Source organism: Pinus tabuliformis, chromosome 9, assembly GCF_031772625.1.
Source record: "Pinus tabuliformis cultivar Carrire ecotype Pingquan chromosome 9, CPIR1, whole genome shotgun sequence".
Lineage (NCBI taxonomy): Eukaryota > Viridiplantae > Streptophyta > Pinopsida > Pinales > Pinaceae > Pinus > Pinus tabuliformis.
This window is the reverse complement of record NC_142307.1, coordinates 996,888,194-997,176,551: the sequence shown is the minus strand read 5'-3', so window position 1 is coordinate 997,176,551 and position 288,358 is coordinate 996,888,194. Positions and strand designations below refer to the sequence as shown.

The 288,358-nt window shown below is 38.3% G+C and overlaps 1 protein-coding gene across 1 annotated transcript; it reads left to right on the top strand.

The window, feature by feature from the left end:
- Nucleotides 1-53,532: 53,532 nt before the first annotated feature.
- LOC149152079 (enoyl-CoA delta isomerase 1, peroxisomal-like) lies at nucleotides 53,533-244,490 on the top strand. The gene is made up of 2 exons (XM_089443367.1): nucleotides 53,533-54,138; nucleotides 244,380-244,490. Exons 1-2 carry the CDS (start codon nucleotides 53,533-53,535, stop codon nucleotides 244,488-244,490), a joined length of 717 nt encoding a protein of 238 aa, XP_089299493.1.
- The last annotated feature ends 43,868 nt before the right edge of the window (nucleotides 244,491-288,358 follow it).

Sequence of the window (288,358 nt, the reverse complement as noted above, 5' to 3'; positions counted from 1 at the left end):
TGCAAATGGTGAAGTGCGCGATGCCGACCATAACAATTCCAGGTGAGGATTCTCCAGGAACCATGACGGAGGACAGGATGGAACTCTACACGGGTGGTGCGACCACTTGACTAGCCAAGGGAAGGATAGTCTTAGAACTCCAAGCAGTTGGAAGGGAGAACGGGACTATAAACTATTATGCTCGGGAGCTTCACAATATTTGGAGATGCACGCAGAAGCAGAGGGTCACAAGGTCTGCAACCACGCACAGGGGGCTGCACTGGTACGCGGGTTGGCTAGGAAGTGACTGTTTAGGTCACTATTCACGATGGGATGCTTGAATTGAGGCCAAACAGAGTGGGCGACAGGCATTTAAGATGCGATTTATGGAAAAGATTTGGGAAAATCTGCCTCTAAGAAAACATTAATGAACCGGAATTGGGGGGAATAGTCAAATTCAAATTCAAAAAGCGCTATAAAATACAAGGGGCTGCCCAGCAAACAACACTTGGTCATTTGAAAATTGAGCGATTGGGCAAAGCCCTGAGTATTATGAGCCGAGTGTTGATTAAGCCCCTGAATTCACGAGTGATAGATTGTTGCACAACTATAATGACATCAACTAAGGATGGTATGGGGATTGAAGAGGTGACCGTCGGCGAGGGCGCTCAGGCCCTAACTATGGAGGATGTTCCAGAAGGTGCCAGGATTATGGAAAAGATCCCAAAATCACCACGTATGCCAAGACCCAAGAAGGATAAGAAAGCAATGGCTCTCGTATGCGTGTCCCCACAGAACCCTTTGCGCAACAAACTATTGATGGAGGAGAAAGTGAAAGTTGTCGCCTTAGAAATAGACAAAGAAGAAGAAGATCTATAGGCCCTTATCATCACAGAGGAAGAAGACGAAGGCATGGAGGTGGATACTCAACCTACACCCTCTATGACAAAACTACCCGCCTATGTCCCCCCACGAGAAGGGAAGGCCAAAGTGCCCAGGGACTTGGACGAGACCAAGAGTTCGCTCCAGACCCCACTCCTCCTAGATGGAATTATGTTTGAAGGCAAGCACCTGGGTCGTGTGCCGACCATGAAATTTGAAGATTAGGACCTCGCTGACCGTGAGAAGTTCCCTCACCTTGAGACCAGAAATCTCATGAAGCATAACACTGCCGAGGTGGTGAAAACATTAGAGTCATGGAAGTGCATGCGTAGTGTGGAAAAGGCCGGGCTACTGAACCTACTATGGGTGTCGCATTTCCACCGCACACCAATAACCATTTTCATCATAAGGCAGCTACTCTGCCTAGTGCATGATGGGTATTTATGGTTGGATGATCCCATCCCCATCACAGAAGACCTAATTCATTGTGTTTCCTAGCTTCCATACAAAGGAAAGGACCCCGTGACCATATCGGAAGGAAAGGGCAGTGATTTGGCCATCGCGGAGGCCATGAAGATGAAGTACAAGCTGGAAAAGAAGAAGAGGGGCTACACCATCTCCAACATCAAGGACAAAGAAGTATGCATAGCAACCCAAATCCTCACAGGCAAAGTTATGCGGAAGTGTCGCACCGACGAGGTACTTGCGTTGGTGGTCGCACTAGCCAAGCAGTGCACGAAGGGGGTCCAGTTTAACTGGTCTGAATTCCTCTGCACAGAATTCTTAGAGAATTGTCGTGAAGCCTAGGAGTAGGGTAAAACCTTCCACTATGCATGGTTGTTGCTGTCCATAGTGCTCGTAGCTGGGGAATTGCCAGATGACAGTCAATTCCCCATAGTTGACAAAGATTTACTGGAGGCTGCAAAGTACACTTTGCTCTGGGCCACGAAGGATGCTACAAGGATATGCGATAGTAAGATCTTCTGGGTTCTCATGGAGATGAACATCCGAATGTGGATCAACTGTAAGCCACGGTTGTCGCCCACGGTTTACAATAGTCTACAGAGCTTTGCGAAATTTAAGGCAGACATGCACAACATATATATCAGGGTGTGCAAGGATTTGATGAAGTAGTGGACAAAGCTACCCTTTGTAGCCACTGACGACGCCATTTTCAATGTCTTGGAGGCATGGCCTCTAGAATGGTGTGCCCCAGACATTGCAAAACTCGAGAGGTCAGTAGCGCAAAAGAAGAAAGACGATGCCAAGCTACACATCGCACAGTTGGCCCAGAAAAGGCGGAAGGAAATAGCGACAGCCGAAGTTCGGGTAGTGCGGGAAGCGGCACAGAAAGCAATCGAGCAGGAAAAGGCTTCAGTAGCGGCAACAACACACGAAGCAACTGTGAAGGTGGGTGAGGGCCAAGGAACACCTTAGCAAGGGCAGGCAGTGGAGGAATTAGAAATAGAAGAAGAAGGTGCGGACCCATGAACCACATCCACACAGCTGAAGCGCTAACACCCAGCAGAATGGGCAGGATCGTGGAAGAAGGTCAAGGCTTCAAAATTGTCCATTGACCCGATCACCCTAACCAAGGGTGATCTGCATGACATTGGTGAGATGGTGTGCGATGTCATAAATGAGGCTCTTCAAGATTTCATGTAGGAGCACCAGATTGTGTTGGGGGCCCTCAGAGTGTAGCTACATGAATTATAGGCGCGCCCGCTTCAGGTTAGTACCCTTTCAACCAACCTTGCAGTCGGATCCACGACAGCAGAGCAGATGTTGCATGCGATGAACATGATAGTGTTGCTGGAAGGGGCTCTAGTGACACCAAATGAGGACGAGAGGGTTTCGGTTAGCACGATGAAAGGTCTCGGTGTTAATATAGTTGCCCTTCTGCACGAGCTATTATATCTATTATAGGATGGGATAACGACATAGCTCTGCACTAGGGAGAGCCACGCGCTCCAAGTCCTTAGTGAGCAAAAGATAAATATGGAACAACTCAGCTTGCAGCATGATGACTTGGTGTCACAAAATCAACAATTGGTGTAGGTGATAGACGACGCTTACCGAAGCGTCCCAGGGCTAGCCACCTAGCAAATCACCAGTGGAGGTGCGGATCCACAGGTTAGTAGCAAGAGTCTGCGAGGCCAGGGAAGAAATGAAAAAGGTTCAGCTAGAGCTGAATCTTCAGATCATTGAGCTACAGTTAAAGGCGCAGCCATCCACTCCCTCGGAAGTCAAAGAATAGCATGCTATCACAGCGGGATTGGAGGAAATCAGAGGTGCAGTGCGAGATTGCACTAGCATGTTGGAAGAATCACTTGAGGTCCTCACCACTCTCTAGGAGGACCCCAACATCTAGCGCTTAGAGACAGAGGCACGCGAACTCTAACAATAGTATGACAGTGTCCGAGGAACTACACAGACAATGGTCCTCACCCAACGACTTGCAATGATGAAACAGGCTAAAGCACTCAAGGAGCAGGTGGACGTAGCATGACATAAGGAGGTTGTCCTAAAAGCGTGCGTCCAGCCTTGGATCGACGAGGCCTTCACCATCACGGCAGGCATTAAAGGTAATCTTGCGCTCATACAGGGGATGCACACATTAATGCAGAGAAGAACCCTAGATGAAGAGGTCTCAGAATAGCGCATGCAGCAGATCCAGCAAGCAATAACTCAGTGCATTGCTAACCTCCGCGCAGTTTGAGAACAATTGGAGGGACTCTGGGCAAAGATCACCGCACCGACAGAGTGACTCGAGGGTGAGTCATGATGTTGGTGTTGGGGGCCTGTTGGGCATGGAATCCCCCCCCAAGGCATGTTTTGGGGCTCAAAGCCCAAGTTTTGACCCAATCTTGTTATAAAGCTCGGCGAATTGCGGGCGCAAAGCACAAAAAGTATGATAGAGTCACAGGGTTGTTTGCCCTAGTTTTGTAATGTAATGTCAGCTAGATAGACCTACCCATGGTCTTCGGACCATGGGATTGTATAAATAGAGTGAGGCTCTAAGTGTAAAGGGATATAGAGTAGTAGAGAGATAGGAAGAGAGTCTAAGTGACTGAGTGAAGGGTGTCTTTGTGCCATAGAGTAGGAGAAGGATCTGCAGTTGAGTGCGCAGGGCGGAGTCGAGTCTGTAACCAAGGAAGGAATTAATAAAGAGAATTTTTATCATAATTCTATGTATCTATTCTTGGGTTATTGCATGTTTGATATGATTTGCAAATATACTGTTTATATACTACGCGCACCTGTATGAATGGGGGTGAATCAATAGTGCGGCACTTTTAAACTTTTTCTCCAATTAATTAAATTTTAAGCATGCATAAAGTGAAACACATAACCAGATATTAGTGTAAGAAACATAAACCATAAACCATAAAAAAATCAACACAATAGACACAAGTATGTGTGGTGGAAAACCCTTCCCCTTGAGAATGTGCTGCTCAATTATTTTATCATGTAAAACAATTCTTTTCATAGAGATATACATTGCTACTATCAAATGGAGATTATTTCTCGTGTGGATATATGGACTACCATCCACTAAAGGCCACAATGATCAATCATCATTCCCCTATTACTCCTAAACTATCAATGACTCTATAGACTCTAATCTATTGGAAGCTACCACAACCAATGAGCCTTGCCTAGTTTCTGCCGAAATATCTTACTACCATTGGATTGAGAAATATGCTCACTAATATTGATTTCACCTGAGTCACCCAACTCTTTTCCTCTGTGGTTCTCGTTTCATACTTTTTCATACTAGAACTTCTCAACATGAGCATTGTAGTAACATGGCATCAAAGCACTTAATGAAATAGAAAATTTGCAGCACTAGTTGGAATCAAAAACTCCACATTTGTTGCAAAACTATCTCCTAAAAACTCTACTTTGATCCACACAACAACACCTCACTCATTGCATAATATAATGGCTGAAATAAAATTTAGTTATCTATTGCTACTACTGCGAATTGATTCAAAAAATCTGCATGTAGACAACTCACACAACTTGCAGGCTCTTCCCCAAGCTCACTCTCACTCCACACAACTAGAGAATCAACCATAGTAACAATGAGATTTTTCTAATATATGAATGAACTCAAGTGCTCAACTCAATAATTACACAGAACTACTGAGCTTAGCAATCTTGTTCATATGATTGATTTGATCCAGATTCAGCTCATTAACTCAATCAACCACTAACTCCACTTTCCTTTTTTATATTTTCAACTTTAATTAGCTTCTGGAGGTCCCACGAACTTTTCCAAACATAAACTGAAATTTTTTTATCAAGGATGTCGCTAAAACACAAAAAATTGGCTGATTAGCATGATAATGTAGAGAAATTCTCGTGAAAAACCTCGGTCGCTCCGACAACACTTTTTCCATGCCTTTGGAAGTCACAGCCACTCTCATGAGCCTACCCCCATGCGACTTGAGATTTTTAGCCACTCTGATGAGCTCATCTCCTTGAAATAGGGGCAAAAGATAAGGTAACACATCAATCCTTCAACCTAGAACATTTTCTACCTTTTGGACCATCTTCTTCAGCATCTGAACATTCCTCCAAGCCTCTGTGACATGTCTATAAGCGATGACATAGGCCAAGAATAATTCAGTGACATGAAAGACCTACTCTTCCATTATCAACACCAAGAACAACACCTCCAACTCCTCAAGCAGTAACCACAACATGTCTAAGAATTTCCAACACTTGTAGCATCATCTCTAAATCTTGTTGTAGCATCTCCAAACTCTTGCAGCAGTAGCACCAAGTCATACAACTACCTCCAACACTAATAGAGTCACCTCCAAAACAAGAAACCACTTCTCACACATGTAGTAGCAGTCCAGTGTCTGCAATACATGTAGATACATATGCAGCACCTAGAGCAGCACTCAAACCTCCTACAACAGTATCATCTCCAACCAACAACAACATGCCAACCTCAAACCAACATCACATATGGAATCCATCTCCAAATCACCTACACTAGGTCTAGTCATAGGTATGTTGACATCAATGCCAACTGACAAGACCATCAAGTCCATCATACATCACTCGACACTCATCACAGATGCATATGACTAGTAGCACCATGAGCTTGTTGATATCAATGCCAACACTACAATGCCAACATATTGAAGGTCATTCCCATAGATACACCTCCTACAGTCCATACAGAGGATTAGGAGGCATGAGGTTAGAGGCTCAGATACTTGGGAGGTGGTGAAAGAGGCCACCAAGAACATTGATGTTCATGGGGAGTTGTTCGACATCCCTCTAGATTGCCCTGATAGACATAGAGGTCTAGTTCCACTAAAATATTTTAGGAATGTTGGTGCATCCCCTTTTGTGTATAATAAATTCATTCGAGCTTAGGGCCAATTCCCCCACCATGACTAGGTCTCCATTTATTTTTCCAAGCATTTAGATGGAAAATTCATGTTACATATGAGGTTGGATTACACTGATACCGAATCTCATTATTATAGACTCAGCATGGTACATACCTATGATCATGAGGTGGCTTGCGAGGACCTTGGGCATGTACCACCAACTCTAATATTCTTTCCACTATCATCTCGGAGCTTAGTATTACCGATAGATCTAGAGGAGTTTTCGCAACTTGGTGTTAAGACCAGGGAGACTATTGCAAATAGCAAGTGGGCATCATTGGTCAATGCATGTGTTGCATTGGATGGAGAGATTAGGATACCACCACCATTTCCTCGTTACTCGCCAATGCATTTGTATGATGATTCAGTTCTCATGAGTTTACCTGTTGACCAGCGTTTGACATATGCATGTATGTATCATGATTTCGTTCGTGACACTTGGAGGGTGCGCAACCCACGTGAAATTGACCAGGTACATATATATACAAAAAAATTAACTCTTACTGTCAAACTATGAATAATTATTTATATTAATTTCTAGTTCATATTAGATTGCATATATATTAATAATTGCATGATAACATGTAGACACATCCCATCTACATGGATGAGCTTCAGTTGATCATCCAAGTCATCCTCAACTAGAGCATGTTTCCATGGATTCTCTTTGACCTCCACCTCCACCTCATCACAGTAATGTGGAGGAGAGTCACTAGGTACAACCACATGGACCAATAGTTGAGGTAAACTTTTTTATTCCTAAGATTTCAACATTTTTTTTAAGTTACACATATATGCTTATTAATTTGTATACTAATTATAATTTTTCCTTGCCATTGTTTAGACAGGCCCATATGAAAGGTGTCATTGATGTCTTTGTTATGTGGACACATGAGTGTGATGATAGGTTTAGATGCACTGATGGTGCAGGTCCATTGATGAAAACCCCAATCATTGAGTCACGAGCAAGAGAGCACCAAACCTAGATTCATCAAACCCCCATCCTCTTTGAATTGCATTTAGACTCGACTGAGATTAGTAGATTCATGTATATGTAATTAAAAATGTGGTTCAAAATATTTATTTCCATATTGTTTATTTTGTACAAATAATGATGTAATTAGTTTGAATTTGAATGTGCTATACTGCAGTACCATCTTATGGACACTTACTTTTGCACGACATAACTCACATAGGTGGTACTTAGAGTGGATAGTTTGCATATTTTCAAGCTCATTTCATAGGGCACATTCACATGTGATACAGACTTTGTATACTTTGATACATAGACAGTTTATGGATGTACATGAACATTATTTTAGTTTATGGATGCTTATTATTACAGTTTATGGATGTTCATGTGATATTTGTAATTTGTATATATTTTCATATGGATAGTTTATTAATACATGTATTCACTATTTCACTTTATGGATTTGTATTAATATTGTTTATGGATGCTCATTATTTTTTTAAGTTTATGGATATGTTAAAATTATTTCGTTGATTAAAAAAAAATCTATATACTATAACTTGTATTAGTAAAATATAACAATTTTAATTTCTAGTTTCATAGACTAAGAAAATAAGTACAATCTTAAGTTATGATGCAATTCACTTTGATACTTAAAATGAACTCGAATACATCATGTATCAATTTAATATTGAACACGGAAAGAATAATAATCATGCTTCATATTGTCTTGTAGAAAGTGCCTTTTAGTGCATTGAACAAGTATGTTATTACAATTCAATTTTAAAAATAAATTATTTGCACTATAAAGTCATCCATATTATATTAAACATATATATGTGTGTGTGTGTGTGTGAAAAAATTTGTGAACCACCCATATACCATTACATGGGCAACTTTTTTAAGTATTTCAATCGATTTCTTATGTCAAGGTTCAATTAAAAAACACAAATGGGATTGAAATAAGTTTTATTCAATTTTAAAAGATGTCATGTAAACAACAAATAGGTTTTATTCAGCATTATTTATTTTGAGATTATCTACAAGAGCTTAGTCATAACATGATATAAGTCAACCATATTGAAATTTAATAGATAGGTCAAAAAACAACATATAACAACATTTCTATAATTTTATATAATGTTATCAACTATCCTAAATTTACAAGTAGTTATCCAAATATTTCAATCAATTCCTTATGATTGAAATAAGTTATACTCAATTTTAAAATCCTCAAATATGACTGAAATACATTTTATTCAATTTTAAAAAACTCAAATATGATTGAAATAAGTTATATTTAATTTTAAAAGATGTGGATATGTAAAAGTTACAAATACAAGTTTTATTCAATATTATTTTATTTCAGGTTATCTAAAAAAAAATTAGTCATAATGCATGTCGCCAATAATTTTTTTGTGCTTACACTGAAATTAATGCACAATGTTAAACTAATTACCTTGAAATTAATGTACCATACATATATTTACATCAAATAAAAAATAAACATCTTCACTCAAATCAATGCTTCTAATGCAAGTAATCAAATAGGATGAGAAATCAACATATACACTGAAATCAATGCATCTAATGCAAACAATCAAATAGGATTAGAAATCAATATCTACACTGAAATCATTGCATTTGATGTTTCAATCAATCAAATAGGATTAGAAATCAACATCTACACTGAAATCAATGCATCTAGTGCTAGCAATCAAATAGGATTAGAAATCAACATCTACACCAAAATAAATGCATATAATGCAAACTCAATCAAACAACATTAGAAATTAACATCTTTAATGAAATTAATGCATCTAATGCAAGAAATTAAAGAGAATTAGAAATCAACATCTACACATAGCATATAATGCAAGAAATCAATACATCTAGCGTAAGCAATTTACTTCCCTTTCTCTCCCTCATCCATATATATTGATATTTTCTCCATATATCCTTCGTTATCTCTCTATCTCACCCCCAAGACACACATGCTATCTCTCTTCATATCTATCTATCTCTCCCTCCTTCCCTCTATCTCTCTCTTCTTCCCTCTCTCCCCCTTCCATCTTGTTGATGGTGTTGAACCCACAAACATGTAAGGGGATCTCCTCATTAAGAAGTCCAAATTAGACCTCAGATCGTTTGGTGTAGGAGTTCCAACAGTGGGTCATACGGTAATGCCTTGACTGTGATTTCACATAGAGCAAAGTAAGATAACTCTATTGGTAGCAAGGGTGTGACAGTTGCAGTAAGACAATGAAGGTGCATGAGAGGTTCTAACACACTGAGGGTGAGGTGAGTGCATCCCTTGGAAGCTTGTGATAGCACTCAGCTTGGAAGGGAACACATGAGAAAAGATACATCACAACATGGAAGGCAAGTTAGCGAGCAATCCAAAGTGATGGTTAAACCAATAGCACATTTCAGAAAGATTCATACATACTTATACAAAATAGTCTATACATACATACGTAAGAAAGCAAATACATACATCATTTAGAGTAAACCAGCTAGCATAGAATACAATACAACATATGCATGAAACATGTTGTCTCTTGTTATATTAAGAAGTGTAAGTTCCAATCATATAATACATCCATGTCCAACCACTAGTTCCAATAGTGGAATGTTACAACCACAACCGCCTACTCCTCCAAAGAGATTCACTAACTCTGCACAGTGGAGAAGCTAAGGCTCATTACAATATTGTCCAAGCTCTCTCCAAGATAGTCTTATTGGAAGCTTGGCTGACCAAAAGCCTTTACAATGAGTTATGAGGTTCTATTCATAGCAAAGTGTGGGGTGACCCTTGACATTCCCCTTTGTGTCAGTTCATCTACCCTCATAACTCTTCAACTACTCTATGATTGTTACATCCAACTATCGACACTTGAATTTCCACATGACAAGACATTGCATTACAATGCACATGTGCTCATGTGAGACAAAATGGCTTGAGCAAGCCATGAAAGACATCACTGACACTCGGTCCATTGTGGTGAGACCAACTCTTTGACATGCTTGTGATGGTGAAGGTGGTGAGCTGATGCAAAGCTTGGGTGTCCTTGATGGTGTGCATGCGCTCCATGGTGACATCTTGATGAAGAAAAATCTTGCCTTCGTTGCATCTGGGTGCATTGGTATGGGTCTTTCATCCAAATCGTCTGCTAGCATGCACATGTTATTCTTGGTGCAACTGAACTCGCAACACAGTGATGCATAGTGTTTGTGCTAATCATCGAGTGTGTGCTAGTGGTCATGTGCATCAATTGTCAACTACATGCTCAGCTCCAGTTGGACTTGCTTCTTGTATTCGCCTTGGTGAGTGTGCTAAATGGGTTGGATCACATGTGTGTGCACAATTACATGTATGTTGTTGAATCTCTTGCATGTGATAACAACACTGCTCACCATGTTTTCTCCATGCCAGCTGCTAGGATGGATCTGTAACTTCTACGGGCACAATTTCATCTCTGAGTGCATGTTTCACCCCCTGTTGTTCTTGTTCATCCTGCAATTCATTCACTTGTCTGTGTAGCTCATGTTCTTCCTTGAGTTATTGCTTTAGCACATGCAACTCCTTCCTTGTTCCATTCTCTGTCTTCGAACGATCGCATCGTCACCTCATAGCCCGAGTCTCCAAAGTTACTTTCATCATCAATGGATCTGCTTGAGCTTGCAACTTTGTTCCACCTACATGTTGCTAACAACCTTCCTCTTGCATTCGTTGCATCAGGTATGTTGCCTTCAGCTGCTTTTCATGATACTGATCACTGTGATGCCGCTATTGTCATATCTTGATGTCCTTGTCTACGAAAAGCTTGATGTATTCCTGAGTAGGCAATCTCATAGACACTTGATCAACTGCATCCGCAAGTGTGCTCTGAAAAGTGTCTTCGAATCTACTCTCTTGGAAACCATTTTACCTATGTTGTTGAGAGGAATATGAACACCCACAATACCTGGAGACATGGAAACACTCATGGAAAGCAATATATCAATTGAAAACCAAAATGAACTTGAGAACTAACTTGCAACATACCTGTGTGAGTGATCATGAAGGTTGCGCAATTTTCGTCGGGAGGTCGGGAGATTGACTATCAAGGCTACTCAAGGCATAGTTTGGGCTACTAGGACTTTGACTGGTTGCTGGAACTACACAATGCATAGTCCATTCTGGCTGCTAACTATTGGAATTTTGCAATGTGAAATCTCAGCTGACAATGGTTGTAGGCTCAGCGACTGCATTGTGCAATTTTCTAGGCCAGCAGTCATTGTCCCTCATAATTGCACAATGAAAGACTGGAGGATAGCCAATGGGAAGAAATGTGCATTTCCTAAGAGGAAGATAGAGCCTTCCCTCTTAGGATTATGCAATGTTGTCTTGGTGAGGCAGAGTCTGAGCCAAGGGAGCCCAGACTCACTTACGGGCAACTGAAAGCGAAAGTGAATGCGAATGCATGGCGATGCTGAGTGTAAGCATAAGTGAATGATCGTGCATGCAAACAATGAATGACATATTCAAAAAATAGAAAAACATGCATGTGAGTGAGTTGAGTCGCTGAATCAGCGATCGTTAGTTAGAAACAGTTTCATGCATGCGAAAATAGTGAGATGTTAATGAAAACTGAAATGGAGCTTGTAAAAGCTATTATGAATCAAAATGACATCAAGATCTCACTGAAATCAAGCAGACAACATTCATATGAAGCAAAACACAAAAGGCACCAGAAATGCAACACAAGATATGGAAAGCGGGCTTACCCAAAAACGACTGAGTTGATTGTGCTGACAGATCCTAGATGCGATGTGGGATGTTAGAGCTGCAAGGTTGATGTGAGGAATGAGCTCTACAACATCCGATTGATGATTTTTGATAAAATCAAGGTTGTGATGCGCATACCACAAATCTAGGGAAAGCGACATTTGGTGGGAGGTTTCTGAAATGATCCTTGCATATAACCTCAAACTTCCAAAAATAGATCCTTGAAACAAAGGATTCCTTTGCATGCTACCTTGGGAGAAACAAACCATGCATGCAATTCTATTTTCCTTGGTCATGGGGGGAACCGGTCAACTCAGCTACACATGCAAGAGGTTGCTCAATTTCTGGGAGAAAATGCACATTTTTGTCTGGGAATTGGGCTGGATGCTCAGAAGATTTGCGCAATTTCTAGGAAGAGCAACTGCCTCCTGCCCAGATTTGTGCAAATTCTGGGCTGAGCATCCTAGCTGGGAAGGATTACTCAATTTTCTGGGTGAAGCTTGCTCAACAGAATTGCACAATTCTGGGGCCCAGTAGGATACCAGTCAGGATTGCACAATTTCTAAAGGGAAGGATGGTTTCCCTCTAGATTTATGCAAAGTCTTGAAGGATCTACTCAGCCTGCTGCTAGACCAAGTCCAGATGAATAGCCTATCAGGGGAATGCATCAAGTTTTGATCGACAGGCTGTCTTTATGTAAGAAAATCATTGGATCTTGTGCACTTGATGAAGTGAGACATGCTGTTATGAAAGGTTGGTAGGGAGGCTCCAAAACAAAGCTAAGGCAAAATTTGGAGGGTGGTTGTAGCTGTTACAACACTTGGCGACACATTGGTAGAACTCCAGCTCTTTGAATGGACCTTGTTCTTGAAAAGCAAGTCTAACACGTCCGAAAGTATTGTTTAGTTCTCAGCTTGTCTTGGTTTCACACTAGCTTGATTGTAAGATGTAGCATCCACCAAGATCTTGGTCGATTGACACAAATTCCAAGCCAAGCCAACACAATTGTTTCGATTTGGGTTGAGGGGTATATTGATGCACAAGAATTATATTCGTCAGAGTCTTAGTTTCATCTTTGGTGTTGCTCTGCTTCTAGCAGGCCTGGACAAAACCTCGACGGAGTCACATAGGAACAAAAGCATGGCTCTACTGCCAATGAACCTGGTCAGTACCCCGACGGAGTTACTTGCATCCCCTCTCAATGTAGGAATCCTTTCTCTTCTTTCACCTTATTCATTTTTCATTTTTTTAAAATTTTTTCATTTTCATAACTGTGCATAGCACTTATTCATTTCAAGGGCGGAAGAGGGATCTTGACTTATTGAGAGAAAAATATGTTTTTCCAATAGAGAAGTAGTTTATTATACCTCTTGTTCTTGTTAAGGTTTTCCCCCTCACCTTAAGGTTTTCCCCCTCACCTTACTCTATTGGACTAAGATGGCAAGGGTTAATCCAAAAACAACCGACTAGAGTAGGTGATGCTAGTTAGTGCACAAACGTTGTGTTTCCACCAAGGTTCACTTCGAACAGTACGTATTTTCCTTTGACGTATCATGGAACAAAAGTAACAAGTTCTTTATATAGAGGCAAGATGACAAAAACCAAGTAGTGATAGCTGCACAAGGCCTATTGTACTTTACCCAACTTGTTTCAAGAGTCATACATGGTTTCATGCGAAAATAACCTACGAACAAAATAAGAAAACTAACAACAAAACAAAGCAGGTGCAAAAGCAAAAGCGAAAGAAAAGCTCGTAAGAAAACAAGCAAGTAGACAAACAAACCAACAAAGAAAGTAAGCAAACAAGCATGCAAGAAAACAGACTGAAATAAAAAACTACTCCTACTCCTAAGCTAATGTTGCATGGGCCTGGTCACATGAAGTGATATTTCCAATGCAGCCACCGATGCATTGGTTGACCCATGCTGGTGAAGGCATGTTTTGTGAACAAGACATCTATGCGAACCAGCAAACATGAAATATGTAACAGTGAAGACAAACACACTCCGAGTTTAAAAGCATCCATAGAACAAAAATGAGTGGAAGTGCATGCTATGCACTCTATGGACTTACCATGGTGTTATGCTACACTACGTGCAAATGTCGAGTATATGCATTCTCTTGACTGTGACATGCAAGACAACGTGAGAAAGGTAGACCACTTACGATGTGCATGTGTGCTTGATGTGTAAGATTCCTCCAATGTATGAGCGATGGGATCATGAAGTTCGAGTGGAGGAAGTGAAATTTGGGTGTTTGGTTGATCTTTAATGCAAAGTAGAGAGTGATGAGGAGCCTTGAGTGTTTTAACAATTTCTTAACCAGAAGTGAAACCAACCTTCCGAGAGTGAGGGGCTGACATAACCATCAACTTGAGCTGAAGTGGATCGACAGCCTGCAAGGTTTTGACTTCATTGACAGATATATTATCTTAGACTAGTGTCTTGGATAGATTAACAACTATTGAATCAACATCTTGATCGTATGAGGAAGTGGATAGATCACAACCACTAAGATCAGAAAATTCAAGATGTTTGTCGGCACCTTCGTGATTTGATGAATCAGGAAGAGCAGTAGATGGGAAGCAAAGATGTTCACCCTCTATTTTTTCGGGAAAGATAGATGACACATTGGATGGATTTTCCAAGGAAGATGTGTCCTCTCCGCATTGTAATGACATACTAACATCCGACGTGTCCTATGAATGATCGGAAGTAGAAACATCCAGAAATGAATTTTCATAGGGGAAATCAGTAGTGATAGAATCACAAGGGATGTTAGGAATAAGCGGATGGGGTGCGGCTAGAAGGGAGTCATCCTTCACCGCATGTTCTTCTTTAGATTCCCACACACACTCATCATGAATGATGCCGCAGGTTGGCTACACAACACCAACCTCGTCTACAACTTGATCCTCGTTCACAGCAGGTGAGCAGCCCAAAATGGAAGAGAACAATAGAGTACACTCTGTAGGATCTACAAAACACGGGGATGGAGGTTGAGGGAACGAATCCACATGACAACCAACAGGCTTGAAAGCTAAATCTGCATAGATATCAAGAGAAGGTGGGGTGGGAGGATGTGACAGTTCAACAAAGGTATGTTTATGATCTCCCACATCACTCTGCCCTGGTGGAGCTATTTGATGAGGTGAAGGCAGACAGTCACTTGTGACAACAACTATGCCTTCTCGTGATTGTGCAGTTCCATCACCAGAGTATGAGCGGGATTCGAATGATTTCAAAAGTTGTGGATTTTCAGATATGTAAAGAAGATACTCAAATCTCCCATCGATAAATTCCCAATCAATATCATCTTTGGGGAATCGATATGAAAGATTACAAAAGCGTGTGTGAAACTATTCAACAAATTCATTGGGTGCTTTTCGTAATTTCAGAATTTCTTTGTTGAGTGCTTCATGGTTAAAGTGATTGAAAGCATGATCTATCTCTACGACTAGATGAGCAAGAGAATGAATAGATTTTTCAGGCAGCGTGGCACACGACTGCATTGGGTGCCCTCGAAGCATGTAGATGAACAACGTGCAACTCATGTATTCTTCAAATAATCCATGTCCTTCGCATGAGCTTACAATGTTTACCGCATGCCTAACCAAGGCTATGTGGCCTCCACCATCATATGTTTTAGGAGACAAGTTATCCGAGAGATTTTCTGAGATAATGAAATCGTTCCCATAATACATACACTCTGAAAAAGCAACTCGATAGTTAGTCATGATAGATATGTAGAGATTCAAAATAGATGTGAGGACTCAACTTGTAATCTGGCCATTCTTCTAGTGCCAAAATTTTGACTATGCTAGACCCACCAACATGTAAGGGGATCTCCTCATTAAGAAGTCCCAATTAGACCTTAGACCGTTTGGTGTAGGAGTCCCAGCAGTGGGTCGTACAGTAATGCCTTGACCATGATTTTGCGTACAAGAAACTAAGATAACTCTATTGGTAGCAAGGGTGTACTACTGCAATAAGACGAGGAAGGTGCATGAGAGGTTCTAACACATTGAGGGTGAGGTGAGTGTGCCCCTTGGAAACTTGTGATAGCCTTCAGCTTGGAAAGGAACACATGAGCAAAGATACATCACAACATGGAAGGAAAGTTAGCGAGCAATCTAAAGTGATGGTTAAACCAACAACACATTTAAGAAAAAATCATACATATACATAATAGTTTGTACATGCATGCGTAAGAAAGCAAATGCATACATCATTTAGAGTAAACTAGATAGCATATAATACAATACAACATATGCATGAAACGTGTTGGCTCTTTTTATATTAAGAAGTGTAAGTTCCAGTCATACAATACATCCATGTCCAATCACTAGTTCCAATAGTGGAACATTACAGCCACAACCACTTGCTCCTCCAAAGAGATGTACTAGCTATGCATAGTGGAGAAGCCAAGGCTCATTACAATATTGTCTTATCTCTCTCCAAGATAGTATTATCGGAAGCTTGGCTAACCAAAAGCTTTTACAATGAGTTATGAAGTTCTATTTATAGCAAAGGGTGGGGTGACCCTTGAAATTCCCCTTTTTTACAGGTCATCTACCCTCATGACTCTTCATCTACTCTATGACTGTTACATCCAACTATCAACACTTGAACTTCCACTTGACAAGACGTTGCATTATAATGCACATGTGCTCATGTGAGGCAAAATGGCTTGAGAAAACCATGCAAGGCCTCATTGACACTCGTTCTGTTGTGGTGAGACAAGATCTTTGACATGCTTATGATGGTGAAGGTGGTGATATGATTCCAAGCTTGGTCATCTGTGATGGTGTGCATGTGCTCCATGCTGACGTCTTGCTGAAGCATAAAAAATTTTAGGGGCGAATGTTCGCCCTTTGGTGAAATTAAGTGGTTTTAAATTTTTAGTGCGCAAATATTTTGCATCATAGTACATTTTTACAAATCACCTCAAATAGCCCACCTTATTTTAAGGGAGAGGGTAAAAAAGGTAAATTTAGCCCTTGAAATTAGGAGTTAAAACCTTCCATTCGCCCATTTTCAAGAATAGGTTTTATTTAAGTGAATCCTATGGGCCAAAGGCCCAAATACCATATTTATAAAAGAGGTATGGTAAATTAATAAAAATATAAATAAATGAGAGGTATGGTAAATAAATAAAACATTTTTTTGTATTTACTCCATAAGTCACCTTATATACATGCAAGGGTGTAAACAAATAAAAATATAAGTAAAGTGGAGGTATGGTAAATAAATAAAACATATTTTTATACTTACTCAAAAGGTATGGTAAATAAATAAAAATATAAATAAACTAGACACATGGTAAATAAATAAAACCTCTTTTTATATTTAGTCCATAACCCTCGTTTTATTTATGAAGGCTCAAGAAAGAGGTTTTATTTAAGTGAATCCTATGGGCCAAATACCATATTTGTAAAAGAGGTATGGTAAATTAATAAAAATATAAATAAACGAGAGGTATGGTAAACAAATAAAAATTTTTTTATATTTTACTCCATAATTCACCTTATATTTATGAACACTCAAAAAATTCGTTATATTTAGGTGAAACCTATGGGAAAAAATACTATGGGACAAATACCATGGACTAGATTGTTATTAATACCATGCAAAAAAACATTATTAACCCTAATATTAATATTAATAAAAATAAAAATGGCACATGGTATTGACCCATGGCATTCACCAAAATGGCACATGGTATTGACCCATGGTATTCACCTGGAATGTAGCCTATTTAAATGGGGAAATTAAACTAGCATAGATCCATATTTATTCTGAATCTACTAACCCCCGAGAGGTATCAAATATAGTGATATGCAAACTAGTATAGAGTGAAAAGATATTTGATCCGATCAAGAGTAAAAATGGATGTTGTAATTTAATGTATGTTAAACATTTTAGCTTGGTTAAAATAAAAAATAAAATAAAAATCAACTATTAATTTTATTAATTTTTATAAATTACTAATAGTAATTTTTAAGCTCCAGGTTTATGATAACCCATGGTATTGACCCATGGTAATACCATGGTATTCATGTGAGCATAGACTATTTAATGGGGAGATTCTATCATCTTAGATCCATCTTAATTATGGGTCTACCAAGTGCTCAGAGGGATAAATAGATTTCATTCCCTAAGAGTGGTAGATGTGGAGTTAAGATGGATATAGGTTGGTTTTTATGATAATGAAGATATTAAATATACTTAGGAAATTAAATTGTAAAAGCATCTTAAGGTGAATGGTTAAAGCATAGATACTGGACAAGTATATTTGTATACTTCTATTTTAAACTGAAACAAATCCACGGCTAAAAGGAATGGATTGATTGCACTAGTCATCCTTCTATAATTTTCCAACATATGCTGGAGTAAACATATTGTAATTTGGATAATTTTTCTAATTGCAAACAGGCACATTCTTGTGTATTCGCAGGGTGGTTACGAGGTCCCTAGAAGTGATGAATTTGAATTTTTCTTTGTTTTATATATAGTATTAGGTTTTTTCTCATGCTTTCTGTGAATGGCACGGGTGAATTTTATCCTACACCCACTAGGTTATCGATATGTAATTTCGGTAATTTTGATTTCAAAAGATATTTTAAAGAAATGCAATGATTTCATTTGTGTATTCAATAAACACAAGATTTTATAATTGAGTAAAATATTCGCCATGCCTGGTGAGATATTCGCCAAAAAAATTATATATACATATGATATTATTGATAAAATCGCCTTCCATTTTTCCTATATACCATGGAGATTCGCCCATTTATTATACATGTAAATTTGGGGGGGTTCTTAAAATTTTCCCTGTGCTGAAGCGAACTCTTACCTTCATTGCATCTGGGTGCATTGGTATGGCTCCTTCATCCAAGTCATTTGCTAGCATGTGCATGGTCTTCTTGGTGCATGTTGGCTATGTGGGGCCTGACCTAGGTTCAACAATGAGCTTAGCCAAGGAAATCCAGGTACTACTGGCCCTTTCGGCAACATTCTATGGAACGCGGACTGAGGTATCACCCGAAGTAGTATGGGAGGCTGTTGGAACCAGGTTTCCACACCCTAGGGATGTCTTGATGAAGGTTCTGGAGGTTCACGATCCTATCCTGCACGTTGCGCTACCCCACACAGCTTTCTATCCTTCGCAACCCGTGAGAACCTTTGTATTGTCCTAATCTCGATTCTTACTGTGCTATTATATTAGTGAGTTAACTTAGTTTGTGTTGGCCCAATATTCTGATTACTTATTCAACTTTTAGATAAGTGCGCATAACCGAAAACAATATAAATGCATAAAGATAACTAAAACATAGAAATACAGATCTACAAACAGAAGCACAATATGCCGAATAATACTTATATTTATTAATAATCCTTTTCAAGTTTAGTTCAATATAGACACTCCACCCTGCACACTCAGTTGCAGGGGTACGTGCACTCAGTTGCGGACTCTACTAAGCCTCTATGCACTCAGCTACAGAGCCTCTTCCTACTACTACAACCCAATACACTTCAGAATCACTTCTATCCTCTAACCATGCTTTCCCATCTATTTATTACTTATTTCCGCAAAAAAACTGTCTTTACACTTAGAGCCTCACTCTATTTATACAATCCCATGGTCCGCAGAACATGGGTAGGCTGACACAACTTTACATTAAATTACATTATTTTAGGGCAGACAACCTTATGACTCATCTTAGACTCTCGTGCTCCATGCCTTCATTTCATGGAGTCTTTAAATTACATAGACCAAAACTTGGGCTTTAAGCCCCAACAACATGCTATGGGGGGATCTTCTACCCAACAGGCCTCCAACACAATCATCGTGACTCATCTTGAGTCACTCTGCTAGTGCAGCGATCTTTGCATGAAGTCCGTCCGGCATGTCACGCGTAGCTTGGGTGTTTGTAGCACACTGTTCGGTTGTATGTTGTACTTGTTGCACACGTATCTCTGATCCTTCTTGAGCAAGGTCACATTCTTGTCCAACGATATAAAGTTCCTGCACCTATGCCAGCTTCCCTTTAATGGTAGTTGTAATTGCAAATGCTTCATCGATGCATGGTTGGATGCGTTCTTTAAGTAGGGCTTCTTTTTGGCACGCGGTGTCTAATTGGTCCTTCAGTGCCCTTGCCTGTTGTAGCCTGGAAAGTCACTAAGTAAGGACAACCGCCTACACGGTGCATCGGACACTGTCATACTCCTGCTGCAACTCACGCGCTTTTGTCTCTAGTCGCTATAGGTTAGGGTCTTCCCGCAAGTGCGTCAACATGGTGAGTGCTTGCTCCAACAGCCTGGTGCAATCCTGTGTTGCCTGGCCAATTTTCTCCAACCCTATTTGGATAGCACAGGCGTGCTACTCTCTAACTTCTGGGGGCATGAAGGGTTGTGCCTTCAATCGCAGCTCGATGATCTATAGGTTCAGCTCCAACTAAACCTTTTCCATTTCTTCCCGGGCCTCGCGGACTCCGGCTGCCAATCTATGGACCCACTCTGCTACTGGTAATTCCACTGGCATGGCCAACTCTGGAACGCTCCTACATGCATCCTCTACGGCCTTCTCCTGTCCACGAGTCTGTGTAACCAACTCATCCCGTTGGATGTTGAGCTGGTACATGTTGATTTTCTGCTCATGCAGGACTTGGATCGCTCGGCCTTCCCATGCGCGGAGCTCTGCGATGACCCCATCCTATAGTTGGTACAAAATTTCACGTGACAAGGTAGCCAAGTTCAAGCTGACGCCTCTCATGTTGCTCACCACAGCCCAGTCACCCTTGCTTGCTGCTGTTAGTACACCTTCGAGCAACATGAAGGTGTTGTCCATACAAGCACGTAGCGTTTTTTCAGTCTCGACGGTTCTTGCTACGCCGTACTGGGCCAGTGTATCTGTTTGGGTGGCTATAACTGTAAGCCTTGTAGATGTGCGCTAAGTACCCCCAACATAGTGTTCTGCACCATCCTCATTTCTTGGAGTGCGTCTTTTGTGACCTCACGAATCGTTTCACTGATGTCAAACAGATCACCTTCTGTAAGCATGATCAGGTTGACAGACATCTTTGTGGATTTTACCTTCTTCCTAGGAGCTATTTTCTCAGGGCCGCGCGGCTGCTTGAGTTGGGTCGATGTGGAACCGGGGCCTATGTGGTCCTCCGCCCTGTCCACTTCCCTGGTCTACTACCCCATGGACATCTCTTGGAACTCCTCAGCCTATGTTGTGGTTTCTGCCATCTATGCTAGTGCTGCTGCATCAGTCGCCTTCTACTGCATGGCTGCTTCTTGTTCCTAGCACCTCTTCTTAGCCAGCTGCGCGATGCGCAGCTTAGTGTCCTTCTTTCTTTGCTGCGCTGCGGCCTTCTCCATTTATGCCAAGTCCGTGGCACACCACTCTAGAGGCCATGACTCCATTACTACGAAGATCGCATCATCTGCTGTGATGAATGGAAGCTTTATCCATTTTTTGTGTTGGATCCTTGAGAGCTCAGATATACAGGTTATGCATATCCACCTTGAATTTTGTCGTACTTTGTAAATTGTTATGAACCGTAGGGGATAGGCGCGGCCTTCAGTTGATCCACGTTCACATGCTCACCTCCACGAACACCCAGAACACCTTTATCTCGTGAATCCTATTCGTATCTTTTGTAGCCCAGAGCGAGGTATACCTCACGGCTTTAGGCAAATCATCCTCAATAGTGGGAAATTGGCTATGCTCTGGCAGCTCCCCAACAACCAATAGGATGGATAAGAGAAACCACGCATAGTGGAAGGTCTTACCGTGCTCGTAGGCCTCTCTACAGTTCGTCAAAAACTCATCGCAGAGGAACTGTGCCCAGTTGAACTAGACCCCCTTTGCTCACTACTCTTCCAATGCAATCACAGACGCTGGTACTTTGTTGGCACAACATTTCCTCATTAGCTTGCTGGCCACCAACTGGGTGGCTACGCGCACCCCTTTGTCTTTAATGCTTTCTATTGCATACCCCTGCTTTTTCTTTTCTAGTTTATACTTGGCCTTCATGCCTTCTATAAGGGCCAAGTCGCTGCTTTTTCTTGCTATGGCTCCGGGTTCATTTCCTTTGACTAGCAGTTGAGAAATTTGGTGAATTAGATCGGCCGTGATGGGAATAGGCTCCTCTAGCTAGAGATACCCATCATCGTAGATGGAGTAACCCAGCCATCTCCACACCGCGCAACCATTTCTGCTTCATTAACCTCTCCGCAGCCAACTGTGGGAACTTCTCGCTATCTGTGAGGCCCCAATCCTTGAACTTCATGGTAGGTACTCATCCCAACAGTAGACCTTCAAATATTATATCATCAGGGAGGAGCGGGGTCTAGAGCACATTGTTCGTGGCCTCCAGGTCCTTCGGTATCTTGGCTTTCCCCTTCCATGGGGGGATGTATGGAGGTAACTTTGTTGCGGAAGGAATTTGGGAGACATGCTCTACCTCATCATCTTGCGCCTCAATTTGAGCGATCAGAGCTTTCAAGTCTGCCTCCTCCTCCTTTGTGGCAATGGTGACAACTTTTCCCTTCTCTGCCATTGACAATTTGTCAAACCGTGGGTTTCTTGGGGATACATGGACTAGCCCCATTCTTTGCTTATCTTTCTGTGTCCACGGTGTTCGTGGTGATTTTGGAACTTTTCACACAACTGCCACCTCTCCAGGCTCCTCATGGGCCATACGAGGCTCCACGGTAACTTCGGCGAATCACACTCTTGTTCTAGTAGCCATCATCGTGTCTACACTTGAGTGTGGTAAGAGTACGCGATGCTCAATGCTCTATACTTGCTCAATTCTCAAACAACCAAGTGTTGCCTTGTGGCTAGCCCTAGTGGTTTTATAGCATCTTTTGAATTTGAATTTGACCCTTCCCCCAACTTTTGAGTCATTAATGCCTTTTTGGCAGCAGATTGTCCCAAATCTGGCTCTTAATTCATGTCTTAATTACCTGCTGCCCACTCCCTTTTCCCTTAAATTGGACCTCTTGTCATGAACAGTGACACCAATGGTCACCTCCCAGCCTATCCACGTGGCAGTGTAGCCCCCTATTCACGGCCACAACCCCTGTGACATACTGATCCTATGCGCAACCTCCTTATCACGCAGCTCCCATACAGACTCTTTTGTAGTCCCGCTCTCTCTTTCAACTGCTTGGATCACTGAGACTGTGCTCTCTACAGGTAGTTAGGTGGTTGCATCACTGGTGCGAGGCTTCAATTCACTTTCCAGCTTAGTCCGAAGGAACTCCTTACTTATCCTTGCGACAATTAGCCCCTCGTGTTCCTCCTTATGTGGTGCGATCCCCTGGTTACTTTACTTGGTAAGGTATGGTCATAGCCATTGTAGTAGAGCCATAAATTCTTGGCAGAAATCTTCTAATGTCGTAGTATGGCTGCCCATATCTTGTCCTGTCATGCTTAGTTTCTCAGTGCAGCATGCTTGCGTGACTTTGGTTTCTAGTTTGTTGATTTCTTCATCCAATAACATCTTTTGTTTCCAGCTGTACCTAATCTTCTTTGAGTTCGCGAAGTTTCAAGTTCCCTTGCGGAATGGCTTCCCGTAACTACATAATTCCTTTGCCCGGGTCCTCATGTACTGTCCCAACTGTGGAAGCTATTGTATGGGGATTCTTCTCTTCTCTTATGGTCTCATCTCTGCTTTTCAGTGTTGGAATCATTTCCGTGCATAGGTTTTTGTACATGGCCCTATAGGCCCATCGAATCGTTGGTATGCGCAGATCCCAGTCAGTTCATCTCGCTTGGTGAACTCTGTTAAGGATTCTACATACCTTTTTGAATGCTTCTATGTGGAATGTTTGCGATGCACGTCGCCTTTCCTGTTACTTCATCCTATTCCGACTTTTGATCCTTAGTCTGGGGTATGTTCGTGTGGACGGCGCAACACACGTCTGTACCCATCGACACAAGTGGGTGCACAAGCTGCTTGGCTCTTGTTTGACACTGGGGGCTTCCAAACTATAAGCACATCTGCCTTGTACATTCATGCCAGTTTACAATAGTCTCCTGATGTGTACTCCACCATCGTGTGGGTGTTGTGCGTAGTGCCCATTCTAGCGCACCGTACCATTGCTATTCCGGTATTGAGCATTCAAATTTGTCTAGGAATTCATCCACCATTGTCAATCCATCATACATTGGCAATTCCCTTGCCTCTGTCATCATGCAACATAGTGATCTAATCATCATGTTGTAATTCAGCGTTGTCAGCGTTGTCACTTAGTGCAACCGATTCTGCCAGCACTCTACTTCTTCGTCTGAATCCAAAGCACAGGAGTTGTCGCACTCTGACGAGATTCTCCCATCTGTAGTCAGATTCACCCAATCCTAGTCTCGCACCGTTATCTAGTAAATACGATCCAACTCATCATCATGCACTAGTTCAGTGTAGCACGCTCCTTTAGCTGGGTCTAGCCGAACTACTACACATAGTTACTTTTTCTCGAATATCATCTTCCGCTTCTTCAGGTTGATGACTCCATTCATATCAGTGGCCTAGTCTATTCCTAGCAACGTGAGATAGGGATTGTTGTCATCAACAATTTCTATCACTTCAAAGTCCGTCTGTGTGCTCGCACCTTCGATATAAAATGTTACCCCTTTCAACCTCCCCATGTGAAAAATATTCTATTGGTTCACCATTCATAATTGAATAGGGGACCACTGTAACGCGGGCCTGACCATGCTTTCCCATGTTTTCTTCAGTGACACAATCACGTCTGATCCTAGATCTAGGATGACTTGATCCATTTCGTACTCACCAATATCCGCCATCAATCTCATTTCCTTCTCGGTGCGCAATGCATCCTTTCCCACTTTCCGGACTATGTGTGGTTCTCCTGACCCCACGCACCTAGTGATCAGCTCTTGTAGCCCCTTAACTGCCTTGTTGTCACGCAGTAATTTCATGCATGTCTCCAGAAAGGTAGTGAGCATGGAAGGATACATTCCTGGCTCTGATTGATCCTTACTACCTGAAGTGAAGGCCTCCATGAAGCTCTTGTTAGCTTCCATAAATGTCTCCTTTGCGCGTTCTAAGTCAAACTCAGGTTCCTTCGTGCGAGCCTTGTGAACCCATGCATCTTCCTCTGGATACTTCCCCTTATCCTCCCTTGTGGTCGCACTACTTCTGAGGATCATGTTCACATTTGGGTCTTCTTCGCACGGTTCAGACCTCATCATTTGGATATTCTAAGTTGGAGGAGGCTGGAGTACCCCTTTTTCGTGCATCTATGTGAACAACATAGGATAATCTATCATTTCATGATCAAACTGAGCATAGTACAAAAAGAATATCCTCATCGGGTTGGTAGAATCACGGGCATAGTGCCCTGGTCCTCCACAATTGTAACAAATTAACTATCCGCGACCCGTTCCTAGTCCCATTCCTCCTCGTCCTTGATCTTGCCCCTGAAATCTAGCACACACCATCCTCACAGCTGGGTCGAGGGCTTGTGTTTCTATCTGCATTGTAGCTGCGATAAGTGTACTCATCATGGCCTACCGACCTGCATAAATTACAAAACAACTACTGGGGAGTCCGTGTATAGTTCTGCAACAAATGACAATTTTCCATCGTGTGTTTTCCTCCTATCTGACAAATCGCGCACCATAGCGTGGGTGTTGCACTCGACCCTGCCTGTGCCTCTGGTCTCAACGGCATTGGCCCCCCTCTTGTCAAGTAGTTCATGAATACTGGACAGTGGTCCTTGCCATGGCCCTAGCCTTTGCATTTTATGCACTATACTTCCTCGTGCACCTCTGGTTGCAGTGCCCTATCCTGCTTCAAGCTTTGCATCTCCAGGCATAGATTCTGTAGTTGCGTGTGGATTTGTTGAATTCCCAACCCAAGGTCTTATATCGGGGTCTTATGCAACCTCATCGCCATTTCCAACACTTATGCCTAGGTGGAAAGCTTCTGTTGTGACAACGTCGTCCTCAAGTGCGGTGTCAGGGATGCCACAAACCATGCGCGATGTTGGGCATCTATTAGCATCATGTTGGCCTCACGGATCGTACTCTTCAGCCGCTGATCTAGATCCCAGGGGGTCTTGCCTAGAAGCATCACGATCTCTTTAAACCCGATGATTGACTGTGTCTCTGATTTTGGTAGGCTAAATTCTCTGTTCAATGCATTATGGATCTCTACTATCCCTGCGTTTGGATGGTTGTTAGAGTGCTTAATATACCATGTTAATGTGCAATCCTATAGTGCACTCACCAATGCAGCCTTCTTAATGTTATCGTCTGTGACCCCTTGTGCTTCCCACACTACTCTTACCATGAACCAGAACTGGTCCAGATCTTCATTCCCTACTCCTCTGAATATAGGTAGTTTGATAGTGCTCACCATGCTGAACTGTCAGGTTGGTGGAGGTGGAGTGGGTGGAAATGGAGGTGACGGGGGTGAAGCGGGTGGTGGCATGGGTGGAGGTGGTAACTGTGGAATGTGATGCCTTATCGAACTGACTGCACTTCTTGGAGAGACCCAAGCGAGCTCTTCCTCGCTCTCTCATGAAGGTGAAATTAAGGGACTGTTTCCTAATTCCCCGCTACCTTTGTAGATCTTTCCACTCCGCGTCGTCCAAACATTAATGTATTCACATAACCCGCTTTTCACATAATAGCATCATAATCCATGTATTCAAAGATTTAATGTACTTACCTTGCGGTCCCTTGAGAAAAAATTGTTCTACTTCACTGTAGCTCATAGTCATGTCTACCGCAAACTCAGTGATAAATCCCCCTATTATCTGGTCGAGCCAATGGTCCACAGCTCACGTGATCTTATCTTCTGATGCTTCTAGTCTGCGCACTAATTCTGGAGTCCACACTATCGGTTGGTCAAGCCTACACCTTCTCTAGCTATTAGTTAATCTTGTGATCCACTCATACAGTTCAGAAGGGAAGGATGCAAAGAAAATCTCGTGGATTTCCGTATACACGTAGCGATCGAGCCACCTTTTCTCAGATACTTGCGGAGTCCTGTTTTCTTGTGTCGCAAACTCGTGAATCTTTTTGTCCAATCACTCTTCAATTTCCCTCTTTGTTGGGTTCCAGTGACACAACATTAGACATCCCTTAGGTAGATCCCAGTCCCGGCAACGTAACCATTTGTTGGCTACGTGGAGCCTGACCTAGGTTCATCAATGAGTTTAGCCAAGCAAATTCCGGTACTACTGGCCCTTTTGACAACATTCTACGGAGCACGGACTGAGGTCTCACCTGAAGTAGTATGGGAGGGTGTTGGAACCAGATTTCCACACCCTAGGGATGTCTTGATGAAGGTTCTAGAGGTTCGAAATCCTATCTTGCGCGTTGCGCTGCCCCACGCAGCTTTCTATCCTTCACAACCTATGCGCACCTTTGTATTGTCCTGATCTTGATTCTTACTGTGTTATTATATTAGTGAGTTAACTTAGTTTGTGCGGGCCAAATATTCTGATTACTTATTCAAATTTCAAGTGTGTGTAACCAAAAACAATATAAATGCATAAAGATAACTAGAACATAGAAATACATATCTACAAACAGAGGCACAATATGCTAAATCAGACATACCTTTATTAATAATCCTTTTCAAGTTCAGTTCAATACAGACCTGACCTTGCTCTGCATGGTCAGCTGCAGGGGTCCGCGCACTCAGCTATGGACTCTACTAGGCCTCTGCGCACTCAGTTGCAGAGCCTCTTCCTACTACTATGACCCAATACACTTCAGAATCACTTCTATCCTCTAACCATGTCTTCGCATCTATCTATTACTTATTTCCCCGAAAAACCTGTCTTTACACTTAGAGCCTCGCTTTATTTATACAATCCCATGGTCTATGGACCATGGGTAGGTCGACACAACTTTACATTAAATTACATTATTTTAGGGCGGACAACCCTATGACTCATCCTAGACTCTCGTGCTTTGCGCCTGAATTTCATGGAGAATTTACATTAAATTAACAAAAACTCAGGCCTTAAGTCCCAACAAGATGCTATGGGCAGATCCATTGCCCAACAGTGCAACCGAAATGGAAACACACTGATGCATAGTGTCCGTGCTAATATTCTAGTATGTGCTAGTGGTCATGCGTATCAACTATCAACTACATGCTCAGCTCCAGTTGGACTTGATTCTTGTCTTCACCTTGGCAAGTGTGTTGAATGGGTTTGATCACATACGTGTGCACAATGAAATGCATGCTCTTGAATCTCTTACATGCGATAAACAACACTTCTCACCATGTCTGCTCCGTGCCAGCTGCTGGGATGGATATATAACTTGTACGAGCATAATTTCATCCGTGATTGCATGTTGCGACCCCTGTTGTTTCTGTTCCTACTGCAACTCATTTTCTTGTCTGTTTAGCTCATGTTCTTCCTTGAGTTGCTACTTCAGCACATGAAACTCCTTCTTTGTTCCATTCTCTGTCTTCGCACGATCACGCCATCACCTCATAGCCTGAGTCTCCAAAGTTGCTTTCATCATCAGTGGACCTTCTTGAGCTTGCAACTTTGTTTCGTCTCCATATTGTTAACAACCTTCCTCTTACATTCGTTGCATCTGGTATGTTGCCTTCAGTTGTTGTTCATGATACTGCTTGTTGTGATGTTGTTGTCATCATATATTGATGTCCTTGTCTACAAACAACTTGATGTCTGCATGAGTAGGAAAGCTCATAGACACTTGATCGACTGCATCCCCAAGTGTGCTTTGAATGGTTTCTTCGACTCTGCTCTCTTGGAAACCATTGTACCTATGATGCTGAGAAGCAAATGAACACCTGCGATACCTAGAGACATGGAAAAAATCATGGCAAGCAATCTGTCAGTCGAAAACCCAAATGAACTTGAGAACTGACCTGCAACATACCTGTGTGACTGATCATGAAGGTCGCTCAATTTTCTCCGGGAGGTTGGGAGACTGACTACTAAGACTGCGCAAGGCATAGCTTGGGCTATTGGGAGGCTAACTGATTGCTAGAATTGTGCAATGCGCAATCTCAGCTGGCAATTATTGCAGGCTTAGTGACTGCATTGCACAATTTTCTGGGCCAGTAATCACTGTCCCTTAGAATTGCATAATGCAAGACTAGAGGATAGTCACTAGGTAGAAATGCGCATTTCCTAAGAGGAAGATAGAGCCTTCCCTCTCAGGATTGTGAAATGTTGTCTTGGTGAGGTGGAATCTGGGCCAAGGCTGCCCAGACTCGCCGATGGGACACTGAAAGAGAAAGTGAAAGCATATGTATGGTGATGCTGAGTGTAAGCATAAGTGAATGATCGTGCTTGCAAACGGTGAATGACATATTCAAAAAATGGAACAACATGCATGTGAGTGAGGCGAGTCACCGAATTTGCAACCATTCGTGAAAAATAGTTTCATGCATGCGACAGTAGTGAGATTTTAATGAAAAATGAAATGGAGCTTGCACAAGCTAGCATGTATCAAAATGGTAGCAAGTGCTCCCTGAAATCAAGCAGACAACATTCATACGAAGTGAACAAAAAGCACTAGATATGTAACACAAGATATGGAAAGCGGGCTTACCCGAAAACAATTGAGCTGACTATACCGATAACTCCTAGATGCGATGTGGGATGTTAGAGCTAGAAGGTTGATGTGAGGAATGAGCTTTACAGCGTCCTATTGATGAGTTTTGATAAAATCAAGGTTGTGACACACATGCCACAAATCTAGGCAAAGCGACACTTGTTGGGAGGTTTCTGAAATGATCCTTTCATGTAACCTCCAACTGCCAAAAATAGATCCCTGAAACAAGTGATGCCTTTACATGCTACCTTGGGAGAAGCAGCCCATGCATGCAAGTCTATTTTCCTCGGTCCCAGAGGGTACCTTTCAACTCAGATGCACATGCAAGAGACTGATCAATTGCTGGGAGAAAATGTGCATTTCTGGCTGGGAGTTAGGCTGGATGCTAAGAATATTTGCACAACTTCTGCGCAAAGTAGCTGACTGTTGCCCAGATTTGTACAAATTCTAGGCTGAGAAACCTAGCTAGGAAGGATTGTGCAATTTCCTGGGTGAAGCTTGCTCAACAGAATTGCACAATTCTGGGGCCCAGCAAGCTGCCAGTTAGGATTGCACAATTTCTAGAGGGCTGGTCGCCCTCCATATTTGCGCAAATTCTTGAAGGAGCTGCTTAGCCTGCTACTGGACCAAGTCCAGATGAACAACCTGTGAGGGTAATGCATCAAGGTTTGATCGACAAGCTATCTTTATGCAATAAAATCATTGGAGCTTATGTACTTGACGAAGCGAGAGATGCTGCTGTGAAAGGTTGGTAGGGAGGCTCCAAAATGAAGCTAAGGCAAAAGTTTGGATTGTGGTTGTAGCTGCTACAACACATCTATATCTCTATCTCCCTCTGTCTCTCCTTCTTTATCTCTCTATACCATCCTGCAAACATACACATTGTTTCTCCATACCTATCTAGATATCCTTCCCTCTCCCTCTCCCTCTCCCTCTCCCTCTCGCTTCCCTTCTCTCCCTTTGTCTCCCCTTATATCTCTCTTCCATCCTACTATCCTCTCTTCCTCTCTATCCATCTCCTTATCACTCCCTCTCTCTCTCTCTCCACCTTTCTCTCTATATATGTCTTTCTTATTACTCCTCTCTCTCCCCTGCCAACTTCATCTCTCTCTCTCCTTCCCACTCATGTCATCTCTCTCTCTCTCTCTTCCTTTCTCTCCCACCTCCATCTGTCTCTCCCTCTCATCACTCAATCACTCTCTCTATCTATCTATCTCTCTATATTTCCCTCTCGAGCTTTATCTTGCAACTCTGTTGACTATCTCCCTCCCTCTCTTGTTCTCTCTCCTTCTATCCATCTCTCCTTCTTTGTCTTTCTATCTCACCCCCTAACATACACACACTCTCTCCATATTTCCCTTATCACTCCCTATCTCTATCTCTACCTTTCTCTCTCTATATGCCTTGAACTTCTTCCTTCCCTATATTTTCCTCTAACTCCATCTCTCGAGCTCCCTCTTTTTCTCCTCCATGCTCTCCTTGTCTCCCTCTATCCATCTTTGTTCCCCCCCCTCTCTCTTACCCTTTTCTCCCACTTTCTCTCTATATTTCAAAAAATTTAGAATACTTTGACAATTAAAATATTATGTTTAAATAACTCTTATCTATTTATTTATTTATTCTTTTTTTATTTTGATATCATACAACAATTTAATTTTTTAATATAATACATATTTAAAATGCAATATTTCAAATGTGTGTTGTACAATCAAATGAAGGGAAAATGATAATTTTCCATGGAAAAAAATTTCCAAAATATTAATGTTCTAACTACCTCCATTAGAGATACATAGAGCGCTTCATGTCTTCCAATTGAAACTATTTAGTTTTTATTTCTTTAGGTATCTTTGGGTTATGATTACTTTAGGATTTTAAGAATATTATATATTTTATTATTTTAGATCTATAAAAATAGGTTAAATAAAATTAACATATTGAGTCAGGTTGTATGACACTTTGTGTGTTAATGACTCTTTTGTTGATGCCTATTGCATATATCAACCACATTTATTAATGTGGTTGCACAAGTATATATTATAATATACCGAATTTTATATTATATTAAAGTTAATAATATTATATTAATCCAAAATTAATAAATTTAATATGAGCATTAAAATATATTGATATAAAATTTTTTATATTAATATCAGATTTCATAATTTAATTTAATAATAATATTAATATATATTTTTTAATTTTATATTAAATTTAATAATGTTTCTATATGACATGATAACAAAAATTATAATAAAATTTGGAATTTTAAAATGTGGTAAAAACTTAAATTTTAGATCTTTATTGATTCTAAAATGTAAATTATGGGATTCACAATTTTTTTATAGAGGCTCGATCAAGCCATATAACTCGATCGAGCCTCTGTTAACCATGTAAATGGCTTGATTAAAGGTTTGAAATTTTAACACTCGATTGAGCACTTTAAATGCTTGATTGAGCGCTGAGTGCTTTAAGCACTTGATCAAGCCTCTAAAGTCCTAAAATCCACAATTTCACTACCTGTTCTCTAAAATTTCTTGCAAAATCATTTTGTACCCTAGCGAACTTAGGGGAAAATTTGTCCTTAGGTGGAGGAGTTGATCATGTTGGATTCATGAAGGAATCCTCTATCCAATGGCATATGAATTTGACATTTTCGAATTCATATGATATTTTTCATCTAGTTTCTTTTAAACATAATCCTTGAAATTGTTTTGAGAAATTTTAAAAAGGTTGAATAATACTCAATATCATAAAATATACACAATGAAAATTTTCATAAAATACCACTATCTTCATTTACGAGTCCTCTTCAAAAAGGTACTCTTGGTTTTTCAATTTATGTGTCTGCAAAATGCAATTGAAATATTACTTCAACAACTTCAAACAATATATATATATATATATATATATATATATATATATATATATATTATATATATATATATATATATATATATATATATATATATATATAATTTTGCATAAAAAAATAAATTGTTAATATGAAAAACTTAGCTCTCTTTGTGTAGATCATGATCATATATATTTTTTTAAAATTTCGCACTTTAGACTAAGTTATGCTACATGAACACACGCATACCTCTTAAGATTTGTGAAAAATTGCAAGGAAAAGCATTTCATTTAATGGAATATTGACATATTATACAACACTAAAAAAAATTGCAAAAATATCATTATGACAATGACATAATTCTCCACAATTTTTCTTTTTACTTTGAATCAAAATTCTCAATGCTTATATGAATTTTGAAGGTTTCAATTTGATAAAAGAGTCAAATTTATAAATTTGATCGCCACATTTGGCCCAAAAGTGTAACCCATCTTCATGCATTCACCTGGAACTCACCTTGGAAACTATAAATGCGCCGATTACCATGACAAGAATGTATAATTCGCATTTTATACTTTGTGAACCTAAACTTAGAGGGTTGATAATGGTTATAAAGACACTATGGAAAAGTACCACAGGTCATATGCCTAGGAGGATGGCACCACTAATGATATTTTATGGTCTAATGTCCCTTGCATACCTTCTCCCTGGGATTGTTTGGTTTTCCTTGTATACTAGATTTTGGAGAAAAATTTTACACCTTCATAATGGTGTTACTCTTGTTATTTCTTTGGGGCACCTTTCGGCATGTTAGAAATGACATTGTTGTACTTTGAATACACAAATTTCAATGCAACTGGAATCGGTTCCAAAGGTATTACTATTGTCAAGAGAACTGTATCTCGACTCAATATTTTGGATTTTTCAATAGGCCCACTCTAGGAGATCTTATTTCAAAGGTGCTTCTTCTGGGAGCAACATTCTTCCTGGCATTTGAGTTGCTTGATCTTATAGAGAATGTGGGGTCCATCAATGATCTATCAAGAAAAGTGAGATTGTTTCTTGTTTTGCCAATAACAATTGTGGATGCTTTCATCCTTATTTGATTTTAATTATTTGTTTAAAACATTGGAGAAACTTCATTTATTCCATTTTTTCTTTGAATAGTCATATCTTAGATTAGTTATTTTCCACAGATTATGTGAAAATGATAGTGTGGGTCATTCCACTCATTTTTTAATTTTATTTTTTTAAATCAAGTAAATGGTTATTTTTCTAACAAGGCACATTGTAAGATAGATTTACTAGTGAGGAAATGAGTGGTGTTTAGTAATGTCTTATTTATACTTATCCAGTTGTTGGAGATAATTTTGTGCTACACATAATCAAGCATGGCGAGTTTTGCATGGAACTTTACCCCGACTTTCTACTAGCTTTTCATTTGGTAATTGAATTGGCATCTAAGTTTCAGAGTTGGAAAGATGGGAAAGAGAAAGTAGCCATAGCCATTTGTATTTTTTGTTTCTCCATTGGATGCTTGAATTAAAAATGAAATGGAAACTCAAGTCATTAAAGATGGGATGTCTAGTTATTCTTTCTGGACCTATACAACTTTACCTTTTATATCCCATATTTTTAATCAGTCAATACCTGTGGACAGTTACGACTATATTTAGGTTACATATTTAGTTTGTCTAGTTATTCTTTTGTTAATTAGAACAACATAGTGCATGTGTTATTCCAATGTAACAATTTATAGGTTGGCAATATTAATGAGACCTTTGTTGCAACCCGCATCACTTTTTATTGTTGCAACCTATCTTTCATTATTCTCATTAAATTATTTCATTTTTTATTATTTTGAGAAGGTATTTATCATATTGAATTCCTTAATTGTCTATTTTGATATGCATTTAAATCTTAATATTTGGGGTTTTTTAAACGAAAGTCATATTCGACGAAAGTTGTATGTACGATTTGGAGGGAGATCTCTCTTACCTTTAGAGATCCACCCTACAATATGGAGTAAAAAAGAAAAAAAAAATTATTTTCAGCCTTTATGAAATAGATTCTTGATACCTTTTCACACTCATGTCATGGCGAAGTACTGCAAAAAAAGAAAAATCCAATCCTATTTATCATAATTGATTAGTTAACATGGTGGCTAACTGTATTCTTAAAAAACAGAAGAAGAAAAAAATATAAAATAAATAAGAATAAATAAAGATCATTGGCTTATCAAATTCATTATCAAGCCATAAAAAATATTCAACAAAATACAGAGAAAAATCCACTATCTGTTCTACGCCAAGAAATATGTAGAATAACTTCCAATGTAACAATTAAAAAAAAACTGCAGAATCTGATCCTATTTATCATAATTGATTAGTTAACATGGAGGTTAATGGTATTATTAAAAAAAGGAAAAAAATTATTGGCTTATCGAATTCTTTATAAAGCCATCAAAAATATTCAACAATAGACGATGAAAACTCCACTATCTATTCTATGCCAAGCAATATATAGAGTAACTCCCACTGTAACAGTAAAAGAAAGACATGTGCGTGGAACATCTGATCGAGTTCCCACTGAGATAATATCAACTTGTTGAAGCCAGGAAATTCGCTGCAACAACATGGGGGATGACCACCCGGTCCCGACCTTAAAGTAGCTCCTTTTCGTTTGGAATGGTGGTTCTGACTGGTTCAACTAGGTCCAATTACCTTCTCTCAATCTCTAATGGCTTTAAAATATGACTTTCATTCACCAATGGATAAGAGACATCAGATCAACCCTCTTGTTGATCAAGCAAGAAAGTGATCCTTAAGCTGATTTGGAGCTCAGCCAAGCCACAACTAAAGTTTTCCTCTTTGGGAGGAGGACTTAAAAGAATGTAGAAATTAATCTAAATGCAAACTTATTCTATAATGCAAGCAAAATTAACAAAATCCTAATCCTATCTCAATTAAGCAGATATAGATCTAACCCAACCAAGATCAAGATATTTAAAGTATTGGGATTTAAATATGTCTGACTTATAATGAATATCAAGCTAACGAAGTTGTTTAATTAACTAACATTATGAATACCAAACAAATCCTATTTAGGAACCTCTTAACTGAAATAATCAACCAACAACAGTCATGAAGAAGTTCGTAGAATGATTTTGATAATTTAATCAATATCTTGAATAATTAAACAATAATATGCGGAAAAAATTCACAACATATCACTATTTATTAAACCAATATTAAAAGACATATTTCTAAGTAAATAGTTACTCAGAAATCAGAATTCAACCCATAAGAGCAGAGATAAATAATAACATAAAATAGAGACAAATTACCCATACCGACAAAAGTGCACAAATATGAAAGTAAATTGACACATTCCTGTCATCATAAAATGAAACCAACATTTAAAATAATAGTATTATAAATACCAATTTATTGAATCCATTTCTCCAGCTCCAGTCTCTAATAGTCCTTTACAATACTTGAACTTCTATTGTTACAACAAGAGCTACAGAAGTGCAAACTCTGCCCATCATACATAATTTAGAATGCAAAAGAAAAATCCTCAATAATCCCCAGATCTGAGATTTTCACTCCTCCCACCTACAACTCTAAATCCCTATTACATAAGTTCTTTTAGAATTCCAGACTTGCAGAGGAAAGAAGCCCTTATTACATTCTACAATCTATTATTTATAATATTTTTAGAAAGGAATTTAAAATAGGAAAGTTTGTTGAAGAAGAAATATGTTTAATCAATTTTCATTGGCTCAAAGTTCTATTCTTGTATTGTTAAAGCCTTCTCATTGATTGAGATTCTTTTCTCTTCATCTCTTCAATTGTTTTCCTGCAAAACAAATCAAAACAAAATTAAAATACAAAAATAAAATCAAAATGGTAAATCTGGAATTAAAAGAAATCCAATCAATTTCAATTAAATAAAATAATGAAAAAGGAAATCTGAGCTTTCTATTGATGTCTATGATGATTTAATTAGCCAAGTATATTATTGACGAATGAGTATGCACTCAGAAAAAGTCATGGGCAAACAAGAACACAAAAAATAAAACTCAGAAAAATTATTTTGTTTAAAATTCGGAGCCTAATCTTCTGCTAGATTTTAAACCCAATAAATGATAAAATCTGGAAATTAAACCACTTCAGAAATATTCTCAACAATTTTGTCTTTCCAATGAGCCATCTTAGGCCTCATTTGGCTTAGTAAAACTCTATTTAGGAGCTTCTAAAGTTGGTATATTAAAATTTCCAGAATTCTGGAAGTTTTGTTCCCTGGGCTAAAAATCAGAATTTTTAATTAAATTGTAATCCTAACATAGAATGTTAATATTAATTAATTGTAACTATGTTATTAATTTATTACAATTTTAATTAAACAATATTAAACAAAACTTAATAATTAAAATATTATTATGTAATACTTATATTATAATCTCAATTATATTAAAATTATAATATGAATTATAATTATATAATATAATTATATTATAATATATAATATTATATTTTAATATTTTAAACAAACCATTGAAATCAACCATTATATATAAGTGATAATGGAGGTGAGGAGAGGTGAGGCATGGAGTTATAAGGAGGCTCACGTGAGTTTATGGAGGGATAAGGTGATGGAGGTGAGTGGAGTGTGAGGTGGGGTGACGTGAGGGTGAGTGAGGTGGAGGTACGGGAGGCATAAGGAGTGAACCAAAACTTATATTAAAAAGTTTTTTAACCATCGCATATCGCATAAAACCCAATCGCAAAATCACAAATCGATTAATCGAGGTGCTTGGTGATATTGCGATATGCGAAATCATGATATCGCTATTTCGCAATCACAATTTTTTATCGCAAATTTATTTAGGAGGAGAAGGGAGGTAAAGTGGGGCCCACATGAATTAATGGTCCTACAAATTGGACTTCAACCTTTTTGCAATTTTGGGTTCTGAGCTTGGCAATTTGTTTTATAATAATAAATTGGAGTAAATTACCAAGATCCTGAAACACATTTTCATCCGTTGTACAACTTAGCTGGGTCATTTTGTAGGACAATTAGTGAAAAATGAAAGAATATTAGTAAAAACTAAATAAGAGTTAATATTTACAATGAATGACTATTGAACTTAATTAGCTATGAAAAATCAGAATTTTATACATTTATTTATATTTTTAGTCTAGGCGAGAAAATGATCAAACTTCAAAGGAGTGTCATTTACAAACCAGTTGACCAAATGAGTCGAAACAAGTATCGATGGAAAGCTTGTGAAAAGTCGGATTCAATGAAACAGTTTCAATGAAAATCCGACAAAAATGAAAAAATTGAAAAAAATTGTAAGACAATTAACTTAAATGAAAATTATAAAAGATGCTTAGCCAAAAAATTATAGAAAGGGTCCCCATTATTTGAGTCAATAAGTCAATAATGGGGGGTGTTGGGTTTTTGCTACAACATAACCCAAGGAAAAGTACTCGTCATTCATTGGTTATTAGGGGCATCTCGAAAATGTCTAGGTTGAAATATGAATTTCAAATTGAGTCACAAAGTAATGGATGCTGCTAGAGGGAATGGAAATGTTATACGCAAAAAGGAAGAGACTTATAGAATGGTAGAAGCCAATATATATTTTTCACATTTTTGTTAACTCATAAACAAGATCGAGATCTACCTATCTATATAGTGGAGTTACATATTCTGATAAATTAGAAATTGATTCCTGTTCAGATCAGGCAATGTGTTTATCAAAACAAAAGAGAAAAAAGAAAAAGAAAAAAAATAAATCATATATAGATCTAAGTCCTCTTGGGAAGGCTTTCGTAAGGAAAAAGGAGATAGATTATGGAGGAATACTTGATCCTTTTAATGAGATTATGTAAATCTCCTAAACTTGGAAGTTAGAAAATGTTTCCATTGTTTAGGATTTAAAGAAATTACTAATTCATGATCTGACATGTACAAAGTGAAAAATTCATTTTCAATTATACCCGAAGATCGCTTGAAAGAGTTTCATTTTCTTTTCTTCCATTCTGATTTATGGTCTTTCTGGATATATGGTCTATCCATGGGGGAGATTAATCTTCAAGAAATAGTAAATGATCTCATAGATACACAAATGTATAACTATGTAGGAATTTGAATTACGCTTATATCCATAACTGTAGGAATTGGGTCCAAACTTTTTCTAGACACTTTTCATCAATGAACCCCTTATGAAGTGAAGAAGTGTGATTCATTTTACAAATTATTACCTCTCTAATAAAATAGAGTGAATAGAGTGAAGAGAGTGAATAGATATCCATCTCTTTTTTATAAATGTTTCTATCTCTAAAAAATATATGGACATGTGGAAAAGCGAAAGAAAAGGATTGTTACCTGTACCTCCACTCAGACCAAGACATCACTTTTACCAAAAAAAGTTTTTGAAAATATTTTTTATTTTGTACCATATTCAATTATTTAGGTTTCTATTGAATTGAAAAACAAAGGATGTTCTCTTCTTTATGTATATGAAATATCCTCCAGATAATGAAAAAAGAATGGATTATATATGATGAACCTATATGACCAATCGATATCAATACTTGAATACGCTATCTATAACATATATTCATTCATATATCGGTATATATTTTCATATATATATGAATGGAATATAATCCACTTTTGGGATGCCTTGACGGTGAAATGGTAGACACGCGAGACTTAAAATCTCGTGCTTAAGAGCGTGGAGGTTCGAGTCCTCTTAAAGGCATAATATTTCTCATGCTTATTGAATGAGAAATTCAATGGAAAATATCGTACAAGAGTCTCTCAATAGATTTGGATAGATTCTCTATTGATAAGAGGTATTCTGACGATTACCTACAAGTTAACGTTGTTGGAATAGGACAGTGGATCACAGGTAGGATCAAATCTTCTCTACCTAATGAGGAGTCCATTATGAATCCACCCTCGTATTATGAGGCATATTTCATTAATCATTAAGGACACAAATTAAGAAGATTGATATATAGTTTGACCATATACCACCTCTCTCAAGATCTTGCAATATCAGGGAGCTACGACCGAACCTCAACAATTATATCCATGTTAGGTACTGTAACTCTATCCTTCCCTCTATTCTGAATAGTGTGGGAAAAATAATGCTAGAACCGAAATCGAGTAAATAAGGAGTAAACATAGTCTAGTAGAGAATCTCTCTTTAATTTAATGAGATATTCTCTACTAGACTATGCTTGCTCTTACATGGTCGAGATCTCGGAGTGATAAACTATGATCAAATTAAAGATCCATCAAGTAATTTTTTTCCTCCAACATACTTACTATTTTTGTACAATACCAAGAAAGGATTCATTATAGGATCTGAAATTGGATCATATGTGAAACCTATCATTGATTCCCACAACCAGATTGCCTGGTAAATTTTCGTTTACTTCATTCCAGGTTCTCCCAGCTGATATCAAATCTTAATCCATTGTATGAATTGATTGTTCAATCTCATTCGGGAAAAATCCATTTCTTCTGGACCAACAATGTCTTTGTAATTTTATCCAATAACATTGCGTTAGATAGGAACAGATTTGATAAATATTGATAAATATCAAATAGAGTATTATAAAGAAAAGATTCATTATATAATAACCTATTGGTTTCGAGCCAACTTTGGTGATGAATTAACGATTGGAAGTGATCAAACCTTTCTCTTGAATTTCCGGTCAACCAACGGTGATATGAATATAGAGACTAATATGGCTTCATACGCTCTAATTGGATACAAATTTCTTGAATGCATTTGAAATACTTGATATGTCTAAGAGACAATGGTTTCCATGAATTCATGACCAAAACTAAATTGATCATGGAATTTGAATCATATCTACGAAAAACACTTGGGATACTTTTTTTAGGGAAAAAATCAGGTTGTGTTATTAATATTCTTACACCATAAGTAATATAAATCCTTTTCAACATTTCTTCATTTGCAAAAAATTCTTGATGTGAAAACACAAGGTGTTGTGCTTGAAATAGGAAGGGATCCCAAAGAAATCATCTTCCTAAAAAGAACATTGGTTTCTTAGAGTATTTATAATGCCTCGGATATTGTATAGGAAATTGCAATCTTTCTATTTACCCTTTTTTAAATGATCTGAATATATGAAGATCGCAATGAATTAGGTATTTTTATATGATCGATTTGATTACTGCGAAGAAAACTAAGATGCTAGGTCCTAGGATTCCAAACTATGTTCTTTATGAATTCTTCATCCATATCACTATCTATTTTTTTTGTTCCAGGAGTAAACTTCAATTCATATTCTTTCAGAAATCGTATCATATCTAGATGAAGCAAATGTGATTTGATCCTTATTGGACTTACCTCAACATATTCCTAACCTAGAAAATGGAAACTCCACCAGAATACTTTCTAAAAGGATAGAAGCTAGATCAAGATCATGCTCAACGAATTTATCGAGACGAATCAAAATCTCTCTATTTCATTCTGATATAGACCAAGAATCTTGAGTTGCTGATCTGGCCAAGCAACCCAAAATATGGGGAAGTATGGTCAATTCATTCATAGTTGTTTCAGCAATCGAAGGTTCTAAATACCATTCAGACAAATAACAAAACCGTTTCTTCCATAAATCCTTTCTGGTAGATACAGGATTCATGGGAGAATTTCTTCTAAGCATATTTTGTATAAAATCCTTTCCTACTTTGTAGATAACTCTTTCGTCATTTTGACCAGATCTAACCTGATTATCCATAGATTGAAAATGAAAAAATTTCCTATAAATAGTGGATCGAAATGTATTAGTGTCTATAATTGATTTATTTCTAATTATTAAGGCTTCATCAGTGACTGCTGCTAGATCTCGTGCATCAGAATCTATGGTTATAGATCCAAATTCATCACGACAGGATAACTCTTTTTTCAAGTATAACCCTTTTCTACATAAAATAACTGGAAATTCCTTTTTTCCTTGCAGGATAACAGGCATTTGAATATTAATCGATATATCTAATCGATTTGGAGCTATTAGAGTTGGATCCACTCTTTGGGGGATATGAGTCGAAGCAATAACAAGAATATTTCTAATAGAATCTTTCTCACCATCTCTAGAGAGATGGTTCATTAATAAACCAAGGAAAGAGTCAGTTAAGCCTAAACCAAAGAAATAGTTAGCAAATTCATTGACATTCAGTTCATGAATGTTTGGAATCCATATTATGCAAGGAGACATTCTTTTCACCAATTCAAAGGTAATATGGAAATCTTCCATTTTGTATTTCCAAAAATGATCAAACTCAGTAGGAATATGTCCACGATCATGGTAATCTAAATACTCGCCATACAAGAGCTTCTTCAGAGGTATTATTATTAAAGGAACATATGAGTCTGCTGCTAGACTTTTGACAAAATAGGGTTGGCCAGTTCCCATAGGACCTATCAGTAAAATCCCCTTGGAAAGTAATGATCCTAAGTGGAGTGAGAAATGGGTTCCATGAAATGTGGGGTTGGTTTGACACAATATTTTTGAAGAGGTAATAAACTGACAAAAAGCAAGGAATACCCATCTTTCTGCAAAAGAAAATGGACTGAACTCATAATTAATTAGACCTTTTTGATAAGTGTAGGCCAAATATTGTAAGTGAATAAGCCCCGACTTTCCAGTGATTTGATCTCCATATTCATTCTTGAAGAAATTATGATTGTAATTCAAATTTGATTCAAATTCAGAAATGTTTTTTTCCATCATTAGAAACCGAACTAGTATGTGTATCTCCTTTTTGGAGATATTCATGCTAGAGCACAATCCATTCAACTCCCTTATTATAGTTATAAGAAAATTGAGCTTTCTATTCTTCGTCTTCCTCTTCATAGAAAAAAAACTAGATCTATCTCCTATATAATAGAGAAAGAAATTATGCATTGGAGGATTCATCAATTTTTGCAACTCTATCACGTATGATGGATCCTTTAAATACTTGATGAGTTCAAAGTCTATATTTAAATTTCTAAATGTGAAATAAATTTTCAAATATTGAAGAACAGAATACCCAAGAAGGAAAAATAGGATAAGAATCACATATGTATAGCACCAAGCATTTAGTAATCTCATATGTGCCCATATGGATGGAACTGATGACTTCTCTTGATCACTAGTTTCCTTTATGAAACTATCCTTGTAGTAAGAGAAAAAATCCTTGAAAGTATTCCTTGGAAAAAAAAACTTATTCATAAGATTCATTCTCAATTTCCATTGTATAGGTTCCCATAATGGATGAGAAAGTTCCCACAAGATATCTTGTTTAAGCATAATGTTATGCTTAATATTTTACAAAATAGCTACAACTGGATTACTTCCATGTAGTAATATCTCTATAAGAGTATCTAAAAGCATATTTTCAAGATATTTACACCATGCAGAGGTAAAAAACCAAGGCATATATGTTTTGAACAAATCCCATTTTGAAAAAACACTATCTATTTGAGAGATCCTATACATCTAATGTTTCTTAGCATATTCATTAAAATGTGGTGATGGTAGAATATTTTGTTCCTCTTTAGATGAATTAGAAATGGTACTCCTCCCATATATGTCTTCATTTAGTATTATGTTTTTTAAACATTTGGTTGCAAACCAATCGTGAATACGATGAAACATTTCCTGGTTCTTATTGGAGAATATTTTGGATAGTAAATAATCTTGATAAGATCGTGTTTGAATAAGACCCAAGTTTGAACTGAAACCCCTTTTAAGGAACTCATCAAAGTTGTTTTCTTATGAACCAGATCTATTTAAAAAAGGTTGGGAAAATGTTTTTTTCAAATTGACTATTTTTTCTTTTGTTAAAGGCATTGTAGAAATATCTTCGATCGAGGAAAGATATCTCTTGTCAAGAACGAATGGATTCAATCGAGTTAGTAAATTGAAGGATCTGTACAAATCATAGATTAATACAAACATTTGGTCACCACTTCAATTTTGTTTTAAATATCTAGGTAATAATATGTTAGATACTTGTGATTTGATGAATGAAATAGTCTCTTTTTCTGCATGAATGGGTCCTATTTCACCAATTGGCAAGGAAGATAGATTTTTGTGGATGAAAAAAAGATTGAATAATTATCCATATGTAAGATTCTTCCTTTTTATATAAAATAATTTCATATTAGAAGGTAATTTCTTCTTATAACTTGGTCGAGGATGGTGCAAATAATCAAAAAATTGGAGCGTATTTGCTCCGTGAAAAGAAGCTCTCAATGAGCTCTAATCAGATAGTTTCACAAGGTTCAACCAATTGTCTTGATCATTGGATATCATTGAAAAATCAATGTTATTAAATGATTCCATGTGATTCTTTTCATTATCAAATAAGCCAATAGTCAATGGATTAATCAGTGTCTCATTCGGAAAAAATGGTGCAATTGTTCCTTCATCAATCAATAATTTCGATCTTTATGAAAGATTATGGTCATCCAAAAGAAAGGGTTTGAATGTTTTGAAATGAACAATTAGAGTACCAATTGGATCCAACAACTTATTTAGTAGTCGATAATTAATACTTTCGAGCCTATGAAAGTGAAAATCCAAAAGCAAAATGAAAATATCGAACTTAGAATTGAACTTCGAAATGATATCAAAATTTGAGTTTAAGATCTTTACAGTACTTTAAGATAAGGAGAAAACACAGATCAACAAATTGAATCTTGATTAGTATTAGTACATGGTTCAATCGGATCAAACACTATTTGAAAATAGTTTTTTTTAGAAAAAAAATGTTTCAAATATTTCATAAAGTATTCGGTCTGATTGGGCCATTTGTATACATTCAAATTTCGATTGATATGTTTATCCATTTGAATAATAGAATGGTTGAACCATTCTCTCTTAATTTTTTTCAACTTGATGAATGCCTGTTAATTGTATCTTTCATTACAATATTCAAATTTTCATTTTCTATCCAATTTGCTCTAATTTGATCCTTTAAATTGTGACTGAACCTATTTATAAAATAGAATCTATTGAATAAATTTTCTGAATACCTGGCAATGTTATACTGAATTGATTCATACCAACTCAAAGATTTAGTTCTATAATTGTTAAAGGGAGTTCCTATCTCCAAGTGATTTTTGGAATCAATTGGCTCAATTTCTTGTCGCTTATTTGATCTAAATAATCATTCAATTTATCAATAATATTGAGTAGGACCCATAACAATTGATTCTTCCATTTTTCTCTGTGGTTGAAGATCTGATCCGATCTCAATGATCCATTCTTATTGAGTTCATATAATGGATTCATGTGATAATAAATATAAAAAGAAATTTTATTGTGAACCCGACTAGGCTTAGTTATTGATAGAGAGAATTGATCTGTCATTTCCTAAAAAAAAAAAACGTTTTCAATCACATAAAAGAAACATACTGAGAATTCTAGGGTTAAATAGCATTATAACGCACTCACGACGTGAAAGGATTTGAATTAAGAATTTCATCAAATTGGATTTGGTCCATGGATTGCAAGAATTATAACTTTATATCTCTTCCAATTTGACTATTGAGGATCTTCTTCTTCTTTTTTCCATTTCTTTTTACCCCCTCTCTCTCCCCTTTTTTTTTATCCCAATAAATATAATATAATATAATATATATATATATATATATATATATATATATATATATATATATATATATATATATATATATATATATATATATATAGATATATTGATTTAATATAATTTTCAATCTCATGTCAACAAACCAATACCATTATATCCCATGGATATAACTTATTTCACTGAAATATGAGACAATGAATCAGATCCATACCATTTTTTCTCTTCTTTTATGGGCGAACGACAGGAATTGAACCCACGCATGGTGGATTCACAATCCACTGCCTTGGTCCACTTGGCTACGCCTGCCCAGAAAAAACCAATTTCACTATCTACATTCATTTCTTCCAAGAAGAAGAAACGAGCTAACATTTGTTCTCAGGCGAGTCAGTGACCTTTGATAGAGGATCAAAGCAAGATCGATGACTAATACTCAACTCTCAAACAACTTCAATGGATTATTATCAAATTCATTCAATGAAATTTTATTTGAATTTCTATTGGTAATATTTGACATGAATCATGAGAGAAAGAATGTAAATTGGTCTCGATCCCAAACTACCCAATTTGAGATTTGAGTCTATACTCATATTATAGAACGAATATGTTGATGATCTTTATCCAGTATCCATGGCTGAATGGTTAAAGCACCCAACTCATAATTGGTAAACTCACAGGTTCAATTCCTATTGGATGTAGGGGATCTGCACATATCCATTATTGATGGAATGGAAAGAAATATGAAGAATAAAAAAAAACAATTGAAGCATACCAAACCTTTAAATAAAATCAAAGGCTTGGTATGCTTTATTTAAGAAATACACAATAACAATCCATCATATTATTATTTGCCTATTGAAATAGATTCAACAACGGCTAGATCAAGAGGAAAGTTGTGAGCATTACATTCATGCATAACTTCCATACTTAGGTTAGCATGATTAATGATATCAGCCCAAGTGTTAATTACATGGTCTTGACTATTAACTACAAATTGTTTGAAATTGAAACCATTTAGGTTGAAATCCATAATGCTTATGCCTAAAGTGGTAAACTAGATACCTTCTATGGACCAGGAAACTAAGAAGAAATGTAAAGAGCGAGAGTTGTTGAAAATAACATATTTGGAAGATCAATTGGCCGAAATAACCATGAGCAGCCAAAATATTGGAGGTTTCTTCCTCCTGACTAAATTTGTAACTGATATTTGTGGACTGATTCTCAATAGTTTCCCTGATCAAACTGGAAGTTACCAATGAACCATGCATAACGTTGAATAGAGAGCCACTGAATACACCAGATACACCCAACATGTGGAATTGATGCATAAGGATATCATGCTTAGTCTGGAATACAATCATGAAATTTAAAGTAGCAGAGATTCCTATATGCATACCATCAGAGAAGCTTCCTTAACCAATAGGGTAGATCAAGAAAATGGTAGTAGTAGCTGCAATAGGAGCTGAGTATGCAACAACAATCTAAGTATGCATACCTAGATGGAAGTTAAGCTCCTACTCACGACCCATATAGAAAGCTACACCAAGTAGGAAGTGTAGAAAAGTTAGCTCGTAACGCCCCCATTGTATAGTCATTCCTCGATGAAATTTGCTTCCCATATGGGATAGAAGTGCAAACAGATAGTTGTAGAGGTAGAAATAATGTTATAGCTCTGATACCACTTGTTGTAGATCTAACCCAGAAATATTATGATAATAGAAATAACCCAAGAATAACAAGATAGAAATAGATAGAAATGCTTCTTTATTATCAAACCCTTGAGGTAGGGCAACACCATACATTCACTCCTTAAGGAAGGAGAACACTCCACAAGCCATATGCCTGTTCATACAATAATCCTTCACTATCCTTGACATGGAGTCTCTAGCCTCTATATAGGCCTCATACATACAATACCATGGGTCATTACCATGGTTCCCTCATACCATCAACTAATACCATGGGCCCATTACATTATTATTATCTACTTGTGGTCCCTTACATGACATGGGTTAACCACCTTATCTATTACTATGGCCCATCCCATTATTACATTATTACCTTGCGTACCTCCCTTGGTACCCCATATTATCCCCCCTAGGTATATAACATTCCACCCCCCTAAGCATGTTTCGTCCCCGAAACATGGGAAGAACACAAATAATAAGATCTACTCAAAAGAGTAGTCGACTGGTACCATGCACGTGCATCTAGCCATCCAAGAGAAAGGTGAACCCTCGATCTCGCTGGTGCCCCGCTCTCTTGAGATGGAAGTTGATCATGGCAGCTCTTCTGTGTGTAGTAGGTGGATCGTCGCTCCTCTCTATCCGTCATACGGGGGTTGTTGTCCTTGTGACTAATTGGTTGCCATCTTGTTGGTTGTCTTCTTGCAGGGTGATGTGGGTGATGATATGTTGAAGTTTTAACCCACGGTGCCTTTTTCTTTAATTCTCCCTGTTGTGGTGCCTGTTGTGGTGTCTTCTTGTCTAATATGACTTCAACCACTGAACCCTCATCAGATGTGTCAGCACCTATTACCTTTTCAGCTTCAACCTCTGTTTGTGTTTGATTGCCGACCATCAACTACTCATCATCTGATATGTCAGTCCCTGTAACATCTTCTGCTTCAATCTCCTTGGACTCTACCTGCTTATTAATGGAAATATCCTGTAATGTAATTTTCTTCTTTTTATACCAGAGTTTCAGGAATTTCTTCTGCACATTAATATTTATAGTACCCACTAATTCCATCCAAGGGTATCCCAAAACAACATCCATGTTATCCATATCTGAAGCATAAAAATCACCATGAAACACATACTTATCCATAGAAAGTTTCAAATCCTTATAAATTTGAACATCCTTATCATCAACCTGTGTATTTTCAATATGTTTTGCTGGGACTTGCAAGTTTTTTGCCAAGTTGACATTTATGAGATTTTGCTGGCAACTCGGATTTATAGACACAATGATTTTCTCCTTCTGAATCAATCCATGAACCTGCAATAAGGAGATACCAACAGAAAATAACCCTTTAGGTTCCTTGGTTTCCTTCTTTCCTGTAAAAATAAAATCTTTGCTAGGCTGTGTGTCTGTCTGTGTGAGCTTATCCACAAGATTAGCTTTATGGTCAAAGTGGTCCATAAGAGCTTTTGTGAATTTGTCCCAAGTCAAGGGCCTTCGATAGCAACGTTGATGCCCTTGCCACCATTGCAATCTTTCATTGTCCATGTACATCGTTGCCACCCTCAGCTGAGTCTCATCATCCATGATGTAATTCAATATAAAACATTTCTCCATTTGTGCTAGCCATTTGGCTGGATGAGAGCCATCAAATGGATACAAGTCCCTCAAATTCAGATCTAGGCTCGCCATCACAAAAAAATTGGCGAAAATTTGAAATGGTCACATTTATGTCAATATTGCTCAGAATCTCTATTATAGCATGTTTTCAAAAATGGAACAATCATTTTGCATCTGCCCATGTGATAGAAATATTGATACAAGCACTAGAATTCCAGATCTGTGCTGCAACTCTCCCGCCGTCACCAAAATTTCTACAAAAAAGAGTTGATTTTAAATCAGCGATATCTCCCTCATCCGGACTCTGATTCAACTGATTTTTTTTTCGAAATTGAGTGTTTTTCACACAGAATCCAGATCTACAATTAGATTTTGCAGACCTTGCACCAAGACGTCCAGACCTGTGCTACAAATTCGTTGCCCCAAAAAATTGTCTGCAACCCCACTGATTTTTAAATCAACGATATCTCCTTCATCCGGACTCCGATTCAGCTGATTTTTTTTTGAAATCAAGTATTTTTTCACATAGAATCTAGATCTTCAATTAGATTTTTCAGATCTTTCACCAAAACATACAGATATGATTTGCAAACTCGCCACCCCCGAAATCCTGCAAAAATTTAAAAAAAAAAATCTCCACTGTTTGCCCAAGAAAGTGCTCTGATACCACTTGTTATAGCTTTGATACCACTTGTTGTAGATCTAACCCAGAAATATTATGATAATAGAAATAACCCAAGAATAATAAGATAGAAATAGATAGAAATGCTTCTTTATTATCAAACCCTTAAGGTAGGGCAACACCATACATTCACTCCTTAAGGAAGGAGAACACTCCACAAGCCATATGCCTGTTCATACAATAATCCTTCACTATCCTTGACATGGAGTCTCTAGCCTCTATATAGGCCTCATACATACAATACCATGGGTCATTACCATGGTTCCCTCATACCATCAACTAATACCATGGGCCCATTACATTATTATTAACTACTTGTGGTCCCTTACATGACATGGGTTAACCACCTTATTTATTACTATGGCCCATCCCATTATTACATTATTACCTTGGGTACCTCCCTTGGTACCCCATATTATCCCCCCTAGGTATATAACAAATAATGACACCAAAGATAATATTGGTTCCATAAAGAAGAGAACCAGAAATGCATTCACGAATATTATCAATATCTACTGGAGGACCTGTGTTGAAAGAAATAATGAATACAGAGGTTGCGGTCAATAGGGTAGGGATCACCAAGACATCGAACCATCCAATGTAAAGATAGTTTTTAGTGCTAGCGATACAGTCACACAAGTGACTCCATAAATTTGCACTTTCATGTCTTTCTATAATTGCGGTCATGGTTAGAACTTCGTTTATAAAATCATCAGAGGCTCCCAAGCATAAGGCTTGTTATTTTATAGTATATAATGATCCATGTATCAATGTCAACTAATATCTGGGATGGAATTTCAATATCTATCCCAATGGGATGAATATTGATTTATACTATATAGATAGAATATAGAGGTATTTTATATAGACTCTATATTTTTTACATATATTCCACACTCTATAGATCTATTTGTGGTTAGAACTCCATCAAATTCGTTATTCTTGGTTCTAGAAATGGTGGATAAATTGGAATGAGAACGGATAGGATCGAATAAATCTTTTTATTTTCACTATAACAAAGTGCAACACAATTCTAGAGCTGAATTCTTAAGAAATTGATATGAGTGGAGTAGAAATTCTTTATAACCTTTCTGTAGAACCCATAGTGAGATAGTTCATTCTCTATGAATAGAAGCAAATATGAAAAGAAAAATTGATTAGATCCAGAACTATAATAAGTGGATAGAGGTACCTATCAAAAATTTGATCCAAGTTGCTCGGGACTCAAACTCAGAGCTGGTCGGATGGAGTCGATGATCTGCTCCTTCAATATCAGTAAGAGTGAGAAATATCTTCCCAAACCATGCTTGCAATTCTCATTGCACACGGATTTCCCCATGTAATGTATCTATTTCATAATCATTTTAGTTCTCAGATTGAAAAATCAAAATGGTTTTGAATCGAGGTAATTACTCAAAGAGAATTTCATTAGTCAAATCAGTTTTCTATTTTCAGATCCTGTATCTTTTGCCAGGAATTATCTAGGGGATTTATCTGGGGAATATCTTAATGCCAAATACATTCTCTTTGTGAATAGGCTACCACTTTTGATGAAAAATACATAGAATCAAATTCTCGTTCTTTCAAAAATGATTTTTTAAAGAGTTATGGAACTAATTCCTTTCGAACTACATGTATCACACTTTTATGTTTATAGGCTAAAGTTTTAGCACATGAGAATGAAAGTATATAGTTTATACGATATAAACCATCTCAACCAAAGGATCCATTGTATTAATGAAAAATATTTTTCCAAATTTGATTGAATCAATCGAGGATATCATCATCTGTTAGACTGGTCTAAGACAATTTACTAATTGGCCGTCTTGATATGTCACATAATTTTTCTCTAGAAACTAATCCAATTATTGGTACAATCAGAACTATTGGATCAAATTCACCGGTAATAGTATCAGTGATGAATAACTCATCTAGAATTTTGGTTCTAACCAAAATAGGATTCATCCAGACCCTCAAAAAATAACCTAGAGAAGAAGAACAATTCTTGGATAATTGATAAAAACAGACGCTATACAATTCAGACCAAAGATGGAAATAACATTGCCAAAAAATTAGAAGATAATATATACATTTTTTCACTAGGATATGAGCACTCTTTATATCTATAATAGATTTTTTGCGATATCTAACATGTTTAATTTTAGGATCCTTCAACGACCAAATACTTTTCAGTGAATTTCAACGAGAAAATATGATAATATGTTCTATCTTTCGATGAATATGATTTCGTTGAGGGAAATATCAATGAGACAACGATTGTGAATGAGAGGGTTATTTAATAAGGGAAAATAAAATGGATTCGAATTCATAGACATAATAATTCCACGGGAACAGGAAGAATCTCGTATTTACTCTTGGTACAATGATACTTGATCTTTGTAAATTCTCTGGACTATTTCTACATTCATAGAGAATAGATCGTAATGGGTGCAAGGAGGGAGCAATTTGGATCTAGTGATGAAAGGTTTGAACCAAATCTTCTGGATGAATAGAATAGGGTATTTGTGCATCTAATATATAATTATAATGCAGCAATTTATCCTCCAAGAAGGGAAATATTGAATGGATCAACTGGAAAATATTCCATTCATTCATCCCTTCCATAGAATGTTTTGAACATATAGAGAACAAAACTTCCAGGACCAATGTGAGTGCTTCTAGTACTGATTCAGAATAGAAACTCTTCTTGTGATCAGATAATGGATTTGGATCACAATTCACTAATAAAATAATTGAATGATTTTTTTTACATATTTTACCAATCAAAAGTTTTACAATTAGGAAACTGAATTGATCATTGGAACTTAAATTTTCCATCGATCTGGAGGAACTTGATCCATCCAAATAATCATCATGATAAATTGCGTAAATATCTTCCTGAAAAAAGAGTGGATATAAAAAGAATTTTTGCCATATATGGAACTCATCCATTTTCAACCCTCAGCTATGGCCCTCGTTCATGAGAATAACCTCTTCATTTCTGAGAAAATACATGGTGCGGTCTAGTCGGAACAAGATAGGAAAAAAGAGATATATCAAGATATCAAGATTCTATCTTCTATAGATTTACTACCCAAGGATCTCATTTGTCATGAGAAAGAATGAAAATATTTTATCCTGGCAACCAATCGCTCTCAGAACTCATGGAATAAATAGACCTAGTTAGTACACTATTTATCTTACACATCGATACTCGAGTATTTAGGACTCATTGTGAGTGTACAAATCCTTAATCTACTCAGGGAAAACCTCCCGATATCGAGTACTAAACTTCTCTTAATTTTTGATCAGTAAAGGGAATTCCTCACTCGCTTAATTGGAATGAGGAACAGAAGCTCGTTTCTCTGGGTCTACTTATGATTCGAGTTAGTACTCGAGTATTTACGACACATTGTGAGTGTATAAATCCCTGATCTACTCAGGGAAAACCTCCCAATATCAGGTACTAAACTGCTCTTAACTTCTAATCAGTAAAGGGAATTCCTCGCTTGCTTAATTGGAATGAGGAACAAAAGCTCGTTTCTGTGGGTAGACTTATGATTCAAGTCATATAGCTTTCTCCGTTGACTCATTCGACTTAACCGCGAATTGATTCAATCCTATTCACAATTATCACATTTGATCCGAAAGGATGAGCATATTATACATCCATCTAGGTATATAATAGACATTTCCCACTTATTTGATTCCTTAAATCAGATCTGTTCCTAATCGAATAAAATGAGGTATCTGAGAAATCATATCAGGTATCATAAAGATCATATGTTGGAATGACATGATTTTTTTTTCTTTTTTCCATTCAATATACTTCGAGGATCATTCATAGTCTTCTGAACTTTACTAATGGTATTGATGAGTTTTCTACTTCATTCAAATGTGTAAAAGATCTTAGTCACACTGAAAATATGAGTACTCGACCATTGAGTTAGCAACCCATATTGCGAATAGATATTGAGGATATATATGATCGAAGTGGAATGCAAGGTTACTCAATATGAACTGGTAAATAGAATTCTACCATTCTAATTGAAGAACGGGAGGGATCAAAAACCTACATGAATGACCAAATAATTCACTTGTCAGTTCATATAGGAATATGTAGAATTTCAATCCACCATTCCATAATAAATGCATCTAGGTTATGAATAAATGATCCATCGACAAAATTACCATGATTAAATAGAATTACTCATAAATGATGAACCCAAGATATCTATTTCTATTGTGAATGGATGACTTATATAAAAAATATACACTATTGTCAATCCAGAATAAGAGATAAATGAATTGTTGGATTAGCACTATATTGGGACGAGATGTCAGAGGCATCGATAAAAAATCCTAGGCTTATTTGTAACAATAGAATGATTCAGCAAGGTCGGGACCCTGCAGAAACCCTCCTCCATGGACGCTATTACGGCTGCACTTCAAGAGGTCCAGGATTACCAAGGCGCAGGAACCCTCGTGCCCACATTTCAGGGTAGATTCTTTTCAAACAACCTCATCCTTCAATGGATCTCTCAGAATCCATATATCCCCTCGGGCATTCTCCGGATCAGGTTTGAAACCCTGCTAGCCTCCTTTGTGAGGGTCAGGATGCCCACCATCACTGCATTCTTTGGGCACGCTGCGGCCAGGGGTTTCATGCTGGCCTTGGCGCAAGACTACAGGTTCATGAAAAAAAACCGTTATGTGATCTTCACACGTAAGCTTGATATCAGTTTGAAGTTTACCAAGGGTTTCATGACTGTCATTTGGAGCAAACTCATGTCTGGTTCCCTAAGGGTTGTGGTGTCGCGCACCAACAAGTTTAATGCATTGATGGCTCTAGAAGGCGTCACCGTGGATTCTGTTTGCGCGAACTCGCCTCAGATGTTGGAGAACGCCATTAAAAAATCTCAGAAATTGGAAGGAAGGGGTTGGATGAAGGAGATTTACAGTGAACTGAGGAAGAGGGCTTCTGTTGTGATTGGAGACAAGGAAGGCCATTTGTGCCTGGGGATGCTGATGGTGAGCTGGAAGGAAATGGAATTCTCATGTATCTGCCTCATCCCTCCCCTGTATCAGGAATTGCAACAACACCCTTTTCTGTGGAGAAGATATGCAAACAAAAGCAAATCTCTGATCTCTCTGCCTCGTTCCAGATCCAGATCGTGCTCCTTTCTGGAAAAAATCTGCTACAATGGGTATGCTCTTCGGATCTAGTACAGGAACTCAAGAAAATCTTGGAATTAAGGTTGGGGATCCCCTGTGCATCTCAACGACTTCTCCACGAAGGTAAACAACTTGAAGATCTTTACCCCCTTTCTTTTTACAACATTAATAGAAATTCCTCCATCATTTTTACCCTCCGTTTGAGAGGGGGAGCTGTTGGACAGTCATCTTCTGCTGAAGATTTTTCATACAAAGATGCTGTCCATGCTCAGAAGCACAAGAAAGCAACTCCTCCAGCTCAAACTCCGAAACCTTTTTTGGTGGATAAACTGGAGGAAACCCCCTCCATTGAAATAATGCATCCTTCGTTGGATGAGCAATTCCAATTGTATGCAGAGCGTGCCATTATTTGCAGGTTCAATGGGCTATGGCCGCGCACAGCCGATCTCTACCAATGGATCCACTCTAACTGGACCAACAACTGCAAGGTTCTTCTCTGCTCAAAGGGCTTCTTCATTGTAGTATTTTTTCTCAATGAAGACTACCAAAAGGCATTAACAGAAGGCTCATGGTTTTGGGGCTCAGCAGGTTTATTCCTCACCCCTTGGTTCCCAGATTTCGACCCCTCTTCTACCATAATCACCAAGCTCCCCATGTGGGTCAGACTTCCTAATCTCCAGGCGCATCTATGGCACTTTGCTGTATTCGAAGGAATCGACGATTCTATAGGCCGCTTTCTAGCCACAGACACCTCTAGAGGGGAAAAAGGCATATTCACCTTCGCCAGAATCTGTGTAGAAATAGACATGAGCAAAGTTCATCCTGATCAGATTAATCTCAAAATTGGAGACTTCCATTGGACTCAGTCCCTGGACTACGAGAACACAGCCTTCTGCTGCTAAAATTGCCATAACACTGGGCACCTTCAGAGCTCTTGTCCCACGATGCCCGCCCAAAAGAAGAAAGCCAATCCTAAGCCGAAATCCAAAAGTTGGAAACCTCATGATCCTCCTCCCATGGATGATTTTGATTCCAGCTCAGATGAAGAGGAAGGGGATGCGGAAGATATGGAAGCAAAGATGGCACAGGAATCGCCCAAAACTAGTCCTGAGAATTCTACTGTTCCATCAAACTCATAGAAAAGAAATCATGAATCCTCTCCCTCAGATTTAGACAAGGAAACCCCTCCGTCAACCCAGCTCAGCCTGTAGATCAGCACAACAGAGTCATCTTGATTGGGTCAAAGTTGGTAAAAAGAAAGGGAAAAAATGACGAATAGTTGATTCTACCATGCTGGGTAGAATCCTTTGTTCTGTTCCTATTTCTTTGTTCTTCTTGCTTCTTCTTGTTTAGTATTGCTCTCTTCTTGTTCTCTCTTTGGGGCCAAGGTGGATAGTCTATCCTTTCCGGCTGCCTATTTTCTTGCCTTTATTGGTTGTAACTTCTTACTGTACCATACTTCCTCTTAATAGAATTGGTTTTTACCGAGAAAAAATAACAATAGAATGATTCAAATATTCGCCATCTTTCTGTGGACTCACGTGGAAACAAGATTTACTTGTAGAGTATATAATAAAATAAGAATAATGTTGAGCCAAGGGTATTTGATCTGAATATGAAATTACGTCATAATCCATATCCACGAAACCAATTATGTAAACTATTGCATCATTTCAAACGATGTTTTGAAGATCCATCCCTGCTCTCAAATCATGATTCTTGATCATTGATCTGGATCATGATTGAGACGTGATTATGAATAATCATTAACTCAAACGATATGATAGGAATAGGTATTGAATCAAATCCATTATTTTTGTATAGAATACACTCAATCTAATCAATTAATTGATATTGATTAGGTACTTAACTTAATACTTCTTTAGCTGTGTGCATTACCTCGATAGTAACGTTCAAAATTCCCTTTCGTCGTGGAAATTTTTCTGTATTTCTTTTTACTTTGTCCCTTACAAAACAAGGGATTTTACCGAATTATTTCCGTCTTTTAGGATCCAAAATTGGACAAATATCTATGGATAAGGATTTAGTCATTATTTCCTTCGTATCACATTGACCAAAAAAATATATAGAAGATGATCCCCCATACCCAGAGTGAATGAGTTATAAAATAGATAAGCTATTTGAGTAGTACCTTTGTAACCCAGGAAGCATCGATATCCCAAGGAATTTTTTTTATATGAGTTGGTGTGGAAATAACTCCACAGGGAATTTCGAGACATTTACCAATATGATGTTCCATTTGAGTACCAAATATTGCAGACAGTTCCATGCGAGCGATAATATCTCCTACTTCAGCATGATCATCTGTGATGATTATCTCATCACAAAATATTTAATTTTCTCTTAGAACCATTCTTCATCATGTTTACAATAAGTAGTTGTACAACTCACACCAATTCCAATCTCTCTAGCAAGTGTCTTAGTGATTGAAGAAGCATGAGTTTCATCACCAAAAACGACTATTTCTTTCCCCTTAAAATTCTGACAATTGACATATCTTGAGAACCAAGAAGCTTGGGAAACGAATCGAGTTTGTCCATAAATATAGGATTTGTAATCAACCCTTTTTCTCAATAAAATAGGAGCTTCCAAGATTTCAAGATATTTCTTTATCTATCAGATGCACTCGACCATTTCTTTATCCCTAATTTTTATTGGAGAAGAAAAATGCCAGTTATGTTTAATATTTTTCTAGATGATGCCTTTATTCACTTAAATAATCCCTTTTTTCAAAAATTACCTGAGTTTTATGCAATTTCTAATCCAATTGTTGATGTAATGATAATTATTCATGTTATCTCTTTTATCTTAGCCTTTGTTTGGCAAGCTACTGTAAGTTTTCGATAAAAAGTATACCCTTTTTTATTTTTCAAGTTTTTGGATCGTTGTCATTGATCCAACTTTTTTATAACTCTTTCCATTTTTTTGTGACAAAAGTACTAACCTTGCTCCACCCAGTGATACCAGATTCAAATACCTTATCTGCTCCCAGATAAAAACTTTTCCACTCACCTTCAGCAATTCCTTCTGATCCCACTACACACTTTGGATTGGGCTATTGGGTCATGTATTGATACGATCGATACCAATAACTTATTTTCATAAATATTCGATAAATATCTGGCTGATCCAAAAAAAAGAAGGGAAAAAAGACCATTTAGAAAATAAAGAGAAAATTTATCTCCCTCTTTCAAATTGATTTTCACACGTGATTTTGAGAAATAATTTCATGATTTGTAACAATCATACTATTGTTTGGTATTCAAGTATTCATATATGGTACAAAGATTTATGATCTATTTTGCTTTACTTATAATCAAGATTATGAAGATTACGTGATGCTTACTTTTAAGCTATTCATTTACTTAGTAGTGGTATTTTTCATTTCTCTTATTATATTTGGATTTCAATCGAACGATCCAGGATGTAATGTCGGACGTGAAAGTAGTGAAAAAAGTCTCTAGGTTAATGGTTATTTTCTGTTCCATAGAAATATTCGGGGTTATTCATTTTCAAGATCAATAGTGGATGAACAGAGGGAGAGGGATTCGAACCCTTGGTACAGATGATCCCTACTATGGATTAGCAATCTGCCACTTTGGTCCACTTAGTCATCTCTCCAAGATGGAAGAGTTCATGTGTAACTCTTCCATAGTATGTAAACTCTGAATTACAAGAAAGTGAGCAAGAAAGAAACAACTCTCAAGACAAGTAGGTGGAAAGCCCCGCCCAACAATGAAAAAGTGAACTCAACAACCCCTCAAGAATCAACAATTATGAGGTTTCGAATACTACGCAAAATAAATCTTCATCTAACAACAAAGCAGATCTCCTAGAACAAACTTCTTCTCCGACTATCTCTAAAAGGATGAACACAATATATCACAAAGCTAAGACACCAATGTCCCAAGAACCAGAAGAGATGAAGGAGATACAAGATAAAGAAAGTTGGAAGACCGTAGAGAAGAAAAAGAAAGCTACATCACCAATCTTGCCAAGAAAGACGAGGAGCCAGACAATTAGAAATTAAGAAAATTATAGGTCCAATAGACCAATTTGGTCCCAGTGGACGTTAACCATCATCATCATCATCAGTATGTATGGATTGCACTAAGAATATAATGAATATTGCAATTATTCAGTTGGATAAAGAACAATCTTGTCAATCATATTGTTCATTTCATTCAAAATAGTTTTTTTTTTCCTCTCATTTTTCTGACCTGCTTGGCCTAGTCAATGGCTAGGACAAGAAAAGAAGAAAAATTAGTCATACAGTGCTTTACCTAATTTGAGAGCTAGAATACTTGTTGTAAAAAGCAAGAAAAAAAGTTATAAAAAATTGAACCTCTATTATCATCTCTTCATTCCCTCCCCAATGAGTTTGAATAAATGCATTACATGGTTTAGTCCATTTATTCCTTTCGAGTATCAAATTTTATTATCTAGATATTGAAGGGTTCTCTATCTATTTTATGTATTATTGTAAAGATATCAGTTGCTCAAGGCCATAGGTTCCTGACCGAAACTACACAAATGGGTAGGAGTTCGAAGAAGACAAAATAGAAGAAAACCGATTGATCCCGACAACATTTTATTCATACATCCAGTCGATGGAGGGTGAAAGAAAACCAAATGGATCTAGAATTTATTGTGTAGCTCATTGTTATGACTCTGACGATTCTATTGTGCCCTTTTGTTATTGTTTTATCATCAATTCTTAAAGGTAATCTATAATTACAATGAGCCATCTCCAGTGATGAAATACTTAGTAAATAGTATTTCATCTCTGGAGATAGAGATTCACGTAATGAGGAAAACGAGGTAATGATTGATATAAACTTTCAATAGAGGTTGATTGATAACTCCTTGTCTTCCTATTGGTTGGACAAAATATCAATCCATATGTTACAATCGGATCATAACAGATATAATTTAGTGGTAAGAGTGTGATTCATTACATCATCAACTCGAATAGTTGAAGCATATTTTACATGGATCTTTGATCCATCTAAAGATCTATTTCTAGATAGGTTAAAACCATTCCCCATGAATACCCAGGAATATCATACCTTCTCGTAATCTAGGTCTGAAATGATGAAAGAGAAACACATTTTGGTTCCAAGATAGCGACACAAAATGTTTGAAAGGTTAGATAAATTATAGGTCTATGGGGATCCAAAGATATTTTTTCATCGTGAATAAACCTTCAACTTATGGATGGAAGGACCCCAAGCTGAAGCTGAATAGCTATAGAACTATTACTTTGGTTTACCTGTGTTATCAACATTTCGTTCGAGCTCAGTGGAACTTGTTCTCCTAGGGAACAAAATCAGTAGAAATAGGGAACAAAGCAACTAGAAAGATTTTTATTATTTGAAACTTTTTAAATATGTATTTCTATCAGGATCATCTAGAAAGTGAGTAAGTATTCTATGATTTTGGGCCCTTCACTAAAAAAGAGAAGAAACTGACATAGATTCCATGGGTCTGACAAGAAATTAGGGTTTTATTAGAGAAAAAAAAAAGAGAGAGAAAGAAAACAATTGAAATTACCTTTCACAAAGATTTTATATAAATACTCTTCTTCTTCCCTCATACCACATCTCCCTATCTCCCACGAAGGAGCCAAATGACATGAAATTATCATGTTCGATTCTGAATCAGAGGCATTGAATAATCAATGTCGACTATAACCCTTATCCTTCCAAGCTAACGATGTGGGTTCGATTCCCGCTACACGCTAACAAATATCTACCTATTCTATATCTATTTATATAGATAGAATAGGTAGATATAAAGTGATTAAGTATATAACATAATTTAATGATTCACTCAAAATCCATTTTCCATTGTAATGTGAAATAGATTCCATTCTTTTCCTATCCTATAACCTCACTGTGAATAAAAAGGTAGATCGGGACAATGTATGCCAAAGGGAGTTAAAATAAAAAAAAAAAAGGGAAGAGAGAAAGAGCATACATCATCTAATGGACAACACAGAGGTCCTCTAAACCTTCAATATAGGTTCAAATCTTATTGTACGTAGTATTCTTCAATTTTTCTAAATTGTTGTGCAATGTATTGGAACAAATTCATTAGTTCTTTTTACTATTCTGAATAATCCCACCAAATGATCAAATATTCATTTTTGTTCTTGAAGTAAAAAAAATTTAGTATGCTCCTTAAGAGCCTCTTCCATAAGGGCTTTCACTTTTTCTGTAAATGTACCAGTAAAACATATAATTTCTACGAACTGAGGTTTATTCTTTATCAAATACTCACATAACCGAACGAGAAATTCTCTCACTTGTGTTATTTCTAGTATATCCGGCTATCCATTTGTTCTAGTATAAATATTACCTATTTTTTCTTCTACTTTCAAAGGAGATGACTGAGATTGTTTGAGAAACTCAAGTAATCATTAACCCCTTTCCAATTGATCTTGAGTAGCTTTATCAAGATCAGAAGCAAATTGTGTAAAGGCTTCCAACTCTGTAAATTGAGATAACTCTAATTTCAACTTTCCAACTACCTTTTTCATAGCTTTTATCTGAGCTGCAGATCCTACTCTAGATAAAGAAATACCCACATTAATAGTAGGTTGGGTCCTAGCATTGAATAGATCGGCCGATGAAAATATTTGTCCATCGATAATGGAAATTGCATTAGTGGGAATATAAGTTGAAACATTTCCAGCTTGAGTCTCAACTATTGGTAAAGCAGTAACACTCCCCTCACCTAACTGGGAGCTTAATCTAGTTGCTCTTTCCAAGAGATAGGAATGTAAATAGAAAACATCTCCTAGATAAGCTTCTCGACCAGGTGGTCTTCTTAATAGAAGAGACATTTGTCGATAATCTTGTGCCTATTTGGAGAGATCATCATTAACGATTGATGTGTGTTGTTTCCTATACATGAAGTATTTAGCCAAAGTTGCTCCTATATAAGGGGCGAGATATTGTAATGTAGTGGGAGAATCCTCACTTTTCGCTACTAAAATGGTATATTCCATTGCGCCACGTTCTCAGAATTTATTAACTACCCGAGCCACTGAAGAATCTCTTTGACCAATTGCTACATAGACACAAATTACATTTTGACTCTTTTGATTAAGAATAGTATCTGTAGCTACTGTTGTTTTTCAGGTATGTTTGTCCCCAATAATTAATTCTCACTGACCGCGTCCTATAGGAATCATAGAGTCAATATCAATAAGCCTCGTTTGAAGGGGTTCATTTAAGGAATGTCTTAATATAATACCTAGAGTGGGAGATTCAATCAGTCGAAATTTGGAAGCTAAAATTTGACCCATACCATCAATGGGTTGGGCTAGAGAATTTACAACACGACCCAAATATGCATCACTTACTGGTAGCTAAGAAATTTTTCTTTTTTCTCTCACGTAACTATCATCAAGCCATCGCCCATTAATATAGCTCCAACATTATCCAATCCCAAATTTAGGGAAATTCTTACTGTACTATCTCCAAATTCCACTAATTACCTTGCCATTACTTCATCAAGGCCATGAACATGAGCAATGCCATCTCCTACTTGAAGTATGGTGCAAATATTACCAACTCTTACTTTGTTGTTATATTGTTCGATCTATTTCCGTATAATACTACTAATTTCGTCCATTCTAATACTTCCCATTAGCCCTTATTCATTATCTATTTAGAAATAGGGCTTTAACCTTTTTCATTATCTATTGATAAATAGGACCTATAACAACTAATCATTTTTGTTCATCATGGTTCCAAGCATGCCAATATTGTGATCGATCGTACGTAAATGTTGTAGAAAATCTATGATAGGTTAACCCGATAATGCAATATAAATCTAAGCATAATACTATAACCTACTTCTATTATCAATTTGCGGAAACTTAAAGATCGAGCTGAACAATATAACCAGAAGAAGAAGAATCAATGGCACAATACACATGAAAATACTTTGGGGAAAGCCTCAACTAAAAGCCCCACACTATTGCATTATCATACAAGGTGGAAATACATAGGAATTATACAAAGCCTTAGCTCTCACAACTAGCCAGCTCTCAGTACAATCCTCACAAATTCTCATAGGAAATCTTGACTTCTCTCCAGCCTTCCTCTCTGCCCTCCAAGCTCCTATTTCCTTGCGTTGTTCCTTATGGATGATTAGCCTCTTACCAAGTGGAAAACCAAGCCTTCAAAAATGTGCAATCCTAAAGGATGAATCCTTCACTACATGCATGAGTTTTCTCCATGAGAAAACACATGTAACTGATAGTACACTTTCCTTGAACATTAATCTCAACTGGGTATTTCTCAGAATAGACATGCATGAGTTTCTGATGAGGGAATATTCAGTTAACTGGAGTAGCACTAGTTGAGTGCATTAATGCATCAACTGAGTGTTAACTCACTATTAGTTCCTCAAACGGTTTGGAACTAATTTAACTAGACTTAACTCAGTAAACTGAGTTAACTAATTACAACTCAAATATAACTCAATATTATCTCCTTAATTTAAGGGATAACTCTTGCATGACTTCAGAAAGACTTCTAACCTGAATTTCTCCAACTAATTAATTTAAAATAAATTAATTAATTATTTCCAAGTAGCTTTTAAGACTAAATTCGATTTTAATTCACAATTTAATTCAAGGAAAAATTAAATTGGAATATTCTTGTTGCCATATTTCAACACTCCCTCTCAACAAGAAAGGGATTATCTTCCACCCCAATCCTGTCTCTATGGAACTCAAATTTACACTTTGACAATGTCTTTATCAAAATGTCAGCATCTTGCTCCTATACCAAAATATATTGAAACAACATGATCCTCCTCGCTACATAGTCTCTGAGATGATGATACCGGATGTCAATGTGCTTGGACCTATCATGAAATACTGAATTCTCAGAGAGTTTGATACAACTTTGATTATCACAATAAATCATAGTTGGATCCATCCTCTGATCAAACAAACCAACTAGGATTTTCTGCAACCAAATGACCTCACATGCTGCCTGACTTGCAGCCCCTCTACCGAGCTGAGTGCAACCGACCTCTATTCCCTGTTGTACCAAGAAACTGTCGCTAACCCAAGGTTGAAAATACCTCCTGATGTGCTCTTCTGATCTGATGGACTCCCTGCCCAATCTCCATCAATGAAGCCCTGTAGCTTCACTCCCTCTGTCTGTCTGTACCATAATCCATACCAAGATGTGCCTCTGAGGTATCTCAGTACATGCTTTTCCACCTTCCAAAACATATTGGTAGGTTGAACCATCGCTTGACTCAGCTAGTTCACCGCATAGAATAAATCTGGTCGTGTGTTCATTAAGTACATCAGTGAACCCATAATCTACCTGTACACAGTAGCCTAAACAACTTCTCTTGAAGTAGCAACCTCCTTCCTCTAGTTACCTGCTAGAGGAGTCTGCATGGGCTTGCACTTCTCCATATGTAATCTCCTGAGTATCTCATTGGCATACTTTCCCTGAGACACAAACAACTCCCCATCCTTCTGCCACACTTCCATGCCAAGGAAGTAATGCATGAGACCCATGTCTTTCATCTCGAATTCTCTTGCAAGGTCCTCCTTGAAAGACATGATCAACTAATCATCACCAGTCAATATGAGATCATCAACATAAAGTACGATGATCAACAACTTACCTTTCACCACGATGTGGTACAGGTTCACATCCGCTTCACTCTTTGTGAAGCCCAACCCGGTGAAGTAGTTGTCTATCCTGGTGTACCAAGCACGAGGTGCTTGATTTAGCCCGTACAACGCTCTCTTGAGTTGGCACACATGCGACTCATGATCGAAGGTCTCAAAACCTTCTGCCTGCTCTATGTACACCTCTTCCTCACTCTGGCCATTAAGGAATGCAGTCTTCACATCCATCTAATGGATCTTCCAACCCATCTGTGCTGATAGTGCCAACATAGATCTAATAGATGAGTATCTTGTGACAGGAGAAAAAGTCTCATCATAGTCAATCCCCTCGACCTGTGAAAAGCCACGGGCAACAAGTCTTGCTGTATGCTTCTCCACACTACCATCAACAACTTTCTTTACCTTGTAAAGCCAACGAGAACTCACAACTGACTTGTTCTCTAGTCCCAGAATCACATCCCAAACACTGTTACGAACTATGGAGTCATACTCCTCCACCATAGCATCAACCCAAATCGGCTATTACACTGCTTCCTCAAGGGAATATGGCTCAGTCTCAACACATTCTCCAGCAAGGGCCATGTATCCAGTGTACCTCTCAAGTGACCTCCTTTTTCTACGCTGAGAATATGGTGCTCCTACATTCTCTCTCGCATCCTCCAACAATCCGTCATCTTCTCTTGTGCGCTTCCATCCATCTCTGGAAGGCTCTGCTTGAGTAGCTGTCTCCACTCCTGGAACCTCTGCATGTGGCTGCTCCACATCAGTCTGAGACTCCTCCTCCTTAGGAACCAATAGTTTCTCCATAGCCTATAGTTGGAGCTCCCTCTCAAGGGAAACTCACATGGCCTTCTGCTCATAAAACTTGAGATCTCTGCGAACCACTGTCCTCCGACTGGTAGGAAAGTACACCCAATAGTTGTGAGGTGTATCAGTGTACCCCACAAATATCCCCAACTCTGTTGTCAGCTCAAGCTTCTTCCATGTATCCTTTTTCATATGGAAATATACCGATGTTCCAAAGATCTTGAAGTGACCCACATCTAGTCTCTTACCGGAGAAATCTTCCTCTGGTGTCTTCATCCCAAGTATGTGATGTGCGCTTCTATTCTGCAAATAGACCACTGTGTTGCATGCCTCAACCCACAAGTGAAGTGGTAGGGCTTGGTCATGTAGCATTGGCCGTGCTACCCCTACAATATTTTTCTTCTTCCTCTCGTCCACCCCATTCTATTGTGGGTTATGAGGTGTCAACAACTCTCGTTTAATTCCTTGCACTGCACAGAAGTCCTTAAACTCTTGAGAGACATATTCTCCACTGTTGTTGCTTCTCAAGGCCTTGATCTTCTTCCCTGTCTCTTTCTCGACCAAAGCTTTGAACTCACAAAACTTTTTGAAAGTTTGGTCCTTCTTCTGCATGAAATAAATCCAACATTTACGAGAATAGTCATCAATTAAAATCACATAATACCTTTGCTTCACTGTGGATGCCGTCGATAATGGTCCACACAAATCAGTATGAACTCACTATAAGATAGCCTCTGCTCGACTGTCTCGATCATGAAAGGAAGACTTGGTGTACTTTCCCAAGGTACAACCTTTGCATGTGTCAACTTGCTCAAGTTTACCTTTGGGAAGTCCAGTAGATATCAGCTGCATTATCTTCAAAGCTCCATGATGCAAATGGCCCAACCGCCTATTCCAGAACTCGCCAATGTCTTGGCTTTGCACCAATTTTCCTTTCGTACTCAATGCTACACAATCATCTACCTCCAGTTTATAGAGATTCTTCACCCAAATCCCTATCCTCTTGCTCTGACCCGTGGCTATGTGTCTTAGGAACTCCTTTCCTTTACTGAAGACAACATCATAACCTTTTTCCTCCAAAATCGCGATCGATACCAAGTTCTTCTTCAGTCCAAGCACATACATAACATCTGTCAAGGTGAGAGAAGCTCCATGCTCCCTTTGAAAAGCAACTGTGCCCACTCCTAAAACACTATACCTTCCGTCGTCACCCATCTCTGTGCGCATCTTGAGGTCTTTCTCCTCCAAGGCACTGAATAAATGTTTATCACCGATCATGTGGAATGAGGCTCCACTTTCAATATACCAGACATAACCCATCATCGATGACACCATGCATGCGATGAGGGTAAAGTCCATTTCGAACTGAGAGGCTAATGCCTCACCTTCCAATCCTTTTAAGGATCCCTTCTTGGACTTCTTCGATGGGAAATTAGTCGCATAATGTCCCATATTGTGACAATTAAAGCATCTTACTTTAGACATGTCACCCTTCTTCCCTCCATGAGAAGAATTTGATTTGAAATGGGAAGCCTTCCACTACCCATTCCTTGCCTTACTTACTAAGGCTAGATTTTCTTCATCATCATTCTTGGATGAAGAACCATCTCATGTGCTCCTCCTGATCTCGTCCTACATAATACCTGACCACAGTCATTCCCAGTCTGGTAGTTTCTCCCTTCCATTCGTAGAGTCCTGGTAGCTATTCCAAATCTTTGGAAGGCCAAGGAGAGCGAGGCTCACCATATCATCATCGGTAGTAGTTATTCCCACATTGCCAAGCTCATTTGTGCAGGTGGTGAGCTTGTTCATATATGTGGAAATAGTATCACCCTTCTCCATCTTAATTCTTCAAAGCTTATTCTTGAGAACCAATTTCCTCTGGTCGTTATTGTTCTGGTAGAGGCCCTTCAATGTCTTCCACATTGAAAATGTAGTATCCTTCCCATGGAGACTCGAGACAATATGGTCTTGAACTCCCTCAAGGATGATCCGTCTCACCTTTTCCACACACTTCTTCCACTCAACCAACTCTTGGGCATTAGTTGAAGCTGGCTTTGGGATTTCTTGATCAATGAATTCCTTCAAGTCATTGTCTTCTAATACATCTTCCATTTTATCTTTCCATGCTATGTAATTCGAGCTACCTTCCAAGTCATACTAAATTCTCAAACCTTGAAGTATGATATGAATTCGATTTTCACCTACGACCCCGAACTTCAAACTTCGAATTCTTTTCTCAGTATACTATTCATATCTCTAATACCATGTAGAAAACCTATAATAGGTTAACCCGATAATGCAATATAAATCAAACCAGAATACTATAACCTACTTCTACTATCAATTTGCAGAAGCTTAAAGATCGAGCTGAAAAATATAACCAGAAGAAGAGGAATCAATGGCACAATACATATGAAAATACTTTGGGGAAAGCCTCAGCTAAAAACCCCACACTATTGTATTATCATACATGGTGGAAATACATATGATTTATACAAAGCCTTAGCTCTCACAACTAGTTAGCTCTCAGTACAATCCTGACAGATGCTCACAGGAAATCTTAGCTTCTCTCCAGCCTTCCTCTCTACCCTCCAAGCTCCTATTTCCATGCTTTGTTCCTTGTGGATGATTAGCCTCTTACCAAGTGGAAAACCAAGCCTTCAAAACTGAGCAATCCTTAGGGATGAATTCTTGACTGCATGCATGAGTTTTCTCCATGAGAAAACACATGCAACTGATAGTACATTGTCCTTGAAGATTAATCTCAACTGGGTCTTTCTCAGAATAGACATGCATGAGTTTCTGATCAAGGAATATTCAGTTAACTAGAGTAGCACTAGTTGAGTGCATTAATGCATCAACTGACTGTTAACTCACTATTATTTCCTCAAACAATTTGGAACTAATTTAACTGGACTTAACTCAGTAAATTGAGTTAACTAATTACAACTCAAATATAACTCAATCTTATCTCCCTAATGTTGGCATTATGGCACTGGTTCGGCACTATGGCATAGGTGTTGTCCTTGATGGCAACTCCTTTAAATAGCAGAACACAGTTCAGGCTCTCAAAATGAAAGGACATGAGGTATATGCAGATTCCTCGTAAAAAAATCGTGTATACATGCAGGTATACTATTCAGAAGGCGCGTATACGTATGCACACACTTTCATACAAAGAAAAGCGTGTATATGTGGGATAACGTATGGTTGGTCCATGGTATTTAGTCCGACATATGTGAACCTATGGTTTTGATCCTTGGTATTGCATTTAAAGTATTAAACCCAGGTATTGGGTCCCTAGTATTGGATCTTTATGGTTTTGGACCATGGTTTGAGTAAGGCCTAAGTCTATATAAAGGAAAGGAGATCATTTGGCAAGGATTATCTGATGTATTGAATATCTGAAGACGTGCAAGATTTGGTATACTGGTGATTGGTTTCTGTGGTTGGATTTGAATCAAGGAGGAACCTGAGATTTACGAGATAGATAAGTTCTATTGATGGGTCGAGATCTCAAGGCTTGAATAGTAGTATCTTTGTGTGTTTTGATCTATTATAATCGGCGCATAATTAGATCTATAAATTTGATAATCTGAGTATAACTAAAGTCTGATTAAGTGAAAAGGGTGAATTGTCTTTTATAGATCTATACACAGGTTCAGCTTGGCAAAGGCGCGTATGCACGCAGGTTCAACAAGAGAAGAAAGCGTATACATTGGTTGACTTTGATACAGCTGCGTATGTACGCAGGTTTATACATAGTGAAGTAGCGTATGTCTCTTGAAATATGCTTTAGCTGCTTTTGTGTATTACTGTAGTGTTCTGGGTTCAACATTAGTATCTAGTTACTGGTATTGTTTTTTGGTTTCAGCATTCTGAGAAGTTATTGGTTGATTCAATAGTTGTTTGAGGAAAGGAGATTGGTTGATGCACCTATACTTGATGTTTGTTTGATGTTCATGGATCTAGTCTGAAAATTTATGAAACGTGGTCCCTAGAAGAAAAGAGAAGGTTGTAGCCTTCTGTAGGTCAGTATCTATGTACTAGTATCTCAGCTAGTACAAGAGCTAAGGGGGTTGTAGCTCCCTTCCAAGAGAAGCTGGAGAACAAGAGAGGGTTGTAGCTCTCTGCAGGTTGCAGCCTGCGTACTGGTAAAGGACTGCACCAGTACATAATCATTATAAAAAGAAGTTTCTAATTGAAAAGGACAAAGACAAATTGTAGCAGGTGGTTTTCACCCACATTGGGTTTCCACCTTATATCTTGTGTTCATGTGTATGACTGTTTGCATTAATTTTCCTATTCCTAGTTATTTTTTCTATGATTCTAACACACAGATTTAAAATCAACATCTGAAGAATAATTAAATTATAATTCTGTAATTTATACTTCATTTTCCTTCACTGAAGTTGCGTATATATGCTGGTTTATCTAACTAAAGTAGTGTATACAAATCTGTGAAAGAATTCAAAAGAATTGTCTTGATAATACTGATTCCCCCCCCCCTCAGTATTATTTCCAAAAATTGGTATCAGAGCAGGTCCTTCAGAAGAAGCTTGATCGCTTGAAGGAAGATCTATCATCATGAGCAACTACGAAAAATAAGCATCTATCAGGCCACCGATTTTTTATGGGAACAACTTTGTCTATTGGAAGGTAAGAATCACTGCCTATCTTCAATATCTTGGTACAGAAGTTTGGGATATTGTGGAGACAGGATACACATTTCCATCAGCAACTCCTACAGATGTAGCTAGTAAGAAGCAGTATGAAACAAATGCAAAATCTATCAATACTCTATTAGGAAGTCTACCTCAATCAGAATTCGTCAAAGTTATGCAGCTCAAAAGCGCAAAAGAAATATGGGACAAGATCATTTTGAGCTATGAAGGATATTAACAGGTAAAACGAGAAAAATTACAAACTCTTAGAATTCAATATGAAAGTCTCAGAATGCATAGTGATGAAAGTGTGGCTAGCTATTTCCTATGTATAGATGATATCGTAAATTGTATGAAAAACTTGGGTGAAGAAATAAAAGAAGTTGTTTTGGTTGAAAAGGTTCTAAGATCTTTGTCTCCTAAATTTGATTCAAAAGTTTCTACCATAGAAGAAAAGCAGAATCTACAGAGCCTTACCATGTCACAGCTGTACGGAATTCTAACTGCTTACGAAATGAGAAAAGGAGGACCATCGGTTAGGAGAGAAGCTACATTCAAGGCTTCAGGAAAAGGAGATTACTATGAGTCAGGACATATGTGAGAAGAAGAGGAAGAATCAAATTTTGTCAAGAACCTTCAATGGGGAACTGGAAGATTCAGAGGTAAGCTGCCTTTCAAATGCTTTGCTTATGGAATGGTCGATCATTATGCTGCAAAATGTCCTCATAAAGATAAACTAGACAAAGGTAAGCAACCTGTTATATGGAACATAAAACATAATGTAAATAAGAAGAGCTATTACACGCATGAAGACAGTGATGGATTGTCAAATAGTGATGAAGATGAATAAGGTAATGATGACAGACTTTTGATGGCTTTTGAAGATGATGATTTCTTGGATGCTATAAATGAAGAAGGTCTTTATGAAGAAATTTATAAACTTAAAGTTTGTTTATAAGAAAAGAATATGATTATAGATAGTCTAACATTCCAACTTTCTGAAAAAGATAAACACAATGAAGAGTTAGAATGTGAAATTGTGGGACTTAGAAAAGAAATTGAGAAAACAAAAGCCCTTAATCTCAAATTTGCTAAAGGATCTGAAACTCTAGACGAGATTATCAAAGTGCAGTGTTCTCCTCTAATCAAGACAGGTCTTGGATATTCTGAAGAAGCATCTCAAGCTCAGAAGTAAGCGCAGAAGCCATCCACCTCCAAAAGTTATCTTGATGCAGCAAGGAGAAGTGAACAAGTTGACAATCGACAACAAAAGCATAATGCAGATCACTAGGTAAATCAGGGACAATTTGCCTCAAGAATGATCAAAGGTTATCAAGTAAATCGGGGGCAATCTACTTCAAGGATGAACAGAAGCTTCAACCGACCACAGGTAAATCATTCTCAATTTGGGTCAAGAATGGATGGAAACTACAAGCATATGGTTGGTAGATTTGATAATTGCAGGAATTTCTTCAATGGCCAATGTTTCTCTTGTCATAATTTTGGTCATAAAGTCGCTCAATGTGTTTCCTACAAGACCATCATGACTAGGGAAGCTCAAAAACAAAGGAGTATGACAGGAATCATGAGAAGAACCTACAATAACTTCTCTGCTCTTGAAAATGAAATAGATTGTTCTATCTGTAACAACTTTGGTCATGAAGATTCTGAATGCAGGAGTAGGTTTCGGCAAACAACTCAGAAGGAGCAAGCTTCATTGAGTTCCAAAACATGGAAAAAGAAAGAAATGCAATCGGAAAGATGTGGGATAGCCTTATATGTGGAAGGATAGGAAAATCAATGGTACATCGACAGTGGATGCTCAAAACATATGACAGGTGATAAAGAAAAACTTCAGTCATATAGTGCCTTAGAAAAGGAAAAGAAGGTCTCATTTGGAAATGACACCCCTGCATTCATAAAAGGTAAAGGTTCTGTTCGTTTGAAAGAAAAGGTCAAGGCTGGAAATGTTATGTATGTTGATGGCTTAAAGCATAATCTATTGAGTGTCAGTCAAATGTGTGATCAAGGAACTGAGGTAATATTTCGATCAAATGGATGTATTGTTCGTGAGCTTGATATAGGAAAAACAGTGATCAGAGGCATAAGAACTCCAAATAACTTATACGTACTCAAGGGAGGACAACAACAATGCTATTTAAGCAAGAATGGTGAACACTGGCTATGGCACAGAAGGCTGGGGCATCTTAGCTTCTATCAGATAAGGAAAGCATGCAAATATCAGGTGGTTCGTGATCTTCCTGACATCAGAATTCCAGACAATACAATATGCAAATCATGTCAATTTGGTAAGCAAACCAGAACTAATTTCCCTGAGAAGGAAGGATCAGCTAGCAGGCCACTTGAATTTGTCCACACCGATATATGTGGTCCAACTAGGAAGAGGTCACCTCGAGGAGAAGAGTATTTCATATTGTTCATTGACGACTTTTCAAGGATGTGTTGGATAGGACTCATGAAATATAAAGGTGAAGCTTTTGAAAAGTTCAAGTCATTCAAAGCTTTGGTTGAAAACGAATCAGATTGTAGAATCAAATGCCTCAGATTTGATCGAGGAGGGGAATTTACCTCAGATGAATTTTTCGATTTTTGTGAAGAACATGGAATAAGAAGGGAATTCTCTGCTGCAAGGACTCCTCATAAATGGAGTAGTGGAAAGGATGAACAGAACGGTTCAACAAATGGCTCGTGCTATGCTTGATGAGTCTGGAACTCCCACAACCTTCTGGGGTGAAGCTGCATTTTCTGCTGTTACTATTCTCAACATGAAAAACGTCCGGGTAAACAACACTCAGACTCCTCATGAACTTTGGTATGGTAAGACTCCCACGGTAAAATACTTCAAAGTTTTTGGAAGCAAATGCTACTTTAAAAGGACTGATGAAAATCTTGACAAGTTTGAACGTAGAGCAGATGAAGGTATTTTACTTGGCTACTCTCCCCACAACAAAGCATACAAGTGTTACAATAAAAGGCTTGGAAAAATTGTTGAAAGTATTGATGTAGTGGTTGATGAAGAAGGAAGCACTCCTAGGTAGGTAATATCTGAAGATTTCGAAGATGATGAGGACTATCCATCAACATCAAATCGGATTCATGATGAAGAAGAAACCCATGAGGCAGCAGAAGAACAGATAAGGATAGAAGAAAAGACTCCATACAGGTACGTTCAGAAGAATCATCCAGAATCTCAAATTTTGGGGCAAAAAGAGGCAGGGGTATAGACAAGAAGGACCATTTCATAAGCTTCAAGCTATCTAGCATTGCTCTCCTCCACTGAACCACAAAATGTAAGAGAGGAATGCAAAGATGAATGCTAGGTAAAAGCCATGGAGGAAGAACTTGAGTAGATAGAAAAGAATAACACTTGGGAGTTGGTTCCTAGACCAAAAGATAAGAATGTCATAGGAACAAAATGGATATTCAAAAATAAGCTGAATGAAAATGGAGATGTGATTAGAAACAAGGCCAGACTTGTTTGCAAAGGGTATGCTCAACAGGAAGGCATTGACTTTGAAGAAACTTTTGCACCAGTTGCCAGACTAGAGGCCATAAGGATGTTCCTTGCTCTTTCTAGCTTTCAGAAGTTCAAAGTATTTCAAATGGATGTGAAGTCTGCTTTTCTAAATGGAGAATTGGATGAAGAAGTGTATATTGAGCAACCAGATGGGTTTATCCTTGGAAATGATCCAAATCTTGTATGCAGACTCAAAAAGGCTCTCTATGGCCTTAAACAAGCTCCAAGGGCTTGGTATTATCGCTTGGATAAATACCTCCGTCAACAAGGTTTTATAAAAGGATCAACTGATAGAAATATTTATATAAAAATTGACAATGATAAGTTGCTAATACTTGTTGTGTATGTTGACGATATCATCTTTGGTAGCAATGAAGAAGACATGAGTCAAAATTTTGCCTTAGTAATGCAGAAAGAATTTGAAATGTCTATGCTTGGTGAGCTCACATATTTTCTTGGTTTACAAGTCCAACAAAACAAATATGGCATCTTTCTATCACAAACCAAGCATCTCAAGCAAATCTTGAAGAAATATGGGATGGAGGATTTGAAACCAGTATGCACCCCTATGGTGACAGGATGCAGCCTCAGCACGAATGATGAATCGGCAGTAGTACATCAACCAACCTATAGATCCATGATTGGTAGTCTACTCTATCTAACAGGTACCCGACTAGACATTATGCATGCAGTGGGAATAGTTGGAAGGTTTCAGGCAAATCCAAAGGAAACTCATCTTCAGGAAGTTAAGAGAATTTTCAAGTATCTTCAAGGAACTCAAAACTATGGCTTATGGTATCCTAGAGGTACAGATCTCACACTTCATGCATATACAAATGCGGATTGGGCAGGAAGCGTGGATGACAGAAAAAGCACTAGTGGTTGTGCATTCTTCATGGGTCCTAGATTAGTATCTTGGTTCAGCAAGAAACAAAGCTCTATTGCTTTATCTACAGCTGAAGCAGAATATGTAGCTGCTGCATCTTGTTGCACACAACTCCTTTGGATGATGCAAACATTACAATATCTTCAAATCACTTGTACTACACCTATCTCCATTTTTTGTGATAATACAAGTGCAATCAGTATCTCAAAGAATCCTGTCATGCATTCAAAGACTAAGCACATAACGATCAAGTATCATTTTCTCCGGGAACAAGTGCTGGAACAAAAGCTCAAATTGGAGTATGTTCCCTCTAAGGAAAAAGTTGCTGATATTCTCACCAAACCACTGCCCAGGGAGACATTTGAATACCTCAGACAGAAGTTGGGGGTAGTTGATGCATCATCTTGCTGTTGAATCCTGTCTGTTTCAGAGAAAAATGATTGTACGCAATTTGAATGAGGAGGATACACGTACATACGCCGGTTTATTAAGATACAGTCGCGTACATGTTGGTTTGAAGAAAAAGCAGTGGGGCCAGGCTCAGGATGAAAAGAGGCTAATCTGGGTTTGACAGAGACCATCTGGCATAAGTTCTGGGGGAGCATATATTCTTCTAATAATGCATTGTTGGCATTATCTTGGTTAAATTTCAGTTGGTTTTATTTTAGGTGGAACAGGTGCAGAAGAAGAACATGGGTGCTGGTCTGAATAATGTTGGACAAATGTTGCTGATATCTATTAGAGTCTTGCTATAGATATTTTGTCTCTATGTCTTATAGTTCTTTTATCAAGGTCATGTAACAGCCTATGTTGGTTTCCCCACTATGCCTGGGATGAATAATGTAATGTACTTATTTTTCATGTGTAATCTTCTAGCGTATCCCCTTGGTTGGGTGGATGAGTCAATTCTGGTATATCCCCATTTGGTTGGGAAATGGATGTATGTATGAGTCTTTGGTGATAGGAAGGTCAATTATAATGTATAAAGTCATGTTTTTTTAGATCATCTTCTTGCAGACCTTGCCTACAATTAGGGGGATCTTGGAAAGCAGAGTAGAGCAGAGGCTTTAGCATGTATTCAGGGGGAGCATAACCCTTTTTCCTTGACGTGAAAGGGGGAGAATGATTTTGAGTGACTTGGGGTTGCCATCAAGTCCAAAGGGGGAGATTGTTGGCATTATGGCACTATTTTGGCACTATGGCACAGGTGTTGTCCTTGATGGCAACTCATTCAAATAGAAGAACATAGTTCAGGCTCTCAAAATGAAAGGAAACGAGGTATACGCAGGTTCCTCGTAACAAAATCATGTATACACGTGGGTATACTGTTCAGAAGGCGCGTATACGTATGCACGCAATTTCATGCAAAGAAAAGCACAAATATATGAGAAAACGTATGGTTGGTCCATGGTATTTAGTCCGACATATGTGAACCTATGGTTTTGATCCTCGGTATTTCATTTAAAGTATTAAACCCAGGTATTAGGTCCCTGGTATTGGATATTTATGGTTTTGGACCATGGTTTGAGTAAGGCCTAAGTCTATATAAAGGAAAGGAGATCATTTGACAAGGATTATCTGATGTATTGAATATCTGAAGACGTACAAGATTTGGTATACTAGTGATTGGTTTGTGTGGCTGGATCTGAATCAAGGAGGAATCTGAGCATTACAAGATATATAAGTTCTATTGATGGGTCGAGATATCAAGGCTTGAATAGTAGTATCTTTGTGTGTTTTGATCTGTTATAATCGGCGCATAATTAGATCTATAAATCTGATAATCTGAGTATAACTGAAGTCTGATTAAGTGAAAAGGGTGAATTGTCTTTTATAGATCTATACGCAGGTTCGGCTCAGCAAAGGCGCCTGTGCACGCAAGTTCAACAAGAGAAGAAAGCATATACACTGGTTGACTTTGATACAGCTGCGTATGTACACAGGTTTATACATAGTGAAGTAGCATATGTCTCTTGAAATATGTTTTAGCTGCTTTTGTGTATTACTGTAGTGTTTTGGGTTCAACATTAGTATCTGGTTACTAGTATTGTTTTCTGGTTTCAGCATTCTGAGAAGTTATTGGTTGATTCAATAGTTGTTTGAGGAAAGGAGATTGGTTGATGCACATATACTTGATGTTTGTTTGATGTTCATGGATCCAGTCTGAAAATTTATGAAAAGTGGTCCCTGGAAGAAAAGAGAAGGTTGTAGCCTTCTATAGGTCAGCACCTACATACTAGTATCTCAGCTAGTACAAGAGCTAAGGGGGTTGTAGCTCCATTCCAGGAGAAGCTGGAGAATGAGAGAGGGTTGTAGCTCTCTACAGGTTGCAGCTTGCATACTGGTAAAGGACTGCACCAGTACAGAATCATTGTAAAAAGAAGCTTCTAATTGAAAAGGATAGAGACAAATTGCAGTAGGTGGTTTTCACCCACATTGGGTTTCCACCTTATATCTTGTGTTCATGTGTGTGACTGTCTGCATTAATTTTCTTGTTCCTGGTTATTTTTTCTATGGTTCTGACACACAAATTTAAAATCAACATCTGAAGAATAATTAAATTATAAGTCTGTAAGTTATACGCCATTTTCCTTCACTAAAGTTGCGTATATACGCTGGTTTATCTAACTAAAGTAGCGTATACAAATCTGTGAGAGAATTGAAAATAATTGTCTTGATAATACTGATTCACCCCCCCCCGCCCCTCTCAGTATTATTTCCAACACCTAATTTAAGGGATAACTCTTGCATGACTTCAGAAAAACTTCTAACTTGAATTTCTCCAACTAATTAATTTAAATTAATTAATTAATTAATTATTTCCAAGTAGATGTTAAGGCTAAATTCGATTTTAATTCACAATTTAATTCAAGGACAAATTAAATTGGAATATTTTTAGTGCCATATTTCAATCAATGGCACAATTTACAATCGGTTAGGCTAGAGAATTTACAACACAACCCAAATATGCATGACTTATTGGTATTTGAGAAAATTTTCTTGTTTCTCTCACGTAACTACCTTCTTGTATCATCAAGCCATCGCCCATTAATATAGCTCCAACGTTATCCAATCCCAAATTTAGGGAAATTCTTACTGTACCATCTCCAAATTCCACTAATTCCCTTGCCATTACTTCATCAAGACCATGAATATGAGTAATGTCATCTCCTACTTAAATTATGGTGCCAATATTACCAACTCTTACATTGTTGTTATATTTTTCAATCTATTTCCTTATAATACTACTAATTTCGTCCATTCTAATACTTCCCTTTAGCACTTATTCATTATCTATTTAGAAATAGGGCTTTAACCTTTTTCATTATTTATTGATAAATAGGTCGTATAACAACTAATCAAGAAATACGACCTATAACAACTAATCATTTTTTTTCATCATGGTTCTAAGCATGCCAATATTGTGATCGATCGTGTTATCACCTAGATTGACCTCAGGCTGAAGGGAGGCAATTCCAAGGTAACCACAAACCAAGCTTAGCCTAGTAGCTAGCCCTACTAGGCCAGGATAGGGCTCTCTCCGTAAGGATCTCAACCAAGATGACTAGATCAGGTAAAGGATTTTAGGCTAGGTATAGTAGCTCAAAAATTTTGATTAAAATTTGTTGGTGTTTTGTCAGATCTGATGGAGTTGGGCAGTTTAGGCCTGGGAAATTAGGTCAGAAATGCAGGGCGTTCTATGGGGAAAGGTAGGCATAGGCTTTATCACTTTAGGCTTAATGGTGTGAGGTGTTTAAGATTGATGAGGAGCTAAGAAGGGCATGTGACAATCATGGATCCTTCTTAAACAGTAGAAAACATGAAATATTGAATGATTTCCCAAGGCAGAGCACTGATACAATGGATTCTACCTATCAAACTTGATAAAATTCAACTAGAAGAAATGAAATGAATGATGGCATACATAAACATGTAAAAAAATGATTAAAAAAGAAGAAATTTCACTAAAACTCCATACCATAGGGATCCCATAAAAATAGTTGCAAATCTTATTCCAAACTACTTACAATGATGTACAATCAAGCTCTGAGCATCCAACTGAGTCCAACCTCTCACAAAGAGAAAGAAGAAGAAGATATAGACAAGCATTCAACCTCCTCCCATCTTCAGGGGTCGAATCCCTAAGATGAGGAGCTGATCTAACTAATACTAAACAAGGAACAGGAATATAGGCATCATCAACAACTTGCCTCTAAAAGTGAAAAACTGATTCATTTGACTTCAAACTAACTCCTAAAGCAATGAATCTACCCTATACAACTTTTTAACCATCATATTTACAAGCCATGACATCATTTACAATATTAAATCATCCACCATGAGAGAGAATCCATGATCATAGTCAAAAACTGGAAAAATAGGCATCCTGAGCAAAATTTGCTCTACGTGCAGCGCCACTTTCAGGTCCCTATTGTTTTGAAAAGTGTGCAACAAGAAATGCTTGTTGAGAAAGCAACAAGATGATGGAGCTTAGTGGAAAGGAGTCGCCTTCACTAAGTGGGCCCGCAGGCAAATTATGGCGCAAGTCCTATTTTTGGATCCCAGCAGGGATGATCACAGTAGGAGTGACCACAGCAGGGATGATCACAGCAGGAGTGACCACAGTAGGAGTGGTCAAAGCAGGAGTGATCACAGTAGGAGTGATCATAGCAGGAGTGATCAAAGTCTATTTTTAGACTAGTTGTCAAAAATAGAAAAGTCAAATATTATTGTCTCATAATAATATTTGGACTATAAACTTGATCTTATTCTCTTGGAGCACTTCAGTTTGAGCTACAGATGTGGCACATGTAGCTGTTAGAAGGAAGTGCACTTTCTTTGTGGGTCAGTTGAGTTGTTGCATGCATGAATTCAGTTAGAACTCAATCAGTTGAGTTTGGTGGAGTTGATTGTAGAGTTGATGGAGTTGTGTTCAGTTTGACTTGGTTAAACTAGTTGTAATTAGTCTAACTGCAAATAGACTAATGATGAGTTGTTAAACTAATTATTAACTCATAATGAAACTATAGAATACATCAGTTAACTTAGTTGCATGTCAGTGCATGTTCAGTTCAGCAGGGACAGGTGTTAGAGGATCAGATTGCTATCAGTTGTGACTATAGTTGTGCATGATGATTTGCACAATCAAAGGGATTGAGTATGCCAATGAATTGGCCAATACCAAGTATTATAGCCTCTTCTCACATCTTTCCCAGTGTCAGTGATTCTTTGGAGGTTAAATATGAGTTTGGTAAACCATTCTCATTCATTCTTGAGCAGGTATTGAGCTGTGGAGGCAGGCAAGCAGCGGGCGAGATTTGGAGATCAGATCTGAGCTGTATTGTGTGTAACAGGTGGAGATGGTACTGGATTGCTTGTGATAAGCATTGTACTTTGTAATTTTACATGATTCAATCAATATAATATACAGATAGTTGGGCTTTTTAGCGAGATGCTTTCCCCGGGATACATACTGTGTTAATGAGTTTGATTGATGCTTCTATGTGCGCCTGTGAATGTTTCTGCTTCTGTAAATTGATGATCAACGTAGAGGAGCTTATGTATTGTGTATGTATTCCACAATAGTACATGATCAAGATAATATCCATTGAATATGTGTCATATTATTCAAAATTTCTACATGGTATTAAAGCTGCTTGATTTGTAGAAGAGATTTTTACAGGATATCAAGCGAGGATTGATCATCAGATCTATTATTTAGAAAGTGTTTACATTTTATTTCTTCAGGCAAAGTTTGTAATCGAGCCAGGTAGCCTCTGGATTCATCCTTCTTTTGGAAGGTGAGATATCTGATGAATGCCCAGACAGTCAATCTCTGTACAAGAAATACTTTGCTCTCACGAATTCTAGATTGGAAGCGGTTGAATTTTGAGTTGGTGGAATTCGAATTTAATTCCAAAGAAAGAGATAAACTCAGAAAAATTAAGTGTGAGAATGGAGACAGTATGCCCAGGTAACTCATGAAGTTCATCCAATGCCGGGATGAGCTGGGAAGTGTGGGGGTGACTATCAGGATGAGGATGGTGAGTCTAGCACTCCTTGACCTTCCTAAGAGTTGGCATAGCTACCAGGACTCGGTGAATGGAAGGGAGAAATTTCTAGGATGGGAGAGACTTTGGTCAGATCTTATGCAAGAGGATATTAGACGGCACACCAGAGACAGTTCTTCATCTATGCATGATGAGGAGAACTGTGCCTTAGCGAGTAAGGCGAAGAAGGGGAAGGGGAAGGTTTCTCTTTCTGAATCTAGTTCTTCCAATGATGGGAAGAAGGTTGACAAGGCGGAGGTGAGATACTTTCGTTGTCATGAGTTGGGTCATTATGTTACTAATTGCCCAAAGAAGAAGTCCAAGAAGGGATCCGGGGAATGATTTGAAGGTGAGGCACTTGCTTCACAGTTTGAGTTGGATTTCACACTCTTCGCATGCATGGTTTCATCCATGATGGGAAGTGGTTGGTTTCTTGACAGTGGAGCTTCTTTCCACATGACCAGTGACAAAAGTTTGTTCAGTACTTTGGAGGAGAAAGATCTCTAGAGACTCATAGGGATGGGTAATGATGAGAAGTATAGTGTCTCAGGTGTAGGCACGATTATTTTTCAGAGGGAGCATGGAGCTCGCCTTACCTTGACCGATGTCAAGTATGTACCAGGACTGAAGAGAAACTTGGTGTCGATCATGATGCTGGAAGATAGAGGCTATGATGTAGTCTTCAGTAAGGGAAAGGTTTTCCTTAGACACATCATCACTAGATAGGTGAAGCAGATTGGTTCACGAGTCAAGAACCTATATGCTCTTGAGGTTCAAGATGCATGCAAAGCCTTGAGCAGTGAGGCAACTGATGGAGACTTGGTGGTTGAGAGGGAGCGTATATTACCTCTCAACATACAGAGCCAGAAGAAGTCTCAGACAATTGTGGAGGAGCCACGATTGGTGCAGTAGCTTCAGGAGGTTGTGGAGGAGCCACAACAGGGGAAGCTGAAAGGAGATCGAGTAGAGACATCTACTCATCCAGAGACCTCCAGTAGGGGGAAACTTCGAGCCAGGTGGGCTGAGGGATCGCATGCAGCCATACCTCCAGGTAGGCGGTGGGGTGATGTGGATTGATCATCCCAAGGAGGAGGGGCAAGATCCTTGAGGTACCCAACCTCTTGGATTAGACCTTGCTACGGGAGCCCCAATGTGTAGTAGCAGGAACTGATTGATTGGGTATAGATAGATGCGGATGGAGCGGCAGAGAGAGCGAAAGTATAGGGAATCCCAGGACAGCGCATAGCTAGCAGGTTGCAACAATGCGAGAGGCACAAGTGTTCTTCACAAGTGTTCTGCACAGTGCTAGGTGGCACAGAGAGGTGTGCAATGGTGCGAGATGCTTGGAGATGTTGTAGTAGCGCATATGTCAGAGAGGGAGAACTTGTCAGTAGCAGGTAGAGCTTCAGCATCAGAGGGTGTTTCTAGCCCAATAGGGAGGTCAGTTGGGAGGTGCAGTGCAGATGCGATGCTGGGAGATAGAACTAGCAGCAGCACAGATGTAGTCAGAGATCAAAGTGACAGAGGCTAGAGCAGTCAGATACTGAAGAGCACAGAGATGCAGAGTTTTCAATCAACAGAGGCAATAGCAGTCAGAGACTTTGATGACAGAGCAAGTGGACCAGCTAGATGTGTTGCATGGAGAACATTCTAGAGTTACAGGATCGGGTTTGAGAGGAAGCCTTTCATGTTGAGAGGGAGTGTTGAAAAGTGTGCAATAAGAAATGCTTGTTGAGAAAGCAACAAGATGATGGAGCTTAGTGGAAAGGAGTCGCCTTCACTCAGTGGGCCCACAAGCAAATTATGGCGCAAGTTCTATTTTTGGATCCCAGTAGGGATGATCACAGTAGGAGTGACAAGAGCAGGGATGATCACAGTAGGAGTGACCACAGTAGGAGTGATCACAACAGGAGTGATCACAGCAGGAGTGATCAAAGTCTATTTTTAGACTGGCTGTCAAAAATAGAAAAGTCAAATATTATTGTCTCATAATAATATTTGGACTATAAACTTGATCTTATTCTCTTGGAGCACTTCAGTTTGAGCTACAGATGTGGCACATGCAGCTGTCAGAAGGAAGTATGCTTTCTTTGTGGGTCAGTTGAGTTTTTGCATGCATGACTTCAGTTAGAACTCAATCAGTTGAGTTTGGTGGAGTTGATTGTAGAGTTGATGGAGTTGTGTTCAGTTTGACTTGGTTAAACTAGTTGTAATTAGTCTAATTGCAAATAGACTAATGATGAGTTGTTAAACTAATTATTAACTCATAATGCAACTATAGAATACATCAGTTAACTCAGTTGCATGTCAGTGCATGTTCAGTTCAACAGGGACAGGTGTTAGAGGATCAGATTGCTATCAGTTGTGACTATATTTGTGCATGATGATTTGCAAAATCAAAGGGATTGAGTATGCCAATGAATTGGCCAATACCAAGTATTATAGCCTCTTCTCACGTCTTTCCCAGTGTGAGTGATTCTTTGGAGGTTAAATATGAGTTAGGTAAACCATTCTCATTCATTCTTGAGCAGGTATTGAGCTGTGGAGGCAGGCAAGCAGCGGGGGAGATTTAGAGATCAGATCTGAGCTGTATTGTGTGTAACAGGTGGAGCTGGTATTGGATTGCTTGTGATAAGCATTTTACTTTGTAATGTTACATGATTCAATCAATATAATATACAGATAGTTTGGGTTTTTAGCGAGATGCTTTCCCCGGGATACATATTGTGTTAATGAGTTTGATTGATGATTCTATGTGCGCCTGTGAATGTTTCTGCTCCTGTAAATTGATTATCAACGTAGAGAAGCTTATGTATTTTGTATGTATTCCACAATAGTACATAATCAGGATAATCTCCATTGAATATGTGTCATATTATTCAAAATTTCTACATATTGAAGACCTTCCCGGCATCCAAAATAATCCCATGATAGCTCATTGGAAAGGTATTCAAGTCTACTTTCCAAAACACCTATAATTTATGCATTTGGAGCTCATTTGACCCCTCAAAACATGATTCTCCCAAGACTACTTCTGTGTGTCCAAAAAGTGGCAGAAAGGTCATTTTTAGGATGTTTTTTGACCTTTTGGTGGCCCAATTCTGCTCCAAAAACTTTGAACCTTGCTAGGGTGAATTTCCTCACTACCCTGAATCAAAATATTCAGGCCATTAGTCCATTGGGTGCCCCTAGGAAAAGCGCAGTTCCTGTGGCGTTGTGCTTCTAGGAAGCTTTTTTGTGTATTAAATTTCAAAATTTGCTCCAAATTTTCCCAAAATTGGTGAGAAGCAACATCATCAAGTGATCTGATGAGCCAAGGAAGCTTCAACCAGCATCCTAAGCCTATCCTCCTCCTTTTTTCCTTTCAAATCCCACCTTAGCCTAGCTTTCATTTTCCTGACCCTCATGTTGCAAACCTTGTTTCGGGTCCTGTAATGATAGACCATGTGTCTGATCATCTGATTGTCTTGTTGGCCTTCTGTAGCAACTTCTCAAGCTGCAGGTTGACTCTCTCAAGCCAAGTCTCTCTATCATCTTCAATTTCTTGCTCAATGGGAGTCAAAGTGACTTGTGTCTCTTTGCCACTTTGTCGTTTTACCTTGAGCATTTCCAGCGCCATGAGGACTTGTTTGTCACTCAATTGTTTGTTTTGCTACTCTAAGTATGTGATGACATACTTGGCCTTCTCTAAGTTGTCCATCAGAGCCTACACTTGAGCCTAATTTTCCTTTATGATGATTTCTTTTATTGTCTCCCTCTCCTGAGTCTCTAAGTCAATGATCTCAATGTCATGCTGCTCAATCTCATCATGTTTTGCCAAGTCAAAGTCCCTTTCCTCCTCATCATCATCCGACATCTTTTCCTTTCCCTTGTGCAGCTATTGCACCTGTAATTTCTATGTCGATGAAGAAGGCAAGGCCCCTTCCACATCCCGTGGAGAAAACACTTGCCTAGATGCAACAAATATTCTCCTTGTGCCCCTCTGATAGGTCGAGTAAACTAGCACCTCAGTAGTTCTTATCTCCTTGGCCTCCTCATTTGTCTTCATTTGAGCACTGTTGAAAGGTCTTCCTTGTCCATGTTTGCAAGGCCTAAGGTTGTACACTCCTAGAAAAGGGATAAGGGGAATGAATAGGAGTGTTTTAGGAGTAAAGGGATGTGTTAGGGTAGACTAGAAAATGAAGAGTAAGATGTGAATTATAAGAATGAGGGAGAGGGGTTTTAGGATGAGAGAATATAATGAGGGGATATGTAGTGATGTAGGGAAGAGATTTAAGTTTTACTGATAAGTGATGGAGACAAACAGAGGGGTTTGGTGTTTTTAGGATAATATGGAGTGAAACTAGGGTTTGATTTTTAGCATGGAGAATGATGCTTATGATTTCAATATGCAAACCAAAAATGAAGCAAAGGAGGTCAACTTACTTGAAATAAGGGTAAAAGAGAGAAATTTGGAAATTTCTTGAAGTTTTGAGGGCTTTAGAACCCTTCTCCTCAACACGCAGAGCCGATACATAGATGCATAGTGTCATTCTCAACGCATAGCACCAGTGTAAAAATACACTATGAAATTTTGCCAAATGTGCAGTGCCGGCCTCAACGCACAGTGCCACCTCCTGAACGCGTAGCGCCACTTCAAGCCTGCTTTTGACTGCCTTCTCAATGTCCAAATTGGGCATTGGATAGCTTGTTCGAAATATTGTCAAGTCTACTTTCCAGAACAGCTTGAATTTTTCAATTTGGAGCTTATTTTCCCTATCAAAAGTGCAATCTTCCAAGACTGGTCAAAATGTGCAGAATGAGGTTGCCAAAATGAAGAGTGTTGTTTCAGTCAACTTTAGGAGGTCTTCCTCAACTCAAAATTGAGCTCATGATAGCTCATTGGAAATCTCTCTATGTCTAGTTATCATTTGACTCATCAAGAAAGTCATTTTATCATTCCATCTACGAGAAAAGGTTATTTTCCCAAGGTCACTCTAGAAGTGCACCAACTCTCCTGTGGAAAATTATTGTTTGGACATTTCTCCCAAACCATTAGACCTGTGTAAAAACGTAAGGATTTTTTTCTTCTTGGGTCTATTATGGACAAAAAGCTCTCTCACTTTTGTCAAATTCATCTTTTCTTTCTCAAAAACATCATTTTAATAAAACCTATCCCGATGTGTGGAATAGGGGATTTGTAGAAATGAAGGGAGAGGAAGGGGATGAGGGGCTTCTAATTTCTTGAGAAAATTTTGGGAAGTAGGGAGGGATGTTAGGAAAGAGGGGAATGTTTAATTTCAAGGATCGAGTGAGGGGAAGGGGTCCAAAAGGGCAAAACACAGGCCTAACCTAGAAAAGTGTCAAATTGTAGCAATAAGCTAGGGTTTGTGGGAAAATGATGAATTTGAGGGATATCAGCAATGGGAAGTGTTTAAGAAGGTATACTAAGGGTAGGGGAAGGTGTATGAGCATCAGGATACAAGTTTTGTTGATGATTTGACCATTAAAAAAAAATTACCTTCAAAACCCTAGGAGAGGGAAATGAGCCTTACCTAAGCACCACTGAAGCACAGACAAGGTGTAAAATGACCCATTGGAACCTGAAAAGATGACGACAACTCTTTGAATGATGGTACACTCAGCTGAATAGTGACATCAACCAATACTCGAAAAACTTTGGAAGGAGTGAAAACAATCCTAGACCTAATACCTAGTGACCAAATTTTACTTGAAGACTCACTGAAATGACAAAATTTGACTTTGACACCCTAAGACCACTTTGTAAGAGCATGTTTGATCGTTGGTGGAAGGATGCAAAGACTGACACTAACATTGGCTCCATTGGGGATGGTAGCTCCTTATATGTGCCAAGAACACCGTAGACTAAGTAGCCTTATCTATTTGGCATGGAGTAAAAAATCTCAATCTGAAATACGTGACTGAATATTGATGACTCAAAGACACAAACTGAATTTTACTCAACTAAAAATTGGCTCAATACTAAAACACAACTAACAAACTGAGAAAGATGCTCAAAATGGAGCTTATTCAATAAAACCTACTCTAATTGTTCCATTCATCACCTGATCAAGTGAAATGAAACAACCAAGTAAGCATTCTGGCTACTGTTTGAATTCTTCGCAAGTGCTTGTTTATGAGAAAGAAGAGATAACTACTGAAATGCAACTCCCATGAAAACTTGTAAACAGATCCAAATTTTCCCAGATTGAATAGTATGGATTCTCTATCTGACTCCAAAAATACTGCATAAGGATCTTGAAATTCATGTGCACTGGGACTTAGCCCGTCCAATGAATTACTCTGCTTCTCCTCATACCATGAATGCAAACTTTCATCTAAGCTTTGCGACGAGACTCCTGCTGAAGTGACAAAGAAATCGGCTACCGGATCAAGTTTGTATCAAAACTTTTTTCAAGCTCAAATTTAGCTAATGGAGAAGGACTTTGACTGCAAACATCATCCAACACATCAGCTATTGGATTGTGAAAAACTTGAAAACACTGTTGCAACCCATTTTCTATTGGTTTCAACGAGATTGCATGATTTTCTATATGATATTCATTTGAAGATATACTATGCAAAATTCCCTTCAAAAACTAAAAATATTCAAAACATAATGGTACGAAATCATCTTGCATCATTTGATCATATGTTCCAGCTTTTGAGTCTTCATCTGCGAACTAACATTCGATGGCATTCGGAGGCTGCAAATCTATATATGAGAAGTCTTGAACATCTTGTGGTGATATTTTGCATCATCTCTTCCACTGCACTTACCAAAATGTCTAGCTTTACCTCTAAAGATGTTGATTCCTTTGGATCTATGTTCTTCATCTCTTCTTCCTTCAACTTTGCCCTTCTGATCAACGAATTAGCCTCTACATCTACTGCATTGTTTTGCATCTCTTAAACTGTTGCAAAGTTCCTTTCCCTCAGCTAAAACTCCATTTCTGGATCAAAGGCTTCTGGGTAGTGTAAGAGAGCGGATCCAGGAGGAGGCCTTAGATTAGCAGGCATCGAAAAATAGACTTGGTTAAACCTGGCAGAAAACTATTGTACTGTCTACCCTAGCAGTCGTTTTAGCTAGTTATACTCTTCTAGAATCAAGAAAGGGTTCTGTCTGACCACCCACTTGTCGAGGAAAACTTTGATGAACTGTTGGAAATTTGAGATGCTCACATCAGGCAGGGTTTTGAACCAACTCTTGACTTTGCCTTGCAAAGAAAGAGCAAAAAGCCTAATACGGACATCCTCTTCATCAACTTCAAAAAGGTCAAGAAAAGACTCAAAATTCAGTAGATGTCTCTCAACAGTGATGTTGTTACATTCACCATCAAATCTTGGTAGATATAGGTAATGATTTTTAGGGAAAGCATGGGATATAGGATGTAAAATCAGAGGCTTGTATCTATCTAGAATTTTACAAGGTATAGGAGTATATAAAAAAGTTGTACAATTATTCTTGATCTATTGAGGCTCATCAGTTTGAAGATGGTCATCGTAAGATTCGAAAGAAGGGTCTTGATCAAGATCAAAGGCATGTGAATATTTTGTATTCGCAATCTTCAAAGGGAAAGAATTAAATGTAGGTCTAGGATCTTTTCTCGAATACAATATGCTTTGTAAAGCCTTCTTGACATTCTCAGGAAAAGAGAAGAAATAATTTATAACAAAGAACATTATGTCTTAGATGAAATTCCAACTTGAATACTTTATCTGTCCATATTTTCCTTTCATGTTTCTTTTGGTCAGGTTCATCATCTAGTGGAGTCCTCGAATCTGATCTCGAAACTAATTTAGAGTCGCCAGGTGAATGATTTCAGCCTTCCGGTGCTTGATCATTGTTCACCATCAACAATCAAATCTAGATATGAACTTGATACATTTTTCTGAGGAACATAAAACTATGTTCCTCAGTATGGTCGCCACTATGTTATCACCTAGATTGACCTTAGGCTGAAGGGAGGCAATTCCAGGGTAACCACAAACCAAGCTTAGCCTAGCAGCTAGCCCTACTAGGCCAGGAGAGGGCTCTCTCCATAAGTATCTCAGCCAAGATGATTGGATCAGGTAAAGGATTTTAGGCTAGGTATAGTAGCTCGAAAATTTTGATTAAAATTTGTTGGTTTTTTGTCGGATTTGATGGAGCTAGGCAGTTTAGGTCTGGGAAATTAGGTCAGAAATGCAGGGTGTTCTATGGGGCAAGTTAGGCATAGGCTTTAGCACTTTAGTCTTAATGGTGTGAGGTGTTTAAGACAGATGAGGAGATAAGAAGGGCATGTGACAATCATGGATCCTTCTTAAACAATAAAAAACATGAAATATTGAATGATTTCCCAAGGCAAAGCACTGATACAATAGGTTCTACCTATCAAACTTGATAACATTCAACTAGAAGCAATCAAATGAATGATTGCATACATAAAACACGTAAACAAATGATTACAAAAGAAGAAAAATTACTAAAACTCCATACCATAGGGATCCCATAAAAATAGCTGCAAATATTATTCATCTCCTTGCCAAACTACTTACAATGATGTACAATCAAGCTCTAAGCATCCAAGTGAGTCCAACCTCTCACAAAGAGAAAGAAGAAGAAGATATAGACAAGCATTCAACCTCCTCCCATCTTCAGGGGTCGAATCCCTAAGATGAGGAGTTGATATAACTGATACTAAACAAGGAACAGGAATATAGGCATCATCAACAACTTGCCTCTAAAAGTGAAAAATTGATTCACTTGACTTTAAACTAACTCCTAAAGAAATGAATCTACCCTCTACAACTTTTTAACCATCATATTTAAAAGCCATGACATCATTTACAACAGTAAATCATCCACCTTGAGAGAGAATCCATGATCATAGTCAAAAACTGGAAAAATAGGCATCCTGAGCAAAATTTGCTCTACATGTAGTGCCACTATCAAGTCCCTTTTGAAGGCCTTCCCGGCATCCAAATTGAGCCCATGTTAGCTACTTCTGTGTGTCCAAAAAGTGGCAGAAAGGTCATTTTTAGGATTTTTGGACCTTTTGGTGGCCTAGTTTTGCTCCAAAAAATTTGAAACTTGCTAGGGTGCATGTCCTTGCTGCCCTAAATCCAAAAATTCAAGCCATTTGTCCATTGGGTGCCCCTAGGAAAAGAGCAGTGCCAGTGGCACTACGCTTCTAGGCAGTTTTTCTGTGTATTAAATTTCAAAATTTGCAAATGACCAAATTTACTCCAAATTTGCCCAAAATTAGTGAGAAGCACCATAATCAAGTGCTCTAATGAGCCAAGGAAGCTTCAACCAGAATCCTAAGCTTATCCTCCTCCTTTTTTCCTTTCAAAACTTGCCTTAGCCTAGCTGTCATCTTCCTGACCCTCATGTTGAAAACCTTGTTTCGGGTCCATGTGTCTGATCATCTGATTTTCTTGTTGGCCTTCCTTAGCAGCTTCTCAAGGTGTAGGTTGACTCTCTCAAGCCAAGTCTCTCTATCATCTTCAATTTCTTGCTCAATAGGAGTCAAAGTGACTTATGTCTCTTTGCCACTTTTTCATTTTACCTTTGGCATTTCTAGCTCCATGAGGACTTGTTTGTCACTCAATTGTTTTTTTGCTGCTCTAAGTATGTGATGACATACTTGGCCTTCTCTAAGTTGTCGATCAGAGCCTGCACTTGAGCCTCTTTTTCCTATATGATGATGTCTTTTATTGTCTCCCTCTCCTAAGCCTCTAAGTCAATGATCTCAATGTCATGCTGCTCAAGCTCATCATGTTCTGCCAAGTTAAAGTTCGTTTCCTCCTCATCATCATCCAACATCTTTTCCTTTCCCTTGTGTAGTTGATGCACCTGTACCTACTGTGTCGATGAAGAAGGCAAGGCCCTTTCCACATGTCGTGGAGAAAACGCTTGCCTAGTTGCTACAAATATTCTCCTTGTGCCCCTCTTATAGGTCAAGTAAACTGGCACCTCAACAGTTCTTGTCTCCTTGGCCTCCTCACCTGTCTTCATCTGAGCACTGTTGGAAGGTCTTCCTTGTCCATGTTTGCAAGGCCTAAGGTTGTACACTCCTAGAAAAGGGATAAGGGGAATGAATAGGAGTGTTTTAGGAGTAAAGGGATGCGTTAGGGTAGACTAGAAAATGAAGGGTAAGATGTGAATTATGAGAATGAGGGAGAGGGGTTTTAGGATGAGAGAATATAATGAGGGGATATGTAGTGATGTAGGGAAGATATTTAAGTTTTAATGATAGGAGATGGAGACAAACATAGGGGTTTAGGTTTTTTAGGATAATATGGAGTGAAACTAGGGTTTTATTTTTAGCATGGAGAATGATGCTTATGATTTCAATATGCAAACCAAAAATGAAGCAAAGGAGGTCAACTTACTTGAAATAAGGGTAAGAGAGAAAAATTTGGAAAGTTCTTGAAGTTTTGAGGGCTTTAGAACCATTCTGCTCAATGCGCAGTGCCGGCCTCAATGCGTAGCGCCAATGTAAAAATACACTGCGAAATTTTGCCAGATGTGCAGCGCCGGCCTCAACGCGCAGTGCCACCTCCTGAACGCGTAGCGCCACTTCAAGCCTGATTTTGACTACCTTCCCAATGTCAAAATTGGGTGTGGGATAGCTCGTTGGAAATATTGTTGAGTCTAACTTCCAGAACATCTTGAATTTTTCAATTTGGTGCTCATTTTCTCTGTCAAAAGCTCAACCTACCAAGACTGATCAAAATGTTCAGAATGAGGCTGTCAAAATGAAAAGTGCTATTTCACTCAACTTTAGGAGGTCTTTCTCAACTCAAAATTGATCTCATGATAGCTCATGGGAAAGATATCTGTGTCTAGTTATCATTTGACTCATCAAGAAAGTCATTTGATCATTCTATCTAGGAGAAAACGTTATTTGCCCAAGGTCACTCCAGAAGTGCAACAACTCTCCTGTGGGAAATTATTGTTTGGACATTTCTCCCAAATCATGAGACCTGTGTAAAAATGGAAGGATGTTTTTCTTCTTGGGTCTATTATGGACAAAAATCTCTCTCACTTTTGTCAAATTCATCTTTTGTTGCTCAGAAACATCATTTGAATAAAACCGATCCTGATGTGTGGAACAGGGGATTTGTGGAAATGAAGGGAGATGAAGGGGACGAGGGGCTTCTAATTTCTTGAGAAAATTTTGGGAAGTAGGGAGGGATGTTAGGAAACAGGGGAAAGTGGAATTTCAAGGATTGAGTGAGGGGAAGGGGTCCAAAAGGTCACAACATAGGCCTAACCTAAAAAAGTGTCAAATTATAGCAATAGGCTAGGGTTTGTGGGAAAATGATGAATTTGAGGGATATCGGTGATGGGAAGTGTTTAAGAAGGTATATTAAGGGTAGGGGAAGGTGTATGAGCATCATAATACAAGTTTTGTTGATGATTTGACCATTCAAGAAAAATTACCTTCAAAACCCTAGGAGAGGGAAATGAGCCTTGCCTAAGCACCACCGAAGCACAAACAAGGTGTAAAATGACCCATTGGAACCTAAAAAAATGATGAAAACTCTTTGAATGATGGTACACTCATCCGAATAGTGACATGAACCAATACTCAGAAAAATTTGGAAGGAATGAAAACAATCTTATACCTAGTACCTAATGACCAAATTTTACTTGAAGACTCATTGAAATGAAAAAATTTGACTTTGACACCCTAAGACCACTTTGTAAGAGCATGTTTGATCACTGGTGGAAGGCTACAAAGACTGACACTAACAGATTGTACGTAAATGTAACTCAATATTCAAACGACTATTCGAAATTCCTAAAGATCTTAGTAAAGATTGCAAAGAAACTTCTTGTTGGATTTGGTCAATTGCTATTTGTTGTTCAGAGTAAACTGTCTCATTCTTAGGATCCTCTAATTGTTCCAAATTCTCAAAAGCAGTGTTGATGAGATCCTCTTTCTCTCGTTCTATTTGGGAGTCTCCATTTACCCAGATTTCATCCGCTATCATTTCCACTTCCCTTAAGCGAGCCCGAGATTTCTCGAGATGATTGATAGCTCATTTACATATTTCTTCTGAATTCCGAATAGTATTCAATATTTTATGTTTACAGTTATCTAATAGATTACTTAATGAAAATAGATTATCTATTCACAAATTTCATGATATCATAATCTCTTCCCAAACCGAACATAAATATTTCGATTCATTGAGCTCGCTCAGTTCTTTTTAATTTCCCAGGAACATATGTGTTCCCTTCACACCAAGCCTACCCTTTCCATTCCATTTATGGAAGATTAGAATCAATTTATAATACACTGAGATCTCTGAATGGCTCTTCCAGCAAAAAGGATTTGTAGTTATCAAGAAAGTTTTGTGTTGTTTTTATTTTCATTTCCCCTTTTCTCTCCTCTTCTTCCCTCATGAAAATTGAATCATTCCATTCAATCAATTAATTTGTGCCTCCTCCTTTTTGTTCTATCGAATAATTTCCCTTTTGTTTAAGTCATCAATCTAGCATTGGAACTAAAATTGGATGGGAGATTGGGACTATTTTCAGTAAATGGATCAAATTATTCCATTGATATGAATGTTATATATCGGATCAATCTCCAACTGTACCTTTGAATCCATCTCATCTTGACATAGCGGTAGAAAGAATACCTAGTTAGTTGTGCTTAGACTTCAAATAGTTTAGCTTTACCAATTCTAGTGGTCCTCCCTCATTGGTTGGTTTAAGTTAAGATTTCATTTCCCAATCAATTACGAAATGATATAGTTCTTTGCTATTCCCCATTTGAAAGTAATTCATTAATATTATACACTTTTCTATCTCCAAAGTATAGTTGGTTGGGCCCAGGCCTATTATTCAAATATTTATCTCGCACACACTCCCTTTCCAAAACAAATCAGTACACTAAGCACCACACTTGAATTTATTATATTCTTTTCTAAAATAATGGTATTTTATATTAAACCTCGAGCAGAAGGCCAATAAATCAAGGAAATTAGAGGATCAATTACATTTTTCATACGCTCTCCCCTCATAGACAAGGATATGTTCTACAAAAAAAAATTCTTTTCTTATTTGATCCTATCTAGTTCTGGGTAAGAATATTTGGGATACTTCACTTAGTCCTAGGTATTTTATAAGGATAAAAAGAATTTTTTTGCCCTATCCACTCCCTTCCCTACCACACGCGTCATGAATCTTTCAAACCGAAGTATATTTATAGTAAGAATGATTCATTTTCTAATCATTCAGATCAGCCTCTCCTGCAATTAAACAAGGAAATTCTCGGAGAAATACTAATGCAATGACAAGGTGTAGGGATCTTTTTTTTCTTTTTCTTTTTTGTCAGGATTAAACAAAGGGATTCACAAATAGAAGTGCTAGGGCCACAACTAGTCCATAAATATTTAAAGCTTCCATAAAATCTAAACTTAGCAGTAAGGTACCTCGTATTTTACCTTTTGCTTTTGGTTGTCTCACAATACCTTCTACAACTTGGCCTGCAACAATGCCCTGGCCAATACCAGGTCCAATGGAAGCGAGCCCTACATATAATCCAGCAACAATAAAAGAAGCAACATAAATTAAGGGATCCATGGTAATATCCTCTTACTAAGGTTGGGAAATAGTTGATAATACGATAGTTTCATCTATTGAGTGTTCACCAATGGTAAAATTATGGAACGATTTCTTCCGAACAACTAAGAACCAAAAATATTTTGTGATAATATCAAAGTGAAAATATCAACGAATAGGGTATCCCTTATGCAAATATTTCATCATGAAAAGTTTCTTCTTCAAAATATTCAAAATAAAGATTCCATTTTATTGGACATATGAATTCTTACCACAGAGAGAGAATAAACTGCGTAAGTCCCTATAAGTCATTATATATCACATCTATATATGATATGTTAATCCATATACTATATAAGACTTATAATCAATATAAATGGATTCATATATAAAACGAACTATTTACAATGTAAACACGTTCTAAAAAATCATCCCCTTTCTGGGAACATAAATTTCATCGTTCTATGCCGGGGTACTTTCTTTACTGAAACAAATGTGATTAGTGAACCGATTCAATCCTATTTTCTATCATAATTCTATACAAATGGACCAATCAGATCCACTCTATATGGATGTCTAATGGAAAGAAGTAGTTAAATGATCTTCAATCTTGTTACCAATCTCTTTTTGCTAATAAATTTGATTTTCTTCTACCATACATATCAAGTCATGCATTGGTACGATAATTAGAAAATATTATGTCTAAATGGACAATTATTTAATGATGACCCTCCATGGATTCACCTATATAAAATGCATCTAGAGTTGCAAATATCAGATCTTAAATATCGCTCATAAATGATCCCAAGAACATTACAGGTGTAAGAACTACTAAAGGTACTGGAGAAATAGGAACGGAAACTACCAATTCATCAGCTAATATATTTCCAAAAAGTCAAGAAATAAGTGATAAAGGTTTTGTAAAATCTTCTAATATGTTAATTGGTAAAAGTATTGTGGTTGGTTGAATATATTTACCAAAATAACCTAACCCCTTATTTGCAAGACCTGCATAGAAATATACTACTAACGCAAGCAAAGCTAGAGAAACCATATTATTAATATCATTTGTAGGTGCGCCTGACTCCCCCTATGGTAATTTTAGAATTCCCCAAGGAAGAAGAGCACCTGACCAGTCAGAAACAAAGATAAATAGAAACATAGTTCTAATAAAGGGAACCCAGGGACCATATTCTTCCTCCCCAATTTGAGTTCTGGTCAACTCCCGAAAAAAATCGAGAATATATTCAACAAAAATTTGACCACTGGTAGGAATAGTTTGTGGATCTTGAAAAACTATGATAGTTGAACCTAATAACATCAATTACAACCCAAGAAGTTATAAGTACATTTCCATGAACTTGAAACCCCCCTATTTACCAATAAAAATGTTGACCCACCTCCACATTGGATATCTCATAGATATGATTCAGTGTGCTAATAAGATATAGTACAATATCCATATCCATATTACCCCCTTGTAAAGATGAACTTAAAGAAGAAAAGAAATGATTTTTTCAAATGAGAGATTCCTCAATTATTTCACTCTCATCAAAAAATTTGTTGTCACGAGATAATATAATGGTTATTTGATTAAGAATATTTTTTAATTTGGAGTAGCCAACCAAACCAATAAATGAAATTCACTCTTACGATATCTTAGATGGAATAGCAACCAACTCAGTAAATCCTCAGGTCCTCCCCCCCCCCAACCTTTTTTTTATTTTCTTTTTATTACCTTCGATTAGCCCTTCATATAGCTATAATGAACCTAATGCCCTTCCTTCGCAAATTGCTAACATTAATAGTTCAAGATCAATTGGATTGAACTTGTACCATTAGCATTGGTGGGAATTGGGATATCCACGAGATCTGGATCACAACCTGTATCAACTAAGAAAATTTTTGGAATACCCAAAGTTCTACATTCCCCAAGAGGAATGGATTCTTCTAAATTGATTGGTAACTATCCCAGTATCGGGTAACCTCGTCATGTATCTAATCCCACCTAGATATTTTTGCAGTTGGTCTAATTGTCTCTTGAGCATAGTTGCCTATTTTTTTGGAAGTCGATTAAATTGTCTTGTATCTTGTTCTTTTTAAATCCTTGAACTTCTGAAGTCTCGTCTTTGTAGTAGACCAATTAGTTAACACACCACCATGCTACTAAATTAATTTCTTGATATTTCGTACCGACTATCAGGAATTTTTTTCCTCTACCTTCTATATCAAACACCAAATGACAAGTTTATGATAAAGAATGAGAAGTTTTAGACAGATTTATAATATGAGTATCTTTAAGCTCTGTAAAAATGTAATTTGCCATGTTAGGGTTCCATTTCTTAGTTTTATGCCCTAAATGAACTCTTTCTTCCATCATCTCTTCCAAATCAATGTTCCAATATCTTTTTCTCATTCTAGTTCGTTTTCCTCCCCAAAATAGTGAAATATGTATCGTAATATCTAATTATTCCAATGGAATCAATTACATCTCAAAGATTGCTTGTCTGTCTAGTACGTGATAGAAATGTTCTCACTCATAGAATATTTGATATTCTTCCTATTATAGAAGAGATATTCATGAACATAACAATAAATCTATTTCTCAAGACTATTTTAATTGTTGTTTTAATATATTGTGAGAATTTTCTTGAATGGAAAAAAAAGATACTTTGTCATGATGAAATAAAATGTCCTTCACTTTATTGCTAAATAGATTCCTATTCCCTATTCTTGGATCTATTCTATTTCGTTTCCCTGAACGGTGATTATGCTTCCCAGTACCAGCAGGTATCATCCCCACGAGAATAACATTTTCCTTCAAGCCTTTCAACCAATCGATATGACCTTGTAGAGATGATTTGTCTAAGACCTGAGCAGTTTCTTGGAAACTCACTTCAGATATAAAACTTTGAGTATTCAGAGATGCCCTTGTTATTCCTAATAACATGGTTTCATAGTAGATTGCATCTTCCAGAGAATGATCCATTCTCTATGCTCATGATAATCCAATGAATTCCCTTGGTGAAAAAACATTAGTCGTTCCATCTTCTGAAATTAATACTTTCGATGTCATTTGGCATACAATAACCTTTATATGCTTATCACCAATTTGTACCACTTGGGATCGGTAAACTTTTTGAATTTGATTGACCAAATGAATCTGACTTTGTTCCGTAGTTATCCTACTGCTGATGAATACTTCCAAAGACTTCCAAGAAATCTTTTCATATCTCCAGTCCTATTTTCAAAACATTCTTTGAGATTCATCGATATTGAATTATAAAAACGGGCTTTTGACAGTTGTTCAACTTTAGGAATACCTTGAATTATATGACTATATTTGATCCTTTCATATATCAATGTTATCAATGTATGTCCTTTGTCATTAATTTCTCCATAATGACCATGAACAATCGCTTTTGGAGTAGCCAAATAACGTTTAGCTGATCTAATGACTAAAGATTCCTCATCAACTATTATAATTTGACCAGATTCAATGAGTGGTTCATCCTCAGATATTCATACACTTTCAGGAATCAATTGTCCAAGACTAACTACTAGAATTGTTTTTTCACAGAATTAGGATGAGGAAGAGCACCAATTTGGACCCAAGATATTGGAAATGATGTTTCTACATGGATCGAAGTGATAAATTCTCATATTTTCGTCCATGAAATAACATTTAGGTACTTGGAAAGTATTGAAATAATTCTAGAAAATGGAATGTTTCTTTGATAATACATTTTTATAAGTTATGAAATGGGAGGATGGAAAATGGTTAGTTATACTATGTAAATGACCCAAGAGACCTGAAAATTTAATGATTTTTCTCATAGAATCCTTTTTATTTCATTTATTTCCCATATCATAACATTTAGAATTATCGAATGGAACAATTCAAAAGTAGTCGGATGGTGATAGAACCATAAAAGATCCATTGCCTTCTACCCCATTAGATAATGAATGAATAGTTCCTTGATGCTTGCTAATTAATTGACACACCCATTTGGAAGAGAAAAGATTAGTGTGGTCCAAATTGTTATGGAACATAAAATTTGAACTTGCTTTATTGTCCCTTCTTCCCTTGAAAAAGGGAGGGTATTTCATCAAGCTAATTGGAACCATATTGTTAATGATATTATTTGTTCTTATTGAAATAAGAGAAACATAAGCCTCGGATTCTATAGAATCTATTTGTTTCGAATTAAATACTAGACAAGTTTGAACCAATGGAATACTTGTATCACTCATTACTTGGATTCGTTCACCATCTTCATAGGAAATAGAATTGTTAATTGGAATATCCAAGTTGTCCCCTTCCCTCGATAACTCTAGGGAAAAGGGTTTTGTCATATTCATCCCATCAGGTATTCCATGTTCTACGTTAGAAGATCCAAAAATGGAATTTCTCTATAGAATGCCACTTTTGGGTATTCTAAGAATCGCATCATAGCAAGGTACTGTTCTTTTCCCCATTCTTTATCACACTGCAACGAGATGATGAATTGATTCATTCACTTTTTCCCCTTAATATTTTAATTCTTAGGGGAAATGGTGACATAAATAAAGTCTCGATGCTCATTGGATATGGTCCGATCAATTTCAGTTTCTGAATAACTAAAGATTTTGTCTTCCTTCTCATAGCCATAAAGAATTTTTATTCATTACTTTATTAGACCAAATATTAATACACATGCCATCCCAAGGATTTCAAAATACATTTGAATTAATGAGAGAGGAAGAGGACACAAAGAGCTTCCAAACTGAAGTTTTGTGTTACAGATGAAGAGAGTCTAAACGGATAGAATTCCTAAGGAGATATTTTGATGACACATTTTATTTCCAGCATTCTTCTTTTAGGGATAAGAAAATACAAATCGCTTTGGCCCAAAATAGATTTTTTCATTAGTTATGGATCCCTAATACCAATTCCTTCATGCAGTTTAGGCATTCAAACTGTGGCCCATTTAATCAGATGAAAATCTTTGAGTTGGATTTTCCTCCATCCAAAGGAATTTACATGTTTCTTTTGCCATATTGTTAAGAATATTATGAGGAGAAAGTAAGGAAACAAACTGACAAAGAGGAAGTGTTGTAAGAAAAACCTTAATCAAAACCAACCAACTAGCTAAATTGAGTCAACACCACCCCATTGAGAAAAATTGGTTTTGAAATTATTAATTGTCCCTTACTAGGCTTGAGATGAGTGAATTTTTAAACAAATTGGGATGTCGAGATACTTAAATTACTTCCAGGATCCACCAAGTGAAATCCCAAAATTCTCGTAATTTGTTTTTTCTTCCTTGTAATAATATTCTAAGAACATATCTATGATTTTCTAGAATGATTAGACCCCAAAATGCATCAATAAAATGATCTAACGTAATTTTCAATCTCCTGGGAATTATGGTTGAAGCTCCACCTAGAAGTAAGGTATCACTTACAAATTGAGAGTGATTGATACTCTTGATTCCCCTTGTATAACGAATACCTGGAAGACAACCATTTTTCCTTTGAAACTCTAGACACATGCTTAGTGAGTTTTCAATAATAACATATAGGAAAGGGGGAAGTGGAAAACCTTAACAGAGACCTCTAGAAGCTCTAACAAACCTAACCGAGTATCCATTGACCATGGGTGAGATCCAAGACCCTAAGATGCAAAGCCTAAGCCCATTATATAAGTTAGTTGTCAAAACCAAATCTAGAAATTAACTTAAAGAGGAATCTATGCTAGACATAAAGAAAGGCATTTTCCATATCCGATGTTTCGCCATTCCTTTGTGACTTCTTGATTGACTAGAGTGTATATATTCCTAGACTAAAATGATTATGTCAAATATTTTCCAATGATGAGCAAACCCCCTTGATTTTCACTAAAGATTTTTGGAAGAATAAGCTTGAGCTTGGATGCCAAAATCTTAGAGATCACCTTTTTAGATACATTACAAAGAAAAATAGGAATAAACTTAGCGAAGGAGGAGGGATTAGATTCCTTTGGGATGAGAGACAAAGGAGATGAATTAATACCCCCTCCAACACAATTATGTTTGAAGGAATAATTAATCATTCTACCAAGGTAAACTTAACGACATCCCAATACTGTTGATAAAAATGGGCAAGAAACCCGTCTAGTCCATGGGCCTTATCCAAGCTAAATGGGAACATAATGGATTTGATTTCTTCTTTATAAATTTATTTTAATAGAAGGTTATCTTTCTAAGAGATCATTTTAGGATGTGCTCCAACATATAATGTTCTTATTCTTATTTAGCTAGGCCTAAATCACTGTAGAGCTCTTTATAACGAAGAATAGCCTTGGACTATATTTGAGAGAAATCATCTATTTTGTTTCCTTGAACTGTGATTTCTCTGATATTATTCTTCCAAACTCTATATCTTCCCTAATTATCGAATAATTTTGTATTCATATCACTTTCTTGGAGTCAAAGACTTCACAATTTCAGTATTCATAGTTCTTCGTCTTCCTTTAGCGCACTTTGATACTACTCAAACTTGGTTTTTTTCCCAAAAAATGAGATTGTGGGTCATAAGGTCGTGTTCTAAAGCTACATGGATCAATTTTAATTTATATTGGAGGAGAATAATTTTGGAGGATGCCAAATCCTTCTACGTCTTGGCTCAAATTTTCAAAGCAGCTTTTAGAAGCTTGATTTTCCCTTCCCAAATGGTGATTATACTTCTCGCAATCCATTGGATTCAAACCAATTTAATTAGATCACTGAATCCTTTTTATCTATTCCAAATTGGAACGAATTAGAGGGGAACATGACCATAGTCTCCGATTTCAACAATTTCAAGAGAAATGGGTCTGTGATTTGAGCTACACCAAGGAAAAATTTTAGAACATTTAAAATCATAAACTAGAAGAGAATATAATATTAAAAAATGATCCAAATGGGCAGCGATATGACCAGGGCTCAATCTTCTATTGCTCCAAGTATACTTATTAGAGGAGGGCATGATATCGAGAAAATTTAAATTTCTTATCAAATCCTCCATTTGTTCTTGAAATTGATCCCATACTATAAAGCCTTGTTCCCCCCCCATAAATATATGGTAGTATTAAAATATCCACCTATGATGTAATGTGATGCATATTATGAGTCTCCAAAGTCCATAAGAGGAGCCCAACAATTTATTTTTTCGAGAAAATGAACATGCATATATACATCAATTATTGAACATAACTTTTGGGAGGGGATATGTATAAATGTCTTTGCAAACTAGAAAGGTGCGGAACACTGATCCAAAAGCTTCAAATATGAGGAAGCCTAGACAGTACAATGATCACCAAAATCCTCTATTGAAATGACTATTGAAATGCCACTACCATTCCATAATTTATACTAGTTTTGGGAAATCTCTTGATCCCCCATTTTAGTCTCCTAGAGTAGGAGAATATGGGGTTTTTCTTTTTGAACTAATGATTTAACCTCTGACATTATTTTATCTGACCCCAATCCCCTAAAATTCTAGGAGATTAGTTTCATCATTTGTTATAAGATTTTGTGACCCTTTGATTAGGCCATGAAAAACCTTCTTTCCTTGTATTGTAGTACCTTGTGATGTGGATGTAAAAAATACCTTGTCTTTCCAATTCTTTATCCTTTTAAACATTTTTTATTCAAACCTCTCTATTCATTTTTCTTCCCACCTTACATTTAATGCATTCTTGTTCCTTCTTTTTCTCTAACTCTAATTTTTCATCAACTAAACTAGAAAGGGAGAGGCAAGTTCGATCCACCCTAGGAGAGTGGAACTCGCTCTCATCCAAGAGTTGATCTTGCCTGTCACATGGATGGGGAACATCAGGAAGACAAGGAGAGGATTTAGAGTCCTTCCTAGTAGAGGGAAGGAGGTTTCTTGAGGGAACATCACCTTCCTCTTCAACTACGTTGAGCACTTCAAAACTATTTCTATTAGCATTTGATGCATGTTGATTGTTGCTATCCTCTCCTAGAGTTGATTTCACTTGGGATGGACAGGTTGGGACCTTGCCTTTGTTCCATACTAGATCAAATTAATCTATTTTGGTTGGTTGATAGTATATTTGGGTTGTACTCTTCACATTTTAGGATGTTGCAACTAATCTTGTTCTTCCACTTGATTATGTTTCTCCTCGATCTCATTTTTGTAGCTCCCAGCAAAGTGTTTTTACTCATGACAAACATTACACTTGAAAGGAAGCTTGTCATTGTTGGAGTGTTTTCTTCTCGAAGGTGTATGAAAAGAAATTACTTTAGACTGTGGATGACAAATAAACCTAACAATAACAATGACTGTTAAACAATGTGGATTTGCAGCAAATGATAGAAGCAAAACCTGCCAAAGCCCTGATCTATGAAACACAAATAATTAAAAAACAAAATGGAATAAAAAAATATGCGCAAGTAACTCCAATAATCCAATGGAAACCAGATATATAAAGAATATATTTTATTAGATGACACCTGTGAAGGTAACAAATAATGTTACTAGTCCCCCTCTATGGGATGGGTTCTTAGCTATCCTCAATGTCTTCAACTTTTTGTAGAGTCGCTCTCCTCTATAATGTGTAAAACCTAACAAACAAAATGTTTGAGCTCACTGAAAAGTCAAATGAAAAAGAAAATGGTGTGCGACAATGATAATAATTAGAGCTACAATAGTGAGTGCAACAATGAAAATAATCAAATGTGAAGAATGAATGTAAAACCCTTCTATTTATAACAAAATATTAGGTTATTCTCGAATAATGGGAAATAATAAAATGTTATTAACAAAATTCTAGAATTAACCATATGGAATATTTTATTATATTTGGTTGGAGGGAAAAAATATTTAAATTGGTTAAATACTTTTGTTTAGAAATAATAAATAAATAAATGATTTATTTATCATCTTAAGGAATATGGTTAAGGAATAATAAACAAATAATGATTTATTTAAGTATTCCTAGGGGATTTAGTCCAACTTGACAAAGAATACTAACTAATTAGTGATTAATTAATTATTCCTAGAGAAAAATAAGATAATTAATGATTTATCTATTTATTTCCCATAAATGGGTCAAATATGACAAGGAATGTTAGTTAAACAATGGTTTAATTAATTATTTGTAGAAGATAATTAAATAAATAATCATTTATTTAATTATTATCCATGGGTTTACCCAGAAATAACTTAACAAGTTTGGTTTATTAAATAATTTCTTACAGTGAAAGAAAATTTAACATGGTAAAATTGGCCTTACATGGTGTACTTCAATCCATCTAGTAAATTATGGCTAGATGATCAATTTTTTGTGATACAGATTGCCCCCAACGTACGAGTGTTAGGAGCAAAACGTATGACCAAAGTACATTGTAAGGACACAATCACTAGATAATGAAGGGGAGAGAGAGAGAGAGAGAGAGAGAGAGAGAGAGAGAGAGAGAGAGAGAGAGAGAGAGAGAGAGAGAGAGAGAGAGAGAGAGACCAATGGAGCTAAATCGAAAGAGGATAGTGACAAAGGGGACGAGACCAACTAACTGATGTAAGTCTCCTTTTATGTTGTGGTACTTGATCTTAGTGAGGCGAGGGAGGCATACCTATACCCGCCGAGATAACTCAGTACAAAAATAATGATGCGCCCAAAAAAATGAAACTGAGCAATAAAGTACATGCTGAATGGTACATGACATGCTAGCATAAATGAGCTAGAAAATAATACAATGTGTCCCATATACATAATGTGCCTGGAAAAACATGAGCCATGACTGAATACAATAACATCTAAGTACATGAGATATAATGGCCCTTCCCTAAAAAAATGGGTGGGAGGGAGGGTATAACAACCAAAGAAGCCCTACTGAATAGGAAAAGGGCTCTACAAAACTTAATGGATCATCTGAATGAGACATGCATGCTATGAATGCTACAAGCGGCAAGAACCAAACCCATCAAATATGTAGAATTTCATCTGAGGCTGTAGCATAATATGAAGTCTTCAGGACATGTGGGGGGCTACGTGAAGGGCCATCCCCTCATGAGGTCTGAAACATCTCACACATAGCTGGGAATCACTGGTACAATCTACTGCATCACTAGATCATCAAGTGTATGAATCACGAACATGAAACAACCAAGTCAAAGGAAAATGATGATTCCCTTTGCTTGATCCAAGGCATCAAACAAAAGTGGAAGCTAGAACCAAGATACACCACCCTCTAGGTCGTTCTTCTAGAATAGATGTGTTGATGTCAACAGAATAGGGCCCGCAATAGGTGAGGCAATGAGGATCCTCAACTAAGGCACGAGGGAAAATAGTAATTTGACTGATGGAATGACACCAGGAAACATGGGTAAAATTGGACTGAGGGACAAACAAATGACTTCCCTTGTCAGAGCATAAAGTGCATGGTTGACCTAGCAGTGACTGACTCGAATCTGGAGGGGATGGTGGATAGTATGACTGAAGGCCAAAATGGACAATAGGGGATGAATGGTATGCAAATATGGATGGAATATCCTGACATGATATACTGGGATGTGAAACAGACTCCATGGATGCAAAGGTTACTCATTGCAGATGCTCTGAATAAGGGTGACTTTATGATGCTGGCACATAGAATAGGCGTGGTGGGGACCATGAAAAAATGAGAAAATGATGGTTTCCCATGAAGAAAATTAACACATGAGACGAAAAGCGACAGAAGGTGGTCCCCAAAGTACAAGCGTCGCATATGAAGAAATTTGATTTTAAGAAGCGACGAAGTGACCCTTTTTGGAAAAATGGCTTCTGGTTGAAGTGTCAAATCATCAAAAACTAAGAAAGACCCATTATAGTACTCGATGAGATATTTCCAATGGTGTTGATGGTTTTTCAAATCGAGCTACGGTTTGGTCCCAAGGGGCAACTAAAAAATTGTGGGTTTTTCCCTAAAAGGACATTTTCCATCCAATTTGAACTCATTTGCTAAGTGATTTGTGGTGAATTTGGAGAGGAGGAAAAGGCCCTAAATATTTTGGAGATCGTAGTAGAAAAACTAACTATCAGAATCCGGACCTGTGACTTTCAGGTAGGTGGCCTTACTCATCTCTTCAGTTTCAGTGGTTTATTTTTTTATTTTGGTGCCTCACAGCTCCCTGGGAGACCTGTGTTGCTCCTCACGGCTGACTCACACTTTTTTGTCCCTGAAGTGTGATCTAGCTTGCATAAATTGGTCATAAACCTATGAGCTCACACTTTTCCTGGTTGAAAGATGCGAGCTAGACTTAAGAGGAAAGGTGATCTACTAACCTAGTGGGGAATGTAGGCTTAATAGTCAAGAAAAGTGTTTTCATCTCTTAACTAAAAATACATGTGGTGCTTTGTAGGTATGGAAGATTTGAAAATAAATTGGTGTGAACGAGATTTGGACACCCTTCGATCCAAGATTCATGGGGATCCGGTGGTTCTAGGGGCACTAGCTCACTACGGGGTTCTCAAGTTGTTAAGGAATCCATTGATGAGGGCAAGTGAGCCATTGTTATCAAGGATCGTGAGCTATTGGGACACTGACCAGGAGGTATTTATAGTGTAGGGCATAGGATCGAGTTCACTTTCCAGGACATTTATTTCTTGATCAGACTCCCCCTTGTGGGTGGTAGGGGATACACATCCGGTGTTGCCTTGTGGGAGGAACATTACAAAATTTGTGGATTGCCATTGTCCACGAGGTGTTCATATGAAGGGCATGACCATCCTGATCATTGATTTAGATAGGCTAGAGATGCAAGCTCTTGCCGCAATAGTGCTAAAGGTTCTGGGCATCTAGGCATTCCACCACATTACTATCGGGCAAATGATGCTTGTGGCGAGTTTATTAGCAGGGACCTACTATGGGTGGGCCCAAATGATGCTATCGTAGGTGAAAAAACAATTGAATTTATGTAAGAGATAGGTGAACCATGACTATGCATTTGGTATAGTGTTATGCACTTTATTCTTTGATAAGATACCCACCATCCACCCTCATGTAAAAATATAGGATGGGGGCCCACAGGAGCCTAAGATGTGCTGCTGGGGACAGCTACTGTAGAGAGGGGAAGGAGGGGGGGTAAAGCATGTGTTCCAACCTGAATTTTTCATACACTGGGATCAGATGCCCCTTTACATAGATGATTATCCTTATAGCAGGATGAACTACCAAGGTGATCCTGACCTACCACTTCCACCCAGTCGAGCATGGGGACCAGATAGTAAGTGTTGAGTTGCTATTTTTATAGTGCATCTCATATTTTTATCACATGTATATGGTACTGAGTGTAAAATATGTGGTATGTAGATATATCACCGGTAAAATCGGTAGGATATACAAGCTGAGTGACAATGCTTGGGGCTGCAGATTAGGGAACACCATCATCACACCAGGGTCCAGATCATAGTGCTCTACTCATTGACATATGTCGTAGATGGGATGTGCTCCTGACTGAAGTTTTTGAGTGTGAGTGGCATGAGTTAGGCGATCAGTAAATAGATGAGTGTACTAGCCTTCCCTCAGAGTAGCAAGGGATCATGCGGTGCATGGCGATGGCTGGTCAGGCGGTACGTGATCTACAGGCTGGTGGAGCAGATCCTTTGGTGCGAGATTTGCCAGACAGTGACTAGGTATGGGGACATGTGGGTCCACTTTGTTTTGATTTTTGGTAACATTCTATGGTCATGTCAGATGTATTTAGAGTTGTGGGCTCCAAACACTTTTATCTATATATAGATATATATATTATATATATATATATATATATATATATATATATAGATATAGATATATATATATATATATATGTTTTATGTGATACATAATGTGATTATGCAGCTTTATATGACATTGATGGTTTGCCATGTGTTGTGTTTATGGTTGTCTTTTGTGGTATACATGTGATAAATGCCAATCTATAATGCTAATTGCAATTGTATCTACAAAATTTTTTTGGGCTCTAGGAACATGATTAAAAGTAATGGTTTCAAATTCACAAACCAACAACTTAACTCGTAGATATTTTCTAAATAGGACTTGGTTATGCACATCATACACACCATTCAATTGCATGACAAGTAGCAAGGAATCTAAACAAACATGAATATGAAGAATGCGATGAGCAAGGGCATCGACTAACAAACCTATCACTACATCATAGTCAGTCTGGTTATTGGTGGTAGACCCAATGCACACGCCGTTAGAATGGATTAATGTATGGAAGGGGGTGAAAATGGCCCATGTTATCGAGGCTAGATTCCTAGAGAAGCGACTCATAGTGTCGACGTAACCGATATACAGTGTGGATGATGGATCCATCTGAAAGGTGAAAAATACATCAAATGAGATGATGCAACCTACCTAAATGCATGACATAAATAAATACATGCAAATCAATGGGATATGCTATGGGTGAAATTTCTTGAGGTAGAGTGCGTTGTGATGATTAGGAAGGAGTTGGCCTTAAAAATACTCCAAAAGATATGCCCCCCTTGCCTAAGTCCTTACGAATGATGTAGGGCCCTAGCCATAACAATTCAAACTTCCCATGTCCCAGGGTACCATGGGAATGGTCATACACTAGAACAAGATCACTTTGTGGAAGGCATGGGGGTTGACTTTTCGGTCATACTAGGATTTGGTGCGCTTTTTGGCCACTTCAGTGGTTTGCGAAGCAGCACCATAGTCTTCATAGGCGAACTCAAGAATGATAAGTATTTGTTCTAATGGTTGGGTTTCAGGGAAAATTTCGATAGCTAGGTGAAGGGAAGGTATATCACACTCGATCAGTAAGACTGCCTCCTCTCCAAAAACAAGGTGGAAAGGAGTAAACCTAGTGGTGGTTTTAACAGAAGTTCTATAGGCCCACAAAAACTGGGAAGAGCATAAGACGCCAGTTTGTCTTGTGCTTATTCACTGTCTGCTGAAGCATCATTTTGAGAATATTTTTTACTGTTTCAACTTGTCCATTACCTTGGGGGTAATAAGACAATGAATACTAGTGCTGGAAGCCCAACTACAAGGATAGCTCACACCATACCTCATCTTCAAAATGTTGGCCATGGTTGGAGACTAATTTCTTCGGAACCCCGAATTGAGTGATAACATGGTTAAAAAATAAAAGGGCCACGATAGTCGTCATGTTGTTGAACGCAGGCATGGCCTCAGCCCATTTGGTAAAATAGTCAACCACCACTATAATATACATATGGTTATTAACAGATGGTGGTTGAAACTCCATAAAATCAATTGCCCATTTACAGAAAGGACCGACTGCGATGACATGATGGAGGGGAGTCAGTGGGGCTCTTGCCTTTGGGGAAAAACATTGGCAATTGGGGCAGCATTTGACTGCCTCAATGTAATCACGAAAGAGAGAAGGCCAAAAGTAACTAGCGCGCATGATTTTCTAGGCAGTGGCCATACCAGAGAGGTGACTACCACAAGCGCCACGGTGACAGGAATTAAGCACTTTATTTGCTTCAGGATGGGTGAGACAATGAAAAAGGATAGAATCCACACCGCGATGATAAAAATAATAATTGATGAGGAGATAGCAAGGGGCGTGGTATCGAATTCCTCATTGATCATCATGAGTGAGATGGGGGGCGAATTTATGGGTTCACAAATATGGAAGGAAGTACGCATGATGGTGCATATCATCCCAAGGGTAATACGGGATAGACATGGCTTCCATGATGTCCTCATCAGAATAGAAGATGGGTGGATGGGAGGAAGATTGACTGCATGATGCAGTGATGGTACCTGGTGCATCATCCTGAGAAAGAAGGTTCACATATGCATCACATGAAATGGTAGATGACGAGCTAGTAGATGGAAAATCTACCGATGTTGAGACCTGGGCTTCCGACGAAGGAGATTTGGTAGAAGCGCGTGAAAAAACCTCATAAATGTTTCCCTACGAAGAACTCAAGGATGATGACAGGTAAAGGATATGGACCACGGAGTTCGTCATCTCAACATTGGGGGGGATCATGATGGTGGGACCAAAGTCCCCCTATTTCGGTATACTAGTGGTACCAGAATCCACAGGTAGAGGAGTAGATGATCCACTATGAGTGGCCTCGAAGTCGTGAAGCACTTGAAGGCAATCACAAAATTTGTCAAGATGAGGGAAACAATGGGAATAATGACCATAATGATCGCACAAGGCACAAGGGTGATTTGTGCGCAACATTTTAAGTCTTTTGGCTAAATCCGATAAGGTAACTTGGACCTTAGGGATATTAGACTCAGGAAACGTTTCATGAACCAAAGGTTTGAGACGAGGAAGTTCAGGACAATTATTGGTGGCATGCCCAACAACCTCACACAAAGCGCATGGAGGTGTCAACTTTGGAGGCTTAGGAGTTGGAGGTTCTTGGGGAGCCTTGTCCTTAGCTTCCTTATTCTTGTCTTCGGTCCCCTATCTAGATACTTTCGAAACAGGAGTGGGTTCCTGTTGAGGTTGAGGTGGAATTGGAGTAGCGACAAGGTTTTTAGGAACCGGTTGAATCAGGGTTAAAGCATGATATGATCTGAACTGACTAGGCGAAGTGTTTGTTGGGGGATCAATGTACTAGACTGGGATCCCTAAAGTCATATTAGGGAGACACAACAAAGCCATGACAGCGATAGAAAAGATTCCAGGAGGAGGAAACAAGAAAGGTATCTGTCTTGCAGGGTAATGTCTTGGTGTAACAACTCCTAGATGGTTGAGACCTAGAGGAATAGTTCTTGGTGGGAACAAAGGAGAGGCACCCACAAATGGAGGAGGTCCTAGAGTGGTGGATCCATATGGCTCGGCTGAGATGGTAACAATAGGGTGCTAAGGAGATGGCTATTGACCCGAGGTACCAGACTACTTTTGAGAAGCATGTGATGCTTGTAACATGTATACACTCAATGAGTTGGGCTTAGAGATGGGAGGGGGAGGAACAGGGAAAGCACCCAACAAGGTGGAACCTTTGTAGACTCTAGGTGAAACACTGGTAAGAGGGGTGGCATACTGCTTGCCAAACATCGATGAGATAATGGACTCAGGGGAGGTTAAGGATGATGACTCATAATATGTCAACTGATCGATAATGACGATCTTTCCTTCATGGGGAATCACATCTTGTTGAAAACTGCAGATGTGATGGTTGACATGGTGTATGTGTAACTACGACCCAATATAATGTTGTAATCTAGAGGGGCATTGATAACCTCAATGTCTATAGAAACAATCTTGCCTGCAAGAGTCACTGGACAATTGTGATACATGCTGACAAGCTGGGAGGGGTGACCGTCCCAAGCATGCAAAGTGATGGTGGATGGGGCCAGTTCGGGTGACTTGAGTTGCTTCCAACCAACATCGAACATCACACAGGTGGATGCACCTTTGTCAATAATGCATCGAGAGATGATGGCATTACGAACTCGGACTGGTATTTGGAAAGCAACGGATGGAGATAAGGGAGGATGTTCTGATGCATCAATAGGAAAGATAATAAAACCATCGTCTAAAGGATCTACGACACCCAAAGCAATTAGTAGAGATTTATTTCGAGATGGGCACAACTAGAGAACCTCTAGCGTTGACAAGGCAGCAGGTGATTATGCCAAATCATCTATTATACTTTATGTGTGGGCAGCTCGGTTGGAAGCCACATTACGGTGCAATCGCCCTTTTGGGATCTGGGAATTGACTCAACTTTAGGCTGAGGGATGTGTAACAGACCATTTTGTGTCGTAAGAGGCTCAATAGTTTCTTTGGTTTTGGTCCCAGTTGTGAACGAAGTCGATGGCTTTTTGTATTGATACGACCGAGTTTGCAAGTTGACATTGGAGGTATTGACATGATCATAATTCATCATGAGGATCTGGTAGTCACCAGGACTAGAAGGTTGGGAAGGATAGGCTGCTTGAACTTGCTAAGGTTGAGCAACAATAAATCCTTGATGAGGGAAAGGATTCGTAATCACAACCGGTTGAGATGGTGCAGGATTTTGAGTCGGTTGTTGCCTGGGTGGTTGACCTCTAGAAGTTTCTTGGGCTTCCCACATTTGGTGCATCTGGGGTAAGCAGGGACACTCATGAGTATAATGGCCATGTACACCACAACATGCACAAGGCTTGTTGATAAAAATAACCTTGTTCTGCTTGGGCTAGTTTCCCTGTTGCTGGTTGTCGGTGTTAGGATGGTTCCCCTAGGGTTGATTTGGTTGATTACCCCAGTTACCTTGGTTATCCTTGTTACCCTTCCCCTTATTCCTTCTCTTTGAATTTTGGAGATTTGTTTCACTTTGTTGTGCATACACTTGGCCATGAGGGGGTGGTGGTTGCTGGGGATGAGGATGCATGGGAGGCTACAACGCTAATTCCTCAGGGGCTGAAGACCTCGGTGGTGCATAGGTGTAAGATGGTGAAGGGGCAACGATTTGGTAGATAGGTTGAGAACTAGTTGGCCCTAACATCTACTAATGTGGTTGGGTGAATGCATATGATGTGCTTTGTCCTGAATAAGGGGGATAAGCATTGGAGGAACTGGTGCCCCCCTATGGATGTCCATAACCCTACTGAGTATATCGCGAAGGATGTGAAATAGATCCAACGATACTATCAATGGCATGAGATTCCCGTGGTGCATTGGTACCACCATGATGACGGAGGTCTGGTATGATAGTATAGACTTAACCAGATTTAGTGTAAATCAAGTCATATCTTAGAGCACTTTGGAGAGCATCTTCCTATATTTGAGGAAAGTGAGATGTGACATCTTTGGAAATGGGCACTGAAAGAGTCCTAAGAAACCAATCGAAGTAGACAAGGTATTCGAAGGAAGGAGCATGACACATGCTCTTCCTTCTACACCATTCTTTGACATGGTCGGAAAGATGGGTGGTAGAGGACTAACGAAAGGTGGTCAAGAGTTTCTTACCAGTGTCATAGCGGATAGGTAACTGAAAATATGAAAGGAACGCTTTAGCAAGCATCACAAAAGTGGAATGAGAAGTGGAGGGATGGTTAATGTACCACTTAGTAGTGTCTCCATTGAGCATTCATTGGAACAACCGAAGACGAATGGAGTCATTAGTGATGGAATTAGATTTACAACACATATGGAAGGAGTAGATGTGATTGGTGAGGTCCTCTCTAGAATTACCCTCAAACTTGGTAATGTCTTAGGGAAGCTTAGTTGACATAGCTTACCAACCAACATCGTGGTGTATGGGGTCGTTAATCAACTGGCTAAAATCTAGGAGACTTAATTGAGCCATGAAAGGTAGCAAAGGGGATGTCAGAATGGTTCCTGTAATGGTTCCACTAAATGTGACTATCAAGATAGAACCAGAGCCACCACTAGGTTGGTTTCCTACACCTGTAGTGGGTCTTGACATGGTGATGATATGTGGTGAAGGAAGTTCGAAATTGGATGAGGAATAAGATGAACCAGAAGAATAGTCTGTATGGAGAATCAGAGGATCACTAACTTGAACCCTACAGGGAGGAGTAATACATCCAAGTGGAAACTGAGGACGAAGACCTAAACGTTTCCATGACAAACACCTTGGTGGTGCAATGGTTACAAGACAAAAGTGACATGGAAATGGTGAAGGGAGATAAACAAAATGTCTCTGTCTCTGTTTGGGGAGATAAATTAATTAATTTATGTCTTGGCTTGGCAGTGTAAACTAAGTGTCCTTCGCTTAAGGTGTGCTTGTTTGTGCAAGTTTGTTTATTAATTAAGCCCAAATCATGTTTGAAAAAATAAAAAAGATTGTTGAAATAAACTGAAATTAAAAATAGAAAATGAACAGCAAATCAACTATCTAAAACCCCACCTAAACTGGGTTTGCAAACACTGTGTTGGTTGGTGGTGAAATCAACTGAAAAAACACAAAAAAAGGCCAAGATATCTAAGCATCAGTGTGACTAGGATAAAATGAAACTATGATGCTCGAAAGTGGTGTAGAAACAAAAAGAAAAACCAGTGAGGAAAATGACTACAAAAGATAGGGATATGGGTGGGAAACCTAGGGAAAATCGTGGAACCCTAAGGAAAATGGCCAAACAAGGTTCAAGAGGGAAATTTGGATGGAAACAACTTATCTGTGAAGTTCTGAAAAGGAAGGTACATATCCAGAAAATATGGCTGAAAGCGCTGCAAAAACTCAGAATTGATACTCAACTAAACTCCTCCTATAAATGTGGAAGCATACTGGAAGCCCTAAGGGGTTAAATTCCACTTTGACAAGTGAAAGAGAGTAGATCAAGGCCTAAGCAGGCTAAGGCAGTGGTCAACCAACTAGTAGAATACTCTTAGAAAAACCCAGAAAAAGATTAGAAAAATTCTCAGAAACCCTAAAATTGCAGGTGCTAACCTGATTCAGGGGATTACAAACTTTTTGGGCCAGAAAGTGCGCTCAGTTCTTAGGTGGCAAGTCTTGGGAAAATTTTTCGTCTTTGTCATGGTTGGTTCCTGTGACCTGCGGAAATAACCATAAAACTTGCGGCATTTAGAAATTTGACTGATCTAGTGTTAGAATGCTAGTAAACAACATTAAGAGATTGAAAAAAGAAAAACCCTAAGCTGAAAACCGAAGGTCGCCCAGGTTTTTGAATCAAAAATAAATCCCTCTCAGATTCGCCATCTGTTGGAGTGTTTTCTTCTCGAAGGCGTATGAAAACAAACCACATTTGACTGTGGATGACAAACAACCCTAACAATAATAATGGTTGTTAAACAATGTGGGTCTGCAACAAATGATAGGAACAAAACCTACCAAAGCTTCAATCTACACAACATAAATAGTTAAATAGCAAAATGGAATAAGAAAATAAGCGCAAGTAACTCAAATAATCCAATGGAAACTAGATATATAAAGAATATATTTTATTAGATGACACCTATGAAGCGAACAAATAATGTTACCAGTCGCCCTCTATGGGATGGGTTCTTAGCTATCCTCAATGTCTTCAACTTTTTTTAGAGTCTCTCTCCTCTATAATGTGTAAAACCCAAAAAACAAAATGTTTGAGCTCAGTGAGAACTCAAATGAAAAATAAAATGGTGTGTGACAATGATAATAATCAGAGCTACAACAATGAGTGCAATAATGAAAATGATCAAAAGTGAAGAATGAATGTAAATCCATTCTATTTATAACAAAATAAATTAGGTTATTCTCAAATAATGGGAAATAATAAAATATTATTAACCAAATTCTAGAATTAACTATATGGAATATTTTATTATATTTGGTTGGAGGGAAAACATATTTAAATTGGTTAAATATTTTTGTTTAGAAATAATATATAAATAAATGATTTATTTATCACCTCAAGGAATATGGTTAAGGAATAATAAACAAATAATGATTTATTTAAGTATTCCTAGGGTATTTAGTCAAACTTGATAAGGAATAATAACTAATTAGTGATTAATTAATTATTCCTAGAGAAAAATAAGATAATTAATGATTTATCTATTTATTTCTCATAACTGGGTCAAATATGACAAGGAATATTAGTTAAACAATGGTTTAATTAATTATTCCTAGAAGATAATCAAAATAAATAGTGATTTATCTAATTATTCTTCATGGGTTTACCCATAAATAACTTAACAAATGTGGTTTATTAAGTAATTTCTTACAGTGAAAGTAATTTTACCATGGTAAAATTGGCCTTACATGGTGTACTTCGATCCATCTAGTAAATTATGGCGAGATGATCAATTTTTGGTGATAACAGTGATAATCCACCTCTTATATATGGGACTAATTATCTAGGTTGAGATTTATTGCATCTAGAAGTGTTTTTTCCAAATCTATTTCCACATATATCTTGGCATAAGGAAACAAAACCTCTTGTGGCTCACCATGATAAATATACTTACCTAAGGCATTTTCAATTCTTTTAAAAGTGGCATCGTAACAATAATGCATAGGAAGGAAGGGGAGTTTAAACTAGACTATAATCACTGAAGAAGCATCACATTTTGGGTTAAAATTCGAGCTCCATCGATCAAAATAGAGACCTTGGGTACCCATGAAGTAAGGTTTTCTTATGAAGATTAAGTTTCAGTCTTCCTTATTCTCGAAGAAGAAGGTATAAAACTCTCTTCTGTAGAAAGAAGAAGAAACTTGACCCTATATGAATGGCTACCAAGTTTTATTTACCCACTGCTTCAAGGAGTCTGGGGAAGGATAGATCCCCATGAGCTAGCCCACTAAACCTTGTTCCACAAGATTAAAATCCCTTGTTATGGACTAAGACACATTGGACTCTACCTTCAAAATATCCTCAAGCTCTTTTACAAAGCGTGAGGGCTTTTATCTTTTGGAATTTCGGCTCATTAGAGATTAGAGCATTGCAAGTGACTATACAAAGTGCCAGTGGAGGGGGAGAGGAAGAAGGGCTACCTAAGCTAGTGGCCATCAAGCTGCATGAGACTCGATGAGCACTACAAAAAAATCCTCGTAATGTTGCAAAGATGTAGAGCACGACACCCATTTTTTCTTTTGTAATAACTAATGTTTAAAGGTCATCAATAGATCAAATTATCACAATAGTGTCAATACCTTATTTATAATTGATAATTGTTCAGATGAATTTTTATAAGATTTAAATATCGTTTTGCTTTAATTATGATTAAATAATTGTCTTTTGACAAAGTGTACTTAATCATAATAAGTTTGGCTATTTTTTATATTTTTTTAAGCTAGGACTATGTTGTCATGTAACACTTGATATTATATAGTAATAAGTTTGCCTTCGGTTTCATATTAATTTGTATATCGACTAAGTATTTTTCATAATACTTCAAAGTTTTACATTAATAAATTTATTTTCTTATTTTCTTATTATTTTGAAATTCATTTATCTATTATGTGATCGGTTAGTTAATTGGAGGTATTATTGTAATTTTTTTCTTTCTAAAAAAATGGCATTTTCATATTTCCAACTCAACCACTATGGTTGAGCTACTCCACAATAAGACTTCAATTCTCTTCACCAATAAAATGAAAAATAAAATAAAATTTTAAGATATCACCAAAAGAAAATAAAATTAGTTGCATAATGCTTTACATTAAGAAGCAAGCATTGCATGGCAACTTAGTCCCTATCAGAGAAGCTAGAAAATATACAATGGTTAGTTGAACTTAATATGACTAAGTACTAAAATAAAGAGTGTTATTTTTCGAAAGATAACTAAGATAAGAAAAACATTATCTATTCAGAGAATCTGTAAAGGAGGATTGAGTCCTCTATCATAAAAGAAAAAGGAGATTTAAATCTTATGAAGAGCAAGTTAATATGAGTAGTTATCAATTTTAAATTAGGTATTAACACCATTGTATCAAAATATGTTCATACCATCTCATATATATTAGTCATCAATATTATCTCAAATATGTTAATTATTAATATTGTGCAACTAGTAAAAGGTAAAATAAGTATATATCATATAATATGTTTTTGGTAAGTTAGCTAAATTTGTATTAATTCATAATAAAAAAGTTACAATATTATATTTTTCTATTGCTACTATTGGCCTGCCACTTCGGAATCCAGACTAGTAGCACAATAAAAGTAACTTTGGCACAATTTACCCATGTCTATATACTATATAGTCCATTACATATAAAATGGGCTATCATATCACGTATACCTATTATTACATGCCTGAGATCTTACAAGATGTAACAGTCCATGTGAAAATTCCATGCCATAAAAGTTAATAAAGGAAAAATAATAACCATGGTTGATGGGACACTTATTCCAAGCTGAATGTTGGGAAAAACATAGTGATGGGGATCATTCATGATTAATTAATGGCTAAGGAAATTGGAAAAGGAAATGGAAAGGGCTTTGGAAAGACAAAGTGGCATTTTGGCACATTTATTTATGAAAATAATGGAAATTAGGAGAAAAGGGAGGTGAAAGGTCACATGTTGCATGTAAGGAGGAAAATGAATGAAAATAATGGAAAATGAAGAAAATAGAGGACTCATTAATAAAAATGGTTCTGAGGATCAGTACACAGACTTCTGTCAGTTCAACTTTGGAGCTATCTCTCTCATACTCTTGGACACTTAGAGTTTTCTTGGAGCACTCTTGGAGAGTGTGGCATACTTGAAGTTTTGGATCAAGAAAGAAAAGGAAGAGTAGGAAAGCACAAGAGGACATCAGGATCAATAACTACATTAGGTTTTGCTTGTAGGTATTGAGTTGCATGTATGTTTTCCTCACTAGTTGTGGCATGCATGGCATATGCATGTGGTTTATTGGTCATGGTCTTTCACTGACATGGAGGATTGCCTCGATTGACAGTGGATTTGCCTAGCCTTGCCATTTTCTGGATAGCCATGGTGTTGTGGGTTTATTTCTTTGTTTTTCTGGTTGATTCTCATGTTTCTTTTAGATTAGGTTGAGTTACTAGTTCCTGGAAGCCCTGATTGGAAAAACGCTCTCGAAGCCCTGTAACAACTTGGGTTGAGTTACTAGTCCTGGAAGTCTTGGTTGGAAAAAGGATATGGAAGTCCTTGGTGGGTTGAATTACTGTTCTTGGAATCCCTGGTTGGACAAACACTTTGGAAGCTCGGAGTAAATTATGGCTTGAGTTACTAGTCCTGGAAGCCTTGGTTGGAACCAATGCTCTGGAGCCTTGGAAGCCTTGGGTAGAGACTAATTTGGTGATGGTTGGTGATGTTCGACCATGAGGTGGAATCACTTTTTTATGGGTTGAGGTGGTCTGGCCTTTAGAAGCCCTAGATGGTTTTGATTGATGTGTTTTATGAGATCCCGCATTCATGCTTGGAATATGGCACGAGTTTGACTAGTTGAAGAGAGATTTGGCTCAGCCATGTCTAGAATCGGGTGGTTCATGGAAGTCCCACAACTAGTTGGCCTTTGCATAATTAATATTAGGTTATTTCTCCCTCTTATTTCATGAGTATTGTCCTAGTTTATATGTGGATTATATGGCTGTTGTTTCCTTGGTATTTCTATTTTTATTATGTTGGTTATGACATGTATTATGACAGTGGCTATGTTTGGATCTCATCATGTTTTTACTTGTAAATGAATGAAAAATGTATCTATGGCATAATGGATGAAACTACAGCTAATGTGTTTAGGCATCAATGTTTCTTAGCGATTGTTAGATGAATATGAGACCCATGTGCTCATAGCTTTTGTTTAAACATGTAGATTACATATTTGTGACATGTTTGACAAAATGCCTATCATGGCTAGTAGGGGTCCAATCAAGCCCTTGTTCAAGTGATTGCATTTGTATCATTATTCCATTGTTATCATTATGTTCTGAAGGTGTCATTTAGTTTTGGATAGTGACATGGGCTTTGGGCCTTAAAAGTGGCTCAAATCTCGAGGATGCAGGCACAACACTGGGTAGAAAAGTCCCTGGACACTGACATACCCATGTTGTGGGAGCATCCAGAGCCCCCTGGATGCATGCATGCCCATATCAAGGGAGCATCCGAGAGTTTAATGGTTTAAAAACTCAGTGGGACCCAGGGGTTGGTTACCTGAGAGATTGGGATGCTTCTTGGGAGTGTTGTTGTTGATGTGGAAGGTATGTATGGTGTGTTTCCGTCAATTCCACTTCCTTAAGGTGAGTTAGGAGGTTGAATTATATCATAGTAACGTATCATCACATTTTTACGCCGATTTTCCAGTTACTTGTGTAGATGTGGGAGGAGGGGGCTACACAAGAACTAACCAGAAATTAACTATAGCAATATTAACAAAGAAATTTAAATTAGATAAAAAAAACTCGCAACACAACTAATTGGTGGGTGAATCCACCTAGATCATTTCAAGTTGTCCAACATCATCCTAAGTATAATTAACATGATGTTGGTAAGTAGATAACCTAATATATTAATTTTCTGGTCCATCTTCTCGAGTTGCATGTAACACACCCCCTTAATTGACCTAAAGTGGTTACTAGGTTACCCAACTCTCATTGAGCATCTATAGGAATGGGGTAAGGTAAAGAGTTTATTAATATTATATTTAATATTTATTATTATTATTATTATTATTATTGATAGCTTGAAATTTTCTTTGTTAGTATCAACACTAGTAGGTTCTCTTGGGCTTCAATGATTTGCTCCCAAAAGTATCTAAGGTGTCTCCTCACCTATACCCTAGTGTTCTTCTCTCACCTCTATGCAACTATAACAAAGTTTCTAAAGAAAGGATTTTAACAAAAATACTTCACTTGGAATGTTCCTTCACAAAGCAAGGAAAACCAAGCAAGCCTTGTTGGAGCAAAGGGAACTAAATCATCAACGTAACATCTTAGCTACTACAATTCTCAATACAAATGATTTGAGAAAAAACATATGAATATTTCAAGAATATATTTATAATAACTCTGGATACAATACTTTACAATATCATCAATTTACAAAAGTTAAAACCCAATGGTTATTAAAAAGGAAACTCTAATTAAACCTCTGGGACACATCATAGAGAGACAAAGACAAAAAGCAATAAAAAACCAACTTGGCTTTCATCCTTCTAGCCTAAGGTTTTTAAGTGATATGTCTATTGTTCAATTATACATACAAATATCTGTAATGTGAATGGTCCTACCGTTTATTTTTTCCTATTTTGAGTAGGAAAAGACTTGTAGATATCTATCCTTTCTTTTGTTTGAAAACATTAGATATTTTTGGAGATGGACACAATTTGGGAGTCCTATAGATTGTTTTGAATACAGAAGCACATAGCCATAATGGATATGCTCTGTACTCTTCTTCAGAAGAGCCTCTTTTCGCAAAAGTGTTGAAAACAAAGTTAAATAAAGTGAAGTTGTAAACTATTCATAAACTTAAGAAAAATAAGAACCAATGAAAAGATCGATTCATTTGTTAGAGAACAATATAAAGGTAATATTCCCAACAAATTTAGAAGGAAGTAATTGTTGAAAATAGCAACAATAAATGATAAAAATAGAATCCAGAATATTCCAATTTTAATTTGTTCTTGAATTAAAATTGTGAATTAAATTCTAATTTAGTCTCACCAGCTACTTGGAAATAATTAATTAATTCATTATGGATTAATTAGTTGGAGAAATTCAAGTTAGAAGTCTTTCTACAGTCATGCAATAGTTATCCCTTAAATTAAGGAGATAAGATTGAGTTATATTTGAGTTGTAATTAGTTAGCTTAGTTTACTGAGTTAAGTCCAGTTAAATTAGTTCCAAACTGTTTGAGGAACAAATTGTGAGTTACTAGTTAGTTGATGCATGCATGCACTCAACCAGTGTACTCCAGATAACTGAAGATTCCCTCATCAGAAACTCATGCATGTCTATTCTGAGAAAGACTTGGTTGAGCTAAATGTCAAGGACAATGTACTATTAGTTGCATGTGTTTTCCTATAAAAGAAACTCATGCATGCAGTCAAGGTAAGGTTCCTTGAGGATTGTGCAGTTCTGACAGGGTGTAGGATCAATGTGAGAGATCAGTCTTCCACTTGGTAACAAGAGGATCACCCAGAGAAAATGCACAAGGAAATAGAAGCTTGGAGGGCAAAGGAGAAGGCTTGTGAGAAGCTTTGATTTCGTGTGAGCATCTAGGAGGATTGTACTGAGAGTTGGCTAGCTGTGAGAGCTAAGGCTTTGTATAATCTTGACGTATTTCCACCTTGTATGATAATACAGATAGTGGGGTTTTTAGCTAAGGCTTTCCCCAGAGTATTCTTCTTCTTTTCATGTGCATTGATTTTGCTTTTCGTTATATGTCTTCTGCTTGATCTTGCTCAAATCTATTAAGCTTCCGCAAGTTTGATTGTAGAAGTAGATTAAATTATTTTTCTTTAGTTATATTGCCTTATCAGGTTAATCTATAGTCAGAATTTCTACAGTGATGTTAACGAATCACCCAGGACTTGTACCTGGTCCCATTTGAACCCACTTTGAGAGATTTTGAACCTGAATCTCCACATTAATAGAACACCGATTAGCTCACTGGTTGCCACTAGACCAAAATCCTATGGGATTAGCTACAAATTATTCTATATTACATAATGAAATATCTACAAATATTTATTTGCATGAGCTCAAATTTGACTAGCCATTTTTTTGTGTAGCACTGGACTTATGTTTTCAGATTTTCATTTCAACTTGGATCTCCATTTTACAGAGGCACCATTTCTTTTATAAAATAAATAAATTAAGACCTATCTTTTTTTAGGTCCTTGAAGACCAAATCCAAAAAGGCTCCAAATTCGAAGAGTCCTTAAAATATCAATTAAATGGACTTGATACAAGGAAGAGGAAGCAATAACACATATATAGGATTGTCTCAACCCAAAGGATTGAAATTCAGATGATTCTAGGGATGCTGGAGTCAAATCAACATCACTTACAAATATGACCTTTCCATAAAGCATCGGTAAAAGAACATGACCTTTCATCTTTCAACAAGAGGAAATAAAGGATCAAGAGATGAAATACCAAAGGAAACATGTTAGCACTCAATTTCCACTCCAGAGAAGGAAATCAAGGATCTGAAACACATTTTCTATAGGATACCAAATAAGACACTCTACGAAACAAGAGATATGCTCTTAAGCTCTTTGTAGCTCCAAATATTTGCCACCAGATGTAAGGATAGAATGGCACTAGGACTATTGTGTTGATCTATGGGGGATAACAAATTTACATAGTCAAACACCAATTCTGAAAAGAAATATCTTGTTCTCTTGGAAATGTTCCCTAAAACAATCATGAACCATTAGAGAGAAATAATACCAGAATCTTTCAACAATTAACAATGAAGACAATTCCAAAATCCAAAATAGAAACTTGACATGAGCCATATCACCACTATATCTAGAATTGAGATCACTCAGTTTACAACCTTAACCAACAAAATTTACTTCCGTAAAAAAATGGGTCCCACTAATTTCTTTTTGAACTTGGAAATATAAAACATCAAACCAATCTACCCAGCCAACCTCGAGGAGGTTCGAAATCAAAAACAACAAACCAAATAGTCCCCACCCCATTTCAGCCTTGGTTGGATGGTAAGGCAAAGTATTAATTAAATAATAAAGTGGGGTGTTTCATAACTACAAAAATTCAATCACATAGAAACTAATTTCATTATATTGATAGCTTCTACCCCTACAAGAGTGGCGCAAGGTGTGTGACATAATTAATAACTCATTATCTAGCTTTTCAACAAAACAAATATCCCAACATGTTGTAAAATAACAACTCCATGGTAATACTTCCAAAAGAGAATAGTGCCTACTCCCAGAATGAGAAGGGAACCTTTTTGGCACAAAAATATAAAATAAAATTATTTAACTAACCTTAGAGTACCAAATAAAAAATGAACAACTTCTTTGGAGGCGAGAAGCACCAATGCACAGTATAGAATCCAAAACTGTGACGCTTCCAACATTCACAAATTTTCCGTTGGCCTGAGATGTCATGTGAGGAACCACCTCTTTTATAACACAAATTAAACTGTATACATTGTTCTCAAAATTGGACTCAAGGAAATCTACGGGTAGCTCAGTAAGGGGACCAACATAGTGAACACTGACGTTATTAATGAGGATGTCTATGTGCCCACACTTGTCAACCATGACCCATACTGCGTCGCTTATGCTTTGGTTTGAGTGCACATCGACTTCCAACAGGTGAAAACTAGGATACTTGTCAAGGCCTCTAATGAATGTCAGGGATTAAGGTGTGGCCACAACTCGACATTTTCATTGAGCAAACATAAGAGCCAACGTGTTTCTGTTGCCTCTAATTGTGCATCCTATGATTACCTGAATGCACATCTCTACAAAGAATGTTTCCTTATGAGAGATAAATTTTGGTGGAAAAAACACTTGTATATATGGTAGAGGAGGAAATATCTGCAGGGAAGAAAATGAGAGACCCATCTTAGTTGTGATTGTTGGTATTATGATACGGGTGTTGTCCTTGATGGCAACTCGCTCAGATGATAGTCCACAGTGCAGCAACAAAGGATTACAAATCAGACTCCAAAGAATGAAGAAAGAGAGGTATACGCAGGTTCACTTTGTCCAAGAAGCGTATACACGCGGGTTAACAGAACAAAAGGAGCGTATAACATATTCATGCACTTTCATGGGAATAAAAGTGCGTACATGTTGGAAAACCAAGTTTTTGGTCTGAGGTATTTGGTCTAAGGTATTTTGATCCAAGGTATTGGTCCAAGGTATTTGGTCTGAGGTATTTGGTCCAAGGTATTGACCCTAGGTATTTGGTCCAAGGTATTGGTCCTAAGTAGTTTTGGTCCAAGGTATTGAGAAAGGCCTAAGAGTATATAAGGAGGAGAAGATCATTAGGCCAGGTGTGCAAGTTGAATATCTTATGAAGTATGCAGGTTATGGGCTTATGGTGCTTTGCTTGATCTAAACTAAGGATGAACCTTAGCGGTTGATGAGGGATAAGATCTAATGATGGATCGAGATCTTAAGGCCTGAAATGAATTATCATTATGTGGTTTGACCATGTATAGTCTAGATCTGAATTATTGACACATGTTTTATTCTATAAGTATTATTATCTGGGTACCACTGATGTCTGGAATAGATGAAAAGTTACAAGTTAATATTTGTAGATATGTACGCTAGTTGGCTTTGATAAAAGTGCATATACATGCTGGTTCAGCACATCTAAGTAGCGTATACATTATGAAATATGATATTTGAAATTGCTGTTGGATCTGGCTGTTGTTGCAAAGTTATAGGTTCTGCTCTGTGTTCTGGTGACAATATTCTGAAAGTTCAGATTGATTGATTGTGATTTTCTTCAGTAATGATTGAGTTTCATGCAGATGTATTTGGTGATTGTATTGCAGTGGTAATTGATTTTGAGCTTCAACGTTGTTGATGGGTCCAGTATGAAAATTGGATGAAACGTGGCCTTCAGATTATGGTGTTGTGATCCAGGAGTATCCAGTCTAAAAATTCATGAAACGTGGTTCCTGGTGGAATAAACAAGGTCATAGCCTTCTGTAGGTCATTGCATACGTACTAGTAAACATATCAGCTAGTACAAGAGCTAGGGGGTTGTAGCTCCCTTCCAGTGGAAGCTGGAGAACGAGAGAAGGTTGTAGCCTTCTGCAGGTGGGTGCCTGCGTACTAGTATGAATCTGCACCAGTACAAGATTGTAAATAGGTTTTTCTTATATTAAAAGAAGACAACAACAGGTGGTTTTTGTGCTGCATTGGGTTTCCACCTTAAATCTTGGTGTTCAAGTGTATTTTTTATGTGTGATGGTTTGTTCTGATATTACTACACATGGTTACTATTTATATGGTTAATGAATTACTGATGCACTAATTAAAGATCAACATATGATGAATTAACTGAATCATAAGTTTGTTGGATATAAGCTAGTTGCCTTAAATATAGTTGCATGTACATGCAAGTTACCTTCATTGAAGTAGCGTATATAAATTTGAGTATGAAAAGAAAAAGACTATTGATTTGACTAATATTGATTCACTCCCCCTCTTAGTATTATTTCCAACAATTGGTATCAGATCAGGTCCTTCAGAAGAAGCTTGATCGCTTGAAGGAAGATCCATCAAGATGAATAATCACGAAAGCATGGGATCCATTAGACCGCCAATCTTCGATGGAAGCAACTTTATTTATTGGAAAATAAGGATCACAACCTATCTACAATCTCTTGAAACAAATGTCTAGGAAATTGTGGAAGGAGGATATAACTTTCCAACAACAATTCTTATATACATGGTAAGTAAAAAGCAATATGAAACCAATGCCAAAGTTGTCACTATTTTATTGGGAAGTTTGTCACAATCAGAATTTGTTAAAGTCATGCAACTCAAATCAGCCAAAGAGATATGGGACAAAATCGTTCATAGCTACGAAGGAGACTCTCAGGTAAAACGTGATAAGCTTCAAACTCTCAGAATTCAGTATGAAACTCTTAAGATGCATACTAATGAGAGTATAGCTAGTTACTTCTTACGTATATATGAGGTGGTTAATTGTATGAAGAATCTGGGTGTAGACATAAAGGAAGTCACTCTAGTTGAGAAAATTTTGAGATATTTGTCTGCTAAATTTGAGTCAAAAGTGTCTTCCATAGAAGAAAAAAAAGATCTTCAGAATATCACTATGACACAACTTCACGGAATCCTAACTGCTTTTGAAATGAGAAAAGGAGGTCCATCAGATATGAGGGAAGTCGCATTTAAAGCATCAGCAAAGGGAAAAGAAAAAGAAAAACACAATGAATCAGGACACATTTCAAAAGAAGAAGATGAGATAAATTTTGTGAAGAAGCTTCAATGGGGTTCTGGAAGGTTCAAAGGTAAGCTACCTTTCAAATGCTTTTCTTACGGTAGAGTTGGTCATTATGCTGCTAGATGCCCTCATGTCAAAGGAAAGATGTTTGCAGAAGGTAATAAAAGTTATTATACTCATGATGATAGTGATGGTTTGTCCAATAGTGATGAAGATGATCAAGAAATTAAACTACTCATGGCATATGAAAATAATACCTTATAAAAGGAAGATTTCCTTAAAGAAATCAGTCAACTTAAAAACAGTTTGGCAGAAAAGGATACAGTCATAAACACAGTGACACATCAACTCACTGAAAAGGACAAACACAATGAAGTATTAGAATGTGAAGTAGTAAGTCTAATAAAAGAAATTGAAAAGACAAAGACTCTGAATCTTAGGTTTTCTAAAGGATCAAAAACATTAGATGAAATCATCAAAGTTTAGCCTTCGCCCATTATAAACACTAGTCTTGGTTTTCACGAAGGTGAATATATCTCACAAGATGAGGTATGGAACTCCAATGAAAAATATGAAATGCTCAACAAGGAGATAAAAAGTCAACCCCATCAACAACCAAGAAATGAAATTCTTCAAAGAAAATATTTTACTCCTAACTGTGGAAGTGATAGTCGGTTATTTCCTTCGATGAATGATGTTGAATGTTTTATATGTCATAATTTTAGACATGTTGTAGCCAGATGCAGAAGTAGAATGGTTCAATACCGTCACACAGAAAGATCATCACGTTCCAGGTACTTTAAGGGATATTGTTTTGCTTGTAATATGTTTGGTCACAAAGCTATTGATTGCAATAGAAGGAATATGAAACATGTAAGATGCTATGTGTGTAACAAGTTTGGACATAAATTAAAGGAATGCAGGAGAAAATTTCAGACACCAAACCAAGAGGAGCATACATCATCACAATCCAAGGTATTGAAGAAGACATAATTATTGTTAGAAAGATGTGGCATAGCTTAGTTTACAAACATAATAGACCCAAGGGAAGTTGAAAGTGTAAAACTTTAGTATTCCAATTTTCATACGCAGCTATTATGAAGAAAAGTCGTGTATATACGCGTGTTAGAAGTTGCATAGTCGCGTATATGGTATTTTGAGGAAGAAGCAGCGGGATAGACTCAGGAAAAGGAGTCTGATATGGTTCAGTCACTTATCTGCTCTGTTTGATGATGGCTACAATTTGTTGATGATATGTAGAAATGTGTTGGTGCTCATAAGGTGTTAAAAAGTTGATGTATATCTTATTAATGATGATACCTTGATGACTCTCACTGATATTTGCAATGATCAGATCTGACAATGAACAGTTGGCACAGGTTCAGGGGGAGCATATGCTTCTAATAATGCATTGTTAGCATTATGTTAGAAGATATTGGTACTTGAAGATGCTTATATTGCTTGATCCACATAGTTGCTTTGATTCAGATAAATATTTTGATGATGTACACATACATGCTATTGATCTTGATGCTACTAACATATGTTGATGGTGTAGATCATATATGGTGTATGATAGTTGCTGATGACTATCATGGTCTTGTTTAGATTGTTGGTCCTTGTTATAAATGTCATCATTTGATGTAAAGGTCATGAAAAAACCTAATTTTTAACCCCATTATGCATGGGAAGGATGATGTAATAATTTCTATTTCAGTCATGTATAAACAATTGGTATATCCCCACTTGGTTGGGTGGATGAGTCAAATTTGGTACATCCCCACTTGGTTGGGAGATGGATATATGTATGATTCATTGGTGATAGGAAGGTCATACTCACATAGTGGAGTTATAGAGTCATGTTATTGTTTTAGAGAATATTTTTGCAGACTCTCCATGTGCTCAGGGGGAGCATGGAAAATTTCAGTGCATCTCAGCATGTACAAAGGGGGATAATATCTTGGTCTGCACTTTGCCCTTGATGTCAAAGGGGGAGAGTGTCTTGGTGTTGTTGTTTCCATCAAGTCCAAAAGGGGAGATTGTTGGCATTATGATACAGGTGTTGTCCTTGATGGCAACTCACTCAGATGACAGTTCACAGTGCAGCAGAAAAGGATTACAGATCAGACTCCAAAGAATGAAGAAAGAGAGGTATACGCAGGTTCACTTTGTCCAAGAAGCGTATACACATGAGTGAATAGAAAAAAAGGAGTGTATAACATATACACACACTTTCACAGGAGGAAAAGTGTACATGTTGGAAAACCAAGTTTTTGGTCTAAGGTATTTGGTCCAAGGTATTTTGATCCAAGGTATTGGTCTAAGGTATTTGATCCGAGGTATTTGGTCCAAGGTATTGACCCTAGGTATTTGGTCCAAGGTATTGGTCCTAAGTAGTTTTGGTCCAAGGTATTGAGAAAGGCCTAAGAGTATATAAGGAGGAGAAGATCATTAGGCTAGGTGTGCAAGTTGAATATCTTATGAAGTATGCAGGTTATGGGCTTATGGTGCTTTGCTTGATCTGAACTAAGGATGAACCTTAGTGGTTGATGAGGGATAATATCTAATGATGGATTGAGATCTTAAGGCCTAAAATGAATTATCATTATGTGGTTTGACCATGTATAGTCTAGATCTGAATTACTGATGCATGTTTTATTCTATAAATGTTATGATCTGGGTATGACTGATGTCTGGAATAGCTGCAAAGTTATGAGTTAATATTTGCAGATATGTATGCTGGTTGGCTTTGATAAAAGCATGTATACACATTGGTTCGGCACATCTAAGTAGCGTATACATTATGAAATATGATATTTGAAGTTGTAGTTGGATCTGGCTGCTGTTGCAGAGTTCTGGGTTCTGCTCTGTGTTTTGGTGACTGTGTTTTGATGATAGTATTCTGAATGTTTAGATTGATTGATTGTGATTTGCTTCAGTAACGATGGGATTTCAGTGATTCAGTTGTGGGTGATTCAGAGATTGATGATTGAGTTTCATGCATATGTATTTGATGATTGTATTGCAGTGGTAATTGATTTTGAGCTTCAATGTTGTTGATGGGTCCAGTATGAAAATTGGATGAAACATGGCCTTCAGATTATGGTGTTGTCATCCAGGAGTATCCAGTTTGAAAATTCATGAAACATGGTCCCTGGAGGAAGAAACAAGGTCATAGCCTTTTGTAGGTCGGCGCCTACATACTAGTAAACATATCAGCTAGTACAAGAGCTAGGGGGTTGTAGCTCCCTTCCAGTGGAAGCTGGAGGACAAGAGAAGGTTGTAGCCTTCTGTAGGTGGGTGCCTGCATACTGGTATGATTCTGCACCAGTACAAGATTGTAAACAGGTTTTTCTTATATTAAAAGAAGGCAGCAGCAGGTGGTTTTTGTCCCGCATTGGGTTTCCACCTTAAATCTTTGGTGTTCACGTATATTTATTATGTGTGATGGTTTGTTCTGATATTACTGCACAAGGTTACTGTTTATATGGTTAATGAAGTACTGATGCACTGATTAAAGATCAACATATGATGAATTAATTGAATCATAATTTTGTTGGATATATGCTAGTTTCCTTAAATACAGTTGCGAGTACACGCGAGTTACCTTCATTGAGGTAGCGTATACAAATTTGAGTATGAAAAGAAAAATATTATTGATTTGACTAATACTGATTCACCCCCCCCTCCTCTTAGTATTATTTACAATAGTGATACAAGTAAAATGACAGGTTCAAGTGCCATTAAAAGGAAAGATTATAGACAAAGCTGATTGGGTCCAATATATGAGAGAATCTACAGATAAGATAGCCTACCCGCAATTTTTACTCTAACACTCAATACAAACCAATATGAATTCATACACAATATTTAAAATCATACAACCACAACACATCATACATATGTAACCACAACTAATAATATGAACATCACACTAATAATACACACTCAGCTAAATCATAATAGACAAGAAGATCACAATAAAAATTATTGTGCGAGGTTCTTATCTCAAATGAGAAAGGGTAACTGAGTCAGGGATGAAATTCCCAACCTTAGGTAGACTACAAATAAACCTCTCTCATGCAACTTCCACCCCCAAACTAGACTCCAAAGAATAAGGGAATAACTTCAAGAACACAGTCAAATATCTACGTTGCTACAAGATGGCTGCTAGAAAACAAATACTCATCGTATTCCCTCTTCTAAAGACTTTGATAGCATACCCTTAGCAATTATGTTTGACTATCCCCACTACTAGTAAGCACCGCCTTCAAAAAAAATTCTTTGGACCTGTTGTAGCTACTATAACCCCACTCCAAAATTTTGCCTACTCTTCAATGTTGGAGCCTACCTTTTGTCATAAGAACATAACTTTCATGATTTTCAAGGGTTCCACTAGATTCTTTAATGTCGTAATCTCCCATTCTTTCATGCATCACTTGTGTTATGCCTTAACTGAGTCTTGTCATTAGTAGTTGAATTTTTTACAAGAAGTTACTTTCCTTCAAACACAATCCAACTCTTGTCCTAATCTAGAAATGATTACTCATCTTGCTTATGGGAACTGTGCAATCATGTAAGATAGGCAGTCACTGAGTAAGTGAAATGCATAATCTTTCACTAAGGATCAGAACTACGAAGTCCACTAAGCAAGTGTACTACACAATCCCTTGTTGCTGGGAATCGCACAATCCATTCTGCCAATGGACTGTGTAGTCCCCTGGAATAAGTAATTGTGCATCCCTAGACAACAGGGAGTGCACAATCACCTATGGACAAGTGACACAAATTTTCTATTTTTGATCTTAGGACAAGTGCCGCTTTCTTCTTGATTTTAGGCGTGAGCGTCATAAACCCTAACCTAACCTAGTGGGGCTAAATCTATATAATAGAATCTTGTAGAGTTGATTTTCACACTCTACATTGGAGATCTAGCCTTCCCAACGAGATTAAGGAGCTTTGGATTCAATTTTCAGCACGTTGTAGTGGCTACAACCACCCTACAAAATTTTTCCTTAGTCTGTTTTGGAGCCTCCATACTAACCTTCACAGTAGCTTGCCCTGCTTCTTCAAGTCCTCAAGCTTCAATTTCTTTCTTGCGCAAAGGCAACATGTCAATAACAGTTTGATCTTTTCCCTTCACAAGTTGCTCACCCAGACTTGGTCCAACTACAAGATGAGAAGCTTCCCCTTTAAAATTGTGCTTTTCTAGAGGGCGACCAGCCTTCCCTCGAGAAATTGCACAATCCTCTTTGACAGCCTGTTGGGCTCCAGGATTGCGCAATCCTACCAGCCAACCCTCCCAGCAGGATTTACACAAATTTTCCCAGCAGCAGGCTGTTCAGCCTAGGGTTTGTGCAAATCTGGCTAGAAGTCATCTGCTCAGCCCATAAATTGTGCAAATCTCATGGGTATCCAGCCCAGCTCCCAGCTAGAAATGAATATCTTTCTATAGCAGTCAAGAAGTCTCTTGCATGTGTAGCTGAGTTGACCAGTTCCCTCTGGGACTGAGAAAAATAAATTTTAATGCATGGGTTGTTTCTCCCAAGGCAGCATGCAAAGGCATCCCTTGTTTCAGGGATCTATTTTTAGAGTTGGAGGTTACATGCAAGGAACAATTTAGAAACCTCCCTCCAAGTGTCGCTTCCCCTAGATTTGTGGCATGCGTGTCACAACCTCAATGTTATCAAAAATCATCAACCAGATGCAGCAGAGCTCATTTCTCACATCAACCTTGTAGCTCTGACATCCCACATCACATCTAGGAGTAGTCGGCGCATTCAGTTCAACTATTTTTGGGTAAGCTCACTTCCCATGACTTGTGCTACATTTCTGTCGCTTTTTGTGTATTCACTTGTGTGACTGATGTTTTATTGATTTCTTTGAATACATGCTGTCATTTACATGTATTCTAGTTTTTCCTAGCTCTATTTCAATTTTTGTTGCTATCTCACTGCTGTCACATGCATGAAACTGTTTTGCACGGACGTTCGCCCAACCAGCAAATGACCTTACCCACATGCATGTTGATCTCTTGGTTGAATCTTCCATTCATGTTTTGCATGCATTGCTTATCACTTCTACTACCACGTAGTGTCTCCATGCATTCACTGACTTACTTACTTTCAGTTGCATGTCGGCGAGTCGTCCAACCTTGGCCCGGGCTATGCTTTCACCAAGGCTGCAATGTGCAATCTAGGAAAGGAAGGCTCACCTTCCTCTCTAGATTTGTGCTTTCCTACCCAATACTAGCCTCCAAGATTATTTTGCACATTTCTGGAGGACAATGGCTGCTTGGCTTAAGAAATTGCGCAAATATGTCCCTAGGCCAACAGTCCTTCCCAGCGAGAATTATGCAATGTGTGATCCCAACAGTCAGTAGCTAGACTGGACTGTGCATTGTGTAGTTCCAATAGTCAGTCAGTCTCTCAGCATCCTGAACTGTTCCTTGTGTAGTCTTGGCAGTCGGTCTCCCGACCTCCTGGCCAAAATTAAGCAACCTTCATGATCATTCACCCAGGTATGTTGCAAGTTAGTTCTCATGTTCATTCTGGTTTTCGACTGATAGATTGCTTGCTATGAGTGTTGCCATGTCTCCAGGTATCGCAGGTGTATATCTACCTCTCAGCAATATAGGTACAATGGCTTCTAGGAGAGTAGAGATGAAGACACTGTTCAGATCATGCTTGGGGATGCAGTCGATCAAGCATCTATGAGCTTTCCTACTCACGAAGACATTAAGTTGTTCGTGGGCAAGGACACCAAACCACATCATCACAACAAGAAAAATCATGAACAACATTTAAAGGTAGCATATTGATTGCAGCAAATGCATCAAATGAAGTGAATGCACTGAATGCAAGAGGAAGGTTGTTGAAAACATAGAGACGGAGAAAAGTTGCAAGATCAAGCAGACCCACAAATAATGAAAGCAACTTTGGAGACTAAGGCTATGAAGTGATGGCGCGACATGAAGATCGTGCAAAGGCAGAACATGGAACAAAGAAGGAGTTTCATGTGCTGAAGCAACAACTCAGGAAGAACATGAAGTTGCATAGATAGTCCAATGAGTTACAGTAGGAACAGGAACAATAGTGGGCGCAACATGCACTCACGGATGAAACTGTGCTAGTATAAGTTAAGGATCCATCCTAATAGCTAACAGAGAGCAAACATGGTGAGCACTGTTGTTGATCGCATGCAAAGGATCCAACGACGTGCATGTCATTGAGCACATTCATGTAATCTAACCCATTCAAGACACTCACCAAGGCGAAGACGAGAAGCAAGTCCAACTGGGGATGAACATGCACTTCGACAAATTGATGCACATGACCACTAGCACACACTTGAAGATCATCAAGGACACTATGCATCAGTGTGTTTCTAGTTCAACTGTACCTAAGAAGACCATGTGCATGTTAGCAGATGAGTTGGATGAAGGGGCTGAACTAATGCACCGATTGCAATGAAGGCAAGAGTTCGCTTCTGCAAGATGTCACCATGAGGTAAATGCACACCATCATGGACGACCAATCTTGGCATCAGCTCACTATCTTCACCATCACAAGCATCTCAAAGAGATGATCTCACCACAACATACCGAGTATCAGTGATGTCTTGCAAGGCTTGCTCAAGCCATGTTGTCTCACATGAGTACATGTGCATTGTAATGTTGAGTCATGTCAAGTGTAAGTTGAGTGTTAGCAGTTGGATGTAACAGTCGTAGAGTAAGTGAAGAGTCATGAAGGTAGTTGAACTATCACAAAAGGGATTGTCAAGGGTCACCCCACCCTTTGCTATAAATAGTCCCTTATAACTCATTGTAATGGATTTTTTTCAGCCAAGCTTCTAATAAGACTATCTTGAAGAAGGCTTGGAAAGTATTGTAACGTGTCTTGGCTTCTCCACTACATAGATCTAGTACATCTCTTTGGAGGAGTAGGGGGATGTGGCTGTAACATTTCACTATTGGGGCTAGCAGGTTTACATGTGTAGTGTATGATTGTGACTTACACTACTTTAATAATAAGAGCCAACACATTTTCATGCATATGTTGTTATTGTAGCTGGACTATTCTGGTTGCCTTAATGATATATGTTATTTAACTTACGTACTTGTATATGAACTGATTTTTATGCAATTATATGAATCTTGTTGTTAAAGTGTTTCATATGTTGTTAATGTTGTGACCATCCGTGTTGACTGCTTTATCAAACATCAGACAAACCTTTCTCATGAACCTTGCTATATCAACCATCACACTCATCTCGCACTGATCCATGAGTGTTATTCGTGTTATCTTACCTTGTATGTTGTGACTGTCGTATCCAAGTGGACTACTGTACTGGAAGTTGTGCATGTTCTTTGTGTGGTGTGTTTCTAGTCGAGTTGGGATTGATCCCTTTCAACCTGGAACTCACCTTCACCTTCCTCTCCCTTCGAAGTGTTGGAACCTCTCGTACACATTCCTTGACTCTCCGCATCAGCCACACCCTTGCTACTGACATAGTTACCTTTCTTCCCTCTATGCAACATCACGGTCAAGGCATTACCTTACGACCCACTGTTGAGACTCCTACACCAAACGGTCTGAGGTCTAATTGGGACTTCTTACAGGGGAGATCCCCTTGACATGTTGGAGGGTCCAACACTATCAACATTTATGGAACTAGAAGGAGGGCCTGATGACAAGTGTCCTCTCATCTAGCTTTGAACATTTGCATATATTTCATGGAGTCTTGCATTCTTCTTCCCCTGAGGTGTTTTTCAAATCGTGAATATGTCTCCATCTTGGGGAATATTTTCAATCTCTTTTCCACTCACACGTATGATGGTGAAGGAAAAGTGGCATGGTCTGAGAACTTACATAACTTTCTTTCCATGATTTATGAGGAAGATGAGTTTATTGGCAAACAAGCCGGGTTGCTGCTCACATACACACTTCACGAACATCCATTTTCTTGGGTGCTTAGCCTACTGGCTGACATCATGCACACATGTAAGCACTTATGTGATCTTATTGAAGACACATTCTATCACTTTGATTCAGACCATGTGTTAGTAAATTATATATTACAAAGCAATGGAACACATAAAATATTGCAGAAATATAAACACAGGAAAAAACGCATAAAAGAAGAGAGACACAGATATACGTGGTTCACCCAATTTGGGCTACGTCCATGGAGAAACAACTAGTCCTTCCTTTTATATTATCCAATAAACTGAAGAGATACAACCTACAACAAATCTGCTGTAACACCCTCTTCGCTCTCAATCTCATCTCTCTTTCTCACTCAGAATATAGATCTACATAAATGCAATACAATTCCCTCATATATAGTGAGGGGTTTCCTTCTAGGGAAAAAACCCTAAATTAAGAATAACGTCTACCATCAGATCTCTGCCTGATGAATGGCCCAAATTGAATAGAAATTACTATACTTTTACAAGGCAATTTTACATCTATTCTTAGCTTTGGGGGCACTGCCCCTGAAACCCCCCGCCAGGGGGGGGCTACCCAAAGGTTGCAGCCGCCCCCCCCTGGACCCCCCCTGCAACGAATACTTTACGGGCAGTGTTGCCACCCCCATTTCAAACTGGGGTCCAATGTGGCAATACCTTTGAATACAGAAGATAATCAAGCTCCACACCCAACACCATCTTCACCGGAAACTGTTATAGCAACGAAGGGTTCCGCATGAATCCGTTATTGATTTTTGGCATTGCTTCCCTGACTTGCAGTTTCAAGCTCCGAGGAGCCAGATGAAGTTTGCTTATCTTTGGGACCGGTTCAAGTATTGTCGTAGGAAATCTTCCCGTCCTAAGGGAAATCTTGATGCCAAGCCTTGCTCAACCCTGTTTGTTGATGGAAGTGTACAATCCTATGTGGGAGCAGGCACTATCTCAACAGACTGTCTGCCTCCCTCTCATTCAATAGTTCCACCATCACCCAATGATGGTAAGGATCATGTCCACACATCTGTTCATCCTTCACACCCTCCCAACATCACTCCAGTCAATTTTCACAAAGAGTTGGTTATGAGTCCTTCAAGTTCTCATCTGCATTATTTTCTTCGACCTTCGTCTTCACACTCAGGTGTTCCTCCGGATGATGTTGTCTTGTGTTAGTCCATTACAGATTCTTCACTTGTTGTGAATGAGGAACAACCCACTAACGGAGTTGGTGTTGCAAAACCAACATGCATTGTCATTCATGAAGAGTATTAGTGGGAACTTGAACATCAACACTTGACGAAGGATGACTCCCTTCTGTCTGAGCCCCCTCCATTCTTTCCTAGCTCCTTTGGTGAACCTGCCATCCTTGATTTTGCATGTTTGTCTTCATCCATGGTCGCACCCATTGTTGATCACTCACGGGACTCCCTAGATGCTAGTCCATCATTCGATAACGGAGAGGATATGTTGTTCATTGAAGATCCACTTGATCCTTCATCTATCTTTTCTGGAAATACATAGATGAGTTCATTCACTTTTCATATACTTGTCTATTTTATTCATCTAATCATGAGGATGTCAAAGAATTCATTGATTTTTCTGATTGTGGCGATCATGATCCATTTGCTTCCATTTTTTTATCACGATCATGAATCTATCACAGTTGATCTTTCGAAGCCACCGGTTTATGATGATCTACTTGATGATGAAGTTGAGACACCCAAGACTGTCAAGGAACTTCAGCTCGATCTGATGGTTATGTCAGGCCCTCACTCTCTTGGGGTCAGTGTCACTTCCAATCATGAAACTCTTCAATCACCCAAGGCTCCTCATCACTCGTATGTATGCATTGAAGATCCATCTTACACACAGATCATAGTTCCTCTACTCGAACTGTACGATCCCATTGCTCATGCATTGGAGGAGTCTTACATTGCAAGCACTCCTGCAAGACACAAGTTATCTTTGTTTATTTTGTTTGCTTGCATGTCTCAGTCAAGAGTGTGCTTTTGCTTCAAAGTTGCATGTAGTGTCACACAATACCATGATAAGTCCATGAACTTTCCGTCATGCACAAGCACTCACTTATGTCCTGTGGGCACTTTGAAACATGAAGTGTGGCTATCTTCACTGTTATATCTTTCTTGTTTGCTCTTCCACACAACTGGGTTACTCATGGACCAAGCCTTCACCAACATAGGTCTACCAATACTCCGTGGCTGCATTGGAAATATCACTTCACGTGATCAGGCCCATGCACTATTAGTCACTACAGAAAAACCCTATGATTAGCGTCCCTTTTTGCTTCTTTTTTCGCATCTAGAGCCCATTTTTGGAGCTATTTGTGTCCATTTATCAAATATGGTGCAAAAATTGATGCAAATTTTGCACCGAGTTTTGGACCAAGTCTTACACCAAGTTTAGCACTAGGTATTGTAATAAGTTTTGCACCAGATTTTACATAAGGTTTTACGCCAGGTCTTATGCCAAGTTTTGTACCATCCTTTACACCATGTTTTGCATCAAGTTTGGCACCTAATTTTGTTTCACCAACTTTTACATCCTCTATTTCATCCAATTTTTGCACCTACACTTGCATCAACTTTTGCATCATCTCTTGCATCTTCTTTTGCATCATTTTTTAAATCATTTTTTGCATCCATTTTTGCATTATTTTTTGCATCCACTTTGTGCCAAGTTTTGCATTGAGGTTTGTGTCTAGTTTTTTGTCTAATTTTTCATCTAATTTTGTTGCATCAACTTTTACATCTTATTTTGCATCCATAATTACATCCTCTTTTTCATATGTTATTGTGTCTAATATTGCATCCAATTTTCATGTACCATAATTTGCACCTAGTTTGGCACCTCTCTTTGCACCCATTTTTGCTTCTAAATTTGCATCCACGATTGCATCTTCATATACATCTAGGTTTTCATCAATTTTTACATCTATTTTTTCATCCATTTTTGTATCCACTTTTGTGTCAAGATTTGCATAAGGTTTTGTGTCTCATATTGCATCTACTTTTGCATTGAATTTTGTTGCATCAACTTTTGTATCCTATTTTGCATCCCTTTTTGTATCTTATTTTGCATCTTCACTTCCTTTCCTTTCTACATCTATCTTTACATCCACTTTTGTTGTGACACAATTTGTGCCATTTTTTGTACTTATTTTTTACCCACGTTTACTTCCAATTTTGCATCCATCTTCGCATCCTCTTTTGCATCAAATATTGCATCTATTTTTGCATCCACTTTTGTGTTGGTTTTTGCACCTCATTTTGTATCTTATTTTGCATCTACTTCCATTGCATCTATATTTTGGGTCTAATTTTGTTTCTCTTGTTGCACCCATGTTTGAATCCACTTTTACATCCCATATTGCATATTGTCTTGCATCTAAGTTTGCATCTTTTTCTGTGTCTGTTATTACATCCACTTTCTCATCCACTTTTGTTGTGTCACAATTTGTGCCATATCTTGTGACTATCATTGCAACCCACATTTTCTTCCACTTTTGCATCCACATTTTCATCCTCTTTTGTGTCCAAGTTTGCATCAAATATTGTTTATGTTTTTTGCATCCCATTTTGCATCTACTTTTACATCCAATTCTGATGCGTCCAATTTTGCATCTAATTTTGTGTCCACTATTGCACTCATGTTTGGTCCATGTTTACATCCCTTTTTGCATCCAAGTTTGCCTCCTTTTTGCATCCAAGTTTGTGTCCTTTTTGTGTTTGTTGTTGTATCCACATTTATTTCACCACAATTCATGTTAAGTTTTATGCCTACTATTGCACCCCATGTTTTTTTCCACCTTTTCATCCATGTTTGCATTCTATTTTGTGTCCAAGTTTTCATCAACTATTGCATATACTTTTTCATCCACTTTTGTCTTAATTTTTCCTTATTGCTTTGCATCTACTTATGTTGTGTCCACTCTTCATTCAATTTTATATCTATTGTTGCCCCCATTTTTTTTGTTCACTTTTGCATCCCTTTTCCAACACTCATCATATTTGTTGCATTGATGATAATTATTATGACATTGATAATTATGAACAATTGATGACAATGTCAATAATTATGACAATGATTATAATGAAGATGATGAAGATGACATGGATTTTTATTATTATGATAAGGACAATGTTGATAAAGACAACGATGGTTACAATGAAAATGATGATGATGATGCTAATGACCTTGGCCAATCTTCCCAATTTTTAAATGTTTTCATGGTCATAATCATAATCATTATCTTTGGCGTCATCTTCCAAGTCATCATCACCTAATGATCATTATCATTATTTTCATCTTGGTCATCATAAAAAACAATGATAACATGAATGATTATTATGACATTCATGACGAAGATGACAACAATGATGATATAAATTACATTAATTATAATGATGGGGATGATGAAAATTATAATGATGATGATAATGGTAGTGATGACGATGATCATCAATCATCTCTCAAAAATTTTCTCTTGCATATATAATGTGTCCTAACAACCCTTTTCAAGCACTCGTAACATTTTTTGGGTTGATGATACTTCTTACGACACCTATAATTATGAACAATTGATGACAATGTCCATAGCCATCATGATGATGACGACATGAATGGTAATTATGACGATAATTCAATGATGACAATAATGATGACGATGATGGTGGTGATGATCATGATAACAAATTTGATGACACTCCCTATAAACTAGGGAGGTACTCATAATGAGACAAAAAAGTACTCTGAAGTTGAAATATTCATATAAGAAGGGTTTTGTATTGATAAGCATCAATGATGATTTACATCATCATAGCCAACATTGTCAAAATATCAAGGCCTTGACTAACAAGTTCTATGTCTCCATTAGATTAGAGAACAATTTTGGGAGGCATAAATTTGGACACCACTGCATCTTTGGGCACTTACCCCGCCAGGATGTTCACCAGGTATGTCCTCACATGATAATTTCCTAATTCACTGTCATAATATTTGACACCAAGACCTCATGACTATTCTTATATTGGATTAATGTACTTGACTTATGGTAGTTAGTCCTAGTCAAAATAAAAATTCTCAAAGAATATTGGTCCATAAGTTTATCCAATCCACCATTCTCCCTAATGGTGTCTTTACTAGGCTTATGACTATTAGTCCTAGCCATAGTACATGACACATGGACAATATGGTGTCCAACCTCACTCCCTATAAACTACTGAGGAGACATCCACTAGCATAACACTTTCTCAAGAATACCCATCATTTTCATAGAGAATAACATCATTAATTTGTTCTCATCACATGGCACAATTACTTGTATAAATTACTTGTGTTCGAAATAGAATTGAGAAATAGAGGTTTGAGATTTGCGATATTAGAGTCATAGACATTGGATACATGGTAGTAGTCCTCGATGTCAATTAACTCAAATTTTATTGTCATAATACAAAAATAGGTAAACATATTGGTAACCTTGATTTCTTGATCATTCCAAATAATAACCATTCCACCCAAGTATCTATAAGAATCAATCGCTACTACTTGGAAATTCCTCCCCCATTTGCTAATTATATGAGGTAGAACCTCACTTAATATTTTTATTTATTATATCAACATTATTGATGGGTGCTTTGCGTGCCATTTTTATTTTAGGAGTCTTTGTTTTCCTTTACTATTGAGGCCCCTCATGTTCCATGAGACTATTTTCATGGAGAATTTACATAGAAAGGAAGTATACGTGACTAAAAAAAACATGTTTCAAGATTTAAGTGCTTGGACAATGCCACTTCATGACTTCTATATTTCCTTAACCTAGAACCGAATGGTGAAGTTGATGGCCTTAAGGGAAATTGACCAATGAAAATCTCAAAAATAGGTGACTTTTGACTTTATCACATACAAGTTAATATACTAAATAAATATCCATAACAATTTCATCAATCAATGAATCATTAAAATAAAAAATATCCAAAATAATTTGATCAAGTAATGAATCTTTACATTATTAAATACAATCTATAAACCTTTTGGGAACTTTTTTCTAAACCATGCTCAAAACCAACATATTTAATATTAATATTTAACAATAATATGGACAATAACACATTTTCGTAAATTAAATAACATGTTATCAAGCCTAAGAAATGTCACTAACATAAAACTAAAAAGCATGCAACTAATGGGATTGACCACTCAAGGCCACCATAAGTTAATTAATCTATTAAGAACAAGATTAATGGGTTCAAAGATCTACAAAGGAAAAATGAAAACCTATTTTAACTTTATTGTTTTATTAGGTGCAAGTTGAACATCTCAAGATATAATGAAGGTCATAATTAATTTTATTGCATTAAGAAAACCCAAGCATATTCTATAACTTAGGAATGAAGAGATGTATAATACACATCTCAGTGACAAAACACATGGCATTGAGTTATATATATATATATATATATATATATATATATATATATATATCTATATATATATATATATATATATATATATATATAATATATAATATATATATATATATAGATATATATATATTATATAGATATATATATATATATATATATAACTTAAACTTCTATCATAACATCACAAATTTAGAATGAATGGAATGTTTAAAATCCATTTTTATAAAAACAAAATATATTTTTTTTTAGAAAATAAAAAAATACTAAAACTATATATATTTAAAAAAAACTAAAACATAAGAATTTTTTTTGAATTTAAGATAATCTTTAGAATCTTTTTAAACACTTCCCTCCATTCTAAGAAGCAAAAATAATAATAGAAATAAGGACAAACAAAAAATTTTCCTCTCCCTCGTAAGTGTTTGCCACCATTCATTCCATTCACTCGAGTTATTTCATAAAACAAAGATAATTGTTATTTCACACTCTTTTGGAAAAGCCTATCGAGCTTCGCCTATGATATATCTATTCCTTGATGGATTCCTTGACATATTGATCAAGTTTTGATTCCTTGGAGATTAATTAGAGCAAAGAAAACATCAGTACTCCTAATTCCAAGTTCAATGCCTCTGATAGAGGACACGAGTTATGGGAGGGGTTGCTATCGTGGTCATAACTCCAATTTCATTTTCTCTGATGGTGGATGGGGCAAGGGAGGGGGTTGCGGTGGTGGTCATGGTTGTGGAGTTTTCTCTCTTATATTATATTTAGGGAGTTCAAAGAAATTTGAATGGAATCATTATCATCACTAGGTATAATGAATTAAGTGTGATAATGGATAAAATAAAGTAATTATTTGTAAGCATTTGTTCTTGAACGAACATTGGGATCCATTTTATCATAGATAAAAGTGAATGCATTAAAAACAACTCAATACTTCATGTGACATTCATATTGTATGCGAAATTTTTCATTAAAAACAATTTACCTTTTCATGTGACATTCCTTTTTTGTTAAAATTTCTTCTATATCTAATCTAAATTACAATTGTAATTTGAAATAAAGCTTCCAATAACTCTTAATTTACCAAACATGCATGGACATCATAAGAAACATTCACAATATAATATGAATAAAAAATGGGTACCTACATCATATGCATTAAAAAATGCTTCTACTACTTAATGTGAATTACAAGTGTAATCTTAGTTGGATCTCCAATATATCTTAAACCATATTTTCGTTTATTTTTTATTACTATTAAATGTTGTTATGTCCTACCTCATTTAATGGTTAGCATTGTAATAAAAATATGCATTGTGATATAGAATTAGTACTAATATGTAATATTGATTTTTTTTTCTAGAACGCTACAAGTAATGACCATGAAGATGATGATACAGACTATGTTTAGATTACATCATATATCAGAGACAATGAATATGAGGATCGTGATGGAATTGGTGATGATTATGTGGATGATATTATCAAGATGGTCTAGATGATGATCATGCATTATTTTTTATATTTAGTTGGGATGTCTTAATATGGTAATCATACATTTGAATTTTAGTTGATTCGAATAATGATGATGATACTATCGGTACTATCTTGTTACCTTATGAATATGTTGAAAATTGTTTACATTTTTTTTATGAAGAATTATTGTGTATGATGAGATTCCTATTTTTTTATGGATGTTGTGAATTTATCTTAGAATAATGGTGTTCAGGAAAGATTTTGATCTGATAATCACACATTTGAATCTTAGTTGATTTGATTAAAGATGATGAGGATATTATTAGTATTATCTTGTTACTTTATATATGTGTTAAAAATTGTCAATGTTTTTTTATGGAGAATCATTATGTATGATGATATTACTATTTTTGGATGTAAAGTTGTGAATTTACCTTGGAATAATAATCTTTGAGATAAGTGTTGATTTAGTAGTCATATATGTATATTGAAAATTGTCAATGATTTTTTGATGGAGAATTGTTATATATGAGGATACTGTTATCTTTTTTAAGAATGTTGTCAATTACTCTTAAATTCGTTTTAAAATATTAAGTTATCAATTTGAATTGTGATATATCCTTAAAAGTGTTATACATGAAAATACCTCCTCGTCATCTTGGAGGAGAATACTATGTTGTTGGTTGAAATACACCTTTCTCCTAGACTGTACAAGACTATAATACAAGTTATGTACCATGATGACCATGTTATCCTAGTCTATAACAAGTTGTCCCCTTCATCTAACTTTTGTTACCAAAATTCTCACTCAGCCACAAGGAAAACGCTCGAGTTAACTAGAATTTGACACTCTTATTCACTTTTGGAAACTCATATGGTGGAAGTGATCTCTTTGATGAGCGCCAGTATTGCAGCAAGAATGTTACAACTCCTAGGCTACCAACTTTACTTTTATCAACCCAGTAGTTCGTAACAAACTTGGAAGCGTCAGTGCTATATGCACAAGTACTAGTTCTCACTACAAGTTGTCACTTGGTCAGCTGGCACGAGATCACTAGGAGCTCAAGCCAACTTCTATAGATTTCAGAAGAAGATCTATGTGTGATGAAAGGAAGGAAAGATTACTCAATAGATGCTATTCTAATTGTAGAAAGGAGAAAGACTGGAATGTAAAGCAAAACCTAGTAAACCCTAATTAACAAGCTAATTCTACTTTTGCGAAAAACACTATGAAAACCATGAAAGAAATGCCATTACCTACTCAAGGAAGTAAACAAAATCTAACTAGGCTATTTCTGAAAGTAAATAAGCAAAAACATGTGTTTGGATTTTTATGTGCTTTTATGTGAATTTAACATGCATCTAATTTATTGTGTGTGAGTGTGGCAGCGAAGAGGTGGCGTTAGAGGGCTGTTTTGGAGCTTGGAAGGATGTAGGATGGTGTGGATGGATCCTAAGAGGTCTTAGGTGGCCTTCTGAAGGATTTTCCCACACTCATCATTCAAAAGAAAGCCTACAAGAAAAACTACAGGAGGACACAGGAAAACTACAGGAGGAAAACAGGGAAACTACAAGAGGCCTATAGGAGGAGGCCGAGAGCAATTTTTGTTGTTTTAAGGGTGTGATAGTGGGTGGAAAAGGTGGATGAATGTTGGAATGAATTTTTATGGCACCTAAGGTCTATCACGAATCAACAGGAGAGAGAAATATGATTGCGTTAGCTTGAGGAGAGAGGAAGAAGTTCTATGAAAAATGAAGGAAACTAGGGCAGAATTGAGGTGAGGTTTCGGAGACCTATAGGGCATCGATCAGATGGAGGGTGTGATTTCTAGTAAACTAGCCTATTTCTGGAAGAGATCTTATGCATAGAAACTAACAATCAACCAAGAAAATCAAGCAACCAATGAAATGAGTGCATCTTAGGAAAAACAGAGTTTTGCATTAAAATGGCCTAAACTATGATGTATCGAAGGAAACACTAGAAAATGCTATAATAAAGGAAAGAATGTAAAAGGACTATTGAAAATTAGGAAGTGAACATGATAAATAAGATCTAAAGCAAAGAAAAACTAAACTATCAACCTACTAGAGAGCTACAAACACTAGAGGCCCTAGGAATGAGGAAAATCTGTGTTTTTGGAGCAGCAAGAGAGTCTTTGCCTCAAATCATGGTCCCAGAGGGAGGAAGAGAGGCCAAGGAACTATTTCTAGCCTTTTGAATCTTCTCTTATCCCTTCTTAACCTGCTACAGAAAGAAAAAATGGAAGAAAGCTACTAAATCATCAAAAGCAACCTATTTTTAACCATAAGAGAAATACATCTAATAGCAAACTAATCTACAAACTGAAGTAAAGCATACAAATACAAGTAAAGAGAAGCTTGGATGCTTAGATTAGGCCCTAACCCAAGAGCTTCAGCCCTCTGAAGTAACTCAGTGCTAGCTCAAAAAGGATTCCATCTTCATTATCAAAAAAATAGCAGGATTATATAAAACTGTCACAAAAATAATAAGCTCGAAATTTGAGTAGAGTTTACGTAAGCAAAAAGTCAACCCTAGTGAGGCCCTAGGCCTATCTACTTATACATCTGAAGCTACCAATAGCTTCCTTAAAATCAGGGAAGCTTGGCTCCCAAAACTCGAGATAACTATCAATCATCTTCCACTTGCTTGGTTGCCTTCTAGTGCATGATTCGGTTGTTTGTACTTCGAGCTGAATGAAGGCGAATTCGAAATGAGGAGAAATAAATGAGGGGGATTCCATCCTATAAGTCCTCTCCTCTGTATACTTCGATTTATTGCTGGAGTTTGACCACTAGATCCTTGACTTTGACCTCGAAATCCATCAATAATCTACATTAAATACATGTTAGACCACATGGCATAATAACTAACTCAACTCACCCTATAAGCATAAATATGATCATTAAATCATACAATAAGCCAAGAGAATGGTTGATTTGACTAGGTTAGGAGGTAAAATGAGCCCATATAATTACCCATTTATGAGGCTCATCATCACCCCCCTACTGAGGGTGTTGCTCATCCTCTAAGCAACCTAGTCAATCTCTTCGCCTTTCATGGCCCTGGTGGCATCCCTAGCATTCCAAGCTTCTGATATGGTCTGTTCATGTTTCCCATAAAATCCTGCTTTTCTGTCTATGTCCTTCCACTACTCCTTCTCTTCTTCTTCTCTTCTGCCTTCCAGCATGCCTAATATGAGTGGAGGACTCAGTTTGAGGCCAATCCAGTTGACCTTCAGCCTTTGCATGGAGTGTTTGTACATTGGCACTCTTTCCAATGCCTCCTTCCGCCCCATGGGGGAATGGTATTCCCTAATCTGCAAGCTATGGGGTAGGGTGTTCCGTCTTCTCATGCATTCATGCACATAGTCCTCCCCAAGTAGCCTAAACATATCTTCAAAGTGTGCAATGGCTTGTTCCTAATTGGCTAGATATTTAGGGGCAATATGAGGGTCATTGGCAAGTAGGTTGTGTGTGCTGATGAGTGCCATAGGATCTGATGGCTCAGCTCTTATCATCAATGGTTCATTATACTCTTTTATTAACAATATTTTCATTTCTGTTGCCCTCAATTATTCATGGTTCATCCATGATGCCATGGCCATTAATTGCAGATCCCCTAGCTTGGCATTGGGGTCCCACACATTCAGGTCTGTGAGGACCATGTTGTGTAGATAGAACTCTGCCATATTTGCTTTGTCCTCGGAGGTGCTTTGGTCACACAAATCCATGAATTTCCTGTAGTCTTGGAAAGGCATTGTGCCTCTTTGCACCAATTTTTTTATTTGGAATTGAAGCCATTGATCCTTTAGATAGAGGCCATAAGATTTGGTTGGTGTTTTACATTGTAATGCTTCTATGGATAAGCTGGCCATGTATGCCAAATGAGTATCTTTATCCTGTAGCTGCCTCTTTCGTAATTCATTCTCATTCTCAAGGTGGATTCTTGTAATGGCTTCTTTGTCTCTGAGAGCACTGATAGTAGGACTGACATCATCAAACCCTCTAAACTTCTCAAAGAAATTCATCCAGTTTTCCCTTGTGAATATTTCCACCACTTGATGATGTGCATGGAGTCCAGTGGAGTTAGTGGGCTCCTTTCTCATAAACCCCCCTTTCATATTGCCTTTACTTCTTTTGAAAATCCAAATATGGAGGTGGAGACAAATAATTTTGAGTGAAATAAAAAAACAAAGGGGACTGTGTTTTTTTTTTTAAACATATTTTTTGTATGTATTTCTACCCTCTTAAAGACTCATTTTATCTTCAATTTAAGACCAATTCTTTCATATTTTGAGATTCAACAGAGGGAATTCATGAACCCTACCTCTTCAGACTGAAATTCGTGAACCCTACCTCTTCACGTTTCCTCCCTTTAAAATGACACACTGCCCCTCCTGTAGAAGCCGTTTGTCCCTCCTATAGATTTCCTGTAGGTGCTCTTGTAGAAAATACCGAGAGAAAAAATATGGAGAAAATCGATGGAGGATGGTGGATACGAAGCTGTGGGAGCATAAGAAGACTGTTGTATGGCTGAGTTACAAGGAGAAACTGAAGAAAAGGTGGTGAGAATGCACGGCAAGGAGTGCTAATTACCCTTTATGGTTGTTTTCGGTTCTGAGTGTTGAGCTAGCACAATGTACATTGCCCAGATTAGGACCATTGGTCCCCACCTACTTGGTCATCATGACCCCCCCCCGTAATCATCCCCACATCACTGCATTGGAGTTAACTCTTCCTCCCACTACCTGTCCTTCACATCTTTTCCTTGAGTTGACTGTGTGCACATGTGGGTGATATCTTGGTTAAGTAGAGTCAACTAAATGAAAGTGGCCAAGTTAACTGGCCACCTTTCCCTCTTTAGATTTCAACCATCTCGTTTCCTTAGTATGATTTCTAATTACACAAATGAATATAGAGGAGTGACTTAGCTACTTACCTGTGATCCGAGTGTATTTGCTGCCATTGACTGTGAGGTGTTGTGGCTTTCTCTGTTGCATGCCTTCATTTTCCTTCATGCATGTTGTCCCTTCTTGTTGATGTGTTGTTTCGTGTTCTTGTAGGATCCTCCTTTTTTAGAGTTGAGTTGCATGTGCCTTTTCAAACTTCAGATGTGTTGTCCCTTGCTGCTGGTGTTGGACTTCTATGGGATCAGCTGCTATAGGAATTCCTACAGGAGATCCTGTAGCTGCTTCACCCCTTGAAACTTCAGCTATTTCCCTATGCTTGGAGCTCGAGAATGATGCTAGAGGTGGAGATGAATGATGGAGAGATAGTAGGTAAGCTTCAGGCAAAGTTAATGGTACCTTTTCCTCATTTTAATTTTGTTTTTTCTTTCTCAAAACTGAAAAACTATTTTTTGTGTGTTTTTTTCTTGGAAAGGAAAAAAATAATAATGATGCTTGGAGTGTGATGCAAGCTTGGAAATGATGGCAAGGAGGTTTGAATATGGTAAGAGGGGTTATAGGTTCCTCATGAAGCTTTCTTTTCCCTCAAACTACCTCCTGTAGACACTTTTGGCTTTTTGTGATTCCTACAGGAGCCTCCCGTAGTAAACGTAGTTTTGGAAAAAGAGGCACAGTGGGGTGAAAGAGATGCCAAAAATGATGGAGGAAGGTGTGGAGAAGATAAAATGGATGTTGGTATGAATGTCAAGGTCCCCTTGACACCTTCTTCTGCTCCCTGTAGTTCTCTTGCAAACCTGCAATGCAATAAAAATTCATTTTCTTTCTCTCTTTTTTTTTTTTGAAAACAACTAGGGCGCCTCAGAGAGGTTTTCACCTTAATTGTCTGCCCTGGGCGCCTCGAAGGGAGGTTTTCACCCAGAGATCTTATTCTTTTCCCTTTTTTTTTGACATCACGAAGCCGCCTTAGAAGAGGTTTTCACCCCAATGATGGAACTCAAGCGCCTCATGGAGGTTTTCACTTGAGTCCTTATTTTTTCTCCTTTTCCTTCAGTGAGTGGGTGAAGTGGAAGCTAAGACATGCTCCACTACCATCACTATTTTATTCAAATCTTCAATAAACTCTCACTTGGAGAGGGGTTTCTTGTAGAATTTCAACCAATGTCCATTGACAAGCATGTGGATGGCTTCATCATCAATGGTTTTGATCAGAACTAAACCATTGTCATTGCATTTCTCCACAGTGTAGGGTCCCAACCATATTGTCCTCAGCTTGCCTTTGAAATCCTTGTATCTTGAATCATAGAGTAGTGCCCAATCTCCCTCTTGGAATTGCTTCTCCCTGATATTTCGGTCATGCCATATCTTTCTCTGAAGCTGAACTACCTCTATATGGAGAAGGGCTTGCAATCTGTATTCATCCAATCCATTGAGCTGAAATAATCTCTCCTTCTGTGCATGGCTGAGGTCTAGGTCCGGCTGAGCTGCCATCCTTAAGGTATTGAATTCAAACTCTATTGAAAACAAAGCCTTCTTCCCATAGACCAGTTCATAGGGTGTGAACCCAGTGGTGGTCTTCCATGTTGTGTTGTAGGCCCAAGTGGCCTCAACTAATCTGTCTACCCAATCTTCTCTGCTGCTACTCACTACCTTGGTTAGGATCCCTTCCAATGCTCTATTAGTGACCTCCACTTGCCCATTAGCTTGTGGATGGTAAGGGGTGGAAGTCCTGTGCTTGATCTTATGATCTGTGAGCATGTCTTCAATCAGGTTGGAAGTGAACTGACTGCCTTGATCTGTGACCAACTCTCTCAGATACCCAAACTTGTAGAATACGTTTTCCCTCAAAACTCAGCTACTTTTTCCTCTATTTCTACTTTGATTGCTTTTGTCTCCGCCCACTTTGTCAGGTAGTCGGTGCACACAATGATGTACTACATCTTCCTTGAAGGGGGGTTGATAGGCCCCACAAATTCCATGCCTCACTTCTCAAATGGCTCAAAGGTCACTTGAGGTTTCATGGGCATTTCATCCTTTGGAGTGGGTTTCCCCATCCTCTGACACCGATCACACTGGCTCGTGTATCTCCTCACATCCTGATGAAGAGTGGGCCAGTAGTAGCCTGCTTGCAATATCTTGAAGGTGGTTCTTTTTGCTACAGAATGACCTCCACAAGGTCCGTCATGACAGGTTAGGAGGATGTCAAAGACTTCCTCCTCCCTGACACATCCTCTCAAGATCTGACCTGGGCCAATTTTGAAGAGATTGCCTCCAATCCAGGTGAAAGGGGTGCTTTTCCTTACTATCTTGCTCTTCTTTGTTGAGGATAGGTGTGGTGGGAACTGTGTTGAAACCAAGTAGCTTGCTATATCAGAAAACCATGGAGAGAGTACTGATATAGCAAATATGTGTTCATCTGGCATTTGGTCATCCACAATTCCTTCTTCACCTGCAGGCAAATTTACTCTAGACAAAAAGTCAGCAACAACATTCTCTTTATCAAGCTTATCAATAATGGTCAAATAAAACTGTTGCAGTAAAAGCAACCATCTATTTACATCTGGTTTGTTCATTAAATATCTAATTGTAGCATGATTAGTGTGCACAAAGGTTTGATAGGCTGTGATATAATGTCTGAATTTTTTTAAGGAATGCACGACAGCTAGGAGTTCCTTCTCGGTCACTGTATAGTTTAACTCTGCGTTTGACAAGTTTTTTCTTATAAAGTATATGGCATAAGGTAAATTTCCATCAATTTGTCCTAAGGCTGCTCCTATTGCTTTGTTCAAGGCATCTATGTGAATGTGAAAGTGTAGGGCCCAGTTTGGGCCTCCGAGAATTGGGACAGTCACTAACATGCTCTTCAAGGTATCTAGGGCTTCTTGACAGTTTTCTAACCATATGAACTCAACCCCCTTTCCTAGGAGGCCAAACAAAGGAGCGGCTAGCTTGCTAAAGTCTTTAATGAATCTCTTGTAATATCCAACTAAGCCTAGGAAACTTCTGACATCTCTCACCTTTTAAGGAGGTGGGACCCTTTGGATGATGGCAATATTGTTGGGGTCCACCTGCAGTCCTTGTTGAGATATTGCATGACCTAGCACGATCCCTTCAGTCATAAAAATTCACATTTTTCTAGATTGAGGGATAGGTTCATCTCAATACACTTATCTAGAACTTTTCCTAGGTTAGATAAATCTTCTGGAAAGTCAGAGCCATAAGGAGTAAAATCATCCATGTATATTTCTACTGCATCATGAACCAGTTCAGAAAACATACTCAATACCGCTCTTTGGAAAGTGGCTGGAGCATTGCACAAACCAAAAGGAAGGACCTGGTATGCAAAGGTACCCCAAGGACAAGTGAAAGTGGTCTTATCTTGGTCTTCTAGATTGATTTGAATTTGATTGTACCCGCTAAACCCATCTAGGAAGGAGAATTTTTTTTTTCCCTACCAGACCGTCTAACACTTGATCTATGAAAGGGAAAGGAAAATGATCCTTTTTAGTGGCTTTGTTCAATTCCCAATAGTCGACACAGATTTTCCACTTACCATTTTTCTTGGGCACTAGCACCAAAGAAGAGACCATTCACTGTCAGAGATGGGATAGATGAATCCCGCATCAAGCAATTTCTGTAATTCTTCCTTAACAATATCTTTAAGTGTTGGGTGCATCCTCCTTTGAGGCTGCCTGACTAGCTTTCAATCTTCCTCGATGTATATATGATGAGTACATACTGAAGGGTGCACTCCCTTCATCTCCTTATAACTCCAGGCAAGGGCATCTAGATGTTTTCTCAATATGCTACATAGCTCCTTCTCCTGGGAAGTAGATATGGATGGATTGATTTTCAATGTTCTTTCCGGGCAGAACTCTATATTTTTAACACGAAGAGAAGTGAGGTCGGCCACACAGAGATCAGTTGAGGGGTTTTTTTGGGTTTCTCTTACTATTTCTTCTAATGGTGATACACTGGGAGGTGGATTCTGAATCAAATTTTCAATCATATCATCCTCATCTTGCGATTTCCCCCCATGGAAATTTCTAATGTACAAAGTGGTGCAGAATAAATTTCATCCTCATCCTCCTCCTCCAACCAGAGAGGTAGATCATGTTCTAGCAAGGGTTGGGTAGGAGGATATAGGATTAACTGCTTGGACATGTTCCTGTTCTTTATGGTCATGTTCCCAACTCGGCAGCTGATGTAGGCATCGGCTGTAGCCCACCAGGGTCTTCCCAGAATGAGAGGATACCCAATGAGCTTTGCCTTTGGCTAGAGAACTAAGAAATCAGTAGGGTACTCCCAAGAATCAATGGAGACCATCACATCTTCCACAATCCCTTCAGGGGTCACTGTGGAGCGGTCTGCTAGTTGCAGAACTATCGTGATCTTCCTCAAGGAGCCTTGGAGGTTAAGTTTGAGCATTGTGTCCTTTTTCATCACATTAATGGAAGCCCCCAGATCAATCAAGGTATGTGGGACCATTATGCCATTGATGTGGACATCAACTACTGGGCTTCCAGGGTCCAGATATTTTGGACAGATGATCTGCCCCAACATCAGGTCGGATAGTTGTCCTATGACATTGATGGTTGGGGCATCTCTCTTGTGCCTTCCTAGATGCCTAAATAACTTCTCTTTGATCAACCTATTGTAGATAGGCACATCTTTTATGGTTTGGAGAAGTGGTATCTTCACACATAAATGTTTCAATTCTCCTAGGAGTTTCATCTCTTATGGGGTAGGCTGGATTGTCATGTATAGTCTCTCAGGAAAGGGTGGATTTTCTTTAGGTTTTCTTTCTTCTTTATCTTCCTCAACCTCCCTGGGTGGAGGTTGGCTATCTGGGAGAACTTTCCTGGATCACAAGTTAATTTCTTGAATCTCCACAACATAAGTTGGGTATGATGGTTCCCCACTATACACTTGTTGAGCCTGTCTGTTGTTCGGGTTCGGATTTGGCTGGGAAGACATTTTGGGTTGCCTTGGTGGAGAAGAAGGTAACGGTTGTGGTTGGGCAGATGGTGGAGGCAGAAAAGCGGGAGGAGAGTTGCGTTAGGGCCTCCACCCATGATGAGATGCATTCCACTGAGGTTGCGACTGAGCATACGATTGAAATGAATGGGTGGCTAGTTGGGCATGATATTGAGATGTGAGGGACCAAGGAGGAGGCATGGACCAGGAAGGATGATCAAGGGGGGCCCAAGAAGGTATGGAGGTGACTTGGTTGGGGTTGTAGCATGCCTGAGATGTCCCTTGCATCCCCTAGTAGTATGGTCTAGGTCCATGCAGCCTCCTTTGGTTTACGTAATAGATCTGTTCAATGATGCCTTTAGCCCCCTGGTATATAGCTTTAAGTCTAGGCAAGGAAGGGCACCTATCTGTAGAATGATATTCTTCACGGACTGAACAAACCTGTATAGAGTTCAATGGGCATTCATTCATAGGATGCCTCCTCGTGCATCTAGGGAAAAAAATGGCCAAGGCCCTCTATGATTCCTTTTGTTTTCTTTTGATATGTAAGGTATCCATTTGCATGGCAAGAGTCTACAACATCTCACTCTTGAAGTCTTCTAGCATGTTTCCAATTTCACCTTTAATGGATGAATTGGAAGAATAGGTACTGGCTATGGGTTGACTCCCCCTACCTTTCTTTCTGGCTGCTCTAGAATGGTTTCTAAAAATAGTCTTTATGTCCTCATAGGATAGTTGGTAGATGTCTCCCCAGCCTGTAGATGGAGGGTGTCTAAAAGGTCTTCCCAAATTCCCCTGAGTAGGACCAACTTCAGAGACTCAGGGTCAAGTGTACACCTGGCCCTTTTGTAACTGAGTTGGAACCTCTCTTCATAGTCTTCCAGGGACTCATCACTTCCTATGGTCATTCAGAAGATTTCTTCTTTAGTATCTTTTGACCTACAATAGTCTTGATACTTGTTGTTAAAGGCCTGCTGCATCTGAGCCCACGTTGTGATGCTATTGCCAAGTAATCCCATGAACCAGCGTAGTGTTGCGTCCTTGAGAGTAGAAGGGAACAGTTTCAACTTTTTCTCGTCTTCTGCATAGTCATAAGTTCGACAGATGACAACAAACTCGAACAAGAAGGTGTCAGAATATTCTGTAGTCAGACCATGGAAGTGAGGTAGGGTTGAAGGACTTATATTCTTCAATTTGGTGTCCCCATTGGTCTCCCGAATGGGGAAGGTACCCTCTATTCTCTCTCCATTTCCCATAGCATTTTTGTTTTCAGCCATTGGCTCCAAAGGAATGTTTTCCTCTTCTTCTTCCCCTATAGGTTCTTCATATATGTTTGGATGTTCACCTAAGGGTTCTTCTTGATTGCAGCCACCAAAGAAGAGAGAAGGTTGGCTGTGTGAAGCAGTGGGGGTGTTGGGCAAAAGTTTTCCTAGGTCATCTCTACTCCTACGAGGCATGAAAAGAAATATTTTTGGTTGGTTTTTTTTTGTTTCTTTTTCCCCACACTGAAAGTACCTGCAAAAAATGAAATTATGATTGAACAAAACAAATTGCAACTAGCTGAAATGAACTTGCTGAATGGAAATTTGCAGAATTGAAAAAGGAAAGCAAGGAAATGTAGAGCTGAAAGAAAAGAAATGACTAGTCTACTTTTGCCGAAAATAAACTATTAGCAGAATGTTGCAATAGGAAATAGAAGAAAGAAGTAATCACAAAATACTCTAACGCTTCCCCAACAACGACACCAAAAAGTGATGAGCACCAGTATTGCAGCAAGAATGCTGCAACTCCTAGGCTACCAACTTTACTTTTATCAACCTGGTAGTTCGTAACAAACTTGGAAGCGTTGGTGCTATATGCACAAGTACTAGTTCTCAATGCAGGTTGTCACTTGATCAGCCGGTGCGAGATCACTAGGAGATCAAGCCAACTTCTATATATTTTAGAAGAAGCTCTATATGTGATGAAAGGAAAGAAATATTACTCAACAGATGTTATTCTAAATATAGAAAGGAGAAACACTGGAATGTAAAGCAAAACCTAGTAAACCCTAATTAACAAGCTAAATCTACTTTTGCAAAAAACAATATGAAAACCATGAAAGAAATGCCATTACCTACTCAAGGAAGTAAACAACATCTAACCAGGCTATTTCTAAAATTAAATAAGCAAAACCATAGTGTTTGGCTTTTTATGTGAATTTAACATGCATCTAATTTATTGCATGTGAGTGTGGAAACAAACAGGGGATGTTAGAGGGAGGTTTTGGAGCTTGGAAGGATGTAGGATGGTGTGGATGGGTCCTAGGAGGTCTTAGGTGGCCTTCTGGAGGATTTTCCCACACTCGGCCTTCAAAATAAAGTCTACAGGAAAAACTACAGGAGGACACAGGAAAGCTGCAGGAGGAAAACAAGGAAACTACAGGAGGCCTACAAGAGGAGGCCGAGAGTAATTTTCGTTGTTTTTAGGGTGTGAGAGTGGGTGGAAAAGGTGGATGAAGGTTGGAATGAGGTGTTAGGGCACCTAACGTCTATCACGAATCACCAAGAGAGAGAAATATGATTGGGTTTTCTCAAGGAGAGAGGGAGAAGTTCTATCAAAAATGAAGAAAACTAAGGAAAAATTGAGGTGAGGTTTGGGAGACCTATAGGGCATGGATCAGATGGAGGATTTGATTGCTGGTAAAATGGCCTATTGCTGGAAGAGATCTACTGCATAGAAACTGACAGTCAACCAATAAAATCAAGCAACCAATAAAATGAGTGCATCTTAGGAAAAACAGAGTTTTGCATTAAAATGGCCTAAACTATGATGTATTGAAGGAAATGCTAGGAAATGTTGTAAGAAAGTGTTGAAGCCCCGAAAATCGGGTCTACAACAAGGGGGATACCCACCCGGTCCGGACCTTGGTTAGTAGCTCCTTTTCCGTTTGGTATAGTGGGTCCGACTGGGGATATGGGACCAGTTTCCCAATTTATGTGTGTGTGTGTGTGAAGGATTGATATTTCTCTTTCTAAAAGTTTCTAAATGGAATACTTTTATTCTAATTCTAGTCTAATAATAAGGAAATTATATTCTAATAAGCATAAATATCTAATTCTACACTAACCGGGGTGTAATCTTTCTGTTATGCGATCTAAAATGATTTCAAATAACAACTAGTAATAAAGATCATTCAACTGTTATGAGAATAGAATTCAATAAGGATGAACCACTTCGTATAAAAAGTTAGACGAAACAGTTGTGGAAAACATATCACATAATAAGCTACTCATACATCAAGCATAAACAAATAGCTATCACCATACAAAAGTGCCAAATGATAACTCAAGCATTCAAGCATCAATATATAAACAACTGAACATGAATATCACTTTAACACAAAGGCAGAAATAGTTAAGAGATAGAAGTATCATTTATAACTAGTCCTACTCATGAGCTTTAAGCGATAATGATTTATCTCTTCTTGATCTAACATCCACTAAGAGTACAAAAGTGCAACATCAGTAGCAAATATCAAATGCAAATATCAATAAATCCTATTCCATTCATTCATCAAAACCTCCTCAGAGGGTATAGAAGTGCATGTTTTGGGGATAAGTTTTTGACAAATTTCAGGACCATTCTCTAAATGCATGAGAAGGGTTTAAAAACTACTAAATAAATCTAAAAATAACTTATTACAAAAATTCAAGATGTTGTTTAAATGACCGTCCTCATTTCAGTCAAAATAAAACAAAATTAAAACTAAAATTAAATCTAAAATTAAAAATACTTCTGTATTTCCTCCTTGAAATCGCATGCATTCAGCATCTATTTGAGAAGAGTCGGCTGGCCGACTTCTGATTTTAGCTGAGTTGAGAAAATAGAATCGGCAAGGGTTGGCGCCTTCTTCTTGGCAGAATTGATGATACACTTGACAGTCATCCACTGGCTATGTAGCTTTACCAAGTATGCCCAGTAATAATCCTAGTTTAACTTGGTTAACCTTTGGATTGCTTCTGCCTTTTCTTGAGCCTTCTGTTTCCAGTCTATCTCTATCGTTGCTTTCTTGCAATTTTTGGGGCTTGCAGGTGACTAAGCAATTAGAAGCTTTCCTTTTCGAGAAATTTTTCTCAGCGATGTGCGATTAGTGCTAGGCGCTAATCACGCATCGGAAACTGCCTCCGTTTCTTGATCCGGGCTTCCTTGATGCGTTTTTCGCCTTTTGCGCTTTTTTCTTTTAGCGGGTATAAAGTTCAAATTTTGTGAAAATAATGATTCTGTAAGCTCTTGACCCTGAGTCTTAAATTGTCTATTTCTGATATCAATGTTGTCCAGTATCCATTTAACCATGTCCGTGTATGGAAGAATTTTGGGCCTTGCTGCTATCCGGTGTAAGAATGAACAAGCTAGCTCTGTGATGGATGCCTCAGAAGAACTATGTGAACCCGCAGTAGCAGTAACTTCCATTACTCTGGGATTCTCCTCCTCAAGTAGATTATACATGCCTTCCCACGTAGCAATACCAACGTCTCTGTTACAGGCTGTGTCTGTATACAATGGTGCCATTTCTTTCTCTTCAGAGCTCGGAGCTTTGCTTTTCTTTCCCATAATATCCTGTGTACTGCTTTGAATTGTTCTCTGTTCTTCGTCCCTCCAGTTTACAAGTGAAGTGAGAATATTGATAAGGAAGGGTGATGGGAAAGTTTTAAATGCCGAAGACGCATAAAATATACCACCTTACGTGAAATGATTTTTCGATAAGCACGAAACCATATTCCATTAATAACTGGAAACTAACTCATTTATTAGCATTAAAGCGCATAACCAGGTGTCAGTTTATGGAAAATACTTTTTTGAATCACGAGCCCGAAAGATCTGCGATGAAGCAATTTTGTGATTTGCTTCACAATATCGCAAATCGCAACATTGAAAAGTTGATAGCTCGCTATATCGTATTATCGCATTGCCGTTCTATCGTGAAATCGCAATATCACAATATCGCGTTATCGCAATATCGCATTATCGCAATATCACATTATCGCAGGAACATCATATATGACAATCTTCGTTAATCTGTTTTCTGCGAAATGCGATTTGCGATATGTGTCATCACATATCGGCAATTTTAATGTGTTTCAATGTAAGTTGTATTTGATGTATGTGATGCGATATTTTATTATAGCGTATCGTGATCTCGCAATATTAGAATTCGACTTGTAGGGAGGTATCCTATTATCCTTTTGCAATGCAATATTTCCTAAGGAAAGATTTTGTCTTACCTTATCATAAAACTTAGATTTTTTAGATTTTTCAAGGGGGTCTTCCTAAGTTTATGATGGTAAATTTTATTAGGAAAGGAAATTTAAGCACTAATTGATTTTTAAATTTTTAACTAAGGGTCCCCACTTATTTAGTATTAGGAATAACACTAAATATAAAGGGGGGTTGTTGTTGGCCACAACAATTGGCGATTCACTTGGAAGAAACAGTTATCTTTGTTGCTCTTTTGAATTTTCAAAACTCCCAAAACATAAAATTTTCCAGAAATTTAAACTTTACTATAGAAAGACTAAGTACATTATGTTTTTGCCTATCAAAGATATTTTGTTTCTTCTTTTTTCCAACTTTGATTATTTACTCCCTCAAGCTAGTCTTTGTATCTACATTAGTCATTACTTGGTTTATAAAGATAAAAGCAAAGTCTTCTCTGCAAATCAATTTTAAATATGCTCATTTGTCGTAGGTAGAGCCTCTGCTACCAGCAAGCGTTTATAGCTTCGACAGGGTTACCTGTTACCCAACAATGATCCTGTATCCTACTTAGATAAATTTACAACTTTCAAAGAAAAATCCATTTCCACACTTTTCGCTTTCATTTTCTTTTTTATCCTTAAAGAAAAATGTCTTGGTTTGGTAACCAATTCATGACATAGTCATTCACTGATTTATTAACTTTGCTGAACAAGCTGGCTCGTGATGAGACCCCTTTTCTTTTGATTGAAACAATCTTGAGTCATTTCCCTATTGTGGTATGCAGTATTGGCAAAGTCAACAAGCTATAATATCTATGATCATGATAAGTCGGCTCGTGATGAGACCTATTACTCTTTAAGTTAAAGTGTATCTTTGGATCATTCTCTGAATATTGTAGTTTCCTAGGTAGGGAGGAAGTCATTGTTTCCTTAAGACAACTCTGGATGACAATGATAGAGTTTTTGGAAAGAGATTTTCTACAGAGAATCTTCATTTTTGTTATTGATACCTTTCATTGGACTGAAATAAAACAATTTCTAACTAAAGGTATTTTTTGTCAAAGTTTATACAGTTGAAACTAGTATCATTTCTAGGTAAAGAGTTTTTAACTGTATCTTTCAATAGTAATGATCAATTTTCTAGAAAGAATTCTATTTATACAAGTGAAAAAACAAAATCTAAAAGAGAATTTATGTCTTTTTCGTGAATCTCAAATGTAACCATCTACAACTGGTTTTATTATGAAAAAGAAAAACAATTAATCTACAAAAATAGAAGAATGATCTTCTATGGAAAATATTTTTTGAGGATCTAACCATTAACAGGTAAAGAGTCTCTTTTTCCTATTAAATCTTGTAACATGAAAGTAGATGGACCTATGACTTCTATGATTTGAAAAGGACCAAGCCACATTCTTTGAAATTTTGTATGTTTCCCTTCTTCCTCATGAGCCTTGTCCCATTTTAAAACTAGATCTCCCATGTGAAAATCTTTTCTGGATATCATGTTTGAATCAAAAGAAGCCTCCTCTAATGCTTGGTGATGAGTGTGAGTTATCTTAGCCCATTCTCATTGTTCTTCTAACTTAACTAATTCCAGCTGCCTTAGTTGTAAGGAAGAAGTTGGTGCTTCATCAATATATTGAACCAAAGCTAAAGAGGGAATTGCCAAATGAGTTGGAAGAACCACTTCTTTCCCATAAACTAAATTAAAGGGAGAAGTGCCGATAGAGGCTTTCTGCGTTATTCGATATGCCCATAAAGCATATATTAAAGACTTATGCTAATTTTTATGATTTTGGTCAATGGTTCGCTTAATGATTCTGATTAAATTCTTATTTGTAGATTCAACTAACCCATTCCCTTGTGGGTAATAATTGGCAAAGTATTTAAGCTTGAAACCCCTTTTGAGTGCAAATTCGTTCATTGCATTGCCAGAAAAATATGATGCATTATAAAAAATTAAAGCGGAAGGCAGCCCAAACCTGGTGATTATGAAGTGATCTATGAACTCAATGATATTTTTCAGCATTGGTCGTCTTGAGTGAAACTGCTTCTACCCATTTAGTAAAGTAATCTGTTGCTGTAAGGATGTATCTATGCTGTTTAGAAGAGTGAGGAACGATCTCACCTATTACGTCCAATCCCCACTGATCGAAAGGTTGTTCAATGTTAACTAGTTGCAGTGGCAAGGATGGTTTCTTTTGTCTCCCAGCAGCGGTTTGATAGACTTGACATTTCCTTACGTAGTTATGTGTGTCTTTGAATAATGTGGGCCAGTAATAGCTTGCGCGTAAGATTTTATGAGCAGTAGTGTCTCCAGCGTAGTGTCTTCCAGCTGGCCCATCGTGGAGTTCCTGCAAGACTTTTTCAGCTTCAGATTTCTCAAGACATCTAAGCAGAACAGAGTCATAATTTATTCTAAAAAGAACATCATTCACGAGCTGATATTTTTTGGCTTTTAACCTTAGAGCTCTTTTCTTGGTATGATCGAGGTTTGAATGAGCATATCCATTCTTTAGATAATAAATAATATCAGTGTATAATGACTCAACATTGTTTAGGCTTACCTCGCACACTTGTACCTCTATAGATGGTTTTTCGAACATTAGCAATGCTCCAGCTGGCATTTTGCAAAAGCCTTGACCTTTTACAATACTTGCTGGTTTGATTTCTATGTCATATTCCTGTAAGGTAGTAACCCAATTGGTCCTTTTCTCACCCACATCCTTCTGTACTAGAAGATTTTTTACCGCTGAAAACGGTACTATGATTTTGGTATGTGTTTTGAGTAAAAAATGTTTGAAATATTTAATTGCTTTAAAAACAACATAAGCTTTTTTCTCCACATCTGAATAATTCAACTCAGCTCCTTGTAAATTGGAACTGAAAAAAGCAATTGGGGCTTCCGATTTTTCTTGATTTTCTTGAGTGAGTATTGCAGCATATGATCTATCCAAGGCAAATTTATACAAAATAAAAGGGTCGGAAAAATTTGGAGTTGCTATAGATGGAGCATTAATAATTGCCTGTTTGATCAGATTGAATGCCTCATGTTCGTCTTGGCCCCATTTAAAGTTTGCATTCTTTTTAATCATTGCTTGTAAGGGAGACATGATTCTTGAAAAGTCTGGAACAAATCTCTTTACAAAGTTAATCTGGCCAAGAAAAGATTGCATGGCTTTCTTGTTGTGAGGTAGGGGTACTGTGGAAATTTCCTTGATTTTGTCAGGATCAATGTGAATTCCAAATTTTGACACTATGAATCTGAGAAGTTTTCCTTCACTTAATGCGAAAAAGGATTTTTTCGGGTTAAGTGAAATTCCATACCTTAAACAACATTGGAAGATTTGTTTTAAATCTCTGAGATGGTTTTTTTCGTTTCTTGGAATACATAGTTATATCATCCAAATAGATTACCACTGATTTATTAACTAACGCCTTGAATGCGATGTCCATGGCCCTCTGAAATGTGGCACCCGTGTTAATCAAACCAAATGGCATCTTTTGATATGCGTATGTGCCCCATTTAGTTTTGAATGTAGTTTTTAATTGATCATCGGGATGTACCAACACTTGATTATATCCTGAGAATCCACCCAAGAATGAAATTAATTCTGAGCCCGCAACTGCCTGCAGTATTTGTTCCATGGGGGGCAAAGGGAAATTATTCTTTTGGTAGACCTTGTTAAGATTTCGAAAGTCAATGCAGATTCTGATATCTCCATTTTTCTTTCTAACAGGTACCATATTGGAGACCCATTTAGAATGTCTAACGGGAATTTTTTTTTTGGCTTTCAATAACTTATTAAGTTCAGTTTTGATCTAGTTTTCTAAATTGGGATGGATCTTTCTCAACTTCTGTTGGACGGGTTTTTCATTATCGATCATTGGAATAGTATGTTGGATGATGGAGGTGTCGTATGTTTTGAGTTCATTGTAATTCCAAACAAAGACACTTTTGTATTGTCTCAAGAGACAAATATACGCTAATTTATCTTCAGGAGCTAGGCCAAGGCCTAGGTTGATATTTTGTGGTTTGGCATCAGTTCCTAGATTTACTAATTCATAATTCAAAGTTGAGCTTTGGAGTTTTGAATTGGTAGATCTTTTGAATCGATCCTTCAAATCATAAAGGTCTTCTAACTTGACTACTGATTTAGGTATAGCATTGTTAGTACTATCCTGTTGCAATTGTTGGTCATGTTGGTCTTCGTCAATTATTTGATTGGTGTAGGATCCTTCAAATGTGAGGAAACTCACAATATTAGGATCTTTGTTTAAAATTCTCCAATTGGTAATGTTATCATGAATAGATGGTCTAAAATTAACTCAATTGTAAATTGATCAGGGCTAAAATCTTCTGAAGGAATGAGCTTGGAAGCTACATTGGCTAAGAGGTATACGCTAGTATTCTGGAGTCTGGGAATTGATGAAATATTAAATGATATAAAGTGTTTAGTCAGATCTTGAACTAAAGATTGGTAATGTTTTAAATGACCTGATAAACAGTGTATAGTATTACGTACCTGTCTGATTACAATTTCAGAATCTCCAAAAACTTGAAGGTATTTGACGTCTAATCCGATTGCTTTGTATAACCCTTGGATTAAAGATTTATATTCTGTTGTATTGTTGGTGCAATCAAATTCGAGTCTGCAAGTTAGCATAGTTTTATCTCCCTCCAGGCTTATTAACACGCATCCTGCACCTGCTCCTTCATTAGACTTAGAACCATCAAAAAATAACTTCCAAAACAAAGATTTATTTACAGGACTATCTATAAAATTAATAGATTTAGAACTATCTATTTGAGAGAAATTTTCTACCTGGGATAAAACAAAATGTTCTAAGTAAGGTGAAGTATGAGCATTAAAATTTCCTAGGAAAGAATCCACTGAATAGTTGCCAATGATGTTAGAATTATATGCTACTAGTTCATTTTCTCCCTATACCTCTGTTACTATGTATTTCTGAGGTCTTTCCCACTCAACTTTTATCTGATTTGGTTTACCATTGTAAGGGAGCCACATGTGCGACCAATCAGTTGCAAAGTATTCATGAAGTTTTTCTGTCCAATCTCTGCTAAGAATTAAGCCATAAAATTCTGGAATATCAACAACTAAAATTTCGATAACTTGACATACCTTTGGGCTGGATGACAGCCTTATGGTAACCTGATTTAATTTTCCAGTCACTTTGACTTGCGATCGATCTAGCTGAACTATGCGCACAACGGATTTCTGTGGTTGAACGTTCAATTTCGCACATATTGATCTTGGTAAAATATTCGATGAAGCTCCAGAATCCATTAAGAAATTATGCACGTTTTTATTAAAAATTTCATAAGTAAGGAGAAATGGTGGATTATGAGATCTCGATCTTCCTCCACTTAAGGCGATATCATTTGGATCAACTTTATTCATCGCATTAGTTGGAGGTCTTCCCATGTCATGGGAAGCTTGAGAGATTACAACGACTGGTAAAGGTGCAACTGGTACAACATGTAATTCTTTCAAAAGTACTTTTTGCTGGTGTTTTAACTTGCTCAATTCAAAAAATGTAATATTGGCCCTAGTATTTTTCATATCTTCTATTATATTATACTCCATTTCATCCAAAACTATTAGCGTTTTGGACTAGGCCGGTTTGGGTCCCTTTAGGTGATGTTTTCTTGGCTGCAACTTTATCCTTAGTCATCGAGCTTGCGCTCTTTGGCTTAGGTGTAGGTTGAGGAGGATCAAGTTGATTCCTGTTGCGAGTACTAACCGGGAATGCCTCTTGATCCTCTTCATCTGGGAGGATGAAATCCCACATGCCTTGTAACTCTACAACTTCTTCTTCATTGGTATGTTCTTCAGTAGCGATTTCCTCTTCTTCTTCTTCTGATTCAGCATTTGTGATAGCATTAGGGGGTTTGGAATCAGTTGAAGGATTTCTTTTAAAAGGTCTGTATGGTTGTTTAGAAGAAGTTTCTACCACTTGTTTCTTAATGTCGACCATCTCGTTAGACATGGTCTTCAAAACTTTTTGTAATCCTTCTAAATCGAATGGATCTTTCGATTGTTTTTTCTTGGGATATTCTTCGAAAGAAACCTTCTTATATTTTCGTTCTTCTATTGCGTTTTTCTTTTCTAAGGCCATAATACGTTTCTCTACTGCTATTGCTTCTTTCATATTTTCAACTAGGGTTGTTTGTTAGCCCTATAAACAAAGATTGCTATGTTTGATGGGAAAGAAGTTATGTACCATTGACTTCGCACTTCTTCGCTAGGCTGGGAAGTAGTAGGAATTTTGTTTAAGATTTTATTGGAACATAAATTCAAATCTTTAATAGGTTCTCTTGACTCGGCCCTAAGGTTAGACAAGTCGTTGATCAGTGTCGCCATAGACCTGTCATCACCGAACTTGGTCAGGAATTGTTCTTGGAAGATGTCCCAACTAGTAATAGATCCAGATGGTAATGAGAAATACCATGATCCAACTGTTCCTTGCAGAGTATAAGGAAAAAGTCGAACAACAACATCTTTGTTGGTAACTCCATTGAGATTTATGGATAGCATAAAGTTATTTATATGTTCTTCCGCTAGCATGCCTACCTCGGGATTAAACTTAGGTAGCCATTTTTCAGGATGGGTCGGTAACTGACTCAAGGGTGCAGACATTAAGACTACCCCTGGGTTATTCCATGGAGATTGGGCCATCGTTGAACTACTAACAGAGGAAAGTGCAGAAGATGATCCCTGCAGTTGAGAAGATGAGGATATTATGACTCCAGATGGTTGAGAAGGAGTTGTGGGAGTCCCAATGGGCTGATGGACAATGATCTGAAGTGGAGGAGTGGATGGTTGACTTTGCGGTGAAGAGGTTGAGATGGATGATGATGATGAAAGAGTCTCTCTATTAGAACCTTTAGGAGACTTCCTTGCTCTTTTCCTTGTAGGTAGAGGTAACTCGGTTGGCTGAACACCAAACTTTTCGCTCTTTAATCTGGTAAGAGGATGAGCAGGGTTATATTGCGAAGTGACGTTGCCTTGAGATTTATCATATTTTTGGGAAGATATAGAAAATCACTGAAGTTTGTGAATCAAAGATTCAACTTCAGGAGGTTCAATAGTAGATTGTTTTGAAATGTTAGGGTTTGTAGCAGCGGTTGTTTCTCCAGCGACTTCTGGCTCTAGATTTAAAGATTCTAAATGCAATGGAGAAGTAGGGGGAGATGGTGAGGGTGATTTACTCTCAGAATGGTATTTAGATTTATATTTTCTTTCCATTCACAGTTCAGGGCCCTCCTTCTAGCACCAAATATGTTGAAGGCCCGAAAATCGGGTCTACAACAAGGGGGATACCCACCCGGTCTGGACCTTGGTTAGCAGCTCCTTTTCCGTTTGGTATAGTGGGTCCGACTGGGGATATGGGACCAGTTTCCCAATTTATGTGTGTGTGTGTGAAGGATTGATATTTCTCTTTCTAACAGTTTCTAAATGGAATACTTTTATTCTAATTCTAGTCTAATAATAAGGAAATTATATTCTAATAAGCAAAAATATCTAATTCTACACTAACCCGGGGTGTAATCTTTCCGTTATGCGATCTAAAATGATTTCAAATAACAACTGGTAATAAATATCATTCAACTGTTATGAGAAAAGAATTCAATAAGGATGAACCACTTCGTATAAAAAGTTAGACGAAACAGTTGTGGAAAACATATCGCATAATAAGCTACTCATACATCAAGCATAAATAAATAGCTATCACCGTACAAAAGTGCCAAATGATAACTCAGGCATTCATGCATCAATATATAAACAACTGAACATGAATATCACTTTAACACAAAGGCAAAAATAGTTAAGAGATAGAAGTACCATTTATAACTAGTCCTACTCATGAGCTTCAAGCAATAATGATTTATCTCTTCTTGATCTAACATCCACTAAGAGTACAAAAGTGCAACATCAGTAGCAGATATCAAATGCAAATATCAACAAATCCTGTTCCATTCATTCATCAAAACCTCCTCAGAGGGTACAGAAGTGCATGTTCTGGGGATAAGTTTTTGAAAAATTTCAAGATCCTTCTCTAAATGCATGAGAAGGGTTTAAATACTACTAAATAAATCTAAAAATAACTTATTACAAAAATGCAATATGCGGTTTAAATGACCTTCCTCATTTCAGGAAAAATAAAACAAAATTAAATCTAAAATTAAAACTACTTCTGTATTTGCTCCTTGAAATCGCACGCATTCAACATCTGTTTGAGAAGAGTCGGCTGGCCAACTTCCAATTTTAGCTGAGCTGAGAAAACAGAATCGGCAAGAGCTGGCGCCATCTTCTTGGCAGAATTGATGATACACTTGAGAGTCATCCACTGGCTATGTGGCTTTACCAAGTATGCCCAGTAATAATCCTAGTTCAACTTGGTTAACCTTTGGATTGCTTCTACCTTTTCTTGAGCCTTTTGTTTCCAGTCTGTCTCTATCGTTGCTTTCTTGCAATTTTTGGGGCTTGTAGGTGACTGAGCAATTAGAAGCTTTCCTTTTCGAAAACTGCCTCCATTTCTTGATCCGGTCTCCTTGATGTGTTTTTCGCCTTTTGCACTTTTTTCTTTTAGTGGGTATAAAGTTAAAATTTTTCTAAAATAATGATTCGGTAATCTGTTGACCCTGAGTCTTAAATTGTCTATTTCTGATATCAACATTGTCGAGTATCATTTTAACCATGTCTGTGTATGGAAGGATTTTGGGCCTTGCTATTATCTGGTGTAAGAATGAACAAGCTAGCTCTGTGATGGATGCCTCAGGAGAACTATGTGAACCCGCAGTAATAGTAACTTCCATTACTCTGGGATTTTCCTCCTCAAGTAGATTATACATGCCTTCCCACGTAGCAATATCAGCGTCTCTGTTACAGGCTGTGTCTGTATACAAGGGCGCAATTTATTTCTCTTCAGAGCTCAAAGCTTTGCTTTTCTTTCCCATAATATCCTGCGTACTGCTTTGTATCGTTCTCTGTTCTTTGTTCCTGCAGTTTACAAGTGAAGTGAGAATAATGATAAGGAAGGGTGATGGGAAAGTTTTAAATGCCGAAGATGCATAAAATATACCACCTTACGTGAAATGATTTTTCGATAAGCACGAAACCATATTCCATTAATAACTGGCAACTAACTCATTTATTAGCATTAAAGCGCATAACCAGGTGTCAGTTTATAGAAAATACTTTTTTGAATCACGAGCCCGAAAGATCTATGATGAAGCGATTTTGTGATTTGCTTTGCAATATCACAAATCGCAACATCGCAAAGTTGATAGCTCGCTATATCGTATTATCGCATTGTCGTTCTATCACAAAATCGCAATATTGCAATATCGCATTATCGAAAGAACGTCATATATGACAATCTTCGTTAATTTGTTTTCTGCGGAATGTGAAATGCGATATGTGTCATTGCATATCGGCAATTTTAAGGTGTTTCAATGTAAGTTGTATTTGATGTATGCGATGCGATATTTTATTGTCGCGTATCGCGATCTCGCAATATTAGAATTCGGCTTGTAAGGAGGTATCCTGTTATCCTTTTGCAATGCGATATTTCCTAAGGAAAGATTTTGTCTTACCTTATCATAAAAGTTAGATTTTTTTAATTTTTCAAGGGGGTCTTCCTAAGTTTATGATGGTAAGTTTTAATAGGAAAGGAAATTTAAGCATTAATTGATTTTTAAATTTTTAACTAAGGGTCCCCACTTATTTATTATTAGGAATAACACTAAATAAAAAGGGGTGTTGTTGCTAGCTGTTGACAGGAAAAGTGTCTATTCAGAACGACCCTATCCCACTAAGGTGTGACAGCGACCTTAAAAACAACAGAGAAAACTACTTCCGTATTCTTCTTTATGAACTATAAACGAAGAGGAATAGGATGAACCAACCTGTGTCTTGCGCTAGTCCTTTGATCCAATCTCTCTCCTCTTTGACAGCTTCCAGCTACCTGCTTCCTTACTTGCCCAGCTTCACCAAGTTCCTGTAAGATCACAAAAGAAGAAAACTACACAAAGACATGGATTTTATATTCATAAATAGCTTAGGATCAGATTTAAGCTAAACATACAAATGTAACAAACATCAATGATACAGAAGCATGTAGGAGAAACTCAAATAGTTTTATTGATATAACAAGAAGATCCAGGAGGAGTTACAACCGATGATTCTTGATCCAACATCACCCTCCCAGCAAGAAATCCCCTCTTCACCTCCAACAAAGCATAAATCACCCAATACTCTGATATCAATCTCAAAACCAACAGCAATTCTTTGCAAAATACAAAATTCCAGCCTCTGGATCTCTGGGATGAGGGATCCATATATAGATGTATGCAAAGAGGATGAGTCATCTTATGCTTTGACTAGTGGCTTCTCTCTGTCAGTTCTTGCTTCCACTTGGAGATTGAGAGCCTCTTACTCATCCTTGGTCGAACTCAGTGAGGCAAGCGTCATTGGAGAAGATTCTGGAAGCTTCCATTGTCTTTCCAGCTCGAGGAATGGCACTGCCATTTGTCATTTCCCGCTCAACACACCCTGGTAGTGCATTTAGGTGCGTTGCAATGCACCTAGCTAGTGTACTTGGGTGCTTTGCAATGCAGCTAGCTAGTGGAGCAGCTGAAATGATCCTGATTTGACTGATTCTGAGTAGTTTCTGGTGGAGAACTTCTGGGAGAAGCTGTAATTTGTTGACCTTGTTCCTTTAGGGGTCAGAACAACACATTTAGGGACTTAGGATCCCTTGGTTTATGGACATTTCATGCTTAGAGCTGTAAGGCACAAAAATGTCTATAACAGTTGCCCCCTAAAGTATGAGGCCGTTTATCGGGTGAAATGCTTTATTAGGAGGATCCGAAGTTCTTTCAATGCTGGGAGGAGACCTGTAATAAGATACAATACAATACATTATCTTCATATTGTTTTCATGATTTAGATGAGGCAGGCATTCCCATGCTCAGCTTTATAAATTCATTTTCATGTACATAGGACAGACAATCGTCTGATGGTAGACTGATGATTCTGATAGAGCCATCATCCTTTTGGTAGGATGATTATCTGTGCTGCAGTGCTGTACATTTCAATGTCTTTATTTTCCTGAATATATATCACAGCCCGGATGGATGAAACTAGATCCGGGGTCTTCAATCTTGTCTGATCTTCACTCGAAGTACAAGTGGATCCATGTGAGAAATGTTTTGAAGTCGAACATGGAAAGACATCGCTTGATTACCAGTCAATGATGTAAACTGTTAACAAGCGCGAGAAGAATCACCGATAATGATGATGACCCTCAAGGTACTGCAGTACAATTCACGTGGTGTGAATAAAGGACTTGGCGTCGAACACCACGCAAAATCTTTCGGTCGAAGGTCATTGATGTATACCTATCGCCGGAAGTGAGAAACTTGCCATTGAGGCATGCAAGCTTCAAAGTACTGAAGGGGGTGTTCCTAGATCAACTTCTTGGATAATGAGCTGATGTCGACAAGAAGTGACCCGTCAAAGGAGGGCCTTAATGAATCCCACATCAATGACATGGAACGGAGCAAATGATTTTGATGGAGGTGAAAACGATCTGATGATATATGGTTCAGGATGGCGGTCATGAAAGAATGAAGTATAATGTATGGTAGTGGATGGGACACGGGTGACTTCTCTGGATGACTTCTCTTGAACATGTCGGCGACACTTATGTGATGGATTGGTAGCATTTACCCCAAATGTGGATGGTATGGCGTGACCATGGTGATGTGACCGGTGAATGAAACAACCCAACCCGACTCAGGCAAGGAGTGGAAGTGTCATGTTCAAGAGCGACTTGCTACCAATAAAGATTCTTTGAGTTTTCTTCCCAATTTTTCCCCAGTCATTGCTGACCAGTACCAATTTATTTTTCTCAATCTTGAGGAGGATAACATATGCTTGTTCTATAATTTTCCCTTCGGGAAAACCCATCGCTATATTTTAACGAGCCTAGCGATAGTGAAACTCGCTCTCGTCTAAAGACAAGTTTGTCGCTATTAATCTTTTTAACGAGTTTAATGACAAATATAACTCGGTCCTTTTCATTTTTAGAGAGTCTGAAAAGGTACGTAAAGGCAACTCCAAAATTCCTTTTTCGTCATCTTATCCCTTAAGTCCGAAAAAGTATAAAACAATACAGAAGGGATGAATTTTCGATAGTTTTAACGAGCTGAATAAAACAAGCGCTCGATCTTTTTTTGCAATAATCCCTCAGGTCCAAAAAGATTAAAATCTAGAGGAGGGATAGCGCTTCCAGTCGCTTTAACGAGCTGGAAGGCCAAAACTCGACAATCTTTTCATATTTTACGAGTGAGTTGAAAAGAGCTTAAAGAAGACTCGTCTTTTGAGGAACGAGTGATAAAATGGGTAGCAGCTGATTCTAGGTAAGGTTTGGAATTTTCCAATCACGGCAGTGTCACAAGGATGGCTAGTGAAATCACTCTTCGCAACTGTTCCTCAAAATGGGTAAACAATCAAATGGAGGTGAATGATCGGCCAATAGAAAAGTGGAGGTGATGGTGCAAACACGACCAAGGCTTTAATGGCTGAAATGCTTCATTCATGGTGGTTATTTACCGGGGGATAGTTCATCTTTTAATGAGCTTAAACGCAGGTGGAAACATTTGCTCGGTCTTATGTTTATTTTTTAACTAGCTTGAACTATGTGCTAAAACTGCTCGATTAATCCAGTCATATGATAAGCATGTCTCATATAAAACGGTAACTTTTAGATTTTTGCCCCACATCCTTTCTTTATGCAAGTTAGGTGATGACTAATCCTACGAGTTTAAAGGGTTAGCTTACGGGTTTAAAGGGAGGACCTAAAAATTTTAAAAATAAATAGCCGCCCTTAGCTTGCACTCCAAAAGGTTTGCATGCCCCCAGGTATAAAATATGGTTTCAAGGTTACCCCTCAATTTGCAGACAAAACATTTGTTCTATCAGGAGAGGCCTACCTCTTACAGGTTACCCAAAGATTGTTCTATTCGCGGTGCAAACAAAACACTTCTTCGGCGGTGTCTACCGAAATAAACAAATGTGAGCGACAATGCCCACCAACTCACATAACTTTGACAAAAGAATCTTATTCTAGAATAACCCCTCTTCCAATCACGGACGGGGTACAGACTAGTCATATTCTCCCGCAGAAACCTACTCTATACTCAGAGTTTTCCTGCCAAAGCAGACCGGGGTGCATGCCCCTTGGGTTTCAATCATATCCCTCCAAATTACTCGCGCTCATCGGGAGGACGGACTGGGAATTGAGACATTTCTTGCGTGAAGAGACCATTCAGGGTCGGTATATGACTATTTGCTATGTATGATCCGGGAAATGAAAGCTGGTCCACGAGCTTGACCACTCTTCCTTCATGCGGAAAACACATTACTCTAAAGAGTGAGGAGACAATGGCTCCCATGCAATAAATATAGTCTCATCCAAGGAGTAGGTTATAATCCAAGGGTCCTTGAACTACCATTACGTTCATTTGAACTGTCTTCCCTCTCAATGTTATGGGCACATTGGGAAGGATCCATAAAGGTCGACTGGTTCCTTTATCAAAGCCTGTTAGATTTCTCATCTCAGGCAAAAGCGTTGGCGAACCAAGTGCTTTCCAAGCAATAGAGGAAAGGATACTCACAGAAGCCCCCTCATCTGTTATGGTACCAACCATGACCATTCTATATATTTGAACGATAATTCGGAATGGTATGTTTGCTGGTAAATGGGGTCTGCCTAGTTGATTCCAGTCGAAGGAGACACCTAGGTTGCTTGGAGGTGGGACCGAGTAGACGGCCGGGTATGGCTCTGACAAACTTCCTTCCTGCGGTAAAGGAATGGGTAGATTGCCCCCATGTTTGTCGGAGTCTGTGTTGATGAAGAGAATTTGGACGGTGTCATCCTTGTTCTCCTCAGTGACTGTATCATCCGAAGATAAAACCTCTGAAGGCAAGACCGGGTCAACTGCCGCCTCGACCTTTTGACTTTCGTCTGGTATGGATTCAGATGGTTTATCCTCAATGATAGATGCTTCAGCTGACCACCTGAGCGGGCCAACTGGATTCTCAACTAGTGACGGACTCGGCAAGAGTTTATTATATCCAGGAGGAAGTCGTAACGGTGAAACCGGACGATCATCCAAAACTCTTTTAGCTTCATCTAAGAAGGGACAACGGTGGAGGGCATGATCGCCTTCACACAGTCTACAAGGAAATCTAGCTTTCCCTTTTTGTCCTGGGGCTTCACTTTCACTAGTTGACGATGTGCTTTTAACATGATCACCAGAGGTTGATGACACCGGGTTGTGCAAACGAGGAGACCAGTCCCTTAGTATCCGGGGGATACAAGGACAATCTCTGTGAAAGTGGTCTCCTTTGCAAATGACACATGGCGATTTAGGCCTGGTCGGTGCAGTGTGTGGATTTTCGTTAGACGACACTCGTTTGCCCCCATTCGCTTTTGGCTCCTTCTTCTTCTTCTCTTTCTTCTTCTTTTCCTTCTTCTCCTTAGGAACTTGACTTTTGGCTTTGCCAGCCCCATCAAGCGAAGAGGAAGGAGGAGAGGAAGAATTAGAGGAAGTAGACAGCTGGTGGGTAACTCTGGATTCGTCTAATTGCTGATTCGATTGTTCAGGAATAGTGGTGTTATGAACGACATTGGTTGAGAAGAGCCATACCGGCAAGCCAATTGTCAGTCCTGGAAGCGACAATGTGGCCATATGGGGTGCACCAACATCTCCCCAAGAGGAGAAGGGACTAGGATTTCCACCAAGGGGAATTCCTTGGTTGGTAGACTCCATTTTCTCAACCTAAGATCAACGTAGGAAAAGGGTAATGAATATTCCGTTTAAAATAAATTTTAGACGCTTTAGACACAACTTGTTTTTTCAGTTTTTAAGAGTCGAGAAAAAACAAAAGATGACTCTAGTCTCCTTTGATTTTTAATGAGCCTGAAGTGACAAGTGCTCAGATGGACCTTTTCCGTTAAGAAGTCTGAAAAGGAACGAAAGGGACTGCTCTGGAGATCTAGGTAGAGGGAGTACCAAACCAATCACAAAACTACAGAATACGTTTTACGGTACGGCAGTCAATCTTCCCGAATGTTGTGTTCGGTGCATTGCGATCAGTAGGGCGGCCGACATGGCTTCCTATGGATAAAAGGTTTTAAGCCTATAGGGGTCTCTCAATATATACTCGACGGTACGTGGGAGCACAAGTCCATACTGGCACTTATCGTCTCACAGTGGAGGAATCACCCAACCATCAGTGAGGACAACAGTTACCAGGCTTTACGACGCCGGAATACGTCTCTAGCCTAGACCTCTATGTTGTGCGTTAAGTTCCAAAGCGTTGTTAGATTCATTCAATTTATTTTAAGTTGATCTTTGTTATGAAGTTTTCCTTTTGGGTTCACCACGAGATGTAGATGTAATTCCTAAAATGCAATCTAAAGATGATAAGCAAATCTTTTATCTCTTTTCAGCAATGAAAATCCTAGCTACAAGGGGAAAAGAAAGACACATTCTTTTCTCAAAGAGCAAAGAGCACACTGTAAATGCACTTTTCCTAAATCAAGCCAAACAGATTATTAATATGCAAATGCACATGTGCATGTATTTTTTTTTCACTTTCTTAATATTGATGCCTAAAAAGAAAGTTGATGTACAAATCTGAATTTTCTTTCAAATGAAAAACACAAACAAGCTTCTTTTCGAAATCAAAAGGTAGAGATGATTACGACACTTTATGATTTTGAAATAAATACTTGTTTCGACACTAGAAAGTCACAAATTCAAACCAAAGGCAAAAGCAAAAGCATAATCGACTGTCAACAACAAATAAACTTTCTCCTAAGACCAAAATCGACAGTTACGACAGATCTAAATCAAAGGACGACAGTATGACTATTCTACTTTTGCAATGCAAAACTATAAATGATGCCACAAACACACAAAAACATCTACAATCTTTTTTTACAAAGGAGGCGGAATTAAGGCAAAGAAAAGGAGGTTTTAGACAGGCACATACACTGATCACAGGCTACAAAAATCAGAGACAAAACTGAAAAAAAAATGAAGCAAAGAACCTCAGCTGCACAGGGCTAGGCTGATCAGCGCACCTGTAACACAGAGAAACTAGATTGCAGTGCAGGTAGCCCTCTCGGGACCTACATTGAAATGCAGAACCTCTTCACAGAGCCTGTGCTGGGGCAGAAATGAGAATTCTATCCGGGTTCTGGGTCACGGTTTGCAGTTTAATCTATGGTTTTTGGCCGAGTAAAAGCAATCAGTAATGCACAATCAGAGGGTAGATTTAAAGGAGGTCTAAGAGCTATCGCAAAGGGTAATCAGATCATTTGTGAACCAACCATTCAAATCATAAACAGATCCAGTGAATGGATTGAAGTAGCAGATGTCTACTTTGCATTTGTTAATGGCAAATGCAGTTCGGTTGCTCCTTCTAAGTTTATGAAATCAACAAGAGAAACGCAAACAAACTAACTAGACACGGTCCCCAGCGGAGTCGCCATTTTGTTGACAGGAAAAGTGTCTATTTAGAACGACCCTATCCCACTAAGGTGTGACAGCGACCTTAGCAACAAACAGAGAAAACTACTTTTGTATTCTTCTTTATGAACTATAAACGAAGAGGAATAGGATGAACGAACCTGTGTCTTGTGCTAGTCCTTTGATCCAATCTCTCTCCTCTTTGACAGCTTCCAGCTACCTGCTTCCTTACTTGCCCAGCTTCACCAAGTTCCTGTAAGATCACATAAGAAGAAAACTACACAAAGACATGGATTTATATTCATAAATAGCTTAGGATCAGATTTAAGCTAAACATACAAATGTAACAAACATCAATGATACAAAAGCATGTAGGAGAAAGTCAAATAGTTTTATTGATATAACAAGAAGGTCCAGGAGGAGTTACAACCGATGATTCCTAATCCAGCATCACCCTCCCAGCAAGAAATCCCCTCTTCACCTCCAACAAAGCATAAATCACCCAATACTCTGATATCAATCTCAAAACCATCAACAATTCTCTGCAAAATACAAAATTCCAGCCTCTGGATCTCTGGGATGAGGGATCCATATATAGATGTATGCAAAGAGGATGAGTCAGCTTATGCTTTGACTAGTCGCTTCTCTCTGTCAGTTCTTGCTTCCACTTGGAGACTGAGAGCCTCTTACTCATCCTTGGTCGAACTCAGTGAGGCAAGTGTCATTGGAGAAGATTTTGGAAGCTTCCATTGTCTTTCCACCTCGCGGAATGGCACTGCCATTTGTCATTTCCCGCTCAACGCACCCTGGTAGTGCATTTAGGTGCGTTGCAACGCACCTAGCTAGTGTACTTGGGTGCTTTGCAACGCAGCTAGCTAGTGGAGCAGCTGAAATGATCCTGATTTGACTGATTCTGAGTAGTTTCTGGTGGAGAACTTCTGGGAGAAGCTGTAATTTGTTGACCTTGTTCCTTTAGGGGTCGGAACAACACATATAGGGACTTAGGATCCCTTGGTTTATGGACATTTCATGCTTAGAGCTGTAAGGCACAAAAATGTCTATAACACTAGCCACAACAAAAAGGAAAGCATGCAAAAGGAATATTGCAAATCAGGAAGTGAACATGATAAAGAAGATCTAAAGCAAAGCAAAACTAAACTATCAACCTAATAGAGGGCTACAAACACTAGAGGTCCTAGGAATGAGGAAAATCTGTGTTTTTGGGGCAGAAAGAGAGCCTTTGCCTCAAATCATGGTCCCAGAGGGAGAAATAGATGCCAAGGCACTGTTTCTAGCTTTTGAATCTTCTCTGATCACTACTTAACCTGCTACAAAAAGCACAAATGGAATCAAACTACTAAATCATCAAAAGCAACCTATTCTTAACCATAAGAGAAATACATCTAACAGCAAACTAATCTACAAACTGAAGTAAAGCATACAAATACAAGTAAAGAGAAGCTTGGTTGCTTGGATTAGGCCCTAATACAAGAGCTTCAGCCCTATGAGGTAACTCAATGCTAGCTCAAAAATGATTCCATCTTCATTATCAAAAAAATAGCAAGATTACATAAAATTGTCACAAAATAGTAAGCTTGAAATTTGAGCAGAGTTTACATAAGCAAAAAGTCGACCCTAGTGAGGCCCTAGGTCTCTCTACTTATACATCTAAAGCTACTAACAACTTCTTTAAAATCAGGGAATCTTGGCTTCCAAAACTCGAGATAACTATCAATCATCTTCCACTTGCTCGGCTAACTTCTAGTGCATGATTCGGCTGCTTGTACTTTGAGCTGAATGAAGGGGAATTCGAAGTGAAGAGAAATAAATGAGGGGGATTCCCTCCTATAAGTCCTCTCCTCTGTATACTTCGAGTTATTGTTGTAGTTTGACCACTAGATCCTTGACTTTCACCTCGAAATCCATCAATAATTTGCATTAAATACATGTTAGACCACATGGCATAATAAATAACTCAACTCACCCTATAAGCATAAATATAATGAGAAAATCATACAATAAGCTAAGATAATGGTTGATTTGACTAGCTTAGGAGGTAAAATGAGCCCATATAATTACCCATTTACGAGGCTCATCACTCTTTATCCTCATATTTAGATTTTTCCTAAAAAGAAAAGCATACAAAAGCGAGAAAGAGCCATAAAGCACAGGGAAGCTTTTTCCTAAGTACAAAAGCATCTAAAAAGTGGAAAATGCCATTTTATATGAGGAACATTATTCACCCAAAATATTTTTCCCAAATTGAACTAATGAGGAATTTGGGAAATCTTCATAGCCTTCACTTTCCTATATATTGGAGGCTTGGCCAATTAGAAAAGGATGAGAATTCTGGTTATGTCATGTTGTTGAGATCTATCTTGAGAGGGAGAGTTTTGGAGCTAGGAGCTAGGGGAGGTGTTGCTGCATCTGATGGTTTTAACTTTCCTCCGACTCCTTTATTAATATAGATTGGTTCTTCCTTCCATGTGTTTCTATTCATTCTTTACTTATTCTATTTAACTAATGAATGTATGAGATTTTGGTTTATATTTATTTATTCAGTAATATTTATATGTTTCTTATGTGTAGGACCAAGCTTTGGAGCTAGCTAGGAGCGCTTCCCAGCTACACAAAAAAACTCCAACAAGACCTGCATGTGAGGACTCACAGGAATTCCTTGTCTTTTTCTTAATCTATACTCTACATCTTGATGTACTAAGAATCCCGAGCCTTAGAACAACCCTTCTCTTAATTGGTCCGTCCTAGGTTTCCAGGATAAACTGAGAGAGTTTTATGTTCATCTAAAAATGCATTAAGTCCTATAGCAAAATGACATTTAGACACTATTATATTTCACTATGTAATTTAAATTAGTAAAATGAACCCATAAAGGAGGTCATAAATGGAAATAAAAGTAAAACTCTAAACAAGAAGCTAAAAGTGGATGTAATGATGGATGCAAAATTGGGAGTAGAATTGGATGTTAAACTAGTCATCAAAACAAGATGCAAACATTGACACAAAAATGGTTTTAAAGTAGAATAAAAAAGTGTGCAACACTAGACACAAAGAAGGGAACAAAATAGGGCATACAAAAGGATACCAAATTGGGCACAAACAAGAATGCAAAATGGACACCAAAATGAATATGCAAATAAGGGTGTAAAATTAGGATGCAAAATTGGGTGGAAAAAGGATGTAATAAAAGACACAAAACAAGATGCAAAATGGAACTAAAAAAGGGTGAAACCAAGGAAGCCAAAAATGATGCATAACTAGATGAAAATTCAAACTAAATCTAGGTGCAAAATGAGATGCAAATGTGGACACGAAATGTGGCAGAAAAAAGGATGCAAATTTGGATGCCAAAAATGATGCAAAATTAAATACCGAAAGGATTGAAAATTGGACATAAAAAATGGTGCAAAATTGGACACAAAAGTAGAAATAATTGGTGCAGAAATGGGCATAAAAATGGCTCAAATTTGGATGCAAATTGAGATGCAACATTGGATGCAAAATGAGGTGCAACAAATGATTCAAAACTTGGTGCAAAAACGAATGTAAAAGTAGATGAAAAAATGTCTCGAAATTAAACGTAACATTAGACACAAAATGGGATGCAAAGGTGGACACAACACATGGTTCAACATAGGATACAAATTTAGATGCTCAAAATGATGCAAAATTGGATGCAAGAAATGGTGTTAAAAATGATGCTAAATTGGATGCAACAAATGATGCAAAATTAGATGCAAAATATGGTGCAAAAGAGGATGCAAAAAAGGGAGACAAATAAAACGCAAAAGTGGATGCAAAAATTGGTGCAAAAATGGATGCAAAATTTGGCACTAAATCAGATTCAACATATGGTGCAAAATTTGCATGCAAAAAATGGTGTAAAAAAAGGCAAAAAAACTGGCACAAAAATAGATGTAAAAATAAGTACAAAATTAGAAGAAAAAAATGGTATAAGACTAGATGCAAAACTGGCACAAACTGGATGCAAAAAAGGCACTAAATCATATGCAAAAGATGGTTTAAGAATTGATGTAAATTATGACACAAAACTAGAAGCAAAGAATGGAACAAAATAGGAAGCAAAAAATGATGCAAAAATTTATGCAAAAAATGGCACAAAACTAGAAGCAAAACTTGTTGTAAAACCAAATGCAAATCTTGGTGAAAAATATAATGAAAAATTTGGTGTAAAAAAATATGCAAAATTTGGCGCGAAAAAAGATGCTTTAAAAATTGTACAATATAGCCAGATTTAGTGCCAGGCTGCTCATCCCAATTGAGGGAAAAATGCACTAAAATCTGGTGCTAAATCTAGCACAAATTGCCTGCTTTGTTGTAGTGAGTGTAGGAGTAGGAGTAGTGTTTTCTTTCAATTGTTTGCTTGCATGCTTATTTGCTTACATGCTTTGTTTTCTTGTTTTTTTACTTGCTTCGCTTTCATTTTTGCTTCTTCTTTTTCTTTTCTTTGTTGATTGATTAGTTCGTTCGTTCATTTTGTTCGTAGGTTAGTTGGCATGAAACGATGTATGACTCTTGAAATGAGTTTGATGAAGTACAAGAGGGCTTGTACAACTATCACTACTTGGTTATCTGTCATCTTGCCTCTGTGTGATGAGCTTGATACTTTTAGTCCATGATACATCGAAGGAAAATATGTATTGTTCAAAGAGAACCTTGGTGAAAACACAACACTTGCACGCTAGCTAGTGTCACCTTCTCTAGTGGGTAGTTTTTGGGTTAACCCTTGTCAGCTTAGTCAAGTAGAGCAAGGTGAGGGGGGAAACCTTAATAGGCATGTTAGAGATACAATAAACTACTTCTCTGCTGGAACAAACTTTTCTACTCTCAATAAGTCGGGATCCCTCTTTTGCCTCTGAAATGAATAAGTGTTATGCACAGTGAAAAATGAAAAGTCGAAAAATTCAAATTCAAATGAATAAGGTGAAAGAAGAGAAAGGATTCCTATGTAGGGAGGTCATGCAAGTAACTCTGTCGAGGTACTGACTAGGATCGCTGGCAGTGGAGCCATGCTTGTGTTCCTATGTGACTCCACCGGGGTACTGTTCAGGCCTGCTGGCAGTGGAAAAACACCAGAGATGAAACTTATACTCTAACAACTATACTGCTTGTGCACTTATATACCCCTCAACCCCAATCAAAACAATTGTGTTGCCTTTGTTGGAATGTGTGTCAATTGACCAAGAGTCTGGCAGATGCAACATCTTACAATCAAGAAAGTTTGAAGCCAAGATGAGCTGAGAGTTGAAAAATACTTTCGGAGGTGTTAGAATTGCTTTTCATGAACAAGGTCCATTCAGAGAGCTGGAGTTTAGCAAGTGTGTCACCAAGTGTTGTAGCAGCTACAACCACCCTCCAAAATTTTCCCTGAGCCTTTTTTGGAGCCTCCCTACCAACCTTCACAGTAGCTTTCCTTGCTTTGTTAAGTCCTCAAGCTTCAATGTCTTTCTTGCTCAAAGGCAGCCTGTCGACCACAATTTGATCTTTTTCCTTCATAGGCTACTCACCCGAACTTTGTCCAACTACAGGCTGAGAATCTTCCCCTTGAAAATTGTGCATTTCTAGAGGGCAACCAACCTTCCCTCCAGAAATTACGTAGTCCTCTCTGATAACCTGCTGGGCTCCAAGATTGTGCAATCCTGCTAGCCAACCCTCCCAACAGGATTTGTGCAAATTTTCCTAGTGGCAGGCTATTCAACCCAGGATTTGCACAAATCTGGGAAGCAGTCAATAGCTTAGCCCAGAAATTGCGCAAATATCCTGGGCAGCCAACCAAACTCCTAGCTAAAAATGTGCATTTTTCTCCAACAATCAAGCAATCTCTTGCATTTGTAGCTGAGTTGATCGATTCCCTCTAGGACTGAGCAAAAAAAACTTGCATGCATGGGTTGTTTCTCCCAAGGAAAGATGCAAAGGCATCCCTTGTTTCAAGGATCTTTATTTAGCAGTTGGAGGTTACATGCAAGGAACAATTCAAAAACCTTCCTCCAAATGTTGCTTCCCCTAGATTTGTGGCATGTGTGTCACAACCTCAATGTTTTAAAAAATCATCAACTAGATGTTGCAGAGCTCATTACTCACATCAACCTTGTAGCTCTGACATCCCACATCACATCTAGGATCAGTCGGCATATTCAACTCAACTGTTCTGGGGTAAGCTCGCTTCCCATGCCTTGTGTTGCATTTCTGTCACTTTTTGTGTATTTGTTTGTGTGAGTGCTATTTTCTTGATTTATTTGAATGCATGTTGTCATTTACATGTATTCTAGCTTGTCCTAGCTTTGTTTCAATTTTTGTTGCTATCTCACTGTTGTTGCATGCATGAAATTGTTTTGCACGGACGGTCACCCAATCAGCGAATGACCTCACCCACATGTATGTTGATCTATTGGTTGAATATTCCATTCATGTTTTGCATGCACTGTTTATCACTTCTGCTATCACTTAGTGTCACCATGCATTCACTGACTTACTTGGTTTCAGTTGCTCGTCAGTGAGTCGGGCCAACCTTGGCCCGGGCTTTGCTTTCACCAAGGCTACATTACACAATCTAGGATAGAAAGGCTCACCTTCCTCTCCAGATTTGTGCATTCCTTCCCAACACTAGCCTTCAGGACTATTTTGCGCATTTTTGGAGGACAGTGGTTGCTTGGCTCAAGAAATTGCACAAATCTGTCCCTGGGCCAGCAGTCCTTCCCAGTTGGAATTGTGCAATGCGCGATCCCAGCAATCAACAGCTAGACTAGACTGTGCGTTGTGTAGTTCCAGTAGTTAGTCAGTCTCTCAGCAACCCAGATTGTGCCTTTTTCACTCTTGGTAATCAATCTCCCGACCTCCCAACTGAAATTGTGCAACCTTCATGATCATTCCCCCAGGTATGTTGCAAGTCAATTCTCATGTTCATTCTAGTTTTCGACTGATAGATTGCTTGTTATGAGCGTTGCCATGTCTCCAAGTATCGCAGGTTTTCATCTACCTCTCAGCAGTACATGTACAATGGCTCCGAGGAGAGCAGAGACAAAGACATTGTTCATAGCACCCTTGGGGATGCAGTCGATCAAGAGTATATGAGCTTTCCTACTCACAAAGACATCAAGTTGTTCGTGGAGAAGGACATCAAGTAGCAGCATCACAACGAGCAACATCATGAACAACAGATGAAGGCAACATACTGAATGAAGTGAATGAAGCGAACATAGAGAATGAAAGAGGAAGGTTGTTGACAACATAGAGGCAAAGAAAAGTTGCAAGTTCAAGAAGACCCACTGATAATGAAAGTAACTTTGGAGACTCGGGATATGGAGTGATGACGCGACATGAAGATCGCGTGAAGGCAGAAGATGGAAAAAAGAAGGAGTTTCATGTGTTGAAGCAGCAACTCAGGAAGAACATGAAGCTGCATAAACAATCCAATGAGTTGCAGCAGGAACAGGAATAGCAGTGGGCGCAACATGCACTCACAGATGAAACTATGCCAGTACATGTTAAGGATCCAACCCAGCAGCTGACACAGAGCAAACATGGTGAGCAGTGTTGTTGATTGCATGAAAAGGATCCAACAACATGCATGTCGTTGAGTGCATGCATGCAATCCAACCCATTCAACACACTCACCAAGGCGAAGACGAGAAGCAATTCCAACTGGGGCTGAACATGCACTTCAAAAAGTTAATGCGGATGACCACCAACACACACTTGAAGATCAACAAGGAAACTATGCATCAGTGGGTTTCTGATTCGACCATACCCAAGAAGACCATACGCATTCTAGCAGATGAGTTCGATGAAGGGGCCGAACCAATCCACCGGTTACAACAGAGGCAAGAGTTTGCTTCAACAAGATGTCACCATGAGGTACATGCACACCATCATGGATGACCAATCTTGGTATCAGCTCACTAGCTTTGCCATCACAAGCATGTCAAAGAGTTGGTCTCACCACAATGGACCAAGTATCAGTGATGTCTTGTAAGGCTTACTCAAGCCATGTTGTCTCACATGAGTACATGTGCATTGTAACATTGAGTCATGTCAAGTGTAAATCGAGTGCCAACAGTTGGATGTAACAGTCATAGAGTAGGTGAAGAGTCATGAGGGTAGTTGAACTGTCACAAAGGCGAATCTCAAGGGTCACCCCACCCTTTGCTATAAATAGCCCCTCATAGCTCATTGTAAGGGATTTTGGTTAGCCAAGCTTCTACTAAGACTACCTTGAAGAAGGCTTGGACAATATTGTAACGCACCTTGGCTTCTCCACTGCATAGAGATAGTACATCTCTTTGGAGGAGCAGGGGGATGTGGCTGTAACATTCCACTGTTGGGGTTAGCAGGTTTACATGGTGTATTGTATTATTGTGACTTACACTTCTTTAATAATAAGAGCCAACACATTTTCATGCATATGTTGTTATTGTAGTTGTACTGTTCCGACTTCCTTAATGATACATGTTGTTTAACTTACGTACATGTATATGAACTGATTTGTATACAATTATATGAATCTTGTTGTTAATGTGTTGCATATGTTTTTAATGTTGTCACCGTCTATGTTGACTGCTATACTGGACATTAGACATACCTTTCTCATGAATATTTCTATATCAAATGTCACACTCATCTCAGACTGATCTGTGAGTATTGTTCGTGTTATCTTACCTTGTATGTTGTGACTGCCACATGTGAGTGGACTTCTCCGTTGAATGTTGTGCATGTCCTTTATGTGGTGTGTTCCTAGCCGAGTTCAGACTGATCCCTTTCAACCTGGAACTCACCTTCACCTTCCCCTCTCTTTGAAGTGTTGGAACCTCTCGTACACATTCCTTAACTCTTTGCATCAGTCACACCCTTACTACTGATAGAGTTATCTTACTTGCCTCTATGCGACATCATGGTCAAGGCATTACCTTGCGACCCATTATTGGGACTCCTACACCAAATGATCTGAGGTCTAATTGGGACTTCATATTGGGGAGATCCCCTTGACATGTTGGCGGATCTATCACCATCAACACAACACTTTTCCAAGTAAGTTTCCAAAGTGTCACTTTTTACTATTTTTTTCCATCACTTTTGTCATTTTTGTGTTTGCAAGTGTTGTTTTCCCATTTCTTATTGTAGTTACTAGAGTTTTTTTTACCTTATGCAAGTGTTTTTTGAGTCGGTCGATCATGTTTTATAAGTGTCACATCCCTCCCAAGTTTTTTTTCCTACCAACAGTTACTACTGATGGGTTTATTTGTGCATGCATGATTCTTCCCTTTACATAATCATATCTGGTCAATGTTAATGGTTTATTTAACTCATCTTAAGGCTGATCTACCCTTATTCCTTCCTCAGCTTGAAATCCAAAAGTTTTCCTCTCTCTTGGGCAAGGCTGCACAATTTTCATGAGTTGCTGCCTTCCCCAACTATGCATTATGCAGTTCCAAGACTCAAGCTCACCTCCTGCAAGTTGTGACTGGGAAATGAGTAATCGCTAGCTTTCCCAGCTACACATTAAGAAATTCCAAGTATAATTTTTCCAGTCTTGGCCTCTGGTATTGGGCAATGCACATTGCGTAGCCACAAGCTTCAATCCATCCCTCTAACATTTGAAGCTACACAATCCTCCTCTCTCATTGATTATTGTGCAATACCTGAGCTCAATCAACCCTCTTCGAGTCCTAAATTGTTCAATCTCTCTCGTCATCACTTTGATTATTTATTTTTGATTGATTGATGAGCTAATTTGTCTGTAGCTAACTTGCTTTTGCTATGAGTGCATTTTTTTCCACAAGTACTACAGGTCTTGAGCATACTTCCTTTTAGCAGCAAAAAACATCTGTATCCCAAGAGATCAACATTAAAAGAGGCTACAAAAATTAGCACCAATGAGGTGGTTGAAAGTCCTTCATCCTCAATTCCTATTTTCATTGATACACAGATGTACATTGAGAAGGACTCAAAAATTACATGGCACACTATTAAGGATGCATTCAATGCCACAAAATTTAAAGCAGATGTGGAAGATAGAGAGGTTTATATCAACATCCAATGGTCTGTTATTCACAAGGTTGCTTGAATATTCCCAGTCTTACCTTGTGTAGATGTCATCAAATGGATTCTGCAAAGATTTGACACCAAGAGCATGTCTTTGAACAACACTAGTGGGCAGCAACTTGCCTCCTACCATCCACATGACATCCACTTAATCTATCACTTGCCTAAGCTTGAACAACATATGGACTCTTATTTCTATGCAACAATAGGCTATCTCAATATCAAGGATCTGGGTGAAGGAACCATCGAAGTTTTGCCAGATACCGAAAACATTTATAAGACCGGTTCACTTAGAAAGGTGTTTCCATACTTGTTAGTATTATGATGCCAAATTTACAAATAGAAGAATATTGAATCCTTCCCAAAAGGATTGGTTTACATGATGTATTAGATTGTATTCAATGGGAATTATTCAACTGGTTTGATCTTGTCTCTCAATAGCTGCAGATCAATGTGAATAAGGCGAAAAATCGACCAAAAGGCAAGCAACTGAAGTTCTACATGTCTTCCTACCTACTGGATGGTATATGTGCTCACAACGCTTTCCCTGGCATGGATTAGAAATGGAATTCCAGAGACCCTCCTATCCATATATATTGTAAGTTGTTAGTAGAATGCAAATTGAGGGGAGTCTTTGAAAATATGACTGATCATTTCTTCAAGGTCATATACCAGATGATCTTTGAAGAAGAGGTGCCTTGCATGTCACGTGAGGCAATGAGTGTAGTGTCATAAGTTGTAGATTGGTTTGCCTCTCCATATGGAACATACCTTAGAGTGTTAGACTTCTTGAAACCATCTCATCTCTTACTGAGGTATGCCACTGAAAAAATAGTCATGCAAGAGGTCGCATATCATCTTGTTACATGTTTGTCCGCATTGCTACAAAGGAAGAAGAAAGGACCATGGCCTACTCTTCCGTATGATCCCAGAGGAGTTTGCAAGAACGATTGTTCCAAGTTACACGTTTTATTGCCATATGGGACCTTTGCCATGTCGGAGGAAGAAAATATGAAGAATCACTATAATCCCTCTCAGTCATGTGCACCAGGAGATCGGGCATGCCCTTCCAATGTTGTTCTAGAATAAAGAGCTACTCAGGGAGCCAAGAAGCCTTAAGAGTGTTCTCCAGTGATTATTAGGTATAAGAGGAAGGTTTCCCACAACAGAATAGAGGAGAAAAGCCACAAATTCAAGGAAGATCCAACTATTCTAAAGGAAACTTTGGTATCAAAAAGGAGAAGGAAGCAACAATAATTAGAGAGGAAATATGAAGAAGAGAGGATACAGAAGGAGGAACAGGAGGAAATGAAAGTGCAAGAAGTGATTGTTAGGTCCCTACAATACTAGTGATTACCCCATTACTATTGTAGTTGTATCCCTTATTAATATTTTTGTGCCCCTATTGTCCCCATATTGTTATTATTGTGCCCCATAGAATCCCTCTATTGTTATTTTTGTGCATTTATATTATTATTGTTAGGTCGGCTGGGTTATATTGTGACTCCTTAGACTCATATATATAGAAAGGAGGTCTTTTCATTTGAATCATCAAGGAATCATTCATTTGTGTAATGTAAAGGAGGTTGCCCCCTTGAAGAGGCTGAATTCTAAGGTGTTGATCTATCTTTTCTATCTTTTTGTGAGTTGGTTTCATAACATTTGGTATCAGAGCTTTATTCTAGGGTTTTGTTGCTCCAAATAGGTCATCGTGGAATTTTCACTATAACCTTCTTTTTGCAATGTTTCAAAAGAAAAAAAAAAAAACCATTTGAGATGAAATCGCACTGAACCTCAAGTCTGAATTTCAAAGCTTTTCACGCTATATTTATGGAGATATGATCTAAGGAAGTTGGTCCTTTTGCAGACTCCTGAATTACATTCCAAACAGGTGACCAAGGGAAAATCATCATAACTTTCTCTCTGAGCATCGGATTGAAATTTCATAAGAAGGTGTAGAAAGAGGATGGACTGTAGTTTCTTGTATAAATTTTTCAAAGCCAAAGGTCGAAACATGTACACGTGGCATGTCGTACAAGTTCTCTCTACTGAACTAGTCTATAATTAGGTCACTATGGGAGATTTGGTATAACGCTTCCTTGGAGAATCCAATTTGGATCAGACTGGTGGCATTGGAAAGAGGACACAGAGGGCTACTGTAGGTCACAATTTTAGAATTGGATGATCCGAAATTACAGAGATACATCACAGGCAATATCAAGCTCCTACAAAGTGAAAAAAGGTGTGTATATTTTTTTAAAATTTTTGCTTAAGCTTGGTTTGAAAAATTATTTTGAAGGAATTCAAAGGGCATAGTAGAGCATTATTATCGGTAACTGATGCCCCGAGGAAAGAAAATGCAAACGCCTAGTAAGCAACCTGAAATCTCTAGCATGACTCATGAAGAAGAGGTAGAAATACTACATGATATATCAAAATTACAAGACCAAGTGCAACAAATGTCACTCTCGCAAAAGCTAACAAAAGCTAAGATAAATGGCGTGGAATCTAAGATAAAGGGCGTGGAATCTAAGATGAATGGCATGGAAGCTAAGATGGATGATTTGGAGATAGATTTGAAGAAATATTTGAAGAAAGACATGGAAAATTTGAAGACAGATTTGAAGATAGACATGGTAGATTTGAAGACAGATTTGACAAATTTTCTACAAGAAATAATTACTAATGGTAAAAGGGTAGTAAAGGAAACTCATGATGTGAACAAAAGAAATGTTAATCATGATTTCATAGACTCTATTGTTGGATCGAAGGCCCACCATATTCCAAAATTCGATATGAGGAAGTTTGATGGCAAGGATCCCGCAACATGGATATTACAGATGGAGCAATTTTTCGATCTCAATAATGTGAAAAACACACAAAAGGTACATATTGCAACTTTATATTTGGAATCAAATCAGTTTGTATGGTATCAATGGATTTGTTCTCGTAAACAAATTATCACTTGAGAAATTTTTACGGAAGAATTGACAACACATTATGAGGACACAAAAAGCAACACTTTTTTTAGCCAATTGATAAGTCTCAAACAAAAGGGTTCAATAATGGAGCACATTGAGGAGTTCCAAAAATTGAACATAAGGGTAAAAAACATTCCAGAGGAGCATAGGATTGATGCGTTCATATGGAATTTAAAGGATAATATCCAACATGATGTTCGCCTTTGGGAACCTGATCCATTAGAGAAGGCATTCAAGCTAGCAAGAAAAATGGAAAGCAAAATTATGGCAACTAGGAAGCATACCACTCACAACTATAAAGATGGAAGTGTTGTTGCCCCTAGTCTTCCACAACCTATAAGGTTGACACCACAAAAATTGGAAGAAAAAATAGCAAAAGGGCTCTGTTACAGTTGTGATAGTAAATACACTAAAGGTCATAAGTGTGCTGAGAAGAAATTATTCTACATAGATTGTGAAGAGGAAGAAGAAAAGGAGCAAGAAAGGTCAAAAGAAGAGGACATACTCCAGGAACAAAGCCTAGATAAAGAAGAATGAATCCGACCATATCTTGTAATGCATTGGTGTCAAGTGATGGTTGCAAATGGAGGAACAATAAATTGCTCTGGAAAGTGCCATAATATCAAGCTATCCATGGGAGAATATGTATCGACTAGCCCAATGCTTTCCATTCCAATGGGAGGTGCTAATGTTGTACTAGGATTCCAATGACTAGAATCCTTGGGTACAATAGATTTTAATTTTCAAGAACTTTTCATGAATTTTTTTGCAGAAGGAAAGGAAGTTGAATTAAGGGGTATTACATGGAAACCGAGAAAGATAATCAACTCTAACAGTATGACAAAGCTTCTGAAAAAGGAACTAGAGGTGTAAGTGAACAATTATGTTCACTAGATGTTTCCACATCGAAATCATCTATTTCTCCAGATCTCCAAAAAGTCTTGGACAATCATTCCAAGGTATTTGAGACTCCCAAAGGTCTCCCACCTATTCATGATCATGATCATGTTATTCATCTAATTCCAAGAAGTGTTCCTCCAAACATCGGGCCATACAGATACCCCTATGCCCAAAAGAGTGAAATTGAACATATGGTTGCAGAAATGCTAAAGGTTGGTATAATTCAACCTAGTCAAAGTTCTTTCTCTACTCCAGTAGTATTGGTGCACAAGAAGGATCGATCATGGAACATGTGTCCGGATTATAGGGAGCTCAACAAGCTCACTATTAAAGATAAGTTGTCCATTCCTATCATTGATGAATTACTGGATGAATTTCATGGATCAATTTACTTCACCAAGTTGGATCTTCATTTAGGATATCATCAAATCAGAATGAAGACTGAAGACATTCCGAAAACAACATTTAGAACTCATGGGGGTCATTATGAATTTTTGGTCATGCCTTTTGGCCTTACCAATGCACCTTCTACATTTCAAGGTTTGATGAATTCCATTTTCAAACCCTTCCTTAGAAAAATTGTGTTAGTTTTTTTTGATGATATACTAATCTACATCAAGTATTGGAAGGATCATGTTGAACATGTTGACAGGGTGCTACAACTATTGGAGGAGAAACAATTATATGCAAAAAGATCCAAATGTTTCTTTGGAGTACAAGAGGTGGAATATCTAGGTCATATTGTATCTCATGAAGGAGTTAAGGTAGACCCTAGCAAAAATAAAGCCATTAAGGAATGGAAAATCCCCACATCCATAAAGCATCTGCGAGGATATCTTGGGTTGATAGGGTATTATCGCAAGTTTGTTAAGAATTATGGGAGAATAGCAGCACCTCTAACAACATTATTGAATAAATATGCATTTTCATGGACTCCAAAAGCAACAAAGGCCTTCGAACATCTTAAAGAAGCAATGTGCCAAGCACTAGTCTTAGCTACAACGGACTTCACAAAAACCTTTATTGTGTAATGTGATGCTTCAGGAAATGGAATTGGTGCTGTTTTAATGCAAGATGAAAGACCCATTGCTTTTGAAAGTCGTCCAATCAAGGGAATGTTTTTACACAAAGCTATTTATGAGAAGGAAATGTTGGAAATACTACATGCACTTAAGAAATGGCGACCCTACCTAATGGGAAGACACTTCAAGGTAAAACGAATCATGATAGCCTTAAATACTTTTTAGAACAAAGATTATCCCCTGAAGAGAAACAAAAGTGGGTCACTAAGATGTTGGGTTATGACTTTGAAATCATCTACAAAAAAGGGAAGAAAAATGTGGTGGCAGATGCACTCTCAAGAAAGGATGAGGATGTGGAAGCATTGTTGTGCACCATTTCTATTATCCAACCAGATTGGATAAATGAAGCAAGAGAGGAATGGAAGAATGATGAAGAAGTGTGGGCACTTATTCGAAAGTTACAACAAGACTCCAGTACATCTCATACATTTAGCTGGCAAAATGATTCATTATGGTACAAAGATCACTTATACCTCTGTAAGAATTCCCAACTCAAACAAAAGATCCTTACGGAATTGCACACTTCTCGCTTAGGATGGAACTCAGGATTTTTAGAAACCTACCACAGGGTTAAGAAGGAATTTTTTTGGGATGGCCTTAAATCGGATATTCAAAAGTTTGTGGCAGAATGTTTGGTTTGCCAACAAAATAAATTTGAAACAATTAAGACCCCGGGTCTATTAGAACCTTTATCCATTCCAAGCCAACGTTGGGAGGAGGTTTCAATGGATTTTATCATAGGTTTACCCAAGCCTGAGGGAAGGAGTGTCATCATGGTGGTAGTTGACAGACTTACCAAGTATGCACACTTTTGTGCATTATCACATCCATTTAAAGCCAGTAGAGTTTCTACTACATTTATGGAAACAATTCAAAAGTTCCATGGAAATCCAAAGATTATTGTAAGTGATAAAGACCCCATTTTCACTAGAAATTTTTGGACAGAATTATTTTCTTGTCTCAGTATTCAGTTAGCTCATAGCTCATCTTATCATCCTCAATCTAATGGGAAAACTGAGATAGTAAACAGATGTTTCTAAGGATATCTTCGTTGCTTTGTATCTGATAAACAGACACAATGGGTCAAATGGTTGCCTCTGGCTGAATGGTGGTATAACACTTCCTTCCATATAGCAACAAAAATGACCCCATTTATGGCACTTTATGGATATCATCCACCATCCATCACATCATATTTAAGAGAAAATTCTAAGGTTCAAGCAGTGGAACATCACATCGAGCATCAACAACAAGTCCTCCAACTCTTAAAGGATAACCTCGTGTTGGCACATAATAGAATGAAACAACAGGCAGATCAACATCGCAGCGAAAGAAGTTTTGATGTAGGTGATTGGGTATTCCTATGGCTACAACCATATAAACAAATGTCCCTCAAGCAAGCTAAGAAGGATAATAAATTATCACCAAATTATTATGGTCCGTACAAGGTGTTGCAAAAGATTGGTACTATGGCATACAAATTGGAGCTTCCTGCAGCTTCTCGAGTGCACCCAGTTTTTCATGTTTCATGTTTAAAGAAGGTTATAGGCGACAAGCTCCTAGTTCAAACAATATTCCAAAAACTTGACGAGGAAGGAAAAATTATATTGGAACCGAAAGCAGTCATAGAAATAAGAACTAAATAGCTACGAAATAGATCAATTTCGGAGTATCTCATCAAGTGGAAGAACTTATCTGTTGAAGATTCCACATGGGAGGATGATAATTTTATACAAAAGCATCTAAAACTACTCAAGCATTGAGGACAACACTTTTTTGAAGGAGAGGGGCATGTTAGGTCCCTACAATACTAGTGATTACCCCATTACTATTGTAGTTATATCCCTTATTAATATTGTTGTGCCCCTATTGTCCCCATATTGTTATTATTGTGCCCCGTAGAATCCCTCTATTGTTATTTTTGTGCCTTTATATTATTATTGTTAGGTCTGCTGGGTTATATTATGACTCCTTAGACTCTTATATATAGAAAGGAGGTTTTGTCATTTGAATCATCAAGGAATCATTCATTTGTGTAATGTAAAGGAGGTTTCCCCCTCGAAGAGGTTGAATTCTAAGGCATTGATCTATCTTTTCTATCTTTTCGTGAGCTGGTTTCATAACAGTGATACAAAAGGAGGAGGAAGAAGAAGCCAGACTTAAGTAAGTAGAAGAAGAAAGGCATAAACAACTTGCAGAAGAAGAAAGTAAGTATAAACAAGATCAAGAGCTTTTTGAGGAGATGGAGGAGAAGGTAGTATCCTAGGACATGGATATAGAACAAGGGGAGAAGAATTGAGATTTTGATCTCATGCAATATAGAATATATCATCAGTCATCCTCCTCCTCCCCTCACATATCGGAAAGCCCTAAGTGGTGAAGATAAAATCTCTACTCTAGATAAAGAGTTGATCATGGATGTTTCTAGCATGACATTTAATTTGTTCCAAAACATAATTATGAAGGAAAGGAAGAAACACTTCCCCGCTGATCTGACACATCCCGATTTCATTCATACAGAAAGGGTGATCATCACTAATACTAGAAGAAATCCTTAGACCATCGCTGCAGCTAACTGTAACACCCCATCCCTAAGTTTACCTGTTTTTACAAGCCCTCCGGGTAAATGTGAAGCAAAGTGCCACTATAACATGAACCAACCTCCTAGATCCAGTTAATGAAGTGGGGACAATAACTGAGACTTACTGACCACAAATTAACATCCTACAAGGCTTACATGACACTCAAGGGACAAAGAACCACCCCAGGTGACCAAACCCCGAGTTGGATAGTTTTTTCACTGACCTGATCCCACAAGTGCATGCACAAGCTTACAAGGGTGCATTTATGACCCTCCATTGACACGCATAAGCTTCCTTCCCTGCAGTTGCCACCAAAAATTTCCAGTTCAGAGGGTGCGGTCCCAAGATCTGAGCCACTTTTCTAAGATAGCCTCCAGACCACTACACAAAACTGCTCGTGACTTCTCAGAATGATAAATTATATAATGACGATGATATTCATACAAAACTTAAATGAGAAATTGACCTAACCACTCCTAACCATGAGAGTCATTTCATCAAACATATAATGAACATGTATGCTACAGGTCATGATTGCACATCTAATCATAGGAGTCTAAAACTTACTTGAGAATCACCAAGAAGGTCTAATTCCCTCTCATAATAGCTGCAATAACACGTGTTGGTCCATGCATTCATTAATCATCAAATACTTATCAAATCCTGAACACGTCATAGTTAGAGCACATTACCAGTCTATGCTTATAACCATCATATAACCAAATTATTAGCCATGACATAACAAGCATCAAATCATCATAATATCAAGTAAAAGTGCTCATAGATTACAATAGGAAAATAACTCTTATTAACTGATGCAAAATCCAACCAAGTCAGGGACTTCCACGTACCACCTAACTATAGATTGGGCTGAACCAAATATTTATTTCAACCAATCACCCCCATGCCATATTCCAAGCATGAATGTGGGATCTCAAGACAAAAATTCGAGGCTTCCTAGATATTAAACCACCTCCACCCACAAGCTACTGCGACCTTGCCAAAACCAGTCAAAATATCACAAATCCCAAAACAAGCTTGGATGCCCTAGAGTTTCTTCACCATTACCTTAAGGAAATTTTTTCCTGTCTCCACCCACATGTTGAGGGCTTCCAAAAGATTAAACCACCTCCACACCAATCGTTGGGAATTTTCCTTAGACCAGCTCACTCAGTTCCAAAACCTTATGGAAATCCAAAGCTTAACCAAGAAAAGAATCTCATCACGCCATGGCTATCCAAGAAATGGCCAGGCAAGGATGAAACCATTGTCAAACTAGGAAAAACCCATGCCAATCACAACAAAGGAACCAAATAAATAAATTCATGTACCATGCATTCACGCCTCAGCTAGGAAATTACACATGCAACTTGTTAGCTGAAAAATCCTCCCATTGAACCTGCTTAATCCAACCTTCCTTGCTTGTCCTTTGCTTTCATTGTCCTTCCTTTTCATTCCTTTGCTTGCTTGCTTGCTTTATCTTCTTGGTTCTCTTCTCTCTCTGAAATTAATTCCAAAGCCAAATTGACAAAAATTTGTGTATTGATCCTCATAATCCTTTTAATTATTGAGGCCTCTATTTTCTTCATTTTCCTCTATTTTTCCTTCAGTTTCCATATCATGCAAGCATTTGACCTTTCATTTCTCTTTTCTCCCATTTTCCTTTATTTTCATAAATAAATGCCAATTAATGCCTCTTTTCCTTTGTCAATTTCCTTAGCCATAAATAAACCGAAAGTGACATCCACTAGGATGATTTTGTTGAACATTCAACTTGGAATACGTGTCCCATGACCTTGGTATTAGTTTTCCTTTATAAACTTTATTACATGAACTTTCAACTTAAGTTTGTTACACGAACTTAGATTTTGTAGGTGATTCAAAATAAAATACAAATTTCCTGATGGGGGAAAATAAACAAATGGAAAATAATTTAGAAGATACAAAGCAACAAATAGAACAACTCCAAGAAGAAAATCAAAGGATGTCTTCCGCACATGCTTTCCTGCAGGAGATTTAAGAAGCTATATATGGCAAGATCTAGGCATCAGCAGATGTTATGAGGCATCTTTACAAGTAGTTGGTCACCTTACATAAAGCAATGTGGTGGGCCCCAGTATTGTAGAAATAATGCTACAACTCCTGGAACTCCCTTCTTTAATTTTATCAACCCGGTAGTTCGTAACAAACTTGGAAGCGACGGTGCTGTATGCACAAGTACTAGCTCTTGCCGCAACTGTCACTTGGCCAGCTGGCACAAGTCCGCTAGGGGCTCAAGCCAACTTCTATGAGCTCTTAGAAGAAGATTTTTAACTGATGGACGAAAGCTAACTCAAAGGAAGCTAATCTATTTGCGGAAAGAAACTGAAAGCCAAAAAGAAATACAAACCCTAGCAAACCCTAGCAAACCCTAATTCTACCAACTAGTCCTACTGATGCAAAAATGAGAATGCAAACTACGAGAAGAGATGCCATTACTTCTAGGAAGGTAAAATGCATGTGTCTAAGTTATCACTATCTGAAGAAAACATCTTTTTGTATTTTTGATTAAGTTATGAGAATTATCATGCATGTGCTTTTAACTAGCTTTTCACTGTGCAGGGGTGGATCAAGGAGGAGAAATGCTTGGAAAAGGTTGGGAAGACTCGGAGAGGGTCTAAGGGATCCCTATCATCCTTTCAGAGAGTTTCACAAAGTCAGGATGCCATGCAACCATGTTTATGAACTTCTACAGGAAGTCTGCAGGGGTTTCTACAGGAAGTTCTGAAGTTCTTCTACAGGATGTTTCGAAATGGGATTTTTGAGGATGGGTGATTGATGGAAGATGCATGGATGGTTATGGAGCTAGGATGGGGGTCTGAAGTGACCCAGGAACTGATGGATGGAGTGGTGAGATGATATGTGGAAGGCTGATTTGGCTTTAAGGTAGTTGAGACAAAAATGGAGAAGAAGGTAGGGTTACGTGGGCAAGAGGATGGGTGTGAAGCGAGAAGCCTAGATATGGGATGAATCAGATGGCTCTGATGAAGCTTGACCATGTGAGTGAGTGATAGAGATGCCCTGCACAATGCACATTCAACTGAATCAATGAATTCTTGCAAACAAACTAAGTCCTAGCTAACTTAATCTAACTGTCAATGAAATGAATAAACAACAGCCTCGTTTGGAAAGAGAACCATGTACATCATGTGAGCAAGAACATTCCGAAAGATATAAATGCATGAAAAACTCCTACCAATCAATTCCCAAACATAAAAAGCTACTTTAACCAACAAAACAACCAAAATAACAAAGCAAGATCTAAAGAGCAGATTTTATTTTAAGAACGCAGCAAACACACATAAAGATAAACAAGGGAGGTACTGGGCGCTTGAGATGGGCCCAACCCCAAGAGCTACAGCCTCCCAAGAGAGATTTAGAGCTGGTGCAAAGCTGGATTCATCTTTATTAATCAAGAATGAAGAGTTACATCAAAACTGTCCACAAGGAGAGCTTGAGAATGAGCTGAGAGCAAAGCTAGTCTATTGCCTACAAATCGAATTACAAAATGACTACAACAAGGCTATGAAATGACTAACTACTAACTACTATCTACTGGCTAACTAGCTAACATCCACTGGCTACACTGGCTAACCAAAATTAGGCCCTAAGCCTTCTTATTTATACAATTTGAGGACCCAACAGTCCTCCTAAACTTTAGGGACTCGGCTGCCCAAAACTTGGAGTTAACAGCAGTCCTACTTGACTTGCTTGGCTGCCCTTGTGCTGATTGATTTGGTGGCCCTTGAACTCCTAGCTGATGGTGGAGAATTCGAGGTAAGGGCCCATAAATGAAGGGGACACCTTCCTACAAATCCTCTAGCTTGTTCTCCCACGAATTTGGCTGCCAAGTGCTCATTAAGACCTTCAATTTTGTCTCCAAGTTGACCAAAAAGGCTACACAAAGCACCCATTAGACTTGTTGGCATAATGACTAACCAAATTCACTTTATTAACATAAATATAATCAAAAACATGCAATAAACTAATGAGAATGGTGGATTAAGTCAAATTAGGAGGTTGAATGAGCCCAAATAATTGTCCATTTTTGGGGCTCATCATCACCCCCCTACTGAAAGTGTTGCTCATCCTCTGAGCAACCAATCTCTCTCCTCATCCTTGATGGCCCTGGTGGCCTCCCTGTCATGCCAAGCTTCTGAAGTGATGCCCTCTTCTCTGTCAAAGACAATTCACCAGCATTTTGCGTGAAAGAAAATATACCATCGAACTATCACCTCTCAGTTCCAAAGTAAGATCTTCACAGAAATCATCAAAGATGAACATCTTGCCAACAATCCTCAAATGCTAAGTTGGACCAGTTAGCAGAATGAAGCCATCACCAAATCACCCCACTTTTCAAAGGCTTTGGTAAGTAGGTTATTGTGCTTAAGCATATTAGTAAATGGAATAAGTAGCAATATACGAACACACCCAAGTCCCAAGTTGAAAACACCTTCCTCTTTTATAAATTTCACAAATATCAGTGAAACAAGGAGACACAAGACAACCAATCAAAACCAAGCCAAAATAGTGTAGCACTGGAAGACAGTGAACAAACAAGATGCTCAGTGCGCAGCATGCTTTTCTCTTTGCTTCTTCCCACTGCCTGTGCTTCTTTTCCTAGAGTATCTGCATACCCTTTCTTGCCTTAAAATATAGTGGAAGCTCCCTCTTTCACTTCTCCTTCAGCTTGGGAGAGGTACTTAGGGCGGCCAGCACAGCTGCTGCCTCCCTAGCTAGGATTTCGGCCAATTTCTCCTTCTGCTTCTTTTTTTTCAGGACTTCTTGTAGAAAGTCCTGTAGCTGATTTCTAGCTTCCTGTAGAAGCCGTTTTTACACTTCCTGATTTGGCTTGCATGGCTGGGGGTGTCTTCTTCTTCAATTTTACTGATGCTAGCTCCAAGACCTTGAGACCTGACTCTCTAGTGGTGAATGCTGCCTACACTAGCATCCTCAAGTATCAAACTTGAAAATTTTGAGAAATGTATGCAAATTTGACTCCATTTCAGCTACCTGTTCGTCAAGGTAAATTAAGAAGATCTGATATGAGTCAATCCCTTTGAAAATTGCATGGAAGTAATCATCTTCGATCTTATCTCTCTTTGCCAAAAGGCCCTTGGTGTCTACTTTCTGATTTATCTTGTTGTCATTTTCACCAGCATCATTTATAGCAGTTCTTAGAACTTCATCCATATTAGTATCCTTGCTGCCTGGATCCAACTGAAATGTTGTACTAATTTTTTGGCACAAGATGCAACTTCTTTGGAAGAGACAACTCTGGCTGGTCCCTCAGTCTCGTTTTTCCAATATCCATGTCAAAACGTGTAGACATTATCGTTTTAATTAATTGGGTTTCCTTTACTGAGATTGCCTCACCAAGCTTTGTCAAAGGCTCATCAAGAAGCTCCACATGGTTTTTTTACAATTCTCCAAAGCTTGCAGCACTTTCTTTTTTCCAGAAGCATTTCTCTTGCAGAAGATTCCTTGCCAGCCTTTACACTAGCAGCAGCGTGGAGTTTAAGTTTGTCCACAGCTTCTGTTAACCTCAGAAATCGAGATCTTGCACGGTTTGCTCTTTCAGAACTGCAAACTCGATGAAGAAAAGTCCAAGCTTCTCTGCTTTGGAAGGATATGCCATACTTCCTATAGAACTTCTTCTTGTAGAACTCTCGTCAGCTTGTGAAGGATTTCACTGCGCCTCTAAATGAGCCCGGTACGTGGGAGAATTTCAAACTAGACCGAGAAGCTCGGTGGAGGACGAAAAGTTAACAGCTTGTGCAAACTTCAATTGACGATGTGGCAAGTGCAGATGGACAACAATTCGTGAGATTCAGCCGAGCCTACTTTAGTTGCTGCGTGATTTGTGGTTAGCTGGCGAAAACATGTGTGCTGGCTTTTTAGAACTGCAGTGATGTTATGAACTGCATGTCTTCATCTATCTGTCAATCATCTGATGTCATGTGCACTGGAGTTCAACAGATCTACCACTAACTGTGTTTTTCAAATTTTTCATGAATGACCATACACGTATGCTGCATGATTTTTCCTTGAGCGCTAGAGAACTGGGTGTCTTGCTACATTCATGGCTTAATTTCACCATTCCATTCGTTCATGCAATGCTTAGACTAGATTCATGCAATATATGAACAAGGTTTAGTCATGTACCTGAAGTCAAACGACTGCTTGTGAAGCTTTTTGCTGCTGCATGCTCATGTTCTGCTGCTGCATGCTTGGATCCTTTGGTTGCATGAGGGCTTGGCTGATGATTTTTGATTTCTTTTCCTTGTGCAGGTGTCCTCTGACCAGATCTAAGCTGCATGCATTTGTTTCCACGTTCAGATCTGCACGTTCAAACTGCTGCTACTGCAATGTCACAAAACCAGAACTTGTTTTCGCCATTTCTCCCAAACGGTAAAGCGGATTGATCTGAAACTTGCTGAGCATGTTTCTATCATCATGATGCATCTCCCATAGCAAAATCATGATCAATGGATGCACGAATTTCGAGAAAAATGGAAAATGGCTGAAGATTTCAGAGATCGATTTCTCGGAAATCGTGCATCGGAATCGGCTGAAACTGCTGGGGTAGGCTACTATCACCCATGTGCATCTCCCCATGAAACAGGTTTTAAAATGGATGCACGGATATGGAGAAAATGCAAAAATAGCTGATGGTGATGGAGGCTGATTTCTTGGAAACTATGCACCGGAATTGGCTGAAACTGCTCAAGCATGTTGCCATCACCCTTGTACAATTCCCCATAAAACGGTTTGTGAAATGGATGCATGGTTTTCAAGTTATGGCAAAAACAAATTTTGTTCTATGTGTTTTTGCTTCAAGGCACTTTGCATGTGTTTGCATGGAAGGGAAAACTGAGCTTGGGCTGTGATGCAGGTATGGAGATGATGGAGGAGGAGTTGGAAGATTGTATGAGGGCTTCTGAACCCTTGAGGAAGCTACAATGTTCGCCAAACCAATTTTTGAAATCCATGTCTAGTTTTCCACAATTCTACATGAAGTTCCTGTTAAAGCACCATGAGAAGCACAATGAGGAAAAAAATGATGGAGAAAGGCAAGGAATGGACACACAAGTGCTTGTAGCCTAATGAACAGATTCCCACCATCAGATTCCATTTTAGACTTGAATTTGGTTCGTCCAAGGGTTCTACAGGATGTTTCCTAGAAATACAGAGCTTGTGTAGAAGGCACAAGAAAAATTCCTTTAACCTTGATTTGAGTGCTCCTCCTGTCATGAAACGTCCTTCTTGCAACCTGCAATGTCATTGCTGCAACATGAAATTATTCAATGGAGATTAGCTTTATTTTTCTTTTTCTTTTTCTCTTTTTTTTTTTTTTTGAAAAACAAACTAGGGTGCCTCATGGAGGTTTTCACCCTAATTGCCTGCCTTGGGCGCCTCCAAGGGAGGTTTTCACCCAAAGATCTTATTCTCTTTTCTCTTTTTTTTCAACCCATTGACCGCCTCATGGAGGTTTTCAATCAATGAGCCAATCTAAGGTGCCTCCGAGGAGGTTTTCACCTTAGATTTCTATTTTCCTCTTTTTTGCATTTTTTTCTTTTTCTTTTTCTCTTTTTTTTCTTTTTTTCTTTTTTCTACCCTACCCTACTTGAAAAACAAAATCATTCTCAAGTATAAGAATACTTCCAATGGAGCCATGTGCACATCGAGATTAGAGACAAGATGATGTGAAGGCTCGGAATGCATGCTTTGACAACTATCCAACTTTCAGAGACAAAATGATCTGACTTTGAAAGTACAAAACATAGCTTAGGAGGAGAGTACGGCTGCAACTTATTGACTGTCTGGAACCATGTCTCAATATAGCTTTGATATCCTTGGTCCTTTTTCTGATCTCGATCATTCTTCATGTCACCTTCTAACATGACTTTCTCATCTTCCTCTTTTTGCTGATCTTTCTCTTGAGTGCATGGAGGATTTGATGGTAACCATGAGGGAACTCTCTCGATCTCTGATTCTAATCTATTCTCTTCATCAAGTGCAGCCCATGGTTCTTTGATCTCCTCTTTTGAATCTTGTTTTTCCTGATGTGGTCCTTCAATGCTTTCAAGATAATCTCTTTTTTGCAAGGCTCTTCCTGAGCTATGGTGAACATCTTGGAGCTCAAGAGGAGTTGTTTGGACATGTTGTGCCTCAGCATTGTAAGGGACTTGAGCTGCTCCATGGTATGGTTTTGGAAATGGTGGTACGGGTATTTGAGTGGAGGTGTGTATTTGAGATGGATGCGGATGGCATTGTGGTTGGGTAGGCATTTGGGGTTGCCTTGGTGGAGGAGGAGGCGATGGTTGTGGACGAGCAGGTGGTGGAGGAAAATGAGCGGGATGAAGTTGTACTGGGGCCCTCCACTCCTGATAAGGTGCATTCCACAAGCTGTGGCTGAGCATAAGAGTGAAATGAATAAGCAACTGGTTGGGCATAATATGGATCTGTGAAGGAACAAGGAGGAGGTGTGAACTAGGAAGGATGAGCAGGGGGACCCCAGAAGGCATGAAAGTGGCTTGGTAGGGTCATAATAGGTCTCAGGTGTCCCTTGTAGCTCCTGCTGGTAAGATATAGGTCCATGCAGCCTCCTTTGGTTCATATAAGGGAGTGGTTCAGTGGCTCCTTTGGCTCTCTAATATGCAACTTTAAGTCCAGGCAAGGAAGGGCACTGATTTGTAGGATGGTATTCTTCACAGATGAAACACACTTCTAGGGAGTGCATTCGACATTCGTTCCTAGGATGCTTTCTAGTGCACCTGGGACAAAAGATGACCAAAGCCCTCTTGGCTTCCTCTTGCTTCTTTTGGATCCACAGGGTATCCAATTTCATGGCAAGAAACTGCCTCATATCACTCTTGAAATCTTCTATCTGATCTTCAAATTCGTCCTTGGACAAGGGACTGCTCCCAACATTTCTGCTTGTAGCCATTTGCTCTAGAGGAATGTTTTCTTCTTCTTCTCCCCTAGAGGTTCTTCAAATATGTCTTGATGTCCACCCAGGGGTTCTTCTTAGTCACAGCCATCGAAGAAGAGAGAAGATTGGCTGTGTGAAGCAAAGGGGGGTGTTGTGAAAATATTTTTCTAACTTATCTCTACTCCTACAAGGCATGAAAGGAAATATTTTTGGTTGATTTTTGCTTTTTTCTACTTCTACTTGCAAACTAAAATAGATTGAACTGCAACTAACTATCTTGCTAAAATGAAAATGCGGAATTGAAATGAAAGCAGGAAAGGACTAATCTATTTTGCTGAAATGAAATTGCAGGAATGAAATGCTAGTCTACGCTTGCAGAATTGAAATGCTAATCTACGCTTGCAGAAATGAAATTGCGGAATTGAAATGCTAATCTATGAAAGCGGGAAAGGCTAATCTACTTTTTCATAAACGAAATTGCATAATGGAAATGAAATAAACTACTTAGCAGAAGATTGTAGTGGAAAATAGAAGAAAAGCAACAATTACTAATACTCTGCCGCTTCCCCGGCAACGGCGCCAAAAAGATGGTGGGCCCCAGTATCGTAGCAATAATGCTACAACTCCTGGAACTCCCTTCTTTAATTTTATCAACCCGGTAGTTCGTAACAAACTTCGAAGCGACGGTGCTGTATGCACAAGTACTAGCTCTTGCCACAACTGTCACTTGGTCAGCTGGCACAAGTCCGCTAGGGGCTCAAGCCAACTTCTATGAGCTCTTAGAAGAAGCTTTTTAACTAATGGATGAAAGCTAACTCAAAGGAATCTAATCTACTTGCGGAAAGAAACTGAAAGCCAAAAAGAAATACAAACCCTAGCAAACCCTAATTCTACCAACTAGTCCTACTGATGCAAAAATGAGAATGCAAACTACGAGAAGAGATGCCATTACTTCTAGGAAGGTAAAATGCATGTGTCTAAGTTATCACTATCTAAAGAAAACATCTTTTTGTATTTTTGATTAAGTTATGAGAATTATCATGCATGTGCTTTTAACTAGCTTTTCACTGTGTAGGGGTGGATCAAGGAGGAGAAATGCTTGGAAAAGGTTGGGAAGACTCGGAGAGGGTCTAAGGGATCCCTATCATCCTTTCAGAGAATTTCACAAAGTCAGGATGCCATGCAACCGTGTTTATGGACTTCTACAGGAAGTCTGCAGGGGTTCCTACAGGAAGTTCTGAAGTTCTTCTACAGGATGTTTCGAAATGGGATTTTTGAGCATGGGTGATTGATGGAAGATGCATGGATGGTTATGGAGGTAGGATGGAGGTCTGAAGTGACCCAGGAATTGATGGATGGAGTGGTGAGATGATATGTGGAAGGCTGATTTGGCTTTAAGGTAGTTGAGACAACAATGGAGAAGAAGGTAGGGTTACGTGGGCAAGAGGATGGGTGTGAAGCGAGAAGCCTAGATATGGGATGAATCAGATGGCTCTAATGAAGCTTGACCATGTGAGTGAGTGATAGAGATGCCCTGCACAATGCACATTCAACTGAATCAATGAATTCTTGCAAACAAACTAAGTCCTAGCTAACTTAATCTAACTGTCAATGTAATGAATAAACAACAGCCTCGTTTGGAAAGAGAACCATGTACATCACCCGAGCAAGAAAATTCCGAAAGATATAAATGCATGACAAACTCCTACCAATCAATTCCCAAACATAAAATGCTACTTTAACCAACAAAACAACCAAAATAACAAAGCAAGATCTAAAGAGCAGATTTTATTTTAAGAACGCAGCAAACACACATAAAGATAAACAAGGGAGGTACTGGGCGCTTGAGATGGGCCCAACCCCAAGAGCTACAGCCTCCCAAGAGAGATTTAGAGCTGGTGCAAAGCTGGATTCATCTTTATTAATCAAGAATGAAGAGTTACATCAAAACTGTCCACAAGGAGAGCTTGAGAATGAGCTGAGAGCAAAGCTAGTCTATTGCCTACAAATCGAATTACAAAATGACTACAACAAGGCTATGAAATGACTAACTACTAGCTACTATCTACTGGCTCACTAGCTAACATCCACTGGCTACACTAGCTAACCAAAATGAGGCCCTAAGCCTTCTTATTTATACAATTTGAGGACCCAACAGTCCTCCTAAACTTTAGGGACTCAGCTGCCCAAAACTTGGAGTTTACAGCAGTCCTACTTGACTTGCTTGGCTACCCTTGTGCTGATTGATTCGGTGGCCCTTGAACTCCGAGATGATGGTGGAGAATTCGAGGTAAGGGCCCATAAATGAAGGGGACACCTTCCTACAAATCCTCTAGCTTGTTCTCCCACGAATTTGGCTGCCAAGTGCTCATTAAGACCTTTAATTTTGTCTCCAAGTTGACCAAAAAGGCTACACAAAGCACCCATTAGACTTGTTGGCATAATGACTAACCAAATTCACTCTATTAACATAAATATAATAAAAAACATGCAATAAACTAATGAGAATGGTGGATTAAGTTAAATTAGGAGGTTGAATGAGCCCAAATAATTGTCCATTTTTGGGGCTCATCACAATGGTTCCTCTACATGATATGAAAAATAAATCACGGGAAAATGTGAAATCCTTGAAACTCATTCATGCAGCCATTACTATGGTTCATGAGTGGGGAACTGAGTGCAGGAGCACACTAGTCAAGAAGACAAGGAAGGAATCAAAGTTGGAAAAGGATGAGGTCCAAATGCTTATACAAAGCAACAAACAATCTAACACCTTCTTAGCCAACATTTTAATTTCCTATGCACGATTATACAACAACTTGGATTCCTAGGTTTAGGCACACAAGATACCCTCAGTAGAGCCATTTGCAAAAGCAAAGGCATAAACGTGGTTAGGTAGGAGGTTGAGGATTATTTGAATAAGCTAAAGTATATCAATATCAAAGAACACTTGTAGTTTAATAGACACAACATGGAAAAGTTCATAGGTGGTTCTGCTAATATCAACATGAAGTTGTTCTCATTACAGAAAGAAGTGAAACTGGTTCCAAAACCATCTACCCAGATGTGATGGAAGCTAGAGTCCACTTTCAGCCTAACCTTCCAACAAAGTTTGAGGAGACCATCACACAATACAAATATTGGCATCAATATGTAACCAAAGAATTGCAAGTTGAATTTGTCGAGCTAGAGTTTCCTCAAACTCAAGCTTAATGTGTTTAGTTTGTCTTATTAGGCTCTACCCATTTTTGTCCTATATGGGTTTTTGTATTATTGTATTTGAAATAAAATATGTAAGTGGAAGTCCAAGAGTTAGTTGTGGAATATGAAAAGTCATTAGTTAGGAAAAGACAAAATAAGTCAAAGAGTCATGAGGGTAGCTCAAAGGTCACAAAGGGAGATGAAGGGTCATCTCATTTGTTATAAATAAACCCTCATAACTCAAGAAAAGGGATTGGAACTAAAGGATTGGAAGATTAGATTTGGAGCCTTGAATTCTCTAGTCTAGCATAGGGGGAATAACATTCTTTGGAGAAGAAAGTGTTGGCTTCATGTTCCACTATTAGGGATAGTGCCTTATCAATGTAATTGTATGCTTGGAATTTTCACTCTATAATAAAAGATCAGAGCCGAGACACCTTCATGCATATGTCATGGATGTAGTAAGACTATTATTTTTATATTTTCTATATATGTTGTTTCACTTACACTAATACTAATGAAATAATTCATTTGATTTAATATGTATCTTGTTGGATGCATGTTGTTTATGTTACTGCGATCATTGTGATCCAAAATGGATTTAATTTTTCCTCCAAATCAAAGTCTTCAAATGCAGATAAAATTTGAATTAAATCAAAGTTCTCATTGATACGATTCCAATGGTGTGAACGACGCATAAATCCAAGTTCGGATGAAGAAGTTAAAGCCAGTGAAAGTTTCAAGGCAAGCTACTAAAAAAATGAGGAAAAGTCAAAGTCAAACAATCAAAGTTAAAGGTCAATGGTCAACACAAGGTGATGCCAGCAAGACACATGTCATCCCAGGAAGGTGCCATACGTCCAGGGTGATGTCTGTTAGGCTCCTATACCAATAGGAGTCATAATTTTGAATTAATAATGTTAAGCCTTGTAATATTGTACATACCTTTGCTTTCTGCAAATGTTTTCCATATTAAAAATTTAAAAAAGTGTAAAGAGGGTATGTCCTAAAATAAAAATCAAAGGAAAAAAGAATAAGAAAAGGTCCAAAAAATTGAAAATATATGAACCAATAAAAAAAAGAGAGACCATGAAAGTGAGCAAGTCAAAATGACACTACTATTTACTTTTATACATTATAATGATTGTGTGCAGCTTGTTACTCATGCCAAAATCCACAATAGTCAAATTGCTTAAACTTGGCTATTTCATGCTTTGAATTTTCTGTTTATAGTTAGAGAATAAAATATGACCAAACAGTTTAAACTTGGCAGATTATTAGATAGGTAGAGAAAATAAAAGGAGCTCATCAGTTTAAACTGAGCCTTTGGATGATATAAGGTTAGAATTAGATAGTTTACTTTGTAAAAGAAAATAAAAAGATTGATAAGGGTTTTCTAGCCTAAATGCACCCAATTAAAGTGAAGAAAAAATGGTAGGGTAAGTGAATGGGTAAGTAGACGAAAGATTGTAGAAATATCAAGTTCATTACATAAAGGCACTTATGTCATGTTTAGATACATCTTTCAATGTGCATGAATAGTAAACAAAGCAAGCACAATGGTTTTCAAATGTCTTTTAATTAACATCCCCCCACTCACTTCACCCCTTTTACTTATTAATTTCCCCCTTCAAGATGTTCTAGTACTTAAAATCCTTTAAGTCAAAAAGGCTCAGAGCATTTCTCTGACTTCTGGAGGGACCATACCCTTGGCTTAATGACTTATGGATGAAAGTATTAGAATCCCCTTCATAATAAATCATCCCCCTTCATTTCCCTAATAAAACTCCTTTTCCTAAGGTTAAACTCCATTAACCTATGAAGAGTGAGAAATACCATGTTAAATCCTATTTCATCCAAAAAAACCCACAAAAATTTTATCTTAAGTTAAGTGTATGTAAAATAAATGTACATATATTACATTACACTTAATACTATTTTCATCTCTGTTTTTATTCATTCAATATTAATTTCTAATTTAATTATATAGCTCCTATAAACCCTTTTCCCGTTTAATACTTAATCCATATATAAAATACCCCACATTTGGTTTTAATAAAAACTAATAGAAACTAACCATACCCTAATATAACCTTACTTAGTTTAACTAATCCCAGTAAACTTAAGTTAATCCGGGTATTAACCTCGCTCGACTCCCTAATCCCTCATTAAGCCTGGCCCAATCATATTAAACCTACAGTTTATCCCTAAAACTAATCCCAAACCACCGTGATTAAACTCCTGGGCCCCTCCATCAACTCCTGTTCATTCCCCCCCGCACAGCTCTTCCGCTTGATTACCGTTTGATCAACGCCCCCCCTCATCCAATGGTGAACAACCATATCAGCCGTGCCCAATGGTTTAACGATAACCACCTCATAAAGTGGTTTTCCCCAACCCCGCAGATGATATGTGTCAAACGTTGTATCACATCGGGTGACCCCTCCTGAATACCGCTCACACCACAAAAGCGGTGCGATGGCCCTCCAAAACCACTTTCCCCACTTAACCGAAAAACCGTCAATTGTTCATCCGAAGGTGAACCCACCAAAATTAATCATTTTCTCCATAAAAGGCTGAGAATTCCTCTTAAGCCCTTTTTCCACGCATTCTCTTTGTAAACTATGTGAACCATTGCAATCCCTGCGAACGCCGAATTTACCACCAAACTTCCAAGTCCACTCTAGAAGACGCTGCAGACAACCTAGTTAACTTTTTAGTCCTTACCAAGACCATGCCAACCATTGCAGCTACCGTGAACCATCATTTTTAGAGCCAATTCACCTAATTCCATGTATTTCACCACAAATTACCTCTTACCCCTGCAAATTTCAAAACCTTTAACCTGTACAATATTTTAATTTAAAAATTGAGTAAGAATACTGTCAATTTAAAAGCTGCTTGCCTATACCCTCTGAAAACTCTCAAAACCTCTAATAAAACCCACCGAAGCATAATTCAAATTCACAAGAACTAAATTATGGCTGCCCCTATTGCCATCAGGGAAAATTTTAAGAACCCCCCTAAATTTACATGTATAATAAATGGGCGAATCTCCCCGGTATATAGGAAAAATGGAAGGCGATTTTATCAATAATATGATATGTATATATAATTTTTTGGCGAATCTCTCACCAGGCATGGCGAATTTTTTTACTCAATTATAAAATCTTGTGTTTATTGAATACACAAATGAAATCATTGCATTTCTTTAAAATATCTTTTGAAATCAAAATTACCGAAATTACATATCGATAACCTAGTAGGTGTAGGATAAAATTCACCCATGCCATTCACAGAAAGCATGAGAAAAAACCTAATACTATATATAAAACCAATAAAAATTCAAATTCATCACTTCTAGGGACCTTGTAACCACCCTGCCAATACACAAGTATGTTCCTGTTTGCAATTAGAAAAATTACCCAAATTACAATCTGTTTACTCCAGCATATGTTGGAAAGTTATAGAAGGATGACTAGTGCAATCAATCCATTCCTTTTAGCCCTGGATTTGTTTCAGTTTAAAACAAAGGTATATAAATATACTTGTCCAATGTCTATGCTTTAACCATTCACCTTAAGATGTTTTTACAATATAATTTCCTAAGTCTATTTAATATCTTCATTATCATAAAAACCAACCTATATCCATTTTAACTCCACATCTACCACTCTTAGGGGGATGAAATCTATTTATCCCTCTGAGCACTTGGTAGACCCAGAATTAAGATGGATCTAAAATGATAGAATTTCCCCTTTAAATAGTCTATGCTCACATGAATACCATGGCATTACCATGGGTCAATACCATGGGTTATCATAAACCTGGAGCTTAAAAATTACTATTAGTAATTTATAAAAATTAATAAAATTAATAGTTGATTTTTATTTTAACCAAGCTAAAATGTTTAACATACATTAAATTACAACATCCATTTTTACTCTTGATCGGATCAAATATTTTTTCACTCTATGCTAGTTTTCATATCATGATATTTGATACCTCTCAGGGGTTGGTATATCCAGAGTAAAGATGGATCTATGCTGGTTTAATTCCCCCATTTAAATAGGCTACATTCCAGGTGAATACCATGGGTCAATACCATATGCCATTTTGGTGAATACCATGGGTTAATACCATGTGCCATTTTTATTTCTATTAATACTAATATTAGGGTTAATAATGTTGTTTTGCATGGTATTAATAACAATCTAGTCCATGGTATTTGTCCCATAGTATTTTTCCCATAGGTTTCACCTAAATATAACGCATTTTTTGAGTGTTTTTAAATATAAGGTGACTTATGGAGTAAATATAAAAAAATGTTTTATTTGTTTACCATACCTCTCGTTTATTTATATTTTTATTAATTTACCATACCTCTTTTACAAATATGGTATTTGGCCCATATGATTCACTTAAATAAAATCTCTTTCTTGAGCCTTCATAAATAGAACGAGGGTTATGGACTAAATATAAAAAGAGGTTTTATTTATTTACCATGCGTCTAGTTTATTTTTATTTTTATTTATTTACCATACCTCTCATTTATTATATTTTTATTAATTTACCATACCTTTTTTATAAATATGGTATTTGGGCCTTTGGCCCATACGATTCACGTAAATAAAACCTATTCTTGAAGATGGGCAAATGGATTCACTTAAATAAAACCTATTCTTGAAAATGGGCGAATGGAAGGTTGTAACTCCTAATTTCAAGGGCTAAATTTACCTTTTTTACCCTCTCCCTTAAAATAAGGTGGGCTATTTGAGGTGATTTGTAAAAATGTACTATGATACAAAATATTCACCCACTAAAAATTTAAAACCCCTTAATTTCGCCAAAGGGGGAACATTCGCCCCTAAAATCACCCCTAGTCGCCATGGACGTTAGACCCATTACCACTCCACACATAGACCTGGACCACCTTCCCCTGGCTGACAGGGATTTCCAAATCAAAGACAGAACTTCAACATAGCTCTTGCTCAAAATTCATTGCTTAAGAAAAGGCATATAGCTGAACCATATAGATGATATTGGCCTCTGGGAGTGCAATTTACCTAGATAATAGTTCCCCCAAGTTCATGTCTTTCTAGAAGTTGTCCATATGTGTTATGCATGCTACATCCCCAGACATAAAGCCATAATGTCTCATGACTAGAGGATTCTATTCACTATCACAACTGAGTCCATTAAGGAAATGTTGCAGTTCCAACCAGGGCCAAACCTAACCCCACTCTCAATTGGAGACCTTTTGGACCAGTATCCCAAGCTAAGCCCATCAAGATTGGCCCAGTTGTTCCAAACCTTCATTAGAGAGGAAAAACACATCCCTAAGGATCCCTGTTATGCTCTTAACCTGCAGAGTAATACCCAAACACAGAATATGCAAAGAAAATATACCCATAACATAGAATATGCGAAGGAAAGATACCCAGGACACAGAATAGCAATGATTTTATTATTCAGAGAGAAATGTTCACAGGCCTCTTCGAGGGGGCAACCTCCAATAGAGCAGAGCTCGATTACAAAAACAAGACATGATACTCCTCGCAGGGAGTCTCTATCCTTTATATATGACTCATACATGCAATACCACAGGCCAATACCGTGGGTTTTATTAATACCATCTATCTAATACTACCGCCCATTTGCAACTAACTGTGGTCCCGTCATTAATTGCGGGTTAACCACTTACAAATATTAATATGGGCTTTATTTACTCTTGACTATGACATGATCCCATGACATAAATAAGGGGGTTAGGGTGGGACCCTAACATGCCCTCCCCCTTAAGACTAGCCTTGTCCTCAAGGCTGAAGCTGCGGAAACTGCTGAAGAATAGTGGTTGGTTCCCAAGTTGCATCTTCCGGAGAGGTGTCTTTCCATTTGACGAGGACCTCCTTAATCTTGCGGCCGCGCCAGTTTGTCTCGTGTGTCTAGAACCTGTTCGGGTTGAAGCCAGATTGACCCTTCTTCGTCTAATTCAGGTAGACTGGTTTGAACTCGGCAATTGTTCCCAATCACTTTCTTGAGGCACGATACATGGAAAACTGGATGGATTTTTGCCGTAGGGGGCAAAGCCAACTTGTAAGCCACTTCGCCAATGCGCTGAAGTACTTGGTATGGTCCATAGAATTTTGGAGCGAGCTTTTGACAACCCTTATCTTTGAGTGATGTTTTCTTATATGGTTGCAGCCTCAAAAAGACCTGATCCCCTTCTTGAAATTGGCGCTCTGAGCGATGTTGGTCGGCCTGTTGCTTCATGTGGTTCTAAGCTTGATGAAGATTCTCGCAAAGATGGGCGAGCATGGTTGCGCGGTGTTGTAGGAGTTGATCCACTGCTTGTACTTTGGAGTATCCCTTGAGATAAGAATTAGGGGAAGGCGGAAGTTGACCATAGACTGCTTCATAGGGAGTCATTTTGGTGGTGGCATGATAGTTGGTGTTATACCACCATTCAGCCAGAGGTAACCACTGTGCCTAAAGGTGTTGCTTTTCTGAAGTAAAACACCTAAGGTAGGTTTCTAGACATTTGTTGATGGCTTCGGTTTGACCATCTGTTTGCGGATGATATGAAGTACTGAGTTTGAGTTGAGTGCCTTGTATTCTGAAGAGTTCCTGCCAAAAATTGCTGGTGAAGATCGGGTCGCGGTCGGACACTATAGAAGTGGGCATGCCATGTAATTTGAAGATCTAATCCATGAAAGTTTGAGCAACCAAGGTTGGTGTAAACGGGTGGGGTAGGGCGCAGAAATGAGCATACTTCGACAGTCGGTCCACAACCACCATGATGACTGACTTATTCCCTGACTTTGGAAGACCTGTAATGAAATCCATAGAAACCTCCGTCCAAATTGAGGCCGGAATGGGCAATGGTTGTAAGGTGCCTGGTGTGTTGACAGTTTCCCCTTTGTGGCGTTGACAGACATCACATTCGACTACGAAAGTAAGGACATCCTTTTTCATGCCTATCCAAAAGAATGATCTTCTGGTGCGAGCATACGTCTTCTAAAAGCCCGAATGTCCTGCAATGGGGGATGAGTGCAATTCTGCCAAAAGGCGACTTTTGAGGGTAGATGTTGGCGATATTACGAATCTGTCCTTGTAGCGAAGAATATCATTCTGCCACGAGTAGCCCTTGCTGGAATTAGGATCTACCTGCAATTGAGAAATGAGTTGGGAGAGCCCTGTGTGAAAACCATTCCCTGCGAGCCTCTTCAATCCAGTCTGGAATGGGAAGGGAAATTGCGAGCAGTACTTTCCTACTTTCCAAATTGGCGCGATAATGCATCTGCTACACTGTTGTCTTTCCCTTTCTTGTAAATGATCTCATAATCATATCCCAGCATTTTGGCTAACCATTTATTTTGTTGTGGGGAGGATAGGCGTTGCTCCAAAAAATATTTAAGACTGTGATGATCTGTGCGGATTTTGAAACGTCGCCCCAATAAGTAAGGTCGCCAGGTCTCGACTACATGTAATATGGCCATCATCTCCTTCTCGTAGGTAGATTGGCCCAGATTCCTCCCACTAAGTTGTTGGCTTGTGAAGGCCAATGGTCACCCTTCCTGAATTAAGACCGCCCCAATACCTGTACCCGAAGCATCACATTCAATGACAAAGGATTTGGTGAAGTCAGGTAGTGCTAAGACTGGAGTGGTACACATGGCGTTTTTGAGAGCGATAAATGCCTGTTGTGCTTCCTCGGTCCAGAAGAAGGAATTTTTCTTTAGGAGTTGAGTGAGGGGCTTCGCTATGCGGCCATAGTTGCGGAAAAATTTACGATAATAGCCTGTGAGACCCAAAAATCCTCTCAAGCTCTTCAAAGTCTTAGGTTGAGGCCATTCTTGCATTGCCTGGATCTTTTTTGGGTCCACCTTGACACCTTCACGCCCCACAATGTGGCCCAAATACTCAACTTCTTCCATGCCAAACGAACACTTAGACATCTTGACAAATAATTTGTGCTTGCGGAGCAGTTGCAAGAGTAGATCTACATGCTGAAGATGTGCCGCCCAAGTGCCACTATAGATGAGAATGTCATCGAAGAAGACAAGGACAAATTTTCTGAGATATGGTTTGAGGATGTGATTCATAAGACTCTGAAAAGTAGAAGGGGCATTACAGAGACCAAATGGCATGACCAGGAACTCATAATGGCCTTCATGAGTTCTGAAAGCCGTCTTGGGAATGTCGACTTCCTTCATGCGAATTTGGTGGTAGCCGGAGCGAAGATCCAACTTAGTGAAGAATTGAGCCCCATTGAGTTCGTCCAGCAAATCGTCAACCACCGGAATGGGAAATTTACCTTTGATGGTCAACTTGTTGAGGGCCCTGAAGTCGGGACACATCCGCCACTCCCCATCTTTCTTGAGGACCATGACCACTGGGGATGAATAAGGACTAATGCTGGGACGAATGACACCTGCTTCCAACAATTCCTTGATGATTTTTTCTATTTCATTCTTTTGAGTGAACGGATATCTGTATGGCCGCACATTTGGGGGTTGGGCCCCTGGAACCAAGGTGATGCTATGATCATGTTCCCCTCGCGAGGGTGGAAGCTCATGAGGCTTGTCAAAGACCGTCTGATGGGTGTTTAAAATCTTCCGCATCTCAGGATGAATTGGCAGAGACCTGGTTTCGACTACTTGGATGGCATTAAATTGAGCTACCACTCCATGATGGCCCTTTTTTAACATTTTTTCCATCATATGCGAGCTGATGACAGAGGGGGCTCCCGCCTGGAGGCCACGGAGGGTATGTGTGGAGTCTCTATCCTTTATATATGACTCATACATGCAATACCACGGGCCAATACCGTGGGTTTTATTAATACCATCTATCTAATACTACCGCCCATTTGCAACTAACTGTGGTCCCGTCATTAATTGCGGGTTAACCACTTACAAATATTAATATGGGCTTTATTGACTCTTGACTATGACGTGATCCCATGACATAAATAAGGGGGTTAGGGTGGGACCCTAACAATCCCCCTCCATATGTATCAGCTATTTTCTCTAATGTAACCATGATATCATGTGTTTTTTGTTACACTACAAGTGAATACATTGATGAACTTATTCTTGCCTTCATGTCCATTTATATCCTAGGGCAACCTCCTGCAACCACATATGGCTTTGCCAATATCATCATTGATAAAATGCATGAGAAGTTCACAAGAATGGGAAACAAGAGAGTATTCAAATACCCCTCTGTATTGTACCATCTATTTTTGTATTATCAATTGGATAAGTTTCCTTTTACTCTCCAGAAGCTTGACACCAAGGGCCAGCCTAGATCTGTCATTTTTGGACCCCACTTTTTCATGAGTTTGGATCACAATATACATACTCAGACTTCATATATTATTTTGTGTATCCAATCATGACTATGCTCACTGGAAATCCTCCACCTAGGATAAGTCCAGAGATAAAAAGAGTCCCCCAAATTTCCAAGCAAACCAAAGTGGGAGATTGGTACCTTTACTAAAACCATGCAGAAATAAGAATATATGGTTGCCTGCTTGCACCATATAAGTTGCCAAGTTATCTCCATATGAGGTTGTTTTCATTAGAATATTACAGACAGATCATCAATGCAGATGAAGTCAACATTGTCAATGCCAAGAAGAAGGCCTATTTCAAAATCAAATACCAATTAGGTCCCTTCATATGAAATTCCAGAGAGGCAAGGAAAGAGGCAAACCTGATCCTGCAAAGAATGAAATTCCAAAGGAGTTTTCTATGGAGATATGACCCTTTAGAATTCATTACCAAGAAAAGGCAAAAGGTCAAGCTAGGACCTTTCATCCACCACCCCATACCAGAAATAGAGGCATATGCAAATCAGACAAACTGGGTGGAAAATACCTTAGTAGAAAGAGACAGCACAAGGGTAGATGTATAAAATGCTTTGATTGATTTGGAAAAGCAGCTTGATGAGAGCTCTTTCCTGTAGGTACCCGAAGAGCAAGAAAGAGCCATGAGCACCCCTCCAGTCATGCAGACTCCTCAGAACGAGGAGAAAAATCCTAAAAGAAGCAGAGAAGAAGCCTCCACCTCACCTATGAATACATCTGAGGCACAATGTGAAACTGGTCACAGTAAGAGGCAAAGACTCAATCCTGTCACTGAACAGGAAAATACATAAAGAATCAGTACAGGTGACCACCACAGAAACAGACAGAAGCAGGGCTACCACTCCTTCTTCAGACATGCAAGAGCCTTCCACTTCACAGACTCAGCTATTGGAAAGGCAGATAAGTTTAGAAGTGTCCTCACTCAACAAGCCTGCTGATAAGGACAAGGACTTAAAAGACAGGTATAAAGACATCAAAATGAGGAATGAGAAGCTTAAAGCCCAAACATATGCTCAATACCTAAAGCTCACTCCCACAAATCAAACAAGGCTGATGTCAGCCTTTGACATCAAGGAGGGAAAGCTGCAGATGTCCTTTATCAAACCTACAACACAGCAGCCCAAAACATCATCAGATTTCAAGAGGGTTGACTTTGAAGTATTGGCAAGGGATATTCATCCCATAGACCAAATAGAATTGCATAAACAGGCTAGAGAAATGATATACTCCACCCTTACAGGTAAAGCCATAGCTGCCCATAATTTACAAAGTTCATTGAATAATATCTCAACACAGTTTCAGTTGGAAAAGGCCTCCTCACACGTTAAGGATACCAGAATTAGGTCTTTGGAACACTTAATTATTGAATTGGGACATGATCCCAAGGATATTAAAGCTACATAGCAGCTCATAAAGAAGAAAAACGATGATATTGTTGCACTTAGGAAGCAATTGAAAATTCCCCAGCTGCAACATCCTCAAACACTGGAAGTTTTGGAGACCCAAAAAAAACATGAGGAGTTAATGGACTTTGTCCTCCAAATCAATGATCAACTAAAGGAAATAGAGAAAGAATTGGATAATTTAATCCAATTGAAACATACTTGCATTGCATCAACTTCTGAAAATGTCATCCCTATTGTGTCTACAACAGTCGCTTCCACACTGGCAGCTTCACTTGAACCAACAGCTCCACCTACCACATCATTGCTAGTTACAGCAAAGTCTAAAACGACAAGTACACCAGGAGAGGATGCAGATAAATTAGTCAAGGCCATGAATGAAATGTACATCCAAGCCACTGAAATGAACAAACTAAAAGAAAAGGTGGTAAGTTTAGAAACCGATTACAAACTTGCCTAGATTACGCAAAAAGAAGAAACTCAGAAGGCCAGCAGGATGAATGAAAGGGTCAAAGCCTTGGAAAAGGACCCAACATTAGAGAAACCCCTTGGACAGGCCAAGGAACTGTTATGGGCCAATATCATTGACTCTGTTAATGATATTTGGCCATCAATTCAAGTTATTTTTGAACAAACAGAATTAATAAATATAGCTACAGAAGATATCCAGAAAGTGAAGGAGGAGTTGGGAGACATGCCCGAGGATTCCAATAGATTCATCCACTTCCTTAACATCAAGAACAGGTATGAAATCCATGAGCTAGACATAGAAGATAGAACTGAAACTATTTTGGAAATAAGAAAGGTTCTTTCCAGGAGGAACCTAATGATAAGCTTGGAGAAAAATTGCAAGAACATTTAGGTGGCCATTGATAGATTCATGGTCAAATTCCAAATTTTGAGGGAGAAAGGATTTCCCAATCCATTGGTCATCAATGACAAGCTTATGACACAACAGGACTATGACAATAGACTCAGGCAGTTGGCTAAAGAACAAGCTAGCACTTCAGCAATTAAAGCCCTGCCAATAGGCAAAGTTTTATATAACACATTTGAGAACTTGTTTTTCCTCCAGCATGAGGTAAAACACTTATTCATCACCAAGCCCAATTTTTCCAAGTATACTGAAGCTGATGAGATATACCGAAGGATGATGAATGTCAAGTTACCTGACAATGAATGGTGGGAAAAAATGATTGATTTACTGTAAGAAATTTATAGTAAAAGGTTACCATATGGTGAAAATGGAACAACCAAGTAAACAGGTGAAGACAAGTTAGCATGCCAAAGTGTATCAGTGTCAAAGAGTATAAGAGGAAATTCAAAGGTTAATAAGGCTCTCATACGTGAAAGATCAAACAACAAGGCAGCTAAAAGGGCTAAAACCAACCATAAAGGCTAGTAGCACCATAATAAAGGGGAGAACATGAAAGTAGTTCAATAGTTGTCTCTATCTTCTTGCAGGAAGATATTTTGTTTTCCTAGGTTAAATCTCAAGTTAGTTTGAGATATTTTGTAATAATTTTTTGTATAAATATTTCACAATTTGAAGTATGTAGTGTGGATTCCAAGACATTTCTATAGACTTCTTGATCTTAAGTCTGTAAATCTATTGTATCATTGAATGGACCAGCAAACTGGATTAACGAATAAAGACCAGATATTTCACAGGATTCATGTGTAAAGCGAAGTGAAAATAAGTATTTTCTCACATTGAATGTTATTTTCCTTAACATTTTCCACAATATTTATTGTATCTCTAAAAATATAAATGCTATAACATGGAATGATATTTTAGAATTTGCTTCATTGCACTCTTTTTGAACTGTTATGCATACTAAACGTTTTCTTCTCATATCTAAGTTAAGGAATTCTTAATTGCTCCTTAGTTTGGGTTGTTATCTATAATCTATAGCAAAGGATTCTTAATTTCCCTTTGTTTCCGATTACCCTCTGTTCCTCGTTTAAATCCCGGTCTGAGAATTCTTAATTTCTCTCTCACCCTGATTCAAACCATTCCACCTCTCTGATCCAAAACTTGCACTTTACTTTGCTAGCTTGCCCTGTGGACATTCCCTTTAATGAATTGATCCAGTTCTGCTGCCCATTTGTTGACTCCATAGCCCAATTTCCTAAAGACCTCATTCTATCCATCTATTCCAAGAATCCCACCACCCAACCTTCAATACAAATCAAAATCCCCCCTGAACATTTAGAACTAGCCTAAAATCCCAGCAAACAAAGCTAAACCATATAGGGAGAGCCCTCTCTGAGTCGTAGGTTGGCTAGAGCCTATACTTGAAAGATTGGTTTGTGATTACCTCGGTCTTTTCCTTCTTCTGATAACTTTTAGGGAAAAATTCTGAGTGATAACATAGTGGCAACCATACTGAGGATCAAACCCCCGGTCCTAATAAAGCTTTAAGAATTTTTTAAATCTATATTTTGAGCCTATTAAAGTAATTTATTAGAAGTTATTTTTAAAAATCTCACAAAAAGCAATTAAAAAGTTTTGAAATCATAGCTTCAAGGAGAACTCATTTTACTAGGGCTAATCCAGACCCAAACCCTGCCCCAGTAATTGATAATCCAAACCTGATTTCGAGAAAATATAAAAAAGAAGAAAGTTCAGTTAGCCAAATACCGTTAGTTTATTGCAAACCTTGAAGTCCAAAAGGCCAACAAGTCAATTGATGAATACATTCTGAACTCTTCACAACCATCCCTTAGTACTGCCAAGACCCCTGAGATTTTTGGACAATTGTCCACTACTCTTAGTTCACCATTGTTCCCTTCAACTTCTGAAGTCCATTCTTCACCACCATTTATACCTTCACTCCCTCACCAACGTATCACTGCTCCTTCATCATCCACTAGTCCTGGTTCATCATCCACTACTGCATCATCTCCAAGTACCTCAACCCCACATCTCAGCCTCTCCCAAGTTACAGCCATGGCAAATAGATATGCTTCTCTTGTTTTACCTGCCCCACTTGGTGTTATGCCAGTAGAATACCAAAGTAAAATTGTTCAATTTGATGGCATAGGACACTATACTGCACAACACCATGTCAACAAGATGACAAATTATTTTGAACTACATGAAATTGATATTGGTGATGTTCAAATGAGACTTTTGGTTCACACCTTAGCTGGTGATGTTAGGAAATGGTTTAGAGAGTCACCTGCTAATAGTATTGATAGTTTAGATATGTTTTACCAACAATTTTGGAATAGATGGGAAAATAAAAAGAACCCGCTACAGATCCTTTCAGAATATGAGAATATCATAAGGGAACCTAATGAAACTGTACAAGATTACTGCAATAGATTCAATAATATATATAATGTAATCCCAGTTAACCTTAGACCCCCACCTTACTTAGCATTAATAAAGTTCCCGGATGGTTTTGACACAGATATGGCATACCAACTTAGGGAAAGAAACCCCCCAACCTTAGAGGAAATGCAAAGTGTAGCAGTTAGTGTAGAAGCCAATTTGTTAGCTAAAAGAGCTAGAGTTAGGAATGAAAGGAGAGGAACTGCAAAAGATGAAGCTTCACCATCTGACCTCAAAATAGATGGTTTAGCCAAAAGTATGGAAAAACTAATGGATAGAATAGACAATATGGAGAGGAAACCTCAATGGGATAACCAACAAGCACCTCCAGTTAGAAACCCAAATTTAAAAAAAAAACCAAAACATTGGAAAAAATGGACCTGATCAGAACATTAGGCCTCCTTTTCAAGAAAATTATGCAGAAACATCCCAGCCAGAAGATCCAGAACAAGATACACAGATTAACCTGATGGGATTAGATGATGAGGATATTGTTTTTCTAACCCAAGATGAGCAGGAACTGCATATGCTGCAGCAATTGCAAATCTAGTCTGGAGAGTCATTTGATTATAAACAAGGATATGATTCTGTCATCTTTGAAGTGCATAAATAGTATAACCTATGGATTAAAAACAACACTGATCTCCTTGACCAAACCAAGAAAAAAGTGCAAAATCAACCCAAGAAAATCGAAGAAGCCCTTGTTTCGAAAATCCTCCAGATTCTCCATAGACAAAACCAGAATCCTTCTGCCTTTGAAAGAACTAATCAAGAATGAAATCTACAAGTCACAGATAAACCATACTTTAAACATTGTTGAAAATGAGGATTCAGTTAGCGTATTTGATGACCAACCAGAACTTATATTTGGTCTAGATGTTAATGGCAAACCACCAGAAGGAGGAGTACCACCTTTCTACATTAGCCTTAGTATCCATGACAAAATTCTACAGAATGCAATGTTGGATTCTGGGGCCTCCCACAACTTAATGCCTAAATCAGTAATGGAGAAATTAAACCTAGACATTACAAGGACTTATTCTCATTTGACTCAAGTTGAGTAAAGTGTTTGGGATTGATTAAAGACCTGTGTGTTACTTTAGTTCAATATCCTGCCAAAAGCATCCTTACGGATATTGTGGTTGCTGACATCCCACCAAAGTATGGCATGTTGTTATCCAGATCATGGGGAGCCAAACTTCAGGAATCTTTACAACTAGATATGTCTTATGCAACAATCTCTGTTTTTGGACAACCTAAGAAACTATACCGAGAAACCTTAATGAAATATATGGTAAGTAGCCAGGATCGACCTCAAAACTTTTCCATCTACTCCATGCATTCAAACATCGATTCTTTTATTCTGTATAATGTTGATCAAACACAATAAACTATTTTAGGCAGTTTTAATATAGAACCAAAAGAAATTGTAGTTTCTATACAAAATGAAACTAACCAAACTTCAGAACTTTCCAATAAACAAAGTGGCCAAATTGCTATAAATGAGGAAAATTTTGTTGCACCAGATAGTGAAAATTATGAGCATGAAATATTATGGCATTTTGAATTTGATGGGTCATTCAATAAGTTTGGAGTAGGAGCATGAGTGTGGATATATAATCTAAAGAATAATCACTCAGAAGGCCATGCATACAGACTGAATTTTAAATGTACTAAAAATATGGCCCAATATGAAGAATTAATTTTAGGTTTTAAATTAGTTAGGAATCTAGGAGCTAAAAGAGTTTCTGTCATGGGAGACTCTGAACTAGTTATAAAACAGATTGATGTTTTATATATGACAAAGGACCCTAGATTAAGTTGTTATGGAAGGATTGTTGTAGAAATACTTAACACTTTCTTAGAAACCAATCTTGCAGTAATTCCTAGAAAACATAATATGCAGGCTCATAGTTTAGCAATGTTTTCCAGCACCTGCAAGTTACCCTTCCAACCTAACCATCAGTACACTGCTGAATTTAGGCACAAACCTGCAATTCTAGATAATTTGAAGAACTAGAAAATATTTTCTGATGACAAATAGATAAATAACTTTTTAATCTCAAAAGAAGATTTTGTAAATAACAATATAGATACTGATACATCAATAGATCCTAACACTAAATATGAGATAGAAGGTGAAGAAATAGATAGATTTCATCCTATTAATTTTTCTAAGTTAGATGTAGAAAACTTAGAGCAACTTGAGACTGATTAAATAATCAGTGAAGACACCGAAGTAATTAATCTCAAGGATAATTTCTTACCTAAGGGATTAACCTCTTTGGAATTTTTTTTTTGATTCAAATGATGTTCCTAGGAAACCTAAAATGGAACCTTTGAAGTCTGATATAGAGGAGTGTTATATAGGCACAGATGAAAATCCAAAATTGATCAAACTTTCGAAATGATTACCTCCAAATGAAAAAGTGAAATACATTGAGTTATTGAAATAATTTCAAGATGTATTTTCTTGGAGTTATGAGGACCTCAAATCCTATGACACCAACATCATACAACACACCATTCCTATAAAAGAAAATCATAAGCCTTTAATAGAAAACTTAGAAGGATTAATCCTATCTTATTAACTTCAATATAAAAAGAAATTCAGAGGATGTATGATGCCAAAATAATTGCACAAATCATATTTTTTGAGTGGGTCTCAAACTTGGTACCTACTAGGAAGAAAACTGGTGAGATCAGACTCTGTGTGGATCTCAAAAACCTCAACAAAGAGTCACTAAAAGACAATTACCCTCTCCCCAAAATGGACCACATTTTACAGAAAGTAGATGGACAAACCATAATCTCATTATAGGATGGATTTTCTAGTTATAATCAGATCCTAGTTCATCATGATGACCAAGCTAAGACTGCCTTTACTACTCCATGAGGCACATTTATGTATGTAAAAATGCCTTTTGAACTAATGAATGTAGGGGCCGCTTTTTAGAGGGCTATGGATATAGCCTTTACAAAAGAAATTCATGAGTTCTTTGTGATATACCTAGAGGACATTACTGTATTTTCAAAATCTGACAATCAACATTTGGATCATCTGAGGCAAGTTTTTATTAAATGCAAGAAATATGGAATTTCCTTGAACCCCAAGAAGTCTTTGTTTGGGTTAGAAGAGGGAAAGTTATTAGGTCATATAATTTGGAAAGATGGTATAAGAATAGACCCTGCAAGAATAGAAGCCCTCTTGAAAATAGAACACCCGAGGAACATTAGAGAGTTACAAGCTTTTTTATGAAAAATTAACTTTCTTAGAAGATTTATATCTAATCTACCAAAATTAATTAGGTCACTCAACAATATGCTGAAAAAATATTCGACCATAAAATGGACTGTTGAGGCTAAGAAATCCTTTGAAGACATTAAACTAGCCTTAACTAAAACACCAATGTTAATCAGTCCTAAATTTGACAGAGATTTCATCTTATTTTCCTTTGCTTCTGAGCACACAATTGCAGCAGTTCTACTGCAGAAAAATGACCAGGGCTATGAACAACCTATTGCTTTCTTTAGCAATGCCCTGAGAGATGCCCCCTTAAAATATACTATAATGGAAAAACAATCCTTTGCTTTGGTCAAATCCATCAAGGATTTTAGGGTGTACATATTATATTCTCATATAGTGGCCTACATTCCTAATTCAATAGTCAAAGGCATCCTGACTTAAGAAGGTTGAGATGGAAAGAGGGAAAAGTGGATTGCTACTATTTTATAATATGATATAGAAATCAAACCCACTAAGTTAATCAAGGGCCAAGGTTTAGCCAACCTCATGGCTAAATTGAACTGCCAGTCCTTGGATATAAACTTTATTGCACAAATAGATAATGAAGACGAGATGGAGACTTCACTAATCAGCTAGTCCTTTATTGAATCACCTTAGTATGCTGATATCATTTACGTTTTACTAAATTTACAAGCTCCTCCTAAATTATCTAGGACTAAAAGTAGATTTTTGAAGATGAAATCGTTAAAATTTTATATATTAGACAATGCTTTGTTTTGGAGAGATCATGAAGGTATTCTTCTCAATTTCTTATTAAAAGATGAATCTGACAAGGTATTACAAGAGTTTCATGCAGGTGACTGTGGAGGACACCTTTACTGGAAGACCACTATAGATAAAATCCTTAGAGTTTGTTTCTACTGGCCTACCTTGTTTTATGATGTCAAGAAATATGTGACCTCCTATCACAAATGTCAAATTTTTAAGGGAAATAAAAAGCTTTTACCTTTACCCCTCAAGCCAATCACTGCTGAGATACCTTTTCAACAATGGGGTTTAGACTTCATTAGTGAAATTCACCCACCCTCCTTTGCCCAACACAAATGGATACTCACAGCCACAAACTACTTCAAAAAATGGATAGAGGCCATACCTATAAGGCAAGCCACAGACACTGTTATCATAACCTTCCTTGAAACCAATATTCTATCAAGATTTGGATGTCTAGCTAAGCTCATTACTGATAATTCAGCAACCCGTTGAGGCCCCGAAAATCGGGTTGACAACAAGGGGGATACCCACCCGGTCCGGACCTTGGTTGGCAACTCCTTATCCGTTTGGTATAGCGGGTCTGACTGGGGATAATGGGACCAGTTTCCCAATCTAAGGGTGTGTGTGTGTGCAGAGTTGGATGATGCTGATCTAAGAGTACTTAAAGCTAATTTAATTCAAACTTTTAAACTAACTCTATGCTATTGTAATCTAATGAGAAACAACACATCTAATCTATGCTAACCCGGGGTGTATTTCTTCTATTATGCGATCTAAAGAGATTTCAAACAATAACTGGTAATAAAGATCATTCGGCTATCATAAGAATAGAAATCAATTAAGATAAACCACTTTTCATAAAAAGTTAGGCAAAACAGTTGTGAACAGCATATCGCATAATAAGTTATTCATATATCAAACATAAATAAATGGCTCCACCATACAAAAGTGCCAAATGGTAACTCACACATTCATGCAGTAACGTATAAACAACTAAAAACTGTATATCACTTTAAGAATATAAGCAGAAATGGCCAAGAGATAAAAGTACCATTTATGACTGGTTCTACTCATAAGCTTCAAGCAACAATGATTTATCTCTCCTTGCTCTAACATCTACTAAGAGTACAGAAGTGCAACATCAGTAGCAGATATCAAATACAAACATTAATAAACCTTGATCCATCCATTCATCAAAACCTCCTCCGAGGGTGCAAAAGTGCATGTTCTGAGGACAAGTTTTTTGACAAATTTTTGGACCCTTCTCCAAATGCATGAGAAGGGTTTAAATACTGCTAACTAATTAACTTAATTACATAAATTTAGGACACGGTTTTAAATGACTGCCCTTCTTCTAAAGCAAAACTATTTCTAAAAATTGAATCTAATTCCTAACCATTTCTGTATTTTCTCCTTAGTTCTGCAAGCATGCAACATTCGCTTGGGAAGAGTCGGCTGGTCGTCTTCTGCTTTTGTTTGAGCTACGAAAATAGATATGACAAGCGCTGGCACTACTTTCTGGTAAACTAGAAGATATTTTCGAGAAGCTTCCTCTGGCTGGGTGGCTTCACTATGTGTATACTTGGTAATAACCCAAATTTCTCTCAAACTGCTTCTGCTTTTGCTATTTCGGTTTCCGGCCTTACGAATGACTGAACAAGTTAGGGACTTTGCTCTCTGAATAATTTTATTAGCGATGCGTGATTAGCGCTAGGCACTAATCGCGCATCGAAAACTACCTCTGTTCTTTTTTCTGGGCTTTTCTGGCGCGTTTTCCTTCTTTAGCGCCTTCCTTTCCTTTACCGGGCATAAGCTTCATGATATTTTGTAAACATGCTGCTTTTGTGCGCTTTTGACTCTGAGCGTTGGATGGCCTATTGACATCAGCATCTGTTGAGTGATACTCTGGAATCTGTGGTCCTGTTGCATGCGGCATCCGTTTATGAAGGCATCTCTCCTCTGTTCTCCGAGCATTGACGCTTTCCCCTTTTCCTTAGATGTTTCCTGCACATTGCTTCATGTTATTTCATGTCTTACAGTTTACGCAAAGGAAAAGAGTAATGATAATAAAGATTGACATGAAAGCTTTAAGCTCTTATGAATGTATAAAATCATGACACCCATGGCGAACTGACTCTTCGAAAAACACAAAACTGTACTTCTAGAATACTTTGGCGTACATTCATTAATTTCTTTTAAGGTGCGCGCCCAATTTTGGTTTACGGACAACTTTCCTTGAATACTGCACCGAGGAAAATTTGCGATGGGTGATTTCTGCGACTTGCATCGCAGCATCACGGATCGCGTCGTCAAGATGCGTCATCACAGAGCTTCATGATCGCATTCATCGCAGATCACAGCATCGCGGCATCGCAGATCGCGTTTAGCCATTCAATCATTGTGTGCTGCTTATGCGACGTTGCAATATGCGATGTCGCATATCGGCCGTCGGAGATTTCTTAAGATTTTCATTTAAGAGCACTTCATAATGTATGCAATGCGATGAATTTCGCGTCGCTTCTTCGCAGTTTATTATGCTCATAAGAAAATGCTTTATTCTACTTCTCGCGTTGCGATACAGTTTTAAGGAGTTAAATACAAAAATTTTCATAAAATGTCTTTTGGATTTTTTATTAAGGGTCCCCATTTGCTTAGTGTTATTGCTAATACTAAACAAAGAGGGGGGTTGTTGGTGGCCACAACAATGGCGATTCACTGGGAAGAACCAGTTATCTGTGCTTTTCTATTGAATCTTAACTTCCAAAACAGAAAAATTTTCATAAGTCTAAATTTTGTTATGGACAGATAGAGTACATTATGCCTTATCCTATCAATGATATTTTGTTTCAACCTTTTTCTATTCCAATTGTTTGCTTCCTCAGGCTTTTTCCTTGTATTTACATCAGCCATTACTTGGTCTTTTAAAGATAAAATAAAGTCTTCTCTGTGTGCTGGCTTTAAAATATGCTCATTTGTCGTAGGTAGAGCCTCTGCTGCCAGCAGGCGTCCATAGCCTCGACAGGGTTACCTGTTACCCATCAATGATCCTTTATCCTGCTTAAGACTATTTACAACTTTTCAGAGAAAAACCCATTTTGACACTTTTTTCCTTTTTTATTCTCTAAAGAACAATGTCTTGGTTTGGTGGCCAAATTATGACACAGTCATTCACTTGATTTACACTTTTGCTGAACAAGCTGGCTCGTGATGAGACCCCTTGTCTTTTGATTACAACAATCTTGAGTCGTTGCCCTGTTTTGGTGGACAGTATTGGCAAAGTCAACAAGTTATAATATCTGTGATCATGATAAGCTGGCTTGTGATGAGACCTCTTATTCTTTGAGATATAGTGTTTTCTCGGATTGTTCCTTTGAATGCTGTGATTTTCTTTAGTAGGGAGGAAATCATTATTCTTCCTTAAGAAAGCTCTGGACGACAATAATAGAGTTTGAAAACAGCAGTTTTACAGAGAATCTTCATTTTATTATTGATACCTTTCATTGTGCTGATATAAAACAATTTTTTGTCAAAGGTTGCTTTCATCAAATTTTTTGAAGTTGAAACTAGTATCATATCTAGGCTAAATTTTTTAACTCTATCTGTCAATAATAAAGATCAGATTTTCAAAAAAAAATTACTATTTGTACAAGCGAAAAAGCTCAAAATATGATAGAGAATTGGTGTCTTTTTCATGAACACCTGTAGTAACCATCTACAATTGGTTTTATTTATAAGAAAGAAAAGAAAAACTACAACTATCCTACAAAATAGAAGAATAATCTTCTATGGAAAATATATTTTAAGGATTTTTCCATTAACAGGCAAAGAATCCCTTCTACCTGCTAAATCCTGCAACACAAACGTTGATGGGCCTATGACTTCAACAATCTGAAAAGGACCAAGCCACATCTTCTGAAATTTTGTATGTTTTCCCTTTTCTTCATGAGCCTTATCCCATTTCAAAACTAAATCTCCCATCTGAAAAATTTTTCTGGTCCTTATGCTTGAATCAAAAGAGGATTTTATTAGCGCTTGGTGATGAGCATGGGTTTTCTTAGCTTGTTCTCGTTGTTCTTCTAATTTAATTATTTCCATTTGTCTTAGTTGTAAGGAGGAAGTAGATACTTCATCGATGTATTGTACTAAAGACAAGGAGGGGATCACTAAGTGAGTTGGGAGAACCACTTCCTTCCCATAAACTAAATTAAAGGGAGAAGTGCTGATTGAAGCTTTCTTCGTTATTCTATCTACCCATAAAGCATTTACCAAAGTTTTGTGCCAATTCTTTTGGTTCTGGTCAACTGTTATTTTAATAATCCTAATTAGGTTTTTATTTGTTGACTCAGCCAATCCATTACGTTGCGGATAGTAGTTGGCTGAATATTTCAGTTTGAACCCTCTTTTAAGTGCAAACTCAGTCATTGCATTCCCAGAAAAGTATGAGGCATTATCAAACATTAAAGCCGTTGGCAATCCAAACCTAGTGATTATAAATTGATCTATGAATTCAATGATGTTTTTAGAATTAGTTGTCTTGAGAGGAACTACTTCTACCCATTTAGTAAAATAATCTGTTGCCGTGAGGATGTATCTATGCTGCTTAGAAGAGTGAGGAACGATCTCACCTATTATGTCCAAGCCCCACTGACTGAATGGTTTCTCGATGTTTACCGGCTGTAGTGGCATGGACGGTTTCTTTTGTCTTCCCGCAGTAGTTTGGCAGACTTGACATTTCCTCACGTAACTGTGTGAGTCTTTGAACAGCGTGGGCCAGTAATATCCTACACGTAAAATTTTATGTGCAGTAGCATCTCCAGCATAGTGTCTGCCTGCTGGTCCATCGTGGAGTTCCTGCAAAACCTTTTCGGCTTCAGTTTTCTCAAGACACCTAAGAAGAACAGAATCGTAATTATTTTTAAACAGAACATCATTTATGAGCTGATATTGTTTAGCTTTCAATCTCAGAGCTCTTTTCTTAGTGTGATCCAGGTGTGATGGAGCATACCCATTCTTAAGATAATAAATGATGTCAACATATAATGATTCTGCATTGTTTAGGCTTACCTCATACATTTGTACCTCTTCAGATGAATTTTCAGGAATTTGCGATGCTCTAGCCAACATTTTGCAGAAGCCTTGACCTCTTACAATGTTTGCTGGTTTGATCTCAAGGTCGTATTCTTGTAAAGAAGTGACCCAATTTGCTCTTTTTTCACCCGCATCCTTCTATACTAGAAGATTTCTTACCGCTGGAAATGGTACTATGAACTTAGTATGGGTTTTAAGTAAGAAAGGTCTGAAATATTTGACCGCTTTGAAAACACCATATGCCTGTTTCTCCACGTCTGAATAGTTGAGTTCAGCACCTTGTAAATTCGAGCTAAAAAATGTGATTGGAGCCTCCGCTTTTTCTTGATTTTCTTGAGTTAGAATTGCAGCATATGATTTCTCTAAGGCAAATGTGTATAAGATAAAAGATTCTGAAAAATTCGGGGTTGCTAAAAATGGAGCATTAATGATAGCCTGTTTGATTAGGTTGAATGCTTCATGTTCATCTTGACCCCATTTAAAATTTGAATTCTTTTTAATCATGGTTTGCAAAGGAGAAACAATTCGTGAAAAATCTGGGACAAATCTCTTTACAAAATTGATTTGACCAAGGAAATATTGCATGGCTTTTTATTATGAGGTAGAGATATTTCAGAAATTTCTTTGATTCTGTCAGGCTCAATGTGAATACCAGATTTTGACACTATGAATCCTAGAACTTTTCCTTCACTTAATGCGAAAAAATATTTCTTTGGGTTAAGTGAAATCCCATACCTTAAACATCGTTGAAAGATTTGTTTCAATTCTTTGAGATGGTCGCTTCGCTTCTTGGAGTACACTGTTATATAATCCAAATAAATTACTACAGATTTATTGACTAAACCCTTGAATGCGATGTCCATAGCTCTCTGAAATGTAGCGCCGACATTGATCAAACCAAATGGCATCTTCCGATATGCGTATGTGCCCCATTTAGTTCTGAATGTAGTTTTTAACTGATCATTGGGATGTACCAGCACTTGATTGTATCTTGAAAATCCATCCAAAAAAGACATCAATTCTGAGCCTGCTACTGCCTGTAATATCTGCTCCATAGGTGGGAGGGGAAAATTGTCTTTTTGACAGGCTTTGTTGAGATTCCAAAAATCGATGCAGATTCTAATATCTCTGTTTTTCTTTCTAACGGGTACCATATTGGAGACCCATTTGGAATGTCTAATGGGGAAAATTATTCTGGCTTTTAATAACTTATTTAGCTCAGTTTTTATTTGATTTTCTAAATTGGGGTGGATTTTTCTGAGTTTCTGTTGGATAGGTTTTTCGTTGTCAATCATAGGAGTAGTATGTTGAATGATAGAAGTGTCGTATGTCTTCAGCTCATCGTAATTCCAGGAAAAAACATTTTTGTATTGTCTTAAAAGACGAATATACGCTAGTTTTTCTTCAGGGGCTAGGCCGAGGCCTAGATTAACGTTTTGTGGTTTATCATCGGTTCCTAGGTTTACTAATTCGTAGCTCAGAGTTGAACTGTAGAGCTTAGAATTGGTAGACCTTTTAAACCGACTTTTCAAATCGTATAAGTCTTCCAACTTAACCACCGATTTAGGTATAACATTATCAGTGCTATCTTGTTGTATTTGTCGATCGTGATGGTCTTCGTCAATTATCTGATTGGAGTAGGATCCTTCAGAAGTGAGGAAATTTACAATATCAGGATTGTCATTGAATACTCTCCAATTTGTAATGCTGTCAAGGATGGACGGTCTAAAGATTAATTCTATTGAGAATCTATCTGGACTAAAATCTTCGGAGGGAATAAGTCTAGAGGCTACGTTAGCTAAAAGGTCTGCGCTCATGTTTTGGAGTCTTGGGATTGACGAAATATTGAATGCTATGAAATGCTCAGTCAGATATTGTACTAAAGATTGATAGTGTTTCAAATGACCTGATAGGCAATGTATGGTGTTACGCACCTGTTTGACGACAATCTCAGAGTCTCCGAAGACTTGAAGATACTTGACGTTCAACCTGATTGCTTTGTATAGACCTTGCACCAAGGCCTCATATTCCGCTGTATTGTTTGTGCAATCGAATTCATGTCTGCACGTAAGCATGGTTTTATTTCCTTATGGACTAATCAGAACGCATCTTGCTCCTGCTCCTTCGTTAGATTTAGAGCCATCAAAATATAATTTCCAAAACAAAGATGTATTTACAGGTTTATCTACAAAAGTAACACACTTTGAATTATCAATTTGGGAAAAAATTTCTACTTGGGACAAAACTGAATTTTCTAAGTAAGGTGATGTATGAGCATTGAAATTGCCAAGGAAAGAATCTACCGAGTAATTGCCTATGATACTGCTGTTATACGCTATTGCTTCATTTTCTCCCTCCAATTCCGTTACTATGTACTTCTGGTGTAACTCTCGTTCAACCTTTATTTGATTCGGTTTACCATTGTAGGGTAACCACATGTGCGACTAGCCGGTTGAGAAGTATCCATGGAGTTTCTCGGACCAATCCCTGCTAAGAATCAAGCCATAGAATTCTGGGATATCAGCTACTAGAATGTCAATAACCTGACATACCTTCGGGTTGGATGAAAATCTTATGGTTACTTGATTAAGTTCGCCAATCACTTCGACTTGAGATCGATCAAGCTGAACTATGCGCACTGCGGATTTTTGTGGTTGAACATTCAACTTGGCACATATTGATCTGGGTAAAATATTCATTGAAGCACCAGAATCTACCAAACAATTGTGCACATTTTTATTGAAAATTTCATAAGTGAGAAGAAAAGGGGGAGTGTGAGATCTTGATCTTCCTCCAATCAAGGCGATGTCATTTGGATCAATCTTATTGATCGTGTTGGTTGGAGGTCTTCCCATGTTGTGGGAAGCTACAGCTGTAGGCAAAGATGTAGTAGGCACAACATGTAATTCTTTCATCATTATCTTCTGTTGATATTTCAATTTGCTCAATTCATAAAGAGTGATATTAGCCCTAGTCTTTTTCATGTCATCAATAATATTATATTCCATTTCATCCGACACTATCAGTGTTCTTGATGGAGTTGTTTGATCTGGTTGGACTGGGCTAGATTGAGTCGCTTTGGCGGTCGTTTTCTTTGTTGCGACTTTATCTTTTGTTGCAGGGCTTGCGCCCTTCTTCTTAGGGGTAGTTTGGGGAGGATCAAGTTGATTTTTGCTTTGTGTGCTAACCGGAAACGCTTCTTGATCTTCTTCTTGTGGGAGGATGAAATACCACATTCCTTGTAGTTCCACAACTTCTTCGTCATCAGTCTGCCCTTCAGTGGTACTCTCTTGTTCTTCCTCTTCTTCGGATTCGACATTTGAAATAGCATTGGGTGGTTTCACATCCATTGAAGGGCCTCTTTTAAAAGCTCTGTAGGGCTTTTTTGAAGAAGTTTCTGCTACTTGTTTTTTTATGTCAATCATCTCATTGGACATGGTCTTTAATACTTTTTGCAATCCTTCCAAATCGAAAGGGTCTTTCATTTGTTTCTTCTTGGAGTCTTCCTTGAAGGTGACTTTTTTAGATTTGCGTTCCTCTATCGCAGATCTCTTTTCCAGGGCTACTACGCGTTTCTCTACTGCTATCGCCTCTGTCAAGTTTTCAACTAAGGTCGTTTTATTTGCACTATCCATGAAGATTGCTAAGTTTGATGGTAAGGCCGTAATATACCATTCACATCGTACTTCTTCGCTGGGTTGGGAAGCAGTGGGAATATTGTTGAGGATCTTATTGAACCGTAAATTGAAATCTTTGATGGGTTCTCTAGCCTCGGCTTTAAGATTGGATAGGTCATTGATTAACGTTGCCGTTGATCTGTCATCACCAAGCTTGGTAAGGAATTGAATTTGAAAAATGTCCCAACTTGTGATAGACCCGGAGGGTAATGAAAAGTACCATGACCCGACTGTTCCTTGCATTGTATAGGGAAAAAGCCGAACAACAGCATCCTCGTTGGTAACTCCGTTGAGATTGACAGAAAGCATGAAATTGTTAATGTGCTCTTCAGCTAGCATGCCTGCTTCTGGATTGAATTTGGGTAGCCATTTCTCAGGATGGGATGGTATTTGGCTCAGGGGTGGAGGCATTAAAACTGCCCCAGGATTGTTCCATGGAGACTGGGCCATCGTTGAGCTGCTAGTAAATGAAAGTGCAGAGGATGATCCCTGTGGCTGGGAAGATGAAGATATTATGATCTTAGATGATTGAAGAAGAGGGGTTGTGGAAGATGGATGGATGAGTTAGAATGAAGATGTGGGTGGCTGACTTCGCGGTGAGGGAGTCGAAATGGACAATGTAGATGAAAGAGTCTCACTGTCAGACTCTTGTGGTATTTTCCTTGCTCTTTTCCTGGTGGGGAGAGGGAATTCAGTTGGCTTGATGCCAAATTTTTCACTCTTTAATCTGGTCAGGGGATGAGTAGGATTGTACTGTGAAGTCACGCTACTTTGAGATTTATCAGACCTCTGAGTAGAAATAGAAAATCCCTGGAGTTTGTGAATCAGAGTTTGAACTTCAGGGGGTTCAATGGTAGATTGGTCTGAAATATTAGGGTATGTAGTAGCGGTTAATACTCGAGCGACTTCTGACTCTGGATTTAAACGTACTGGGGAAGTCGGGGGAGTTGATGAGGGTGATTTACTCTCAGAATGGTATTTAGATTTTGATTTAGGTGCCATTCATAGTTCGGGCCTCCTTCTAGCGCCAAATATGTTGAGGCCCTGAAAATCGGGTCGACAACAAGGGGGATACCCACCCGGTCCGGACCTTGGTTGGCAGCTCCTTATCTGTTTGGTATAGCGGGTCCGATTGGGGATAATGGGACCAGTTTCCCAATCTAAGGGTGTGTGTGTGTGCAGAGTTGGATGATGATGATCTAAGAGTACTTAAAGCTAATTTAATTCAAACTTTTAAACTAACTCTATGCTATTGTAATCTAATGAGAAACAACACATCTAATCTATGCTAACCCGGGGTGTATTTCTTCTATTATGCGATCTAAAGAGATTTCAAACAATAACTGGTAATAAAGATCATTCAGCTATCATAAGAATAGAAATCAATTAAGATAAACCACTTTGCATAAAAAGTTAGGCAAAACAGTTGTGAACAGCATATCGCATAATAAGTTATTCATATATCAAACATAAATAAATGGTTCCACCGTACAAAAGTGCCAAATGGTAACTCACACATTCATGCAGTAACATATAAACAACTAAAAACTGTATATCACTTTAAGAATATAAGCAGAAATGGCCAAGAGATAAAAGTACCATTTATGACTAGTTCTACTCATAAGCTTCAAGCAACAATGATTTATCTCTCCTTGCTCTAACATCTACTAAGAGTACAAAAGTGCAACATCAGTAACAGATATCAAATACAAACATTAATAAACCTTGATCCATCCATTCATCAAAACTCCTCCGAGGGTGCAAAAGTGCATGTTCTGAGGACAAGTTTTTTGACAAATTTCTGGACCCTTCTCCAAATGCATGAGAAGGGTTTAAATAGTGCTAACTAATTAACTTAATTACATAAATTTAGGACATGGTTTTAAATGACCGCCCTTCTTCTAAAGCAAAACTATTTCTAAAAATTGAATCTAATTCCTAACCATTTCTGTATTTGCTCCTTAGTGCTGCAAGCATGCAACATTTGCCTGGGAAGAGTCGGCTGGTCATCTTCTGCTTTTGTTTGAGCTACGAAAATAGAAATGACAAGCGTTGGCACTACTTTATGGTAAACTAGAAGATATTTTCGAGAATCTTCCTCTGGCTGGGTGGCTTCACTGCGTGTATACTTGGTAATAACCCAAATTTCTCTCAAACTGCTTCTGATTTCGCTATTTCGGTTTCTGGCCTTGCAAATGACTGAACAAGTTAGGGACTTTGCTCTCTGAACAATTTTCTTAGTGATGCATGATTAGCGCTAGGCGCTAATCGCACATCGAAAACTACCTCCGTTCTTTGTTCCGGGCTTTTCTGGTGCATTTTCCTTCTTTAGCGCCTTTCTTTCCTTTACCGGGCATAAGCTTCAGGATCTTTTGTAAACATGTTGCTTTTGTGCGCTTTTGACTCTGAGCGTTGGATGGCCTATTGACATTAGCATCTGTTGAGTGATACTCTGGAATCTGTGGTCCTGTTGCATGCGGCATCCGTTTATGAAGGCATCTCTCCTCTGTTCTCCGAGCATTGATGCTTTCCCCTTTTCCTTAGATGTTTCCTGCACATTGCTTCATGTTATTTCATGTCTTATAGTTTACGCAAAGGAAAAGAGTAATGATAATAAAGATTGACATGAAAGCTTTAAGCTCTTATGAATGTATAAAATCATGACACGCATGGCGAACTGACTCTTCGAAAAACACAAAACTATCCTTCTAGAATACTTTGGCGTACATTCATTAATTTCTTTTAAGGTGCATGCCCAATTTTGGTTTACGGACAACTTTCCTTGAATACTATGCCGAGGAAAATTTGCGATGGGTGATTTCTGCGACTTGCATCGCAGCATCGCGGATCGCGTCGTCAAGTTGCGTCATCGTAGAGCTTCATGATCGCATTCATCGCAGATCGCAGCATCGCTGCATCGCAGATCGCGTTTAGTCATTCAATCATTGTGTGCTGCTTATGCGATGTTGCGATATGCAACGTCGCATATCAGCCATCGGAGATTTCTTAAGATTTTCATTTAAGAGCGCTTCATAATGTATGCGATGTGATGAATTTCGTGTCGCTTCTTCGCAGTTTATTATGCTCATAAGAAAATGCTTTATTCTCTTCTCGCGATGCGATACAGTTTTAAGGAGTTAAATACAAAAATTTTCATAAAATGTTTTTTGGATTTTTTATTAAGGGTCCCCATTTGCTTAGTGTTATTGCTAATACTAAACAAAGAGGGGGGTTGTTGGTGGCCACAACACAACCTTTAAATCCAAAAGAATGATAGATTTCTGCGACAAGTATTATATAACCCTGGGCCATTCCACAACCTATTACCCTCAAGGAAATGGACTAGCAGAATCCTCAAGGAAAAGCTTGGTAAACATCATCAAGAAGTTAGTATAGGACAATAAGAAAACATGGAATAGAAAGCTAGTCAATGCCTTATGGGCAGATAGAATAACCACTAAGAAATCAATTGGTACTTCTCCCTATCAACTAGTTTATGAGATGGAAGTTGTTTTTTCCATCCTCCTTGGGAACACAAGTGATGAAGTTGCTTCAAGAATTGCAGGTTGAACCAAATATTATCCAAAGAAGAATCAACCAAAGAATTCATCTTCAACAGACCGGGGAAGAGGTCTATATTAGGTCTCACATTGTGCAGGAAAGGATTAAAAAGATTTTTGATAAGAGAACCAAGGCTAAATATTTCTACCTTGGTGACAAAGTACTCAAGTGTGATTCAAGAAGGGAAGACAAAGGTAAACATGGGAAATTTGATTTCCTATGGAAAGGCCCATATATCATTTATGCTTTAAGAGGTAATAATGTTTTCTTCCTAAGAGAAATGGATGGTACAGAAGCAAAAGGTGGGTCAGTGAATGGTCGGATGCTAAAACATTACTTTGAACCTAGTTACTAATATTCATTTCCCATTTGTACATAATTTATTTTAAAAAGTCTAGATTGGATTGGATGGTGATTTTTGAAGTTGAAGCCCGAAGAGAAGGCCCTAAGCTTTGAAAAATTCACTGTCATAAGTATCAATAATGCAGAGGCATAGAGGAAAATTTTGCAAGGTAACATCAACAACAATTCAGGGGCTACTGATCTAGAAAGTTCTTGACATTTCACTAGGAAATGCCATCCCCAAGTGGAGCCACTGTTAGGTTCCTATACCAATAAGAGTCATAATTTTGAATGACTAATGTTAAGCCTTGTAATATTGTACATACTTGTGCTTTCTGCAAATGTTTTCCATATTAAAAATTAAAAAAATGTAAAGAGGGCATGTCCTAAAAGAAAAATCAAAGGACAAAAGAATAAGAAAAGTCCAAAAAAATGAAAATATATGAACCCCAAAAAACAAAAGAGACCATGAAAGTGAGGATGTCAAAATGCCACTGCTATTTACTTTTATAAATTATAATGATCGTGTGCAGCTTGTTACTCATGCCACAATCCATGATAGTCAAATTGTTTAAACTTGGCTATTTCATGCTTTGAATTTTATCTTTATAGTTAGAGAATAAAATCTGAATAAACAGTTTAACCTTGGAAGATTATTAGATAGGTAGAGAAAATAAAAGGATCTCATCAGTTTAATTTGAGCCCTTGGATGATATAAGGTTAGAATTAGATAGTTTACTTTGTAAAAAAAGGTAAAAAGATTGATAAGGATTTGCTAGCCTAAATGCACCCAAATAAAGTGAAGAAAAAATGGTAGGGTAAGTGAACGGGCAAGTAGAAGAAAGGTTGCAGAAATATCAAATTCATTACATAAAAGCACTTATTTCATGTTTAGATACATCTTTCAATGTGCATGAATAGTAAACAAGGCAAGCACAATGGTTTTCAAATGTGTTTTAATTAACAACCCTCCACTCACTTCACCCCTTTTACTTATTAATTCCCCCCATCAAGATGTTCTAGTACTTAAAATCTTTTATGTCAAAAAGGCTCAGAGCATTTCTCTGACTTCTAGAGAGACCAGACCCTCGGCTTAATGACTTATGGATACAAGTGTTAGAATCCCCTTCATAATAAATCACCCCCCTTCATTTCCCTAATAAAACTCCTTTTCCTAAGGTTAAACTCCATTAACCTATAAAAAGTGAGAAATACTATGTTAAATCCTATTTCAGCCAAAAAACCCACAAAATTTTTATCTTAAGTGTATGTAAAAGAAATGTACATATATTACATTACACTTAATACTATTTTCATCTCCATTTTTTTCATTCCATATTAATTTCTAATTTAATTATATAGCTCCTATAAACCCTTTTCCCGTATAATAATTAAATCCCTATATAAAATACCCCAACCTTTGGTTTTAATAAAAACTAATAGAAATTACCCATACCCCGATATAACCTTACTTAGTTTACATAATCCTGGTAAACTTAAGTTAGTCCCAGTATTAACCTCGCCCGACTCCCTAATCCCTCATTAAGCCTGACCCGATCATCTTAAACCTACTATTTATCCCTAAAATTAATCCCAAACCACCATGATGAAACCCCTAGGCCCCCCCATCAACTCCTGTTCATTTCCCCCGCGTAGCGCTTCTGCCCAAATACCATTTGATGAACACCCCCCCCTCATCCAACAGCACACTACCATATCAGTAGTGCCCAACGGCTGAATGATAACTACCCGATAAAGTGGTTTTCCTCGACCCCATGGATGCTATGTGTCAAACCTTGAATCACATCGGGTGACCCCTCTCGAATACTGCCCACGCCACAAAAGTGGTGCGATGGCCCTCCAAAACCATTTCCCCCACTTAACAGAAAAACCATCAACTGTTCATCCGAAAGTGAACCCACCAAAATTAAACATTTTCTCCATAAAAGGCTACAAAGCCCTCTTTCGCCCTTTTTCCATGCATTCCCTTTGTAAACTCTGTGAACCATTGCAACCCCTGCAAACGCCAAATTTACCACCAGACTTCCAAGTCCGCTCTAGAAGATGTTGCAGATAACCTAGTTGACTTTTTAGTCCATACCAAGACCACGCTAACCACTGCAGCTTCTGTGAACCATCAATTTTAGAGCCAATTCGCCCAATTCAAGGTATTTCACCATGAATTACCTCTTACCCTTGCAAATTTCAAAACCTTTAGCTTGTGCAGTATTTTAATTTAAAAAATGAGTAAGAATACTGCCAATTTAAGAGTTGATTTCCTAAACCATCTGAAAAGTCTCAAAACCTCTTATAAAACCCCCAGAGCATAATTCAAATCCACAAGAACTAAATTATGGCTACCCTATCGCCATGGACATTAGACCCATTACCACTCCACACATAGACCTGGACCACCTTCCCCTGGCTGATAGTGATTTCCAAATCAAAGACACAACTTCAACAAAGCTCTTTCTCAAAATTCATTGATTAAGCAAAGATAGACACCTGAACCATACAGATGATATTGGCCTCTAGGAGTCCAATTTACCTAGATACCGGTTCCCACAAGTTCATGTCTTTCTAGAAGTTGTTCATATGTGTTATACATGCTATTTCCCCAGCCATAGAGCCATAATGTCTCATGACCAGAAGGTTCTATTGACTATCACAACTGAGTCCATTAATGAAATACTTTAGTTCCAACCACGGCCAAACCTAACCCAACTCTCAATTGGAGACCTGTTGGACCAGTATTCTGTTGTGGGGAAAAATGCCTATTTAGGACGATCCTATCCACCTAAGGTGTGACAGCGCCTTAGCAACAAACGAATACAGCTATTATGATTTCTTCCTTTATGAAATGTGAAAGAGGGGAGATCGGCAGACTTACCGTTGTCTTCCGGTTGTCCCTCGAACTAGATCCTCTTCTCTTCGTGTGTCCACAGCTACTTGCCTCCTCGCTTGATCAAGAGAACAGCTACTTGAATCCCACGAGATCACAAGAGAACAGCTACTGTTGTCTTCCGGTTGTCCCTCGAACTAGATCCTCTTCTCTTCATGTGTCCACAGCTACTTGCCTCCTCGCTTGATCAAGAGAACAGCTACTTGAATCCCACGAGATCACAAGAGAACAGCTACCTGTGACAAGAGAACATCTACTTGCAACAAGAGAAGGACACAATACAAAGGCGAATATACATATTCATAAATGATTCAGGATTAGAAGTAAATCAAATATACTAATGCAATCATACAAAATACACCAACATATAGGAAAGAATCAAGATAGCTTTATTGAAAGTAACAGGGTTCAGGAAGAGATACAACCCATAGGGCTCCAACCCAGCATCTCCTTCCCAGCAGAATGGAATTCCCTCTTCAGCTCCTTTCAAAGCATAACACACCCAATGTTTCTAACCACAAACCAACAGCAATTCTTTGCAAATACCAAATTCCAGCCTCCCCTGACGTCATGGAGAGAGATCTATATATAGGAGTTTTGGAGAGAGGATGAGTCAGCTTTAGGCTGGTATAAAACTGACTAGTGTCCTCTCCCACTTCAGTTCTTGAGTCCACTTGGAGGTTCTTGCTTCCACTTGGAGATCTGGAACCTCTTACTCATCACCAGTCGAATTCCCTGATCCAAGTGTCATTTTGGAAGCTTCCTGGGCATTGACACCTTGAGGAATGACTGGCCACTTGTCCAAACTCGCTCAGCGCAGGTAGCCTTCTTTGCAGTTGACATTCAGCGCAGGTAGATAGTGGAGCAGTTGACATTCAGCTCAGATGCTCAGTGGAGCAGTTGACATGATCCAGAATTGCCTTGTTTTGAGTGTTTTCAGGTGGAGAACTTTTGTGAATTGTTGTGGTTACTTGGCCTTGTTCCTCTAGGGGTAGGAACAACATGTTTAGGGACTTTGGATCCCTTGATTATTGACATTTCATGCTCAGTGATGCAAGGCACAAAAATGTCTATAACAGTTGCCCCCTAAAGTATGAGGCCGTTTGTCGGGTGAAATGCTTTATCCAGGAGGGTCCGAAGTTCATCCATCTGCTGGGAGGAGACCTGTAATAAAATACAATACAATACATTATGATTCATACTGCTTTCATGATCTAGCTGAGGCGGGCATTCCCATGCTCAGCTTTATAAATTCATTTTTGTACATAGAACAGACAGACGTCTGATGGTTGACTGATAATTTTGGTGAAAATTATCATCCTTTGAGTAGGATGATCATCTGTTGTTGTAATGATGTACATGTCAAATGTCTTTATTTTTCCTGAATATATATCGCAGCCCGGATGGATGAAACTAGATCCGGGGTCTTCAAACTCGTTCGATCTTCACTCTAAGTACAAGTCAATCCATGTGAGAATTGCGCTGAAGTCGAACATGGAAAGACATCGCTTGATTACCGGTCAGTGATGTAAACTGTTAACAAGCGCGAGAGGAATCACCGATAATGATAATGACCCTCAAGGTACTGCAGTACAATTCACGTGGTGTGAATAAAGGACTTGGCGTCGAACACCACGCAAAATCTTCTGGTCGAAGGTCATTGATGTATACCTGTCGTCGGAAGTGAGAAACTTGCCATTGAGGCATGCAAGCTTCAAAGTACTGAAGGGGTTGTTCCTAGATCAACTCCTTGGATAATGAGCTGATGTCGACAAGGAGCGATCTGTCAAAGGAGGGCCTTAATGAATCCTACATCAGTGACACGGAACGGAGCTAATGATTTTAATGGAGGTGAAAACAATCTGTGACATATGATTCAGGGTGGCGATCATGAATGGATGAAGGATAATGTATGGCAGTGGATGGGACCCGGTTGACTCTTTCTGAATGACTTCTCTTGAACATATGGCGACACTGATGCGATGGATCGGTAGCATTACCCCAAATATGGATGGTATGGCAAGACCATGGTGATGTGACCGGTGAATGAAACAACCCAACCCGATTGTGGTACGGAGGAAAAGTGTCATGTTCAAGAGCGACTTGCTACCATCAAAGTTTTCTTGATCTTTCCCAATTTTTCCCCAGTCATTGCCGACCAGTACCTCTTTATTTTTGTCAAGCTTGAGGAGGATAACATATGCTTGTTCTATAACCTGCCCTTCGAGCAAGTCCATTACTATGTTTTAACGAGCTTAGTGATAGTGAAACTCGTTCTCGTCTAAAGACAAGTTTGTCGCTATTTAATAATTTTAACGAGTCTAACGACAAGGATAACTCGGTCCTTTTCATTTTTAGAGAGTCCGATAAGGAATAAAGTTAACTCCAAAATTCCTTTTTCGTCATCTAATCCCTTAAGTCCGAAAAAGTATAAAAGAATACAAAAGGGATGAGTTTTCGATATCTTTAACGAGTCGAACAAAACAAGCGCTCGATCTTTTTGTGCAATAATCCCTCAGGTCCAAAAAGATTAAAATCTAGAGGAGGGATAGATCTTCCTGTCCTTTAACGAGCTGGAAGGCCAAAACTCGGCAATCTTTTCATATTTTACGAGTCAGTTGAAAAGAGCTTAAAGAAGACTCATCTTTTGAGGAACGAGTGATAAACAGGGATAGAAACTGATTCCAGGTACAGTTTGGAATTTTCCAATCACGGCAGTGTCACAAGGATGGCTAGGTGAAATCACTCTTCACAGCTGTTCCTCAAAATGGGTAAACAATCATATGGAGGTGAACGATCAGCCAAATGACAAGTGGAGGTGGCAGGTGCAAACACGACCAAGGCTTTTATGGCTGATAAATTTACGATCACAGCGGTTATTTACCGGGATAGGTTCATTTTTTAGTTAAAAATGAGCTTAAACTCTGGAGGAAACATTGCTCACTGCTTATATTTATTTTTTAACGAGCATGAAGACCACGTTAAAACTGCTCGGATCTTGCGTTTATTTTTTAACGAGCATGAACTTTATGCTAAAACTGCTCGATTATATAGTCAAATTTCCGATTTTTACCATAAATAGCTTTTCTCTTTTCAAGGATAGTACTGCATTCTCAATTTCTGCAACAAACTTTGTTAAAAATGAATAATATTTCCATGAAAATGAGATTATAACCATAATATTTTGCTTTGAACTACGTAAAAAGCCATTAAAAGGTGTTTTTACCTCTCATTTTACCATTTCATTTGAATTTGGTTTGTTGGAGCTCTGGAGGTGCTTCTTCCCCCTTGATTTTCACCAGCTGATTCCGGGAGATTCTGCAGACGATTTTCAGCGCCGTCTGGACCAGGTAGGAGCTAAACTCTAGCTCTTTCTTTTCATGGTTTCTTTTTCCCATTTTGTGCCTGTTTTCCTGCCCCCATGAGCCCCTGGGGTTTCATTAGGGCGCTCTGGCATCAGCGCAGGCAGTCCATTCGAAACCTGCGCTGAATGTCAAGCTGCCTTAAGGCAGTTTGACCTTCAACGCAGGTAGGACACTTGCCATCTGCGCTGATCTTAGAAAAACAGCTCTATGCACATTTTTTGATGAATTTTTTCCAGTTTCTCATCAAACTCAGGAACTTACTCCTTCTCTTGTTTGTTTTAACGAGCTCGAAGTGACAAATGCTCGGATGGACTTTTTCTATTATAGAGTCTAAAAAAGGCCAAAAGAAACTGCTCTGGAGATCTAGGCAGAGGGTGTGCCAAACTTTTCGCAAAACCACAGAATACGTTTTACGGTACGGGTGGTCGATCTTCGTGAATGCTGTGTTCACTGCATTGCGATCAGTAGGGCGGCCGACATGGTTTCCTAAGGATAAAAGATATATGCCTATAGGGGTCTCCCAATATATACGCGACGGTACGTGGGAGCACAAATCCGTACTAGCGCTACTGTCTCTCAGGAGGAATCACCCACCTTCTTAGAGATCGACAGTCACTAGGCTTAACAACGTCGAAACACGTCTCTAGCCTAGACCTCTATGTTGTGCGTTATGTTACAAAGCGTTGTTAGGTTCATTCAGTTTATTTTAGGTTGATCTTTTTAAAGTTTGCCTTTCAAGGTTCACCACGAGATGTATGATACAAATTCCTAAATGCAGTCTAAGATGATAAGCAAGCTTTACAATCTTTCAACTTTGAAAATCCTAGCTACTAAGGGAAAAGAGAGCGACTATCTTTTCTCAAAGAGCAATCAGCACACTCTAATGCACTTTCCCTAAATCCAACATGCAAACTATCAAATGCAAAATGCACAATGCAGGTGTTTGTTTTCACTTTCTTAGTATAAATGCCTACAAAGAAAGCTTTTTGCACAACTTTGAATTTGCTTTTACAATGATCAAAATAAACAAGTTCACTTTCTTCGAAATCAACAAGGGTAGAAGAGACTAAAATCACTTTGCGATTTTCGAAATAAAGACTTGTTCTGATACTTTGAAAGAGACAAATTCAAACCAATAAGCAAAAGTAAAACTATAATCAATCTGAACAAACAGCCAATGAACTCTCTTCTAAGATCACTCTCAATCAGATCTGAATCAAAGGCTACAGAAAGACTACTTTACTCATGCAAAGGAAGACTGTAAATGACGCCACAAACACATAAAAACATTCACAATCTTTTTGTACAAAAATGGGGTGGAATTCAGGCAAAGAAAAGGGTTATCAGGCTAGTACCTATGCTGGTTAAAGGCTGCAAAAAACAGAGATCAAAACAGGGCAACAAAGGACAAAGAACCCCAGCTGCACAAGGCCACACTGGTTCAGCGCAGGTCCAACACTGTCAGTTTGACATTCAGCGCAGGTAGCCCCTTCGGGACCTGCGTTGAAATGCAGACTGCCTTCACAGTGCCTGCGCTGAAGAGAGAAACTCTCGTTTCTCTTGGTTTCTGGGTCACAAAATGCTCAAAAATCAACTGTTTCAGGCCAAATCAGAAACACAAGCAAGGTATAAACAGAGGGATGCTTTGATAGGGTACTAAAGACTATCACAAGGATCAATCAAATCATTTGTGGATCTAGTTTAGATCATAGACAAGTCCAACATACTGGATCAAAGCAACAACTTTTACTTTGCATCCGGGAAAGATGCAGTTCAAGAATTGCTGTCAAGTCTATGAAGTAAACAAATGACAGAAACACAAATGAAATGAATAAACAAGTTCTTCCCCAGTGGAGTCGCCAATTTGTTGTGGGGAAAAATGCCTATTTAGGACGATCCTATCCACCTAAGGTGTGACAGCGCCTTAGCAACAAACGAATACAGCTATTATGATTTCTTCCTTTATGAAATGTGAAAGAGGGGAGATCGGCAGACTTACCATTGTCTTCTCTTCGTGTGTCCACAGCTACTTGTCTCCTCGCTTGATCAAGAGAACAACTACTTGAATCCCACGAGATCACAAGAGAACAGCTACCGTTGTCTTCCGGTTGTCCCTCGAACTAGATCCTCTTCTCTTCGTGTGTCCACAGCTACTTTCCTCCTCGCTTGATCAAGAGAACAGCTACTTGAATCCCACGAGATCACAAGAGAACATCTACCTGTGACAAGAGAACAGCTACTTGCAACAAGAGAAGGACACAATACAAAGGCGAATATACATATTCATAAATGATTCAGGATTAGAAGTAAATCAAATATACTAATGCAATCATACAAAATACACCAGCATATAGGAAAGAATCAAGATAGCTTTATTGAAAGTAACAGGGTTCAGGAAGAGATACAACCCATAGGGCTCCAACCCAGCATCTCCTTCCCAGCAGAATAGAATTCCCTCTTCAGCTCCTTTCAAAGCATAACACACCTAATGTTTCTAACCACAAACCAACAGCAATTCTTTGCAAATACCAAATTCCAGCCTCCCCTGACCTCATGGAGAGAGATCTATATATAGGAGTTTTGGAGAGAGGATGAGTCAGCTTTAGGCTGGTATAAAACTGACTAGTGTCCTCTCCCACTTCAGTTCTTGAGTCCACTTGGAGGTTCTTGCTTCCACTTGGAGATTTGGAACCTCTTACTCATCACCAATCGAATTCCCTGATCCAAGTGTCATTTTGGAAGTTTCCTTGGCATTGACACCTTGAGGAATGACTCTGCCACTTGTCCAAACTCGCTCAGCGTAGGTAGCCTTCTTTGTAGTTGACATTCAGCGCAGGTAGACAGTGGAGCAGTTGACATTCAGCGCAGATGCTCAGTGGAGCAGTTGACATGATCCAGAATTGCCTTGTTTTGAGTGTTTTCAGGTGGAGAACTTTTGTGAATTGCTGTGGTTACTTGGCCTTGTTCCTCTAGGGGTAGGAACAACATGTTTAGGGACTTTGGATCCCTTGATTATTGACATTTCATGCTCAGTGATGCAAGGCACAAAAATGTCTATAACATATCCCAAGCTAAGCCCATCAAGATTGGCTTAGTTGTTCCAAACCTTTATTAAAGAGGAAAAAGACATCCCTAAGGATCCCCCTCCATATGTATCAGCTATTTTCTCTAAATGGGGCCAGTACATTGTAACCATGATATCATGTGTTTTGGGTTACACTACAAGTGAGTACATTGATGAACTTATTCTTGCCTTCATGTCCATTTATACCCCAGGGCAGCCTCCTGCAACCACATATGACTTTGCCAATTTCATAGCTAATAGAATGCATGAGTAGTTCACAAGAATGGGAAATGAGAGAGTTTTCAAATACTCCTCTGTATTGTACCATCTACTTTTGTATTATCAGTTGGACAAGTTTCCTTTTACTCTCCAGAAGCTTGACACCAGGGGCTAGCCTAGATCTATCATTTTTTGGACCCCACTTTTCCATGAGTTTAGATTACCATATACATACTCAGAATTCATAGATTCCTTTGTGTATCCAATCATGACTATGCTCATTGGAAATACTCTACCTAGGATAATTCTAGAGATAAAAATATTCCTCCAACTTTCCAAGCAAACCAAAGTGGGAGATTGGTACCTTTACCAAAACCACACAGAAATAAGAATATATGGTTGCCTGCTTGCACCATATAAGTTTCCAGGATACCTCCTTATGAGGTTGTTTGCCTTAGAATATTACAGACAGATCATCAATGTAGATGAAGTCAACGTTGTCAGTGCCAAGAAGAAGGCCTATTTCAAAATCAAAGACCAATTAGGTCCCTTCATATGCAATTCTAGAGATGCAGGGAGGGAGGCAGACATGATCCTAAAAAGAATGAAATTCTAAAGGAGTTTCGTATGGAGATATGACCCTTTAGAATTTATTACCAAGAAAAGGCAAAAGGTCAAGCTAGGACCTTTCATCCACGACCACATACCAGAAATAGAGGCATATGCAAATCACACAAACTACGTGGAAAATACCTTAGTAGACAGAGACAACACAAGGGTAGATGTAGAAAATGCTCTGATTGATTTGGAAAAATAGCTTGATGAGAGCTCTTTCTTGCAGGTACCTGAAGAGCAAGAAAGAGCCATGAGCACCCCTCCAGTCATGCAGACTCCTCAGAACGAGGAGAAAAATCCTAAAGAAGCAGAGAATAAGCCTCCAGTTCACCTATGAATACATCCGTGACACAATGTGAGATTGGTCACAGTAAGAGGCAAAGACTCAATCCTTTCACTGAATAGAAAAATACAAAAGAATCAGTATAAGTGACCACCACCAAAACAGACAGAAGCAAGGCAACCACTCCTTCTTCAGACATGCAAGAGCCTTTCACTTCACAAACTCAGCTATTGGAAAGGCAGATAAGTTTAGAAGTGTCCTCACTCAACAGACGTGCTGATAAGGACAAGGACATAAAAGACAAGTATAAAGACATCAAACTGAGCAATGAGAAGCTTAAAGCCCAAACATATGCTCAATACCTAAAGCTCACTCTCACAAATCAAAGAAGGCTAATGTCAGCCTTTGATATCAAGGAGGGAAAGCTGCAGATGTCCTTTATCAAACCTACAGCACAACAACCCAAAACATCATTAGATTTCAAGATGGTTGACTCTAAAGTATTGGAAATGGATATTCATCCCATAGATTAAATAGAATTGCATAAACAGGCTGGAGAAATGATATACTCCACCCTTACAGGTAAAGCCATAGTGCCCATAATTTACAAAGTTCATTGAATAATAATTCAACACAGTTTCAGTTGGAAAAGGCCTCCTCATAGGCCAAGGATACCAATATTAAGTCTTTGGAAGACTTAATTATTGAATTGGGACATGATCCCAAGGATATTAAAGCTACAGAGCAGCTCATAAAGAAGAAAAATTATGATATTGATGCACTTAGGAAGCAATTGTAAATTCCCCAGCTGCAACATCCTCAAACACTGGAAGTTTTGGAGACCTAGAAAAAACATGAGGAGTTGATGGAATTTGTCCTCCAAATCAATGATCAACTAAAGGAAATAGAGAAAGAATTGGATAATTTAATCCAATTGAAACATACTAACATTGCATCAACTTCTGCAAATGTCATCCCTGCTGTGTCTACAACAGTCGCTTCCACACTAGCAGCTTCACTTGAACCAACAGCTCCACCTACCACATCATTGCCAGTTACAGCAGAGTCTAAAACAACAAGTACACCAGGAGAGGATGCAGATAAATTAGTCAAGGCCATGAATGAAATGTCCATCCAAGCCACTGAAATGAACAGACTAAAAGAAAAGGTGGCAAGTTTAGAAACTGATTACAAACTTGCCCAGATTATGCAAAAAGAAGAAACTCAAAAGGCCAACAAGATGAATGAAAGGGTCAAAGCCTTGGAAAAGGACCTAACATTAGAGAAACCCCTTGGACAGGCCAAGGAACTATTATGGGCCAATATCATTGACTCTGTCAATGATATTTGGCCATCAATTCAAGTTATTTTTGAACAAACAGAATTAATAAAGATAGCTACAAAAGTTATCCAGAAAGTGAAGGAGGAGTTGGGAGACATGCCTGAGGATGCCAATAGACTCATCCACTTCCTCAACAACAAGAACATGTATGAACTCCATGAGCTGGACATAGAAGACAAAACTGAAACTATTTTGGAAATAAGAAAGGTTCTTTCCAAGAGGAACCTAATGCTAAGCTTGGAGGAAAAGTGCAAGAACATGCAGGTGGCCATTGATAGATTCATGGCCAAATTCCAAATTTTGAGGGAGAAAGGATTGCCCAGTCCATTGGTCATCAATGACAAGCTTATGACACAACAAGACTATGACAATAGACTCAGGCAGTTGGCTAAAGAACAAGCTAGCACTTCAGCAATTAAAGCCCTGCCAACAGGCAAAGTTTTATATAACACATTTGAGAACCTATTTTTCATCTAGCATGAGGTAAAACACTTATTATTCACGAAGCCCAATTTTTCCAAGTATACTGAAGCTGATGATATATACCGAAGGATGATGAATGTCAAGTTACCTGACAATGAATGGTGGGAAAAAAATGATTGATTTACTGTAAGAAATTTACAATAAAAGGTTACCATACAGTGAAAATAGAACAGTCAAGTAAATAGGTGAAGACAGGTCAGCATGCCAAAGTGTATCAATGTCAAAGAGTATCAGAGGAAAGTCAAAGGTTAGTAAGGCTCTCATATGTGAAAGATCAAACATCAAGGCAACTAAAAGGGCTAAAACCAACCATAAAGGCCAGCAGCACCATAATAAAGGGGAAAACATCAAATTAGTTCAATAGTTATCTCTATCTTCCTACAGGAAGATATTTTGTTTTTCTAGATTAAACCTCAAGTTAGTTTGAGATATTTTGTAATAATTTTTGTATAAATACTTTAGAATTCAAATTATGTAGTGTGGATTCCACGACATTTATATATACTTCTTGATCTTAAGTCTGTAAATCTATTGTATCATTGAATGGACCAGCAAGCTGGATTAATGAATAAAGACCAGATATTTCACAGGATTCATGAGTAAATCGAAGTGGAAATAAGTATTTTCTCACGTTGAATGTTATTTTCCTTAAAGTTTTCCACAATCTTTATTGTATTTCTAAAAATCTGAATGCTATAACATGGAATGATATTTCAGAATTTGCTTGATTGCACTATATTTTAACTGTTATGCATACTAAATGTTTTCTTCTCATATCTAAGTTAAGGAATTCTTAATTTATCCTTAGTTTGGGTTGTTCTCTATAATCTATAATAAAGGATTCTTAATTGCCCTTTGTTTCTGATTACGCTTTGTTCCTCGTTTAAATATTGGTCTAAGAATTCTTAATTTCTCTCTCACCTTGATTCAAACCATTCCACCTCTCTGATCCAAAACTTGCACTTTACTTTGCTAGCTTGCACTGTGGAAATTCCCTTTAACGAATTGATCCAGTTTTGCTGCCCATTTGTTGAATCCATAGCCCAATGGCCTAAAGATCTTATTCTATCCATCTGTTCCAAGAAGCCCACCACCCAACCTTCAATACAAATCAAAAACACCCCTAAACATTTAGAACTAGCCTAAAATCCAAGAAAAAAAAGCTAAATCATATAGAGAGAGCCCTCTCTAAGTCATAGGTTGGCTAGAGCCTATACTTAAAAGATTGGTTTGTGGTTACCTCGGTCTTCTCCTTCTTCTGATAACTTCTAGGGAAAAATTTTGAGTGATAACAATGTCATCAAGGTTGGTGATGTGTAGTGATTTGGTTGGTTGATATGGGCCAATCCGGTGCTGACATGTGGCAGCCCGGATTTGCGCAATGTTGGCATGAAATCCCAAAATTTTGGGGGTCAGGGAGGATTGAACCCCTGACCTCCCGAAACTGCTAAGATCTCACCAGAACAATGCGCCGATCGAGCTACGTTAGGTCTTGTTATTAGAAAAGATATGTTTATATTTATTGTTTCGGGATGTGGACACCAGAAAAGGGCTAGACAGTCGAGGTCAACCCCACGACCATTGGTCACCTTACTGGAATATATGTATTGAAATATACGTGTTAAACCATAGTATCAAACCGTATCAAATATCATGATAAACCATATCAAATATCGTAATATATATATGATATATATAAACGATATCCATGCCATGTAAAACGCTAGAGTATCGGGCAGGGGTTTCGACCCGTCGACCTCCCACTACATAAATGACCTAACATCAAGCCTTTTGCCCACATGCCAAACCAACGGACTTGTTAACAAGCCGTCATAAACTCCTTTTAAAGTTCAGTTGCAGGTACAATCCACCAAAGGAGTGTGCAGTTTCCAAGGTGGTTTTTCATCCACAGAGATGGCTTTTCACAGCAGAAAGGTGGTTTTCGTAGGGACAGAGGCGGTTTTGGGGGTCTGGAGGTCACATTGGCCAAATGTGGGCAATTTTATACTCATTTGAATCGAAATTTCGAGCTGAACACGATGGTGAGGTCCATTTTCTTATTTGAGACTCTGTTTTTGAGCTCATGCTTGTAACAGCATTTTGAAGGAAAAATAAAGAGGTCAGCACTGGAAGCGAAAGGACTGGGAGACGTAGCCAAAAAGTCTGGTGAACTCCTTTATTAAATTTGGCTACGTTGATGTGTTTAAATGTGTTTTCAAATTATTTATGCGTTTATGTTATTCGCAATCTTTTCGATCCATTGCACTAAGTAACATAAGCAAATCCAAACATAATCAATAATACCTTTTTCATTAACGGATCAAGTGGTATCATAGCAGCAAGGTTTTTAAGGTTTGACAAGTTTGTGTGAAGATTTGTATGCTTACTAGGTTGAGGCTCAAACGAGGCGAAGGAGAGCTTGTTAAAGAAAATCCAAAAATTGGAAGGGTCTTTTCACAAAGAAGAATGATGGAAGAAAACCCAATTGGATCAGAATCTCAATTCCTGGATAGTTTCATAATGATACGTGCAATGGTGGAAGAGATTTATAATGAGTTTAAAAAGGGTAAAGGTGAAGGCACTTCATCACCTAAAGACAAAGAAGATAAAGGAAAGGGATAAATGCTTCCTCCACCATCTCCTCCCTCATCACCATCATCGTCATCATCATCCTCTTCTTCTCATAAATCTAGTCCATCTAAAAAGAAAAAGAAGAAATACTCTTTGATCAAATTAGATGTAAAATTTGATTTTCCAATCTATAATGGAGAACTTAATGCTGAAAAGCTTGATAATTGGATAAGACAAATTGAAATATATTGCAAGGTGCAGAAAGTTGTTTCAGAAATGAAGAAGATCCAGCTTGCTAGCCTTGGACTTGGAGGAACCGCACTTGTATGGTGGGAAGGCAAGACACAAGTAGATCTCCAAAAGCATGGTAAAATCATTTCAACTTGGAATGAATTTGTTTCTGTTATTAAAAAGAAATTTTATCCATTGGCTTATATGCAACAAGAAATGATGAGTTGTCAAACACTACGTCAATTAAAAGGTCAAATTGTTCAAATTTATACTCAAGAATTCCATAAGAGAGATTTAACATTAGGCATATCATTGGACTCACCAGAGAAATTGTTGAAATACATAGGTGGTCTTCGCAGTTATTTGAGGCATACCATACTTATGTTTAATCCAACTAGCTTAGATTATGTATTGGTTCAAGCAACTCATCTAGAAGATAGAGGCAAAAATGTAACCCATGATGTTGGGAAATCATCCAAACCTATTGAAAACAAGAATAAAGGTAAGAAGAAACTTAGGTGGAAGGGGAAGAAAGCAAACATTGTGAAGAAAGATAAACCTTCATGCACTCATTATAAGAAGGAAGGACAAGATGAGGCACATTGTTGGTCATTGCATCCAGAATTGAAGCCTAAGAAGTTTGCGGGTAAAGAGCAAAAGAATGTTTCTGTTATTCAAAAAGGACTTAGGGTCATATTCAAGTGACGAGACAATGGTTACAGCTACAGGTATAAAAGGTAAAGATTTTAAAGCATCTACAAGTACTTCTTCGCATTATGTTGATAATGATAATGATCAGAGCAAAAGAAATGAGCTATTTCACATAAGAGTCATTTCCAAGCATACTAAAATTGATACTTTATTTAATAGTGGGTCACAAGTTAATTTTATTTCTGAAGCAATTGTAAAGAAGTTGGGTCTAGAAACAAAACCTCATAAAAAGCCATATCCATTAGGTTGGGTGTGTGATAAAACTAAGCTACAATTTACGAAATAATGTAAACTTCGTTTTGCTATTGGGTCAAAGTTTGTAGATGAAGCTGAGTTAGACATAGTCCCATTGGATATATGTGGAATTGTATTAGGAAGTCCATACTTGTACGATAGAAATGATATATTCTATCGAACTGAAAATAAGTGTCAACTCACTAAGGATGGAATTGAATATATTGTAAGGGATCATAAACTCAAAGATAACTTCTTTCTCATAAATTCTAGACAGATGAAAAGAATTTTAAATGCAAGTAAACAATTTTTACTTATTATTGTAAAATCAAAGGATGTTGATAAATCCGATGCTTTCCAAGGCTGTAATCCTAAACAGAAAGCAAATCTAGTTAAAGTTTTTTCCGATTATGATATTTTGTTTCAAGAGCCCAAAGGGATTCCACCCAAGCGAGAGATAGAACATGATATTTATTTGCAGCAAGATGCTCCACTACCTAACATTAGAATGTACAGGTTATCATCTCTAGAGAATGCAAAGATAAAGAAGCAGGTACAAGAGTTTCTCGATCAAAGGTTTATTCGACCAAGCACATCATCGTGCAGATCACCTATTGTGTTAGTGCAAAAGAAAGACAGTTCATGGAGAATGTGCATTGATTTTATAGCATTAAATAAAATCACAATAAAGAATCGTTATCCTCTTCCTCGTATTGATGATTTGTTAGATCAGTTAAAATATGCAGTTTACTTCTGTAAATTGGACTTGTGAAGCGGCTACCATTAGATCAGACATGTAGAACAAGGTGTATGGAAGACTGCTTTCAAAATGAAGCAAGGACTCTATGAATGGATGGTTATGCCTTTTGGCTTAACTAACACTCCAGCTACATTCATGCGAGTCATGAATGATGTATTTAGGCCATTCATTGATGATTTTGCAATAGTCTATTTAGATGACATTCTTGTTTTCAGTGGAACATGGGATGAACATGTGAAGCATGTAAATTAGATTTTAGATGTTATGAAAAGAGAAAATCGAATTTGGTAGAACATGTTTGAATTATTTGGGTTATATTTTGGGGGGTGGTGAATTGAAGATAGGTCCCTCTAAGGTAAAAGTCATTGTAAATTGGCCTAAGCCCAATACTGCTACAGAAGTTAGAAGTTTCTTAGGGGCAGCACAATATTGGAGAAAGTTTATTGCTAACTTTTCTTTGATTGCAGCTCCTTTACATGCTTTAACAAGTGTGAAACAAGTGTTTCAGTGGGGAGTAAAACAGAAGAAATCCTTCAACACATTGAAATAAAGGATCAATACAGCACCAGTACTAGCACTGCCAGATCTCCATCATCCATTTGAGATTGAGACAGATGCAAGTGAATATGCCATGGGGGCAGTGTTGATCTAGCATAGAAATCCTATATGCTTTCATCCTGAGATATTCACCTTAGCAGTATTTAACTATCCTACATATGATAAGGAATTATATGCATTAGTTTAGAGTGTTAAAAAGTGGAAACATTACATAATGGGTAAAGAAACAATCATACACACAGATCATCAACCACTTCAATATTTACACTCACAAACTAAATTGCAACAATCATGACATTATAGGTGGATGGGTTTTCTACAACAATTTCATCTTGTTATCAGATATAAGAAGGGAATACATAATAAATTTGCAGATATGTTATAAAGACCAATCATAAATGCATCCACAATACTTAAGCATAATTCAGTAATTCATGAAAGTTACATTGAACAATATGCTCAAGGCACAAATTTTAAGGATGTATATGCAACTTTAAGTCATGGAAAGCAGGTAGGAGATTTGGATTATTACATAGAGGACAAACTCTTATATCATTTGGGAAAGTTATACATTCCACAAACTGAAAGAGTTAATATAATTCGAGAAGAACATACTTATTTCATATTAGGTCATTTTGGGTAAGTAAAACAATTGTACAATTACAAAGATTCTGCTATTGGCCATGAATGAATGAGACAGTTTCTAGATATATTAAAGGATGTACTATGTGTGCTACAAAAAAGCTAAGTAATAGAAAATTAGGCTTGTATACTCCACTACCAATTCCTTCTCGTCCTTGGGAAAGTGTTTCCATGGATTTTGTTGGGGGATTTCAAAAGTCTAGAAAGGGTCATGATTATTTGTATGTAGTTGTGGATAGGTTCAGTAAGATGTGTATTTTGACACCATGTAATAAGCAGGTCACAGCTAAACAAACTGAAAAGTTTTTCTTTCAAAATGTATCGGTTCATTTTGGGTTACCCACCTCTATTGTATCCGATCGAGATTCTCGATTGGTCGAGAAATTTTGGTCAATTCTATGGGAGTTAATGGACACAAAGTTAAAGAAGAGCACGTCATTTCATCTGCAAACAGATGGTCAGAAAGAAGTGATCAATAGGATAGTGATATAGTTGCTTTGAGGATATTGTGGCAAGCATCCCAAACTTTGGGATGAGCATTTATGTTATGTGCAACATGCTTTCAACCATCCAAAACATTCTTCTACTCAACTATCTCCTTTTGAGACTTGTTTTGGTTTTATACCAAAGTCTCCCTTGGATTTTGTCTTTGTTAAAGACATTGCATTTGATGGACACAGTGATGTGGACAAAGCAACCAAGTTCGTTGAACAAATCCATGAAATTCACCAAGAAGTACAGGAACAACTGGAAAGAATTAAAGCAAAGTATAAGGCGTGACATGACAAGCATCGAGTTGAGCATAGTTTTCAAGTTGGTGATCAAGTTTGGTTGTACATCAGCAAAGAAAGACTGCAAGGGGAAGGTAAAAATTTGAAACCAATTAGATATGGTCCTTTCAAAATACTTGATAAAATTGGTGAAAATGCTTTCCACCTAGATCTACCAGCTTATATGCAGATCTATTCCATTATAAATGTTGAAAACTTGTGATTGTATGAGCCTTCATTGATTAAAGATCTCGAAGAGTAAGGTCAGCTACCTTCCATTGAATATCTTTTGCTCGAGTATCTCAATGAGCTAAAAGAGGGCATAGTTCTTGATAGGAGGATAAGGACTTTGTGACGGGGAAATGTTGAGTATCTTCGAGTTGGACTCAAAGGTACAAATCCCAGTAAAGCATGATGGATAGAGATTGGAAAAGTGAAGGAATTTTATCCTCACTTACTCGACAGCTAAAACCAACTTTTGGTCGTCCAAAAGCTTCCATTGGGGAGAGTGATCCAAAATGGATTCAATTTTTCCTCCAGATAAAAGTCTTCAAATGTAGATAAAAGTTGAATCAGATCGAAGTTCTCATCGATATGATTCCAACGGTGTGAACGACGTGTAAATCCAAGTCCGGATGAAGACATTAAAGCCAGTCAAAGTTTCAAGGAAAACTAGAGTAAAATGAGGAAAAGTCAAAGTTAAACAGTCAAAGTCAAAGGTCAACAATCAACACAGGGTGATGTCATCAAGGTTGGTGATGTGTAGTGATCTAATTGGTTGATACAGGCCAATCCACTGCTGACATGTGGCAGCCCGGATTTTTCCCAATGTTGGCATGAAATCCCAAAATTTTGGGGGTCAAGGAGGATCGAACCCCTGACCTCTCGGAACTACTAAGATCTCGTTGGGATAGCACAATGATCAGGATACATTAGGTCTTGTTATCAGAAAGGATATGTTTATATTTATTTTTTCAAGATGTGGCCACCGGAAAAGGGCTGGACGGTCGGGGTCAACCACACGACGACTGGTCACCTTATCGGAATATATGTATTGAAATATACTTGTTAAACCATAGTATCAAACCATATCAAATATCGTGATAAATCATATCAAATATTGTAATATATATACGATATATATAAACCATATCCATGCCATGTAAAACGACAGAGTGTCAGGTGGGGGTTTTGACCCGCCTACCTCCCAATACATAAACGACCGAACACTAAGCCTTTTGCCAATACGCCAAACCAATGGACTTGTTAGCAAGCTGTCGTAAACCCCTTTTAAAGTTCAGTTGCAGGTACAATCTACCAAAGGAGCACGCAGTTTCTAAGGTGGTTTTTCATCCATAGAGGTGGTTTTGCACAGCAGCAAGGTGGTTTTTGCAGGGACATAGGCAGTTTTGCTCATTCGAGGGGATCTAAAGGTCACGATGGCAAAATATGGGCAAGTTTATAGTCGTTTGACTCAAAATTTTGAGTTGAACGCAGTGGTGAGGTCCATTTTCTTATTTGAGACTCTGTTTTTGAGCTCATGCTTATAACAAGATTTTGAAGACAAAATAAAGAGGCGAACACTGGAAGCGAAAGGACCAGGAGATGTAGCGAGAAAGTCTGGTGAACTCCTTTATTAAATTTGGTTGTGTTGATGTGTTTAAATGTGTTTTCAAATTGTTTATGTGTTTATGTTATTCAAAATGTTTTCAATCCATTGCACTAAGTAACATAAGCGAATTCACACATAGTCAATAATACCTTTTTCATTAACGAATCACATTGTTATCTTATGAACTATTTTGTAGGTTTACTGATGATTCTTTCGTATTGCTCATGCGTCTCTTCTAAGTTAGTACTATTACTTTCTTCCAAGGGTATCACTTATTTCAATTTGATGTGATAGAACCTTTCATGCATTACATTTGATAGATCACAAAGTTCATACACTTGTTGTCACCAAAGCCATGCATATACCATTCTATGTGTTTATTGCAGCTAAGGCACATCCGTAAAACCATCACTTTGGAAACCAAACCTATTCTGGTTGGGGATCCTATTCCAAACGGTGTGGGGTCTAATTGAAACTTCACATCGGGGATACCCCCTTCCCTATTGGTGGCTTCTAGCACCATCAACAGGACCGGTCCTCCTTCGTGCCAATTAGTTCCCCCTTTTATCTTCAATTTCCCTATTTTCAAAAAATGTGAAATTTCAATGTGGTTATTTAAATCCCAGCCTAGCCCAACCCCTTTAGACCAACCAAAAGTTTACAACTTGTCGTTTGTATTCAAATTTTTGTGATGGTTGGCCCAGTCATCACTGGTCAGTCTTGCAGGCTAATGATCCTCATGCCATTTGGCCTTTTTCCCCTTGCTTGCCATTTTTCCCAAGAAACATGTCCATCTCAGCCCTGGAATCAACGTCCCTTTGACACAAACCATGTTTAATTTATTTAATTTACAATAACTGGGAAAATGTAAGCAGTGTTGTTACAAACCCCTCCCCCTTGGGGGAACACTATCGTTAGTGTTGAATGACACATATACAAACATAGAAATATGATTAAAAGACCAAACATAGTTGAGATAGAGCTTTATATATAACTCATTTCAACTTTTATATCACATGTTATATGCATTGTGGCTTACCCAACCACTTATTAAACATCACTTTATAAATTTATCCATTTTCTAATGGCCCCTTTTTCACTCTTTTGGTACTTGGTATATTCAATCTATCTTGGATTTTTTCACTTTCCTTGGATAATTTCCCACCTCCATTTTCCATTGCTGCTGTCCTCGAGCTTCTTATTCCTTTAGTGAGCAGTTTCTAGTTCATTTCTTCTGGGCACACCCACAATGTGCTTTCAATCCCAATCAAATATGCTGATGACAAAAAAAAACAATTTATTTTTCAGCCTTCCCTTCTCTACTTCTCAGTCCCTTGGGTAATCCAGTCACCCCCCCTTCCATGCTTCATCTTATTGGAGGATTCTAAAAAACAAGGCATGTCCCTACCTCAATATTATCAAACTGGTCATTACATGCCTATGGAAATCAGTTGGCACCTTTGGTGCTAGTGTCTTATAATGACCCTATTCCTGAAACCTATGGCTTTTGTTTACTATTTTTGTTCCATATTATGGATAAGTTTTTTCATAGGAAGTGAGAAATCTCATGCATATTCCTACATAATAGACACACAAAGTCTATCCTTGTAGTGAACTTGTAAATTTCCATAATTCATATGAAAACCCAGGTTAGTGCATAAATAAAATCATCATAAACTAGGAAATATCATTAGATTAGGTCAAAATTCCAAGCTATCATAAATCATGCTCATAAAATAAAAAATCAAAAGATCAATAAAGCATTATTACTTATCTTTGTTTGATTGATTCTTCTTTTCTCGAACACACATGGGGTCGATTTCCTATCCTAGCAAGCACCTAGCTGGTAACATGTCTTCCACAAATAATGTGCCGATCCAAAGTGGTTGGTCCAATGCTCCAGGTACCTTCCAGACTATTCGCTAAGGTACCAACTCAATAATCATGCTACTCCAAGGCTCCAAGTACCCTCTAGGCTAACTACCCAAGTACCCACCCCACAACCATGCTGGATCATAGTCATGCTACTCCAAGGCTCCAAGTACCCTCCAGGCTAAGTTCCCAGGTACCTGTGCCAAAATTCATGTTGGATAAGCCCACTCGTGACTATGGGCACTACCAAACTAGGTAGTGTTATGTCGACAAAATTATTGGGAACCAGAGGCTATCTTGCCTCCACCTAGAAACAATACATAGTACATAGGCCTAGACAAGTAACAAACACATATACATATACATGTGGTACCATACCATGTACACATAACATAATTCCACATACACATATAAAAAAAACATATATGACACGATACAACATATACACCTTTAAAATGTATGACACGTGCACATATACACAAAGAATAAGGGCATTTAAAGGCTTATACCTCCACCCCCAAATCAATATGGGAATCCAAAACTTTGTTTGAGCTTCACCTAATATACAATAGAAGTCCATAGCACTTTCTCCACCTATGTGCATTTTCCTTGTTGTACCGTGTGCCTCCATCATTCTTCCATTAGAATGACTCCTAACAAAACTTATCAGTCAAAATGGCATCTTCATGTCAACATAATCACGTATACAATATATAGGCACATGTATAAATAAAATTAGGGTAAAGAAAACTCCCTTTTACCATTTTTTTGTCCACGATTTTTGTGAACTCAACCAACCTACTTGGCTATTATATCAAATTCTACTTACCCTTTTCCTTTTGCATGTAAATCATACATTACTTCTTCCTTAGAAGTCCATGGCTTCCCTGCCACCCAACCATCTTGCCCCAGGACCCCTAACTATGTAAATCAAGGGACAACTATAAAATCAAAAATCAATGCAAGTGGCAAAATAAAAATCAACATTGAAAAATAAAAATAAAACCCATAATCACAGTCATCGAGGAAAACCACACACACAAACAACATGGCCATGCATTTCCATAAATCAAATTGCCAAATAAAGTTAAAAAAACTTAGCACGTCAATAATCAAGTAAAAGAGTCGCAAATATTGACTTAGTGTCTCGAGTCCAACATTCATGGCACCCTCTACTATCATACCATACATACATATGTGTATAAAAATCAACCTCCTTTCCTTGTATCTATAACTGGATTTTCCCATGTGTAGTAAATTCAACCTGTTGCCCTGTAGCTATTCATGCATCCATAGGATTGTTAGTAGCTATATATATCACAAACCAGAGATAACTTCTATGCAAGTTTGCTTCCAATTTTAGGAACACATATGCACATTGGTCATAACTATTATCTTGCATTTGCAATTATTAGATCTATGATAACAAAATAATCATAATCAACCTCTTTGCTGAAATCATTATTTAAAACCAACTGTTTAAACATTTAGCAAGCACCTGCAACTTCATAGCATTAGTTAGCATGCATCAATTCTTGGATTTTTCACATCCCAAGACCTATAGGAAATTTCGAATTAACAAAATAACCAATCAATTTGTTAAGATTAGGATGATGTAGAAGACTGAGCATAATAAATTCTATAAGAAATTCCCTGTTTCCTTGAAGCCCATTTTTGTCAAATTGTTTAACAACCACAACTGGTCAGAACACTTCAAAACTAATGGGATAATAGATATTGTAGTAAGTAAAATTTTAGATGCAAATTGAATAAAAAGAGTGTGACCCCTTTTTCATGTCCCAAAATCATATCATGATAAGTCAAGTTCCCACAGGTGAAAGTTTGAATTGCCAAAGGCAAGGAAACAATGGTACACAAATCTCCCTTCGTGAATGAAGACCCAATAGACCAAATGGTAGGTGTAATGCCAATGGCAACTTACACACTATTTTTATGTAGGTGATTGCCTGCATAAGAAGTGGTTACAAGTTCTTCCACAATACTAAAATCTGCGACAATAAATTTCCTGGTTAGTGCTCTCTAAGAACCCTTTGCAAACTTGTCCAAAGCCTCCTTCACCAAGGAGACATCCAGGTTTGAAGTTCTTGTTAGTTTCAACAATATTAGCAGAGGGGTCATTCTTGATAGAGAAGGATCCACTCCTAAGACCAATAAGTTTGATTGTACCAAATATAGTGTTACCGATGCATTTTGATGTCTCATGGATAGGAAGACACTTTTGGATCGACATGAAAACCTGACCAAATATTGAATTTATTAAAATAACTGAACCAAAAATTCCCATGACATGGAATGGGTTATAATTGGCTAAAATTCTGCTACTTGAGATAAGCACCAATGTCAAAATATTCAACAACACATAAAAATGAGAAAGGTGATGTCCGAAAAACATAACGAGCATTGAGAGCGACATATGTAAATGATGTAGTAACTTTTGGAGTTGCTTTAAAAGGTTTTTTGGTGAGGTAATACACATAATAATTTAACATGACATGTTACAATTCAAGACACTCTCTTTGACAACGATTATGACTACCAAAATCAAACTAGTTTGTTACATTCTAGTTCTCTCAAAGTTAAGGAAACATTAGTTAAAAAAACCCAAAAAAAGAGGTTTAAATGCATATCAAAATAGACAATTAAGGAATTTAATATCATAAATACCTTCTCAAAACACTAAAAAAAAATAAATAATTTAATGGCAATAATGAAAAATAGGTTGCAACAATAAAGAGTGATGTGGGTTGCAACAAAGGTCTCATCAATATTGCCAGCCTATAAATTGTTACATTGGAATAACACATGCACTATTTTGTTCTAATTAACAAAATAATAACTTCGGAAAAACTAAATATGTAACCTAAATATAGTCGTAATTTTCCATGGGTATTGACTGATTAAAAATATGGGATATAAAAGGTAAAGTTGTATAGGTCTAGAAAGCATAAATAGACATCCCATATTTAATGACTTGAGTTTCCAATTCATTTTTAATTCAAGCATCTAATGGAGAAACAAAAAATAAAAATTGCTATGACTACTTGCTCTTAACCATCCTGCCAGCTCTGAAACTTAGATGCTAATTCAATTACCAAATGCAAAGCTAATAGAAAGACGAGGTAAAGTTCCATGCAAAACTCGCCTACTTGATTAAGTGTAGCACAAAATTATTGCCAACAACTGGTCAATCTTAAATATAAACAAGGGAGGCTACATCGCAGCTAGTCCCTGCCTTTTTTTGGGAAAGGCCTTAAGTGTCGGACAACTCAACTGTATAGTAAACGCCAAAGTCAGTCAGTGAGCCAAAGCCAGGGAAAGGCCTTAAGTGTCGAATAGCGTAGCTATATAATAAACGCCAAAGTCAGTTAGTCAAAGCAAGGTAGTGAGGTAAAGCCAGATCTAGATCATCGTTGTCAAAGCAAGGCAGTGAGCCAAAGCCAGATACTACTTTTTACTGGGAAAGGCCTTAAGTGTCGGACAAAGGAGCTGTATAATGAGCCAAAGCCAAAGTTAGTCAAAGCAAGGCAGTGAGCCAAAGCGAGATACTACTTTTTGCTGGGAAAGGCCTTAAGTGTCGGACAACAGAGCTGTATAATGAGCCAAAGCCAGATCTAGATCATCATTGTCAAAGCAAGGCAGTTAGCCAAAGCCAGATCTAGATCACTGTTGACCCACCAACATGAGCAAAGCTATAAATTGGAAGGCTACTTCTTTGAACCACTTGCAATCACTAACTTTGTACTCCTGCGAATGATTGCAATCACTAACTTTGCACTCCTGTGAATCATTGCAAAGAAGTCTTTTCTGGATTTGATCACAAGGATTTTTCCAATTCTTTCTTTGTAAGGCGCACAAGTTTCAGGAAAGGTGACTGTTTTCTACGTGGTAATTATGGTAATGATTTTTCCCGTGTAAAGAGAAAGATAATGCAAAGGAATGGGAAGTAGTCATATAATGACATTAACCTTTGCGAAACATGGAAACCCAACACATTCCTTTGGTTTTTTTTTTTAAGATTGTCAAATGTTGTTGGCTGAGCTGTAATCCAGTTTTTAACATTAATGGTCTAGGTTGGATGATATTGTTGCTTCTTATTTAAGAATCCTTGGGAATAGACTAAATTTGAGGTTTGGAAGGAAAAAAATTCAAACCACCAACAATTAAAAGTGTTACTGTTAAAGAACAAAAATTGAGGTCAGTTGATACTTCCCACCCTTTTAGGAAGGTCGAGCAATATATCGAGAGAATGCTCTAAATGATTTGATGGGGAAATTTTAAATACTAAGATGAAGACTAGAAAATTATTTTTTGGGAAAATTTGAACACTAAGATGAAGGGACTAAATTTGAGGTTTGGAAGGAAAAAAAAATCAAATCACCAGTAAATAAAAGTGCTTCTGTTAAAGAACAAAAATTGAGGTCAGTTGATGTTTCCCACCCTTTTAGGAAGATCGAGCAATATACTGAGAGAACACTCTAAATGATTTGATGTGAAAATTTAAAATACTAAAATGAAGACTCACAAATGATTTTTTGGGAAAATTTTAACACTAAGATGAAGACTTGTAAATGTTTTTCTAGTTAAGTGTGCAAAAGGCTTTAACATTTCAAGCTACTTCTATAGTTCAACATATTGTAAATGATTTTCTTGTTTAAGTGCTCAAAACGCTCGAGGCCTTAACATCATTACTTATTCATCAGAGCGAAAGAGGTCAGAGGACTTGGCTCTAAATTCCATACATTTTAACTGACTTCTACAGTTCAACAGTAGTGCTTTAAGCAATACATTTCATGTTACTTCTACAGTTCAACGTGTTATAAATTATTTTCTAGTTTGAGCACTCAAAAATGCTCAAGGCCTTAACAACTGATTTTACTTCATTCATCAGAATGAAGGTGAATAATTTAAGTTCATAAAAGGCTTTAAGCCAACATGTTTTAAGTGAATACTTCACTCATCAGAGTGAAGGAGATTAGAGGACCTTAAAGCCCAAACAAATCATGCCGGAATAATGCATCGCTTACACTCTAAGTTTTGATACAACCACATAATCAAGGCCCCATTTTAGCTTCTGCAAAATGGGACAAATTGCACACCATCCACATAAAGCATTTTATATGTTTGGGAGAAAGTTCAGAATTTCATGAAATCATCATGACCAGATTCTCTTCACAGCCATTTGAATAGCTACACACGGCTAGCATGATCCATCTACATCAATTTCAGACTTTAGAAGAATCTGGAAGCCTACCTAAAATTTCAATGAAACAGAAGGCATACAGTTTTGTGCCGTCAAGAAAAAAGTAAATCGAAACTTCCCCTAAACTCTACAAGCACGTTGGTTCTTGCCACTAACACATTCAATCCCTTTCTATTTTCCATGACCAGAGTTTATAAAGAGAGGAGATACAATTCACACAAGTACCAAAACATTGATAAGTAGCTATAAAAACTACACTAGCCTGAATAATACCATATTCACTTCAATTGAATTTTATCCTTACTCCATCGCAAAAAATATTTCATGGTCTAAATAAGGTACATTTGTTATAACAATTGAATTTTCTGGCAATGAGAAAAACAAAACATCAATCAATAATACACGTTTCCTTTAAATTGACACTTTCAATGCATGTGCCATGCTCGATCCACATGTAATACATGCATGGTGCTCCATGTTCGGTGTTAAAAAACAATTAATCCAACAACTTTATATTATTTAATTTATTTAAACATTAAATAAATTTTTGGCCCATCTCGTGACCACTGTCTAGCCTACTATAACATCTGTCATGTACTGATGCAAGTGCAAAGTGTGATGTAGGTGCAGAGTGTGCGAGTGGTAATGGTTTCTTCGACTCCATCCACGCCCTTAGCGTCGCTGCACAAGACCTAGAAGGTGAGACAAGCCTCGAGAGTACATCTGTACAGGTTGGTCTGGCTAAAAACATAGAGAAACAAGAGAAGAGAAGCTCTGGTACTGGTCTGGTCAATTCCTATCCCGGTACTGGACCCAGGGCCCACAATGCAAATTCTGAAACTGCCCTGCCTGGTTCCTCTGCCATTTCTGATAAACCGATGGAAAAAGATGATGAAAATGTACAGCTGAGAGATAATGGCCAGGAACCTGATCATGCACAACAACAAAAGTAGTCAGATACAGGACAGGGCCAAGACGAGGATTTCAGGGCTCAACCAGCCAGCGATGCCAAGACGAGGATTTTGTAATCCATTTTTTAACATTAATGGTCTAGGTTGGATGATACTGTTGCTTCTTATTTAAGAATCCTTGGGAATAGACTAAATTTGAGGTTTGGAAGGAAAAAAAATTCAAATCACCATCAAATAAAAGTGTTGTTGTTAAAGAACAAAAATTGATGTCAGTTGATGCTTCCCACCCTTTTAGGAAGGTTGAGAAATATATCAAGAGAACACTATAAATGATTTGATGGGGAATTTTAAATACTCAAATGAAGACTGGAAAATGATTTGTCAGGAAAATTTGAACACTAAGATGACGAGACTAAATTTGAGGTTTGGAAGGAGAAAAAAATCAAATCACCAGAAAATAAAACTGCTTCCGTTAAAGAACAAAAATTGAGGTTAGTTGATGTTTCCCACCCTTTTAGGAAGATCGAGCAATATATTGAGAGAACGCTCTAAATGATTTTATGTGCAATTTTTAAATACTAAAATGAAGACTAGCAAATAATTTGTTGGGAAAATTTTTAACACTAAGATGAAGACTTGTAAATGTTTTTCTAGTTAAGTGTGTAGAAGGCTTTAGCATTTCAAGCTACTTTTATAGTTCAACATATTGTAAATGATTTTCTTGTTTAAGCGCTCAAAATGCTCGAGGCCTTAACGTCATTACTTATTCATCAGAGCGAAAGAGGTCGGAGGACTTGGCGCTAAATTCTATACATTTTAACTGACTTCTACAGTTCAACAATAGTGCTTTAAGCAATACATTTCATGTTACTTTTACAGTTCAATGTGTTATAAATTATTTTCTGGTTTGAGCACTCAAAAATGCTCAAGGCCTTAACAACTGATTTTACTTCATTCATCAGAATGAAGGTGAATAATTTAAGTTCATAAAAGGCTTTAAGCCAACATGCTTTAAGTGAATACTTCACTCATCAAAGTGAAGGAGATTAGAGGACCTTAAAACCCAAACAAATCATGCCAGAATAATGCATCGCTTACACTCTAAATTTTGAGACAACCACATAATCAAGGCCTCTTTTTAGCTTCTGCAAAATGGGAGAAATTGCACACCATCCACATAAAGCATTTTATATGTTTGGGAGAAAGTTCAGAATTTCATCAAATCATCATGCCCAGATTCTCTTCACATCTATTTGAATAGCCACACACAGCTAGCATGATCCATCTACATCAATTTCAAACTTTAGGAGAATCTAGAAGCCTACCTAAAATTTCAACGAAACAGAAGGCATAGAGTTTTGTGCTGTCAAGCAAAAAGTAAATCCACACTTCCCATAAACTCTACAAGGACGCTAGTTATATAAAAAATACTTTTTAATCAATCATGATGGTTAATCATTGAGACTTAAAATGCTTGAATGTAATATATTTTACCTTTCATAAATGGTAAATAAATATTAGGTATGATTATACATAAATTCATCAATATCCACGTTACAATTAACTATTTTACTTGAAAGTACAAAACTAATCAAGAAACTATTCTCGAAATATATTCTCTTGCGATTTATTGGCCGGTTTGTCAATTTATAAACAGACATCTAAAACACATAAAAAAAAATTAGATATATTTGAGAAACTGTCTTAGATATATTTGAGAAACCAAGTGCTGGTTCTTCACTAAATGTTTGTATATGAGTGTGAATCTGAAACATGAAGCAATTCTTGATTACACAGCTGGTCGTTTGGTTTGGATTGTTGTCTTGTATGGCATGGCTGCGACGCTGGTCCTGCTGTTGGTTCTCTTGCTAGCTCTTCTACTACTGCTGGTGCAGGTAGTGGTGGATAAGTTGTTGCTGGATCTACTGGTTAAGCAACATCTACTGGTTAAGCAACATAAAGGGCTGGCTCTCGAGGCACAGCTTCGTAAGTTCAATAGTTCAATATTCCACACAATAGGCCAGTTTATTTGCAACATTCAGTTCGACAGAAGAAAGCTTGGAAGGTGCAAATGAAAGCAGCTGCCCAATTCTGGCATAATAGGTTTGACCAGTTTGGGTTTTTTTCTTTCTTTGCAAAGTCTGTTTACTCGCATAATATCACTGAAAACTATAAGTCCATTGAACCTGTCCAGTGAGATGTGACACTGCAACATATATAATAGTGATGGACCATACATGAATGGGAAAACCTGCTGTAAGGTAGTTGAACGTGCTGGGTGGCTCTTCCAGAAATGGTCGTTGATCGAACCAGGCAACAAAGCGGGTGGTTTGGATTGCCCTTCCCTTTAAGATCTTACGGTGGTCAATCATGTTGGGTGGCTCCTCCAGAAATGGCCATTGATGGAACCAGGCGGGTTGGATTGTCCTTCCCTTTGACATATCACTGATAAGGTACTCGAGATGCGAGGTCGTTCCGGTACCCCCGCCAAGGAAGGTCGATGTGAGAGTAGCTGCGTTGATCGAATTGAGAGAAGGATGCAGACGGAGGACCAGTGTGACGCTTCCTGCTGAACACTCCCCTCGCCTCATCCCCTTCGAGATAAGAAACACTCTCTCTTTTGTGTGGCTTGAACTTTGTCCAGCCACCGGCCTGGCCATGAAAAAGAGAACCAGGAGGTCGCCATGAAAAAAAGGGCAAGAGCGCAGTGCAATAATATCGTAGGATACCATAATCCACTAAGGAATGAAATGTTAACTGGTATCACATACAGGAAGGAATGAAATGTTAACTCATATCACAGACACGAGGGCAGTACATGTAGCGGCCATGTGTCACCATGTGCTATATGGTCTAGCCACCATCACACTGTAACCTGCTAGGGCCAATCGCCATGTGTTGTAGCCAAATGCATCCTGTTAGCCTCCTATACCAATAGGTTTTCATCTCTCATGATTGACAATGGAAGTGCCAAAGATGTTCACCTTCCATGCTGCTAAGGTTCCATTTTTGTGAAAGAGGCAAACATTTAAAAAATGTAAAGAGGGTATGCCTTAAAAGAAAAATCAAAGGGCAGGAAAATGAATTGGTCAAAGAAAAAAATAAAAGAAATGAACCCCAAACTCAGACCATGAAAGTGGCTAGTCCAAATTGCCACTACTACTTTGATGGGTGGCCCAACATCTCAAGCTGGGCCTCACCATGTTTTAAATTGCATGCTGTAGACTAGAGAGGAAGTACCTGTTCAAACAACTCAAGCTTGACAGATGACTAGGTGGATAGAGAAAGAAAGGAGCCCAACTGCTTAATCTAGGCCCTTGGAATTCATAAGGGCAGACTTAGATAGGAGGGCAGCAAAAAGAAAAGAAAATTATCAGGGTTTGCAAGACCAAGTGCACCCATCGAAAGGAAGAAAAAAAGTTAGGCATATTAGGCAGGGTAGGCAGTTGAAGGTTGCAGAAAGCATGATCTAAGCATATCAATTGGAAAAATCACAATGATCTCACCAGCAGAAGAAAGGCAAGACCAATGGCTCATTGGGCAACTACTAAACTATCACTAACTTCCCTCATCCCCTTGAAATTTTTCTACTAACCTCCCCATGAGCACTGCAGAATCTGCCTGATCAGTCCTCCTTTTACTCCTCATTTGTGAAAATTTCATGTCATAAATGACTTCTCTCTTTGAAAAGAAGCCACATTTCTTGTGTAAAAATTCTTTTCATTTTGATCTACTTCCTAACTAAGTTTGATTCCTGAAAAGCTTAGTAACTATCACAACCCATTCTCATTCCCCTCCAAGTACTAACTACTAACTCTATCTACACTAAATCCCCTATGTTCCCCTTTCCCTATTATTATAACACCATGGTGTATAAACCCCTAAACAATGTATAGATATCCCCGTTTTTTAGCATTATAGCTAAATAATATTTCTAAGGGAGACATTAGTCCACCAGGGACTATAGTCAACCCTATTTTGGGAATTACTCTAACCCCTGGTTAGACTAATAGCCCACCCTTAACCCTCATATATACCCCATTTTCCAAAAAATACCCATGAAAAACACCTCTCCCCTTCTCAAACCTAACGTTCATATGCTTTTTTAAGCCTAACAGTCTAACCCGCATATCCAAAACCCACAAAAACCCCTTAACCAAAGTTTAAATACCCGAAATATTAAAATGAATATTTTAATCAACTGGCGGGTCCCCCCAACATGCACGACAGGTCGGGGTGCCCGCCAGCCGTCCATCTCCCGCGCCCCCTTCATCCAACGGTGGGCGGACGTTTTAAAATCTGAACGTGCCTCCCTTTAACGTCCAGGGAGAGGGCAGTTTTGGCCCTCGTACACTAGACGCATGGCGTCCGGCAGAGGTGATCGGACCCCTCCCCGATACCACCTTCGCCCAAAAGCGGTGCAGGGAGACCGCTTACCACTCTCCCCGATACTGCCCCTCTGATGGCGCGTCACATCCACGTCATCGTGACGTCACGTCACTGACTCCGCCCGCTGCCGTGTCCTGCCACGCTGGCCTCCAGCTCAGTGCCCACGTCACCCTCCGTACCCCGGGCCCGCCATGATGTCATGCTGACGTCATCGGCGGAAAAGCGCCAATGACCCATTTTTGCCAAATTTGTCGTTAAAACGCACGTTTTGGCCGTTTATATGTCATTTTCGTTTCAAAAGAGTCGCCAGAGCCGTTGTGAGCTGTTTGCACCGAAATTCACCTCCAAGCCGCCAAATTCAAAGCTGCAGACGCTGTCGATCACCAATTCACCTGCATTATTCATCCACTGTCAACCCAGAGGCTCTCGACATCGTCTATCCAGGTATTTGCCCACAATTCACCTGTTTCATCCATGTTTGTACCATTTCTCTGCAAATCATCCATAAAACACCTGTTAAATCCCAAATTGAAGATTGTCTCTTACTTAATTTTGAACTAAAGCAACCCACATTGCCCCAGCTCCAAAATTGGATATTGAAACGATAATTCACGGTCTAAATTTACAAATTCATCCTCAAGCTGCCCGGCATTGTTCCCTTTTGCCGAGTGCATGCCCAAAAAGCTGCATTTCACCAATTTAAATCCTGCCCACCCTCTGCATTTCATCTCCAGTATTCACCATTCCTGTGAATTTACCAAAGAACAGCAGAGACAAGTCTGCCTAGCCTGCCTATTCCACTTTGAAGAAAATTTCTAGCATTGTCTACATTGAGTCTGTCACTTGAGCTTTGAGGAACCTTGCAAACCATTGCACTTACCTTGTTCCATTCACAAGCTACATAATGTCTGCTCCTGCACCCACAGCTCTTAGTGTTGCCCCCATAAATCCACCAAATAAAGAGTTGGAGTCCCTGCCTCTTCCTGATAGGGACTACCTCATCCAAGATTTTGTGGGTGATAGGGACCATTTGCAAACCTTCAGGGAATTGAGATATGACTATTTGAATGTCAAGGATACATATGGGATATGGGAATCCAATCTTCCATATTACTTTCTCCCATCTGTTAACATTTTTCCAGAGATTATTCGCCTATGTGCTGAGAATTATGATGCAAATCACATAGCTGTCAAGTCTCCATCTGGGAGCATCCTCTTTCACATTAATGCTAAGTCTGTTGTAGGGAAAAGTATCCGACTCGGATGACCCTATCCCACTCTAAGGGTGATAGTACCTCAGCAACAACTGTAAAGAAAACTACTTAAGGTTTACTTCTTTATGAAAGCAAGAGAGAATGAAGAAATGCACTAACCGTTGTCTTGCGCTTAATGTCGAATCCAAACTCTTCTCTTTGCTCGCTTGCTCCAGCTCCTTGCCTTTTGCTGGCCCAGCTACAATGAGATCCTGCAAAATAACAAGAAGGGAACTACAAGAAGCAAGCAATCATAACTGATTCAAGGATTAGCATAAATCAAATATACAATCATCACAACATAACATTGAAGAAAATGCATATAGAAGAACCTCAATAGCTTTTATTAATAGAAGAAGTAAAGTTCTGAGAGTGTTACAACCATTGAAGGCTCCAATCCAGCAACACCTCCCAGCAGAAAGAATTTCTCCTCTTCACCTCCTTCAAGCAATCACCCAATAGCTCTATAGTGAAACCAATAGCATATCATTACTTTGCACAAAATTCCAGCCTCCTGAGCTCATAGGAGAGAGCTCAATATATAGATGAATTGAGAAAGGATGAGTCAGCTTGCAACTGATGTGTAGCTGCCTTGTGTCCTCTCTCTCTTCAGTTGATCTTCAGTTCTTGAGTCCACTTGGAGAACCTTGCTTCCACTTGGAGAAACAGAGCCTCTGACTCATCACAAGGTGAAATCCCTGATCCAAGTGTCATTTTTGGAAGATTCCAGAGCAATGACTCAGTGTGCCACTTGTCCCATCTCGCTCAGCGCAGGTGGCCTTTGTTCTACCTGCGTTGCAAAGCAGGTACACCATGGAGGAGTTGAGTTTCAGCGCAGAAGCCTAGTGGAGCACCTGCTTTGATTTCAGGATTGCTTGTTTTTGAGTGTTTTCAGGTGGAGAACTGATCTGAGAGCTGTTGGTTTGCTGACCTTGTTCCTCTAGGGGTAGGAACATCATGTTTAGGGACTTTGGATCCCTTGGATTATTGACAATTCATGCAAGGCACAAAATTGTCTATAACAGATGCCCCCTAAAGTGTGAGGTCGTTTATCGGGTGAAATGCTTTATTAGGAGGATCCGAAGTTCATTCAATCTGCTGAGAAGTGTCCTGTAATAAGATACAATACAATACATTATTTTTCATACTTTTCATGATCTAGCTGAGGCGGGCATTCCCATGCTCAGCTTTATAAATTCATTTTGGTACATAGAACAGACGATCGTCTGATGATAGACTGATAATTCTCTGCTGAAATTATCATCCTTTGAGAAGGATGATCATCTGCTGCAATGATGTACATATCAAATGTCTTTATATCCTGAATATATATCGCAGCCCGGATGGATGAAACTAGATCCGGGGTCTTCAATCTCTTCGATCTTCACTCGATGTACAAGTCGATCCATGTGAGAATTTCTTGAAGTCGAACATGGAAAGACATCGCTTGATTACCGGTCAATGATGTAAACCGTTAACAAGCGCGAGAGGAATCACCGATAAGGATGATGACCCTCAAGGTACAGCAGTACAATTCACATGGTGGGAATAAAGGACTTGGCGTCGACCACCATGCAAAATCCTCTGGTCGAAGGTCATTGATGTATACCTGTCGCCGGAAGTGAGAAACTTGCCATTGAGGCATGCAAGCTTCAAAGTACTGAAGGGGTTGTTCCTAGATCAACTCCTTGGATAATGAGCTGATGTCGACAAGGAGCGATCCGTCAAAGGAGGGCCTTAATGAATCCCACATCAGTGACACGGAACGGAGCTAGTGATTGTGATGAGGTGAAAACAAACTGTGATGTATGATTCAGGGTGGCGGTCATGAAATGGATGAAGGATAATGTATGGCAGTGGATGGGACACGGTTGACTCTTTGCAGAACAACATCTCTTGAACATATAACGACACTGATGTGATGGATCGGTAGCATTACCCCAACTGTGGATGGTGTGGCGAGGACCATGGTGATGAGACCGGTGAATGAAACAACCCAACCCGATGTGATACGGAGGACAAAGTGTCATGTTCAAGAGCGACTTGCTACCATTAAAGCTGTGAGGTTCTCCCAATTTTTCCCCAGTCATTGCTGACCAGTACCTCTTTATTTTTGTCAAGCTTGAGGAGGATAACATATGCTTGTTCTATAACCTGCCCTTCGGGCAAGCCCATCGCTATGTTTTAACGAGCCTAGCGATAGGGAAACTCGTTCTCGTCTAAAGACAAGTTTGTCGCTATTTAATCAATTTAACGAGTCTAACGACAAGGATAACTCGGTCCTTTTCATTTTTAGAGAGTCTGAAAAGGTACATAAAGTCAACTCCAAAATTCCTTTTTCGTCATCTAATCCCTTAAGTCCGAAAAAGTATAAAACAATACAGAAGGGATGAATTTTCGATTACTTTTAACGAGCCGAACAAACAAGCGCTCGATCTTTTTGTGCAATAATCCCTCAGGTCCAAAAAGATTAAAATCTAGAGGAGGGATAGCTTTCCGGTCGCTTTAACGAGCTGGAAGGCCAAAACTCGGCAAACTTTTCATATTTTACGAGTCAGTGAAAAGAGCTTAAAGAAGACTCGTCTTTTGAGGAACGAGTGATAAACAGGGTAGCAGCAGATTCCAGGTACAGGTTGGAATATTCCAATCACGGCAGTGTCACAAGGATGGCTTAGTGAAATCACTCTTCGCAGCTGTTCCTCAAAAGAAGGTAAACAATCATATGGAGATGAACGATTGGCCAAATGAACGGATGGAGGTGATGGCATATAAACACGACCAAGGGCTTTTTAATATGGCAGTCAAAGGTTACATTTACCAAGGTTATTTACCGGTTCATTTTTTCTGGGTGAGCTTGAACTCTAGGGGAAGATTGCTCACAACTTATGTTTATTTTTTAACGAGCATGAACTATGCGCTAAAACTGCTCGAATCTTGCGTTTATTTTTTAACGAGCATGAACATTGCTAAAACTGCTCGATTCTACCAGTCATAATACAAGGAACGCCTCAGGTGAGGTAATCTTATTTAAGGAGCGATACCTCACTAATTACTCCAATTTGGCAAGTTTTAACTTTTGCCCCACATCCTTTCTTTATGCAAGCTGGAAACGGCTAATCCTACGAGTTTAACGGGTTAGACCTACAGGTTTAAAGGGAGGACCTAAAAATTTAAAAAATAAATAGTCGTCCCGTGCTTGCACTCCAAAAGGTTCGCATGCCCCCAGGTATAAAGTATAATTTCGAGGCGCTGCCTCTTTCTTATTATCCGAAAAATGGTTCTGTTTGCTGCCGCAAACTATACTCTTTTTCTCGGCAATGTCTATCATTAGGTTGCTAAGGATGGTGACTACTTGTTGCAGCAATTTCATCTCTTTCTTTGGAGACTGCCCCTACTTATCCTTCAAAACATATGTTTTAATGGGTGAGGCTTGACATTCAAAGATGGTGGCTACTTGCCGCCACAAATGGATCTCCTCCTTAGGAGAGCCTACTTTTTTAGACAAAGGGAGCGATCCTTCCGCTCACATAACTTTGACAAAAGAATCATATTCTAGAACAACCCTCTCTTCCTTCCTTCGGACGGGGTACGGACTAGTCATATTCTTCTGCGGAAATCAACTTTATACCCAAGGTTTCCTCTGCCCAAGGCAGGCCAGGGTGCATGCCCCCTGGGTCCCAGTTCTTTCTTCCGAATCACTCGCATTCATCGGGAAGTAAAACCGGGGGTGGAGGCATTCCTTGAGTGAATAGACCGTTAAGGGATGGTATTTGACTATTTGCGATGCGTGATCCTGGAAATGAAAGTTGGTCTACGAGCTTGACCATTCTTCCTTCGTGCGGAAAACACATAACTCTGAAGAGTGAGGACACTATTGCCTCCATGCAATATATATAGTCTCGTCCAAGGAGTAAGTTATAAACCAAGGGTCCTTGGACGACCATCATGTTCATATGAACTGTCTTCCGTTTCAATGTAACTGGAACATTGGGGAGAATCCCTAACGGGCGACTGGTTCCTTTATCAAAACTGATAGATTTCTCATCTCAGGTAAAAGCGGGGCAACCCGTGCTTCCCAAGAAACAGAGGGAAAGGATACTCACAGATGCCCCTTCATCAATGATAGTTCCAGCCATTACCATTCTATAGATCTGGACAAAGATTCTGAATGGGATACTGGCTGGTAACCGGGGTCTGCCTAGTTGATTCCAATCAAAGGATACAACTAGATTGCTTGGCGGTGGGACCGAATACACAGCCGGATACGACCCTGACGATGTTCCTTCCTGCGATAAAGGAATGGGCGCATTGCCCTGATGCTCATCAGAGTCTGTGTTGATGAAAAGGATTATGGACGGTGTCATCCTTATCCTCTTCAGTGAGGGTGTCATTTGAAGATGGATCTTCAATGACGGAGTCATTTGAGGATGAACCTACTATGAAGGAAGAACCGGGTCAACTGCCGTTTCGACCTTTAGACTTTCGTCTGGGCTGGATTTAGTTGGTTCATTCTCAATGACGGACACTTCAGCTGACCACTTGAGCGGGCCGGCTGGATTTTCAACTATCGAGGGATTAGGCACGAGTTTTTGGTATCCAGGAGGAAGTCGTAACGGTGATACGGATGATCTTCCAAAAACTCTCTTCGCCTCATCTAAGAATGGACATCGGTGAATGGCGTGATCGCCTTCACACAACATACAGGGTGATCTTGGTCTCCCTTTTCGTCCTTCACTCTCGCTAGTTGATGGACTGCAATCAACATGACTACCAGAGGTTGATGCTACCGGATTGTGCAACCTGGGGGACCCAGTCCCTTAGTATCCGGGGAATACAAGGACAATCACGATGGAAGTGGGTCCCTTTGCAAATGACACATGGCGTTTTAGGGCCGGTCGGTGCAGTGTGTGGATTTTTTGTCAGATGTCTTTTGCTTGCCCCAGTCGCCCTTCGCCATGGCCCTTCTACTTCTTTTCTTTCTTCTTCTTTTCCTTCTTCTCCTTGGGAGGCTGACTTTTGCCGGCTCTACCTTGCGAAGATGAAGGATCAGAGGAAGAATTGTAAGAGTGGAAGGCTGGTGGGTAGCTTTAGACTGGTCTGACTGTTGATTCGATGCTCAGGATTAGTGGCGATTTGAACTACATTAGTTGAAAAGAGCCATACAGGTAGGCCAATTGTCAATCCTGGAAGTGACAATGTGGCCATATGAGGCGCACCAACATCTCCCCAAGAGGAGAAGGGATTGGGACTTCCACCAAGGTGACTTCCCTTGGTTGGTGGGCTCCATACTTTTCAACTGAAAGATCAACGTGGGAATAAAAGGTGATTATGTTCCGATTAAAATAAATTTTATTAACGACGCTTTTAGACACAACTTTGCTTTTTCATGTTTTAAGAGTCGAGAAAAAGCTAAAGATGACTCTAGTCTCCTTCGATGTATTAACGAGCCCGAAGTGACAAATGCTCGGTTGGACTTTTCAGTTATAGAGTTTGAAAAAGGGAAACTGCTTGGTGCTCTGGAGTTCTAGGCAGAGGGTGTGCCAAACCTTTCGCAAAACCACGGAATACGTTTTACGGTACGTGTGGTCAATCTTCGTGAATGCTGTGTTCACTGCATTGCGATCAGTAGGGCGGCCGACACGGCTTCCTATGGATAAAGGCTTTGTTCCTATAGGGGTCTCCCAATATATACGCGACGGTACGTGGGAGCACAAGTCCGTATTAGTGCCACCGACTCTCAGGAGGAATCACCCACCTTCGTAGAGATCGATAGTCACTAAGTTTAACGACGCCGGAACACGTCTCTACCTAGACCTCTATATGTTTGCGTTATGTTACAAAGCGTTGTTATGTAAATTGAATTTATTTTAATGTTGATCTTGCTTAGCAGTTTGCCTTTAAGGATCACCACGAGATGTATGTAACAAATTCCTGAATGCAGTCTAAGATGAGAAGCAAACTTTTCAATCTTTCAACTTTGAAAATCTTAACTACTGAGGGAGAAGAAAGGCAAATCTTTTCTCACAGATCATAGAGCACACACTAATGCAAAATTTTCCTAAATCGTCAAGCAAACAGTCAAATGAAAAAATGCACAATGCATGTATTTTCTTTTCCCTTTCTTAATGTGGATGGATTACAAAAAGAAAGTTGTTATATAACTTTGATTTCGATTTAAAGTGAAAGTAAACAAGCTAGTCCAAAATCAAAAGACACCTTAAGATTCACTTGCTTAATCACTAGAAATGCATGAAATCAAACCATAATGACGAAAGTAAATGACTAATCAGCTATGGACAGCAAACAAGCTAACTCTTTAGACCAGCAAAATGCCTAACACAGGATCAGATCTAAGAGGCCAAAAGCAAGATTAGTCTACTCTTCGTTATGGGAAATTGTAAATGACGTAAGAAATACAAAAGAACAAGTACAATTTCGATACATAACAGAGGTGAAATTATGGCAAGTAATATTGATTTCAAAACAGGCACAAGACTGACACCTAGCAGCAAAACTAAGTGAAAACAGGCAAGAGAAAGGAGGGAACCCCAAATGCACTAGGCAAATTTGGGCCAACGCAGGCTCTGCACAGCCAAACTGGCTCTCAGCGCAGGTAGGCCCTTCGGGACCTGCGTTGCAAGCAGGTAGCCTGTGTACTACCTGCTTTGGAAAACGAGAATTTCGTTTTTACAGTTTCTGGTTTCTGGGTCATAATTTTCTCAAAAATGCACAGTTTTTGCTCAAATCAGAAACAATCAGTCAAGCACACTCAAAGGGATGATTAGGAAGGTGAAAAGCTATCACAAAGAGCTTACAAGGATCTTTGTAGATCAGCTCTTCAAATCATGAACTTGCTCAGAAATGAGCTGGAGTAGCTGCCCTCTACTTCGCTTTTGATATAGTCAAAAGCTTTTCGATTTGGTACTCTTTTGTTCAGGAAATGAATAGCAAAATACTACAAACAATCAAACAGATACGATCCCCAGCGGAGTCGCCAGTTTGTTGTGGGGAAAAGTATCCGACTCGGAATGACCCTATCCCTACTCTAAGGGTGATAGTACCTCAGCAACAACTGTAAAGAAAACTACTTAAGGTTTACTTCTTTATGAAAGAAAGAGAGAATGAAGAAATGCACTAACCGTTGTCTTGCGCTTAATGTCGAATCCAAACTCTTCTCTTTGCTCGCTTGCTCCCAGCTCCTTGCCCTTTTGCTGGCCCAGCTACAATGAGATCCTGCAAAATAACCAAGAAGGGAACTACAAGAAGCAAGCAATCATAACTGATTCAAGGATTAGCATAAATCAAATATACAATCATCACAACATAACATTGAAGCAAATGCATATAGAAGAACCTCAATAGCTTTTATTAATAGAAGAAGTAAAGTTCTGAGAGTGTTACAACCATTGAAGGCTCCAATCCAGCAACACCTCCCAGCAGAAAGAATTTCTCCTCTTCACCTCCTTCAAGCAATCACCCAATAGCTCTATAGTGAAACCAACAGCATATCATTACTTTGCACAAAATTCCAGCCTCCTGAGCTCATAGGAGAGAGCTCAATATATAGATGAATTGAGAAAGGATGAGTCAGCTTGCAACTGATGTGTAGCTGCCTTGTGTCCTCTCTCTCTTCAGTTGATCTTCAGTTCTTGAGTCCACTTAGAGAACCTTGCTTCCACTTGGAGAAACAGAGCCTCTGACTCATCACAAGGCGAAATCCCTGATCCAAGTGTCATTTTTGGAAGATTCCAGAGCAATGACTCAGTGTGCCACTTGTCCCATCTCGCTCAGCGCAGGTGGCCTTTGTTCTACCTGCGTTGCAAAGCAGGTACACCATGGAGGAGTTGAGTTTCAGCGCAGAAGCCTAGTGGAGCACCTGCTTTGATTTCAGGATTGCTTGTTTTTGAGTGTTTTCAGGTGGAGAACTGATCTGAGAGCTGTTGGCTTGCTGACCTTGTTCCTCTAGGGGTAGGAACATCATGTTTAGGGACTTTGGATCCCTTGGATTATTAACAATTCATGCAAGGCACAAAATTGTCTATAACAAAGTCCATCAACTAGATTCTCAACTTCAAACAAACTTAGTTGTTATTTCCTTTCTCCATGAACTATCTGCTAGATACAGGTGCCAAGATGACCACTGATGACAGGCAAAAGATCACCCAGACATTTATGAGGCCTGACCGCCAGCCCACAGGGCCACCTCCCTACTTATATGTCTATTTTACTGATGTAGGCAAACTTCTGCTGGACATGATTTCATATGTGTTGGGCTATAAAACCAGTGAATATGTTGATGAGACAGTGCTGGTATTACTAGCTGCTTATAGCCCAGGCCAACCTCCTGCCTACAAATATAATTTTGCTAAATTCATAGCCAACAAGATACATGAGCAACTTTTCAAAGTGGACAGGGAGGGCATCTTCAAGTATTCATCTTATATCTACCACATGTTCATGTACTACCAGTCCGAGGCTTTTCCATGCCACATTAAAAAGCTGGATTCTAGAGGAGAAAGAAGATCTGTTATCTTCTGCACATCTGTCTTCCACCAAGTCCAAAATTCACCATATTCATATTGTGAATTCATTGATCAATTTGTTTACCCAGTCTCTTGTTTGTTGATGAGGTCCCCTCCTCCCAGAATGTCATTTGAAATACAGAAAATCCTGCAGCTCTCCAAGAATTATAAAATAGGTGATTGGTACCTATACCAGGATCATACAATCATCAGAATCTATGGCTGTGAGCTCTGCCCATACAGGCTCCCAAAATATGTGCCCATGAGACTGTTTGCCTTGGAGTATTATAGGCAGCTTATTCACTCTGACCTCACTTACTTTCACAGCTCCAAAAAGAAAGCCCATCTCAAGTTCAAGCACCACCTAGGCCCCTTCATTATGAATAAGAAAGAGGGATGGAAAGACGCTGAACTAATCCTCAAAGACAAGTACAAGCTCTCAAAAAGCTTCCGGTGGGTCCCCTATGACCCTGAAGGCTTCATCACTGCTAGAAGAGTCAAGTACAGGCTGCTAGGCTATGAGCATTGCAAATATCCACACATCGAACAGTATGCGAATCAGCAAGAATGGAAACCGGATACATTAATTGAAAAATTGACTGAAGAAGAGATAATGCAAAAGAATGTCAAGGATTTGGAAAAGACTCTTGACTTAGATTCTCTGCAGCAGGTATCCTTCAAGCGACCACACCCAGTAGGAGAAGGGACCTCGGCCACAACAACTGCACCAACCACACAGGCACCTTCTACAGCAGCACCAGGTACAGATAAAGGGAAAGGAATAATGGGTGCTGAAGAGGAAACACTAAAAGAACAGCCTGCCCCCTCAATTGGGCAGCAACAAGAGCAGACCCCTCCACCACAAACTGAGCCACCAGCAGCACCAATCTTGCAGACTCCAGCACACGAGGAGAGGGGTAAGAAAAGAGACAGAGAAGAGTCCACTCCTGCAAGTGGATCCTCCCAGCAACCGGAGGCCAAGAGGCAAAGGGTTGACTCCCCAGAGATAGAAGAAATCAGTGAAGAAATCCTGGACAGCCCAAGAAAAGATGGGGAAGGCAGCCAGCAAACAGGTACAAGCTCCTTTCAGCAGGAGCAGGGATCACAACTTGGCTTGGAGGTGTCATCCTCCACTCAGCAGAGCAAGAAGCCTACAAGCACTAAGGCTTCTTTCAAACAAATAAAGGCACAAAATGACTTGCTGAGAGTAGAAGTGTATAAACAGTTTCTAAAGGCAACACCAGCCAAGCAAGAAAGGCTGATGTCTGTATATGACCTTCAAGAGGAGAAAATGATCCTCAGACACTTTAAACCTAAGGTGCCGCAGCCTAAATCAGCTGCAGATTTTGTAAGGACATTCACCCCATGGACCAAATAGAACTCCACAAGAAAACTGGAGAAATGGTCTATGCTACCTTGGTGGACAGGGCAACCATGGCCCATGAATTAAAAGAATCACTGAAAAATACCAACATTCATTTGGATTTTGAGAGAATGTCCTCCATGGCCAAGGACAACAGAATTAAATCACTGGAGGACATCATCATCGACCTAGGACATGATCGTAAGGATCCAAAGGGCATAAGGGCCCTCCTGAAGAAAAAAGAAGATGACCTTAATGCATTGAAGAAAAGGTTAAAGTTGCTGCCCACCGAGCACCCTCAAACAGCAGAATTACAGAAGGAAAAGGAGGCCGATGAGCAGCTGGATCTTATAATGCAGCTCAACCAGAAGGTCCTTGATTTGGAGAAGGAACTTGAAGGGGCACTACAAGATAAGCAGGGAGAATCCACATCCCAAGCTCCTCCAACTACTTCAACCACTGCGACAACAACAAAGGCAGCAGTAGCCCCTGTGACAACAACGGCAACAACAGAAGCAGCACCAACAACAACTGCCCTAGAGTCCAGTCTAAACATGGAATATTTGACTAAGGCTATTAAAGAAATGGAGCTCCAGGCTACTTAGATAAAACAAGCCAAGGAAAAGTTGGCAGAGCTAGAGGCCAAATATGATAAATCAAAGATGACTGTGGCAGAACAAGGTAGGGAAATAAAGGCCCTCAAAGAGAAGATAAAGACCTTGGAGAAAGAGCTCAAGCTAGAAAGTGCTATGGCAGAAATAAAAAGAATTCTATGGGCCCGAATTTACTAATCCATCACTAGACAATGGAAGTCAATTAAGACTGTGCATGAACAGATGGATTTAATTGGCCAAGCACAGATAGAGATTCAGAAGGCCAAAACAGTGCTGGGAAACAGGCCTGAGCAGGCCAATAGAATGATAGATTTTTTGAACAACCAGACTAAGGAGGAACTGGTAGCCATCAACATTGTCAACAGACCAGAGGTTGTTCTTACAACTAAAAAGGTGCTGACTCTCAAGAATTTTGTACAAACCGTGGAGAGGAAATGCTATGAAATATAGGCTGAGGTGGATGAGTACAAACTCAAAATGGGAGCACTGCAACAAAAGGGACTGCCCAGCCTACTAAACAACACGGGAAGACTGCTCCCCCATGAGCAATATGCCACCAAAATGTCGAATTTTATTGAAAATCAAATCACTGCATCTAGCAGTACTTCTGAGGAAACAGGGCCTCCAACAGGGCAGAGCCTATATAATAAACTTGAAGGTCTATTTTTCATTGAAAATGAGGTAAATCACCTTTTTGAGGTTCCTCCAAATTTTTACAGATATACAGAGGTAGATGAAACTTTAGTGAAGATTCGAAGACACCAAATGCCCAAGGAGGATTGGTGGCAGGCAATGCCTCAAATTTTGCCACAATAGCCTCAATTGCTCGGTCATTGCCAGCTCCAACTCAGCAAAAGTCAAACAGCGGAATAAAGACAGCATTTAAGGCAGCCTAAAGGTGACTCGGCATATAGACAACGACAGCAAGCCAAGAGATAAATACACAATTTTTGGATAGCATATCCTCAGCCGACTCCAACAGCCACAAAGTCAACATTTTCTGACCATTTTGGACAGCTAAGGCACTGAAGAGTTCCTACAGCATTTACTTTCTCAGCTACCATGCTCCAGGAGTTGGCCCGATATTAATGGAACATTTACTCATCAGCTAGATTTTTTCTTATGTAAATTATGTATATATACCTCCCCTGGCAACGTATGAGGGGTTGGTGATTTTCATTCTGAGGAAAATGTATTGTATATTTTCAGATTATCTAATGCAAAAGGCTAGAAAAGCTCAGTGATTTCCTGAATGTTTGATGTCTTGGTGATGCTATGCGTGCTGTTGCAGAATTCCTGTGCTGTCTGATGGAACAATAAGTTTTTCTCAATCTATGTTTTGTCTTCTTATGTTTATTAAATCATACACATGTCTCACTAATCTAGCAGTAGAGAAAAGGAATAGTACAGGATATGTTTGGTTACACCTTGTGCTTAATCTTTATTGCTGAAAATTTTTTCTTCAAAATTGATCATGAACATGAATTCTTAATTGCTCATGTTTTCATTAATTCTATAAATATGAATGTTATGTAGAAATTCTTCACTGCTTCTAAATAATATTCGCAGTGTCTCTCCATACCAGTTTGTTGAAAGATTCTTAATTGCCTTTCATAGCCTGGTTACATCACACTTAATCACAGTTTCAAAGCATTGTTTCTCAGACACTTATCTGGCTCTGCAGCATCACTACTGTATCAACACAACATATCAAACAAATAAAGCACCACTGAATCCATGCCCAATGGCCTAGAACACCCTGGTAAGCACATATATATCTTGACTGAAGTCATCATCCAGCAAACTCCAAAAACAAAACCTTGAGCATCATAACTAGCCTAAAATATTATATAAACAAAGTTAAAACATAAAGAGAGAGCCCTCTCTGGTCATAGGTAGGCTAGAATCTGTGACCCAAAGATTGGTTAGTGGTTACCTCGGCCGTATTCCCTTGGGAGTCAAAGGGAACAACCTGAGTGATAACATAATTGGCAACTCCGCTGGGGACAGAGCGTATTTTTCAATTGCTGTCTGTTTTTAGACAGTGGTTCCAAAAGCTTGAGCAGTCCCTTAAAAATAGTTCTAAAAAATATCCTCAAAAATACCAAAAACAAGTTCAGAAACTGGCTCCTAAAAAGAGAACTAGGCACACCAGGTCAAATCTTGACCCAAATCCCCCACCTGTTTTCGAGAATCCAAACTTGATCCATAAAACTCATAGGAACCAGAAGGAACTAGAACAATCTCCTGAAACTAGCCCTGAGGCAGTTCAGCAAAGTTTTATTCCAACCCCTTCTAAACCAACCGTTCACCTTCATACAACTCATTCTTCCCCCTCTTCATCATCCACTTCACAAAACATATTGTCTATAACCAACACAAAAAATGTTGTTGTCGTCCCTGTTGTTCCAGTTGTCCCACTTATCCCACCAAATATGGCTAATCGTTATGCACCCCTTCAGTTGCCTGGCAATCCTGGGGCCATGCATCATGATTACCAAGGCAAAATTACTTATTTTGATGGAACCAGTATGCACACTGACTTACAACATACTAAGAAAATGCAAGACTACTTTGAGAACTATGAGATAGATGATGATGATGTAAGGATGAAAATCTTTGTCCAAAGTCTGACAGGTGAAGTAAGAACCTGGTTCAGGGCACTGGCTGCACATTCTATAGCTGATTCAGGTGCCCTTTATCAGTCCTTCTTAAACAGATGGGAAAAGAAAAAGGACCCTCTACACATTCTATCTAAATATGATACCATAAAAAGAGGCCCACAAGAAGCTGTCTTGGACAATTGCACTAGATTCAACACTATTTACAATGCCATTCCTCAAAATCTTAGACCTCCACCTGATTTAGCATTGATTAAGTTCCCTGATGGATTTGATGTTGATATGGCATATCAGCTAAGAGAAAGAGCCCCTGCAACTCTGGCAGACATGCAAAACATAGCTGTTAGTGTAGAGGCAAATCTAATTGCCAAAAGAAACCGGGCAAGGACTGAAAGGAGAACTACTTTCAAAGAAGAACCCTCATTATTTGAGCAAAATCTAGATGCAATCATTAAAGGGATGGATAGACTTGGAGACAGGGTGGAAACCATAGAAAGAAAATCATCATGGGAAGGTCAAACAAGCAATATTAGAAACCCAAACTTCAGAAAGAATCAAAATACTAATGTTGGAAGGACTGATCCTGACCAGCATGTCAGACCCCCTTTCCAAGAGAATTATGCTGAGGCTTCAACATCTAGTGAACCTAGTGAGGACCCTCACATCAATCTGATGGGTTTGGATGGTGAAAATCAAATCTTTTTGACACAAGAAGACCAAGAGGTTTACAATGACAGTCAATTCCACACTAAGTCAGGAGAATCATTTGATTTTAAAGAAGGTTATGATGCAGCTGTGTATGAGGCGCACAAACAGTACAAACTAAGGAGTAGAACAGTAGATGTACCTACACCCCTCAAACCAAAGGACAACAAACAACCAAAAAAGATCAATGAAAATACTACTCTCCCCAAGTCAGCTGACAGCTCAAACCCACCTGCCACAGAAGTGATTGTGGAAGACATTTCAAAACAACAGTCCTCTCAAAATCAGCCAAGTGCACCCCATCCATTAAAGACAAAGGCAGATACTCCCCTAGGAAGCAAACACGACACCAATTTTACTCAAAATGGACCTAACTATGAGCAAAAAACACTTGATAACTCAGCTGAAAAGGAAAAATCTGTTGCACTAAATGCCAAAATTCAAATGGAAAAACCTTTCAACTTGGAAACAGAAATAAGTAAGCTGAAATATCAGTGCCTCTTTCAGAATTAGCCAAACACGACATATACAGACAGCAGATCAACAAATCACTCCAAGTATCAGGCAATAAAGATGTTGTGAATGTCCTATATGACCAACCAGAGTTGTTGTTCCGACCTGAGGTTAATGGAAAAACAGAGAATGGAGGGGTGCCACCCTTTTATGTTAGTCTAAACATTCATGATAAGGTCCTACATAATGCAATGTTCGATTCTGGGGCCTCACACAACTTAATGCCCAAATCTGTGATGGAAAAACTAGACTTAGACATCACAAGACCTTACAAGGATCTATTCTCATTTGATTCAAGCCAAGTTAGGTGTTTAGGCCTGATTAAAGACTTATGTGTCTCCCTAGTTCAATACCCAACCAAAACTATCTTGATGGATGTAGTGGTAGCTGACATACCCCCTAAGTATGGCATGCTCTTGTCCAGATCCTGGGGGGCTAAACTCTAAGGATCTCTGCAATTAGATATGTCCTATGCAACTATTTCAGTGTTTGGGCAGCCAAAGAGATTGTACTGGGAAACTTTGATGAAATATGTGGTAAGCAACCAAGACAAGCCCCAAAACTTTCCAATCTATTTGATACACTCAGACATGGATTCATTTATTCTCTACAATGCTGACATCTGTCACAAAGCTTATTCTGACCTATTAATGACAGTACAGACCGAGGAGTCAGATGAACAATGTACTTTCAAATACCAAGGGACTGTGGGAATAGCTGATAAGAAGGCAAAGGAACAGGATACACCTAGTGACTTGCAAGAAACCAACCTACCCATCATCCAACTTTCTAATGATCCCAATCCAAATCTTGATCATGAAACTTTATGGTATCTAGAATTTGATGGCTCTGTGAACAAGCTAGGAGTTGGGGCAGGAATATGGATCCACAATATGCACAATGACCAAGCTGAGGGCCATGCATACAGACTAAACTTTCGATGCACAAACAACATGGCTGAATATGAAGCCCTTCTGTTAGGTCTGAAACTTATAAAAAATCTAGGTGCAACTAAATTTTCAATCTTAGGAGATTCAGACTTAGTCATACAACAGATGAAAGGGAATTTCACCACAAATGATCTGAGGTTGAAAGCATACAAGGGGGCAGCTATCCAAGTACTTCAGAGCTTCTCACAATCACAATTGACTAAAATTTCCAGAGAACTCAATCTACATGCTCACAGCTTGGCAACCTTTGCCAGCACTTGTAAATTGCCTTTCAAAACCAATCATACATTTACTGCTGAAATCAAACACAGACCATCAGTTCCAGATAACATCAAGAATTGGCAAGTCTTTGAGAGTAACAAACAGATAAAAAACTTTCTCACTTTAAAGGAAGAATTTTCTGGGATGAATATTGACACTAGCACTAAAGATGACCAACCACAATTATGCACAATTACACAGAAAATATCAGCTGAAACAGCTGATCAAGCTTTGCATCCTACCACCTTTGACAAGGAAACTATACAGGAATTGAAACAATCAGATGATGCAGAGGAAATGATTGAAGCAGAAGATGAGGTAATTGAGCTGAAAGATAATTTTCTGCCCATAGGATTAACCCCTTTGGAGGATCTGTTCGATTCAAATGACATCTCAAGAAAACCAAAAATGCAACCATTGAATGCTGAAATAGAAGATTGTAACATTGGGACTCATGAAAATCCCAAAATGGTCAAATTATCCAAAGCATTACCACCTGAGCAGAAACTGAAATACATTGAGTTATTTAAAGAGTTTCAAGATGTCTTTGCCTGGAGTTATGAGGACCTTAAATCCTATGATACATCAGTTATCCAACACACTATCCCTCTAAAAGAAAATCAAAAGCCTTTCAAACAGAAGCTTAGGAGAGTCAATCCAGTTCTACTCCCCCTTATTGAAAAAGAGGTCAAACGTATGTATGAAGCTGGGATCATTGCCCCAATCAGATTCTCAGAGTGGATTTCAAACCTAGTGCCTACTAGGAAAAAGACAGGAGAAATCCGACTCTGTGTTGACCTTAGGAATCTGAACAAAGTATCTCTCAAAGACCATTATCCCTTACCCAAAATGGACCACATCTTGCAAAGGGTAGTGGGAGCTGCTAGGATCTCTTTACTAGATGGTTTCTCAAGATTCAATCAAATTCTAGTACACCCGGATGATCAAGACAAAACTGCCTTCACAACACCTTGGGGAACATTCAAATATGTCAAAATGCCTTTTGGACTTAAAAATGTAGGGGCCACGTTCCAAAGAGCAATGGATATTTCCTTTGCCAAAGAAATTCATGACTTCCTAGTTATCTATCTTGATGATCTAACTGCCTTTTCAAAATCAGATCAAGAACACTTAGAACACTTGAGGCAGGTGTTCACAATTTGCAGAAAGTATGGCATATCACTGAACCCAAAGAAGTCACTATTTGCGCTAGAAGAAGGTAAACTTTTGGGGCATATAATCTCAAAAGATGGAATTAGGATTGATCCAGACAGAATTCAAGCTATCCTACAAGTACCACATCCAAGAAACATCAAAGAATTACAAAGCTTTCTAGGAAAGATCAACTTCTTGAGGAGATTCATTCCCAATCTGGCTGAACTCATTAGACTGCTAAACAATATGCTGAAAAAGGATTCCAAGGTCAAATGGACTATGGAAGCTAAACAAGCCTTTGAGGATATCAAAAGAGCATTGACAAACACACCAGTCCTAACAAGCCCTAGATTTGATCAAGATTTTATCATATTCTCTTTTGCTTCTGAGCATACAATTGCTGCTGTTTTGCTACAAAAAGATGACCAAGGCTGTGAAAAACCCATTGCATTTTTCAGTAGAGCCCTTAGGGATGCTCCTTTGAAATATCAGATCATGGAAAAACAAGCCTATGCCTTGGTAAAAGCCATCAAGGAATTCAGAATCTATATTCTTTACTCTCATATAATTGCATATGTTCCTAATGCAGTGGTCAAAGATATTTTAACCCAAGAAGGAATTGAGGGCAAGAGGGGCAAATGGATTGCCAATATCTTAGAATATGACATCGAGATTAAACCTACCAAACTGATAAAAGGACAAGGCCTAGCCAAACTAATGACTGAAACCAATTTTCAAGCCCTTGACGTTAATGAACTGGATGACGAACAGGAGATGGCGACTCCACAGATCAACCAAGCCTTTATGCAATCTCCATGGTATGCTGACATATGTTTTGTATTATTAAACCTGCAAGCTCCTCCAGGGTTGTCTAGAACCAAGAAAAGATTCTTGAAAATGAAAGCATCAAAGTTTTGTGTTATTGACAATGTTTTATTTTGGAGAAATTATGAAGGAATCTTACTCAATTGCTTAACAATAGAAGAAACTGATAATGTCCTCAAAGAATTTCATGCAGGTGACTGTGGAGGACACTTATACTGGAAATCCACAGCTGATAAAATCCTAAGGGCTGGATTTTATTGGGCCTCCTTGTTTGCTGATGTGAAGAAATTCGTAATGTCTTGTCACAAGTGCCAAATTTTTGAGGGCAAAAGGAAACTGCTACCTTTACCACTCAAACTAGTTTCAACTGAGAGACCATTCCAGCAGTGGGGCTTAGACTTCATTGGTGAAATTCACCCTTCATCCTCTGGACAACATAGGTGTATTCTCACTGCCACAGATTATTTTACCAAATGGATAGAGGCCATCCGTTGTAGGCAAGCCAATGAATCCATTATTATACAATTTCTAGAAACCAACATCTTGTCCAGGTTTGGCTGTCCAGACAAAATTATTACAGACAATGCTGCTGCTTTCAAGTCCAAGAAAATGATCAACTTTTGTCACAAGTATGACATGACCCTAGGTCATTCCACCGCCTATTATCCTCAAGGTAATGGCCTAGCTGAATCTTCCAATAAAAGTCTCATCAACATCATTAAAAAAGTTTTGGAAGAAAACAAAAAGAATTGGCATAAAAAATTGGTAAATGCACTGTGGGCTGATAGACTGACCACCAAGAGATCAATTGGCATGAGTCCATATGAACTAGTTTATGGGCTAGAAGCAAAGTTTCCTACATCTCTAGCAATTCCAGTGATCAAGTTGCTGCAAGAAATACAAGCTGAGCCCAATGACATCCAAAGAAGAATTAATCAAACAATTCACTTACAGCAAACAAGAGAAGAAGTCTATCAAAGAACCCAAGTTCTACAAGAAAAGATCAAAAGAATATTTGACAAAAGAACCAAAGATGAAGATTTCTTTATAGGAAATAAAGTGTTAAGATGGGATTCCAGAAGGGAAGACAAAGGCAAACATGGTAAGTTTGATTTTTTATGGAAGGGACCCTATGTCATCTATGCTATACAAGAAAACAACACTTAATTTCTAAAAAGTCTGGATGGCTCAAACACTGAGGAAGGCCCAGTTAATGGGAGAATGCTTAAGCATTATTTTGACTCCCTTGATTAAACACTCAACAGGCATATATTGTACATAAATATTTGTATTTTCTAGTATTTTCCATTACAGTAGATAAATAAAGCACTAAGTACAGCAGATTTTGAGGAGACCAGGATGCTACACTATCTTCTTTTGGGAAAATGTTGATCCTGGCATTTAGAAAGCAAAGAAAACACAGGGTAACTATCAAGTGATGAGGAAAATTTCCGAGAAACAGGTAAAAAACAGATCTGCAATTTCACAGCAAATCAGCTCACTGGGTGCTGCCTGCAACTATCTAGGATCCTAACCATTGGTCTCCAACAACAGAGAAATTCAGCCTGCAGCAAGAAAGCAGAACTCAGGCAATATGACCTGCTGTTCTTGGCTTTTCACCTGGAAAAGCCATCCCCAAGTGGAGCCACTGTTAGCCTCTTATACCAATAGGTTTTCATCTCTCATGATTGACAGTGGAAGTGCCAAAGATGTTCACCTTCCATGCTGCTAAGGTTCCATTTTTGTGAAAGAGGCAAACATTTAAAAAATGTAAAGAGGGTATGCCTTAAAAGAAAAATCAAAGGGCAGGAAAATGAATTGGTCAAAGAAAAAAATAAAAGAAATGAACCCCAAACTCAGACCATGAAAGTGGCTAGTCCAAATTGCCACTACTACTTTGATGGGTGGCCCAACAGCTCAAGCGGGGCACCACGTTTTAAATTGCATGTTGTAGAGAGAGGAAGTACCTGTTCAAACAGCTCAAGCTTGACAGATGACTAGGTGGATAGAGAAAGGAAGGAGCCCAACTGCTTAATCTAGGCCCTTGGAAGTCATAAGGGTAGACTTAGATAGGAGGGCAGCAAAAAGAAAAGAAAATTATCAGGGTTTGCAAGACCAAGTTCACCCATCGAAAGGAAGAAAAAATGTTAGGCATATTAGGCAGGGTAGGCAGTTGAAGGTTGCAGAAAGCATGATCTAAGCATATCAATTGGCAAAATCACAATGATGTCACCAGCAGAAGAGAGGCAAGACCAATGGCTCATTGGGCAACTACTAAACTATCACTAACTTCCCTCATCCCCTTCAAAGTTTTCTACTAACCTCCCCATGAGCGCTGCAGGATCTGCCTGATCAGTCCTCCTTTTACTCCTCATTTGTGAAAATTTCATGTCATAAATGACTTCTCTCTTTGAAAAGAAGCCACATTTCTTGTGTAAAAATTCTTTTCATTTTGATCTACTTCCTAACTAAGTTTGATTCCTGAAAAGCTTAGTAATTATCACTTCCCATTCTCATTCCCCTCCAAGTACTAACTACTAACTCTATCTACACTAAATCCCCTATGTTCCCCTTTCCCTATTATTATAACACCATGGTGTATAAACCCCTATACAATGTATAGATATCCCCCCTTTTTAGCATTATAGCTAAATAATATTTCTAAGGGAGACATTAGTCCACAAGGGAGTATAGTCAACCCTGTTTTGGGAATTACTCTAACCCCTGGTTAGACTAATAGCCCACCCTTAACCCTCATATATACCCCATTTTCCAAAAAATAGCCATGCAAAACACCTCTCCCTTTCTCAAACCTAACGTTCATATGCTTTTT

Coding starts and splice junctions, on each gene's coding strand:
- LOC149152079 (XM_089443367.1), top strand. CDS start 53,533: ATGGACGCTATTACGGCTGCACTTCAAGAGGTCCAGGATTACCAAGGC. Junction 54,139..244,379: donor TGTGCCTGGGGATGCTGATG/GTGAGCTGGAAG, acceptor TCTTTCTTGCAG/GTACCTGAAGAGCAAGAAAG.